At 43.7% G+C, this 269,091-nt stretch overlaps 6 protein-coding genes and 1 non-coding gene across 45 annotated transcripts in view; 2 read left to right on the top strand and 5 right to left on the bottom strand.

The window, feature by feature from the left end:
* Positions 1 to 23,557: 23,557 nt before the first annotated feature.
* SLC22A14 (solute carrier family 22 member 14) lies at positions 23,558 to 61,711 on the bottom strand. Of its 26 annotated transcripts, XM_054552296.2 has the most exons (12): positions 61,412 to 61,667; positions 58,148 to 58,247; positions 37,549 to 38,064; positions 36,735 to 36,838; positions 36,372 to 36,526; positions 34,953 to 35,121; positions 30,960 to 31,080; positions 30,594 to 30,691; positions 30,095 to 30,309; positions 28,321 to 28,429; positions 27,507 to 27,707; positions 23,558 to 25,844 (listed from the first exon to the last, which is right to left on the bottom strand). In XM_054552296.2, exons 3-12 carry the CDS (start codon positions 38,062 to 38,064, stop codon positions 25,673 to 25,675), a joined length of 1,860 nt encoding a protein of 619 aa, XP_054408271.1. In that variant the 5' UTR covers positions 58,148 to 58,247; positions 61,412 to 61,667; the 3' UTR covers positions 23,558 to 25,672. The 26 variants fall into 26 exon arrangements, with proteins under 26 accessions (XP_054408271.1, XP_054408263.1, XP_054408272.1 ...); XM_054552288.2 differs by lacking the exon at positions 58,148 to 58,247 and having other exon boundaries at positions 61,639 to 61,708; XM_054552297.2 differs by lacking the exon at positions 58,148 to 58,247 and having other exon boundaries at positions 61,449 to 61,675.
* Positions 40,225 to 40,329, top strand: LOC112132798 (U6 spliceosomal RNA). Its single transcript, XR_002914520.1, has one exon. It is a non-coding gene; the product is annotated as a U6 spliceosomal RNA (small nuclear RNA).
* Positions 61,712 to 63,429: 1,718 nt separating the features above from the next.
* On the bottom strand, positions 63,430 to 80,519 carry SLC22A13 (solute carrier family 22 member 13). Its single transcript, XM_002813925.4, has 10 exons — positions 77,176 to 80,519; positions 69,621 to 69,724; positions 69,213 to 69,367; positions 68,814 to 68,982; positions 68,481 to 68,601; positions 68,299 to 68,393; positions 67,875 to 68,089; positions 67,576 to 67,684; positions 66,844 to 67,059; positions 63,430 to 66,598 (listed from the first exon to the last, which is right to left on the bottom strand). Exons 1-10 carry the CDS (start codon positions 77,551 to 77,553, stop codon positions 66,505 to 66,507), a joined length of 1,656 nt encoding a protein of 551 aa, XP_002813971.2. The 5' UTR covers positions 77,554 to 80,519; the 3' UTR covers positions 63,430 to 66,504.
* A 13,569-nt stretch (positions 80,520 to 94,088) lies between these two features.
* OXSR1 (oxidative stress responsive kinase 1) lies at positions 94,089 to 186,672 on the bottom strand. Its single transcript, NM_001133533.1, is given in 18 exon segments — positions 94,089 to 96,753; positions 97,180 to 97,244; positions 98,096 to 98,164; positions 99,549 to 99,601; positions 101,845 to 101,909; positions 103,343 to 103,489; positions 106,754 to 106,789; positions 112,570 to 112,692; positions 119,093 to 119,158; positions 119,786 to 119,834; positions 124,792 to 124,925; positions 125,586 to 125,687; positions 127,813 to 127,922; positions 133,332 to 133,387; positions 150,663 to 150,804; positions 158,715 to 158,823; positions 169,204 to 169,316; positions 186,529 to 186,672. Coding segments are annotated over 18 exon segments (1,584 nt in total). The 5' UTR covers positions 186,599 to 186,672; the 3' UTR covers positions 94,089 to 96,678.
* Positions 186,673 to 212,135: 25,463 nt separating this feature from the next.
* On the bottom strand, positions 212,136 to 217,728 carry MYD88 (MYD88 innate immune signal transduction adaptor). 5 transcript variants are annotated; one of them, XM_009239203.4, is made up of 5 exons: positions 216,137 to 217,722; positions 215,159 to 215,293; positions 214,607 to 214,768; positions 214,309 to 214,400; positions 212,136 to 214,025 (listed from the first exon to the last, which is right to left on the bottom strand). In XM_009239203.4, exons 1-5 carry the CDS (start codon positions 216,501 to 216,503, stop codon positions 214,005 to 214,007), a joined length of 777 nt encoding a protein of 258 aa, XP_009237478.2. In that variant the 5' UTR covers positions 216,504 to 217,722; the 3' UTR covers positions 212,136 to 214,004. The 5 variants fall into 5 exon arrangements, with proteins under 5 accessions (XP_009237478.2, XP_002813976.2, XP_054408297.1 ...); XM_002813930.4 differs by having other exon boundaries at positions 214,588 to 214,768; positions 216,137 to 217,699; XM_054552322.2 differs by having other exon boundaries at positions 214,564 to 214,768; positions 216,137 to 216,613.
* A 218-nt stretch (positions 217,729 to 217,946) lies between these two features.
* ACAA1 (acetyl-CoA acyltransferase 1) lies at positions 217,947 to 232,340 on the top strand. The gene is made up of 12 exons (XM_002813933.3): positions 217,947 to 218,286; positions 218,466 to 218,559; positions 221,072 to 221,129; positions 223,074 to 223,153; positions 223,440 to 223,482; positions 225,689 to 225,787; positions 227,210 to 227,290; positions 228,377 to 228,567; positions 228,733 to 228,912; positions 229,193 to 229,248; positions 229,364 to 229,509; positions 231,933 to 232,340. Exons 1-12 carry the CDS (start codon positions 218,116 to 218,118, stop codon positions 232,006 to 232,008), a joined length of 1,275 nt encoding a protein of 424 aa, XP_002813979.1. The 5' UTR covers positions 217,947 to 218,115; the 3' UTR covers positions 232,009 to 232,340.
* The window catches only part of DLEC1 (DLEC1 cilia and flagella associated protein), a 76,192-nt gene continuing 39,414 nt past the window's right edge, over positions 232,314 to 269,091 (bottom strand). For 2 of the 10 annotated variants that reach the window (XM_054552317.2, XM_054552314.2), the window contains 29 exons: positions 268,440 to 268,576; positions 266,738 to 266,830; positions 262,237 to 262,327; positions 261,337 to 261,499; positions 260,024 to 260,216; positions 259,161 to 259,219; positions 258,370 to 258,538; positions 257,832 to 257,925; positions 257,470 to 257,600; positions 257,205 to 257,363; positions 254,659 to 254,798; positions 247,354 to 247,507; positions 246,557 to 246,667; positions 245,491 to 245,621; positions 244,770 to 244,961; positions 243,292 to 243,362; positions 242,678 to 242,829; positions 240,591 to 240,709; positions 239,998 to 240,068; positions 238,394 to 238,599; positions 238,163 to 238,279; positions 237,952 to 238,077; positions 237,750 to 237,844; positions 237,441 to 237,525; positions 237,028 to 237,246; positions 234,449 to 234,610; positions 233,070 to 233,425; positions 232,860 to 232,983; positions 232,314 to 232,766 (listed from right to left, as the gene is read on the bottom strand). In XM_054552317.2, coding sequence (XP_054408292.2) covers positions 232,761 to 232,766; positions 232,860 to 232,983; positions 233,070 to 233,425; positions 234,449 to 234,610; positions 237,028 to 237,246; positions 237,441 to 237,525; positions 237,750 to 237,844; positions 237,952 to 238,077; positions 238,163 to 238,279; positions 238,394 to 238,599; positions 239,998 to 240,068; positions 240,591 to 240,709; positions 242,678 to 242,829; positions 243,292 to 243,362; positions 244,770 to 244,961; positions 245,491 to 245,621; positions 246,557 to 246,667; positions 247,354 to 247,507; positions 254,659 to 254,798; positions 257,205 to 257,363; positions 257,470 to 257,600; positions 257,832 to 257,925; positions 258,370 to 258,538; positions 259,161 to 259,219; positions 260,024 to 260,216; positions 261,337 to 261,499; positions 262,237 to 262,327; positions 266,738 to 266,830; positions 268,440 to 268,576 — 3,926 coding nt within the window. In that variant the 3' untranslated portion in view covers positions 232,314 to 232,760. Of the gene's footprint in view, positions 232,767 to 232,859; positions 232,984 to 233,069; positions 233,426 to 234,448; positions 234,611 to 237,027; positions 237,247 to 237,440; positions 237,526 to 237,749; positions 237,845 to 237,951; positions 238,078 to 238,162; positions 238,280 to 238,393; positions 238,600 to 239,997; positions 240,069 to 240,590; positions 240,710 to 242,677; positions 242,830 to 243,291; positions 243,363 to 244,769; positions 244,962 to 245,490; positions 245,622 to 246,556; positions 246,668 to 247,353; positions 247,508 to 254,658; positions 254,799 to 257,204; positions 257,364 to 257,469; positions 257,601 to 257,831; positions 257,926 to 258,369; positions 258,539 to 259,160; positions 259,220 to 260,023; positions 260,217 to 261,336; positions 261,500 to 262,236; positions 262,328 to 266,737; positions 266,831 to 268,439; positions 268,577 to 269,091 lie in introns of those variants that run through there. The other 8 variants (XM_024244233.3, XM_054552315.2, XM_024244232.3 and 5 more) reach the window with 8 other exon arrangements.

Genomic DNA, 269,091 nt, shown 5'->3' on the forward strand with positions numbered 1-269,091 from the left:
AGCTATAAGCCTGCTTGTCTCTCAGAGGGACCCTGCCTGTCCTTCTGGAGGCCCTAGGCCTGCAGTCCTCTGTGGCTGTATCTTGGCACTGGAGCACCCATGGGGGTGACTCAGGGGTCACAGGGAAATGGGCCCTGGGGTTGGAAGCACTGAGTCCTGACAAGCCCTGTCCAGATCCAGCAAATCTGAGTGGTTCCCAGTGTGTCACATCCCACCTGTGTATTTAAACTCAGAGCTCCTGATGCCCCCAGGGGGAGACACTCATTCCTGGAGTCAGTTGGAATTGATGGTCTAATGTGTGCCAGGCGTGGTAAAGAGGAATGAGAACCAAAGTCAGACCCACTCCCTTTATTCATGGAGCTGAGGGCGCCTGTCCCACCAGCTACATCCTTCTCGTCCCTAAGACTGACTGCTTTCCAGAATTCCTCCCCAAACCCAGCATGTGAGAGGCTCCTCCTACGAACTTCCCAGCCCACCAGTGCCCTTCTCATGCACTTGCAGTGGTCTGTCTCCCTTGCTGAACTTGAGCTGCTTGGAGTCTACATGGGATCCTCTTCATTGCTGGAACAAGAAGGGGCCAACATACTTGTCCTCCAAGACATTCACAGCTTATTGGGGACACAGCCCCTCCAGCAGTCACCACCTGTGACAATAGACAAATACTGGATACTAGCTAGATCAGAAACAATTATGCAACCTGCTGAGCACATTTAATCCTCACAATGATGCTGGGAAGTAGGTATTATTATCTAGACTTTTAAAAAATTTTAAATAAAGCTATCTAATCTAATAAAGGTATCTAAGTATCTAATCTAATTAAGATTAGGTTACTGCATTTTAGTCTAATCTTAACTGCTTGATGACTTTTTTTTTTTTTTTTGACAGAGTTTCACTCCTGTCGCCCAGGCTGGAGTGCAGTGGCATGATCTCCGCTCACTGCAACCTCCACCTCCTTGGTTCAAGTGATTCTTCTGCCTCAGCCTCCCATGTAGCTGGGATTACAGGCGCACACCACCACGCCCAACTAATTTTTTTTTTTTTAAAGGAGTTTCACTCTTGTTGCCCAGGCTGGAGTGCAATGCCACGATCTCGGCTCATCGAAATCTCTGACTTCTGGGTTCAAGTGATTTTCCTGCCTCAGCCTCCCGAGTAGCTGAGATTACAGGCATCCGCCACCAAGCCCAGCTAATTTTGTATTTTTAGTAGAGACGAGGTTTCTCCATGTTTGTTAGGCTGGTCTTGAACTCCCGACCTCAGGTGATCCGCCTGCTTCATCCTCCCAAAGTGCTGGGATTATAAGCGTGAGCCACTGCGTACAGCTCTAATTTTGTATTTTTAGTAGAGATGGGGTTTCACCATGTTGGTCAGGCCGGTCTCGAACTCTGACCTCATGTGATCCACCTGCCTCAGCCTCCCAAAGTGTTGGGATTACAGGCATGAGTCACCGTGCCTGGCTGATGACTTTTTAAAAATGTATGTATATACCCATATAAACACTGAGATCAAAACAGAACATTTCCACCACTCCAGAAATTTCCTTCATGACCCTTCCTAATCATTAACTCCCAAGGCAATCACTATTCTGATGTCTACCAGTATAAACTCACTTTGAACTTTGTATAACTTACCATCTTCATTTTACAGAGTGAGAAACTGAGGTGTAGAGAAGTTAATTAACGTGGCCTAATGAAACTGCCATTGCGAAATTATAACTGAGACAGTGAAAGAGATCTGACTTAACCAATTCCATCTTGCTTCCAGCCTCCAAGCTGTCATTGCTCATTCCTAGGCATAGACAGAACTAACTTTAGGAGGAACTTACTTTATAGTTTAAAACAAAGATGATAACAGCCCTTTCCCAAAACAAATCTCCTTCTTGCCTGTGACTAGACTGCCTTTGTAGGACTAACAAATTAGCCACAAGATTAGAAATTAAGGTTTAGGAGTCATGCAGCTGAAGACTACAAGATTCTGACCATCACCAAATTTCTCCTGGGGATAACATCACTGTTGTAAAACCTAAGATCAGTGCTCGAGATATTTTAGAGACCCTGCACTTGATGGATCAGCTGGTGCCACCCAGCTCCATAAACTGGCTCATCTGATCTTGTGGCCCGCACCCAGGAACTGACTCAGCGCAAGAAGATAGCTTCAAATTCGTATGAGTTCATTTCCAACCCAACCAATCAGCACTCCCAACTCACTGGCCTCCACCCACCCACCAAATTATCCTTAAAAACTCTGATTCCCAAATGCTCTGGGAGACTGACTTGAGTAATAATGAAACTCTGGTCTCCTACACAGCTGACTCTGTGTGAATTACTCTTTCTCTATTGCAGTCCCTCTGTCTTGATAAATTGGCTCCGTCTAGGCAGTGGTCAAGGTGAACCTGTCGGGCGGTTATACGTCCTTTGCTCAGATCATTGGAACACTCCTTCTTTTGTACAGAATGAGGTGTTGCCCAATTCTAGAATCACAGATAAAATCCATTTAGGATCTTTAAACTAAATTTGTTGTAATTTTGTCTTTTGACAGCAGATGTCAGCTCCCAATAAGAGTGGGTTAGATTGCACAGAAAGGGCTCAGAGTGGACAGATGAACCCACATAGGGAGCTGTGAAGGCTATCAAAGACACAGAAAGAGATCATGAGAGGGGCGTAATGGTGGCATTCACTAGACTGAGCTTGTCCAACCTGCAGCCCATGGGCTGCATGTGGCCCAGGATGGCTTTGAATGCAGCCCAACACAAATCAGTAAACTTTCTTAAAACATTATAAGATTTTGGGCGGATTTTTATTTTAGCTCATCAGCTATCATTGGTATATTTTATGTGTGGCCCAATGTGGCCCAGGGAAGTGAAAAGACTGGACACTCCTGCACTAGAACCTTCCTGGGAGGTAGGGCTTTTGACAGGGTCAAGTGCTGCCTAGGAGCCTCTCCCTCAGGCTTAGCAGTAAAGAGGGCAGGTCATCGAAACAGCAAGAGCAAGACCATAGACCTTACTTTGTGCTTTTTAGCCTGAGCTGCTTTCACAAATTGCCACAGATTGATGGCTTAAATGACAGGTATTTATTTCCCACAGTTCTGGAGGCTGGGAATTCTAACATCAAGGGGCTAGCAAATTCAGTTCCTGGTGAGGGCTCTTTTCTTGGCTTGTAGACAGCAGCCTTCTTAATGTATGCTCACATACAGCCTTATCTCCGAGTATGCATGTGGGGAGAGGGAAAGCTCTCTCACCTTTTCCTCTTCTTAAAATTTAATAATCTCATCATGAGGTCCCCACCCTCCTGATCTAATCTAGATCTAATTACCTCCCAAAGACCCCATCTCCTAATACCATCGCATTGGGGGTTAGGACTTCAGTGAATTTTGGAGAGACACAAACATTCAGCCCCTAACAGTTTAAGTACTTTTAAAATTCAGCACCGTTTTGAAGATGTATTAATATTCGTGTATATATCTAATCCTGTGGTTCCCAAACTGCACCAACGTGCTCTGGGTAGCTTCAGGGAACCCATAGAGGTGCTTTGGGATACTTTCCATTTTAGTGGGAAACAGTGATGCAAAACATCTGTCAGGCATCATGTGAACCACTAACTTGAGGTAGTTCACAGTTCCAGCATTAGACTGCTACTTTCCTTTCCATGACATCTTATTTTTGCAAAGCTGTATTTTCAGCAGTTGTAGTGACAAGCAGATACTGCATGAAAATCAAGGGGAAACAAAATAAGGGCACATGTCCAATCTGACCCCAACATTTGAGAAGCCACACGGTGCCCAACAGGCACACACATCACATCCCCTCAGTAAATAATTCTGGTTATTTAAGAATGAAATATTATTTTTTCCTCCAATGTATGTGTATAAATTTCTTCAAACAGGTACTAGTGTGTTGGCACATAAATACCTATTAAGCTGTTTGGACCATCTACTTAATAACAGAACAGAATGGCTAGCCAGAGCTGTTGGCCATTTCTTTTGGCCTAGGAACACCGTGAAGACATTGGTGCGTGAAGTGAGAATGTTTGGGAACCCCTGGTCTAGTTGATCATATTTGTTAGTGAGCCAACACCACATTTTATTATCCAGGCCCCCAGTGAGCGACACCTGGGTGGAGTCCAGTTCAGTGCAAACAGCATTGCATGGAATGCCTTCCCCCATGGCCCTATGGACCTGTGTGAGAGAATGTTTCTGGGCTTTATGTCTGAGAGTAGGATTTATATGATGTGTGCATGACTGATTGGACCAGAGAATACTGGAGTGCTCCTGAGAATGGCTGTGCCAGTCAACGCTCCCACCTGGAATGCATGAGGCTACCCCATCCCTACCCCCTATATTTAGCACTTGGCATTTCCATCCTTCTAATTTTTTGCCGGTTTAATAGATGAGAAGTGATTTCCCTTACTGCTGTAATTTGTGTTTTTTCTCATTATTGATGAATTGGAGCATTTCTTCATATAGACTCATTGGCCACTCAGGATTTCTCATTCAGTGAATTCCATACTTATCCTTTGCTCATTTCTCAGTTGAATATTTTTGTCTCTTTCTTGTGGATTTGTAGGAATTCCTGGATGTTTCAAGATATAAACCCCCTGTTCATTTTAGATGTTGCAACTATCTTCTCTCAATATGTCATTTATCTGTTAACTTGATCCAACTAATCTTTTGTTGTCTGGAAATCTTTAATTTGAATATAATAAAATCCATCAATGTTTTGCCTTATTGTCCAAGTTATTTGATCTTAAGAAGCGCTTCCCCACCCTCAGTCCACAAATATATAATCCTATATTTTCTACAAGGACAGCCCACATTTTTTTCTATTAGCAAGATCTTTGAATTTTGCATTATTGAATTTTCTTTGAATCTAGGCATTTTTCAGCTGAATAAATTACCATCATAACAGAAATCAGTGAAAATGAATTCAAGGATAAGCACTAGGTGTAAGCTTTTCAGAGAAAGAAAAAACTTTTCATTTAGTAAATATAATAACGAAAATGCATTGCAAAATAAGAAAAAAGAGACAAATATCAATCCAATTCTTATACACTGGTCTCCAGTGAAACAACATCAGAACATTTCTTTGAGGTTTGTAGCCATGCGAAACATGAATTTTTCTCAAAGTAAAACTTTATATTGGCAAAGGTCCTTAAGAAAATGTGCTTTCTTCATAAAGACGCATTATTTTTAAATTCCAGTATGCTTTATTCTGTTAATTCTTTATTATGCCTTAGTCTATTAATTGCAGGCTAGTTGTTTTTAGCTCACACGTTCCTAAATCTGCATTCATTAATATTGATAACTATTGAAACCACTCAGGCTTGTATATATTTTTCAGAATGAGTAATTTTATCTTATTTGTTTTTACTTATTTTTTTGAGACAAAATCTCACTCTGTTGCCCAGACTGGAGTGCAGTGGCACAATCTTGGCTCACCGCAACCTCCGCCTCCCAGGCTCAAGTGATTCTCCTGCCTCAGCCTCCCGAGTAGCTGGGATTACAGGCGCACACCACTACCACCCGGCTAATTTTTGTATTTTTAGTAGAGATGGAGTTTCACCATGTTGGGCAGGCTGGTCTCAAACTCCTGACCTCAAATGATCCACCCACCTCAGCCTCCCAAAGTGCTGGGATTACAGGCGTGAGCCACCACGACGGGCCAGAATCAGTAATTTTAAAAGTAAAAAGTTGGCAGTAGATTAGTAACTTAAATTTTATCCCTTCTACTTCCAAGACAAAGATAAAATTACTGAATTAAAAATAATCAGAGGGCAGGCATGGTGGCTCGTACCTGTAATCCCAGCACTTTGGGAGGTAGATGTGGGAGGATTGTTTGAACCCAGGAGTTCAAGACCACTCTGGACAATATAGTGAGACCCCACCTCTAAAAAATGAAATAAAAATAAATAAATCATAAAAAAATCTGAAATTAGGGAATGAATTAGACAAATCAATTATAATTCAGATTCACTAATTGATTGTATATATCTGAAATTCTATAACATGTACACATATAGAAGATTTCATCTTGTGATATGTTGGAAATGATTATTTCTTCTGTCCTTTCTATACCAGAGTCAGTAAAATTCTTTGTAAGATCAGTGGGACGCTCTTACAAGTGAAAATGAATGTTTTGAACTACAACCCATAGCAGGGCAAATGTTTGAGAGTGGGGGTAGGTCTGCCTCCAGTTAAATAAGTAACTCATGCAGCTGAGGTTAAAATTTTTAAAAGCTGAGTTTGGGTTTGTATCTGGAGAAAAGTTTGATGGACTTTGATATTTAAGCAAACAGATTCCAAAGAGCTTTGAGGAGAAAAGTTTTTATTTTCACCAAAGTGTGAATATATCTGATGTTAATTTGTTTGTACTCACTTTAGGAGCAAATTTGGTTTAAGAAAATTAGATGTGATATCTTCCATTTTTTCCTGGTTTTACTGCATTCACTCCTTGGGATCTGCCCTTCTCCCACTCCACGAGTATTTGAAGCACATAATTCAGCCAAGTACTTCTTTTGTTTTGTTTTGTTTTTTAAAATAAATTGAAGTTGTACAAGTGAAGTTTTGTGACATGAATGTATTGAGTGGTGATTAAGTCTGGGCTCTTAGCGTAATCATCACCTGAAGAGTGTACATTATCATTAGGTAATTCCTCATCCCTCACCCCCCTCCCACTGTCCCTAAGCCAAGTACTTCTGTATACATGAAAGAATGGTTTGCAAAGATAGACTCCAAGTTATCAATAACAATGATTTGTGGGAGTGGGATTTAGAAACTATTGGTTAGGGGATGACTTTTGCATTTTAATGTATTCTATATTATTGAATTTTTGTGAACTAAAAGAATAAAGAAAAAGAAAATAAACAAAAAATAATAATTGAAGGAATCTCAAGCTACTTAGAGCCTTTAAATCATTCTCGTAAATAATTAATGGCTCAAAGAGGCAATAATAATACAACACACTACTTAGAAAGCAGGAAAATGAAAACATCCTTATCAGAACCTTTAGGGTATCCTCAAAGGTAAATGTATATTCTTGAATGCTTTCATTAAAGAGTGAAAGTAAATTAACCCCGTGTAGTGAGTAGAACTGTGTATCCCAAAAAGATGTGCTCAAGTCCTAACTCCCAGTATCTGGGAGTGTGACTTACTTGGAAATAGGGTCTTTGCAAGTGTAATCAAGTTAACATGATGTCGTACTGGATTGGGGGGCTCCAATCCAATGACCAGTGTCCTTATAAGAAGAGGAAAATTGGCTGGGCATGGTGGCTCACGCCTGTAACCCTAGCACTTTGGGAGGCCGAGGTGGGTGGATCACCTGAGGTCGGGAGTTCGAGACCAGCCTGACCAACATGGAGAAACCCCACCTCTACTGAAAATACAAAATTAGCTGGGCGTGGTGGCACATGTCTGTAATCCCAGCTACTCGGGAGGCTGAGGCAGGAGAATCGCTTGAACCCGGGAGGCGGAGGTTGCAGTGAGCCGAGATCCTGCCATTGCACTCCAGCCCGGGCAACAAGAGCGAAACTCTGCCTCAAAAAAAAAAAAGAAGAGGAAAATTTGGACACAGACACATGGGGGAAGGCCATATGAAGACGGAAGCAGAGACTAGAGTTTTGCATTTGCAAACTAAGGAACCCCAAGGATTGCTGGCAACCACCAGAAGCAGGAAGAGGCAAGGAAGGACTTTCCCCAGGATCCTCCAGAGAGCGCATGGCCCCGCTGATGCCTGATTTGGGACTTCTAACCTCCAGAACTATGAGAGAATCAACTTCCTTTTTAAACCACCTAGTTGGTGGTACTTTTCAAATGGAAGCCCTAGGAAATTAATACACTGCGTAATTCAGGAGGTTAGAAAAAACAAAACCAAGACTGGACATGATGGCTCATGCTTGTAATCCCAGCACTTTGGGAGGCCAAGGTGGGAGGATTGCTTGAACCCAGGAGTTTGAGACCAACCTGGGCAACACAGTGAGACCCTGTCTCTACCCAAAATCAAAAATTGAGTAGGTGTGGCAGTATGTGCCAGTAGTCCTAGCTACTTGGGAGGCTGAGGCAGGAGGATTGCTTGAGCCCAGGAGGTTGAAGCTGCAGTGAGCTATGATTGCACCACTGCACTCCAGCCTGAGACCCTGTATCAAAAAGCGAAGAAGAAGAAGAGGAGAAGAAGGAGGAGGAGGAGGAGAAAGAAGAAGAAGAAGAGGAGAAGAAAGAAGAAGAAGAGGAGGAGAAAGAGGAGGAGGAGGAGAAATAGGAGGAGGAAAAGAAGAAGGAGGAGGAGGAGGAATAAAAACAAAAGCAGGAAAGCAGAAAGAAGATGACAAGAAAGGCAAAACAATGAGAAAACAGTAAAAGCACCAAAATGAAACAGTAATAAATAACTACAAGAGCTGATCTTTGAAACCAGAGAAAAAGACAAGCCTCTAGAAGAAAACAAAAACAAAAACTAAAACAAAAAAATTCATAAAAATAAACCTGTAATGCACAATGTTGAACCCAAGCCCTGACCTAACGGCACTTAGGCCCTTTTACCATGTAGGTCTCTAGGGGAGGCAAAAACAGCTGCTGGGCTCCTGCAGGGTTGCAGAATCCAGTCTAAAGTGACACTGGCCTCAGGTGTCCAGGACACAGGTCACCAGGCCCTGCCAAGGCTCTGGGAAGTCTGGCAGCTCCACACTTCCCATCCATTCCACACAGCCCTGGATACAATGCAACATGAGGATGCTTCCTTCAGCTCTTCATCTGGAATATGTTCTGAAGCATCCAGATGTGGAACTTCATAATCCCATCCATGGAAATATAGCGCCTGGATGTCTGCAGCTCCTTTGCCTTTGTCTTGTCCCTACTTTAGCCCTTTGCTCCTGGATCTTAACATCACTGCCCTACCTCTGAAGCATAGCGTCCTCTGCCCCGTGCTGCACCTACCCTTCCACCTCCCTACCCTACTGCATGAGCTCTGAGACCTGATCAAGACCTGTTTAGTGTTTTCTCACCTCACTCCTTTTGGCGCTACTTCCTTTTCTAACCAGCCCGTCATTTTAACCACTCTCTTGACATCACACTCAACTCCTGGCGCTTTACAGGCAGTGGAAAAACCCTAACTTGGCATCAATTCAGCCAGGTTTCCCTTTTGGAGCCCACACTACTGGATAATGCTAAAGAAAATCGCACACACTCCTGGCCTCCAGCCCTTCCCAGGGCTTAGGGCTAGTGCACTCTGCTCAGCTGCTTCTCCCTTCCCCCACTGCGGCTCTGTCCATCCTTCACCACAGTCCTCAGGCTCCTGTCCAACATGCTTGCTGGTCATACTCAGCAGAATTGCCTCCTCCTTCTCAGAAAAATGTGGAAGGCATCAAATTCCCCATATCCTCACAACAAACCTATGGGCATCAATACTCACCCACATTTATGCATGCAACAAACATTATGCAGCAACCAATTATGTGCCAATTTCTGTACTAGGGCTGGGCTAGAGAGATGAATGGCAGAGTCATTGTCCCTTCCTCACATGGGGTGTCAGCAGCTGAGGACAACAGGATGCTATTGAGAGACTTGAGCTAGGGAGTGACCAGTCAGGTCATGTTTGTTTGTTTGTAACTGGGAACTTATTTATTAAAAAACATTTTTTGGCTTTTTTTCCCCGAGGCCACTTCATGGTTTATACTGTTCAGATTTGTTTTTGGAAGATCACTCTGAATGGGGGAAGATGGGGCAGAAACAAGGCAGTGACAGGAGCTGTGAAACTGTTGTGGGTGGGAGGTGATGGTGGTCTGAACCAGGGAGTTCAGTGACAGAAGAAGAGATCAGAACCAAGAGATATATTGGGAGGAAGACTTGACAGGTCTTGGAGACTGAATGTGGAAACATGAAGGAGAGGAAAATGCGAAACTGGTCATCCCCGTCTACCCTCCCAGTTGCAGGGGTCGAGGGGTCCTCCAGGTTCTGGGTTTCATGGGAGTCATCTCTGCCCACCTTTCTTCACTGAAGACCTTTTCTGTCTCTTTAACAGTTTTATTTAAGTTGAGCTCTTAACATCTCAGTGAAGTTTTATAACCCTTGCAAGATCTTCACTTTGTGCCTTGAAATATGGGGACCTCTTGTTACATTCCATGCTCTCCTGGAGGTTTCCTAATAAGAACACTGCTTGGTATTATCCCTGGGTGAAAGGCCAGCTCCTTAGTCTGGGCATCAGTTAGGCCTGGACATGAAAAAGGAGTGTTGCCGCCTTGGCTAACATGCTCCAACGAACTTCACAAGCAGTGTGTGAATTCAGACTGAAAACCTTCCTGGAGACTAGCTAAGTCTATCGTTTATTTTATTTATGCATAGAGTTTTACATATTTTCTGCAGAGACCATCATGTTGTCTGCAATTATAGTTATATTTTAACTCCCTGCCTGACCCTTATACTCTATTTCTCTTATTTCTTTTTCTTGTGTTAACTCTACCAGCTTCGATATCTACTATTTGCAGAACAGAAGTAGTGAGGGAACAGTACCTGATCTCAAAGGAAATGCTTTCAACATCTTAACATGAAGTATAATCTTTGCTGTTTTAAGTATAATCAACTTTATATAGATGCCCTTTATTAGGTTAAAGAAATTCTTTCCCATCTTGAGTTTTTGCCAAGACATGAAAAAATTAATGTATTTGAATTTTAAATGATAAATTTAAAGATATTAATATGATTAAATATATTAATCTATTTTACAAGATTAAACTAACCTTGTATTACAGGAAGAAACTCGATCTGGTCACGTGTTTTTCTTTCAAAATGTATTTTTTAAATAAATATTTTGCACATTACCAGTGCTTAGGAATAACTTTTATTTATTTATTTATTTATTTATTTATTTATTTATTATTTTTTTGAGACCAGGTCTCACTGTGTCACCCAGGTGGAGGGCAGTGACACTATCTGCAACCTCCGCCTCCCAGGTTCAGATGATTCTCCTGCCTCAGCCTCCCGAGTCTGGGATTACAGGCACCCACCACCACGCCCGGCTAATTTTTTGTATTTTTAGTAGAGATGGGGTTTTGCCATGTTGGCCAGGCTGGTCTCAAACTCCTGACCTTAGGTGATCCACCCACCTTGGCCTCCCAAAGTGCTGGGATTACAAGTGTGAGCCACCATGCCTGTCCACTATTTTGTTGTTGTTGTTGTTGTTGCTGTTGTTGTTGTTGTTTGAGAAAGAGTCTCGCTCTGTCGCCCAAGCTGGAATGTAGTGGCACGATCTCTGCTCACTGCAACCTCCACCTCCTGGGTTCAGGCTATTCTCCTGCCTCAGCCTCCCGAGTAGCTGGGATTACAGGCATGTGACACCACACCTGGCTAATTTTTGTATTTTTAGTAGAGATGGTGTTTCACCATGTTAGCCAGGCTGGTCTTGAACTCCTGACCTCAAGTGATCCACCCGCCTCAGCCTCCCAAAGTGCTGAGATTACAGGCATGAGCCACCATGCCCAGCCTTGTACTTTTATTAGAGAGAGAGTTTTGCTATGTTGGCCAGGCTGTCAAAATGTATTTTTATTTTTAAATATTTTTCTGGATTTGATTTATAATATGTCGCTTAGGATTTTTATAATTATGTTCTTGAATGAGATTAACATCTATTTTTCCTTTATTAAACTGTTCTAATCTGTGTGTGTGTGTTATTCAAGGCTTTGCAAGCCTCATAAATTAGAAGTACTTCCTCTTTTTTTTTTTTTTTTTTTTTTTGGAGACGGAGTCTTGCTCCAGAAAAATTTCTGTAAGGTTGGATTATATAGAACTTGCCCTTTTGCCCTTTTGCCCTTTTTTTTTTTTTTTTTGGTCTTGCTCTGTCACCCAAGCTGGAGTGTAGTGGCGCCATCATAGCTCACTGTAACTTCGAACTTGTGGGCTCAAGTGATCTTCCTGCCTCAGTCTCTCAGGTAGCTGGGACTTGTCCTCTTTCATTTTTTTTTTTATTTCCCCTCTTTGGGAATAGCTTTAATGTCTTTGTAAACATGATGCATACATATTTTTTAAAATTCCAACACTACCTTAAAATACAAGTAAGAACACATTTAAATATTTTCATGAAACTATCTGGTGGAAACCAGTCAACATTTTGATGAACATACTTCTGAACATCCCTCTATGTAAAAATAAATGTCTGAATTTTACATAAATGGTTTACATACATTACATGTGAGGTTCAGCTGAACTGCTTTCTTCCATTATGTCATGGGCACCTTTTCTTTTTTCTTTTTCTGTTTTTTTTTTTTCTTTTTTTACAGATAGGGTCTCACTCTGTTGCCTAGGCCAGAGTGCACTGGTGCAATCATAGCTCACTGCAGCCTTGAACTTCTAAGCTCAAGCGATCCTTCCACCTTAGCCCCCAAAGCTGGGATTACAGGCATGAGCCACTGTGCTCAGCCATGGACATCTTTTCATGTCAGTAAATATGGAGCTTTCTCATAAATCATACTGATTACGTCATCTAAACAATAGTGCCTCCTAGCAATGACAAAGTTACTTTCAATTTTTCTTTATTTTTACTGTAACAAAGCAATAATGAACACCCTTGTGCATGCATATTTTTATATTTGGGTAATTATTCAGGTAAATAGTCAAAGGAGGATTATGGGTCAAAGGGTATACAAATCTTAATTATTCAAACATATTTCCAAAGTCCCATCTAGAAATGTTGCACAATTTGCACTCCTACGCCATTGCAGAGAGAATACCTTACTCTCCACTTCTCCACCCTCTGACTCCTACTCTTTATTTAAAACTAACGTCCAGGCCAGGTGTGGTGGCTCATGACTATAATCCCAGCACTTCGGGAGGCCAAAACAGGAGAATCACTTGAGTCCAGGAGTTAGAGACCAGCCTGGGCACCACAGGGAAACCCTGTCTCTACCGAAAAAAAAAAAAAATGTTAAATTAACTAGGTCTGATGGTGTGCGCCTATAGTCCCAGCTATTGGGAGGCCAAGGAGGGAGGATCGCCTGAACCCGGGAGGTTGAGGCTACAGTGAGCTGTGATCATGCCAGTGCACTTTAGGGCAAGACCCTGTCTCACAAACAAAACAAAACAACAAAACTAATATCCTTATTGACATATGTCACATGCCACATAATTAACCTATTTATAGCATATACAATTCAATTATTTTTGGTGTATTCACAGAATTGTGCAACTATCATCACAACCAATTTTAGAACATATTCATCACCCCCAAAAGAATCTCCATACCCCATAGGGTCATTCTTATTATTACCAAACCCCAGTACCTGGGAACCATTAATCTACTTTCTATCTCTGTGGATTTGCCTATTCTGGGCATTTCAAATAAATGGAATCATACAATATGTGGTCTTTTGTGGTTGGTATATTTAACTTAACATAATGCTTTCAAGATTCATCCATATTACAGAATGTGTTAGTATGTCTTTCCTTTTTTTTGCCAAAAATATTCTATTGTATGGCTATAGCACATTTTATTTATCCATTCGTCAGTTGGTGAACATTTGAGTTGTTTTAATTTTTTGCTATTGTGAATAATGCTGCTATGAACATTCATGTACAAGTTTTTGTGTGGACATCGGTTTTTATTTCTCTTGGGTATATACCTAGGAGTGGAATTGCTGGACCATACAGTAATTATGTTTGACATTTTGAGGAACCACTTTCCCTTTTAATTGCTAATATTATTCATTTGTACCTTCTCACTTTTTAAAAAGAATTAATATTGGCAGGTGCATATAGTTAATCTTCTCAAGTAATTAACTTTCGGCCTTCTTTATCTCCTGTATTACATTTATGTTTTCTATTTCACTGATCTCTGCACTTATCTTTATCATTTCATTTTTTACATGTTTGATGAGCATATTTAGCTATTCTAACTTCTTAAACTAAAATATCTAGCTCATTAATTTTCAGCTTTTTTCTTTGTTAATATAATCATTAAGACTAAGTTTGCCTTCTTGGTATTGTTTTAGCTGTAATCCACAAATTTGGTACACAATCATTTTGTTATCATTCAGTTCTAAATATTTTCTAATTTCTATAGCGATTTCCTCTTAGACCCAGCATTGCTTAGAAATATTTCAAAATCTCCAAATCTTGTGGAGGTGTTACGTTTATCTCCTTGTTATTAAACTCTAACTTAGTGAGTCTCAAACTTGAGCCTTATCAGGATCACCTTGTTAAAACACAGATTTCCAGGCCCCACTCTAGAGTTTCTGATTCACTATGTCCAGGTGGGACCCTGCATTACAGTAGCCACTAGCCACATGTGGCCATTAAAATTAAACTTAATCTAAATAAATTTTAAAATTCAACTCCTCAGCCATAATTATCCACATTTTAAGTGTTCAATAGCCACATGTGGCTAGTGGCTACCGTATTAAACAACATTGATATAGAACAGTACCACAGAAGCTTCTATTAAACTATCACAGTCTAGTTGAAAGGGCCCTGGAGGCACAGTCAAATCTAAGGTCTTAATACAGGGTTTGACTGACTTGCCCTTAACTCTGTATTTCCAACAGGTGCCTTGGGCAAAACTGTTGAGCCAGATCTGCAGGCCTGTGTCTGGGAGCCAGGAGTCCAAGCTCCATCCTGTCCAGCCTCAATTACAATCTTAGCCTCCATTCTGGCAACCTCACACCTATGTGTGCTTCTGTAGCCCCCGTCTCCACAGAGCCAGGGACCACAGTGCAAGGCAAAGCTGACTTGGACGTGCACCTGCTTAAAACCAGTCAGAGGCTCCTTGCTGTCCTCAGCATGGGGACCTCTTAGCCCAACCAGAGCCCTGGGCATTTGAGATGGTAAAGTGTGGTTTGTTCATGTCCCTTCTCCTCTAGTTTGTGATCCCTGAGGGCAGGTGCAGCTCATCCCTGGCACTAGCAGGGTGCTGGGCAGATTAGGTGCTGAGCATCACCTGTGGAATGAAAGCACCAGGTTGAGGAGCTGCTGGGCTGTTGGCTGGGCCAGTCCGGGCCTGCAGGGGCTGGGCTTGGGAGGGAAGGAGGATGGAGCTCCAGGTAAGGAAGCGGCCACCTGCCCTCTGCAGCCGGAGTTGACACCATGTCCACATCTGCTCAGGTGAACGTATCCTTCTCACTCTCCCTGGAGCTGCTCTCCTATCAGAAGCTCCGGGCCGACCAGACACTGCCTGGGGTGGACATTCAGCAGAGCGCGAGTGGAGAGAGAGAGATGGTGTTTACTCAGAACCTGCTCCTGAAGCACACCAACCAGACCACTCAGGCCTGCCCAAGGCCCACCCACATGGAGAGGAGGGCCAAAGCGGGCTGGTTTCTGTTCTGCTGGGGCCAGAGAAGGAAAGACCTGGCAGGGCCCTCAGAAATGAGGAGCCCCTGCCACAGTCCTGGGGCTCAGTCTCCCCTAGAAGAGGCCCTGTGTGCAGAGAGATGAGGGCCATCCACCCTTACCTACCTCATGAGTCCAAAGCTGGGTGAGGGGCCAGAGTGTGGGAAATCAGGGAAGACTCCCTGCAGGAGGTGGCATGTGAAGCCTGTATACTCTTTAATCAAAGGAGAAGGGAAACACATTGATAGGCTGAGGGAACACCTGATGGGTGGAAACAGTGAGAGCACCTGAGACACTTGTAAGGAATGAGCACCATAGGCCAGAAGGTCACTAGGCTGTGGTGTAGAGGCTAAGGTGGGGCTGCAGATGAGGAGTGTGAAGGAGTGGCCCAGGGGAGTGTTGCCCACACAGCTGAAACAACCTTTATGAAGATTATGACAGTGAGAGAAATCTAACAAAGCTGACTCCATCTTGGTTGTAACCTCACAGGCTAACTGTCCTCGTTCATTCCTGGGCATAGGCCAAGCTAACTATGAGAGGAATATAGTTTTTCTTTTTTTTTTTTTTTTTTTTGAGACAGAGTCTCGCTCTGTCACCCAGGCTGGAATGCAGTGGCGGGACCTCGGCTCACTGCAAGCTCCGCCTCCCAGATTCACACCATTTTCCTGCCTCAGCCTCCCAAAATGCTGGGATTACAAGTGAGCCACTGTGCCTGGCCTTATAGTTTAACTTTAAAGCAAGGACAATAATAGCCCCTTCTCAAAACTAACCCCCTCCTTGTTTGGGGACCAAATCCACCTTTGTAAAACTAATGAAAGACCACAAGGTTAGAATTATGGTAGGGACCTGAATCCTGCTAAGCTCTAAGCATAGTAAAGTGATAGCCAGCCATTGTTCCCTAGTTTGCTTACTGCTTAGGAGTCATGTAGCTGGAGGCCACAAGATTTATAACTTCCCCAATTGCTCCTATAGATAACATCACTATTGTTAAAACCTAAGATTGGTCTTTGAGATATTTTTCTGACTTTTGCATTCAGGCAGACCAAATGACACCACCTAGACCCATGACTAATACCAAGGAGCTGACTCAACCAGTCCTATGACCCCCAACCCAGAAAATGACTCAGCATGTGAAGACAGTTTGGACACTCTTATGGTTTTATCCCCAACCAATCAGTAGGACCCATTCTCTATCCCCCTGCCTGCCTAATTATGCTTTAAAGCCCTAGCCTCTGAGCTCTTAGGGAGACAGATTTGAGAAATATCTCCCATCCTTCTGCTTGGCCATCTTGCAATAATTGAACTCTTTCTCTGCTGCAATCCTGCTGTCTTGATATATTGGCTTTTCTGTGCAGTGGTCAAGAATAACCCATTGGACTGTAACACAATGGATGGGTTTGGTCACTTGGCAGGTGACAGTCCAATGACCACAATCAAGGAGGGTTTAACAAGGGGACTTTATTACTTGCAACAATTAAGGAGGATGCCAGGGATAGCACCCAAGAGCAATGCCTCCCCAAATAATGGTGAAAACAGGGCTTTTATTAGGTAGGTTAGCTGAGTCATTGTATGTAAAGGCAGTGCAGATGCAGTCACCGATCATGCTTCTACATACATAGCATGTATAGAAAATGGCAAATAAGCTCCCCTCTGGGTGGGTGGGGTTTTTAGTATGATAATGAGGAGCATTCATCAAAATTCATCTCCAACTCAAGTATCTCTGGATCCAAGTGATTTTTGTTTTTCTCCAGGGGCTGAGCTTCTTTCTGGAACTTTTTGAAACAACAAGATCTCAAGATGCAACAGTTACATGTGGGTACTTTTCCAGAAGGACTCCAGAGAGGCCAGAAGCAAGAGGCTGAGCAATGGAGCTCGGCTCTCCAGCCTGGCACCTAGGCAGCTGCTAGGGCTGAGAAGCTGGGGCTGAGGTGATGAGGTTGTGCATGCCTGAGGTGCCTGAGGGTGATGTAGGAACTGCCAGGAGCTAGAAGAGGCAGAGCACAGATAAGGCATGAGGCTGAGGGATGGGGCCAGGTGGCTCAGGGCCTGAGAGGAGCTGAAGGCTGAGCCCTGTGGGCCTCATGGAGGAGAAAGGAGGAAGAGGAGGGCAGCTTAATTGGCCATGGAGCAGGGAGCAGAGCTTGGGGGGAGTGAGGGAGGCAGGGATGGCAGGGGGAGTAGATGGCACATCATCCTAGCCCTTTCCCTGTACAGACTCCCACCAGCAGCCCTGGCCTTTAAAGGTAGCACCAGCCCCCTGCCACCTGTTGGGCACTTCCCCTGTTCTCTTCAAGAGCATCAGCACTTGGGGTCAGCAGGGTTCCCTGTGTCCCAGAGGCCTTGGCTCAGAGCCCACCCAGAATGGACAAGGTTTCCTGGTCCCCCACAGGTGCTGCTCCTGTAGGCCATAGTGACCGTGCCTGAGCTGCAGCTCTCCACCAGCTGGGTGGGCTTTAGGACCTTCTTTGTGAGCCAGCAACGAGTCTGGGAGGTCTACCTGATGCACCTGAGCAGCTGCTGAAGTTACTGGGCCACAGAAACTGGAGAGAAGATGATGCCCCACGAAGGGCCTTGTCTTAGTCCATTTTCTGTTGCTTAGAATACCTGAAAGTGAGTAATTTATTTAAAAAATAATTTGTTTCTTACAGTTATGGAGAATGAGCAGTCCAAGGCTGAGGGGCTGCATTTGGTGAGGGCCTTCTTGCTGGTGGGGGCTGTTTGCCTGAGCAGACACAGGGCATCGCATGGTGATGGAGTAAAGTGTTCTAGCTCAGGTCTCTTTTCCTCTTCTTATAAAGCCAGCATTCCCACTCCCAAAATAACCTGTTAATCCATTAATCCATGAATGGATTAATTTATTCATGAGGGCAGAGCCTGCATGACCTAATCATCTCTTAAAGGCCCAGCTCTCAATACCACCACATTGGAGATTTAATTTCACCATGAGTTTTGGAAGAGACAAATGTTTAAACCATAGTGGAGCTAATGTATCATGTCCCTGTGAGGTGGCTCCCCAGGGCTGGCACCATTTGGAATTCCTGCAGAGCAGCCAGTCCGCCATTCCCATGTGATCTCAGAGTTGCCCTGCCCTGTGGTGCTGAGCAAGACCAGAGGTGCAGACCTGAGATGCAGGTAAGCCTGGGGGTGGGTGAATGGGTGAAGTCTTCCTGTGGTGGTACATGGGGCTACCTGTGCTCATGTTTGTCCTCCCTTCCTCTTGGAGCTGGCCAAAGACACGGTGACCTTCAAGGTCTCTCCAAACAGTGGGCTGCTGGAGGTGTGACCCACCAATGCACCCCCAACCTCCATTACCTTGTAGGTTTTCTTCACTGCCAGTTACAGCCCCTCCCAGAGTCCCCTGCACTGCCCACAGAGCCTGGACATCCTGCCCAGGGCCATTCCTAACCTGCTACCTATAGGAGCAGAAAGCTATACAAGTCCACCTTGGTGGTGCAAGATGTGCTTGGCAAGAAGGTCTGTACCCTGTGGTTCTGGGTCCAAGAGTCTTATGATGACTAGAGATACCTGTCCCCTCGCCAGCTCTGAGGCTCTGCCCTATCCCTCAGCCCCAGCCCGCAGCTATGGAATAAACATGGCCCAGGGCTGAGGAACAGGTCTGCTGTGCAGGGGGCTGTACCAGGTCACAGACTAGGGTGGTGGGGTGGAAACTGGAGAGGGGATAACCTGGCACCTCAGGTCTCCAACTACTCTAGAACAGCCCCCTGGGATGGAGGAGACTCTTTTCCAAAAGGGCAATATTTGATACAATTTAATATCAAAAGGAGAAGAAAAACTCCTGGAAATATAGAAACAGTAAAACACTTCCTTAATCTGATCATGGCTATGTACAACACAACAAACTTACAAAAAACATCATGCAATGTTGAAATGGTGAATGATTTCCCTTTAAAATCAGAGTCAAGACAAGAATGCCTATGCACATCACTTCTTTTTCATGTTGTACTGGAAGAACTAGCTAGTACAGCAAAGCAAGGAAGAGAAATATAAGACAAACGTTGGAAAGGAAGAGACACTATTTAACAAAGCTGTGGATATAAAAATCAACATACAAAATTACACTTCTCAATACCAGCAATTAATGGAAAATGAAATTAAGAAAACAAAAAAGACAGTATTTACAAAAGCTTAAAAATATAAAGTACCCATACATAAGTAAAAACATACAAGGGCTCTAATGAGAAAACTATAAACTAAAAGTTTACCATTGGACTTTGGAGAAGACAAATAAATGTAGAGACGATATAACATGTTCTTGGTTTGGAAGAGTCAATACTGCAAACTGTCCTATAGAGTCACCACAACTCTGATCAAAATTCCATCACATTATTTGTTGTTGTGGAACTTAACAAACTGATTCTAAGATTTAAATGGAAATGCAAAGAGCCAAGAAAAGCCAAGACCGTCTTAAACAAAAAAAAAACATGAGAGAACTTGCTTTACTAGACACCAAGAGGTTAACACACTAGAGTCCTTAAGAAAGTGTGGTATTGGTAGAAGAATGGCCAGGTGACTGAAACAGAACAGAGAATCAGAACCAAACCCACATGTACAGTCACTTGATTTATGATGGCACTGAGACAACTGGGGGAAAGACCATCTTTCCAACAAAGGATCCCGGAAATATCAGGCATCCATATAAAAAAAAATGAAGATGAAAGCCTTCTTCACATCATACATGCACACAAAAAAACCAGTCTCAGGCAGATTAGATATGTAAATATGAAAGGCAAAAAAAAAATTAGGTGAAAAGGCAAGCCAAAGGAGGGCAAGATGTTTGCAAAACAGATAAGATGATAATGGACTCATGGCAAGAATACATAAGGCACTCCAATAAACCTCTAAGGACAAGAACGGACAACTCAATACAAAAAAGGGGCTAGGCATGGTGGCTCATGCCTGTAATCCCAGCACTTTGGGAGGCCGAGGCAGGCGGATCACCTGAGGCCAGGAGTTTGAGATCAGCCTGGCCAATATGGTAAAACCCCGTTTCTACTAAAAATACAAAAATTAGCCAAGTGTGGTGGTGGCATAATTGTGATCCCAGCTACTTGGAAGGCTAAAGTGGGAGAATCACTTGAGCCCAGGAGGCGGAGGTTGCAGTGAGCCAAGATCGTGCCACTGTACTCTAACCTGGGTGACAGAGCAAGACTCCGTCTCAAAACAACAACAACAACAAGATCCATAAAACAAACATGGGTGAAAGACTTGACTAGGTACTTCACAGAACAGAAAATCCAAGTGGCCAATGCATTTATGAAAAAGTGCTCAACCTCCTTAGGAAGGGGGGAAATGCAAATTTAAACTCAAGATATATCACTACACAGCCATAGATTGGGTAAAACTTACATCTGAAAAAATCAAGTATTATCAAAGATGTGACACGCATGAAGTCTTCTACCCTGCTTTTTAAAAGTGTACACTGAAACACCACTTAGGATAATGGCTTGGCATATCTAGTAAAGTTGAGAGATGTATTCTCTCTGATTCAGCATTCTTGCTCCCAGGTAAAGACCCTAGAGAAACCAAGGTGTCTGTGCTCCAGGATACAGTTAAAAGAAGGTTCACACAGGCATTATTCATCATAGCACATTTTCACCATTTGAAAAGCACCAGAGGTTTATCACTTTGGATATGGATGAATAACCTGTGACCCATTCATACAACAGAATATAGCATAAAAACAAACAACTTGCCGGGCATGGTGGCTTGCACCTGCAACCTCAGCCGCTTGGGAGACTGAGGCGGCCAGATCACTTGAGACCAGGAGTTCAAGACCAGCTAGGGCAACATAGCAAGATCTAAAAAAAAAAAAAAAAAAATGGAGATGGAGTTTCACTCTGTCGCCCAGGCTGGGGTGTAGTGGCACCATCTCGGCTCACTGCAACCTCTGCCTCCAAGGTTCAAGCCATCCTCTCACCTCAGCCTCCCAGGTAGCTGGGATTACAGGCACGCATCACCATGCCAGGCTAATTTTTGTATTTTTAGTAGAGATGGGGTTTCTCCATGTTGGCCAAGTTGGTCTTGAACTCCTGACCTCAAGTGATCCACCCACCGCCTCCCAAAGTGCTGGGATTACAGGCATGAGCCACTGTGCCCAGCCTCCAATTTTTTTTTTTTCAATTAACCAGATATGGTGGCATGTGCCTGTAGCCCCAGCTACTCTGGAGGCTGAGGCAGGAGGATTGTTTGAGCCCAGGAGTTTGAGGCTGCAGTGAGCTATGATGGATGAATCTCAGAGTTGAGTGAAAGAAGCAAGAGTCCAAACTGTGACTGCTCTTATAAAGTTCAAAAACAAGTAGAAGTAACCTATATTGTTAGAAATGAGTAATTACCTTGAAGGAAGGGGAGGTGGTGACTGAGAGAGGAAGGAGGGAGCTTTGGGATGCTGATAATTTTCTGTTTCTTCATAAGGGCAATGAGTACCCAGTATGTGCTTTGTGATATTCAAAAAAACAGGGCTGGACATGGTGGCTCACACCTGTAATCCTAGCACTTTGGGAGGCTGAGGCAGGAGGATCACTTGAGCCCAGGAAACCGAGGATGCAGTGAGCTATGATTGCACCACCGCATTTCGGCTTGGGAACAAGATCGAGACCCTGTCTCTAAAAACAAATAAACAAAAACACGTTAAATGATTTATGCACTTCTACACGTTATTCTTCACTTAAAAAGTTTAAAAGATTACTGTAAGAATGTCAAGTGAAAGAAAATTTATGGCAAAAAGCATTAATAGAGACAGGGGAGTTATATTTAATAATTAAAGAAAATAATCGAGCAACTCACTCCTTGGGCAGTATCTTATTCTGATTTTACTTCTCTATTGCGTTCTTTAATTCAGCCACTAGAGTGTTCATTTCTAGGATTTATAGGTGTCATTTTCCAAGTTTGTGTCTTAGGAGTTATGTGACTTTATCTCTGAACATTTTAAACAAAGTCTTTTCAGAAAGAGCACTCTCACCACTAGTTCATTGATGGCAAACCCTCCAGTGTATTCCTTCTGTTTTTATGCCATTTTATTTCTTCATGTGCTCAGTAATTTTTACTTACAAGTTCATTTCATTGAGATTCATCTTCCTTAGAAGCCCTGTTAAGTCTTGAGTTACTGTGGCAACCTTGTTGTGGATTGCTTTAGTGTTTGCTTCTGCCAAGGCCTTACAGGATTCACAAGTGTTTAGGTTTGTTCCTGGGCTTGGGGCTTGCATTCATGGGGGGCTGAGTTTTCTACTCATGGCCTGGGGGATTCATCCTGTACCAAGCTGCTTCACGCTCACCCCGTGTATCCCCTCAACATGACCTCAAGGCCTTTGGTAAATTGTTAGCAGCATCCCATGTCAAGGATGGGGATGAAAGAGGCTGCTGCCACATTTAGGCCAACGCTTGAACAGTGGTAGAAATATACAAACAGCTAAAAGAAGCAGATGAGAATTCCACAAAGGCGAGTAGTCAGTGACCAGGAAATTAGAGCTCCAGAATTCACAGTTCACGGGCATCCATGGGTACCATCACAAGCTGCAAGATTACTGACCTCTCTCTCTCTCTCTCTCTGCACACAGGGAGGCCCCTGCCAACATGTCAACACTGTCTATTGTATCATAAAAATATCACATGTGTGAGAAAGAGTATTGACAACATACAATTTCATACAATTTTGGCATTTAATTTTAGGCATTACACCAAGATACCTGTGTGATAAGAATGATGTGTGAGACCAATAAAAGGAATGTTTTAGTCTAGTACTGTGTAATAGAACTATAATGTGAGACACAGATGCAAGTCATGTATAGTTTTAACATTTTTGGTAGTCACATTTCAAAACACTTTTAAGAATAGGTGCAATTCATATACACCGTGGAATATTATGCAGCCATAAAAAAGAATGAGTTCACATCCTTTGCAGGGAAATGGATAAAGCTGGAAACCATCATCCTCAGCAAACTGACACAGGAACAGAAAACCAAACACCGCATGTTCTCACTCATAAGTGGGAGTTGAACAATGAGAACACATAGACACAGAAAGGGGAACATCACACACCGGGGCCTGTCAGGGGATGGGAGGAAAGGGGAGGGAGAGCATTAGGACAAATACCTAATGCATGCAGGGCTTACAACCTAGATGATGGGTTGATGGGTGCAGCAAATCACCATGGCACATGTATACCTATGTAACAAACCTGCACGTTCAGCACATGTGTCCCAGAGCTTAAAGTAAAATTAAAATAAATTAATAAGAATAGGTGCAATTAATTTTAATGTTTTATTTGCTCAATATATCCAAAAGGTTGCCATTTTTACATGTGATCTATATTAAAAATATTGAGATATTTTATGTTTTATGTTGTACTAAGCCTTTGAAATCCAGTGTGTTTTTCACAGTTACAGCACTTCTCAAATCAGACTAGCAACATTTGTTGTTGTTGTTGTTCTTTGTTTTGAAACGGAGCCTCGCTCTGTTGCCCAGGCTGGAGTGCAATGGTGTGATCTCGGCTCACTGCAAGCTCCACCTCCCGGGTTCAAGTAATTCTGCTGCCTCAGCCTCCCAAGTAGCTGGAACTACAGGCGCCCACCACCATGCCCGGTTAATTCTTGTATTTTTAGTAGAGAGGGGGTTTCACCATGTTGGCCAGGGTGGTCTGGAACTCCCAACCTCAGGTGATCCGCCCCATCTTGGCCTCCCAGACTAGGCACATTTTAAGCCCTCGATACCCACATCTGGTTAGTGGCTGCTGTATGGGACAGCATGGGTCTAGTCTAGTAAAATACATAATGTCAAACTCTAAATATTATTAGCCATTGATTCAGTAAACAACTAGGTAGGTCCTATCTGGAACTGACTGACAAGCCTTGGCCACCTAAGAAAAATTGAAAGCGTTGTAGGAGTGCAGTTGGTCTTGCTGACAGCCACAGCCTGTACAACCAGCTCCTTCACACCCACACGGCCCCGTCAGTTTTCTGTCCTGACCCCTCTCTTCCTCCTGTTCCCTATGGCACTAGGTGATTCCTGGCAAAGTAACTTGAGGAGAGGCATTTAAATAAGGCCAATATGTTGGCATCACAGCTCACATGGGCCTCTGCCAGAAAGAGCAACAGAGACTTTTCGAGCATCCTGTGGTCCTATGAACAGATACTTTGTGAGATCACTTTCTGGGACCTTCAAACCCCACTTTGGAGACCCTCCTAGGAAACTCAGTTAAGAACAGTAGGCACAGAAAATGACACTGAAAGGGAAAGGCATGGACACCAGCTTCTTGGTGTCCCAAAGCTTGGGAGCACATGTGCAAAGCAGTGTGCTGGGCCAGAGTGCTGGGAATGCTGGAGGCCACTCCCTGCTTCACTGGACTCCAACCTGCCTGGGAGATCCATGGCCTTGCTGCCCTGGCTCCATGAGAACTGACTTGCTTACCTGTCTTCCTCCCTCAGAGGCTATGAGGAGTCAAACCAGAGCTATTCTCGGCAAGCCCATGATCTTCCAATAAACTAGGCAAGCGTGGAGGAGGTAAGACAGAGAGAGAGGAGGTAGTGCTGAAGGCCTGACCCAAGGACTTCACAGTCTGGTTGAGGAGTCCTGGGCCCTGCCTGGCAGAACCCCCATGCCAGCTGGGAAGGGCAGAATCACCTGCAGGGCAGTTAGGGTGTGAGCTGGGGGTATGGGGGCTTATCCTCAGAGTGGTGGAGGCCAGAGGTCAGCTAGGGTGGAGCCATCAGGAAAGCATCCCCAGGGATGTGGACCGATTTGGGTAATTCCCAAGGCCATGTTTATTTGCAGCATCAGCAGAAAGATGGTGAGAAAGCCCTATGCAATGGGACAAATGAGAGAAGTTCTCAATGTTCCTTTACATTCCATCCCTGCCCTGACTAGTGCATAAAATGGAGCTTTGAAATCTGTCCTCAGCCTGTGCTTCAGGTGGAAACTCGCCGTGCTAGTGGATGCGTGGGCTAGCGGGTATGGTTGGTGTGCAGGCACAGTCTCGCCCTCACTTCACCTCTGGCCCTCATAGACATTGTCCTGCCCACTCCCCTGCCCCCATCCAGAGAGCTCCTCACTGTCCCTGAACGATTAGACAAAGACACTAAGGAGTCTGTCTAACCCATCTTCCTCCAGGCCAGGGCCTCTGCATTCTCCACACATGGGCAACTTTGCCCAGCCATCTCAAGAGCAACATTGTACCTTGATTGGAATGAATCACAGCAGACCTCCTGCAGAAGGGGGGCCATTTTTTTTAATGTCAAGGGCTGGCCCAGGAGCAGGACTGACCCTGCCCCCCAGACTGAACTAGGCCTGGAATTTGTGGCCTGGAATCCATGACCCCACACTTGGCCACTCAATTCCAACCCAAGATGGTCTGGGGGCCTGGCCCTCAGGGAGCCTGGCTGTTTGCTTCCTCTTTATTGAATTGCTTCAAGGCAGGGTTGGAGACAGGGTATGGGTCCAATCTCAGGATCTGGGCATTGAGAATGACATTCTTGGCTGCTTCCTCGGACATATCATCAGATGATGTTTCCTCAGTCTTCATGTCCTTGACCTTATTCCTGAAAGAGCCATCAGAGGATAAGTCCAGGGCCACATCTTTCTGGAAGCTGAGAAAAGCAGCGGCTTGTGCCTTCAGCAGCGCCCAACCCTGCGTTCCCAAGAGGTGAGGCTTTTTCACTCCAGCAGGTCCCCAGCTGAGCTTTGCCAGGAGCCTCCAGAATCAGGCCTGCTCCATCTCCCAACCCTTGCGAGACCCTTCTCTTTTCTGTCTTTGAAGTTGGTCCACCATCTTCACTGCTAGCATTTACTGAGCACTTGCCACATGCCAGACCCTGTGCCAGCTGCTTTATGTAGGTTTAATCCTCTCAAAAAAACCCATGGGAGAGGATGGCTGGGCTACATGGCCTTACCTCTCTGTGCACCAATGTTCTCATCTGTAAAGTGGGGATAGTGACAGGATCTACCTTGCATTTGATTGTTTTGAGGATAGAGCGAGATAAGGCATGTATAGAACAGGGTCTAACACATAACAAATGCTCAATTCATCTTAGCTATTGTTATTACTCTGTTCTCATTCCACTTTGCAAACGAAGAGACTGAGTCTCAGAGGTATGAGGTAACTTCTCCGTGCACACACTAGGAGGTTGCAGCACATGGACCTGTGCCCATAACCATTATCCTCTCTCCCTGTGCAGCGCTGAACTTCCTCTCTCTACAGTGGGGCAAGTTTCTATCCATCCTTCAAAGCCCTACTCAGATGTCACTATGACATTTTCTCTGACTCCCCAAATTAACTTTCTTCCCTTGTTAGGTTCCTACAGATCCTGTATATCCCACTGTCAGAGTCCTCTAGCAGTAACTGTTTGCATTACCTGTCTCCCCAAAAGCTATGGTTTTCTCAAGGATGGGGAGTGCTGACCTCGGACCTTTGACAGTCAAGCCCTGGCACAGTGCCTAGCATGTGTGGTTCCAGTGACAGCAGGGAGGGAGGGCAGGAGGAAGATGCTAGGGAGGAGGGCAGAGAAAGGCCAGAGGCAGTGACTTCTGTGGCACAGAGCAGAGGACACTCTAGGGCCTTGGGCAACCTCTGCTCCTCACTGGTGCTTGGGTCCCCTCAGGTCCAGGGAGAGCATGTTCATTGGCCCAAATCCCATAAGTAATGGTTCTGCCAATCATGACAAGTCTTCTCCAGGGGACACTTGGGAGATCAGAGGCCAGAAGTGCTCACGGAGGTGTTGGGTGGAGCCCAGTTCCCAAATGGGGTCCTGGGCTGCTGGGGCCAAGAGGCCAGAGTCCTTCATCAAGACTGGGTTTTTTATGAGGAACTAAGAGTTCAGACAGGAAAAGAGATGTACTCAGAGTCGGTTTCAAGCCAGTCACCTGTCCCTGGGAGGAGAGGGAGCCTCTGGGAGGAGTGCCCCTGGAGGGTATGCCCAAAGGCAATGTGCCCATCCAGACAGGCAGGCAGGGGCAAGGAAAGGAGATGACATGGCCCAGGCAGGGTCAGGAGGGGCAGCAGGATGGGAACTGGCAGAGGCTGGGTGGGAGCAGGTAGACAGCAGCAGCCAGAGGAGCGGGGAGACTGCTGCGGACATGGCAGCCTTCGGGTCACAGGCTCTCCGGCAGAGGGGCGGGGATGGACAATGCCCCGCATGCTCTCTGTGCCAAGGCTTCAGAGCCAGGCCCCGTGCTGGCACAGCCCAGGAGGCTCCCACACCTACCTCATCTGTGAGGAGTGGCCCAGGCTCTCGGAGAGGGGCTGATCTCGCGTTTCCGGCAGCAGGAGGGAGAGGGAAAAGGCCACGATGGCTAAGACGCAGCAGAGAAAGATGGGCAGGAGGGAAGGGGTCTGGCTGATGATTGTCAGGGACAAGATGGCTCCAGCCGCCGAGGCCAGAGACACCAGCCCCACACCTGTCGCCCTGAAAGCGGAGGTGAGAGCTCCTCTGAGGGGTCTGCCAGGTTCAGAGGCTGGGCAGGGCCAGCAGCTACATGAAAACCCACACCCTCCAGTCTCCACCCTGTCCCGTCTTCATTGTGTGATTCCAAGTAGGCAATAATTTCTTCTGGGCCTCCTTCAAGGGGGATGAGGAGGGGGAGAGGCAGAAACCATGCAGCATTATGTGGATGTGCGGGCAGAGGACACAGGCAGTGATGCCAGCCAGGCAGGAAGATAGTGCTCCTATCGCCAACCTCAGGGAAGGATCTGAGCCTCCAAGTGGCCCAAACACTTTCCAGGCAGTGAGTGCAAGGCAGGGGCTGGAGTCAGGCTGCCTGGGGGCCAAATCCCAGTTCTGCTGCTTGCTCTGTCTGCCCTTAATCGAGTGCCTTTATCTGTCTGGTCTTGCATCTGAAATAGGGTTAGCGATGGAATTGGGGGGATTTTCTGGTGGTATTTAAACGAGATCACTTATGTAAACTGTTTAGCACAGTGCTTGTCACCAGGTGAATGCTTGTCTTACTTGCTGCATTAATCTTGTCATTGTCAGTCCCTGCGCATGTCCCCATGGCCCCCTTGCCCACCAGACCCCATACCTGAGCACGGTGGGGAGGAGCTCAGCGGTGTAGAGGAAGAACACAGTGACAGTGGCGGCCAGGCTGAACTTTCCGAGTGTGAGCACCAAGATCGTCATGGATTTCAGCTCTGTGGCCAGACAACGTGGCCACTTGAGTCTGAGGCCATCCTCCCCTTGGGCGGGTGAAGGAGGCCCGCCCATCAGCCCTCCCTTGACCCCTCCCAGAAGGCATCTGAACAGCCTTCGCCACCACCTGCCCAGCTGGCCAGCAGGCTCAGGCATTCCATCAGAGGAGGGGCAGGCTGTCAGAGGTCCAGCCAGGCTGGAAGGCATGACATTTGCAGTGCAGATTTGGTCAGCAGGGGTGGGGAGGTCCCCTGGGACCCCCATGGCCTCTCAGGCCACTGTCTCCCATGCTACGCCCAACACCCCCATCTCTGCCTCCAAGGCTGTGTCATCGTTCCACCTCCTCACCCAACTGCAGCTTCCTCACCCCACTGGGGATCCACTCAGGGCCAGGCCTGTGTCCTGTGGGTTGGGACCCCTGCTCAGGGCTGTACCACCGGGGCTCTGCAAGGTGGTCAGAGCAAGGGGCTGTTTGGTTCCTGGGGCCTTAATGGCTGGGATGGGTCCCAAACATTCCAGGATGTTCTCTGGCCAACTAGACAGGCACAATGAAGGGGAAACTGGGGAAAGCCCATTCCTCAGACCTGGTGAAGCTGGGGGCTTCAGCCCCTGCCTGCCTGCCTGCCTGTCAGCCTCTGCAGGACCCTGCCCCAGCCTTACTCCCATTCCAGTCCTGGCTTTTCTTGTCTCTGGGATGAAATCAGAGATCCAGTTTTATTTACTGGGGAGTCCATTCCTAGTTTCTCTCACACTTCGGAGTTTACATATTTCTGCTTGACTCAGTGTAGACCTGCTTTTTTAAAAACCACCAGGCAATTAACATTCAATAATGAATTTGTTTCCACATTTTGTGTTAGCCAATCTACACTGCCAGCATCTGGGAGTGGAAGGGTCCTAATCCAGACACGCACAATTCCAGCCCTGGAGAAAGGGAGGGAGCCCCTCCAGGCAGGCCCGGATCTAGCCTCCCCTGCCCTTGCTGCGACTGTGAAAGGGCTCTGCAGGCAGTCATTCTAAGTCCATGTGCTGCACAGATCGCTCCAGCTCTAGGACCTGTGGCATATCCATTGTTTAGGGCTCTTTGAGATTCTGAAGATAACACCAGCCCTTCCTGTTTCCTTTTCTAGTGCTAAGCCAGCAGGAATGGGGCACTGAGCCCCTCTGGAAGGGAGGGGCCTCCATACAAGAGCTGTTCCTGAGTGCTGAGCCCCACATTACACTCAATTTTTCAGTGGTCAGGTTATTCCTGGTGAAGCTACAGAGAACAACAGGCATTTCCAAGTCAAAGGGGCTACAGATGACAGGTGGGCCTGGGCAGCAGTTGAAGGAATATTTTTGCCATCATTTATTCACATGTAACCATTAGACCTACTTCTAAGGTGGATTGGAATCTGGTGGAAGAAGGCTGCCTGCTATCCTCTGGAAAGTACACCCTCCTTTTTCAGGCCTCTGAGAGAGTGTGGGTGCCCTGTCTGGGGGATCCCACCCAGGAAGGGCAGTGCTCCAGGGATTGGAGGTGCTGGGGCCTCTGTGGGGTGGGTGGGCTATAGGTGTAGGAGGCTGATTCCCAGGGTGTCTAGGTGGCCGGCCACGGCAGGCGGCACTGGGGAGAGGTTTTGGGAAGCAGGAAGGCTGTGGGCAGCCCACAGAGGAAGGATGAGCTGTACCTTCAGGGAGGAAAAGGAGAAGCAAGCACCAGATGATGGCTTGGAGGAGAGTCACAGCCAGGCTCCACTTCCTCCCAATCTGCTGGAGGAGAAAGATGCAGCACAGCCGGGCAGGCACCTCCATGATGCTGGGGACCACGTGTCTGAAGTGGACGCTCACGCCCAGCTCTCTCATTCTCAGGCTCAACGTAAAATAGGTGTAACTGACGGTAAACCTGGTTGAAGCCAGGAGGCAAGTGCGCGTGCGTGCGTGCATGCGCGCGCGCACACACACACACACACACACACAGACACACACACACACACACACACGGAGCCAGGAATAAAGACAGAGGCAGAGCATCAAGGGTCAGGGTAGGAGGAGAGAAATAAGCACAGAGACCTGTGATCTGTGTCCTTGGGCTGCGTCCCCTGCAGCCTGAACATTCCCATCCTCTCCCTAGAGTTTCCAGCCTGCGCACCTGTTCGCGGTCCCTGCCAGTGAGCCCTGGATACTCACCACACACAGCTCATCACCAAGGTCACCTTGCAGAGCTGCCTATTCTTACAGAAGTCCAGGACAGAGGCCCGAGTCACCTTCTTTCTGGGCAGCTGCAGCTACAGAACAAGCAGGACCAGTCAGAGGCAGGGCCAAGACCCCAGCTTGCTCCCCAGCCCCACGGCACCCACAAGGCCTGCCTGTCCCTGAAAGTGCCAGCTGGCTTCTGGCCTTCCCTGGCAGGGTTCAATTTTGCTGTCACCATTGTCCTTAAGCAGTGGACTGGGGGCACCCTCTGGACCAATGTCCCACCTGAAAGGATGAGGAGGGAAGAGACCCTTCCATAGCCCACTGCTCCGGCTCCACTCCTGGCCGGAAGCCCTTTACCTCGTCCAGCAGATTTGAAGGAATGGTCTTCTTGTTCACACTTGCGGCATAGCACAGCACCTGCTTGGCCTCCTTCACCTTCCCTTTCATCATCAGCCACCGCGGGGACTCCGGGAGAATCCTGCGTGGCCAGCCCCTCTCTTATCTCATTGTTCTATGATGCCCAGAGACCCCCTGCTGGCTCTCTTGTGGCCTCAGCTGCGGCCATCCTGTGCCAGCATGAGGTGATTCAGATGTCAGGGCCTTGAAGGCCACCACTGACCTCGAGCTGCCCTCTGCTCCTCCCTGGCGGTCAGCCTTTCCCCTGTCTAAGCCTCACATGGCCTCCGCTGCTGCTAGGTGACACCCTGACCACCGGCTGCCTCTCTCTCCAGCCTCCTTGATTTGCCCTCAGTAATCACTGAGAGCTCTCTCCTTTTCTACCTAGGGGGCCACCCCTATCTGCTCAGGCATGCTGAGGGCTCCAACCTCCATGCCCACAGCCTCCTGTAGAGCCCCCATGCCCTTAGTTGGGATTTCTCCTGTTCCCTGTCTGTCTCCCCAACAACCTGAGGAGTGTGAGGGGGCAGGACCCTGGGTCTGACCCCAGTGCCCAGCACTCTGCCTGGGTGAATGGAGGGGTGAGTAAAGGTCTCTACTCTGTCCTATCTCTCCCCCGCAACATCTCTATTGCCTTTGACTTCAGAATAACTCCTCTCTGTTCTTTCTCATCCTCTCAGGCTGTCAGAATCCACACAGATTAGCATAAAAAGCACTTATGTGTGAAAAATGATGCTGGGTGCCTTTGTGCATATAGTCTTGTTTAATCCTCACCCAAACCTGGACCTAATATGATTATCCCCATTTTACTCCCAGGCTCAAGGAATAAAGGCTTGCCCAAGGACACAGAGGCAGAGCTATGTACTTGGGGACTGGTACAGCCTCAGTCCCCTAAGGTGGTATAACTTTTTAATAAAACTCTGCCTGCTGATTTCTTACACCACCACTCCCTCCCTGACCAGGACTCTGGCTGGTTGCCATAAACATACACTCAAGACACTAGAGACAACTTCATTCCTTATACTTGCCCTGCTCCTCCTCTCTCCCACCAGGGTTCAGCAATCAGTCATCATTTTCCACTCTAAGGCTGTGGAACTCTCCTAAAGAAAGCCATTAAACTGAGACTTCTTCAAAAAGATGGGGGATTGGCCTCATGTCCACTGAAAAAAACAGGAATAAAAAAGGATACCAACTCTCAAGGACAAAGAGAATGGGAGGGAGGACACAATGGGAGAAATGTAACAAATGCACTGAAGAGGTCATGAACAGAATGTTGATATAAATATGGACAATAAAGACATTCTGATGAGGTCTCAGATGCAAATGAGGAACTATTAAAAACTGGAGAAATGGCAATCCTTGCTACAAAATGGCAAAGAACTTGGCTGAACTGTATTCATGCCCTAGTGTTTGTGAAAGAAGGAACTTGTAAGTGATGAAATAGGACATTTAGTGGAAGAAGTCCCTAAGCAAAGTGTTGAGGGTGTGGTATGGCTTCTCTTGACTACCTATAGTAAAATGTGAGAAGAGACAAACAAATTAGAATTTATAATTAAAAGGGAAGCAGAACTTAAAGATTTGTCAAATGCTCATGTTGGCCATGTGGTTTATTCATTTTCCATGAATAACACAGTGTGTTTGGGAGAGAACACCAAGGATGTGGCCAAGCTACTGTTTGATAAGGAGGCTAGTACAAATCAGCAGAAGCCAGGCACTATCCATGAAGACACTGAAAGAATAACCCCAAAGATACATTAGAGATCATTGGTACTGCCCCTCCCATCACAGGCCCAGAGTGCCAAAGCCTAGGGGACACAACTATGACAAAAGAGGGACCTTGAGCAACCATAGTACATTGGTGCTCACTGCTAACAGCCTACCAATAGAGGCTGGGAATCCAGTTCATGGAAGTGACAGGGTCTTGAATCTCTCCTCCTCACTCCCCATACAACTCTCATCTACTCGAGCTAGGCAAAGGGGAGTTCAAGAGAACTCCTTAGATAGACGAGGGGACTGCCTTTGAAAAAGGACATCTGCCATCCCACTCTGGCTGGAACTTGCTAATTCAGAAACATGGGGGCTTTTCCTGGTATTCTAGACAGTAAGAGAGGTTATAGGAGAGTTAATATGTGCCACCTGGAGTTTGAGGGCCTACATAAACCCAGAGAATGATGCCCATCTCTCATCTGGGTATAATGAAGGCAGGAGGTTGATTGGAGCAGCCCACCACAATAGGGTGGAGGCTGGGGAACAGTGGGGTTTTTTGGCCAAGTGGACCCTGCTGTCTTAAAGGTACCCCATCTGCTAGGATGAGGAGACCCCTACAGAAAGAGGCTATGGGGTGAACTGCCAGGGACAGAAGCTGAGGGAGGTCACAAACAGAGCACTGGGAGCATTAGGAAATTCCAATGCTCAGAAGACCCACGAATGGACCCGAGAGTGATGGCATTTGAATATCTACCCTACAGAGGACCCTGAGAGACTATAATAGCCCCTTCCATGTCAGTCTTTGGTCTATTTTATCTGATGTCCCTATTCCATGCCTAGAACCTGGAAAATCAGAACAAGGAGACAGGAGGAAGAACAATAGGTCAGAACAGACCTCATCCCCCTTGGCCACTATCCTGAGCAAGGGGCCAGGAAAAAGCTGTGGATCTGATGTAAGATTAAAATTTTTAATTGAACTGGACTGAATTTTTTTTTAAACAGGATCTCACTCTTTTGCCCAGGCTGGAGTGCAGTAATACAATCATAACTCACTGCAGCCATGATCTCCTGGGCTCAAGTGATCCTCCCACCTCAGCCTCCCAAGTAGCTGGGACTACAAGTGTGTGCCACCATGCCTGGCTAACTTTAAAATTTTGTGTAGAGGCAGGTTCTTGCTATGTTGCCCAGGCTGGTCCCAAACTCCTAGCCTTAAGCGCTCCTCCCACCTCAGCCTCCCAAAGTGTTGGGATTATAGGCATGAGCCACTGCGCCCAGCCCCCATGCTGTTAACCCCATCTCTTATCATTCTTACTACATATGATACAGTTAAAATGCAGGGGCTTTGGAGACAGCCCCTGAGTTCAAATCCCAGGTGCCCCACTTTCTAGCTGTGTGATGTTGGACAAGTTATTTCCACCCTCTGAAGCCTCAGTTCTCCCTCCTCCCCACCTCCCATGACATGGGAGTAGCATACTTCTTCTAGAGGGGTCAAGAATAAATGTAATAATGTCAAGATTTAATATGATCATTGCTTCATGCAGAACTGCCTAACCCTTCACACGTGAGTTCTTTCAGCTTCTTCTCACCTCCCTCTCTGCCTTCTCTTTTGTCCCTCTCTTTTCCCACCTGCCCAAGGTTAACCTTCTTTCTTTTGGCATCTCACTTTTGTTCTCAACCCTTATTCCTCCAAGTTTTGCCCCATCAGTTGTCCTCTCCCAGCTTTAATCTCTTAGGTTCCTGTCTGCGACTCCCCTACACTCAAAACATCTGATACTCTTCCCTGACTCTGTCTTAGTTGCCCATATAAATCATCCCTTTCTCCCTCTTTCTATGAAAGTCATCTCCTGGCTGAATTTCTTCTGCTCCTAGTCACTCCTCAACCCTCTGCCACTGCAGTGAAGCCACCTCAAGGTCACCAAGGCTGGCAGACCCTTTCCCAGCATCACCCCTTTTGCCTTCAACACTGACCCTTCCCTTGTCCTTAAACCCTTGGCCTTCAACACTCTTCCTCCTGGTTTTCTGACCACCTCTCTGACATCTCTTTGAGGGTCTTCTCTGGGTCGGGGAGGAGGTTAATGCCGAGGTTCAGAGGCTCTGCCCTTGGCACCTTCCTATCTCATCCCATCCACATGCACTTTCTCCCAGGGGAAATCCCACCCATTCCCAAAGCTTCAAGGACCCTCCATACTCGTCGACATCCAGCCCATCAGACCCAGCCCTGTACATGCCCTGTACTCGCTTGCTCACCAGATATAGGAGATGAGGGGGATCGCAAGTATCCCACCCACCAGAAACAGCAGCCGCCAGTGGGGAAGACTGTAGGCGATCCCCGTCAGCAACATGGCCCCAACAGCGAAAAAGCAGTGTTCCAGGATAATGGCGTGGGCCCGGTGCTCGCCCACTAACCACTCAGTGGCTGTGCAGAGGCCAAGAGGACAAACCATGGTCACATCAGGGTCCCCAGAGCTGCCGTTGCATCCAGCCTTGCTGGGTATCCCCACCTGCTCTGGACAGTTGAGATCAGGCCAAGCTTCTTCTGCTTGTCTCTGCACTGGGTCCAGAGACAACCCCTCAGAGCCTGGTAGAGTGCCTCTGTTCCCGCCAGGGCACACCCTTATCTTCTAATCATATACACAGCTTCCATCCTGCTCCACCTGGCTGCTCCCTCTGCACATCCCCTGTCTGATCATGTGCCTCTCATAGAAAAGACACAATACCAGATACGTGGCCTGACACATGGTCAGGCAAGGAATCATTGTCCTTGTCTTTGCTCTGAGTGTATTCATGCTTTGGCCACCTAGGCCTAAGGCTCCCAATGAGAAGAGGTTCTCCTGCCAGGAAACCCCGAGCAACTAGACAGCTGCAGATATAAGGCTGCACTGGGTGCTTCAGTGTCTCATAGGCCTGGGTTGAAGTCCCAGCTTCTTCACTTAGTTGCTGTGTGACCCTGTGCAAGTTGGTTAACTTCTCTAAGGCTAAAGAGTCCTCCTCAGCTGAAGGACTAATAGAATAGTGCCTGCTGAAGAGAGCTGAATCAGGAGGAAACAAGACAATGCATATAAAGGGCTTAGCAGCTGCCTGGCTTTTTCTTCTCCTTCTCCTTCTTCTCCTTCTCCTCCTCCTCCTCCACCACCACCTCCTCCTCTTCCTCCTTCTTTCTTCTTCTTTCCTCCTCCTCCTCCTCCTCTACCATCTCCTCCTCCTCCTTCTTTCTTCTTCTTTCCTCCTCCTCCTCCTCCTTCTTCTTCTTTTTTTTTTTTTTTTTTTTTTTGCCTGGCCTTTCTTAAGGGCTCAATCAATGTAACCCATGGGGCTTGGGGGTATGCAAAGAGTATGTGGTGGAAGGTGTGGGGTATGAGGGAGTTAGGAAGGAGGATGAAGGTGGAAGGGCAGTCAGGGCACTGATTCTCTGGCATCTCTAGGCAGCCAGGAACGGAGATCCCTTCCACTTCTGCCTGTCCAATTAGGCCCCTGACTGTGTGTCCTGTGGGCTCCCAGCAGGTGCCCACGACGCCACACCCCCGCCACGCCCTCTTGCAGCCACACCACGCCCCCTTGCCATCCGCCTATGCCGCCACGCCCCCTGCCACTACGTCCCCTTGTCACCCGCCTATGCCGCCATGCCCCTGTGCCACCCTGCCCTGCCCCATTGAGGCCCAGTCTCACCCAAAGAAATGCTGCTGATGGCGTAGCCCACCACTGACTGCGAGATGCCAAAGCGAAAGAACAAATACAGGTGAAAGCTGTTCACGAAGGCTGTCCCAAAGCCGAAGATGATCAGCCCCAGCAGTGACAGCAGGATGGCAGGGTAGCGGCCCATCCTACATGTGTCAAAGGGAGGCTGCACCAAGCGCCGGGATCTCCCTGGCTGGCCCCAGCCAGATACACCTGGGCCAGGCCCTGAGCCCTCCATGGGTCCCTGGAGAACCCCTACCCTCACCTCCCTCAGCCTGACACACTCCAACCCTGAATGCCCATGAGGAGGAGTTGGGATGGCTTGGGGACCAGCAGAAACTCCTGGGGACTCACTTGTCAGTTATGAGCCCGAAGATGAGAGAGCCTATCAGGAGCCCTGCCATGAACATGATCTGTGCAGTGTCCTTCTTCGTCTCCATGCCACATACCAAGTCAAACTGTGGGTCAGACACAGAGATTGGCCACAGGTGCCCACCTTTGAGTCCAGAGACTGAGCCTCATCCCAGCGTGGGACCTATAGGCCAAGGGAACCTGGGGTAGGGGCAGGTAACAGTGTGCAGCGTGCCTCAGCTGTTGCCTCTGCTCTGTTACCTCTGCAACCCCTCTGGCACCTGCTCCACCCTGAGAGCTGGGCCTGGAGAGTGACCAGAGGCATAGGCCAAGATGTGTGTGTGGTGTAGGGGGTAACAGACCAAAGGCAGGAATCAGTGCAGACTCTTTCCCAAAGGCAGGTGCTAGGCCCAACCTGCAGATTCATGCTAGGGTGGTCTGTGTTGTAAAGGGCCTAGATTGCAGCTCGGGTTGGGAAGCCCTGTAAGAGATGCCTGATCAAAGCTGCTTCTTTCCCCGAGCCCTATTTCTTGTGAGTTCTGAGGTCAGAACCACAACTACAGGAGCGATTTCTTGGACAGATGGAAAACCCTGCCATGCAGCACCCATCTCTACCCCAAATGTACTCTATAGATAGGCAGGGCCAGGGCTGGGCAACAGGAATCCTAATTTCCTGCCCAGACCCTGCCTCTGCAGGTTGACCTCAGGCCAATGGCTTCCCATCTCTGAGCTTCGGTTTCCCCACCCGTTCAATGAGGGTGGGAGGCACAACTCTGAGCCTGTAGGGTAGTTACAGACAACCCATGACAAGACATACCTCATTGGTCAGTGATCGCTTCTTAGCATCAGGATAGATCCACCCATCTTGGCATGTGTCTGTGTCATTGAGGCCAAACTGGATGATAGAATCCAGATTCCAAGGCACAGGAAGGTACATGAGGCATGTCAGGAAACTGCCATTGGGTGCTTGGGGTATGGTCAGATTCAGCTGCTCAGCTTCGGACAGGTGGGGGCCCACTGCCAGGATCCAGCTGGTATTGCAATAGGGCTTCTGGGCTGTGAACACGAAGTGGTCAGCAAACATGAAGAAGGCCGACATGATGCTGGGGATAAAGGTGAGGGCTACTAGCCTCTGCTGGAATGTGCCAAACTCCCCCACCGCATCCAGGAGGTTGGCAAACTTGTCATTCTGTTTGGTGTGGACAGCCCTCAATCTGCGTAACAGCATCTCCAGAGACCAGGAATGTGGATGTCCTGCTGCCTCATGCTGGTTCAAGTTCCTGGAAGCATCCTGGGATCTGAGCTCTTCCTTGAAGTTCTCCTCTCCTGCCATCTGTCCAAAGAAAGGGTGCAGCTCAGTCTCTGCTGACACCACTTCCTAAACATCAGAGACCACCATGGGAGCCACCGACCAGGAACTGGCCTCCGGCTTGAAGCAATATGGATTCCAACCTTGATGTTCTCAGTAGTTCCCTCCCTTGCTTTCTTAGTTAACATGATTTATTCCCCCCTGGCCCAACCATCCTGGAGTTTTAGTGTAATTAAGATTTTTAATGTTTAGAAAACGCTGTGCTTCTGTTGTCATGAAGGACTAAGTTCTGAGGAACTCTCCTACAACTTCCCCACAACTCAAACTTTTTGTTTACACACACACTGAGACACCAATGGTCTTGCAAAAGGTAGGAGAGGTCTCTAGGGACCTTTTCTTCAAAAACAAACAAAGATCTGCATCGGCAGTAGCCAGGAGGTGGGCCCAAGGTGGGAGGCTGGAAGCCTGGGCCACAGAGATGGGGCACCAAGGCTGGTGCAGTGGTGAGGCAGTGCAGCATGGAGCCAAACTGGAAAGGCAGGAGAGGGGGAAGGAGGAAGGTGAGCAGTACTGACTGTTAGCATATTACCTTGCAACAGCAGCGAGGAGGGGAAACTAAGCTTAAAACTCTGTTTTGAACCAAAACTCTCAGAAGGGGTAACAGTTCCTGGTGCGGGGCACCCCTTGGCTCAGAGCAGAGGCAGAAGCGAGCCTTCTCTAAAAGAAAATTTCTTCAAGTTGATTCTGCAAGACTGTCACGGAGGTACATCAAGCAAAGAGATTATAGCTTGAGAAGGCAAGCCACTCTACAAGTCAACAGAACCCAGAAACCACAGACTTTCAGACTGCAGATGTTGAAACTGTCAGATACAAAATTTAGAACAGCTATTGTATGAATTTTTTAAGGATTTAAAGGTTGTAATTATGAAAATGAGCTTACAACAACAATCAGGAAAAAGCAGACACTTTTGGAAGGAAGATTAGGAACTTTTAAAAATGAAAGCTTGTTGAATGGCAAGTTGTTGTTGTTGAGATAAAAACACTAAGAGGAAAGTTAAACAAATTTGACACAAAGAATCAGTGAACTGGAATAAACTGCTGAAATGTGAGAGAGAGGTAAAGAGACTTGGTAGATAGAAGATTTAACATGTATCAAATTGGAAGCCCACAAGGAGAAATGGAGACGAAATAAAAACAATACGTTTTCTAAAACTTTTAAAACAAATTCTTAGATCCAGGAAATGTAACTTAGGCAGGATAAATAAAAAAGAAAACCACAGCTAGACACACTGCAATGAAGCTGCAGGACACCAATGACAAAGAAAAGATCTTGAAAATCAGCGGGAGAGAAGACAGGCCAGTGACTAATGAAGAGCCTCAGCAGTCTCCTGTTAGAAGCAGGTGCAGGCAGGTAGATCGCTTGAGCCCAGGGGTTCAAGACCAGCCTAGGCAACATAGTGAAACCCTGTATTTACAAGAAAATTCAAAAAAATTTAGCCAGGCTTGGTGGCATGTGCCTGTAGTCTCAGCTACTCGGGAGGCTGAGGTGGGAGGATCACCTGAGCCCAGGGAGGTCGAGGCTGCAGTGAGCCATGATCACGCCACTGCACTCCAGCCTGGGTAACAGAGCGAGACACTGCCTCAAAAAAAGAAAAAAAGAAGATGAAAGTTAAGCAACAAGGAAACCAGGAGAGCAAAGAATGTTTTCAAAATGTGGATGGAAACTTATAGACCACATAGAATTGTATACCCAGCAAAATTGTCTGTCAAGAACTAGGGTAAAATAAAGGTAATTATAAAGATAACAAGAAATTGAGAGAACACACAGTAAGAGACCTGATTTGACTGAACTTTTTTTTTTTTTTTGAGACAGAGTCTCACTCTGTCATCCAGGCTGGAGTGCAGTAGTGTGATCTCGGCTCACTGCAAGCTCTGCCTCCCGGGTTCACGCCATTCTCCTGCCTCAGCCTCCCGAGTAGCTGGGACTACAGGCACCCGCCACCACACCCAGCTAATTTTTTTGTTTTGTTTTTTTTTTTAGTAGAGATGGGGTTTCACCGTGTTGGCCAAGATGGTCTTGATTTCCTAACCTCGTGATCCGCCCGCCTCGGCCTCCCAAAGTGCTGGGATTACAGGCATGAGCCACCACGCCTGGCCTGATTGAACTTTTAAAAGATAAGAAGGGTGCTGGCTTCGGTAGCACATATACTAAAATTGGAACGATATAGAGAAGATTAGCATGACCTCTGCACAAGGATGACACACATTTGTAAAGTGTTCCATATTTAAATAAATAAATAAAAGATAAGAAGGAAAATGATCTTTGGAGGACAGCCGGAGATGCAATAATGAGTGGTAAAAATGGGAAAAATGTAAGCAAATTCAAATATTGATTGTATTAAATAAATACAATCATTGAGATTGTATTGAATCTATAGTGGAGAAGAATTTATATCTTAACAACAATATTGAGTCTTCTAACCCACGAGGATAGAATGAAGATAGAGATAGAGATGATAGAGACAGAGATAGTTCCATATGTTTTTAAGTTAAAAAAAAAAACTTGTGAATACATCACAAGTTAAAGAAGAAATCATGGTGGGCATTTAAAAATATTTATAAATGAGTGATGGTAGGAACCATAACATATCAAAACGTATGGGTGGTATAAAAAGTGGTACTTGTGGTAAGTTTATAGCTTTAAGTGCTTTATAACAGAAAATCAGAAAGACTGAAAATTAATCAACTAAACAACCATCATAAGAAGTGGGAAAAAACACAAAAGAATAAATCTAAAGAAAGTAAAGGAAGAAGGTAGTAAAGTTAAGACAAAAATAAAGGAACTAGAAACAAAAGTATAAGAAAGGGAATCAACAAAGTTCAAAATTAGTTCCTTGAATAGATTAATAAGATAGACAAAACTTTAGTGAAATTATGTAAAAAATAAAATAAAAAAGAAGATACAAAGAAGTCTTTTATATATGCAAAAAGGAATATACAGATATAGCAAGACTGAAAATATTAACTGGATACTAACATCAACTTTATGCCAATGAATTTAAAAACTTAGGTGAATTAAATTTCTAAAACAAAATTACTCAAAACAGATTTAAGAATAAATAGAAAGTCTTAAAAGTTCTATAATGACTGAATTAAAGTAGAAGTAAAAAAATCTTCCCACAAAGGAAGTCCAATTTATATAATTTTTTTTCAGGGAATAGACAACGATATATACTCCCAAAGAATTTTAACTTTGATAGCACAACTAGAAAATAACAGTACAAAAAGGAAATCACAGATACATTTCATTCATAAAAATGGATGCAAAAAACTCTAAATACAATATTAGTAAATCAAATTTAATAGTACATTAAGAGAAAAATATATCACAGTAAAGACAGTTTTATTTTATCTTTGAGACAGTGTCTCACTTGGTCACCTAGGCTAGGGTGCAGTGGCACAGTCTCGGCTCACAGCAGCCTTGACCTCCCAGGCTCAAGCAATCTTCCCACCTCAGCCTCCTTGAGTAGCTGAGACTACAGGTGCACCCACCACACCCGGCTAATTTTTATATTTTTTATAGAGATGAGGTCTTGTTATGTTGCCCAGGTTGGTCTGAAACTCCTGAACTCAAGCAATCTGCTTGCCTTGGCAATCTGCCACCATGCACGGCCAGTTAAAAACAGTTTTAACCAGAAATGCAAAGATGGTTTTACTATTAGAAAATATAAATATATATACACATATATACATATATATATATATATATATATATACACTTTTTTTTGTTTGAGACAGAGTCTCACTCTTGTCACCCAGGCTGGAGTGCAATGATGCCATCTCAGCTCACTGCAACCTCCACCTCCTGGGTTTAAGCAATTCTCCTGCCTCAGCCTCCTGAGTAGCTGGGATTACAGGCATGCATCACCACGCCTGGCTAATTTTTGTATTTTTTAGTAGAGATGGGGTTTCACCGTGTTGGCCAGGCTAGTCTTGAACTCCTGACCTTGGGTGATCCGCCCACCCTGGCCTCCCAAAGTGCTGGGATTACAGGCACCTGAGCCACTGTGCCTGGCCTAGATAATATATAAATACTTATATTTATATAAGTAATAGATCAATACTTAATAGATCAATGGAGAAAACCATATGATCATGTTTATAGATGCAGAAAACGCATTTGATAAAATTCAACAATTTGTGGTTTTTAAAGAAAAATCCTAAGAAAAATAAGAAATTTAATAACAAAAAAACTATCCCCTCCACACAAAAAAAAATCCTAAAAAGGAAACATTAAAAGCATCCCTTTTAAAATCAGAGGGAAGACAAAGATGCCCACAATTACTTATTTGACATTATACTGGTGGCCCTAGCCAGTGCAATGAGATAAGAAAGAGAAACTAAAGACGTAAAGATTGAAAAGAAAATAAAACCCCAAAGAATCTACAGAGAATTAGAAACAATAGGAGAGCTTAGCAAGGTAACTGCGTATAATGTGAATATATAAAAGTCAACTGCATTTCTGTAAACCCAAAACAATTAGAAAATATAATTTGTAAAAGTATGCCATTCAATGAAAAAAATCTTCAAACTCACTCAAAATTTGCTGAAATGCTAGTTACAGCATTACTGTGACAACATTTCTCACCTATCACATTGGCACATTTTGTTGATGAGGCTGTGGGGAAACAAGCTCTTTCATACATTGCTGATGGGAATGCAAACTGGCACAACCTTTCTGAAGGACAATTTGGCAATACCTGATATGAAAGAACGAGTTAACCCAGACACCCTGATTTGTTTACGTCTTGCACATGTTCAGAAAGGACTGCTTGAGTGATTAGTCTTTGGCTGGCTTCTGGAATTGAACTTTTGGAGTGTTCCCTGTGCTACCATTAAGAGTGTTTGGGGCCAGGTGCAGTGGCTCATGCCTGTAATCCCAGCATTTGGGGAGGCTGAGGTGGGGGAAATGCCTGAGGCCAGGAGTTCAAGACCAGCCTAGGCAGTATAGCAAGACCCACCCCCCATCTCTAAAAAAACAAACAAAAAAATTAGCCAGGCATGGTGGAATATACTTGTAGTCCTAGCCCCCTGGGTGGTTGAGCCACTCCTGATAGCTTGAGCCCAGGAGTTTAAGGCTGCAGGGTGCAGACCTTATCTCTAAAAAAATGTTTAAAAAGAGTGTTTGGCATGCTTGGAACCTTGAACCACATTGTACCAGCTTGTCTAGATAGCTTATGCCTTATGCTGAACATCTTTCCTTCTTGGGGCTGACATTGGGCAATGCAGTTTCAGTAATTACAGTTAAATCATGAAGGCACTGTGTGGCTTCATGTTCAACCCCCAATAACAATGCTGGGCTCTTAGGCTCAGGGAGATTCCCTGGCAGAAAGACTTCACACATGTTGCTGCAGTTCATTGTTGGGGCAGTAAGGGCTTCCCATGTACTTTCATTGGGAGAAGATGGGAAGATAGTACCCAGTATCATCTAGACTCCACCCAATGTGCCTTTTCCCTTTATTGACCTTGCATTGTACCCTTTTGTTGCAATAAATTGTAGCAGTGTGTATAATAACATTTTTTTTTGAGATGAAGTCTTACTATGTCCCCCAGACTGGAGTGCAGTGGTGTGATCTTGGCTCACTTCAACTTCCGCCTCCCAGGTTCAAGTGATGCTCCTGCCTCAGGCTCCCGAGTAGCTGGGACAACAGGCACACACCACCACACCCGGCTAATTTTTGTATTTTTGGTAGATATAGAGTTTTATCATATTGGCCAGGGTGGTCTTGAACTCCTGATCTTAGGTGATCCGCCCACCTTGGCCTCCCTAAATGCTGTGATTACAGGCGTGAGCCACTGCACCCAGCCCTAGAATAACTTTTGAGGCCCATGAATGCTTCTGGTGAATTGCAGAGCCTGGGAGCAGTCTTACAGACCACTGATACACTTAAAAAACTATGTATACACTTATTTTTTGATTTAGCAATCCCACTTTGGGAATTTACACACTTCCAACAGTAAGAAAATACATGTGTACAAGGTTATTCACACTGCATCATTGATTGTATCACAAAATATTGGGAAAAAAACTAAATATCCATATACATAGGAGACTGGTTGAATAAACAGTGGTATAGCCACTCAGTGCAATACTAGAACTGGCGCAGTGCCTCACACCTGTAATCCCAGCACTTTGGGAGGCTGAGGCAGGAGGATTGCTTGAGCCCAGGAGTTCAACACCAGCCTAGCCAACAAAATAAGACCCATCTCTACAAAATATAAAATAATTAACCAGGTGTAGTGATGCATGCTGTTAGTTCCAGCTACTTGGGAGGCTAAAGCAGGAGGGTCACTTGAGCCCAGGAGATTGAAGCTGCCATGAGCTATGAATGCTCCACTGCCCTCCAGCCTGGGCGATAGGGTGAGACCATCTCAAAAATAAAAAAGTGACATTATGCAGCTGTAAAAAAGAATGAGGAAAATGTCTATTCATTGATATGGAATGATTTCCAGACCATATTGGTAAGTGAAGAAAGCAAAATGCTCGAGTATCTCTAGTAAGCTGCTCTTCATGTAATAAAAGGGGATATAAGAATATACATGTATCTGCTCATTTGTGAAAAAAATACAGGAGGATAAGTCACAAACTAATGAGACTAATTATCTCTGAGGGTGAGTGGGTGGGAATGGGTGAAAATAATGAGGGAATGGAATGGGGTAGACGGGATGGGAGGGGAGGGACTGTTCTCTGAGTATAGCTTTTTGTGTAATTCTGATTTTAGAATCTTAGTAAGGTTTCACATACACCCCATCCCCAAATAAGTAATTAACTAAAACCAACCAGTACAAAGAAGTAATCCAAACAGCAGCAAATAAACCTAATGTGATACAAATAAACATCATAACTGCATTGAAGAGGATGGGGAAGGAAAGGACTAATCTAAGTAACTGAAAAATAGCATATCGACTACATATTGTAAAGCTAAAGATGAAAAGAACTGTACACAAGTATTGTTACCCTAGTTAGTGAATTTGTTTCTCACAGAGATGGATTTGCAGTTCTGAAACTATGTGTATACTATATTTAAGCAAATAAGTAACTATATTGTAGATAATAAGAGCTAGGTTTTTGTCAGAGAAAGGAGTTACAATAAAGGACAGGGGAAGCTGGGCACAGTGGCTCACACCTGTAATCCCAGCACTTTGGAGGCCAAGGCAGGTGGATCACCTGAGGTCAGGAGTTCAAGACCAGCCTGGCCAACATGTTGAAACCTTGTCTCTACTAAAAAATACAAAAACTAGCTGGATATGGCGGCACCTGCCTGTAATCCCAGCTACTCCAGAAGCTGAGGCAGAGAATTGCTTGAACCCAGGAGGCAGAGGTTGCAGTGAGCTGAGATGGCGCCACTGCCTGGGTGACAGAGCAAGACTCCATCTAAAACACACACACACACACACACACACACACACACACACACAAGACGGGGAAGACTAGAATGAAGACAGTGGTGTTGGATTGGAACCAAAGGTACCAGAATGAACTCATGATAGATAGATAGATAGATAGATGTGTGTGCAAGTCTATTTTCTAGCTCTGTCCACTAGATGGCCTAGAAAAAATAACAGCTTAGTAGCAATGAGCACACCTAGTACTCAGATCTTGGTTCCTAAATAAAAGAACCAGGGTTTGTTGGAGAAATGGTTGATTCCAGGGTTGGAGCAGGGACAGTACAAGATGATTATAAAATATCTTGTGGTGCCAGAAAGCAAGAAAGCACCCTAAAATGATGGGAGCACATCAAAAGAACACAGGAGCCAAACTGAAGTTGTCCCCAGTGGACAAATCTGGGACAATTTTAGCAACAAAATAAATAATGATAGTAATATGTTATAACCCATAGAATAAATATGAGTCCATAATGATATAAATAAATAACTGAATAAATAAGTAGTATCAAAGGGACAGCTCTTCTTTACTGTAGAATCCCACAGTAATAAGTGTAGAAAAAATGATGAAAATTCAAAAATCACCATTTGGCAAGCACCAGTTATAATTGTTACAGGCAAGAATCATTGATGAATATTAAAATTAGAGGATGAAAATATGAGAAACAGATAATTACATAATATCAGAGTGTGTCTCACTATAAGGTACTTATCATTTACAAAGGGGAAAATAATAACTTCATAGTGAAGAAATTTGGCAGATACCATTTTAACCAAGTAATCAAAATTAAAATCACCAGTAATGGGACATGATGACATCATACACCCCTGCATATGATGTACTAAGGGAACAACAGCACTTCTGAGGTATTCTTGCCAGAAATACATGCCTTAATATAATCATAAGAAAACACCAAACAAGGCTGGGTGGGGAAGGGAGAGCATCAGGAAGAATAGCTAATGGATGCTGGGCTTAATACTTAGGTGATGGGTTGATCCATGCAGCAAACCACCATGGGACACATTTACCTGTGTAACAAATCTGCACATCCTGCACGTGTACCCCTGAACTTAAAATAAAAGTGGAAGAAAATTTAAAAAAAAAAATCCCACCACCAAACAGATTTAGGGGCATTCTACAAAATAACTGCCTAGTACTTTTCAAGTATTAAAGCATGAAAAAGGCTGACGAACTTTCCCAGACTGTAGGAGACTAAGAAGACATTGAGAGACAGGACTAGCTGGATTTTCTAGGCTGACTGAGAATCCCTAAGCCTAGCTGGGAAGGTGACCACATCCACCTTTAAACACAGGGCTTGCAACTTAGCTCACACCCAACCAAACAGGTAGTAAAGAGAGCTCACTAAAATGCTAATTAGGCAAAACCAGGAGGTAAAGAAATAGCCAATCATCTATTTCCTGAGAGCACAGAGGGAGGGAAAATCATCAGGATATAAACCCAGGCATTCGAGCTGGCAATGGCTACCCACTTCGGGTCCCTTCCCATTTTATGGGAGCTCTGTTTTCACTCTATTAAATCTTGCAACTGCACACTCTTCTGGTCCGTGTTTGTTACAGCTTGAGCTGAGCTTTTGCTCGCTGTCCACCACTGCTGTTTGTCGCCATCACAGACCCACCACTGATTTCCACCCCTCCGGATCTGGCAGGGTGTCTGCTGTGCTCCTGATCCAGCAAGGTGCCCATTGCCATTCCGGATTAGGCTAAAGGCTTGCCATTGTTCCTGCACGGCTAAGTGCCCGGGTTCATCCTAATCAAGCTGAACACTAGTCGCTGAGTTCCACGGCTCTCTTCCATGACTCATAGCTTCTAATAGAGCTGTGACACTCACCGCATGGCCCAAGATTCCATTCCTTGGAATCTGTGAGGCCAAGAACCCCAAGTCAGAGAACAAGAGGCTTGCTACCATATTGGAAGCGGCCTGCCACCATCTTGGAAGTGGCCTGCAACCATCTTGGGAGCTCTGGAAGCAATGACCCCCTGGTAACATTTTGGCAACCACAAAGGGATCTCCAAAGCGGTGAGTAATATTGGACTACTTTTGCTTGCTATTCTGTCCTATCATTCCTTAGAATTGGAGGAAAATACCAGGCACCTGTCAGCCGGTTAAAAATGATTAGCATGCCCGCTGGACTTAAGACTCAGGTGTGAGACTGTCTGGGGAAGCGCTTTCTAACAACCCCCAATCCTTCTGGGTTGGGAACGTTGGTCTGCCTGGAACCAGCTTCCACTTTCAATTTTCCTGGGGAAGCCGAGGGCTGACTAGAGGCAGAAAGCTGTCATCCCAAACTCCAAGCGTTAGCCAGTTGATATCATGGTACAGCCAGAAGTCTCTATTCAACAGTTGCCCATGCGTGTGCCCCTACCTTTCCTTCTGACTCATACCTCCTGGGTCCCGACCATGACTTTCTTGAAAGTGTAGCCCCAAAATTCTCCTTACCTCTGAATTTACTTCCTCTGATCCCTGCCTCCTAGGTACTAATGGTTCAGACTTTCATTTCCTCTAGCAAGTTGTATCTTCAAAGGGATCTAAGGAAGCTCTAGGCTGCATCCTTAGGCATCTAGGCTATAAACTCAGGGAGTCTTGTCCCTGGTGTCCCTCCTGATTTAGGTATATAGCTCTCGACATGGGCAGTTATGTGAGACCCATTCCCCACCATCCTTGCCAGGGCCCCAAGTTTGTAAATGGCTAAGAGAAGAGAGAGAGGAGACAGAGAGAGAGACAGACAGAGACAGAGAGCAGAGAGACAGAGAGGAGAGAGAGAGACAGGAGAAAGAGGCAGAGAGACAAAGAGGGAGTCAAAGAGAGAAAGAAAGAGAAAGATAGAAATAGTAAAACAAACAAACAAAAAAACCCAGTGTGCCCTACACCTTTAAAAGACAGGGTAAATTTAAAACCTATAATTGATAATTGAAGGTCTTCTCCATGACCCTATAACACTCCAATACTACCTTGTTGTCAGTGTAAACAAGGACGTAGCCTGAAAACACTGAGACCACTGACAACCCATAGCCTTCCTATCAAAAATCCTTAATCCAGTAACCCACGGATGGCCCAAATGCATTCAATCTGTAGCAGTAACTGCTTTGCTAACAGAAGAAAGTAGAAAAGTAACTTTTAGAGGAAACCTCATTGTGAGCACACAATTATTCTAAGTCAAAAAAGCAAAAAGGTAGCTTACTAACTCAAAAATCTTAAAGTATGGGGCTATTCTGTTAGAAAAAGGTAATTTAACACCAACCACTGATAATTCCCTTAACCCAGCAGATTTCCTAACAGGGGATTTAAATCTTAATTACCGCACAAAGATCTGACCAGACCTAGGAGGAACTCCCTTCAGGACAGGACAATAGATGGTTTCTCCCAGGTGATTGAGAAAAAAACCACAATGGGTATTCAGTAATTGATAAGGAGACTCTTGTGGAAGCAGAGTCAGGAGAATTGCCTAATAATTGGTCTGCTCAAACGTTGGATCTGTTTGCACTCAGCCAAGCCTTGAAGTACTTACAGAATCAAAAAACTTTATCTCAATCCTGACTCAAAAGGTTACCTACACCCTCTCTGAAATGAATTTGCATAAGAACTGTTTATGAGAATGCATCTCGATGGGGCAAACTGGGTTGTTATGAAATACTCAGGAGCCCAGCCCAGCTCTAGGACTCACCCCTGAGCACAAAGGCAATGTTGGGCATGCTGGTAAAGTACCACTAGAATCCAGCAGCCTGGACCCCTTTCTTTGTGGTCAAGAAAGGCAGGAAAACAGGTGCAGGACTGCTACATTGGTGAGCATAACTAATCCGATAAGCAGAGGTCCATGGGTGGTTACGCACCCTGGAAAGGAATAAGCATTAGGACCATAGAGGATGCTCTAGGACTAATGCTCATCAGAAAATGACTAGGGGTGCTGGCATCCCTATGTTCTTTTTTCAGATGGGAAACATTCCCCCCAAGGCAAAAACACTCCTAAGATGTATTCTGGAGAATTGGGACCAATTTGACCCTCAGATGCTAAGAAAGAAACGACTTATTTTCTTCTGCAGTACCGCCTGGCCACGATATCCTCTTCAAGAGAAACCTGCCTTCCTGAGGGAAGTATAAATTATAACACCATCTTACAGCTAGACCCCTTTTGTAGAAAAGAAGGCAAATGGAGTGAAGTGCCATATGTACAAACTTTCTTTTCATTAACAGACAACTCACAATTATGTAAAAAGTGTGATTTATGCCCTACAGGAAGCCCTCGGAGTCTACTTCCCTACCCCGGTGTCCCCCTGACTCCTTCCCCAACTAATAAGAACCCCCCTTCAACCCAAATGGTCCAAAAGGAGATAAACAAAGGGGTAAACAATGAACCAAAGAGTGCCAATATTCCCCTATTATGCCCCCTCCAAGCAGTAGGAGGAGGAGAATTCAGCCCAGCCAGAGTGCCTGTACCTTTTTCTCTCTCATACTTATAGCAAATTAAAATAGACCTACGTAAATTCTCAGATAACCCTGATGGCTATATTGATGTTTTACAAGGGTCAGGACAATCCTTTGATCTGACATGGAGAGATATAATGTTACTGCTAAATCTGACATTAACCCCAAATGAGAGAAGTGCCGCCATAACTGCAGCCCGTGAGTTTGGCGATCTCTGGTATCTCAGTCAGGTCAATGATAGGATGACAACAGAGGAAAGAACAATTCCCCACAGACCAGCAGGCAGTTCCCAGTGTAGACCCTCACTGGGACACAGAATCAGAACATGGAAATTGGTGCCGCAGACATTTGCTAACTTGCGTGCTAGAAGGACTAAGGAAAACTAGGAAGGAGGCTATGAATTACTCAATGATGTCCACTATAACACAGGGAAAGGAAGAAAATCCTACTGCCTTTCTGGAGAGACTAAGGGAGGCATTGAGGAAGTATACCTCCCTGTCACCTGGCTCTATTGAAGGCCAACTAATCTTAAAGGATAAGTTTATCACTCAGTCAGCTGCAGACATTAGAAAAAAACTTCAAAAGCCTGCCTTAGGCCCGGAGCAAAACTTAAAAACCCTATTGAACTTGGCAACCTCAGTTTTTTATAATAGAGATCAGGAGGAGCAGGTGGAATGGGACAAATGGGATTTAAAAAAAGGCCGCCGCTTTAGTCACGGCCCTCAGGCAAGTGAACTTTGGAGGCTCTGGAAAAGGGAAAGGCTGGGCAAATCGAATGCCTAATAAGGCTTGCTTCCCATGTGGTTTACAAGGACACTTTAAAAAAGATTGTCCGAATAGAAATAAGCCGCCCCCTTGTCCATGCCCCTTATGTCAAGGGAATCACTGGAAGGCCCACTGCCCCAGGGGACAAAGGTCCTCTGAGTCAGAAGCCATTAACCAGATGATCCAGCAGCAGGACTGAGGGTTCCCGGGGCAAACACCAGCCCATGCCATCACCCTCACAGAGCCCTGGATATGCTTGACCATTGAGGGCTAGGAGGTTAACTGTCTCCTGGACACTGGCACAGCCTTCTCAGTCTTACTCTCCTGTCCTGGACAACTGTCCTCTAGATCTGTCACTATCCGAGGGGTCCTAGGACAGCCAGTCACTAGATACTTCTCCCAGCCACTAAGTTGTGACTGGGGAACTTTACTCTTTTCACATGCTTGTCTAATTATGCCTGCAAGCCCCATTTCCTTGTTAGGGGGGGACATTCTAGCAAAAGCAGGAGCCATTATACACCTGAACATAGGAGAAGGAGCACTCATTTGTTGTCCCCTGCTTGAGGAAGGAATTAATCCTCAAGTCTGGGCAACAGAAGGACAATATGGACCAGCAAAGAATTCCTGTCCTGTTCAAATTAAAGAATTCTGCCTCCTTTCCCTACCAAAGGCAGTACCCCCTTAGACATGAGACCCAACAAGGACTCCAAAAAATTGTTAAGGACCTAAAAGCCCAAGGCCTAGTAAAACCATGCAATAGCCCCTGCAATACTCCAATTTTAGGAGTACAGAAACCCAACAGACAGTGGAGGTTAGTGCAGGATCTCAGGATTATCAATGAGGCTGTTGTCCCTCTATACCCAGCTATACCTAACCTTTATACTCTGCTTTCCCAAATACCAGAGGAAGCAGAATGGTTTACAGTCCTGGACCTTAAGGATGCCTTTTTCTGCATCCCTGTACATCCTGAATCTCAATTCTTGTTTGCCTTTGAAGATCCTTCGAACCCAACATCTCAACTCACCTGGACTGTTTTACCCCAAGAGTTCAGGGATAGCCCCCATCTATTTGGCCAGGCATTAGCCCAAGACTTGAGCCAGTTCTCATACCTGGACACTCTTGTCCTTTGGTACGTGGATGATTTACTTTTAGCCACCCGTTCAGAAACCTTGTGCCATCAAGCCACCCAAGTGCTCTTCAATTTCCTTGCCACCTGTGGCTACAAGTTTTCCAAACCAAAGGCTAGCTCTGCTCACAGCAGGTTAAATACTTAAGGCTAAAATTATCCAAAGGCACCAGGACCCTCAGTGAAAAATGTATCCAGCCTATACTGGCTTTTCCTCATCCCAAAACCCTAAAGCAACTAAGAGAGTTCCTTGGCATAACAGGCTTCTGCCGAATATGGATTCCCAGGTACGGCAAAATAGCCAGGCCATTATATACACTAATTAAGGAAACTCAAAAAGCCAATACCCATTTAGTAAGATGGACACCTGAAGCAGAAGCATCTTTCCAAGCCCTAAAGAAGGCCCTAACCCAAGCCCCAGTGTTAAGCTTGCCAACGGGGCAAGACTTTTCTTTATATGTCACAGAAAAAAAACAGGAATAGCTCTAGGAGTCCTTACACAGGTCCAAGGGATCAGCTTGCATCCCGTGGCACACCTCAGTAAGGAAATTGATGTAGTGGCAAAAGGTTGGCCTCATTGTTTATGGGTAGTGGCGGCAGTAGCAGTCCTAGTATCTGAAGCAGTTAAAATAATACAGGGAAGAGATATTACTGTGTGGACATCTCATGATATAAATGGCATACTCACTGCTAAAGGAGACTTGTGGCTGTCAGACAACCTTTTGCTTAAATATCAGGCTCTATTACTTGAAGGGCCAGTGCTGCGACTGCGCACTTGTGGAACTCTTAACCCAGCCACAGTTCTTCCAGACAATGAAGATAGAACATAACTGCCAACAGGTGATTGCTCAAACCTACGCTGCTCAAGGGGACCTTCTAGAGGTTCCCTTGGCTGATCCTGACCTCAACTTGTATACTGATGGAAGTTCCTTTGTAGAAAAAGGACTTTGAAAAGCGGGGTATGCAGTGATCAGTAATAATGAAATACTTGAAAGTAATCCCCTCACTCCAGGAACTAGCGCTCAGCTGGCAAAACTAATAGCCCTCACTTTGGCACTAAAATGAGGAGAAGGAAAAAGGGTAAATATATATACACACTCTAAGTATGCTTGCCTAGTCCTCTATGCCCATGCAGCAATATGGAGAGAGAGGAAATTCCTAACTTCTGAGGGAACACCTATCAAACATCAGGAAGCCACTAGGGGATTATTATTGGCTGTACAGAAACCTAAAGAGGTGGCAGTCTTACACTGCCAGGTTCATCAGAAAGGAAAGGAAAAGGAAATAGAAGGGAACCGCCAAGCAGATATTGAAGCCAAAAGAGCCACAAAGAAGGACCCTTCATTAAAAATGCTTATAGAAGGACCCCTAGTATGGGGTAATCCCCTCTGGGAAACCAAGCCCCAGTACTCAACAGGAGAAATAGAATAGGGAACCTCATGAGGACGTAGTTTCCTCCCCTCAGGATGGCTAGCCAACGAAGAAGGAAAAATACTTTTGCCTGCAGCTAACCAAAGAAAATTACTTAAAATCCTTCACCAAACCTTTCACTTAGGCATTGATAGCACCCATCAGATGGCCAAATTATTGTTTACTGGACCAGGCCTTTTTAAAACTGTCAAGCAGATAGTCAGGGCCTGTAAAGTGTGCCAAAGAAATAATCCCCTACACTGCAGGCCATACATTTCAATCCCTGTCTTTTTAACCTCCTTGTTAAGTTTGTCTCTTCCAGAATCAAAGCTGTAAAACTATAAATCGATCTTCAAATGGAGCTCCAGATGCAGTCCATGACTAAGATCTACCATGGACCCCTGGACTGGCCTGCTAGCCCACGCTCCAATGTTGATGACATCGAAGGCACCCCTCCCAAGGAAATCTCAACTGCACGACCCCTACTACGCCCCAATTCAGCAGCAAGCAGTTAGAGCGGTCATCGGCCAACCTCCCCAACAGCACTTGAGTTTTCCTGTTGAGAGGGGGAACTGAGAGACAGGACTAGCTGGATTTCCCAGGCCAACTAAGAATCCCTAAGCCTATCTGGGAAGGTGACCACATTCACCTTTAAACATGGGGCTTGCAACTTAGCTCACACCCAACTAATCAGGTAGTAAGGAGAGTTCACTAAAATGCTAATTAGGCAAAAACAGGAGGTAAAGAAATAGCCAATCATCTATTGCCTGAGAGCACAGCAGGAGGGACAATGATCAGGATATAAACTCAGGCATTCAAGCCAGCAACAGCTACCCCCTTTGGGTCCCCTCCCTTTGTATGGGAGCTCTGTTTTCACTGTATAAAATCTTGCAATTGCACACTCTTCTGGTCCGTGTTTGTTACAGCTCAAGCTAAGCTTTCGCTCGCCATCCACCACTGCTGTTTGTCGCTGTTGCAGACCCACCGCTGACTTCCACCCCTCCGGATCTGGCAGGGTGTCTGCTGTGCTCCTGATCCAGCGAGGCACCCATTGCCGCTCCGGATCAGGCTAAAGGCTTGCCATTGTTCCTGCATGGCTAAGTGCCTGGGTTCATTCTGATCGAGCTGAACACTAGTAGCTGGGTTTCATGGTTCTCTTCTGTGACCCACGGCTTCTAATAGAGCTATAACACTCACCGCATGGCCCAAGATTCCATTCCTTAGAATCCTTGAGGCCAAGAGCCCCAGGTCAGAGAACAAGAGGCTTGCTGCCATCTTGGAAGCGGCCCGCCACCATCTTGGGAGCTCTGGAAGCAAGGACCCCATGGGTAACAACATGACAATGAATCACAGTGTGGGATCCTGGATTGGATCTCAGACTGGGAAAAGAACGTTAGTGGGAGAACTGGCCAAGTTCAAGGTTCAAGTTAGGTCTATAGATTAGTTAATAGTATCGTGTCAGTGTTAATTTTCTGGGTTAGATAAGTAAGATGCCAACATTAGGGGAATCTGGGTGTAGAAGGAATGGGAAGTCTGTGTTCATTTTTTTGCAATTTTTTTTTTTTTTTTTTGTAGAGATAGAGTCACACTCTGTCACCCAGGTTGGATTGCAGTGGCACAATCATAGCTCACTGCAGCTGAACTCCTGGGCTTAGGTGCCTTTCTGTCTCAGCCTTCAGAGAAGCTATGTCTATAGGTGTGTGCCACCATGCAGGGCTAATTTTTTTATTTTTTGTAGAGATCAGGTCTTACTTTGTTGCCCAGGATGGTCTTGAACTTCTGGCCTCAAGTGATCCTCCCATCTTGGTCTCCCAAAGTTCTGGGATTACTGGCATGAGCCACTGTGCCCAGCCTTACAACTTTTGTTAAAACCCTAAAATCATTTCAAACTAAGATGATTTTTAAAAACAGGAAACTTTAAAAGATACCATTTATAATATTGAAATATAGATTAGGAATAATCTAACAAACTACATACAAGACACCCACTAGGATGACTATTATTAATTTTTTTAATCATTTCAAACTAACATGATTTTTAAAAATGGGAAACTTTAAAAGATGCCATTTATAATATTGAAATATAGATTAGAAACAATCTAACAAAATATGTACAAGACACCCATTACGATGACTGTTATTAATTTTTTAAAAGAAAAGGAAACAAATGGTGAAGATGTGGAGAAATTCGAACCCTTTTGTATTGGAATGTAAAATGGTGTCGCCACTATGGAAAACAGTATGATGGTCCCAAAAAAATTAAAAATAGGAGTACCATTTGATCCAACAATCTAATTCTGGGTACATACACAAAAGAATTGAAAGCAGGAGCTCGAACAGATTTGTACACCCATGTTCACAGCAGCATTGTTCACAATAGACAAAAGGTAGGAACAACACAAATGTCCATGGATGGATGAATGGATAAAGAAAGTGTGGTATATACATACAATGGAATATGGATCAGCCTTAAAAATGAATAAAATTATAATACATGTTACAGTATGAATGAACCTTGAAAACATTCTGCTAAGTGAAATACCAAATCACAAAAGGACATATATGATTACACTTATATGAGGTACCTAGTCAAATTCATAGACACAGAAAGTAGAATGGTGGTTACCAGGGACTGAAGGAGGAGGAAAAGGGGAGTTATTATGTAGTAGGTACAGAATTTCAGTTTGGGAAAATGAAATAGTTCCGGAGATGAATGGTAGTGAAGGTTGCACAATGATGTGAATTACTTAATGCCACTGAACTGTACACTTAACAATGGTTAAGATGTTAAATTTTGTGTTGTGTATATATTACCACATTTTAAAAAATCGTTTAAAAATATGTGCAAGACCTATGTGTAAAATAATGATAAAACGTACAGAAATATATGAAGAAAGAAAAGTAAATGTAGAGCTATCTCATGGTCATGAATAAAAGTTGTCAATTCTCCATATTGATCTGTAGATTCAATACAACTCTAGTCAAAATCCAAAAGGTATTTTTTATAAAATTATTTTTGGCAAGAAGATTCTAAAATGTATATTGAAGGACAAAGTGTATAAATACCTAAGAAAATTCTGAAGAATAATAAGAATGATGTGCCCTGCAAATTATCAAAATTTATTATAAAGTTATATGAATTAATGAGAATATGCCAACATAGAAATAGCTAATAGAAAGCCCAGAAATATATCCATGCAAACATAAAGTTTTGATATCTGAGAGGGGAGTGGCATGATAGGTCAGTAAATAGAAAAATAAATTAAAATTAGATTCTTCACATCATAAACAAAAATTCCAGCCCTATTAAGGCCTTAAATTTCAAGAACAACACTTTTAATAGAAAATATAAGGGAATCTACTTCTGACTTTCAGGTGAGGAAGGATTTCCTAATCAAGACACAAAAACTATGCTGTTTTGTGCTAACCATAAAATTTTAAATTTATAAATTTGACTACAGGTATATAAGAATGTATAAAATGTAGTATATTTATACAGTGAAATACAATATAGCAATATTAAACTTGCCAAATTAAGCAATATAGCAGTTTTAAGCAGACAAAACTTAAAAATGAAAATCTTAAAGTGGAAAAAAACTGGACACAGCTGGAAGGAGATATTTGCGCACACACATACACACACTCACACACACACACCTATATCTGAAAAAGGACTAGGATCAAGACTATGTAAAGAGTATGTACAGAACCACAAATCAGGCCAAGCACGGTGGGTCACACCTGTAATCCCAGCACTTTGGGAGGCCGAGGTGGGTGGATCATCTGAGGTCAGGAGTTCGAGACCAGCCTGGCCAATGTGGTGAAACCCTGCCTCCAGTAAAAAAAAAATACAAAAATTAGCCAGGCATGATGGTGCACACTTGTAATCCCAGCTACTCGGGAGGCTGTGGCAGGAGAATCACCTGAACCCAGGAGGCAGAGGCTGCAGTGAGCTGAGATCTGGCCACTGCACTCTCACCTGGGCAACAGAGCAAGACTCCATCTCAAAAAAAAACAAAAACAAAACAAAAAAAAACACAAATCAGGGCCAGGCACGGTGGCTCACGCCTGTAATCCCAGCACTTTGGGAGGTCGAGGTGGGTGGAATCACCTGAGGTCAGGAGTTCAACACCAGACTGGCCAACATGGTGAAACCCAGTCTCTACTAAAAATACAAAAATTAGCCAGGCATGGTGGCACACGTCTGTAATCCCAGTTACTTGGGAGGCCGAGGCAGGAGAATTGCTCGAAGGAGGCAGAGGTTGCAGTGAGCCGAGGTGGTGCCATTGCACTCCAGCCTGGGCGACAGAACGACTCTGTCTAAAAAAAAAAAAAAGAAAAGAAAAATGGGCCAAAGACCTGAACAGGCATTTTACGAAGAGGAAACTCATGTGGCCTACAAACATGTGAAGTTGCTCAGCCTCTTTAATAATGAGGGAAATGCAAATCAAGACCATGGTAGGATATTTATACTCATTTGATTGACAAAACTTCAGAAGTTTTTTGTTTTTTGAGACAGTTTCGCTCTTGTTGCCTGGGCTGGAGTGCAATGGCTCAATCTTGGCTCACTGCAACCTCCACCTCCCAGGTTCAAGCAATTCTCCTGCCTCAGCCTCCCAAGTAGCTGGGATTACAGGCACGCGCTACCACGCCCCGCTAATTTTGTATTTTTAGTAGGACGGGTTTTCTCCATGTTGGTCAGGCTGGTCTTAAACTCCCAGCCTCAGGTGATCTGCCCACCTTGGCCCCCCAAAATGCTGGGATTACAGGCGTGAGCCATCATGTCTGGCCAACTTGAGAAGTTTGATAACACCAAGTGGTGGAGAAAACTACCTTGCATACATTCCTGGCAGAATTATTCATAGACCCACTTTGGAAAACAATTTGGCATTGTCTTATAAAGTTGAATATCTGTATACCTTATGATCCAGCAATGCTACTCCCAGGTATATACTCTAGGGAGCCATTTGTACATATGATCCAGGAGTTAAGCACCAAAATGTTCATGACACTTTTCAGCTGTGAAAAAAGAGCCCAAATGCACATCAATGAAAGAATGCCTAAATTGTAGTAGATTTATATAGTGGAATACAATATAGCAGTGAAAATGAAGAAGCTTCAGCTCCATCCATCAACCTATATGAGTCTCAAAAACAGGATGTTTAGTGAAAAAAGTAAGCCTCAGAAAACTGATGCTGTTTTTATAAAGTTTGGAAACAAGCACGACTAAAGAAATAATTTCAGTATGTCACGCAATAAAACCATAGATTTTTTTTAACAGCAAGGATGAAATTCAGGAAACCATGTCTGAGGGGAGACAGAGGGATGATGTCAAGGAAGAGGTGGACTGAAATAATTAGAAATGTTCTGGCGCTTTGGGTGGGTGATGGATTCACACGTGTCTGTTTTTATTTTGAAAAAATATTGTGCCCAAGGACCCTCTCCTGAAACATCCACTCCTGCTCTTCCTGCAGGGCCCCCTCCCCTCTGCTGGAGACTGATAAAGGCAGCAGTCCCCCACTGTGATGGGAGGTATCCCCTGTTTAGTGAACTTCTGCCTGCTACTACTTGCTCTTAGTATTTTCCACAGCCAAAACTCATCTTCACATTGATCATGTTAATGGCTACGGAATCTTTGTTAAGGTGCTGTTTGCCTTCATGATAGCTACTAGGCACCAGGGCTGTTTCTCACGGCTTCCTCACTATCCCAGACAACTTTTCTGTACACATTAATGTGCAGAAGGCTCTCTTTCTTCCCTGGGCTAAGGTCCAAGAAGTAGGATTGTTTATATGGCTCTTATAACATAGGCTCATAATGTCCTCCAGAAAGAGCAACCCATTTCAGAGTCCACAACAGTTCACGAGGTGTCCATTTCCTTACAGTCCCACCAGCAGCATTGGGTCTTATAATTTGTATTACTTTTCGGTCATTTTGTAGTATGATGAGACCCCTTGTCTCTGTTCTTGTGATTTTTTTTTTTTTTAATTTTGTGGGAGGCTGATCACCCACACTGTCAGGCCAGGTGTCCTTGAAGGGGACATTCTTCCATGTATTCTCACATTTCCTACACTCTGGTCCTTTGTCTCACAGGAACTTGCTCCCTAAGCACTGCAGAAGACACTGAAGCATATTGTAATGATTAGCAGAGGCATCCTTTCTAAGTTCTTCCTCTCATTTCTGCCAAGATCCCTGCAGATTCCCAGCATTCTGGGAAAGTTTCTTCAGAGAATTCTTTAGAGGACGGGCCTTGTCTGGGACACCAGGGGCCCTTTGCCTGGCTGGGGATAGCACTGTGGTGGGCCTAGAGGGCAGGGATCTGTGGGGAGGCCGAGCTGCATTCGCCAAATCTATCCCTCTTAGGCCGGCCCTGGAGGAGTGACCAACCTGGCCATCAGCTCCCATGGGGTCCTCACCTGGGCATGTTACCAAGCTGCCCTGCTAGCTCTAGCCAAGGCTAGGGCCACTTTCAGAAGCCACCACGAGCCCCTCACTCTACTATTGGACAGGGTGGACAGGGATGGAGAAGAGCTCACTGTCTGCTTGAGGAGAAGTTCCCTTTCCCTCTTGGGTCCCTAGTTTTCTACCAGTCACACTAGGGGGCTGCCTCCTTCTCAGACTGCGACTGCTGTTCCATAATCCAGGGAAGAGGTCTCCAGCTCATCGTCCACGGGACAAATCCAGCCTGCAGACACATTTCCCTTGGCTAGCCCATTTGATGCTCACTGTATCTTGGAATGTGATTTAACTGCCTAAAGTTGATTTCACATAAATGCATCATTTTCTTTTTGAAGTTTGGCCAATGGGACAGCATTCCCATCTGGCAACAATTAGCAAACCTGAGCAGGGGCCCCTCCTTTAGACTGAGAGTCTGCTCTGTTTTTTGTTATTATTGTTGTTGCTGTTATTTGTTCGTTTGTTTTTGAGACAGAATCTTGGTCTGTCACCCAGGCTGGAATGTGGTGGTGTGATCTCGGCTTACTGCACCCTCTGCTTCCTGGGTTCAAGTGATTCTCCTGGCTCAGCCTCCCAAGTAGCTGGTACTACAGGTGCAAGCCACCACCCTGGCTAATTTTTGTATTTTTAGTAGAGATGGGGTTTCACCATGTTGGCCAGGCTGGTCTCGAACTCCTGACCTCAAGTGATCTTCCCGCCTCGGCCTCCCAAAGTGCTGGGATTACAGGCGTGAGCCACTGCACCCAGCTCCTGCTACTTCTGATGGGTGCATGCAGGAGGCCCAGCAGGGCCCGGCACCATTTCCCCTTTTCACTTGTCTTTGTCTCCTGCCTGGCCCCAAGTTCGGAATCCCTTATCTCAGCAGGATTTGGAGGTTCATAAGAGGCAGGGAACACAGAGGGAGAGCATGCTTAGATGTGTGTGTGCTGGGAGGTGGGGGAAGCTGCATAAGCGCCCCCCGGAGAGATCTATGCCTAATCCTCAGAACTCGTAAATATGTTTCCTTACATGGCAAGGGGGGCTAAAGTAGCAGATGAAGTTAAGGTTACTACTTAGCTGACTTTAAAATAGATTATCCTGGATTGTCCGGGTAGGTCCCATTAATCCCAGGATCCTTAAATGCATAAGACCCAAAGAAATGCGGCATGAGAAAGATTTGGGCAGCCATTGGCAGCTTTGAAGACGCAAGGGGTCCCAGAGCCAAGGAATGCAGAGGCTCTAGAAGCTGGAAAAGGCAAGGAAGGAAATGAGCTCTGCCCTAGAGCCTCCAGAAAGGAAGGCAATCCTTCTGAGACCTTGATCTTAGCCTGCTGAGGCCCATTTGTTCTTCTGACCTCCAAACCATAAGGTAATAAGTCTCTGCTGTTTCAAGCCACTAAGTGTGGGCATTTGTTATAGCAGCGATAGGAAACCAATACAGGATGTATGTGTGTAAGGCTGGAGAGGGTGGAGGTGGATAAAGGAGATTTTGCAGGGAGGGAGAGCCTCCGCTCTCCTCTCAGAGATGTGGCTTCTGGACCAGAGCCATCTGTACCAGCCTCCCTCTGCAGGGACCACTTCAGCATCCCCCAGCACCATCTGATACCCCAATACCCTGGAGCACTCACTCCCTCTACCCATCCCAAAGGTCTTCTGCCAGGTGGACAGGCCCCAGGCAATTGGCTCTCAATGTGCCAAAGAGGTAACTGAGGCCTGGGAGAAGCATAGCCAGGAGCAGCACTCCACCTACCGCAGGAGATGGCCAGACGCCACACCTGAGAACTCACGCTTTCTGGGAGGGCAGCCCACTCCTTCCACAGATTCCCCACAGCCAAACAGGCCCAGGCAGGCTCCTGTCCACACCTGTGCTGAGAACGCGGCTGCACAATTGCCAGGGGTCATCGTAATTTCCACCCTCCACACCCTCCCGGCCCTGCCTCCCTGGAGGCAGGACCACAAGCCAAAGCCAGGGCCCACCTGACCACAATCCAGGCCCAACCAGACCCTTGGAAGCAGAACCTTTGAGTTCCACTGGTGTCCAGGAAGTAGTGTCACAATGGGGTGGGGAGGTCCTTGGGGTGGGCTGGGAATGGTGAGGGTCAGCATTCTACTCCAGGGACACAACTGGCCGCAGCCTCCAGGGGCAAGGCAGGTCAGGAAAACTGCCACACAAACCCCCCTGCCCGTGTCTTTGTGCAGGCTGTTTCCTCCACACGAGGGCTCCACCTCCACTCTCGGAAATTCTCCTGTCCTTCCAGACATCACTCATTTATCAACTATCCTTCAAGCCTTCCTGAGCCCACAGCTGGAAATGGCTTGGCCCTACCCCACTCACCTCTGCTCTGTTTCTCCGTGACACTCCCCTGCCAACCAGCCTTGGTCAGAGCTGCCGGTGTCTGACCCATCTCCCCCATAAGCTAGAAGCCTCCTCTGCCAGATTGCAGTAACAGGGCTTCAAGCTTCATGGTTGGGGGAAGGGAGGCCAAAGTGGCAGGACAGGAAAACTAGCACAGGGCCTGGTACAAGGCAGACCATCCTTGTACCAGTACAGCATGTACTCAGGACCTCAGCAAAATTAGTACATTGCTATGGTTTAATATTTGTCCTCTCCAAAACTCATGTTGAAACTTCATCTCCAGTGTGGTAGTGTGATGGGGCCTTTAAGATGTAATTGGGTCATGAGCGTAATCTGTTAATCCATGAATCACCATTCATGGATTAGTAGATTAATGGGTTAATGAGTTATGAGAATGGGACTGGTGACTTTATAACAAGGGGAAGAAAGACAAGCTAGCTTGCTCGGTTCCCTCACCTGTGCCCCCTTGGGACGCTGCAGAGTTCCCAACAGCAAGAAGGCCCTTAACCAGATGTATCCCCTAAACCTTGGACTTCCCAGCCTCCAGAACTGTAAGAAATAAATTTCTTTTCTTTATAAATAACTCAGTTTCAAGCAGTCTGTTATAAGCCACAGAAAATGGACTAACACAGACACTTAAGACACACAAAAAAAAAATTAAAAGAATTTCATATATTTGAAAAAAAAATGAAGTATTGATCACAGGGAAACCTACTCACAGCTCTTTTGCAGTTTCCTATGGCTCAATCTTCACTTGTTTGGGGGCAGGGCACTGCAATCTTATTGGTATCTGGGGCATCAGATCCTTCCTCTTTCACCAGACCTCCCTAAGGGTGTCTGCAGGTCACCTCGGTGGTTGGTCCTAGGCCCCTCATCCCCCCTAGAGTTCCCCACTCTTGAGCAGCAGCACTCTGGGGGCCAAAGGGACCAAGCAGACAGCACAGTGAGCACCCAGCAGCCATCAGTGAGACGGAAGAGCAGGGTGGGAGCACCCCTTTGTTTTGGTATGTTTTGGTTACATAAGATCCCAGAACTCAGCTGGGCATGGTGGCTCACGCCTGTAATCCCAGCACTTTGGGAGGCTGAGGCAGACGGATCACCTGAGGTCAGGAGTTCAAGACCAGCCTGGCCAACATGGCAAAACCCTGTCTCTACTAAAAATACAAAAATTAGCCCGGCACAGTGGCGCACACCTGTAATCCCAGTTACTCGGGAAGCTGAGGCAGGAGAATCGCTTGAACCCGGGAGGCAGAAGTTGCGGTGAGCAGAGAATTGCACCACTGCACTCCAGCCTGGGTGACAGACTGAGACTCATTTTCAAAAAAAAAAAAGATCCCAGAACTCTCTGGGTAGAGAAGCGCCCCCAATAACAGCTGAGATGAATTTCCAATCAGCTCAGCAAGATGGAGGTTCATATGCTAAAGAAACATTGTGTTGCCTGCAGATATGAGTTTACAGAACAAATATTCATACCAGCTACAAATGTTGATTGCCTTTGTTAAAAATTTAGGAAGTCATTTTTGTTTCCCTTGGTTACAGGTTGAGAAAACTAGTAAATATGAGGGTCAAATTGTTACTAGGCAAAAAGGGGCTTGCTGTTCAATGTGCTAGAAGCCAATATTATGACACCAGGTTTTTGAGAAAAGAAAAGCTTTTAATCATAGGCCGGCCGACACGGAGACAGGAGTCCAGCTTAAATCTGTCTCCCTGGGCTGGTGCTAAGGCAGTGTTTTTATTAGAAAAGGTGTCAGGATCCTGAGATTAGCAGGTGATTAGTGGAAGGAAAGAGGAGGTCTGGAAAGTCCTCCAGCATGTGCGGTTCTCTTCATGACACCTCATAGATCACATGGGCAGGTACGGGGGCAGTGAGTATGAAACACACAGTGGAAATTCAGGCTGTGATGTCAGCAAGCAGGTTCTGCACAGACTCTAGTTGGCCACATTGGTTCCAACCTATTTTAGCCAGTTTTGTTGTCTTACAAGTGGAGGGACTTTCAGCATCTCAGCAAGTTGTTTCTTTTCTTACCTGCCATCCTGCAAACTCAAGAATTTCTGTTAGTCATTGGTGTCTTTAACTGTTTGGGGCACAGTTTCGCTTTCACACACCTGGACTAAATGTTTAGGACTGATAGTCACCATTGCCGTAACCTTTGAGGAGCAAAATCAAGGAGGTACACAACCAGGGTCCAGTGAAGCTGCATATCTTCTCCTTCAGTGTCCCAGAGGCCTCAGCAGCCAACCTCCCATCAGTGACTGCTAAAGGACACTTACCCATTCATCAGAGCAAACCACAGGACACTTTTAAATACACACAGAAAAAAAAATCTTTCTCCCCAACCAACCATAATCCCCCCAAAAAGGAAAGAAAAAGTCTCCAGGGGCCAGGCACAGTGGCTCATGCCTGTAATCCCAATACTTTGGGAGGCCGAAGTGGGCGGATCACGAGTTCAGGAGTTCGAGACCAGCCTGGCCAACCTGGCAAAACCCCATCTCTACCAAAAATACAAAAATTAGCCAGGCTTGGCCGTTCAGGTCTCTTCCTGGGAATGACAATCATTCTGTCTTAAAGGGAGCAAGTGTCCATATCGTAGAGGAGGAAACTGCCTTTAGCTGGGAAATGGCCCTTTCCCCACTTCTATCTGGTTTTCCCCACCCCTTGGCAGTTTCAGCCTGGGAGACACATTGTGTCCAGAAAGACTTGCTAGTATTCCCCAAGAGGATGCCATGAATGGGCACACAGTAGGAAGCTAAATAGAGCTTTTGTCCAGCACTTCAAAGCTGAGAATCATGAGTGAGGAATATCCATGTGTTTGGAAGACAGGTGCTGGACACTTCCATGCTGGGTTTACAGGAAACTGGTCCAGCATCTACGCCCAACCGCGAACCAGCCATGCAGGAGAAGGTGAGCAAGCTGGGGTGCCTGTGAGAAGAGAGACTGGAACCTTCTCCCTAGTGGGAGGTTAGCTGGGGCAAGGCGGGGGCAGTGGCCAGGCAAGCTCTTTTTCTACCATTTGGTGACACAATGATATATGGTGTTCTTGCAGGCTAAGGAGGTGCTGAGGAAGGCAGTCTGGCTTGAGGTCTCTTTATGGGCGCCCATCTAAGAAGGCCATCTATTTTTTTTTTTTTTTTTTGAGACGGAGTCTCTTTCTGTTGCCCAGGTTGGAGTGCAGTGGTGCGATCTTGGCTCACTGCAAACTCCGCCTCCCAGGTTCAAGTGATTCTCCTGCCTCAGCCTCCCAAGCAGCTGGGATTACAGGCATGCACCACCATATAGGGCTAATTTTTGTATTTTTAGTAGAGACAGGGTTTCGCCATGCCAGCCAGGCTGGTCTCAAATTCCTGACCTCAGGTAATCTGCCTGCCTCAGCCTCCCAAAGTGCTGGGATTACAGGCATGAACCACCATGCCCAGCCAAGAAGGCCATCTTGGCTGGGTCAGGGGCTGCCAGCTGTAGGAGAGGTTGTGGGAGCAATGCTGGGCGGGGCTGGAGAAGGGTCCCAAGAGGAGCTGGGAGTGCATTGGGAGCATATTGCTCATTCTAAAGAACAATACCAAGGCCTGAGAGGATCTCTGAGAAGCCCGAGAAGATGGCCTGTGGAAAAGGCAGGTTTCAGGAGCCTGACAAAACACACCAACTGGCATTAGCCAATGTGCACTGGAAAGAACTGCAACCAGCAGCAGCTCGGTGAAAAGACCTCTACCCTTTCCCTCACCCTGCATGGGCCCTGGAAGGTCCAGAAGCAGCTGAGCATGAGCAGGAGGAGGCGGGGTGAGGCAGGGAGCAGAGCAAACCTCCTCTCCATCCCCAAGCTGGTCCCTGAGCCACACATAGGTTAGGCATGAGCTGAGTGTAGGGCAGGGGTTGGGTGATCTTTGAAGTGAATGCAAGGTGGAAGTTTTGATTTAGGCTGAACTGAATCTTCTCTCTGTATGACCCAAGACCTATGGGGCCATACCTTAGCCAGAGGAATCTGGTCCATCCGCTAGAAGGAATCATAACCTTCCCTTTATCCACAGGATTTTCATCCACCTGCCTGGGTAGAGTCCACAACTTCACATTTGTTTCCTCTCCCCTCCTGTTCCCACAAATTGGAAAGGGCTTACCTTGTATTCTGTTCTGAACATCACTGTGTTTTGAGGGCAGGGGACTCCAGATTGAGGAGATTAAGAGAGCCATACCCCATGAAGATTGTTAGAGGACAAGTTAATCCCAAGACATACCCAAGATCCTAACCCAGACAGAGTATTGGGGCCAGGGCTCTGGAGATGAGAAAGGTGAAGGAGGCCAGGAGGTCCTGTCCCAGATGATGGTTCCCAGTCTGGGATTGGACTCGGCAGGAGGTGACAGCCGTGGCCCAGGTTGTGGTGTCCTGCCTCCATAAGCAAGGCTGGTCTTGCCCTGTGTCCCTGTGGGTCCTGGCCATATCCAAGGAGGTGTTTAGGCAGCTCCCTGCTACCGATGGTCCAGCTCTTAGAGACCTCAATCAGAAGTATGTGCTGCTCACAAAGGCCACTCCCGGGCTGGAAGTTCTTCCCTTGGCCTCTGTTTCCTTCTCTGAGGGCACTGATTTGGGGGACCTAGAGGGAGCAGAAGGCTGTCATTGGCTGCCCAGGAATTGGTCCCATGACAGTGTCCCTCACCACCTCCCTCCTCAAAGTAAGGGGAATCTGAACTAAAGCCAGCCAGATGTCTGTGGTTCTGGAGGACCCCATATTAGCCTCTAGGCAACAGTGGACGAGTGATGAGGTGGAGGCCTGGGCATATAGAGTGCATGGCCAATGTGAGACCCAAGTCGTGGTTTCAGTGCAAGCAAGCAGCTCACCGCGGGTGAGGCCCCAGATCCAGGTCCTGGAGGGTGTCTTTCAGGCCCTGGCCACGTGTCTCTGGCAGCAGGGTGCAGAGCAGGCCGGCCACGATGGGGAGGCTGCCGTAGATGAGCATGGGGAGGGCAGCGTGGTACTCTCCCAGCAGGATCACAAGTGGTGTGAGGATGCCCCCAATCTGTGAGAAGATGCCCACCAGCCCCATGCCTGTCTGCCTGGGGGAAGACCAGGGCAAACTAAGTAGACCTGGGCCCAACTCTCGGCCTCAGCTTCACCCTAGTATATTTCCTCAGGAGAGCCCAGACCTCAAAGGTCTGCAGGGTCTCCAACCCTACCCAGTCCATCCAGCATTCCTGCTCTCTGCTCTTGCCTCCAACCCTGCTCCCTGCCTGCTACACCCCTGCTCGCCTGTCAAGTCTCAGGTCGGAGGCTGCACATCCTCACCACCCTCCCACCCCAAGTGCTCCTTTTCTGCGGCCATTCATTCTTAGATGTGTCCCATGTTCCTGTCCTGACCGCCAGGGCATGGCCTACTTGCCTGTCTGTCCTCCACTGTTCTGGGGACAACTTGAAGGCTTGGGCTAGATTTCTAGTTGTCCTGGACCCCGCCCAGCACTGCTGCCCCAGAGCCAGCCCTGTCAGCTATTTGTGGAATGGGGTGAGGGCCGAGGAGGGACAGCCAAATCAGCGTCTCAGTAGCAGAGGAGCAGGAGTCATACTGCAGCTCTTACCGCAGGATGGTGGGGAAAAGCTCGGCAGAGTACACATAGGAGATGGTAAAGGCGGCAGCTGTGGCCATCTTCCCCACCACAGCCAGCATGGTGACCACCACAGGCAGATCTGGCAGAGGGTAGACAGCCCCATCACCTGGGCTCTGACGCTGGCCCCATCTACTGAAACTCCCCACCCCTTCTGTACCCAAACCCCAGGGAAGCCTTTACTCCTGGAAACAGAACAATGGCCACTGGTCTAGCCCCTGGCAGCCAGTGGGTGAGGGGGCATGGGGGTGAGGGATAGCCAGCCCTGGTACCTGCTGGGATGAAGATGATGATGATACACATAAGGCCACCCAAGACCAAGGTCCCCAACTGGCTCCACTTGCGGCCAAACCTCTGCATCATGAAGATGCTGGAACAGCGGGCAGGCACCTCGACGGCTCCAAAGATGAGCTGCGTCAGATAGACGTCCAGGCCGAAGTCCCCCACTTGGAGGCTCAGGCCGTAGTACCCCAGACTGTCCACAAACCTACAAGGTAATGAAGGGTTCCTGTCACTGGTGGGTGACAAGACACCACCCAGAGGGAGAGCCTGCCTTGGTCAGCAGTCACAGCAGGGGACACTGGCACAGCCAGGGAGAGACCATCCCAGCCAAACAGCCACCAGCCCACCCCTCTGCCAACACACACCAGGGAGGCTGCAGCCCTGTGGTTCTGTCCTCGGGCTCTGGGCACTCACCAGACACAGAAGATAATCAGGGTCACCTTCCGGAGCTGGGGGTGTCTGAACAGATCCAGGGCATTCCCTGAGGGGCTTGTCTTCTCTGGGACCAGCTGGGAGGAAGAAGCAGAGTGAGAAGCCAGGCAGGAAGATCCGTGTGGGTCTGATTCTGGGCCTGGGCCTGGGCCTACTGGAAGTACCTGGTTCATGAGCTCCGGGGAGAGTTTCCGCCTATTGACCGAGGCCGCCTTCTGGATCAGTTGTATCGCCTCGTCCATCCTCCCATGGGTCAGGAGCCAACGTGCAGATTCTGGCAGAGCCCTGTGGGTCAGCAACGGCTATGACCTTGGGGCCTGGAGTCCTAGGGAGCTTTCCGGCTTGTTCCAGTGCAAACTGAACCCCACACCCAGCTGTGACAGGCTCCCTCTCCCAGACTCACCTCTGACTGTCCTATGAACATGGGCGCTGCACTCCAACCCCACCACAACACAACTAACCTGTGGGGGCTTGCTCCTGGCATGTATTTTCCTCACCAGAAGTAGAAGAAGAGCAGTAAGCCAGGCGCAGTGCCGGTGATCTGAAGGAGCCTCCAGTTGCGGAAACCGTAGGCGAGTCCCGCAAGCACCATCTGCCCGAGGGAGAAGTTGCACTGGGCCAGGACCACAGCCTGTGTCCTCCATGAGGGCCCCACCCATTCTGTCACTGTGGCAATGGAGAGGTTGAGACAGGGCTAATCCCTGCCATTCACTCCCCATTACTCCTAGATGCCACCCTGTGGGGGTTGGGCCTCAGTGCCAAAACAGGAAGCACCAGTGCGACCACTTCAGATGTGGGGTACCTGAAAAGACCTCCACAGGCCGTTTGGGGCTGTGGCCCTCCCAGGCCCCTGGGCCTCACCCTATGGCTGAAGGCTCCAGGGCCCAGACACTCACATAGGGTGACATTGCTGAAGCTAAGTCCAGCGACGGCAGTAGCCACAGCAAAGCGCAGGACCATGTAGAGCTCAAAGCTGGGCACAAAGGCTGTGGCCAGGCCGATGAGGGTGAAGAGAAGCAGCTGCGCCAGGATTGTGGCCTTGCGGCCAATCCTGAGGAAACAGGGCAGGTCTGTGGGGAGGGTCCCTCCCGGAAGGCATCTGAGGAGAAGGCTGCAAGGGGGCCCAGCCCTGTCCTGGGGTCTCTGTCTGAGGGAGGAGACGCGGCCCTTCCCTGAGCCCCATTTGAGGGTAGGGGGAAGAGGGCCTCGCCTAAAGACCAGTGTGAGGGGCATAAGGGGGACTTGGGCCTGTGCCAGAGCTGACGAGCTTGGTAGGCAGGGAGTGGGCAGGGCAAGGTTCTTACCGGTCGCAGAGGGGCCCAAACATGAGGGTGCCAACAAGGAGCCCAGCCATGAACACTGACTGTGTGGTGTCCTTCAGGTGCTTCCGATCACAAACCAGGTTGAACTGAGGGAGACACAGGCAGATGTGAGTCCAGTGGCCGCATGGAGGGCAAGCCCTACACCACCTGGCCCACTACAAACCATTCAGGGCATGAGCTCATGGTTCCCAAACTGTGTACTGAGGCACTCCAGGGCACCATGGTGAACTCACTGAGCATGGCAAGGCATTTCAGGTTTTAAAGGGAAATACAAGTTGATATCTCTCTGGTATCACACAAATTACTAGCTCAGGATAGTTCACACTTTCAACGTGAGACCACACTACTTTCCTTCCAATGACATCATATCTATGTGAAATCTGACATCATATCTATAGGAAAGTGTTTTTGGCAGTTGCTGTGAAAGCAAATGCCACATGAAAATCAATGTGGAAGAGAAAGTGAGTGCGGCAGTGTTTAAGAACTGAGAAGTTGTACAATGCCCAGTAAGTGCATACATCCTATCAGTAAGTTATTGTATTTAAGAATAACATTAAAATATTTTTTCTGTCAACTTATGCATTTATTCCAAAAAATAACTACTAAGTTGTTAGGACATAAACACTTGTTTGAACTTAATGACTTAATACATAGAGCTGTTAGGCATTTCTTTTGGCTTGGAGATGCCATGTAAAATTATTGACACACTAAGGATGCAAATTTTGGGACCCTGTGACAGACCATTAATTGCTGCTTCTTAACAAATGGGGCTGCTTCTCCATAGCCAGGGCACCCCTGGGACACACTTGGGTCTCTCCATGTTTTTCTACCTGGCTGCAAAATCCCCCTGAAGTACCCACCATTCACAGGCAATCAGAATCCTAAGGAGCCCTCACACATGCCTTCAGGAAGGCGATTAGGACAGAGGAACACACACACACATGTACACACACATACACACAGGGAGGGAGGGAGAGAATGAGAGAATGTGCAGGTGTGAGACAGAGAAAGAGAGAGACACAGAGAATGCTAATCCACCCAAGACCTATAGAGAGAATCCCACAGCCTGAGAAACCAAGAGGAGAAGATATTTGGGTCCATACCACTCTGTACACACATCTGCTGTATGTGCACTTGACTCACTTGACTGACCCCTACCCCATGGAGTTTGTGGGCCCCTCAGGGAGTCCCGCCATGCCTCTTGAACACAGCCCAGTTCCACACACAAATGTTTGTTGGAGAACTGTCATGTGAGCTCTCCTCCAGCTTCCCAGCAGCAACCACTGAGCGCTCACCCTGTGCTGGATGCTTGCTAAACACTTTACATGCATGATCTCACAGAATTCTAATAATAATCCTTCACTTATCATCAACTTCCCAAGAAAGGAAAAGTTAAGCAGCTAACCCTTGGTCCTACAGCTGGATGGCAGCTGGTAGAGTTGAGACATCTCTCTTGCCCTAGACAGGGAATGAATCTGAGTGAAGGCTAAGAGGATGTCTGCTGAATGAATGAATAAATGAAGACATAAACTAATGCCTACAGCTAGCTAATTAACCAATCACCATCAGTTAAATAACTTTTAGCAAGAAATTAACCAGTCCAGGAGTTACCATTGTGCTCATACTTCTGCTCTCAAGGACAACTGTTAATTTTCAAGAACTTTCAACATGTATCAAGTGATGAACTGATTGCCCCTGGGAATGAAGTAGGGAAGGACAGGGGACTTGAAATTGTTGCTCCAGCCAGTTCTATCCTGTTTGGTTTTTGTTTAGCAGCCACAGATTGCTTTTGTAGTAAGATGGCATTTAAAATAACTACTAATAAATGCCTACTGTTGCCAGGCTCAGGAGTCAGAATTGAGTGGCTTTGTGTGACCTTGAGCCTGTTAGCCCATCTGTCTGTGTCTTGGTTTCCCACTACAAAATGTGAATAAAATATGCTATATAGTATCACCTGATATAATGAAAGGAACTAACACTTGTAACATGGTTAGCTCAGTGGCTATGTCACAGGAAGCTCTCAGCACCTGTTACCTAGGGTGAGGCTGTGCTGGCCTCTGCGCTCACAAAGCTCTCAGCTGGTGGCAGACAGCTCAGACACAAGGGGGTGAAGTGCTCTGTGGGCATGAGCACCAAGCCTTGGAGTCTTCTAAGGCTGGCACCCCTGGTCAACAGCCACCATTCACTACCTCTCTTCAGTTTATATACTTGCTATGACATTAAATCATCGTTCTAACCCCATAATGGCCTATCATTCCCTTTGTGCAGCAGCAGAGACTGAGGCTTGGAGAGGCACCGAGATATGCCCGAGCTCTCATGGTGTTGTCATGTTGCAGGTGGTAGAGATGACGAGGGCTCCAACTTGGGATTCCAGTCATCCTCCCCAGCCCTAACACCCACAGTGGATGGTTCTGTCTGAAGCCTGCCATGGTGGTCTGCAGAATCCCACCCTCATTTCTTGGTGCATACCCCATCCTGGATCCCTCCCCTATTCCAAAACCTTCAACAGCTCCCTTTGGTCTCTAGGAGAAAGCCCAAATTCCTTAGCACTATATCTAAGGCCCTTGAAGAGCTAGCTGTTGCCTATTTCCCAGTCTCTTTTGCCATGTCAGCATTCCTAAATATGCCAGGAATTTTCATGCCTCCAGACCCCAGAAATGGTTGTTCTTTCCGCTTCCCCTTCCCTCCTATTCCTACTTGTTTGGTCCCTGGACAGATCACATGATTGTTGCTATTCATTGATGGTCTTCCCACCTTCCCATTCCAAGGTCCACGTAGACAGGAGAGTCATTTTTTCTTTTTTTTTTTTTTTTGAGAAAGCGTCTCCCCAGGCTGGAGTGCAGTGGCATGAATACGGCTTACTACTAGCTCAAACCATCGTCCCATTTCAGCTTCTGGAGTAGCTGAGACTATAGGCATGTGACACCATGTCTGGCTGATTATTTTATATTTTGTAGAGATGAGGTCTCACTATATTGCCCAGGCTGGTCTTGAACTCTTGGGTTCAACTGATCCTCCTGCCTCAGCCTCCCAAAGTGTTGGGATTACAGGCACAAGCCACTGCACCCAGCCCATTTTTTTTCTTTTACCAAGGATGGACACCCAGGAAACGTAGGTTGAAAAGGAGAAACATATTCTGACCTTCAAGAGCACACAGCCTATATGGAAATATAGTTTTTTCTTTTCAAATTAGTATTGTTTGCATTTAAGTTTAAATATGAAGTCACCATTTATAATAAAGAAGCTTAGGTGTCAGCTCAGAGAGGGGCCTCTGGGTCAATGGGTAGAACCCTTCCCCATAGATAAAAACCGGAGATAGAAGATCTCACACCAAGCTGACTGCACTCTGGAACCGAGCTTGGGATTATCATGTGGTGCAGGGCACAAAGAGTTCATTTCCTTGGGAGTCACAGTCTTTGGAAGAGTGGGGGTGAGAAGAGCATGTTAGGGTAGAGTGAGAGGCCCAAGGTCCAACCGCAATGCCAGCACTGTCTAGGAGAGAGGTCCTGAGTGCTGCCATGTCCCAGGGAGAAGCTGAGGTCAACATCGAGTTTGAAATATTTAAAGTAAATACAAAGCTATTTCAGTAATGCAGACCATTAAGTGTGCTGTTGTGAGCAATGATGCCATTGGTAAAACATACTGATATCCTACACAACAAACAAATTTACATTTGAAAATGTACCAACTATTTCTAACAACTTTGTGGTCACGGTTATGGTTGGTGGAGAGCCACATGCTCTTGGACTTTTTGACACTTCTGGGCAAGAGGGTTATAAAAGATTACAATTGCTAAGTATCCACAAACAGATGTATTTCTAGTCAGTTTTTCAGTGGTATCTCTGTCCTCATTCAAAAATGTGAAAGAAAAGTAGGTGCTTGTGATAACTCACCACTGTCCAAAGATTCCTTTCTTGCTTGTCGAGACCCAAATTCATCTCAGAGAATGATCCCTCTACTCTTGTAAAAGTTGCCAAGAACAAAAAACAGAAGCCTGTCACTCCAGACTGGCCTCGGACTGGAAGGCTGTTGAGTATGCAGAGCATTCTGCACTCACAGAGAAGGGCCTAAAGAATGCAGTTAACCAAGCTTCCAGAGCCAAAGAAGAGCCTCAGGCGTGTGCTGCTGTGAACATCTCTCCAGAGCCCTTTCAGCTCAGCTTGTGTCGCCATCACACTAAAAGCAAGGTTTAAGTCAAACTAAGAATTAAAAATTCAGCCAGGTGTGGTGGCTCACACCTGTAATCCCAGCACTTTGGGAGGCTGAGGCGGGTGAATCACCTGAGGTCAGGAATTCGAGACCACTCTGGCCAACATGGTGAAACCCCATCTCTACTAAAAATACAAAAATTAGCCGGGCGTGGTGGTGCATGCCTGTAGTACCAGCTACTTGATAGGCCGAGGTCAGAGAATCACTTGAACCCAGGAGGCGGAGGTTGCAGTGAGCCCAGATCTCGCCACTGCACTCCAGCCTGGGTGACAGAGCAAGACCCTGTCTCAAAAAAAAAAAAAAAAAAATTGAAGTTCATTCTCTGCAATAATGACAAATGCCTAACCCTACCAACATATACTCTTGCAAGACAAGGCTCATAGGTATGGTTCCCCTTCCCCATCCCAATACTAGTTACTTTTGAGTCATTGTTTATTGTCAGAAAAGTGATCAGTACTCGTTTGTTTTGTTGCTTCAAAAAATTTTTTTGTTTGCTTAAAAGCAAGGCATGCTTGTGATGACTCTCTAGCCACTAATGCTAATTGTTAAGCTGCTCCTTGGTTCCCCTCGAGAGTAACATGGGACTTCTTAGTGCTGCCTTTTTTTTTTTTTTTTTTTTTTTTTTTTTTGTGGGTGTTTGTGTGTGAGTTTATTTTTTAGTCTTTTAAAAAATTTATTAACCAGTGGACAGTCCTTAAAGGGAGGAGGACAGATTGATTCCACATTCCACTTCCTAGATCTAGTTTAGAAAACACATTCCCCACCTGCCTCATTTCATAACACAGTCCTTTCTGAAAGCTGCCTTTTCTCTCCACCCTTGGGTGTTTGATGAAACTCACTAATGTGGGTGGAGTCTGTCTTGCCTTTCCTCATTTCTTGCACTATATACGTGACTGTAACTTTTGAGAAGATTTGCTATCTGCTGATTTATTTTTCGAAGTTAATTTCCAACTTATTTCACTGATAAATGAAGTATTGCACCTTCTGAAATACACTAAATGGAGTGAGTTCATAATCTGAAAAAAAGTCTTTCCTGTCATTCTCTCATATGCTTAGCATAAATGTGCAGCTTAAGAGTGTGTGACATGGTGTTCCTAGAATGCAGCTGAAGACCCAGCATGTAGAAGAAATGTGAGGGTGATGTTATGTATAAGACAGATGTCTATGGAATGATAACACCCTCTTTCAAGTTATGGAGGTCTGCTTCATCAAGGAGCTGAGGTTGGAGAAGGGGTGGGGAGAACACTTAATAACATGGGAACCAGTCAACGGACTCCCCCTGTTTCTGTTTTGTGTTTGAGGAACCTTCCAACAGCCAATGGAGGCTCTCTAGTTTAACAGATGTCATGAATGAAGACTCTTCCTAAGTGTTAACAGGGATGTTATCGGCTTATTTTGCAGTTCCCAATTGCTAAAAATGTTTAGGTAATTTTTTTCCACCTTCCGCAAATGCTAATTATTACCTTAGCGTTAACCAATGCTTTCTCACATGATAATTCTTTGTGTATGCATTCTTTTCAGATGTGTCAAACAAAAACCAAAGAACAGAGGTCCCAAATTCTTGAAAACATCCATCTAATTTCTATACCCCTGCCCCTCCACCCTGACCCCATTGCAGGCACACCCACTGCTCCCCAGACATCCTGCCTGCTTCCTGCTGCCAGGCCTTTCCTGTGCTATTCTTATTCTCTGCCTGCAAAGGCCTTACCCTCTTCTCTAGCAACATTTTTCTAGTATCTTGGTGCCAAGTTCACACATACCACCTCCTTCAGAAAGTTGCCTGCCCATTACCCCCCACCAGGAGGAAGCAAATTCTGGGCCTTAGAACCTGCCCAGACCTTTATTCCTCTGCAAGGGGCCCAGACCTTTCCTGACTAGTAGAGGAACAAAGTACCTTTCCCCTCTGACTTTCCCGCACAGTTAATCCTCAGGGACCTTTGGCTGAATACGGTTGCATGAACAGTCCAGCACGGCGTGTGAAGAAGGCCTAGAGTAGTCTGTGAGCAATCTGGAAGGTTTCCTGGGCTTTGAGAATGATGATATTTAGCCAGGTGGGCAGAGAGTTTAACACATATAGGCATATCACAACACGTTAGGGCTGGTGAAGGCTGGGACCGGCCATGGATGTGATGCTGGGGAGATGATGGAGAGGACAGTAAGGGTCAGAAGGGGCTAGGCTGGCCAGCCCCAGAGCCTGGGAGCATGCATAGGCTCCTTAGAGCTCCCTGTGGCGTGGGGTTGGGTGGGGTGGGGTGGGGGAGAGTTGGGAGAAGGACAGGCAGGACATATCCTCAGGCTGCCAGGCTTCTGGGAGCAGTTTTATGGTCACATATTAAAAAGTGAAAGTTAAGCTTTGGTTAACACATTGGTCTCTGACAACCTCTAAAAATAAATACTTTTTCAGCCATGGGGTGGGGGAGAAGTGAATGTTTAATCCCAGATTTTCCACCATAAAGAAGATGAGAATTATATAGATCACCTCAAGCACCCATGCCCCTCAGGTTTCTGGACTATCTGTGCTGCCTCCCACTCCTGTGGGAATCTAGATGGCAGTTATCTGGCATGAGAGCCCCAGCTCCATGATCAACTCACTGCATTGCCCTGGCTAAGCCATCTCCTCATTCTGTGCCTCAACCCCAACATCTGGGAAGCAACAGAGTGGGACTGGATGCTTTCAGAGGTCCCCTCTTGCTCGAAAGTGACTAGGATGGGAACTTTTCTGCCTGCGTCTCTCCTAAAAGAATGAAGTTAGCAAGAATGAACACTTAGTTATCCACAGGACAAGTCCTAGAGTCCTGGATGTTCTCCAGCGTCCCAAGGGCAGGCTGGCAGAGACCTAGAGAGAAAAGCTGAAAGCTTTGAAGCCCAGCAAGCAGGAAGGCAGTGAAATGGACAGGGAAAGGGATGGCATTAGAGGGTTAGGAAAATAGGAACATAGGCAGACATGCAGGGGCAGACTGAAAGACAAAGAGAACTGGACAGACAGATGAGCACACTGGGTAGAGAGAAAGGCACAAAGATGGGAAAAGAGGAGAGGACACCAACTGGGTAGATAGCCAGAGAGACAAGGAAAGAGAGGGATGACAAAAGGATGGGCAAAAAATGGACAGATGGGCAGACAGATTGGACAGAGAAGATAACAGACAGATGAGTCAATAGGCAGAAGACAAAGAGGAAAATGAGACTGACAAAATAAAAAACATATGTGCCCATGGTTGACCATATGGGCATGGGGCAGATACAGAGCCAGTGACTGAGGGTGAAGAGTCAGGCACAAGACCTGACAGACCCACAACTGGTGGAGAGACCAGCAAAAGGACAAGCCTACCTCATTCTTTAGGGATGGGAGCCTGTTCTCAGGATATTCCCAGCCCATATCACAAGGCTGTGTCTCATTGAAGCGGTGGCTGAGGATGTCCTGCAGGCTGGCATTGGCGGGGGGAGGCCGGAACATGAGGCAGGGCTCTGGGTGGCCTGCAGTGTCCAGGGGCACGCTCAGTGCCAGCTGTTCAGCAGCACTCAGGTTGAAAGTATGGTTCTTCACCCAGGCCACTGCACAGTGGTGGGGCTCATCTAGGACCATGAAGACATGGGCAAAAAAGTAGAAGGGAGACAGGAAGTTGAGAACACACAGCAGGATCAATAGCTGTATCTGGAAGTGACCAAAGTCACCTATTTCAGCCAGGACCTGGACAAATTGAGCCATGTATGCCAGTCACCACCTCCTCAGCCTGGGGACACTAGGGTAGCTCTGTAGCTTGGCTCTGGGAACTTGCTCGTCTGGGCAGTGGTGATAGCTGCATTAATGTTTAATCCAGCCTTGCCCTGCTCCCCCTGTCACTCCTCAGCCCCCTAGGTGTGACTTGGGAAGGGTAGAATATGATGAAAAAACAGTCCACATGGATGAAGTTGGAAACAATCATCCTCAGCAAATTAACACAGGAATAGAAAACCAAACACTGCATGTTCTCACTCATAAGTGGGAGTTGAACAATGAGAACACATGGACACAGGGAGGGGAACATCACATACCAGGGCCTGTCAGGGGGTGGGGGACAAGGGGAGGGAGAGCATTAGGACAAATATCTAATGCATGTGGGGCTTAAAACCTAGATGATAGGTTGATAGGTGCAGCAAACCACCATGGCACATGTATACCTATGTAACAAATCTGCACATTCAGCACATGTATCCCAGAACTTAAACTAAAATAAAAAAATAGAAAAATAAATAGTTCACTCCAGCTTATATCATCTGAGGATGTTTTACTGACTGTGTAAAAGATACAGGCATCACAAGAGGAACCAAGAGGACCTTGTCAGGCCCAGCACACAGGAGTGAGCTTAGCCAAATGTTAAGATGGCTTACAGCAGCCAGCCAGCCCGCACCACCTCTAATTGCAATATCCTAAACAATTCACACTCAACTCAAATGAGACAGGTAGATGGGTCAACCAATAGGCAGAGGTAAAACCGCTACAGTAAAACCCTGAGAGTAGTTGCAGCACTCAGAGGGACACAGAATTCCCTTCTAGGGACAGCCCACACTAGGCAGCACGGATAAGCAGGAGAGCAGCAAGCACCTAGCCTGCGGATAAACTTTGCCAGCAGCCCAATCTGGCCTCTTGATCCTGATGATTTTTCTCTCCTGTGGGTGTCTGGTATGTGGTGATATGCAATACCTGCCAGTCCTAGGAAGCAGCATGCAGGCCAGGAGCTCCACCAAAAGCACAAGTGCACTGTCTTTTCAACATCAAAGACAAACCAAGAATACAGAGCAATGACAGAGCTACATTTTGAGCTCTACTTTAATCAAGAAGGAAACCATCAACACACTCTAAAGACGAAAACAAATGCAAGTACCCCAGCCTCCCTGAGCAATGTCAGTGACAATGAACACAAGACAAAGTATGCCTCCATCACAGCCCACACACACACCAGGTGCATACACATATACGTGTCTGCTTGTGCATGCATAAGAAAGCATTTTAATGTTCTCAATTTTGAACTATTTTAAGGGATGAGCAGAGGAACATCGCTGAAGGGAATGCAAGGAAGCAAGGTTGTGCAGGGCAGCCCTGGCCACCTGACTGGCACAGCTGCTGGTAACCTGTTAATCAGTCAGCCTGCAGTACAGGTCAAGGCAGGGCAGACAGTGGAGGGCAGAAGCAAGGCCTGACATGCTGCTCAGGGAGCATGCTTCGCTCTTTGCCCCACCCCAAGCTCTCCCACCAGGATCACCACTGTCCCCAGCTCTTTTTTCCTTCACTTAGCTTCCTTGAGTGTTCTTATTCTCAGCATTGCCTCTACTGAATTGCCAAGAAAACAGCTGCCACCAGTCACCACTGCCTAGTCTGGTATTCCCCTTATGGGGAAGAACTGAGGTGGAGACATAAAGCCTTGTCCTCTGGCCTCATCATCTCCTCACTCCAGTCAGGAAAGGAATTTTTTCTTTGTTTGGCTCCAAGAAACCAAGAGAGCTAGAGCTGGGAGGTAGGAAACTTGAGCTCTGCCACTGATTCACCCTGAGAATCTGTCCCCGGCTCTGGCCCTCAATTACCCCGTCTGGGTAAACGATGGTCTCTAAAGATTCTTCCACTTCTTGGTGTACAATTCTAAAATAGAAAAAGACAGAATGATTAGCAGACTCCTGACAAGAGTGAGGGCTGATCAAAGACCTCCCTAGAGTCAGTCTCCAGCTGAACTATGATCCCCAAACCTTGGAACTGAGGCACCAAATGTCACTGGTCTCACATTATCTCTACATTCCCCAAATCCTGATGTTTTGGTTTACTTTTCTCCCCTTAACTTTGTCCTCCCTTCCTCCCCACCACATCCTGTAAAGACTGCCAAAGGCTCTCTGCAATGCTTCAAGGCCCATGACCAGGTATCCTCTTTGAAGGTGTCTTCCTCATCTTCCTCTTTGTACCTGCCTTCATTCAAGGCCACAACTAAGACCAAAGAGGGGTGTAACAAGAGTTTTCTAACCAGCTGAGCAGTTTTAAGTGGAATGAATACACTCTCCATATGGGAAGTATCAGGAAGATCACCGGCAACCATGCCCACGGAGCGTAGGGAGGTGTCCATGTGTAGGGTGGAGGGAGAGGGAAGTATTCCTCAAAGATCCCCTGCAGGGATGCACTAGATGGCATCTCAAATCTCTTTCAATTTTGCAATTTAATGATTCCATTAAATAAAAACTTGTGGTAAGACTTGTGTTTCTGGTCTGGCACATAAGGAGCTTGGAAGTTGCTACTCCTTTTTAACAAGTAAAATTGTTGAACAGACTGAAAAATGAGTAACTTCTTAGATCTGTCAGAGAAGTGAAGTCACAGGGTAAAAGACTGCCCCAAAAGTTAGAGACACACAGGTGAATACAGAGAATTACAATTTAGGCTAGGCGCAGTGGCTCACACCTGTAATCCCAGGACTTTGTGAGGCCGAGCGGGTAAGATCACTTGAGGTCAGGAGCTTGAGACCAGGCTGGCCAACATGGTGAAACCCTGTCTCTACTAAAAATACAAAAATTAGCTGGGCGTGGTGACACATACCTGTAATCCCAGCTACTCAGGAGGCTGAGGTTCAAGAATTGCTTGAATCTGGGAGGCAGAGGTTGCTGTGAGCCAAGATCACACCACTGCACTCCAGCCTGGGCAACAGACCGAGACTTTGTCTCAGAAAAAAAAAAAAAGAGAGAGAATTACAATTTACTGGATCAGAAATCCACAAGAAACCTCTGCAGGAACCAGTACCAGGATAAGAAAACCTGAACTTTAACTGACAAATTGCTGGAGACTCAATGTAGATTACTCTGAGAGTTAAGAACTCCAGAGAAAGGCCTCCATATTTCTGTGGCTTTTACTTCCAAGAGCTCTACTGGGTTCACACAGTGAATATCAAAGAAAAATTCTCCTATGCTTCCAGCAGGGAGAGGCAAGTAACCATCTGAAATAAGCCAGAGTGTTCTGTTTTTTTTTTTTTTTGAGATGGAGTCTCGCACCGTCTCCTGGACTGGAGTGCAATGGCACAATCTCGGCTCACTGCAACCTCCGCCCCCACTGGGTTCAAGCAATTTTCCTGCCTCAGCCTCCCGAGTAGCTGGGATTACAGGTGCCCGCCACCGTGCCAAGCTAATTTTTTGTATTTTTAGTAGAGACAGGGTTTCACTATGTTGGCCAGGCTGGTCTTGAACTCCTGACATTGTGATCCACCCACCCCAGCTTCCCAAAGTGCTAGGATTACAGGCATGAGCCACTGTACCCAGCCCAGAGTATTCTGTTCTTAACAAGGCTTGCCCTATATCAGACCCTATCCTACCTGGGGGAAGAGAAAGATCCAACTCAACCCTGCTCTAGCCATCCTGTCCCACTTAAGAGAGGGTGGGAGACTGAGAAGCACTTGTAACGTTCACAGTGCAGAGACGCAGGCTCACTAAAAGACCGAGACCTAATCACAGGACCATAGACTGCTTTCCCTCTCCCCACACTTTACCACATCATTAAAGACCTATTTACTGGAATTCCCTTTACCCAGTAAACATCATGTCTAGTTTTCAACAAAAGATTACAAGGCATACAAAAAGGCAAAAACACAGTTTGAAGAGACAGAGCAGAGATCAGAACCAGACTTAAATCTAGCAGTGTTTTTGGAGCAGTGTTTTGCCCTGTGACTTCACGTCTTTGACAGATCTAAGAAGAGTTATTCATGTTGGAATTACCAGACTGGGAATTTAAAGCAACTATGATTAAAATGCTCTTAGGAAAAACTCAATTTTTCCTCTGCTCTCACACCAACACAATAATTAAAAACAAAGACTTCTGTGACCCCCAAATATGTGGGAATTTCTCCTCACCAGCTGGCAACCAATCAATTCTGTAGCCAACACCAGCTGGGTTTCTTCCAATTCAATTCCAACACTACGTACTTGGAGACAGCATCAGACCCCATAAGCTGAAGGCTAGGTCTCCAAGACTGGCGTTCCCACTTTCAGACACCAGTTGCAAGTCTGGGCCTCTGGAACTTCTGACAGACCCGCCTTAAGTTGGGGTTCCCCTGACACCTCTTTGGGTTAATTTGCTAGAGCAGCTCACAGAACTCAAGGAATGCTTATGTTTACCAATTTATTATAAACAATATTTAAAAGGATAGAAATAAACAACTAGATGAAGAGATACATAAGGTGAGGTCTGAAAGAGTCCTAAGCACAGGAACTTCTGTCTCTGTGGAATTGGGGCGCACCACCCTCCCAGCATGTAGATTTTTTAAGACAGGGTCTTGCTGTATTGCCCAGGCTGGAGTGCAGTGCACAATCATAGTTCATTGCAGCTTCAGATTCCTGGGCTCCAATGATCCTCCCACCTCTGCTTCCTGAGGTCACTGGGATTACAAGTGTGTGCTAGTGCACCTAGCTTCCAGCACATGGATGAATTCTTATTCACCTTCCTTGTCACCCTCCATGTGTTCAGCTCCCTAGAAGACCCCAGTCCTGTCCTCTTGGGCTTTTTTGTGGAGACTTCATTCAATAAGCATGATATGAATAGAAGCATGGACAACCATGTCAAAACGTGATTGTACAAAACGGGTATGATCTAAACCCAGCACGGCCTGTCCAGATTCTTTTTGACCATTTTGTGTAGCATTCCTTCTTCCAGGATATAGGGCAGGTCCCCTTCTGGAATGAGGACCTTTTATGACCCACAATCAGATTACAGTCCTGCCTTGGGCAGAGGAAAGGAGGCTGGAGAAGGTAAGAAAGAGAGATTCTGTTTACTGTAACAAGGGTTTATGGGAGTTATGAGCCAGGAACCATGGACAAAACATACACACACACACACACACACACACACACACACACACACACATCCCACAGATGCTAGGGGCTCTAATGGAAAGTAGACAGCATACAAGAACAGATGGGCAATGTAAGCGAAAGATTAACATTCTAAGAAAGAACCAAATAGAAATGCTAGGGATCAAAAACACTGCAACAGAAATGAAGAATGCCTTTGACGGGCCTATTGGTAGACTGGACATGCCTGAGGAAAGAATCTCTGAGCCTGAGGGTATCACATAAAAACTGCCAAAACTGAAAAGCAAGAAGAGAAAAGACGGAAAGGTGAAAAACAGAGAATAACCAAGAACTACAGAAAAACTACAAAAGGTATAACATGTGCAATGGGAATTCTAGGAGAAGAAAGAAAAAGGAGCAAATGAAATATTTGAAATAATAATGATTGAGGAGGGGGAGGAGCCAAGATGGCCGAATAGGAACAGCTCCGGTCTACAGCTCCCAGCGCGAGCCACGCAGAAGACGGGTGATTTCTGCATTTCCATCTGAGGTACCGTGTTCATCTCACTAGGGAGTGCCAGACAGTGGGCGCAGGTCAGTGGATGAGCGCACCGTGCGCCAGCCGAAGCAGGGGCGAGGCATTGCTTCACTCGGGAAGCGCAAGGGGTCAGGGAGTTCCCTTTCCAGGGGTGACAGACGGCACCTGGAAAATCGGGCCACTCCCACCCGAATACTGTGCTTTTCCGACGGGCTTAGGAAACGGTGCCCCAGGAGAGTATAGCCCGCACCTGGCTCAGAGGGTCCTACGCCCACGGAGTCTCGCTGATTGCTAGCACAGCAGTCTGAGATCAAACAGCAAGTCGGCAGCGAGGCTGGGGGAGGGGCGCCCGCCATTGCCCAGGCTCCCTTAGGTAAACAAAGCAGCCTGGAAGCTTGAACTGGGTGGAGCCCACCACAGCTCAAGGAGGCCTGCCTGCCTCTGTAGGCTCCACCTCTGGGGGCAGGGCACAGACAAACAAAAAGACAGCAGTAACCTCTGCAGACTTAAATGTCCCTGTCTGACAGCTGTGAGGAGAGCAGTGGTTCTCCCAGCACGCAGCTGGAGATCTGAGAACGGGCAGACTGCCCCCTCAAGTGGGTCCCTGACCCCTGACCCCCGAGCAGCCTAACTGGGAGGCACCCCCCAGCAGGGGCAGACTGACACCTCACACGGCCGGCCAGGTACTCCAACAGACCTGCAGCTGAGGGTTCTGTCTGTTAGAAGGAAAACTAACAGAAAGGACATCCACACCAAAAACCCATCTGTACATCACCATCATCAAAGACCAAAAGTAGATAAAACCACAAAGATGGGGAAAAAACAAAGCAGAAAAACTGAAAACTCTAAAAACCAGAGTACCTCTCCTCCTCCAAAGGAACGCAGTTCCTCACCAGCAACGGAACAAAGCTGGACGGAGAATGACTTTGACGAGCTGAGAGAAGAAGGCTTCAGACGATCAAATTACGCCGAGCTACGGGAGGATATTCAAACCAAAGGCAAAGAAGTTGAAAACTTTGAAAAAAATTTAGAAGAATGTATAACTAGAATAACCAATACAGAGAAGTGCTTAAAGGAGCTGATGGAGCTGAAAACCAAGGCTCGAGAACTACGTGAAGAATGCAGAAGCCTCAGGAGCCGATGCGATCAAATGGAAGAAAGGGTATCAGCCCTGGAAGATGAAATGAATGAAATGAAGCGAGAAGGGAAGTTTAGAGAAAAAAGAATAAAAAGAAACGAGCAAAGCCTCCAAGAAATGTGGGACTATGTGAAAAGACCAAATCTCCGTCTGATTGGTGTACCTGAAAGTGACGGGCAGAATGGAAGCAAGTTGGAAAACACTCTGCAGGATATTATCCAGGAGAACTTCCCCAATCTAGCAAGGCAGGCCAACATTCAGATTCAGGAAATACAGAGAACGCCACAAAGATACTCCTCGAGAAGAGCAACTCCAAGACACATAATTGTCAGATTCACCAAAGTTGAAATGAAGGAAAAAATGTTAAGGGCAGCCAGAGAGAAAGGTCGGGTTACCATCAAAGGGAAGCCCATCAGACTAACAGCGGATCTCTTGGCAGAAACCCTACAAGCCAGAAGAGAGTGGGGGCCAATATTCAACATTCTTAAAGAAAAGAATTTTCAACCCAGAATTTCATATCCTGCCAAACTAAGCTTCATAAGTGAAGGAGAAATAAAATACTTTACAGACAAGCAAATGCTGAGAGATTTTGTCACCACCAGGCCTGCCCTAAAAGAGCTCCTGAAGGAAGCGCTAAACATGGAAAGGCACAACCGGTACCAGCCACTGCAAAATCATACCGAAATGTAAAGACCATCAAGACTAGGAAGAGACTGCATCAACTAACGAGCAAAATATCCAGCTAACATCATAATGACAGGATCAAATTCACACATAACAATATTAACTTTAAATGTAAATGGACTAAATGCTCCAATTAAAAGACACAGACTGGCAAATTGGATAAAGACTCAAGACCCATCAGTGTGCTGTATTCAGGAAACCCATCTCACGTGCAGAGACACACATAGGCTCAAAATAAAAGGATGGAGGAAGATCTACCAAGCAAATGGAAAACAAAAAAAGGCAGGGGTTGCAATCCTAGTCTCTGATAAAACAGACTTTAAACCAACAAAGATCAAAAGAGACAAAGAAGGCCATTACATAATGGTAAAGGGATTAATTCAACAAGAAGAGCTAACTATCCTAAATATATATGCACCCAATACAGGAGCACCCAGATTCATAAAGCAAGTCCTGAGTGACCTACAAAGAGACTTAGAGTCCCACACATTAATAATGGGAGACTTTAACACCCCACTGTCAACATTAGACAGATCAATGAGACAGAAAGTCAACAAGGATACCCAGGAATTGAACTCAGCTCTGCACCAAGCGGACCTAATAGACATCTACAGAACTCTCCACCCCAAATCAACAGAATATACATTTTTTTCAGCACCACACCACACCTATTCCAAAATTGACCATATACTTGGAAGTAAAGCTCTCCTCAATAAATGTAAAAGAACAGAAATTGTAACAAACTGTCTCTCAGATCACAGTGCAATCAAGCTAGAACTCAGGATTAAGAATCTCACTCAAAACCGCTCAACTACGTGGAAACTGAATAACCTGCTCCTGAATGACTACTGGGTACATAACGAAATGAAGGCAGAAATAAAGATGTTCTTTGAAACCAACGAGAACCAAGACACAACATACCAGAATCTCTGGGATGCATTCAAAGCAGTGTGTAGAGGGAAATTTATAGCACTAAATGCCCACAAGAGAAAGCAGGAAAGATCCAAAATTGACACCCTAACATCACAATTAAAAGAACTAGAAAAGCAAGAGCAAACACATTCAAAATCTAGCAGAAGGCAAGAAATAACTAAAATCAGAGCAGAACTGAAGGAAATAGAGACACAAAAAACCCTTCAAAAAATTAATGAATCCAGGAGCTGGTTTTTTGAAAGGATCAACAAAATTGATAGACCGCTAGCAAGATTAATAAAGAAAAAAAGAGAGAAGAATCAAATAGATGCAATAAAAAATGATAAAGGGGATATCACCACCGATCCCACAGAAATACAAACTACCATCAGAGAATATTACAAACACCTCTATGCAAATAAACTAGAAAATCTAGAAGAAATGGATAAATTCCTCAACACATACACCCTCCCAAGACTAAACCAGGAAGAAGTTGAATCTCTGAATAGACCAATAACAGGAGCTGAAATTGTGGCAATAATCAATAGCTTACCAACCAAAAAAAGTCCAGGACCAGATGGGTTCACAGCCGAATTCTACCAGAGGTACAAGGATGAGCTGGTACCATTCCTTCTGAAACTATTCCAATCAATAGAAAAAGAAGGAATCCTCCCTAACTCATTTTATGAGGCCAGCATCATCCTGATACCAAAGCCTGGCAGAGACACAACAAAAAAAGAGAATTTTAGACCAATATCCTTGATGAACATTGATGCAAAAATCCTCAATAAACTACTGGCAAACAGAATCCAGCAGCACATCAAAAAGCTTATCCACCATGATCAAGTGGGCTTCATCCCTGGGATGCAAGGCTGGTTCAATATATGCAAATCAATAAATGTAATCCAGCATATAAACAGAACCAAAGACAAAAACCACATGATTATCTCAATAGATGCAGAAAAGGCCTTTGACAAAATTCAACAACCCTTCATGCTAAAAACTCTCAATAAATTAGGAATTGATGGGACGTATCTCAAAATAATAAGAGCTATTTATGACAAACCCACAGCCAATATCATACTGAATGGGCAAAAACTGGAAGCATTCCCTTTGAAAACTGGCACAAGACAGGGATGCCCTCTCTCACCACTTCTATTCAACATAGTGTTGGAAGTTCTGGCCAGGGCAATTAGGCAGGAGAAGGAAATCAAGGGTATTCAATTAGGAAAAGAGGAAGTCAAATTGTCCCTGTTTGCAGATGACATGATAGTATATCTAGAAAACCCCATTGTCTCAGCCCAAAATCTCCTTAAGCTGATAAGCAACTTCAGCAAAGTCTCAGGATACAAAATCAATGTGCAAAAATCACAAGCATTCTTATACATCAATAACAGACAGACAGAGAGCCAAATCATGAGTGAACTCCCATTCACAACTGCTTCAAAGAGAATAAAATACCTAGGAATCCAACTTACAAGGGATGTGAAAGACCTCTTCAAGGAGAACTACAAACCACTGCTCAAGGAAATAAAAGAGGATACAAACAAATGGAAGAACATTCCATGCTCATGGGTAGGAAGAATCAATATCATGAAAATGGCCATCCTTCCCAAGGTAATTTACAGATTCAATGCCATCCCCATCAAGCTACCAATGACTTTCTTCACAGAATTGGAAAAAACTACTTTAAAGTTCATATGGAACCAAAAAAGAGCCCGCATCACCAAGTCAATCCTAAGCCAAAAGAACAAAGCTGGAGGCATCACACTACCTGACTTCAAACTATACTACAAGGCTACAGTAACCAAAACAGCATGGTACTGGTCCCAAAACAGAGATATAGATCAATGGAACAGAACAGAGCCATCAGAAATAATGCCACATATCTACAACTATCTGATCTTTGACAAACCTGAGAAAAACAAGAAATGGGGAAAGGATTCCCTATTTAATAAATGGTGCTGGGAAAACTGGCTAGCCATATGTAGAAAGCTGAAACTGGATCCCTTCCTTACACCTTATACAAAAATCAATTCAAGATGGATTAAAGACTTAAATGTTAGACCTGAAACCATAAAAACCCTAGAAGAAAACCTAGGCATTACCATTCAGGACATAGGCATGGGCAAGGACTTCATGTCTAAAACACCAAAAGCAATGGCAACAAAAGCCAAAATTGACAAATGGGATCTAATTAAACTCAAGAGCTTCTGCACAGCAAAAGAAACTACCATCAGAGTGAACAGGCAACCTACAAAATGGGAGAAAATTTTCGCAACCTACTCATCTGACAAAGGGCTAATATCCAGAATCTACAATGAACTCCAACAAATTTACAAGAAAAAAACAAACAACCCCATCAAAAAGTGGGCGAAGGACATGAACAGACACTTCTCAAAAGAAGACATTTATGCAGCCAAAAAACACATGAAAAAATGCTCACCATCACTGGCCATCAGAGAAATGCAAATCAAAACCACAATGAGATACCATCTCACACCAGTTAGAATGGCAATCATTAAAAAGTCAGGAAACAACAGGTGCTGGAGAGGATGTGGAGAAATAGGAACACTTTTACACTGTTGGTGGGAGTGTAAACTAGTTCAACCCTTGTGGAAGTCAGTGTGGCGATTCCTCAGGGATCTAGAACTAGAAATTCCATTCGACCCAGCCATCCCATTACTGGGTATATACCCAAAGGACTATAAATCATGCTGCTATAAAGACACATGCACACGTATGTTTATTGCCGCATTATTCACAATAGCAAAGACTTGGAACCAACCCAAATGTCCAACAATGATAGACTGGATTAAGAAAATGTGGCACATATACACCATGGAATACTATGCAGCCATAAAAAATGATGAGTTCATGTCCTTTGTAGGGACATGGATGAAATTGGAAATCATCATTCTCAGTAAACTATCGCAAGAACAAAAAACCAAACACCGCATATTCTCACTCATAGGTGGGAATTGAACAATGAGAACACATGGACACAGGAAGGGGAACATCACACTTCGGGGACTGTTGTGGGGTGGGGGGAGGGGGGAGGGATAGCATTGAGAGATATACCTAATGCTAGATGACGAGTTGGTGGGTGCAGCGCACTAGCATGGCACATGTATACATATGTAACTTACCTGCACATTGCGCACATGTACCATAAAACCTAAAGTATAATAATAATAATAATAATAATAATAAAAGAAAAAAAAATAGGAAATCAAAAAAAATAATAATAATAATGATTGAGGATTTCCCCAAATTAATGTTGGTCACTAAACCACAGACCCAGGAAGCTAAGAGAACACCAAGTAGAATAAATGCTAAAAAAACTACACCTAGGCATCTCATTTTCAAACTACAGAAAATAAAAGATAAAGAAAAATCCTGAAAAAGCCAGAAGGAAAAAACACATCTTACTATAGAGGAGTAAAGATAAGAATTACATCTTTGGGAGGCTGAGGCAGGCAGATCACGAGGTCAGGAGATCGAGACCGTTCTGACTAACATGGTGAAACCCTGTCTCTACTAAACATACAAAAAATTAGCTGGGCATGGTGGCACGTGCCTGTAGTCCCAGCTACTCGGGAGGCTGAGGCAGAATTGCTTGAACCTGGGAGGCAGAGGTTGCAGTGAGCCGAGATCGTGCCACTGCACTCCAGCCTGGCAACAGAGTGAGACTCCGCCTCAAAAAAAAAAAATAAGAATTACATCAGCTTCTCCTCAGAAACCACATAAGCAAGAAGAAAGTGGAGTGAAATACTTAAAGTGCTCAGAGAAAAAAGCCCCACCAACTTAGAACCCTGTATCCTGTGTAATTATCCCCCCAAAGCAGTAGAGAAATAGAGACTTTCTCAGGAAAACAAAAACTGGGGTAATTTGTTACAAGTAGACCTGCTTTGCAAGAAATGTTAAAAGAAGATCTTCAGAGAGTAGGAAAATTACATAGGTCAGAAACTCAGAAGTATATAAAGAAATGAAGAGTATCAGAGAAGAAATAAGTGAAGGTAAAAAAAAATGTTTATTTTACTTAAACATAATTGACCTAAAAGATAACATTTTCTTCAAAATAACAGCAGCAAATTAGATTATCTTTGCTTGTATATATATATATACATATATATATATACACACACACATATATACATAGATATACATATATATATATGTGCTTATGTGTAACTGAAATGAATGACAGCAATAACATAAAGGATGAGAGGGAGGAAACAGGATTATTTTGTATTGGTACTACCTGTGAAACAGTATAGTGTTATTTGAAGAGACTTAAATTAGTTAGAAATATATATTGCAAACTCTAGTCAACTACTAAACAAAGATAAAAAAGAAATATAATTGGTATGCTAAGAAAAGGGAGAAAATAAAATCATATAAAATTCTCAATTAAAACTACAAAAGGCAGAAAAAGAGTAGAAGACAAAAATAAGTTTGAGGAACAAGGCCAACAAATAGAAAACTATAACAAGTGTTAGTTCAACTGTATCAATAGTTGATCACTTTACACGCCATCGGTATTAAAAACAGCAAAAAGGCAGAGGTAGTCAGTGTGGATCAACAAACCCAAGACCCAAAACTACATGTTTTCAACAAGAAACAGACACATATAGATTAAAAGTAAAGAAATGGAGAAAAATATACCATGCAACACTAATCAAAAGATAGTAGGAGTAGCTCAGACCAAGTAAAGTTACCAGGGATAAAGAGGGACATTACTTAATGGAGTCAATTTTCCAAGAAGATGTAACAATCCTTCATGTGCATGTACCTAAAAACAGAGCATCAAAACATGTCAGGCAAAAACTGATAGAAGTGGAAGGAGAAACAGATGAGTCCACTATTACAGTGGACATTCACATGCAAAAAAACTGACTCTACAAACAATCTTACACCCTTCACAAAAATTAACTCAAAATGAATCACAGACCCAAACAGAAAATGCAAAACTATAAAATCCTTAGAAGATAACAGGAGAAAACCTTGATGACCTCGGGCATAGTAATGACTTTTTAGTTACAACACCAAAGATGTGCTCCATGAAAGAAATAATTGGTAAGCTGGACTTTATTACAATTAAATGCATCTTCTCTGTGAAAGACACTGTTAAGAGAACAAGAAGATAAGCCACAGACTGGGAGAAAATATTTGCAAAAGGCATATCTGATAAAAGACTGTTAACAAAACTATACAAAGAAGTGTTAAAACTCAATAAGAAAAATAACCTGATTTTAAAATAAGCAAAAGTCTATTAACTATAAATGGCCCTTTAACCTTCCAACCTCACATATAATTAAAGAAACCAACACCAGGATATCATTTCTCCCCAACAGTTCATCAAAAATTAACAAGTATAATATATTCTGTTGGCAAGTCATGCTTACATAAGGAAATAATTGAACTCACACATAGTGAGGGAAAAGGGAAAGCTCCTCCTCACAGTAGAATTCCGATTAATAAATGTAGAAGAAATGATGGAAACAGAAAATCTTCATTTAGTCAGAATCTGGGACAGTTAATTTAAAACAAAAAAGAAAAAAATTATTTAGCAAATATCACAGTTATAATTATGTTAGGTAAGAATCATCAAACAATGCTAACATTTTTGAGCAAAGTATGATGAGTAACAAGATTTATATAATCTCAAACTACCTCCTCACAAAACATTAATTATAAGAGGAAAAATGTAACTTTACAGTGGAGAAATCCAGCAGACACACCTTAACCAAGCGATCAGTTAACATAACCACTAATGAGATGTTTACATGGTGTGCTTCCTGATGATGAATTGCAAAGAGCCTGACATCAATTCAGTGGTTTTCTTTCTCTAAATGCATAGTCTGAATTTAATCATGAGACATCAGATAAATCCAAATTGAGTCATTCTGCAAAACAACTACCCGTCGTTTTTCAAAAGTGTGAAGGCCATGAGAACAAAGACACACAAGGAGCTATACCAGGTTGAAAAAGTCTAAGGAATTATAACAATTAAATACAATGTGAGATCCTGAATTGAATCGTGGGACCAGAAAAAGAGTAGTAGTGGGGCAATTGACAACTTTTGCGTAACGTCTGTAGACTATATTATGTTATGGACTATACAGACTATATGACGTCTGTAGACTATTATGACATCAATAATATATCAATGTTAATTTCCTGATTTTGATAATTGTAAGTAGTTATGTAAGATGTTAACATTTGGGGAAGTTGGGAGAGATGGGTATAGGGGAATTATTTGTATTGTTTTTGTAATTTTTTTTGTAAGTCTGAGATTATTTCAAAATAAAAAGTTAAAATTAGGGGGGAAGTGGGGAAGGCAAAGGACCTGAACACACACCTCACCAAAGAAGATATGCAGATAGCAAATAAGGCTATGAAAAGATGCAAATGTCATTAGGAAGTTGCAAATTAAAAAGAGGTATCACTACCATCTATTAGAATGGCCAAATCCAAAATACCAGTAACACCAAATGCTGTTAAAGATGTGGAGTAACAGGAACTCTCATCCACTGCTGGTGGGAATACAAAATGGTACAGCCACAAGTTTTGGCAGTTTCTTACAAAACATAGCCTTACCCATGATCCAGTAATCGTGCTCCTTGGAGTTTATCCAAATAAGCTGTTGCTGTTTTCAACTGTCTACACAAATATCTGCCCCCAGATGTTTACTGCAGCTTTATTCATAATTGCCAAAATCTGGAAACAATCAAGGTGTCCTTCAGTGGGTAAATGAATAAACTGAGGTACAGACAATGGAGTATTATTCTATGTTGAAAAGAAATGTGCTATCAAGCTATGAAAAATCATTGAGGAAACTGAAACGCATATTACTAAGTAAGAGGAAAATTTGAAAAGGCTACATACTGTTTGATTCTAACTATATGACACTTTGGAAAAGGCAAAAGACAGTAAAAAGATCAGTGGTTCTCACAGGCTAGTGGGGGAGGGAGGGATGAACAGGTAGCACAGAAGTTTAGAGCAGTGAAACTATTCTGTATGATACTGTAATGGTGGATATATGTCATTATATATTTGTCAAAACCCATAGAGCGTACACCACCAAGAGTGAACCCTAATGTAAACTATGGACTTTGGGTGATAATAGTGTGTCAATGTACATTCATCAATTGTATCAAATGTACCTCTCTAGTGGGGGATGTTGACAGTAGTGGAGGCTGTTTGTGGGTGGAGTCAGGAGGTGTGTGGGAACTCTTTGTAATTTCTACTCAATTTGATTGTGAAACTAAAACTGCTCTAAAAATTAAAGTCCATTAAAGAAAAAAAAAAACCTTGGGGTAGATGACCTGACCCAAAGGAGGAATCCCTGAATGGATGCACTGAGTATTGCTGCCAAACAAATAAAGCTAAGGAACCAAGCCTAGTGATATAACCTGATCTTGTCAGAAAGAATGGGCAAGTGGAAGCTCAATTTGCCCTTGACCCCTTTCTCTTCCCTCCAGATATACCATGGTCACTTATGAGTAACCAGCAGCTCCTTCCTATCCCCACAATAGTTTGATTCCACTTTTTTAACTTGCTTATCTTGAAAGCAAACTCAACTAGCTGTAGGCCAAACAGTACTGTCAACTCCAACGCTCCATAGCCCTGAACTCTGAAATACCAGGACCCACAAGCAGTGTTATCATGGATCAAAAGCCACTGCTGTTGGGAAGGACAGATGATGAGGGAAGATTCCTCCTGCAGTGGGAGGATAACAGGAATACAAAGGAGCCTAGAATCTTACATGTAACTTCACCATTGCAATATCAAAGCCAAGAAGAGGTAAGTTCAGCCCTGTTCTGAACTTTCTAAAGAGACTCCCAAGGGCTTGAATCTGGCATCCTTCCTTGCCCAACAGCACAAGCAAAACCAAAGATTTAAAAAAGATCAAAAGATAATAAAAGGAGTTCCATATCCCATCCTATGCAATTCCTTGGGCTGACCTCATCCCTCCCTTTTAGGGTTGCAGTTTCCCCAACTATATAATGGCTTTAATGGTTCTAGATAATTTGTAGATCAACAGACACACTTTACAGTTTATATGTACTTTGGCTTCTATTCGCATGAAAAATTAATGTTGGTAGTGATTCCCTGATCCACAACCCACAGCTCTCCGCCAACGGCCACTAAAATAAAGCATCCATACACCACTAAGGACAATTGACTCTTTATTGATTAAAAATGAAGAAAACATGCAGTAAAATACAAAGTCCAAAAAAAGGAGGAAAAAGTTGAATATTTTACATCTTCCATAACCTAGCATACATCATAAGGAGGAATCTCCACTTATTGGTACATCATTATTCGCTCCTCCAGATTATTAAATATTATCAGCTGGCTCTAGGATTTGGTTCAAAACTTAAGCAAAAACCCAAACAAATCCTTTAGTCATTTAGAAAGACCAAACATTTCACGAATAGCATTGGCACATATTACTTTGTGCTATAGTTAGTCCCTACTCCAGGGACAAGGGGATCCTGGGACCTAGTGAAAGAGGTGCACTCTGAATCAGCATTCCTAGAAAGGAGTACAGTCACTCACTAGGTTACGTGCTGTTCCACCTGGGCAGCTTCTGTTAATGTATTTTCTCAGTATCACTGCACAAGCCAGCAAAGGGAGTCTACCACACATCATGCAGAAGAAGAAGTAACACTGTCCTGGGACATGGTGTCTGTCTTCTAATTCCTAGCAGGGCAAACAATGAACTGAAAAGAAGGAGAAACCCCAGCCCAATTCTATTTGCCATGACTGCCCCACTGCAGTTCACAGGTAATGATGGGCTAGAGAAAGTGAACAGGGGATGGGCTGCTGCTCACTCCCAGATGGGCACCAGACCATCTCCACAAAGAATGCTAGAACAGAGTGATGCTACCACCCCTTGGATTCATAAATAAGTAGATTTTGATGGGTTTGAAAAAAAAAAAAAAAAGACTCTAAGGTAAGCCACTAGTCTTGTGCCAAAGAGGATGCTATCTCTTTTCTATACCTCATTCCCACCTCCCCGTCCTTGTTCCTCTCCATCCCCCCTCCACAAAAAAAGAAAAAGAAAAGCTAAGTATTTTTCTAGCAAGCTGGTCAATCTTCTTTTCTCCCTCCTGGCTCAGCAGGCTCCCTCCTTTTACCAAGACTGCTGGGACATTGAACTTCAGTGTCTGATCATCTCACCTACTCTCCTCCTAACTCCCATCTGAAATCCATCTCTTCTCTTCCTCCCCAACATCCATCTCTTTCCCAACATGCCTTTGCACCTAGAGCAGGTGAAGAAAGCCCATGACTAAAACTAAAGACTCAGAATGAAACAAAAGGTGTGACAAGTTATTTGTGGGGAAGGTTTTCAGATATGTTCCAAGAGAAAATAAGGTACAACAACCTTGTTCATCAGACCAACAATGCTGGAAAGGGCTCGAGTGATTCTGTAAAGGGCAACTCTCCACCTTTCCAGGGACCCACAGCCCATCTTTGTGTATCTTTTTAAGGCCAGATTGAGTATCCCACTCATATATAAAACTCGGTAGGGTTACTAGCAGTTAGACAAAGACTATGAAACGGTAGGAAAAAAAGAAAAATCAACCTCACTGATTATTCACATATTGCATTACGAGTGCTCTTTTTTAAACCTAAAGAATAATTTATATTATTTCTGTAGAAAATCAAATGAACACTGTCTACTCATAACACCTAAAGGTCACGGCACATGTGGTTTCACTTTCCATCTTGAATTAGCTTCAGCACAGAGACCCCCTCCAAAGGGTCAGTGCAGGAGAGCAGGCAGAAGGCAGGCCTCTCTGGCCCAGTGTGTGTCTCCTTTATTGCTGTAGAAATCTCAGCCTTGCATACCCATTTCCTCATGACTTGGAGGCCAGGCAAACTGATTTTCATGGGAGGATTGAGTTTTTCTTCAATTTAATATTTGAAAATAAATACTTCTCCAATGATATGAATTATGATTTTCCTGTTCAAAAACCACCTCTGGCAAAATTCACATTTACAAGCCATTACTCGATGTTGTCTGTAAAAACAATCCAAAGTTCCACTTTGAAGGATCCAATGGCTGAAGTTCGGCTACAGTCAGATGTTTTGCACCAGCTGAAGTTAAGGCTAGCAACCCTTTCTGGAGAGAGCAATGAAGAAGGGGGTGCCTGAGAGCAGCTTCAGCAAAACGCTTAGAAACACCATGAACAAAACAAGAACACAGTTTAGGCTGCCTCCATCTGAGGCTGTGCTTTTTCCTAACAAAGGTTGCTAGAATTCACATCAGGTACAAAGAAAAAACACTAAATTAAATTCTCTGGGCTCCAGCTGAACAATCAATTCTACTTCAGTGGTAAAGAGATATCCCAAGATGTCCATATCCTGGCAGGTGTGGGGGAACAGGCAGGATGAGGAAGCCTGATACAGCTGCTACTTTTCCACCTGGGCCATCATTGGAGTAAGGCAAGAATGAGCTGACAGATCTCCCTCCTGGGCCTTGAAGCACATGGGCCACTTCTCAGGTGGAGGAAGACAGGGGACATATGAAGTAAGTTTACTAACGGAACTCTGGGGATGCTGGCCACTAGTGATCCAACTTTTCTTTCCCTGTGGGAAAAGGAGGAATGATGGCAGGAAGAACATAAAGACTTCTAAAGCTCCTAGCCGGGAGGTTTGTTGCTGGGTTCTTTGGCAGTAGTGGGTTTAGGCCAATAGAAGCAACAGAGATACGCATGTGTGGAATCTCCTTAGGCCGCCTCTTCCAGGGTTGTGGTTTAGCTGATGCTGAGCTGGGCAAATCCTATCAGTTTACCATCATCAGGAATATCTGAGCCTTCAACACCAGATGCCTAAGAACCAAACAAAATGAGAAACTGTGATTATTTATAAACAAACTTGCAGGTAGCAAATAAAACAGACATGGGATAGTGGGAAGGTAGGCAGTGGGCAACAGGTCCCTAGGATACAAATAGGAGACTGACGAAGGTGTTTATTCCAGAAAAGAGGGGGGCTGGGTAAACAGCTAGAGTCAGACTGGCTAATAGTTTCTCTTATGAACAGCCAAGGGTCTCTGAGGTCAGAGGTTTCCTGGCATGGACAGAGGAAGAGAGGCCACTCAAAGGGAAACATCAGCCCAGGGCACTGGGGAGGCTAAATGAACACAATCCACCACATTTTAATATTCTCATCACTCAGGGGATATAGAAGCTGGTCTGGAGAAGCTGCCAGTGTATATAAAAGGCAAGATGTTTTCATAAGGAAGAAGGGATGAGTACCAGTTTGAAAGTGACAGATCGATTTGAATGAGGTTCTTCCACAATTTTCTGCAAATTAGCTGCCACTATAATCATACAAACAGAGAAGGTAATGAATGAGAAGTTACATAAATCCACTTTCAACCATATTTTAAAAGCTTAAATGGTAGTTAAGAATATGCTTTGTACAATCAAAATGGAAGCAGACAGATCAAATAATCACTCCCCTAATGAAAGTGTCTTTTAAACGCATTTCTAAGTAGTACACCTTGAACCACTGTCAAATTAACTTTCTTTAAAATGTTGTATTAACCTAGGAAAAACATGCAGGTAAAAGAGGTATGATTTCCTGATTTACGGATCAGAAAGCCCAAGGCCAAAAGTCAACAAACCAGCCTGTGGTCTGTTTTTGTTCTCCGGCAAGCTAAGAGAGGTTTAAAAGCGACAGACGCTGTACATGGCCTGCAAGGCCTAAACTATTTATTATCTGGTCTTTCACGGAAAACTGTGTTTAAGGACATGGTCTGTTCCTTCAGTAACATGGACCTGTGGCCTCATTGGGCCTTCTCTCTTCCTTCCTGCTTTTCTAGGACTAAATCTCTAATGACTTTTGCTCAACTTGGGCCACAAAAATTAGGTATCCAAAACAGATCAGATATGGCCAAGCTTACTTTAACTTGTGACTTTTGCCATAATTTCTATTAATCTAAAGACCTTGAGTGTGCTTTTACTTACCATCATTGGAGGTCACAAAGCAAACTCAGGTGAAATTTTGTGTGTGTGTAAGGAACTGTCCCGTTACCTGTAATTTCAGCAAAGTCAAGAACCATTTCAAGAACCATCAGACCTACTCAGTGGAATAAAAAACCTGCTTTTCTATGTACTAAGTATACAGACAGAGACACAGGACCACATGAGCAGAACGCAATGGAGTTACCTATTACTAAATCCCTTCCGTCGACCAGGCCAGCAGAAATGAGTTCCTGAGAGACACCCTCTGCTGTATCTGCAAGGACAAAGAAGACAGTGCTCTGTTTTTTGTGCATGCTTGCCACTGTTAACTCTCACAGCTCGTGTGGGTGTCAGTGTGCCATGCTAGGCCCAAGCTGGATGCTAAATCCATAGAACCAAGAAGGCAGGCAGGGTCTTCCTTCCATACAAAGACTTTTCCTACCACTGAGATTATCTCAAGTGGAATTCTCACAGATCTAGCTAGAGGGCAGAATCTGTATCAACCAGGTAGCAAATATCTGAGACATGATGTTGAATACTGAACATCTCTAGGGCTAAAAAACCAGAATGATTTATTCTCAAAAACTAAGGCAACAATTTTTGTCTCAAAAAGTTTTTGTCTCTTCTCTTTGGGAATCATACTCCAAGTCTTTTGCTAAAATCATTTACTTTTTTATGCTGGTGGGCTTTTCTTCTTATCTAGTTATTCCAGGTGGTACAATCTGAGCAATGGGTATAACCAGAAACTAAAAAGATGAGGACAGAATATCCCCAATTAACCTCATCTTCAACCGACTCAGTGGTATTGGTTGCCAAGGGCTTGAAAATGAGCCCCTCAGAGGGAAGAGGAGGACTGCTGCGGAGAGAGTGTCCACACATTCACACAGGCAACCAGCAATTTGAATTAATTCCTGAAAATGTGATGTTGCCTAGTGTTTAAAAAGTAAAACAGGTAACACCTCTGTACACCTGCATCTTTTCTCTTTAGTGGTTAGTTGCTCATGATAGTGAGACAGCAAGAAGAATAAGCATGATACACAGAAAAGATACTTGCTGGCTACTACCCAAATTAGAACCCTGAGTAATAAAGGCAAGAAACAAAACACACCTTGTTCAAGGTGAAGTTCAACAGCCAGAAACAGTACATGACAGACCTCAGCTTCTGTCTGAGGAGAGAGGAGACTGCAGACCTTGTTTCTTTACCATCATGGAGGACGACCATGTATAAAGAATGAACTTTGGATTCTGACAGATCTGGTTTGAATTCCAGCTATGCCTCTTTCCAGCTGTGTGACCTTGAACAAGTTACTTTGCCTCTAAGTCTTGATTTCATCATCGATAATATGGGGATAATAATTTTTCCTTAGTAGGCTGCTGTGAGAATTTAATAAGATAACGCTTAAGACAATGCCTGGCCTATAGTAAGCTGTAAAGAGCTATTATATATTTATTACTGTTTGTATTATTATACAAGGTTTTCTAAATGTGTTTAGTAGCCAATGAACTGCATTTTTATCTTACTCATATGCTCCCCAAAACCAGGAAAATTTTTATTATCCTTTAAAAGCAAAACCTCACAAAGGACAGAAACTTCATGACAAATTTCACTGAATCACAAATTAGAAGCTATTTTGTTTTCAATCCGTTTGATGCCTCACCTCTCCCAGGAGTAAATTCAAATCGAATATCATTTAGTTCTTTTTTGGAATTCCTAGGAAAGAAAGCAGAATGCATAAAATAAGAATTTCTAAATTTATGCAAAGAGATTCTGCCAACATATATTAAGAAAGCTGTGCCTCAAGAAAGACTGTTTTGTTCCCATATATCATATGATATATTCAGATATGTTCACACTGCAGAGCTCAGAGCAAAACCGATTCAGAAGGACCATCTAATTGTCCTACAACCCTTTGAATCTATGTCCCTTACTGATCAATATAAAAATTTCATGCCTTTGAGTAGATTCTTATATGCCCACTCCCATCCTTATTCCCACCAAGAACATATAAAACTAAGAGGAAAATTGTATGAGCACAGGGAGGTGTGATTAAGATGATACAGGATGCCTTTTTCATCCTTATCCCCACTCCTACATGCCCACAATTCATTGCCTACCTCTGGTGATCAGTCTTGGCAGACTCATAAAATGAAATACATGATACTCCCTCAAATTCCATAGGAATTCAAAGAATATATGAGAGACGGGGATAATAAGGAAAAATTTTAGAGGTAGTTTTTATATAGGACTTAACAGATATGCAGGATTTGGGTAGGCAGAGAGGATAGGGAAAGAAATTGGGTCCATACTGGTAGCAGAGTTACTACATGACTCCAGAAATTCAAACATGACTGGTGAGGTACAGTTACAGTGATGATCACACCATGTACTGAGATTAAGCAGGATCCCTGGAGGTTTTGTTTAAAGACAGAGAAATGAGAACATTATATCTAAGGGCAGATATGCCTGCTCACTTAGGACTCAAATCTATTTTATATAAATAATGGAGAGGGTTTACTTCTATTTGATGAATAATATACTTGAGGATGTTACTGAAATTGTACTTAAAATAGAACTACCCATCTCAAATATAACATGCCCCAAATGATTTTCCCTTGCATTGCGTTCTTTCTACACAGGTACATACAAACTTATACTTCTGCATGTATATACTACCTGAAATTTGCTTTTAGCTGTGTACGTACATAGTTCAAATCAACTTCCAACCTAGACTTGATTATTAAGGGAGCCATTTAATTTTCTCTTTTCTCAGTATCCACCTTTCCACAGTACCAAAGAGTGCTATACATAGTCTGTGCTTAATACATTTCACAATAATTTTCTTAAAGTGTTATTCTTTATGTAGAATTAAAACAGCATGAAGTTGTCAAGACATCCTAGTAACTCAGAATTTTTGAGATGAGACCAGGTATACTAAGTAGGCTTCTGTAAAGGAAAGGTAACCAAATATGCTTTTCACATTTATGGCATAAATGCATTGCTCCTAGTGGCAAGGAGCAATGAGATTCTCCTACCACATTCTCTTAAATAGCTCTTGCTGCCTCTATCTCCAATTAGGACCTTACAGAAAGATGACCAGGAATTTATATGTGCAAGGGGAATGAGTTAATGGTAATTCAGTGGAACTCTTTTTTAAAATGTTAGTAATAGTTTTAAAAGGCCTGAGTTGCCTCAAGTGATACTTTAATACTAATTTTTTTTCAAATGCATTTATGAGTAGAAAGAGACCTAACTAGAGCAATACAACAGCCACAGTGATTCTGACAAGAAAGCTCTGGAATTTGAATCCAGCTACTAGTGCTGGTGGTGGTGGGGGCGGGGGGGTGGGAGGGGCGCAGGGAGTTAAAATGAACAGACTGCTACCTATGGCACTTCCTGCTGAGCAATCTGTCAGGAACTCTCTATATGTTCCCACCAAGAACCACCAATTTAGGGTACTTGCTGCAAAACAGAAACAGACTGCAAAAACATTTAGAAGTTTCCTTTTAACCTTCTAAAAACAAGGCCTTTATTTGATCTATCACAATCAAAAAGTGCTCCCCTCTTGGGTTAGTTGATCTCAGAGTTTACCTTGTCACAATTATAAGACTGATCTTCAGATAAGCCAGTTAGTGCTGCTCCCCTAAAAACTGTTCCTCAATTACAGGCTACACTTCCTAACCCAAACTAGCTACACTGCAAATACACAAATTCATCACCAATTAGCATAGAAACAACTGAGAGAACATGTGCACCAGTTAGTCACAACACCTGCTAACATGCAGGTCCTCACACTGTTGCTATTATTTCTGGGGAAAATAATACACCACCAAGCAAACAGAGCTTGATCCTGGAGGATATACAATCCTATCCAGTTACTCTCAGGCACAGACTATTACAGCACATGCAGAGTATTCAGAAAACAAAACAAAACAAAACAAAAAATGTCTACTTACCTTAATCTTAGTACTAGACTGATTGGGATCTTGGTTTCTTGTGAACCTGATCCTGAAGACAAAGCCTAAAAATCATTGAAAGGTATACAGTCATTGCCTGAAACATTAAGTGGGAAGGTGACTAATGGTCACTGGCAGAGGAATCATCTACTTGGCAGCAATTTTCTTCATCTGCAGCTGAGGTCATACTAATCCCCAGGACATTCCCTGCTGGAGGAGGACATGCGCTCCAAGGCAGCAACAAAAGCCGAATGTCAACACAATGAGAAAGACAACTCTCAAGCCCAGATGAAATTTCACATATAGCCACATTTACATTTTATATTTCTGAGACCCCTGTTCCCCTCTACAAGACTGAAAAACACAAAGCTAGGTTTCTCATTTTTTAAAAATCTGCCAGTGCACCACATGGCAGTACAAAAGGTAGAGCCTGAACCAGCTGCCCTTCAGAAATCCATCCAACCCATACGCAGGTTCCAATCTTTTTATGGCTAAACTCATCCTCTCTGAAAATTGTACAGCTATCGCTTGCTTATGGGAGGACATGCATTTGATTTAAGTTGTTTATAAAATAAATCTAATTTTTCCATCAGTTTTCCTAAGACAACTGTATCTTTTCCCATATGCCGGGCAGAAATGGAAAGCTTGAGGGATGAAAAATTTAGATGAAGTAAGTGCCATGACTAATTGGAAATGCTGAAAGCAGTGATCTCCAAAGGCAGAACACGAGATGATCTACTGGAGTGCAAAAGAGAAAAAAAAATCAGACCTTTAATTTATATTTCTTTTCATCTAAAATGTTAGACAAGAAAATGGAACTTCTAATATTTAATAAATGGATGCTGAAGTCTTACTTTAACCATGTACCATAGGGCCACATGTTGTATGCAGTGTCTGAGGTTTATTGAAGGCAGAGTAGGAGTTACACAGCATGTAGCAGCCCACTGTGGGGCCTTCATTCAGTTGGCTCCTCTCAAAGAAGTATGATTTAATAAAGTTTGTGTGCGCCTGGATAAATGAGTTTATAGATTATAATACCCAGACTTAATAAACCAACCCTCACAAAATTGACAAATAACTTAAAAAGAGTAATAGAGAAAAACCACAGAAAACAAAGAGTATTAATAAAAAGTATAAGCCTGAGTGAACAACAACAAAAATAGTACAGCCATCGATTCTCCTAGTCTCTGTTGAAGTTCATCAGCTGCATTCTGAAGTTAAATGTAATTATCTAACACAAAGCTGACAAGAAATTAGCCCAAAATTTTTGATGTTTGAAATATTTCCATCATTAACTTATTCTGTTGCTTAAAAACCTGCATGTGATCCTTGTAAAATTCTTACCTGTACATGCTTAAAAATGTGAAGACAGAATTTCTAACTTGTTTCAAAATCTACCAAGACATTAACCTGATTACATTAGGTTGTATTCCACGTTAATATCTGCTCTTTTCATCTATCCAAAGGAATGACCATGAAAGCATATCCCCGGCTTTACCTGAGCTGTTTTTGCTGGCTCTGCAGTGGGTGGGAGAGAGACTTGAGTTGGCTGTGTAGGCATCTGACCAGCTGGCTGAGGTAGATGAGCAGAGATCTGTTCTGGAACTTGGAGCAAAGTACCCACAGGATCAGTTGTTGGAAAGAGCTGTAACAAAAACAAACATACAGTGTTGCTTAAGTTGTGTGGAAAGGGAGGCAGGTCTGCTGACAGCAAGTTCAGCCTTTCAGGGTGGTATTTTCAAAGTAGTTTTTGGGTAGTGTACAGGTTTTGTGTCTACTCCGAATATATCTATTCCAAATGGAAGTCAAATATTTCTAGGCTTTTAAACTTTTAACAACTCTGTGAGGTATAATTTATATTTCTCTACATTTACCCACTGTAACTGTACAATTTGGCGATTTTTGTACCATATACAGAATTGTGCAACCATCACCACGATCGTTTTAGAACACTTCCATCACCCCCAAAAAGTCTTCTTGTGCCTATAGTTAGTTCCTGCTTCCACACCCAGCCATAGGCAACAACTGATCTAATTTCTATAAATTTGCTTTTCTGGATATTTCATATAAATAGAATCATATAATATATAGTCTTTTGTGTCTGTCTTCTTTCACTTTGCATTATATTTATCTTTAACAAAATCTATTCCATTCCTTTGCCCAGCAAAACAGCACCTCCAAAATACAGATTTAAGTATGTAATACAAAATTATAGAAGCTATATTTTTCCATGCATGAGGACTTTGTATTTCTTACAATCAACCAATAATTCCTTAACGTATCTGAAATGCATTTTAAAAGTGAATGTGATACTTTAAAACTAAAAAAAGTTATTTTATATATGTTATTTTGTATGTCTGAAATAGTTCATAAATTTTAATTATGTAGTTTGGGGGAAATGACTGATACTGAGTATAAAAGCAAGTTAAACATAATCAAAATTATGCAGTTAGTGGGGGAGAAAAAACGATGCAATAGCCAAAATGTAAAGTTGAAAGAGAAAAAAATTCAAAGAGTAATAATAGAGGCTGAATAGGTGATATTATATAAGCAAAATCAAAGAGACAAGGAATAAAATTTTGTGTTCATTTAACTTCATATATAAGAAGTCATAAATTACTCATTGGTTCTAGATTTTTATAGAAAAGTAGGCCTTTAAGAGTACTTTTGAAAATGTTAATTATTAATACTATTTCAGAAGACTATTAGCTTCCAAATTGTATGTACTCACATTTATCTATAGTAAAGATGCAAAGGATATATTTTTAAAAGTAATGAGAGGATGCACAGAAACTGGAACCCTTGTTGATGAGCATGTAAAACGGTGCAGCCTCTATGGAAAACAGTATGATGGTCCCTCAAAAAATTACAAATAGAAGTACCATATATCCAGCAATTCCACTTCTAGGTAAACACCCCAAAGAATTGAAAGCAGAGTCTCAAAGAGATACTTGTACACCTATGTTGACAATGGCATAACTGACCACAGCTAAAAGGTAGAAGCAAACCAAGTGTCCACTGACAGATGAATAAAATGTGGTACGTGTACACACACACACACACACACACACACACACAGAGGAATATTACTGACCCTTAAAAAGTAAGGACATTCTGACATATGCTACAACATTGATGAACCTGAGAACATTATGCTAAGTGAAATAGGCCGGTCACAAAATGACAAATACTGTATAATTCCGCTTATATGAGGTACCTAGAGTAGGCAAATTCATACACAGAAAATAGAATGGTGGTTGCCAGCGACTGGGGAGAATGCAGTTACTGTTTAATAGCCAGAGTTTTAGTTTGGGAAGATAAAATAGTTCTGAAGATGGATGGTGGTGATGGTTGTACTACAGTGTGAATACACTTAATACCACTGGACCATATACTTGAAAATGATTAGGATGGTAAATTTTACATTATGTGAATTTTATCGCAAATTTAAAAACAAAGTAATGAGCATGAGAATATGAGTATGCAAGAGTTCATGTGGAGATGATATTTAGGCAAAGGAACAAGGAGAAGACTAAAAACAAAAACTAATCTGTAAAATAGCCTCTCATTCAATTTCTGAGAAATCAAGTATTAGTCAACATAGGTTAAATTAGAAGTAACGAATAATCCTGAAGTGTCAGTGCATTACAACAACAGTTGTTTCTTGGACATACTTCAAGTCTATCTCTCGCCAGCGGGGGCTAACAAGCTCGGTATCATCCTCACTCAGGAATGCAGGTCATGGTAGCAGGAGTAAGGAGACAAGGGGAATCATGAGTGGTTCTCACTTCTGCTAACATGTCACTGGCCAGAGTAACTGACATGGCATATGTAATTTCAAGGGGCAGGAAAACGCAATTCCCTTACCAAGAAGAGGAGCCACACATATAAGTGAACAACAGTTCTAATACAAGCTGACAGATATCGGCCTGTTAGTATGTGAAGGAACAGTATTTGTTTTTACTCTTAATACAGTTCTATGTAAACAAATGTATATAATCACATACACAAATGTACTTTATATACAAAATAAATTAAAAAACAAAGGTTACCTTTTAGCAAAGAGGCAAGAATAGAATTGGTTTAAGAGCAAGAGATGTGTTAAAACCAAATACTGAGCTCAGAATGAAGATGCTGCCAGAAGTAAGACTGTATGACAGAATAGACCATAGAAATGATTGTTTTCCTCCAGTAATGAGAATAGGGAAAACCAGCCCAATAAGAATCTGTTTAACAAGATTTCCTATCATACTGACGCAGTAACCACAGAAAATAGAACTTATTTCACAAGAGAAGAGGCTGAGGCTGAAAGAAAAAATTCAAAAAGGACAGGTGGCATATGACAAATTCACAAACAAATTAATGCAAAAACACTACTTTTCAGCAGGGCACACTGGCACATGCCTGTAATTCCAGCACTTTGGGAGGCCAAGGCAGGGAGACTGCCTGAGCCCAGGAGCTTGAGACCAGCCAGGGCAACATGGTGAGACCCTATCTCTACAAAAAATACAAAAATTAGGCATGGTGGTGTGTGCCTGTGGTTCCACCTACCCAGGAGGCTGAGGCGAAAGGATCACTTGAGCCCCAGGAGGTCGGGGCTGCAGTGAGCCGTGATTGGACCTCTGCACTCCAGCATGGGTGACCAGAGTAAGACCCTGTCTCAAAAAAATAAATAAATAAATAACTTTTCACTTCCAGCAGCCCAAGCCAAAAATAAAAATAAAAAATTCACAAAATCAAAGAAGCAAGGAAGAACATTCTGAGCCCTTAGGCCAACTTTTAAAATTTGATTGGTATAAAGTTGCATTCCCATTTAAGCACACATATGCACAAAAAAAAGTGCTTAGAATTGAAACCAAAACAAAAGCACATATACTTTAACAAGGATTCAATAATCACAATTACTTACCTCAGAATTTGATATTGATTCTTTCACTCGGGGAGACTAAAAGAAATACAAAAAGGATGATTGTTAACTCACAACTCGGGTTACTTGTAGTCAGTCCCAAACTGCAAGTGATGTTAAATGCAAGTCAACTCCATTTAATTCTGATCCATATATTAACTCACCAGCAAGTCTACTGAAAGTTTTCTGGAAAAAATAACTGTCATGATAGTATTGTATTTTTTGTCCAGGTAGCCTGTAACAAATACATCAATGTACTTATCAATTTTAAAATTCTGTATTTTAAAATTGTGAGCTTTATAAGCATACATAATGGGACTGTCACATTCTCCAAAGTAAAATTCTTTCTACTAATCGTGAACATATTATGTATATAAGATCCCAGACCAAACCTAAACTTTTAAGCTAATTATCCAACACATTCTCAAAGCAGAGTAATTCTGTTTACAGGCTTTAATGGAGAAAACTCTCGAGCCAAAATTGATCTGAAAGCTGCATGTCAAGAGTCTACTACCCTTAGTCTTGGTGTTGGATATTTGGGAATCTGGTATGTAAAGAAACACGGGTGGTCCAAAAATAAAGCATGGACCACTAGCAAAAATAAAGGTAGTGGAAATAAACTGATACTTGAGGTGAGGTCTCAAATATCTGGTGTAAACCACATTTATTAAGAAATGACCAATTATAATCTGCCATACGAAAATTTAAGCTATTTGGTAAATAATAAAAGTTAGCAGTAATTCTGGATACAGGCACTGTACTTTACGAAAAAACTTACCTCTAAACAAATAACAATTTATGGTAAATTCTGACAACGATGGACTTAGTCAGAATATGTCAAAGATCAATTGATGGTTTTTTTTTTTAACACTTTTATCACCATTTCATTAAGGAGTAATCAAAGTTCAGGTAATAGCTAATGTAGCATACCAAGTAAGTGGCCAACCCAAAACCTTTTAAAAAAAAAAAAAAAAAAAAAAACTTTGTAAATACTGAATTCATCCAGACTACAAGAAAAAACTTTTGTAAATAATTTCAAACTTACAGAAAAGGTGCTAGAATAACAATACAAGAACGTAAGTATACCCTTTACCCCAATTCATTTATTATTAACCTTTTTTCCCCTCATCTGCTTTATCATTTGGGTGCTCACTTTCTCTTTCTTTCTAAATATATTTTTCCTATACCACTTGAGAATAAGTTGCATATATCATGGCTGTTTACCACTTAATAATCAGAGTGTACATTTCCTAAGAATGAGATGTTTTCTTATATAACTTCACACTATAGTTCTCATTAAATTTAACATGATATAATACTTTTATCTAATTTATAGCATAAATGTCAACTGACACTAATGTCCTTTGTAGCTTTTTGTTTTTCCTCCAGTATCGAATGCAGTCTAGGATCATGTATTGCAGGTAGTTTTCACGTTTCTTAGATTTTTAAAATCCGCAACATCAACATTTTTGGAGAATACAGTCCCTCCACTCCCACCACATACTTTATTTTAATATATGTCCCTCACTTGGGGTTTATCTAATGTTTCCTTATTATTATATTTACATGAATTCCCACTTGGAATTCTACATACTGACGTGTCCTTCTTACTGTATTACATGTTCATCTGCCCCTCGTTGGTGATGTTAATTTTAATCACCTAGTCAAGGAATTTTCCTACTTCTCTGGTATAAAAAAACCTTGTTTTTTTTTCCCTTGTGGTGAATAGGTAATATGTGGGGACATACTTTAAGACCTTGAAAATACCCTGCTTATCAAAACTTTCCCCTATATTTAGCTTCATTGATGATTCCTGCCTAATCCTATCCTTACGACAATGATTGTAAAATGATGATTTTCCATCTCCAACACTTGTCCATATTTACTGGTCAGCACTTGGTAGCCTACTGTAATGAAGTACCATTCCTTTTCCCCCATTTGTTTATATATGTATTTGTTATTGGTATAGACTCATAGATAGCTATTTTCTAAATTGTTTATAATTAATTATTGCACTTTATTTTGGTGGTTAAATTGTCCCAGATTTTGCCAGTAGGAGTAACTTCGAGCTGGCGCTTGTGTCCTTATGAGTTGTTGTTTTTTTTTTTAAGTATCTTTTCCTTCTGGCAAAGGAAGATAATATTCAAGATTCCTCTTATATTTTCCCTGCCCAAGCCCTGGAATCAACCATTTCTCAAAGGAGCTCTGCTTCCCTTTAGTGGGGAATGGTATTAGAGACCATTATCTGGATACAGGGCATGTCATTATTGGGGTTTCTTTGCTTCCAGGCCATTCAGTGGACAAAGCTGAGAAATATATGCAAGTATAGACACATGTATATACATACACGCACACACACACACATTCACACACATACTTTACAAAGCTTGAATTCACACCAATGCCTCCAATTCAAACCCATTGCCACAGGATTCTTTCTCACCTTGCCCTGTTCCATACCTGCGTATATCTTCCTCTATAGTGCGAATCCTGGCTCCCAAGAACATTGAGACATTTACTCATTTCCTCAATACTACATCTACAAGAGTTTCTGAACTGCTTTGCATATACAACTATGAAAAATAATCCTAATAAAAGGAGCTCAAGGTTTGTCTTAAGTTTTCTCTTTCCCCCATCAACTCCACCTGAGAACACATAGTCAAATACTATATTCATAGGTTACTTGGATTCTTTCTTTTTATATTCCCCTTCAGTACAGTTACACATTCACTTAAAATATAATTGTAGACTTCCACTTCAGGCCATGATAAATAAACAGGGACCAGATTTATCTTTCTGCCTGAAACAACCCCACCTCTGCAAAAAAGACAAAATATATGAAGCAAAAATTTTCAAGACATTGGGCACTTGTCAAAGAAAAACAGTGATTCCTGGAAGACAGGGAAAAAAAAGTGGTGGGCCTTGTCCCTACTTACTGCCTTGAAAGCTTCCAAGCTATGGCACAGGGAGGTGGAACCTAGATGAAATCCAAGGAACTGCCTGAGTTGAGGAAACAGAGCTAAGAGACCGGGAGACCAAGGCAGATTAAGCTGATAAAACAGTACAAGGAAGGAGAAAGCTACAAAGAGAGTGAACCCTAGATAGCTGCAGACGGTCACTTTTGAATGTTTGACAGAATACTTATCAACGAATGCACGTAAAGAAATGCCGGAGAATACGGGGGGAAAACATCAAAAATGATGAGATGGAAGAGTGCATAGCACTCACACAGGGCCAGGAACAGTGCCTATTTCCACCAGCCCGACTGGAAAAACTAATAACTCACAGAGCATTGGGTAGTGTTCTCAAAAAGGTCTTGTCTCAGTAATGGGGAATAAATGGCTGTAGGCTGAACACTACTACAGACCCAACCAACAAATTATAAAAGCAAGATCTAAAAGCATTAAACTATTTCCAACTAACTTTAATGTATCCCAGAACAAAGCTCAAGAAGACTTACAGAAATACAAAATTGTCAGCAAGCAATAAGGTGAAAATTACAATGTTTGGCACCTAATCAGATTACTAGATATGCAGAGGCAGGAAAATACTCCTCAAGCCATAATGAAGAGAATAACTAACCAAACAAAACCAATTCAGAATTGACATGGATGTTAGAATTAGAAGAGAAGGATGTTAAAATAGTTATCATAGCTGTATTACATATCTCCAAAAAGTTAAGTAGAGACATAGAAGATGGGAAAAAAAATTAAACTTCTAGACTACTACAATGCCTGAGATGAACAGGAACTGGATGGGATTAGCAGAAGATTAGATATTGCAGAAGATAAATAAACTTGAAAGCTAGCATAAAAACTACACAAAATAGACAGAAAAAAAGAATTTTTAAAAAATTAAGAGAAACAGTAGGCTGTGAGACAACTTCGAGCTGCCTAATATATATGTTACTGGGGGACAGAAAAAATGTTTGAAAATATAATGGCTGAAAAATTTCCAAACTTGATAAAAACCTATAAACCACAGATCCAAGAAGCTCAATAAACCCCAAGCACAAGAAACATGAAGAAAAATATACCTAGGCATATCGCAATCAAATTTGCCAAAACCATTTGTAAAGAGGAAATCTTAAAAGCAGCCAGGGAAAAAAGACATGTTACTTATAAAGGAACAAGAATAAGAATGTCACAAAATTTCTCAGTGGAAAGATGCAAGCAAGAAGATGGTGAAGAAATATCTTTAAAATGCTGAAAGAAAAAAGCCTGTCAACCTGGAATTCTATACCCTACAAACACACATTCTCAAAACAAAGACATTTTCAGACATAAAATCATCACCAAAAGACTTATAACACAAAAAATATTAAGGAAAGTTTTTCAGGCATAAGGAAAATAATATAAAGATGGAAATCTGGATCTACATAACAGCATTATGAATATGGGCAGAATTTTGTCAAAGCCTTTTTCAGAATCTACGAAAATAAAAATATGATTTTTCTCCTTAGATCTATCAATATTATGAGATTTCCTAATACTGAACCATCATTGCACCCTACCCCGTTTGGTCATGGTATATTATTTTCTTAACATAGTTCAATTTAGTTTTAAAAGAGTCATGTTCTTAAAAAGAATTCATGGTCTCAAAAATGCTATAAAGATAACATGAAAAATACTGGACAGGAAACTACTTATTCTGTGGCCAAAGTATGTAAGTTTCTGTGTTGTTTAGATACCAATGTATTAGGTTATAAGAAAGCTACTGTAACTATTTCAGAACTACCAAATTTATCTATAGATAGCTAGAGAGTAATAATTAGATACTGAAAAGCTATAATGTTATCTCTCCAAATATTTGTTAGTCAGAGGAAAAATAGCATCATCATCCCTTTCACAGGAAGCTAGAACTACCAAATTCATGCAGCTTTAGCTTCCTCTGGTAGCTTTAATATAACAATACATGAGAGTATCAATTCAGACAGGAATCACATGAAAAAGTAAGGAAGAAAGGATGCCATAGTCTCACATTTATAAAGAAACATTAAACTCACAATTATATGTAAACAAATATTTGCATTTATCTTCTAAACAGTGTTTCCAAGCTTAGAGCTTAATCGATTTTTGCCAACTTCCATTGGCAAGGCCTTTACAAACTTAGCTCTACAGAAGGACTAGACTCAAAGACCTCATTAGATAAACAAGGTCAACAAATATTCAGTGTTTATCAAGAGTCATAAGTGCTTTCACCAAAGCAGATCCTAAAAGCAAGAAGCAATATACCAGTATACTCACTATTCATCCCACAAAACCAGTCCTAAGCAGTCAAAGGTATAATACCCTCAAACATTTATATTTCCTTATAAGACTTCCAGTCTTAGGAAGGAATGAGTCCTGACAACTTGAGGAAGTGCTTTTAGGCAAGAGTGATGAAATGAATCAAAAGGAAGACTCTTGTCTTCACTGTTTTTAGGAAACACACACACGTGTGCATGACAGATATCTAGGATGTACCAACTGAATAAGAGATACACCATTCCTCCTTAGTAGAAGGATAACAGACTTCAGGGAAAAGGCTTCCATTGCTGGGCCTTCAAGTTCACTAACTTTTCTTCTGCGATGTCTAATTGGCCATTAATCCTATCCAGTGTATTTTGCATCTCAGACATTTGCAGCTTTCGTCTCTAGATTTGGTAGATTTGGGTCATTTTTATATACTCTAAATATTATATTCAAACAGATGTCTAAGTCCAACTTTCCATGCAGAATTAACTGGGCTCCTATTATTAATAAGCTGTTCAAGAAAATCCTGTTACAATTGTATTCTTTATAAGTTCTAGCTAAAGTACACAGTTCAATAAAATTTACCCTGAGTTGTGAAATTGCTGCCTTCCCTTCCTCGCTTTCTTCATCAAATTCATCATCACTCCACTCCCAGCCTCCATCCTCTGTCTTATGAAGACGGCCACTGGAACCTGGTACTCTCCGAACCTGCTCATTAGAAAGAGAAGTGGGTTATGGTGGTATTTCATGCTTACTAAGTAGAAAACTCCGTATTTCTCTCTTCTTCTATCACTTCAATTCATTAAGTAGATAATAATTTTCCCCATAAATGTTCCCATATAAATTCATATCCTCCAACCATCACCTGCTCTCTGTTGACAATCTCTACTACCTGTCTTTAGTAACAACCGCTGTACTTCTATACTCTGAGCCCAAACATCAAAATCCTTCTTATGTAAAATCACAGGTAAAAATCTGATTTTAAATGTCCTGAGACATTTAAGGAAAGAAAAAAAAAAAAAAGAGGTTTTGGGTGCTCAAAATGAATAAACCCAAGATTTAAAATCTGTTATTTTTTCTTTTTGTTAAGTCAAACTTATACTTGCATATGATTTCAAGAGTACTAGAGCTGTGCATGTTTTGTTAAGAAAAACAGCAACCTCCTAACTTTCAGCTTCATCTCCACTGGCAACCACTTTCAACTCATTTTCGCTTATCTTTTTGGACATTCATCTCTTGAATATGTGGTCCTATCATTATTCACTGATTTTTTGGTTTTAGGAGTTATCTGTAGGACTTCCCACAATAGAAGATGAAAATTTAACTCTGTTATGAACTCTCTATTCTTTTCTCAAGATATACTATAATTTTGGTTAGATCAATATTCAATGTTTACATAACATGATTATATATATCATATTCAGAGCTGAGCCTTATCATATATTACCACTTCTATTTCCCCTGTAGTTAGTATTTATTCTCTCTCAGCTGTTTATATCTCCTTTTACCACATTCAAATGGGTATTCTGTCAGTATCATCTTCTTGAAGAAGACTCTCACCGGAACCTCCTGATCTGTTCCATCCTAGACTGGTTTCACAGCATGTCTCCTATTTCAGATCAAATTCTACCATCAGCCAGAGGATTGTGCGTCCTGGATCACGTGACTTCTGTTTTTAGTTTAAGCACCATCTCCACTATTAGCATGTATTAAAGTCATGCATTTCTGAACTTATCTTGATTCCATCTTCACACTTCATTCATTGTTTGGTCAAAAAAGAAAAGGCTGCATCAGTAATTATTTTCTTTCACACCTTTGAAGAAAACTGCCTCATTGTTTGGCTTCCAGAAGTGCTACTGAGGTCATCATGACTCCTGATCCTGTCTGTGACATTTCCCCCCTCCCTGGAAGAATACAGATTCTTCTTTTTGCCTCCAGTATTCTGACTTATCATGGTAATGTATGTTAGCATTAGTCTATTTTTATTAATTGTGCTGAGTACTCAAGACTCTTTCAATCTGGAAATTCATGACCATCCAGTTTTGGACATTTTTCTTGAATTATTTTGTCAATGATTTACTTTCTTCTGTTTTTCTCAGTTCTCCTTTTCTGGAATTCTCTTTACTCAAATGCTGTACCTTCTCAAATGGTCCTCTAATCTCAGCTTTTTGTTATCTATATCTGGGCCTTTTGAACTCTTTTCTGGGAAATTTCCTCAACCTTTGCATTGAATTTTTCATTTCTTCTATGTTTTCAACTTCCAAAAGCTTTTTGTTGGTACTGGTCCTGGTTCTCTAAAAGCTCCCTTATAATTCATATGCCATACAACTGAACCACTCAAAGTATACAGTTCAATGATTTTTAGTATATTCAAAGTTGTGTAACCATCACTACCATCAAATTTAGAACATTTTTATCACTCCCTACAAGACATGCCATACTCTTTAGCAGTAACTGGCCACTTCTCTCCAAAACCCCCAGTCCTATGTTACCACTAATCTACTTTCTGTCTCTTTACATTTGCCTATTTTCAACATTTCACATAAATTGAATCATACAACATGTGGTCTTTTGTGATGGGCTTTTTTAACTAGCATAATGTTTGAAAGGGTCATCCATGCTATGGCATGTATCAGTACTTCATTCCTTTTTATTGTCAAATAGTATTCTACTGTATGAATATACCACATTTTATAAATCTAATCATCAGCTGATGAGCATGTGGGTTGTTTACACTTTTTGGTTATTATGAATAATGCTGCCATGAGCAGCGTACACATTTTTGTGTGGACTTACGTTTTCAATTCTCTGGCGTGTGCCTAGGAGTAGAATTGCTGGGTCACATGGTGACTTTGTTTAGGCTTCTGAGGAACTGCCAGACTGCTTTCCAAAGTGGCTGCACCATTTCACATTCCCATCACCAGTGCAGAAGTGTTCCAATCTCTCCACATCTTTACCAACAGTTGTTACTGTCTTTTTGATTATAGCCATCCTAGTGGGTGTGAAGTGGTATCTCTTTGTTATTTTGATTTGCATTTCTCTGATGGCTAATAATACTGAGTATCTTTTCATGTGTTTATTGGCCATTTATCTATCTTCAAGAGGTCTCTATTCAGATCCTTTGCCCATTTTTAAAAATGTGTTTTTTATTATTGAGTTGCAAAAGTTCTTTATATATTCTAGATACAAGTCCCTTATCATATATATGATTTGCAAATATTTATTCCCATTCTGTAGGTTGTCTTTTCACTTTCTTGCCAGCATCTATTGAAGCACAAAAGTCTTAACTTTTGATAAAATCAATTTACCTACTTTTTCCTTTAATTGCTTGTATTTTTGGTGTCATATCTAAGGAAGCTTTGCCTAGCTCAAATTCCCAAAGATTTACAGCTATATTTTCTTCCAACAGTATTATAACTTTAGCTCCTATATTTAGGTCAACAATCCATTTTGAGTTAATTTTTTGTAGGATGAGAGTAAAAGACCCAACTTCATTCTTCTGCATGTGACTATTCAGTTGTACCAAGGCCATTTGAAGATGATGATTCTTTAGTCTTCACTGAATTGTCATGGCACAAATGCTTCTTTAATAGTATCATGTTTACTTTTTGTGAATGTAAACTCTTTTTTCTTTTGAGACAGGGTCTTGCTCTGTCACCCAGGCTGAAGTGCAGTGGCGCAAACACAGCTCCCTGCAGCCTCTACCTCCTGGGCTCAAGCGATCCTCCTGCCTCAGCCTCCCGAGCAGCTGGAATCACAGGCACATGCCACCATGCCCAGCTAATTTTTTTTTTTGGTAGAGTCTGGGTCTTGCCTTGTTACCCAGGATGGTCTAGAACTCCTGGGCTCAAGCAATCCTCCTGACTTCTCCTCCTAATGTGTTGGGATTTACAGGCGTGGGCTACCACTCCTGGTAAATATAAACTCTTATCTCTAAAGACAGTCATGATTTTATTTAAATTATCTTCCTATATAGTCTGTTTCCTGTAAGTTTCTTTTTTTTTCTGTTTATTTTGACCTCTATTTTTCATATTAAGAGGTTTCCCTGAAGTATCCTGTGATCCTAGATCTATGCTCATATTTAAGTGCAAGGAACTAAAGCACTGATTGGAAACACTGAGCTTTTAAGTGGGTGGAGTTTGCTTCACTGCAGAGTGATGTGGGTGAGCATTTCCCACCTCCAATGTCAGTACTTCTGTTTTTCCTCTTAGGCTAGTCAGATTGATCAAATAAGGATTTTTCAACGTCTTGTCTAGGGGGTAATAAGCCTTAATATTTATGTTCCAGGAGTTGTATGAAGTGATATGAATAGATTCTTAACATTCAATGTGTAAACAATTACTTAAATGCCCTTTTCAGTAAGTTATTCCCATCTTTAACTGTGCCTGGTGTCCTTCAGTTCAGAGACCATTTCTTTTACCCTTCTGCAGAATAAACCTCCAGACATCTCCTGGAGTGCAGCATGGAGTGGGGGAGGGACCACAGTCTAACTCTATCTTAACACTTTCAACCAACCTTCCTGTTTTTAGCCCTACTTTCACTCTCATTTCTGGAGGTACCTGGCACTATTAATTCCCTTACCTTTCAGGGTTCTGTTGTATATGGTAGCTTCCAAGCTTTTCTTAATACTGGCTTAGCAATTATAGTCTGCTGATTTGCCAAGTCCTTTACCACTAATTTATGGGCATAAAAGTTTTGAATATTTGGTTGCAGCTTTCACTTCTCTCATTTTTTGTCCACTAGAGGTTTATGCCTTTTCTTTTTATTTTTTCTTTTCTTTTTGAGACACAGTCTCGCTCTGTCACCCGGGCTGGAGTGCAGTGGCATGATCTTGGCTCACTACAACCTCTGCCCTGCAGGCTCAAACAATCCTCCCACCTCAGCCTCCTGAGTAGCTGGGACCACAGGCACACACCACCATGCCTGGCTAATTTTAATTTTTGTATTTTTAGTAGAGATAGGGTCTGCCATGTTGCCCAGGCTGGTCTTGAACTCCTGAGCTCAAGCAATCTATCTGCCTCAACCTCCCAAAGTGCTGGGATTACAGGCGTGAGCCACCGTGCTTGATCTCTTTTTATTCTCTTAACAGTTCTTTTAGTAGATAATTTTTGGCAGGAGGGTGGAAATATATGCAGGTATTAACCCAGGCTGAAGTACAGTGGTATGATCACAGTTGACTGTGCCTTCAACCTCCCAGGCTCAAGCGATCCTCCCACCTCAACATCCTGAATAGCCGGGACCAGAGGTGTACGCCACCATAGCTTATTAATTTTTAAATTCTTTTTATAGATATGGGGTCTCACTATGTTGCTCAGGCTGGCCTTGAACTCCTGGGTTCAAGCTATCCTCCCACCTTAGCCTCCCAGAGGTGCTGGGATTACAAGCATGAGTCACCATATCCCCGGTCTGAGGCTCGTTCTTTTTTTTTTTTTGAGACAGAGTCTTGCTCTGTCGCCCAGGCTGGAGTACAGTGGCACAATCTCAGCTCACTGCAACCTCCCTCTTCTGCATTCAAATGATTCTCATGCCTCAGCCTTCCGAGTAGCTGGAATTATAGACATGTACTACCACGCCGGGCTAAGTTTTGTATTTTTAGTAGAGACGAGGTTCCACCATGTTGGCCAGGCTGGTCTTGAACTCCTGGCCTCAAGTGATCCACCTGCCTTGGCTTCCCAAAGTGCTGGGATTACAGGCATGAGCCACTGAACCCAACTTACTCTTCTTAAATTAATCAGATTTCAGATATAAATCAACATGTATCTCAGATGGGATTTATTATAATAATAAGCACAGAAAATTTATACATATTATTAATAAGCATAGAAATATATACATATTATTTAAGAATATCCTGTGTGTCAGGAACTATTCTAGGCACACTGAAGATACAGCAATGAAAAAAAGTCCCTGTTCTCATTAAGCTGTTATTCTAACGGTAAAGAATGACTATAAAACGTCAGATGGTGATAAGTAGGGTAAAGGGATAGAGAGTCATGGGAGGGTACTGTTTTAGTAATCAGAGAATATTATTCTGAGGAAAGGCCAATTGAGTAGACTTGACATAAAGTGAAGGAATGAGCCAAGTGAGTTTTTAACCTAGTAGCTATCCATGAGAATAATCTTCCAAGTCTCATCCACTAGAGACATGACTTTAATTGGTTTGGGATGACACTGTCCATGTTTCTTTTTTTTTTTTTTTTTTTAAGTCCCCAGGTGATTCTGATATGGAACGATGGATTATAGCCACTGAAAAAGATACATCTCTAAAATAGAGACAAGTTAACTGTTTTACCAGTGCTTATTAAGAATATCATTTCCAAGTATTTAATATACATTTCTGGTTCTTCACTGTGTTAAATTCTTGGAACGTATCAAAATTCCCAAGCAGTGAGATCTATGGAAGAGAATAAGCCACTGCTAGACATAATGCTTCTAACTTCTTGGACAGGCTTACCACTATATTATATAACGTGTAAGACCTTTACCTTCTTCAAGTCTATCATCAGCAGAAGCCCAAACTGCCTCCTTTCCTTCACATTGGATAAGTCTGCTTCAGCAGAGAAGTAAGAGTGGGAAAAAGGGAGGATTTTCTTCTCCCTGCTCTCACAGAGGTTCATAAAAGTATCATGGACAGGAAGATTAATATATTCTGCCCAAACTGAGATATTAAAGCATTCTGTATGCTCACATCATGACCAAACTTCTTAGAAATTACATGTGCATAATAAAGTTCTTTCAGTCTTTCTGTAAAGGCAGTAGAAAATTTGGAGTTCCAAAGAGGGTACTGTGACTTATACCCAAAGCTATAAATGCTATGTAAAATCAGAACTCACTCTGGTAGCTGGAAACAGTTATCAAACAGAGTTTAGAATTAATTTACCAATTACTGTCTAGCATCCCTTTTCATCCTAAAAGATAGCAGAGTAATACCAAGGCATACAGTAGACCAAAGATATTTGCTGAATGAATGTATCAAAGAATGCTTTAGAAAGGATCGAAAGAAAACCAGTAATTCTCATATACTATTAACAATGTATTACTTAACATGTTTTCAAAATGCAAAAATAAAGTAAATTCTTCAGGAAAACTGAGTTAAATTCTGATTTACCTTTTTTGCTCTTTCAGAAATGGTTGGTGCTCTCTGCAATATTTTTTCTTGAAGAAATTCTTTATTCTGGAGAGGAAAAGTAAGTATTTTGTTTTTATAAGTTTTTAAGGTATCAAAAAAAAACCCCACAAAAATGTTCACCATAATCAAAATGTGATATAGTAACTGTTCTGTAATGAAGTGTGAGAAAAACTTTCATTCTTTCACTCTGAAGCTCCTTTAGTACGTTACTACCACAATTTCATAAATTGAGACAGAAAATTAAGAGTAGTACACTGTATGAACCATTGTCTATGAAGAGTTTGCTGTACTGTATGTTCTTTGAGATCATGGTCCTACATTTCCAACTACAGTAACATCCTACTATCTGATATATTTGGGAAATGAGATGTTTACAAATTCAGTAGTAAACCTTAAAACCAGAGTTTGGTATTTTTCACAAATTATATTTATAATGACAAAATTTAATAATCATTGTTCCTATGATCAGTTTAACCTAATATTTAAAAAGATTTACTAAATTCTGAAGCAATTATCTTAATTACAAAAACTGTATACATAGTGCTTTCTGCAATTATTTTATCTACCATCATTTTTCCAAACATAATCATCCAACTTCTAAGCAGTGAACATAATCTGAGTAATTGAGGAGCATCCTATGAATACACATAATCAAAAGCTGGAATTGCCTACCTTTGCTTTCTGGAAAAATTTGTGCCTTAATAGTTCTGCTGCTGTTGGTCTAAAACCAGGAAGGGAGGGAAGAAAAGTTTTTACAATTAATTCAAGTGTAATGTCAGATTCCATCATCAAAAATGAGAAAAAATTTTTTTCAACAGCAAAATAAAAACAGTATACTCTACTTTCCTTAAACTGCTAAAAAGCAAAAGTAAAACAAACTTGATACAGGACATTGAATAAAATAAAAAACTCAAAACAAATATTCTGATAACAATTATTGTATATTCTTTGAAAAAATCATTAGTGAAATGTTTTTTCTGGAAGCATGATTTCTTAATAGAGTCTAATATATTTGCTATTTAATAATATTAATTTAATATTTAATATTATTTCCCAATAAGTAAGCCAGAAAATATCTATCTAACATTTTTAGCAACGCATAAAAATATATTTAAACACACAGAGAGGAAACGGACCAAATCAAGACCTCCACTTCTTGCCACATGGTAGCCTGCCAGCCTTCAATTTAAGTAACCACAGATCCTTAAAAATAGATTTCACAATCTCCCTTTAAAAATGAAAATTCTAAAAGTAAAGTATATTCCCCAAATTTAACAAAACTCAGTGTTTAACTCATTTCTTCATGGTCTTATTTCCTTTTAAGTAAAGACATGACTGTCAATTTTACAAGCTTTTAAAAGAGTATCATTCAGAATAAAGAATTTAACATTTAAGAGACTGGACCTATTTTGCCACACACCTACCTGATCCTGAGCAAATCACAACCTCTCTAAGGTTCAGTATTACTTGGCCAAGCCCCTAAGAGCAGTAGTTCTTAAACACTGCTGTGCATTAAACTATCTGGGAAGAATGTAAAAATCCCAATGACCAGCGGGCACCATGGCTCACACCTGTAATCCCAGAACTTTGGGAGGCCAAGGTGGGTGGATCACGATATCAGGAGTTCAAGACCATCCTGGCCAATACGGTGACACCCCGTCTCTACTAAAAAAACACAAAAATTAGCAGGGCATGGTGGCGTGCGCCTGTAGTCCCAGCTACTCGGGAGGCTGAGGCAGGAGAATTGCTTGAACCCATGAAGCGGAGGTTGCAGTGAGCCAAGATTGTGCCACTGTACTCCAGCCTGGGCGACAGAGCAAGACTGTCTCAAAAACAAACAAACAAACAAAACCAATGACCAGGCTATACCTCATACCAATTAAAGCAGAAGCTTTAATTGGTCTTAGTAATTTTTAAAACTCCCCAGGTAATTCCAATATGCATTCCAGTTTAAGAACCAGCACCTCAGATGATTATTATAAAGATTAAAAAGCTGAATAAATGTGAAAGTGCTGTGCAAACTGAAATCCTACATTATCACTCTTATTTTTTCATTCACTCAAGATTTCAATATGCTCAACAATGTGATTGCTCAACATTGCTTCTTATTATTCATTCCTTTCTTCTGACTTCATTTCCTTCTTTCTAAAGTCTAACTTATGGGTTCTTTAAGTGACAGAATGTGACTGGAAAACTCAATTTCTGTGTGCAAAATAATTTCATGTTCATTCTTGAATGACAGTCTGACTAGCTGGAGAACTCTGGGTCAAAGTCACAGTCATGAGCCTCTTAATGCTTTGGCCAACAATATACTGTGTATTTGACAGTAGTCAGAGCAACAGGCTACACTAAATAGCCTAGGCATGCAGTAGGCTGTACCATCAAAGTTTGTGTAAGTACACTCCATGATGTTCACACAATGACAAAACTGCCTAATACACATATTACAGAATGAATCCTCATCATTTTAAGTGACACATGACTGCATTTTCTCTGAGCATTTCACTAAATGCTGGCCGTAACTGTTGTGTTATTGGGGAAGTAGCTGTCAAGTCTACCTGCTAATCCTCAGTAGGTAATCTGTTCCCCGAGGTTGCCTGTAGGAGTTTATCTTTGCTTCGTGTCCAGTAGTTTCACAACAACGTGTACAAGTGGAAGGGGGACACTGCTTGGAATTCTGGGGGGATGGCTCTTTACTCTGAGAATATAGGTCTTTCATCAACTCTGGAAAATTCTCAGCCATTATTTCTTTGAATATCACTTCTCCTACATTCTCTCTAGTCTTTCCTGGTAAGTTCATGTATATGTATATGTACATTTGTGCGTGCGTGTGTGTGTGGATGTGCATACACACAAACATACTGAACCTTCTCAGTCCACCCTCCAAATGTTAATATTTCTTTCATATTCCCTCTTTGATCTTTCTGTGCTACATTCTGAGCAATTTCCTCAGTATAGTGTAGTCTGATTAAAACAGGCTAACTCTAGTCCAATTGCATGGGTCAGAATTCTGATTCCACCATTTATTAGCTGTGTGACTTTGGAGAAGGTTACTTAACCTCTCTGTGATTCAGTTTCTTCATTTGTAAAATAAAGAAAATAACAGTGCTATCCTCAAAGGATTACTGTGAAAACTAAACAATATATGTTAAGTGTTTACCACAGTGCCTGGTACTTGAGTAAATAATCTCTTTTTTGTTTTACTGGTTGTTCTGTTTAACCAGTCCATTGTGCGTGTTATTTTAACTTAGCAATGTTCTAAACAAAGTTTAATTTTGGTTTACAAACTGGAATAGATTTTCTATAGCTTCCAGTTTTCTTAAAGTTTTATAATAATTTTAGACTTACAGAAGAGCTGCAAAACTAGTACAGAGTTCCTACATGCCATTCACCACCTTCTGCTATCATTAACCTTTTATATAACCACAGTATAATAATAAAGAAATCAACTAAAATATCAACACTGGTACAATACTATTAACTAAACTACAGACTTCATTCCATTTCTCCAGTTTTTCCACTAATGTCCTTTTTCTGTCCCAGGATCTAGTATAGGATACTCTGTTGCTTTCCGTCTTCACGTCTTCTTAATTTCCTCCAATCTGTGACAGTTTCTTAGTCTCTCTTCCTTGACAGTTTTGAAGATTGCTGGTCAGGTATTTTGCTGCATATTTCTCGATTTGGGTTTGTCTGATGTTTTCTCATTATAGACCGAAGTTACGGATTTGGAGGAAGAATACCTCACAGGTTATATGCCCTTCTCGTTGCACCATATCAAGAGGTACATCAGTCTTATCAATGTATTATTAATAGTGATGTTAACCTTGGTCATTGGGTAGAGGAGGTGCATTGTAAAGTTGCTATTTTTCCTTTTTCATACTCTACTCATCAGAAGTGAGTCAACAAGTCCAGCTCACACTCATGGAAAGTTTTAAACATTAATCACTGTGTTTTTCATTTCTGGCATTGCTATTTGGTTCTTCTGTCATAGTCACAGTCTTTTCTTGTGGGTCTGATTTCTTCTCTTATAATTTTAATTATTTTCAATATACTTAATTTTATATCTTTTCAGATTATCACTGCATTACCTAAATCTCTTGGAGCACTAATCCGTCTGCTTGTGTCTGCTAACTAGTTCATAATGCATTGTTTCACTGTGTGTTTCTTAATTTTGGATTGTGACCTTATTACAGTGGTGCATAATGTTCAGGAATCCAATGGGAGCTAGAGTTTGACAGTGTTCTTCCAGTGCAGCTCTGTGACTACTTCCGTCACAAATAAAAAGTGATTTGGTGAAGCTTTTTTAACGTTCTAATCCTGTGGGTTCCTGGATAACATAGGTAGTATAGACTCTAAACCTGTGGAATGTCCAGGTTGAAGGGCTTGATTATTCAGGAGAGGTTTTTGTTGTCTTTTGGTGATGACAATTTTTATTCTTGTCTATCCTTTTACTAAGGATACAGACATCTGAAGTTCTTAGCTTTAAGAAGAATCTCAGTTCAAACTCCCCACTGGGTGGACCCAAGATCTCAATTCCAGTCTTCACATGGGAGTTACAAATCCAAATCAGTAGGTTATCAGAATGAATAGTGACCCACTGAAAACAGCCACGGGATTAGTTCACAGTATTTCTTCTTTAACTTAGGGCTTCCTTATTATTTCTGGCATCTGAGAATCTTTAAGTTGAATAGATTTTATCTGGCATTTCTAGGTATTTGTAACAAGATAATTTTGTTCCTTTAACCAACTAATTTGGTAAAAGAAAAGTGTTTCCTGTCTTTTTTAACTGTTTACTCAGACACAGAAAAAAAAATTATAAAAACACAGGTATAAATTTTGCTACCTGTTTTTCTTACCCTTTCCAATATTTCCAACAATAAATTCTGAAACCCTATTACATATACTAGAGATGTGATCAAGAACATCAAAGTCTTTCCCTTTTAATGATCTTTAGAGAAACAAAAATTAAAGAACTCAGTGCTAAGAAGCTGAGTGGAATATATATGTGAAACAGACAAATAAGACTCAGAGGGAACAGAGCCCTAAGTTAGGAATCAGGACTTTGAGATTCAAGTCCTACTCCTATGACTAAGTATCAAGTGACCTCAAAAATAAAAGGTTGTACTCAATGATCCCCAACATTCTACGATTCTGCTTAATTCAAGAAGTTACACGTATTGGATGTTCTTATTTATTTGCTCACTTGTCATTCAATCTGTCTAATATTGATAAGGAAGCTATTTGAATTTTTGGTCCACTTACTAAAGTATCTTTCTAACATGGAAATAAGTATGATTATTAGACACTAAATATAAATTTCCTATGTGTCTTTCCTTTCTTAATACTGTAAACGGCATTAAGACATTCATTTATAAATTTTAAATGCAAATTAAAAACAAACTTCTCCACTAACTTGGCATTTATTAATACAGAATTCACAACGTACAACTTTATAAGAAATTAACAAGGAAAAAGCTGAACTATTTAGGGTACACTGTATACTACAAAGAAGGCAGAAATCAATTCATTTCCAATCTAGTATAATGGTCTCTGTATACTTTTTTAAAGTTTATATTTAGTTCTTTTGAAAATAATTTCCTGTACATACGAGTATGTGATTCTTAGACTTCTCACAATGTTTTATTAGAGAGAAAAGTAGACTTTTTCTCACATTTTACCTTTTTTCTGGATCTTTTTGAAGGCACAATGAAATCATTTTTCTAAATGATTTTCCATATTTTTTCAGCATTTCTTTATCTTGAACACCAGTTTCCAAAGAAGGAGGATCGTTCTGCAGTGTCAGCATTAAAACCTGCAAGAATTTTCAATATACTATAAACCTGTGATGACTCAGTAAAGTTTAACTATTGTGGTCAAGATTTTTCAATATAGGCACCCCCCCACCAACATACAAACATTTTATTTTCTGTAAGTTCATATCTGAATCAGTTGTTTAAAACCCAGAGTTATTACGTGTATTTCACATAAATAATATGTTGTAGATGGTTAGCTTCTCAACACACACACACACAATGGATATTATTCAGCCTTAAAAAGCAAGAAAATTCTGCAACATGCTACAACATTGACGAACCTTGGGGACATTACGCTAGCCACTCAAAGATAAACACTGTGTGATTCTACTTATATGAGGTATTGAGAGTAGTCAAAATCATAGAGACAAAAAGTGATTGCCAAGGGGCTAAGAATGGGAATCAAGAGTTACTATTTAATGGGTATAGAGTTCCAGTTTTAAAATGAAAAGAGTTTGGATGCAGATGGTGGTGACAACCGCACAACATGATGAATGCATTTAATACCATTGAACTATATACTCAAAATGGTTAAAGATGATGGTCAATTTTATGTTATGTGTATTTTACCACAATAAAAAAAAATTAAAAGACTGGCAAATGGCTCTGAAAAGGAATTGGGACTTGAGCTGGGGTAGTATTTGGAATACAAGCCTCACCTTCATTGGTGGATATTTATGATAAGGAGCTGCCCCTGTGGCCAATTCAATTGCTGTAATTCCAAAACTCCAAATATCAGCTTTGAAATCATAACCACGGACCTGCAAAACAGATTTGCATGATTATTTTTACCTGCATAAAAGGACTTTTAAAAGTTAGCTTCTGGCCAGGCGTGGAGGCTCACACCTGTAATCCCAGCACTTTGGGAGGCTGAGGCAGGCGAATCACCTGAGGTTGGGAGTTCAAGACCAGCCTGACTAACATGGAGAAACTCCATCACTACTAAAAAAAAAAAAAATACAAAATTAGCCGGGCACGGTGGCGTGTGCCTGTAATCTCAGCTATTCGGAAGGCTGAGGCAGGAGAATCGCTTGAACCCAGGAGGTAGAGGTTGCGGTGAACCGAGATCATGCCATTGCATTCCAGCCTGGGTAACAAGAGTGAAACTCCGCCTCAAAAAAAAAAAAAAAGTTCGCTTCTGAGGTGGAGTGTGGTGGCTCTTGCCTGTAATCCCAGCACTTTGAGAGGCTGAGGTGGGAGGATGAGGTGGGCTTGAGGCCAGGAGTTCAAGACCAGCCTGGGCGACATGGTGAGACCCCATCTCCACAAAAAAAAAATTGTTTTAATTAGCTAGGAGTGGTGACGTACGCCTGTAGTCCAGCTGCTCGGGAGGCTAGCTTGAGCCCAGGAGTTCAAGGTTGTAGTAAGCCATGATGGCACCACTGCACTCCAGACTGGGAGACAGAGCAAGACTCTGTCTCTAAAAATAAACAAACAAAAAAGCTACCTCTAATGTGTACCAAGAACAATGAAAGTGTTCATAAGCTTTAAACCAATAAAATAAAGTAGGCAAAATCTAAATATATTTGGTAATACAAAAAATAAAGACACAACCTGAATGTTCACCAATGGTGAAGAAATTGTTAAGTATGGTATATTTTAAAAATTACAGTCAATTAAAAGCAATATTTATTAATTCTATGTGAACATATAAAAAACACTTGTGATAAAACATGAAGAAAAAAACACAAAATTGCTCATACGTCCTGAAACTTTTACAAACAGTAAAATACTAGAAAGTATCAAAACAAAATGTTTTGTAGTGGGGTAGCTTTTTTGTTTTCCAAAGGATCTGTATTATGGTATTATCACCTTAATTTCTATAATGAAAAAGTTATGAAGGTTGTGAATACTTTTAAACTTTTTAGAGTGAATATGTGGCCAAATTTCTCTACTTATACACTGTCACCAGTACATTACATGGCTATACATTTTAATTTTCTATCCTAAGCAATATAGGAGAAATAGGATTGGGGAGTGTGTAGTGTGTAAGACCTAAAATTAAGGATCAATAGTATGTGCTGCCCTGCCATCTGGTAAAACTGAAGGGCCTCTAGAGACCTAAGCAGAAGTTCCCCTCCCCACTCTGCTCTTGCAGATAATGTCTCCTAGCCCAACAATCCTCCTTATCAAACGACCAGGTACAGTTCCTGCTTGCCCCTGAGAAGCAGATTTCGGCTCCCTGTCAGCCAATCTTATCTTCTCAAGGAAACCAAGGGGCATGGCAATCTGCTGGTACTACAAAGCCTGTCTCCAAAGCCCCTTCTTGTTCATTCTGTTACTCAGTGCAACTCTGCTGGTCCTGCACGGCATGCAGTTATCCTCCTTCCCTAGGCTGTGAGTATATATGACTAATAGACAGCTGTCAATCTCATTTATCCCGTGTCAGGTGTTGTATGTTCAGCCATTCCCATAACTTTACAGTGGGAATCCTTCCCTCACCAACAGGGTGAATACAGGTGATTAAAACAGAGTAAAAATGAATTCGGTTCGCAGCATACTGAGTTTGATATATCTATAAGGCATTTATGTGAAGCATCTATTAAGAACTAGAAATAACTATATGGAGGCTTAGGAAACAAAACTGGACATAATTTAGAAATCATTAAACCAATAAATCTATATGTAAAATTTGGTATAATTTGTACTAATAAAATTATTAAAACAAGCCTCAATTATATTATTCCTGAATTTCATATATCCTTTGCAAAGTTCCAAAGAATTTCTGTTGTTTTGTTTTCAAGGGTGGACTAAAATCCTAACCAAGGAACAGGGACATGTTTCCCAAAGCTAACCTGCTATGCCAAACAAAAGCAAACACTATTAAGTTTTTTGAGTTTCAAAACAAAGCCCTAATCCATTTAAAACAGAAAAAAGACACGGTACCTGTTCCATAACTTCAGGTGCCATCCAACAAGGGGTGCCAACAAAGGTCTTTCTCACTTTATTTCGGGTAATATCACCACCAGTTGCTAAAAAAGCACTAACCCCAAAGTCTGAAATAGAATACAACAGCAAGGTATTTAAAGTGCATCAACTATCATAAATGAATAGGAAAACAATATAATGTAGTGACCATCCTATATATAAATAAAAACCATGATAGTTTCTTATCTTTTTGCTGAACTTCTTAACTAAATTAAGACATAGCTTAAACTAGGAACAGTGGCTCACACCTATAATCCCAACACTCTGGGAGGCCAAGGCAGGAGGCTCACTTGAGCTCAGGAGTTCAAGAACAGCCTAAGCAACATAGGGAGACCTCATCTTTACAAAACAAAAAAACAAAAAAGACATAGCTTAGCAGGTGCCTCACTCCATTCCTCTCCACCCCCACATATCACCATCTTCTCAGATTTTCCCCCGTGCTCTAATCCACTCTACATACCACTATCAGATTCATTCATCCATTCATTTTTAAATTATCACTTTGACATGGCCCTTTCAGTTCAGAAACTCCTACAGAATGAAATCCAACCTTTTTAGCTTAGTATTCAAAGAGCTCTCAAGAACTCAGCCCCAAATAAATCAGAGTTCATAATTCTAAATACATATCCTAACTTCACCTCTTAGTAAATGCATGACATTGGTAAACTTAGTTCACCTCTCTAAGCCTCAGGATTTTCTCTACAAAGATTTTATCCCACAATACTGAAGCCAAAGTACCAGTCACTGATGAGGAGGACTGCCTGCCTCACCATGATCCCCCCTTTTCTGTAAATAGCCCTGGTTGTGTATCTGTACTCCCTCACCTTGACCCCTGGGCATACCTGATTTGAGCCAGGGTTAGACACCTTAATCCAAGGTAGGCCTATATTAGTCTCCTAGAAATGTGAAGCTTGAATGGAAAGACAAAGAAATTAAGGGTCACTGGAGCTGAGCCATGCTAACAGCATCCTGAAGGTCACCAGCACAACTGGGTTTCCTGCCCATTCTGAGGCTAGATTTTTTTATTCTGTGTATTTCCTAGTGTATTTCAAAAATTTCTGCTTTGTTAAGTCAGCCAGTGATAATTTCCAATACAACCAAAAGAACTTTAACTAATATAGTGAGGCTCTTACACACCTTATCCAACTTTTATACACCTTTTCTGACTCCCCTTTTGTTTTGTGTCCATTCCAGAATACTCTGCATTATGTAAAATGAGTCTGTATTTGTCCATAATTTATTCTATTTTCAAATTGAAAATAGAATTATAAAATAGAAATTATGAAAATAGAAATAAATTTGAAAATACAATAAATTACGGAAAACCCAATTGTGAGAAGGATAATTTTAGCATGGCAAACTTTAAAATTCCAGATTCAGAAGTCTATGAATTCTACCATTTTCAAACAATTATTTGAAATAATTGCTTGTCTATACAGTACAGTTTAAAAATAGCAAGTCTATATAGTACAGTTTTAAAAACAATAATCTTGTCTGAATGCACTTAGAATTATTAAAAAAAAAAAACAACACAATAATCTTGGCCAGGCACAGTGGCTCATTCCTGTAATCCCAACACTTTGGGAAGCTGAGGCAGAAGGATCACTTGAGGCCAAGAGATCAAGACCAGCCTGGGCAACACAGTGAGACCCCCATCTCTACAAAAAATAGAAAATTAGCTGGGCAAGGTGGCAAGCACCTGTAGTCCTAGCTACTTCGGAGGCTGAGGTAGGAGGACTGCTTGAGCCTACGAGTTTGAGGCTGCAGTGAGCTACATTTGCACCACTGCACTCTGGCCTGGGTGACAGAGCAAGACGTTTTATCTAAAATAATAATCATCATCATCATCATCATCATCATCTTAACAGTTTTCAATACTCCTAAACCGGCAAATATCTAAAAACTTTAAAATGTTCCATTTGTAACCACAATAACAAAGTAAACAATTTGAAGCGCATATGAAGGGGAAAAAAAGTACATTTAGTGCATTCAGCTCTGCCACTAGTCAGCTGAACTTGGGCAGGTATTTTCAATCTTTGTGCTACAATTTCTTCATCTGTAAAAAGGAGGCAATAACAGTACTTACTTAACAAGGTTGTTGTTAAGGATTAAATGACTTAATAATATACTTAGAACAGTCCCTGTAATATATTTTAATACTAAACACTCAATAAGTACTAGGTATTCTTATCACTAACCAGAGAGACAAAGCTGTGCCTTAAAATACTTAAACATGATAAAGACTCAAACAACTTATGTATATACAACATATTTTTTAGGTTCAATTATGAAGAGTTTTTTAACCTACTAAAAACCTTCAAGTAGCTTTAAAATATTCAGAATTTTAAACCCATAACTTAATAATGATCCAGAATTTTTGTTTCTTCAGCTGGTATACCTCTGCTTGTTTCCAAGTGAACCCTGAAGACTAGTTTAAATATTTAGCTAAGGAATGTAAGTGAGAATATCCCCTTTACCAAAATATTCTTGTTAAACAACCTGCACAGCTACAATGCTAAGGAAACATAATCAATCCAACCATAAAGTTAAAAACAGAAACCAAAGAGCAAAAATACCATTTGCCTTTCGTTTTAAATTGCCAACTAAAGAGAAAGAGTAACTTAGATGTGAAAAAAATAATTTAGTTCCCTCGTTAACAAAATTTCAATTAAAGTTCAAGATGGACTTTGGTGCCTACTATGTAACAGGATCAAAAGTAATCATCAAGGAAGACAAGGTCCCCCCCTTTGTGCAACTTCTAATATAGAAGGTAGAATCAGGCAATTATAATACATTATAATAAATGTTATCTATAATAAGGTATGAAAAAATTAGAAGCCCCTAAACTATAAAAACTCTTAAAACATAGGAGAAAAGCTTCATGACACTGGAGTTAGCAATGATTTCTGAGATATAATACCAAATTTCAGGCAACAAAAGAAAAAGTAGATAATCAAAATTTTAAAACTTTTGTACATCAAAGGTCACTATCAACAGAGTGAAAGGCAACCCACAGACTGGGGGAAAATATTTTGCAAATCATACATCTGATAAGGGATTGGCATCCAAAATATGTAAAGAACTCCTACAATTCAACAACAACAACAAAAATAAACACTCCAATTTAAAAATGGGCAAAGGAATTAAGGAGTCATTTCTCCAAAGAAGATATACAAATGGCCAATAAGCACATGAAAAGATGTTCAACATCACTAATCAATAGGGAAATACAAATCAAAACCACAATGAGATAGATAACACCTTATCCCTTAGAATGGCTACCACCTGAAAATACAAAAAACCCAGAAACTAACAAGCGTTGGTGAGGATGTGGAGAAATTGGATTCTTGTGCACTCTTGGTGGGAATGTGGAGAAACTGGATTCTTGTGCACTCTTGGTGGGAATGTAAAATGGTACGGCTGCTATGAAAAATAATACAGCAATTCCTCAAAAACTTAAACACAGAATAACTATACGATAAAGCAATTCTACTTATGAGGATATACCCAAAAGAAATGAAAGCAAGAAACTCAGACAGATATTTGGACGCTCATGTTCACAGCAGCATTATTCATAATGACCAAAAGGTGGAAGCAATTCAAATGCCCACTGATGAATGAATGGATAAACAAAATGCAGCAGATAAATACAATGGAATTATTATTCAGCTTTAAAAAGTAATGAAATTCTGACACTACAACATGAACCTGAAAGACATTATACAAAATGAAATAAAGTCAATCACAAAAGGACAAATATTGTATGACTTCACTGAGGTACTTAAAGTAGTTAAATTCATGGAGACAGAAAGGAGAATGGTGGTCACCCATGGCTGGGGTGAGAGGTGGAATGAGGAATTATTTTTTAGTGGGTACAGTTCAGGACTAGCCTGGCCAACATGGAGAAACACTGTCTCTACTACAAATACAAAAATTAGTCGGGTGGAGTGGTACATGCCTGTAATCCCAACTACTTGGGAGGCTGAGGCACGAGAATCTTTTGAACCTGGAAGGCAGAGGTTGCAGTGAGCCAAGAGTGCACCACTGCACTCCAGCCTGGGCAACAGAGCGAGACTGTCTCAAAAAAAAACAAACAAACAAAAACCCGGTATTCCAGTATATAATTAACCACAATTTATTTATCCATTCTACTAATAAAGGGCATTGGGATTATTTCAAACTTGTCATGATTATGAACACTGTGGCACAGATACGGACGAGTTTCTCTGGGCTATACCCCTAGGAGCAAAAGTCTTACAGTATGCATATCTTCAACTGTAATGAAATGGTTGTACCAATTTATATTCCCATCATCAGAAATGAGATTTTTTTCCTTGCTTTACACCCACACCAACAATCAGTACTGTCAAGATGTTTTTTCCAGGCCAATCAATTTAACGTGTTATCACAATGTGATTTTTACTTTGCATTTAACAAATTACTAGTGTAAGCTTGAACATCTTTTACTACATTTATATTTGGATGTCTTCATTTGGGAAGTGCCTATGCCAGTTTTCTGCCCACTTTTTTAGAGTTGTTTTTTTTCTTTCAGTGAGTTCTTTATATGCTCTACACTTGAGCCCTTTAACAATTATTCATGCTGCAAATATCTTCTCTACTCTGTGTTTTACCTTTTTACTCTGTTAATAGTAATAAACCATTTGTTCCTCTTTTGATGAGTAGAAGTTGCTAATTTTAAAGGAGTCAAATTTATCAATCTTTCCCTTTATATTAGAGCTTTATGTGACTTGGTTAAAATATTTCCTTACCTCACGGACATGAAGATGTTCGCCTAAATTATCTTCTTAAAGATGAAGAAATAATTTAAGATTTGGGTGATTATCTTCCTCCTGCCAAACACCTGACTGTTCTAGCAGTCTGGGACCAAGCTGAGGTTTTCTCAGATGATCTGCTTGCTAGACAATCCCTGGGTACAGTCGTTCTGGAGTCTCAGCCTGGAGGAGGGGGTGTTTCATCAGGATAGCCACTTTTGGTAGGCCCTGGACTGCAACTCTTATCCCTTCAGCTCTGAAACTGCCAAAAGTGCACTTCTACTTCTTGGGCACTTTTTCCTAATTGACAAATACTCCATTTCCCCCAGGACAGAAGAAGCTCTGTATAGCCTCTATATAACGTATTTATTCTTAAACACAATGAAGACCCTCAACTACTTTTCCTTTAAAGGAAAGTACAGAATGCTATGAGAACCCATAGCAGAAGACCCTAATGGAAGTAAGGAGTGGAGAGCTGGAAGAAAACAAGTAATGGTCAGAAAAAAAATGTCTAAGAGCAGAAATGAAGGATGAGTATGAGAAGATATCTTGAGAGTCGGTGGCATCCTATGATGTGTCAACAGAGGATGCTTGAATAGAGATGGTCCAGGGAACAGGAAAGAATGCTGATTAAGGAAACATAAAAGATAAGTAATGTGGTTCCACTGACCATTAAATCAAATAAAAAGAAATACTAATCATTACCTGCAATCTGTACTGAGCCATCTTCTCCAAGAAGAATGTTTCCAGCTTTCACATCTCTTTAAAAAAAGAAAAAAGTTATGTATCAAAAAACACCTATTCTTTGGAGTAACATAATTTAAGCAATGGTTTACTATATTCATGTAATACTAGCAATATTTAAATGTTCTATTTTATATTAAAGGATATTAAGACTAATAGTAAAATTGTAGTCACTGGTACTAGAAACCCAAACATTAAAAAGAAAGCTAGAAAAGTTCTTACTATAATATCTAGAAAACACAAGTGATCAAATATTCTTGATCGGGATAAAAGTGGCCAAAGAATGTGACCCTCACCTAATTCTACATTTTGAAATATATTTTTTTCTATACCCCAATGAATTATCAAATTTTTAAAATCATCAGTATGCAACTGAAAACAGGGAACATTCTTTGCCTGTAACAAAAAGACGGAAATTACTCAGGCATCTCTACAGTTTTAACTATTTATAACAAGTAATATAGAAAAACATTCTTGTTTTAAAAACCTAAACACAACTAAAAAAGCCAAAATCCCTTTGACCATCATTCTCAAGTCTAAGTACTCTCTCCAAAGTTTTCAACTATTATCAGTCTGTTTAATAGAATATATACCGATGACATACCCAGGCTTTTCTCCCAATGTAAACAATATTATACTATCCATTCAAATCTACAACTTAGTTTTTTTGTTTTGTTTTTTTAGCAAAAACAAGTTTTTGACAAAATTTAAAATCCTTAAATCCTAAGAGTAGCAAAACCATTTCTTGATAACCTAGAGGAACTCTCACAATTTACAGGGAAAGTACAAGGGGGTTCTACTGCAGCATTGTTTGTAATAAAAAACAAAAACTAGTAACAGCCAGCAACAGTAGAAAGGTTAAATTACTTCAATTACATCCATGAAATAATGTCAATCAACATGTTGTGACATGAAATGCTAACATACATTATTAAATGAACAAATCAAATAAGAGACCAGTGCATTTCATATGACACCATTAATGTTACACAAACACACCCCTTTCCCTTGCCAAATGCGATTTTTGTGGAGATTAATGGAATTGAAGTCTAGGGAACAGTGTTTGAATAACTTGTGGGAATACAGTCATTTTGTAATTAAAAGTAAATATAATCAAATAAGCAAAAGAAAGGCAGCCCTTGAAGCTACACAAGAAAGAAAAGCAAGGCCTGCTCATGGAAGAACGTCTTATTTGTCATGAAAAGGAGCCAGTGAAAAGCGCAGCACTTCATCCTATCCCTGTCCCCTTTTTCCTCCATGTTTAGATATAACCATTCCTTGGCAAACAATGAACAAGAGTTTCACAACTGTGTGCAGAAGCAGCATCACACTACAGTATATAATGCCTTTCCTGAGTATACACTGAAGCATAAGGAAATCATGTTACTGAGTATTTTGTACTGCTTATAATCCCAAGCAATTTATAGGTAGTTCTCCCAGAGGCTGACTTAGTAGAGTGCAGGCCAGCCTGCTTTACTCCATGAATCTAGTCTCAGATTCTAGTCACTACAAACAGGAGAGAATAGAGGACATTCTCTTTCCTTTGTGACAAAGATCATCCAACTGAGTCAACCACTAACTTCCAACTCCCTTTTCTGAGCTCACCTAAAACCCAATGAGGGAAGAAAAGTATAGTTTAGTCACTCCCTTCTCTGTGTTTTTGCAGAAGGCTGTACTATAATGTTAGCAAGGAGTATTACATGATCATATTTCTAGGTCTGTCTCCCTTCCTTATTTCACCATGAGCTAGATCTGGGCCTGTATCTTAATATACTACTATAGTCACCTGTACTTACTTAGCATTATTATTAGTACATAGGAAGCATTCTGCAAATAGAAGGAGATATTCTTCACATAGATTTAAATAACTATTTAAATTTTTTACTATTACATAACCATTAAGGAGATGACCTGCCTCAAATCCTCTTCCTGGGAAAAAAAAAAAAAGTAGTGTATACAATAAGAAAGAAAAAATGCCAACCAAACACTAAAAAATACTAGACTGTTCCCTCCCTGCTTCCCCAATCCCTACTCCCCACCTCCTAACTCTGTTCCAGACGTCGGGGTTATAAACTAATATGTTACAGTCAAAAATGGGAACAATCTAATTATCCATCAAAAGGAGACCAGTTAAGCTGTGGTTATCTAAACCATAAAATACTATGAATACTAATAAACATACATGTTGACATGGAACTATCTCCAAATACATTATTAAGTGAAAAATGAATGCTAAATATAGTATGTGGCCATTTGTATTTTCTTTAAAAGAAAAACATGACACACATTATGCTTATATTGAGACATACATTATGCTTATATTGAGACATATATTATGCTTATATTGACATAAAATATCTCTTAAAGGAGTCACAAGAAAATGGCAACAAGTGATTCCCCTTGGACCACGGTATTGTGGATTCATAAAAAGGAGAAGACTTAATAGTTTATGTTTTAGGACAGTTTCAGATTTACATAAAAGTTAAGAAGTTAGTGCATAGGAGTTCCTACACACCTCACACTTAGTTTCCCCTATTATTAACATCGTATATTAGTTTAGTACTTTTGCTACAATAAATGAACCAGTATTCACATATCATGATTAGATAAAGTCCACAGTTTATTCAGATTTCTTTACTTTTTACCTAATGTCCTTTTTCAGTCCCAGGATCCTGCCCAGGATACCATATTATATTATACTCAGCTGCCATGTCTCCTTAGGCTCCTTTTGGTTGTGACAGTTTTTCACATTTTCTTTGTTTTTGAGAATCTTGACAGTTTTCAGAAGTAATGGTCAAGCATTTGGTAGAATGCCCCTCTACTGGAATGTATACAATGTTTTTTTCATGGTTAGATTGGTGTCAGGGGATTTTGTAAGGAAAACCATAAAAGTAAGGTGCCATTTTCATCACATCATAGGAAAGACACATAGTATCAATATAATTTAACATCAGTGATGCTGAGAAGACTTATTTTGTACCATACACCATTTTGTGCTGTTTGAATTTTTAAAGCCATATATACATATTACTCACTCAAATCATGTTTTATAAGTTTTAGTCTTTCATAAGTGAAGAGACAATAATCCATTTTCAGCAGAGCCTGCACTTTGAGTGACTACTTTTCCTGATCAATGCCCCAGATAATCAATCCATGTTTCCCTTTTGAAACCAAAAGTACAATCTGTAGAATAGCTTCCAGGAGTAAAAGCAGAATAGCACAATTCACTGGACAATAAAAAAACACCACAGTCTGCCCTCAAACAGGACAACTAACCTTTCAAGGAAAAGATTTGTAACTAAATATCTGGAAATCAATATAGTCCCCAGTTAAAGAACTTTTTTACTCTGCCACAAAGAATATCAAGCAAATCAGCAGTTCCAAAAGCTAAATCCTCTACCCACTCTTAAGTAGCAAGAAGAGTTTTGTTTTTTACTGCTTAATGTCATTTCTCACATGTCACTGTTGCCCCAAAGTTACACATTCCTTCTAAAATTAAAAGGAATATTATAGACATGCTTGACTTTTCATTAATACAGAACACAAGTTTCTGCCCATAGCATTTTTATTACTCATCAATAGGCACTGTTTATAGAAAACTTGAAAAAGGTCAAGAAAAGCAATGAATCAAAACCAAAGCTGTAAATACACTACATTTAAGCATCTTAAACTGACAAAATATCCAACATTTCTGTTACAGCCAGCCTCTCTAATGGGAAAAATATTTGGGTAGATACAGAGAGAAAAGTCTGATTTAGAGACCCATTCATCCTACTCAAAACCTCTAAAGCCTAGAAGTCAAAAAGAAAACACAGTAGAGATAGAGGAAAATTACTTTACCTAATCCACTAGGCTGACATACAAATCCACCTGAAATCACAAATGGACTTTGAAGACATGAGAAGTAGCAAGACATCCTAAAAATATCTGCCTCTGCTTCCCAATAAAACAACTTTCTCCTAAGCCTAGGTCTCAGTGTATTACAGATCTGGTTACTGCTAAAGTCTAAGTAATAGTCTCAGCCTTGGCTGCACATTAGAATTACCTAGGGAACCTTTAAAAGTCCCAATGCCAAGGCCTCATTCCAAACCAATTAAATAAATTTCTGGCAGTGGACCCAGGTATCAATACTTCTTAAAGCTTTCCATATTCCAATATGCAGCCCAGGGTGAAAGTCTATGATTTAAAGTGTCAGAGAATTCCCATTCCAGCTAAATGGTGAATGCTGCGTTGGAAAACAAACTTTCATCACTACTATACAGGCCCTTGACCCAAAACACACCCTTCCCTTGCTACAAACACAGAGAGATGCTGGATAAATTAGGGGCAAAATATCACACAGCTAGATGCAAAGTAAGGAAAAAATTCTCAAGGTTCAGAAATGAAAGAGACACTTAAGAGGCAGAGCAGTAGGTAAGACCTGGGAGACAGAAGAGGGAAACTGGCCAATGGCTAGGGGGCTCAGGTTTTCAAATCCACAGGTAATAGAAAACATGGCACTGGGCCGATATAAGGTTAGGAGCTAAAACTGAAACTCCCTAAATAAAACCAAGACCCTTGAAAGACTAGGCAACAATGAAAGATATGCTTACCAAAGGTTAGACAGGACAGCTACATTAAAATAAGATCTTAATTATCTTTATAAAACATTTAAGACCCAATTGTCTTTACAACAAATGAGATCTAACTATCTTTAAAACAAAAACATTTCTAGGAGTAAAAAGGTCATTTTATAGGAGTAAAAAGGTCACTTTATAGGAGTAAAAAAGTCATTTTATAGGAACAAAAGGAATAATTCACCAGGAAAATAACAATCCTGAACCTGTATGTACCTATAACATCTATCACAGTGTTCAAAGGAGTCCTTAGGGTTATAGGGGTTCCTGGGACCGTGCCACAGATAGCTGGATAGGTTCCAATGCAACCTGATACTTAGATCCCCGCTCAAAGGATGCTGATTTGCAGGTTAGCTGATATGAAGGACCAGACAGAATGCCCAAGTGAGGTACATACTGTCTAATGCCCAACGAGTCCAAATAGTGTTAGGCCTCCTTTTTGGTGGTGTGGTGAGGGTAGCAGAGGGTCAAAGAGACAGCAGTTTTTCCTCAACTGTCAAAGGGACTAAACATTGTGAATCTGCCCAAATAGTCCCATGAAAGTTTATTTGGCAAGCAGGCCTTTGAATTTTGTTGCATCTATCAACTACCCCTGCTGGCAGAGATGTAATAATAGTGCAAATCAGGGCCACTATCTTAATAAACAGGACATCAAGAGATCATCTATACAGGAAAAGCTTTGGACATCAGAAGGTAAAAGAATTTTAGGATGTAATCTTATCCAGTTCAATATGTAATGAGCTTGTCACTTCTGTCTTCACAACAGGAAAAAAGTCTGAAAATCAACAACTCTTCTTAAATCCATCAGAGGCTGAGGTCACAGGGCAAACTCCTGTCTCCAAAAATGTAGACGGGAAGATAGAATTACAGTTTAACGGAGCAGATGCCCAGCAGCAGAAGACTATTGCTGGAGTCAGTACTGGGGTATAAAAACTTAAATTGTAGTTGACACGTCTGGAGGCTCAGTGTGGAACAGCTTGAGAGTTAAAAACCCCAAGGGGACCCAGTCTAAGGGAGACTCATACACTTGGATGAGTTGGATGAGCTTTACCTCCTACAGCCCCACGAGATTCTCGGGGTATAGACAGGAGAAAATTCCCCTAATTTCCCACAGGAGGAAGAAAAAAGTAACCAATTTGAAATATGCCCTAAGCATTCTATTCTCCTTAACAAAAACCTACCCTCAAGGGAAACTATTTTATCAGAGCTTAACCACCTTGGTTTTACCAGAACCTAACCCATCTACAGGACAGGAAATACCCAGTCTCAGTCCCATCAAGCCTTGCTGTCTCACCTTGTGGGGGGAACTGAGAAGCACTTGTGCAGTTGACAGCCCAGGAGCACAGGCTCACTAAAAAGACTGAGCTGGGTAGGGGAGACAAAAATATTGATAGAAGTCAGAGGAAAAAGAACACCATACCTGAACAAAAGTATGAATTAACATCCCACATCTCAGAAACCATGCAATCAAGCAGAGTGGAGTGAATTGTTTAAAGTGTCAAGAGGAAAAAAAAAAAAAAGCCAACCTAGAATTCTGTATCCAGCAAAATTATCCTTCAAAAGTAAAGAAGTACTTCTCTCAGACAAATAAAAACTGAGGGACTTTGCAGTGAACAGACCTGCCTTCCAAGAAATGTTAAAAGAACTTCTTGGCCAGGGCGCGGTGGCTCACGCCTGTAATCCCAGCACTTTGGGAGGCCGAGGCGGGTGGATCACGAGGTCAGGAGATTGAGACCATCCTGGCTAACGGGTGAAACCCCGTCTCTACCAAAAATACAAAAACTTAGCCGGGCGTAGTGGCAGGCGCCTGTAGTCCCAGCTACTCGGGAGGCTGACACATGAACCCGGAAGGCAGAGCCGAGATTGCGCCATTGCACTCCAGCCTGGGCAACAGAGCGAGACTCCGTCTCAAAAAAAAAAAAAAGTCTAATCGATATCCTAAGAGAGGAAAGGAAATGGAATCATATGAAATGCTCAATTGAAACCAAAGAAGGGCCAGACGTGGCAGCTCATGCCTGTAATCCCAGCACTCTGGAAGGCCGAGGCAGAAGGATTGCTTGAACCCAGGAGTTCGAGACCAGCCTAGGCAACATTAGAATTACCTGGGGGAATTTTTAAAAAGGTCCCAATGCCAAAGCGTAGGACCCTGTCTCTATACAGATAAAAAAAAAAAAAATAGCCAGGCATAGTAGTGAGCACCTGTGGGGCAGCTATTTGGGAGTCTGAGGCAGGAGAATTACTTGAGCCCAAGAGGTCAAGGCTGCAGTGAGCCCTGTTCATGCTGCTGCACTCCAGCCTGAGTGACAGAGTGAGCCCCTGTCAATCAATCAAACAATAACCAAATAAGGCAGAAAAAGAAAGACACAAAAAGATGTAATCTTAAAAATTAACTATTTAACCCTAATCCTTGAGCAAATAGGAAAGCAAAGACCCAGAAAAGTAACTAATAAAAGAAAAAAAAATCAGACTACTACAAATTGTAAAGCTAAGGTTTCAATGAGTAATCACAACATGGAGAAAAAAGCAAGGTACCATACCCCACCAAACATGCACATGCACATACACACACACACACACACACACACACACACACACACACACACACTCCTTAACTGGGTTACTCTTAGAATAACAGCATTTTTTAATTTTTATTTTTATTTTTTTGAGATGGAGTCTTGCTCTGTCGCCCAGGCTGGAGTGCAGTGATGCAATCTCAGCTCACTGCAACCTCCACCTCCCACGTTCAGGCGATTCTCCTGCCTTAGCCTCCCGAGTAGCTGGGACTACAGGTGCGTGCCACCACACCCGGCTGACTTTTTGTATTTTTAGTAGAGACAGGGTTTCACCGTGTTAGTCAGGATGGTCTCAATCTCCTGACCTCATGATCCACCCACCTCAACCTCCCAAAGTGCTGGGATTACAGGTGTGAGCCACTGCACCCGGCCTAGAATATCAGCATTTTTAAAAACTCCATATATGATAGGTAAAAATCAGTCATCTACAGAACCATTCCACTCTGGGAAAAAATGAGTAATTATTTCTAGTTGCCTAAATTTTCTAACCTGCTTCAGTCTTACAAAGAAAAAGAAACTTCTTTTTATGAGGATGAATGAGAACAACTCACTCTAAGGAATAATGTATAAACTCTAAGGAATCTTGGAAACACCGAGGGTCCCCAATTTATGATGGTTCAGTTTTGACTTAATGATATTTTCTACTTGCAATGGAGTTGTGTCCCAATAAACCCATCCTAAGTTGAGAAGCATCTGTACTCTTAAAACAATAAGAATTTCCATCTAAAACTGTACCTAATCAATTTTTCCTGTACCTGGTTAACATGTTAACAAATCGCTAAAAATGTGGTACGGCCAAAGAGGAAGCATTTGTGAATATTTTTCCGGCACTGTTAAGTAGAAAAAATGTTCTGAAAAACAGAAAATTCTAGTCCTCTGGATTATGATAATTGTATGTATGCATATCTTGATATTAGCAATTAACATAATTCAATTAATTACCTCAGTTCTGATTCCATGTTCATCAAATAATCTTGTGGGAAAAAAGTGCCACAGACTAATTGGCCTTCAATGTCTGGATGGATGGAAGGAGGGAAGGAAGGAAGGAAGGGAGGGAGGGAGGGGAGGGGAGGGGAGGGGAAGGGAAGGGAGGGGAGAGGGGGGAGGGAGGAAGGATGGGGGAGGTGGGGAGGGAAGGAGAAGAAAGCAAACAAAGCAAGCTAGAAATTTTTACTGGGGACATGACCATCCCGAAGAAAGGCAACATTTCACAGCCTTCCATGCAGGCTAGATATAACCATGTGACTAAAGTTCTAGCCACTGTGATGCGAAAAAAAGTGGTTTCTACAACTTCCTAGTTGTTCCCTTAACATAGGTGTTCTTGATCCCAGCACTACTGATATTTGGGCTGGGTAATTCTGTTGTAAGGGGCTTCCTGGACATGATAGGATAAATTTAGCAGCATCCCTGGCCTCCACCCATTACATGTCAGTAGTACATTCCACTACCCAACTCCAGCCCCTGTTGTGACAACCAAAAATGGCTCCAGGTATTGCTAAATGTCCTGAGAACCACTGCTAATAGGAAATGGCATAACCTCTATTTCCCCTTTCCTTCCTTCATTCCTTCCACTGAAATGTGGATGTGGTGGAAATCAACTTGGGCCATGAAGCAAGAACTTAGAGCTGGTACAGCAATAAAATCAGAGCCTGAGTCCCTGACTCCATGGAGTCATCATACTGGACTGATGTCATTTATGCCCAGACTATCATGTGAAAGAAAAACAAAATTATCTTCTATAGCCCTGTAAATCACAGGTTGGCAAACTACAGCCCACAAACTGAATCCAGTCCATTGCCTGTTTCTGTAAAAGATGCAACCATGCCTACTCAGCTACAGATTGTCTATAGCTGCTTTCATACCAGAAAAACAATGTAGTGGTGACAGAGAACATCTCACCCACAAAGTCTAAAATATTTGCTATCTGGCCCTTTACAGAAAAGGTTTGCCAGCCTCTGGTGTACAAAATAATGACAATGACCGTTCACTGATTCTTGTGTGCTAAATACTATTCTAAGTGCATTGCAAACATTACCTCATTTAATCTTCACAACTACTTTATGAGATAGATACTATCTCATCCCTATGTTATACATGAGAAAATAAGGCAAAAGAGAGATTAAATAACTTGCCAGAGGTCACCCAATTAGTGACAGAGCTGGGATCTGAATCTAGGCAGTCTGCTTCTAAAGCCTGCTAAGAAAGACCGTGCTAATCAATGAAGCTGAGTATCCATTGACTTAATATCAGTTACATTTTTTTGGTCGCTAACTCAATAGAATTTTAGTCTGCCACTGAGATTAATTTTAAATATATTGTGTTGTCCTCTTTTACTTAGCATATCAATATACCTATTTTTTCAAGTCAAAGTTTTTACTTCAGAACACTGATGAAAGTATCTTCTTTTTCCTAAACCTTTACATATCTAGAGTTTCTATAGCGAATAGCAAAATTAACCCAAAACATACACTGAAGTATACATTTAGGGTCACTGTCTCTTTTTTTTTTTTTTTTTTACAGAATGCAATGAGTGGATTCATATCCATTTCAGGCACAAAGAAATTCAGTTTCTGCTTTATTTTGTATGACTATAACATCTACTTTGCATAATGTATCAACTCTCATTTAACTAAGTGAGTAACATCCTTTTTAAAAGTGGCCTAAAATGCTGCCATTTCAAAAGCATTACCTTGACATAATGTCATTGTTAAAAATGTCCTGGGAATTCCCATTCAGAATTGCCCTCAAAGTTAGCTTATAAGCCACTGAAAAACTCTAGACCCATTGTATAAGCTTGAGCAAATCCCCTAATAAAGCCTCTTTTTTTCACCAGCAAAGTAAGATTAATAACAGCAATGTATTACCCATACATGTGACAATATATAAAGTTTCTTGTTTCAAAATTAATTTTAAGAATACAAAATATAATAACTTTTTTTCTTTACAGATTTTCTTTAGGAATTTCTTTAGATAGAACAAAAATGTATTTATTTCTTAACGATAATCTCCAGGCAACCAAATGCACATGAAGAGTGGGGTCTTCCAGCTACAGCTGAGCGAAGAAATAGATAAATCTTCCCCCTTAAAAAGCAATCTTAAAGCTGGACAAATATGACAAAACAACCATTTCAGTGCTCTGGAAATCAACCTGAGAAACATTTTATGCTTGAAAAACAGCTGCACTTCAGATAAGAACATTGAGACTCTATGGTGTTCTGCTCTGGGACTAGCCCCATCACTTCCTGGCCCCAGCTCAGTCAGCATGGAGGTTCTAAGGCAGACAGACCACAATGACTGGCATCTTCTCTGCCACAGTTAAAAGAGGCTCCTTTGAATGGACATGGTAGGCAACACCTACACCCAGTGACACTGTCAACTAAAGTGACATTCTGAAGGCGGACCAGCAGGAGAAGGTCATCAGTGGCTCTACTAGCCTGTTGTATCAGTCTAGATAGAGACTAACATATTCTTGGCCAAAGGTACACAGTGGAGACAAAGATGCCCCTGCTATTCACACACTCCTGGCCAACCCTGAGGATGTGCACATGAGCATAGGGCCTATCCAAAAATGAAACCCAGGCAAACTGGAAAACAGAAACTGAACTTAGAAAATGTTCATTTCTAAACCCACAGAAAGATCCAATGGAAGACAGCCAATCAGAACCCTCCACTGATCATCTTCCCCACAGAAACACCAAATTGAACAACTAACTACATGAAAAAGCACCTTCATAAGAACCAAAACTCAGGTGAGTGATCACAGTACCTGATTTCAACTTCACATCACTGTTAGAGACACTAATGGTGATAGGAAAGACAGTCTTGAATTGTCAATGCCACCCCTTCCCCATCCCCCGGCAGTAGCTGCAGGGCACAGAGAGAGAATCTGTGCTTGCATTGGAACTCAGTGCTGCTCTGCCACAGCAGAATGCAACACCAGGCAGAACGTAGCCAGCACCCATGGAGGAAGCACTTAGACCAGCTCTAGCCAGGGGAAATTGCCCACCTCAGCAGTCAGAACCTGAGTTCTGTCAAGCCGTGCCTCTGCAAGCTAAAGTTCTCTAGGGTCCTAAATAAATTTGCAAGGCAGTCAAGGCTACAAAGAATGCAATTCCTGGGCAAGTTCTGGCGCTGTACTGGACTTGGAGCCAGTGGACTTGCAGAGCACACAACCCAGTGAGACACCAATGGGGCAGCCAAGGGACTGCTTGTGCCACCCCTTCCCCCTACCCCAGGCAGCACAGCTTGCAGCTCTGGGAGAGATTCCTTCTTCTGCTTGAAGAGAGGAGAGGGAAGAGTAGAGGACTTTGTTTTGCAACTTGAATATCAGCTCAGCCACAGTGGGACAGGGTACCAGGCGGAGTCTAGCTCCTAGATGCATTTCTAGACACCCTGGGCCAGAAGGGAACTCATTGCCTTAAAGAAAAGGACCTAGTTCTGGTAGGATTCATTATCTGCTAACTAAGGAGCCTTTGGTCCCTGTATAATTGGCAGTGGCAGCCAACCTGTACTTGCTGTGGACCTTAGGTGAGACTCAGAGATGTGCTGGCTTCAGGTGTGACCCAGCACATTCCAAGCTATGGTGGCTACAGGGAGGGACTCCTTCTGTTTGATAAGAGGGAAAAGTAAAGGGGACTTTGTCTTGCAGCTTAGTTACCAGCTGGACCATGGCTAGGTAGAGCACCAAGCAGGCGCTTGGGGTCCCCAATTCCAGGCCTTGGCTCCTAGATGGCATTTCTGGACATGCCCTGGGCCAGAGGACAGCCAGCTGCCCTGAAGGGAGAGTCCTAGGACTGGCAGCATTCACCCCAAGCTGACTGAAGAGCCCTTGGGCCCCAACTGAACACTGGGGGTAGCCAGGCAGTACCTGCCATGAGCTTGGGGCAGTGGTGGCCATGGGGAGAGACTCCTCTACTTGTGGAAAGGGGAGGGAAGAGTGGGAAGGACTCTGTCTTGTGGTTTGGATGCCAGCTTAGCTGCAGCAGACTAGAGGACCAGGTAGCTTTCTAAGGTTTCCAACTCCAGGCCCTGGCTGATGGCATCTCTGCACCCACCCAGGGTGGGGTAAAATCACTGCCATGAAAGGAGGAACACAGGCCTGGCTGGCTTTGCCATCTGCTGATTGCAGAGCCCTAGGGCCTTGAACAACATAGACAATACCTGGGTAGTGGTTACCATGGGCCCTGGGGAAGACTCAGTGCTGTGATGTCTTCAAGTCTGATCCAGGACAGTCCCAGTGGTGGTAGCCACAGGGGTGCTTGTGTCACCCCACCCCCAGCTCCAGACAGCTCCGTCCAGAGACAGAGAGACTCCATCAGCTTGGGAGAAAGTAAGGAAAGAGAAAAAGTGTCTCTGCCTGGTAATCAGAGAATTCCCCAGGATCTTATCCAAGACCACCAAGGTGGTACCACTATGAGTCTATAAGAGTCCAAGACTAGTCTGGGCAACATAAGAAGACCCAATCTCTACAAAAAAATTTTTTAAAAATTAACCAGGTGTAGGGTCCAGCCCTACGGGGCTTAGCGGGTGTTCTCCCCATATGCGGAGAAGAGAGACTGTAATAAATACAGACACGAGACAAAGAGATAAAGAGAAAACAGCTGGGCCCGGGGGACCACTACCATCAAGAGGTGGAGACCGGTAGTGGCCCGGAATGGCTGGGCGCGCTGATATTTATTGCATACAAGACAAGGGGGGGCAGGGTAAGGAGGGTGAATCTTCTAAGTGACAAGGTGAAGCAAGTCACGTGATCATAGGACAGGGGGCCCTTCCCTTTTAGGTAGCCGAAGCAGAGAGAGAAGGTAGCATACGTCAGCGTTTTCTTCTAAGCACTTATAAGAAAGATCAAAGACTTCAAGACTTTCACTATTTCTTCTACCGCTATCTACTACAAACTTCAAAGAGGAACCAGGAGTACAGGAGGAACACGGAAGTGGACAAGGAGCATGACCACTGAAGCACAGCACCACAGGGAGGGGTTTAGGCCTCCGGATGACTGCGGGCAGGCCTGGATAATATCCAGCCTTCCACAAGAAGCTGGTGGAAGAGAGTGTGCCCTGACTCCTCCAAGGAAAGGAGACTCCCTTTCGCGGTCTGCTAAGTAATGGGTGACTTCCCAGACACTGACATTACCGCTTACCAAGGAGCCCTCAAGTGGCCCTTATGCGGGCGTGACAGAGCGCTCACCTCTTGCCTTCTAGGTCACTTCTCACAATGTCCCTTCAGCACCTGACCCTATACCCGCTGGTTATTCCTAGGTTATATTGGTAATGCAACAAAGAGTAATATTAAAAGCTAATGATTAATAATGTTTATAGTAATGATTGATAATTGTCCATGATCATCTCTATATCTAATTTGTATTATGACTATTCTTATTCTATTTTCTTTATTATACTGAAACAGTTTGTGCCTTCAGCCTCTTGCCTCGGCACCTAAGTAATCTTTCGCCCACAACCAGGCATGGTGGCACATGCCTGTAGTCCCAGCTACTGGAGAGGCTGGGGCAGGAGGATTGCTTGAGCTCAGGAGTTTGAGCTGCAAGTGAGCTACAATCATGCCACTACACTCCAGTCTGGGTGACAGAGAATCTGTCTCTAAAAAGAAAAAAAAAGTCAGTTCCCTTCAAACTCATGCCATCCAGCTTTAATATTATACTTTTTCTCTCTCTTTGTTGTTCATTAAGTCTTGCTTTCCAAGTCATCTTGCCTTATCCCAAGAAACTTTAACAATCACAGAGACAATCCCTGCCTCTGAGTTCACTGATGCCATCTCTAAAGACCCCCTCCTCCACTCTACCTGGGTCATCTACTTCCTCAGTTTTTTATCTTATTATCACCAAAACTGACTCAATTATTAAATTACTAATTCAGACACCCCACTCTCCTATCTTTCGAGATAACGATTCAACTATTCTACTATGACTACTCTGACTTCAAAGATCACTAATCCACTGACCTGCTTGATTTTCCATCAGCCTCATCCAGTTTTCAAGATTTTAATCATGCTCTAATAACTTGACTCCCTCTTGTCCCTTTGTTCTACAAGTTGCCTGTTTGGAGCCCAAGTCCCAAACTGCACATCTTTAGCAAAACTAAAAGACAAAAATGGAGAAAGAGTAATTTTTTTTTCTTTTTGACACAGAGTCTTGCTCTGTTGCCCAGGCTGGAGTGTAATGGCATGATCACAGCTCACTGCAGCCTCAACCTCTGGGGCTCAATTGATCCTCCCACCTCAGCCTCCTGAGTAGCTGAGACCACAGGCATGCACCACCATATCTGGATTTTTTTTTTTTGAGACAGTCTCGCTCTGTCGCCCAAGCTGGAGTGCAGTGGCGCGATCTCGGCTCACTACAAGCTCCGCCTCCCAGGTTCACACCATTCTCCTGCCTCAGCCTCCCAAGTAGCTAGGACTACAGGCACCCACCACCACACCCAGCTAATTTTTTGTATTTTTAGCAGAGGGGGGTTTCACCGTGTTAGCCAGGATGGTCTCAATCTCCTGACCTCATGATCCGCCCACCTCAGCCTCCCAAAGTGCTGGGATTACAGGCAAAAGCCACCATGCCCGGCCCATATCTGGATAATTTTAAAAAATTTTTTTGTAGAGACAAGGTCTCATTATGTTGCCCAGGCTGGTGGGCTCAAGCAGTCCGCCCGCCTCGGCCTCTCAAAGTGCTGGGATTATAGGCGTGAGCCACCATGCCAAGCCAAAAGAGTAATTTTTAATATACAAAAAGCTCAGGATAAAAAAAAGGCAGGAAGATACCAGTAGAAAAATAGGCAAAAGTTGAGCTGGGCTCAGCAGCACATGCCTGTAATCCCTGCTACTTGTGAGACTGAGGTGGGAGGAACGCTTGAGTTCAGGAGCTCAAGACCAGCCTGGGCAACACAGCACGACCCCATTTCAAAATAAAAGAAAAATAGGCAAAAATCACAAGCAGATGCGTCACAACAGGAAATACCAATGGCTTCATATAAATCTGGGTCCAACCGCACTAATATTCCAAGATGTCAAAATTGATACTATTCTTCATGTATCGAAACATGTAAATTAAAAATTTTAATAGGCAAGGCTAGCAAGGGACCAATGAATCTACCATTCTTATGTACTGCTAATAGATGCGTAAATCACTACATTTCTGAAAAGCAATTTGGCAATATCTTTTAAGATTCTTCAAAATGTGTTTTATGGAAAGCTAGATTTTTAAAAATTATAAAAATCACAAGTGTTCATCACAATGTTACAAGCAATATAAACATAAAATATTTGGAGAATGGTTCCATGTATCATATAACAACATGTCACACTACACACTCAGAATCTGAACTCAGGAACAAAACAGATTTAAATAAAATTGTCTCCATTCCAAATCCAGGGACTAGTTTTGGTCCCAAACCAAATGGGTAGGTTTACGCTTCCCTGTTCTTCCCCTTTAAATATATCTAAAATTCCCAGAAATAATCCAACAGACAATCATAAAAGAACTCTGAAAGGAGAAAAGAGGAAAGCCGAGTGGCTAGGGGCCTCGGAACTTGAAGGACAACATGGCATTATGTTTCCTGAGTTTTTCAACATCATAGGAAAGGTTTTAAAAAAAAGTTTCCTGAGCTTTCCTTTAATCTGCTATAACTCAGACTGGGCATTACAGAGCCCTGAAACCCAGAACTACTGATAGATATAGATCAAAAGGAGCCCCAAGCCTGCTCTCTCTCTCTGCCTAAAGGAGCAGAAAAGGGGCAGCCCAGCAGAAATCTAATAGGTGGTCCCATCCCTGACTCCATACTTGGAGTTGCAGGAGAGCCCACCATGCCTAACGAGCAGTTCCAATAAAGGGCAGACAGGGGGACTTCATCCCCTCCCCCATATGCAGTACAGCCGGTAGGCCCACATCACCCACACCAGCAGTACCAGTTGGCACAGCTGGCATCTCTTAGCCCTCCACCTAGCAGCAAAGGACTATGCAGGTCCAGTGTTTCCCAACTCCCCACCCAGAAGCAAAGAGTGGCCCAAGGGAAGAGCCTTCCATCCCCACAGGCAATATCAACAGGGACTGAATGGAAACCCCACTGGCACCAGGTGGGAGTCCACATAATGGGACTAAGAGAGTGCTCACAGACCCACGAGTCCTGAGTCCAGCATCTACCATGTATTCTCCACTTGGCAGCAACCAGCCCAAGGAAATCCACTCCACTCCCATAGGTGGCATGATCAAGGATTGAATGGGAGTCCCCACAGTGCCAGGAGAAAAAAAATCAGACTAGAAAAGCACTGCAAGGGCTCTAAAAATCAAATTATCACTGGAACCATAGCTCACAATAGTACGCCAGGACCTATACACAAAACCTAAACAGGGCACTTAACTACTTAGATAGATTATTTAGATAGGATCATGAAATATTAAAATGCTCTTATTTATTAAAAAAGAAAAAAAGGGCTGGGCACAGTGGCTTATGCCTGTAATCCCAGCACTTTAGAAGGCCATGGCAGGAAGATTGCTTTGAGGCCAGGAGTTCAAGAACAGCCTGGGCAACATAGCAAGACCCCATCTTTATGAAAATTAAAAATTAGCCTGAGAAGGCTGAGGTGGGAGGATCACTTGAGCCCAGGAGTTTGAGGTTGCAGTGAGTTATGATCATGCTACTCCAGCCTGGGTGACTAAGAGAGACCCTGTTTCAAAAAAAAAAAAAAAAGAAAAAAAGGCTGTAATTTAAAAAATGTTATTTTACAAAAAGCTTTTAATAATTTAGGGAAATACTGAAAATATAATGTAAAATTTAAAAAGCAACAGACAAAATTACATATACAGTATTGTTTTAGATATTTTTTAACCATATAAAAGAAAATGGAAAGCAATATTCCAAAATGTTATCAAGTGATTGCCTCTTGGTAAGAAATTATGAATTTTTCCTGTTTTTATATTTTCTGGTTTTACTAAAGTACTTATTTAATGTTTACTAGGTGTATAATTAAGACTCTAATCATAGTGTACTAAAACTAGTGATACAAAGAGCTATGATAACACTCAGAGATCATGATTCTGTAAAAGAGTGGGAATGGCCTTAATGAGATGATGTAACACAAGAGTATTGTCTTTTACATACCTGTGGATCTGTCCATTTTTATGCAGATATTCTAGCCCTTCTAGTACTTCTCGGAGTATCGTAGCAATGGTAGATTCATCTAGGACTCCACTTTTGTGTTCTCCTTTTGCCACAATGTGCTTAATAATATCCAGAACAGAACCTGAAAACAGAAGACATAATTTTCTAAAAATCTCTAAATCATTCAACATAATTCAGATCCATTTTAGAATCAAAACACATGTGAACCTTCTCATAAACTTAACTGTGCAGAAATGAAAAAAACAGCAAATATGAGGAAATACAGAAGTTTAAAATTAATAACTTATTTTCAATTCCAATCTAAAACAAAAAGTAGCTTGCTGATATTCAAATAGTATGCTATGCCAGCATCTCCTTTGGACGTCTAGTGAGAATCTGAAGAGGTAGTAGAGGATATTTAACTGCCGCTAAATAATCCCTAGGTAAACCAGGCTCGTCAGTACTATTATAAGATACCACAAACCAATGTAGGCTTTTAACATCAGATTAGAATATGCACTGCTGTATGACTAAAGATATAAAAATACAATTGAAATGCCAATCAAATCAGGAGCGAAATACTTGGAGGGTAAGGATCACATACATACACAAACTAACTTAGGACTAAAATTATTTTTCAGGTTAATAAATTATAGAAATAAAAGAGCTAAGGCAAAGATAAATACAAAAAGAATAAAAATAACAGTTCTTTTTAAGTAACAGTCCAGATGTATTATCAATCCTAAACTTCTCAGGATAAGAAATAATGCTCCTACTAAAGGTTGAAGGCAGAGGAGGAAAAGACACCTATATAGTAATTAAAAGCACAGTGCTGACTACCAAAACTGAAGATTATAATCAGTAAAAAGTTTGGTGGAAATTTGTAAGATTTCTGGCCATATAATGGCCCACAACAATCACAGAACCAAAACAAAACAATATTAGCAACTGTGCCAAGAAGTCTAGAACATTACATAGACTGCAAATAAAAGATTGAATACCCATTTCTTTGTACAAGACCTCAATGATCAAGACTAAAATCAAAACAACTGCTTACATAGTTCTCCTAAAAACTTGCCCTACTGGGTACTTTTACTTCACACACTTTAACAAGAAAAAATATACTTCCAAATACATAGAAAGAAGATGGAATTCTCAAAAACATGAAGGACTGAACGCAAGTTTATTTTAGCTCCTACTTAAAATCCACTAACTTGGTAAACCTGATTAAAAAGGCATAAACCCATAATTTAAAAAGAGAACAGGAAAGATAACAGAAGAGAGATGGCAACAATATTCTGGAAGATAGCAGAAAAAGAAAAAGTAACTAAGCACAGTGGAGAAATCTGAACTTCAGTGCTTGCAGAGGAGCTATGCCATTTAGGACAAAGTGATCCCTACCCAGAGCTCCCGAAAGGCTCAGAACTACACACAGCAAGTACCATACTTCCCCACACCAAGTGAGGAAGAAGTGAAGGAAAGGGTTGAAAACAGAAAAACTGGTTGAAAGTTCAGATAAGACAGAGTAAGATTCTCAGATTCCTCTTCCTCCATGGAGGCTTGCCCACTAATACTCTCCACCTCCAATAGGAGATAGGCAGTTTATTCTCTGAAGAGTGAACCAAAGAGACTCACTCTCCAGACAGCTTCCAGACAGGTTTTCCTAACACATTATTACACTGGTTCTTTCCCCTCTCCGTTGCTGGAATTCATAAGCTTGTGATCCAGAAGGGGAGAGACCTAAGGAAGAAGTTTGTTCTGCTTAATCAACCACACATTAATCCCCAAAGCAAAGTGATTACACCAAAGGGCCACATGTTTCGCTGTTCAGGAAATCCAGGCCACATAAGTACTGCTTAGTAAGAAAACAATTATATTAACACTGATCATAAACACTGTTCACAATGTAATACCTAAAATTATCATAAACACTGTTTATAACATAATACCTAAAATAGGGAATGCAAAGGAAAACAAATTCCTACTGGAAATGAAAAATTAACACAACTTATTCACTTAACAATTAAGCCCTATTACATTACATGTGAGATCTAAGACTGGGTGCCACCAAATATGACAAGATATACGTGACATGATTGCTAACTTTAAGGGAACTTCTAGTCTGGTAGATGAAACAAATGCAGCATCAAATATCTTGGGGCACATAAAAAGTGATTAAGTCTGCAAAGAGATTGAAGCAGGAACTCCTTTTCAAACTTTTAGATTTGTATTGATTTCACATCATCCAATGATCAATGGGAAGATTAAAGCAATGCACATCTCTAGTCTATGTCCGGAACGGACATTTTGAACAAAGTTTATATAAGAAACCCTTCTTCTTTGGCATAACAATTTATCTTCATTTTCAAACTCCTCCCAACAAGATAATTCTTATGGGTGGAGGAATCATCACTAAGACATTAATCGTCACTAAGACCTTCATCCTTAACTGAGAGATACTGGTCCTGTAAGCTCCCCCGCTTCTTACCCATTTGGTTTTCTAAGCCTCTTGTAGCCTCTAACTCGATGACGGTGTTTATAATCCTCCATCCTTAAATATCAAAATTATAAAGAATTCATGTCAGCTAAGAGAAAGGTGAAGAGAAAATATGCTAAGCAAAAGGAGGAAGTAGATTATCACTGAATAACTCAATTAATACCTAAAGTAGGAATAATAAGGGAAAGTTATAACCGCGTATGTAGTATTTTGTCCTCACGCACGATTTGTAAGAAATAGTATATAGGGATAATCTGTTCTCAAACTTTAATGTGTGAAGGAATTACTTGGCAAGCTAGTAAAAATGCATATTCCCAGGCCCTATAAGACAGTCATTCAAGAGAACTGAGGTAGGGCCCAAGAAGCTGGATTTTAAAAGGCATTTAACAACTTAGATAATTTTGATGAAAGCTGCCCATTAAAATCCAAACATTTTTCAGAATAAAAGTAAATAAATAATGGGAAACAGGGTATTTGGTACAAATTTTGTAACAAAGCAAAAAGTTTAAATGTAGATCATCTAGTCCCAAAAAATAATCCCCTGTCAGGCTTCATAGCCTGTGGCATGGAACATTTAAAAAGCAATGCAAAACTTTAATTGTACAATAAAATCATTACAGAATATCAAAATAATATTGACAAAGTAGTGAGGCAGCTGCTGGCTTCAGACACTTGTTAAGTCTGAAAATTATAACTCAATCAAATTAATGACCCCATCAACAAGTTAATTTCCTCACCTTACTAGTATGAAAAGATACTCTTTAAATATAAAATCAATTCATTCAACTTAGTTACTGGTATCTCTACTAGGAAGTTTTAATAAATCTTTAGCTACTACAGTTATTGCTTATGTCTTCCTAAGCCTCAGAAGGTTTCAAAGAGGCCAAAATTTGCTTGGTCTGAGTATTCCATTTTAGACCAAAAGATGTTACAGAAATTTTAAAACCCTGCATTGTTGCTTGAACATCCAAAGCTGGTCACTATTAGTATCAGACATTTTACCTGGATCCTCCTTTAGATCAAGAAAATCCCCATGCATTTCATCTCTTAGAAAAAGACAAAGTTGAGGGCATCCTTAAACAACCATCTAAGACAGTGAATTTACATTAGATTCTGCATTTCTACACTTACTCCCTTTAAGCACTACAGGTACCTTTTTTTTTTCCTCTCAGAAGTTTTCTTAATTACTTTGATCTCTAAAAAGCTTACATATGCAGTTTGGTGCTAATAAACTGGAAATAGCTATTTATACCAAAAGTGCTTCTAACTTCTAAAGCTTAACTTCCTGTAGTAATAAATTCCAACATTCAACATAAGAGTTTTAATTAGCAAAGATAGGAATATTACAGTTATAAGGAAGCATCATTAAATGATTATAATATTGACACAATTAAACTTATTTTAACCAGGATGTACACCTGGTTGGTGGGATAGGAGTGACACTCACTATTCATTTTATGATTTAATTAGCTTATTAAATTCTACATCAGTACAATGTTCCTAAATCAAAACTATGCTTTTGTTTTCAATATTCTGACTAAAAAGTTGATATGAAAGAAGGTACCCTATACATATTTCTGTTAACTCTGTTTACATTTTTTTAATTTTGGGAGTCTTTGCTTATCAGTAAACCTCTACCAATAGTCCTCTTCTCTCATTCTCTCTGCTCCAGCTGTGAATCTGTCAGTTCTCAAGACATACACGCTCCATCCTGTCTCCATTCCTGTTTCCACAGTATTCTCTCTAGCTGGATCACATCTCCCATCTTTCCCCAGTACTAACTCCAGCCTCCATTTCACCTGGCTAATTATTACTCTTTTTAATTTTTAATTTTTTTGTAGAGACAGAGTCTCACTCTGTTGCCCAGGCTAGACTGTAGTGGCAAGATCATGGCTTGCCGTAACCTCAAACTCCTGGCCTCAAACTATCCTCCAGCCTCCCAAGTAGCCAGGGCTACATGTCCAAGCTTAGCTAATTGTTTTATTTTTGGTAGAGACAGGGTGTTGCCATGTTGCCCAGGCTGGGCTGTTGAACTCCTGGCCTAAAGCAATCCTTCCGCCTCAGCCTCGCAAAGCACTGGGACAGCAGGCATGAGCCACCTCACCCAGCCAATTATTACTTATTCTTTAGATCTCAGTTGGACTTCACCTCCAGAGGCAAGTTTTAGTTAATCCCACTGCAACTGTTCTCCCTCAATAAGGTTAAGTTCTCCTGGAATTTGTTCCCATAGCCCACAAGAGCAAGGATCTGATAGCTTTATTCACCAGTGTACTGGAGATCAATAAGTATTTGATGAATGGCATTTTAATTAAGCTATAATTCTGACACATCTTCCTGTTTAAAAAAAAAAATTTAAGCTGTGCTTAGTTCTAACTTTTGTTTTCTAAATGTTGCCTAATGTATCATCTCAGTTTAAATGTTTATTCATTTTATAACAACAAAAGATTTCATTTTCCTAAAAAATGCAAAATTTTTAATATTTAAAAGGTTAGATGTAATGATCATGTTGACTCATAAAAATATAAGCACTTATAAAAAGAGTTATGACTAACTGGAACATATTTGAAAATTATCCTCCAGGAAATCTGCTGAGTGCTAGGCTAGAAAAATTGGGTAATATCCCAGAAAACTTAAGACCAAGAGGGACAAAGAGCTACATTTAAAAGACATCCCATCCATCTACATGTCCTGCCCCTTCTATGATCAAGACATATACTCACTGAGAGAGGAACAGGAATTCTTAAAAAAAAAAAAAAAAAAAAAAAAAAAAAAGTCGTTCTGCTTAGGAGTAGCAGAAAGCATAGGCTGGCATACAGGTATGGACGAGAGAATTAAGCAGACAATTTATTCCCATTCATCAAAGGACTTTTTTGCAAAACATTAAAAATTTTGTATTACATATTCTTGTAAATTATAAATAAAGAAAATTATGCTATAGGTGATCAATAACGAAAGATACAGTATTACCTAATACTCCCATATCTCTCCATACTGAAAGAACCATGCTTGACCACCATCTTGAAAGGTGGTTGGTGTTAGCAAGGCTTCCAACCATCATATGAACAGGGCCTTTAACAAAGCAATCCAGTTTCTCCAGTGTGTCACTAATGGGATTGAAACAAAAAGGTGATTCTGGCTACACTGAAAAGCATCAAATAGCAAGGGCTTATTACTATTAATGACTAAAATTTCTTGTGCACCTATTAAATGTCAGCACAGTGGTGGACGATTTACATGTATCATCTCATTTACTCCTCACCAATACCCTGAAATGCAGAAAGGTATCCCCATTTAACAGACAAGTAAAAAGTTTCGAAGAGCTGAAAGAGTTTTCCCAATGACATACAACTGCTAAGTAGAAAAACTGAAATTTAATTCTAAAGCCTTATGTTGTTTATAGTCTCTCTGGGGAAGTATGGTGTTCAGTGAGATACAGCAATAAAATTGCAAACTAAACAAATGTGGATTATCTTTTCTGTAACTCTACATTCTAAGATGGAAAATCATACTCCCGCACAAAATACACATGCAAGCAAAAACCAACCAGCATAGTGATAGGAAGGCCAATGTGGCTCCATCACTAACTGGTCCTACAGGTCTTGCCATGTGATTCAAATCCATGCCTTGGCAAAATGACTAATTTACCAAATGGCATGAGCTTTTGGGTAACCAAAACAAAATGTTCGATCTATACATGCCAAGGTTTCACAGTTTGCAATCAGCAATATTTATATTTTATTGTAAGAATAAAGTAGAAATGATTGTATATATACTGCAAGATAAAGCACTTAAGTAATTATGTTAATATTGGGTACCAAGATTTTCTGTGTAAAGGAAAAGAGATTCAAGCTTAAAAAGTCCATGATATTAAACTTGTATTGGAAACTTGTATTGATGTCAAATTATAATTTTATTTTTAATATACTATATTTCCAAGCTCTGGAAGCAATGAAGTAGTAATGAGCACTCCAGGCATCCAAGTTATGCTTTCTAAGTACCATTCCCAAGGAAAAAATACCAAAGCTCATTAGAGTATTGGCTGATTCAGGGTCTGGGAAGATGAATACAAATATAACCCTCGGGAATCTTGAATTAAAAAGTTAAGGATGTAATGAAAGACTGATGGGTTCACATCAAGAGGACATAAGAGTGACTTTAAAAGGGCTCCCCCTGACAAATTTTGGACAACCTGCATGTCAAAAAGAATAAAGTATAACTGATGGAAAGACACTGAATACATAAAAATCCTTGCGTCTATAATAATACTCAAAAAAGTTAAGGCCCTACCCAACTGGAAAAAGGAAAATTTTTAAACCCTCTCAGTTGCTACCACTGGAGATGATTACTAAACCAACATTTTACGCTAAAACTTGATCCTTAAAAAAGACTCAATTATTTATCTTGCCTTTTCAGTAGGAACTAGAGTACAGATTAATCAGTGTCCCAGTTGATAAGGAAAAGTTCTTCATAGAAGGATGTCAGTTTATAAATATAAAAGAAATGATGCTGTAAGAAAAATCACCGTTTTACAACCCCTGATGAAATAACTGACTCAAACAAGGATTCAAACAACGAATGTGAAAATCATTAAGATAAAAAACTTATGGAGAACTGGATACTCACAAAGTATCATCTCACAGATTACTTGCTAGCTACAAAGGGGGAAATGTTACCTTTTCCATGGAGAGGCCTGGCTGTCCTAATCTTAAGCAAACAAAACTAACATCACTATTAAAGATTCAACCAGATAGCAAATATTTCCTGATGCAATGCAATATGAAATACACAGCATCACCAAGAAGTATTCTCCTGCAAAATATTTAACCTGAATTTAATCAAGCCTTTAGATCTAATTTTCAATATACAAGAAATAGAGGACTACGGATCAAGTTAAATACCACCAAGAAAAAATACTTAGATAAATCGAGAATATGGCATATTTTACAAGATAACTGGACTAGACTCTTCAGTAAGTTTACATCATGGAAGGGAGGAAGCAAGAAGGAAGCATCCTAAATTAAGAGAGATTTAGACCAGGCACAATGGCTCACACCTGTAATCCCAGCACTTTGGGAGGCCAAGGTGGAAGGATCGCTTGAAGACAGGAGTTAAGAGATGAACCTGGGCAACATAGTGAGACCCCATCTCCAAAAAAAAAATTATATTAAATTAAATAATAAAAGTAGCTGAGCATGGTGCTACATGCCTGTAGTCTCAGCTACTTGGGAGGCTGAGATGGGAGGATCACTTGAACCCAGGAGTTTTGAGGCTGCAGTGAGCTATGATTGCACCACTGCACTCCACCCTGGGTGACAGAGCCAGACAGTCTCTTAAAAAAATTAAGAGAGATTTAAGCAGCATGACAATGAAATGAATCAAATGCAATGTGTGAAACCTGTCTTGGCTCATAGATTAGCATCTTCAGCAAATACTATATTTTCAGTATCTCCTCAAATGCAAATGTCCATGAAAACGAAATCAGGATAGAAAAGAAGGAAACTTTTATTAACTTTTCAAACCATGGTACTTATAGCATTTCCTTGTACTCTACTCACCTCCGCTTAGCAGCTTCATGACAAGCCACAGCTCATCTTTTACCACAAAAGATGTGTAGTAAGATACAATATTAGGATGATGGCATTGACTCATGGCTTGAATTTCTTTCTACAAAGAAGAGAAAACATAATAATTCATTATATGCAAGCCTAAAACAAATGTTGTGAGTTAGCAAATCCAGATTTTGAAATCTCAAGACTTTGTCACACCTTTCTGGGATCTCCATGGCTCTGATTTCTTCAAGAATGGCTAAACCAATAAAACCACTTTGTCTCCCTCAGTCCATTCTGACTCAACTTCCTCCACTCATTACACTAGTAATCTTTCAAACTAGAAGCACACTATTTAACACACCCTGGCACAACACTCCAGGAGGCCTCCTTTGGGACATATATTTTTGCTTCAAGGTGCCCTTGAAGAACCATCTTGGGAAATCTGGTTTTATAGCTATAAAGGATATTAACTAATAAACAGGGTTTTTTTTATAGTTTGTGTAGGGATTTTTTTTCTTTGCAAAATATTACTTCATTCCATTTTTGTGAAATAACAATTCTCACACTAAAGAGAAACAAACTGAAACAGGACAATGTCAAAAACTAAATCCAGAGTAGAAATCTGAGCCAAAAGTCTAAGCTTACTCTATCTCAGCTTATGATTTTAAATTAGATTTGGTATGACAAAATGCCTTATAAAGCCCTGTGTGATCAGGGCCCTGTTTACCCGCTTCTTTTAACTCTGGACATTTAACCCTATTGTGCCTCAGCCTCAAATACACTTCCCCTATCATCTCTGCCTAGCTAACTCCAATTCTTCCTTCTGATCTCAGTCTAGACAGAATTTCCTCCCAGCTTCCCAGGTTTAGTTAGATGCTCCTTCTCTTAGCTTCCAAGCACCCTGTATATCTCCTCTCATCATGGTACATAAAATACTGGATAGTACATTGTGTGCTTATCCGTCTGTCTCTCCCTTCTAGGCTGAGAGCTCCATGAAGGCAAGTACTCAAAAGTAGATTCTCAATCACTGTGGAACTTATCTGACTATACTATAATTGCCTTATTTCTTTTCACATCCCCCACAAAACTGTAAGCTCAGTGAGAACTAAAACTGTTCTTAGCACATATCATTGTGACTGGCACAGAGTACACCTTCAATAAATATTTGTTGAATGAATGAAATACTACAGCACTTTATATGGCTTTTCACCTATTAATGTACCTGCCCTATGCCCTTGGGATTTGTTCAATAAGATCAACTGTGTGAAAGTCGTCCATAATCCCTGATTGATAAGGAGTACTCAATAAATGCTAACTTTCAATTTCTCATCTTCTTTACTTGAATGCAACTTTCTTTATGGCAAGGATCTTGCCATACATATCTTGCAACCCCAAAGTCACCAGCACAGTCTTCTGTACTAAAAGCTAAGTAAATATGAAAGAAAAGGAAGAAAGAACTAAAGTAAGCACCTTGCTACTAACATAGTTATACAGAATTTCAAGGATAAGGTAAGTACATATAAGAGGAAACAGATAAGAGAGCATATAGGTACCAAATGAGTAGTAAAGATGTTAATGTTGCAAGATGATTCTGCTGAGAAAGGGCATAAAGGAAAAAAAGATAAATGTTACAAGAATCTACAGGAAAGAACAATTAAGGTAGGCAAGTGTGATCAAAAAAAGCCTTTACAGAAGAGGTGGAAACCAGGTTTAATTCTATAGGATGGGGAGAAATAACAGTACAAGGTGATAGGTACATATGATTTTCATAAATGATGACATACTTAAGACATCCAATGAGTAAATCTGTCTAGGATAAGGAGTTCATGTTTTCAACAGATATTTACAATACTAAGCCCCTACCATAATCCCTACTATGTGCCAGGTATAGTGCTAGGTACTCGATCACCATGGGGAGTCCTCATGAAACTTACAGTTTGGTAAAGAAGTTAGACAAATACTACTTTACAATACAGAATAATAAACAGCTTGACAGGGGAAGTACTAGACACTACATGATTTCATTGGAGAGGCACATTAAAAAATAGGAGTCATAACATGGAAGGCTTGGAAGTTTCCTGCATTAACACTGCAACAGGAAAGGTAAGTAGGTTTTTAAGATTGTTGATTGTTTAATTACCTGGGACTAGATCATAAAGGACTTTGAAAGTATATTTAAAAATGAGGCTTCATCCTAACAGCAATGGAAAGATATCAAAGGTTTAACTATATTATACATTTTCATAAATCACCCTTGGATACCACATAGAAAATCAATGAAGAAGACAAGACTAGAGACAAGGCTTCTGTTTAGGCTGTTGCCACCATGTGAGTGAGAGATGACGGAGAAATGATAAACAGCTAATTTATCAGTTCTGATTACTGTACTATAGTTATATTAATATTAGGGCAAGTTGGGTGGACAGCATAAGGAAACTCTGTACTACTTTTGCAATTCTTCTGTAAGTTTTAAGCTATTTCAAAATAAAAGGTTAAAAAAGTTAGTGGCAGTATGAATGAAAAGGGAAGAGTCAAGAGATGATAATAGAGAGGTACAAACAATAGGATTTGGTGACTAACTGATAGGGAAGGTGAAGGAGAGAAAAATCATATGAGAGAGTAACAATGCAAAGAGTTAGGGTCAAATTGTGGAAGGTCTTAAATATTAAGCTAAGGGTTTTGAGCTTTAATCTGAAAAGGGGAGTACTACAAAGGGTTTTCTAGCAAGAGAACTATCAGAAAAACACAAAATCCAAAGACGAAAAGGGGCTTAAATATTCTTTTTCTTGCCTTCTATTCCTTTAAAGGAGGAAGGGGGAATCTTCTTGTACCTTAACTACCAGTACAGTTATCCTTTCCTCCTTTCAAAAAGAAAAATAAATATATAAATGATTCACAAGAGTGGTATATGAATACTGACTTAAATTACCCAGCAGCTTCCTCAACCACCTATAAAGTGAATTCCTCGGCCAGGTACAGTAGCTCACACCTGTAATCCCAGCATTTTGGGAGGCCGAGGTAGGAGGATCCCTTAAGCCCAGGAGTTTGAGACCAGCCTGGGCAACAGAGTGAGACTCCGCCTCTATTTAAAAAATAAATTAATAAAATAAATAAATAAAGTGAATTCCACCCCTTCTAATGAAACTGCTTTCTTGAAAATCTTTTATTGTCTGCTAGAGCCAGATTTTTTGTTTGAACTATTTAGTTCTCCACCTCAAGCTTTCTGAAGCCTTTTTTTTCTAATGGTAACTTTTTATTCCTTCGTGAAACTCACCATCATTTCTACCATTACTTTCTGGTTTTCTAATTCCCTAAATGTAGTCAGTTTTCCTCCATTTCACACACCCAAATAATGTTAATTTATTCATTCATTCATATAGGATAAACAAAATAAAGTATCTGCCTTAACTGAGTGCTCATTCTACTACTAATGTATTTTCCATCCAGGAAATCTGTGTTTTCCTTTCCATTACCACCATCACTGCCTGAATTTAGAGTCTCGATATCTCTATAAAGCACAGTGTACCTCAAACTATGTGTTGTAATCTATGTGGGTCATGAAATAAATTTAGTGGATTGTATTTTAAAAAGATGAGTAAATAGGATAGAAAATGAGAGTATATTCTATATAATATGAAAATGTTTCAGTTATAATATTTATGAATATATATCTTTAAATACCAGGTAATGATAGAATGTATCTCTCTTAGTGAGGGTCTTATTTTCAAAGTTTTATAAAGTTGTTGGTCTAGACTACAGCAAAGCCTATCAACTAGTCTCTCTGCCACTGATCTCTTACTCCTTTGCAATTCACTTTGACAAATATTACAGAATTAATCTACTAGGATGGCTATGACAAAAAAAGATGAACAATAACAAGTATTGGTGAGGATATAGAGAAATTGAAAAGCTCATATATTGCTGGTGGGAATGTAAAATGGTACAGCTACTTTGGAAAATAGCTTGGCAGTTTTTCAAAAAGTTAAACACAGAGTTACCATATTACCCAGCAATTCCACTCTTAGGTATATACTCAAGATAATAAAACACAAATGTACACATAAAGACTTGCACACAGATGTTCATCACAATATTACTGATAAAAGCCAAGAAGTAGAAACAGCCCAAATGCCCAACAACTGATGAAAGGACAAACAATATGTGGTATATCTATATAATGGACTGTTATTCACTAATAAAAAAGGAAAAAAGAACTGATACATGCTACAATATGGATGAACTTTGGAAACACGCTAAATGAAAGCCAGACACAAAAGGCCACATATTGTATGAACCTATTTATATGAAATGTCCAGAATAGGCAAATCTATGCAGACACACAGTAGATTAGTGATTGCCTAGGGCTGAGGGGAGGAAAGAATAAAGAATGAGTGGTCATGGGTATGGAGTTTCTTTTTGGGGTGATAGTGGTGATGGCTGCACAACTTTGCGAATATACTAAAAACCATAGCATTATATATTTTTAAAGGGTAAATTTATGATACATGAATTTTATATCAATAAAGCTGTTATGTTTTAAAAAGTATTATAAAACTAAACTTCCTAAAACTCAGTTCTAATGAAGTCATTTCCCTTTAAAAAAAAAAAATCTTCAAAGACACTTGCCTCTATTTCTGTAGCTAATCAACATTTCCTATCAAATAAAATTCTATTTTTTTCACTTATTATTTCTTCTTTATGGTTTCTAGGCTGTCTACTATTCCTTCCTGATTTTAAACCCCTGCCAGGCAGACTTGCTATCTATGCCTGTTTAAAGTCTACACAGCCCTGGTGGCCCAGGCCACAAACATTTCCACAAAGTCCTCCATTTTCGCAATTAGAAGCTCTCTTCCTCCCCTTTCTTTCACATGACTTTTTTTTTTTTTTTTTTTGAGACAGGGCCTCACTCTGTGTCACCCAGGCTGGCGTGCAGTGGCATGAACGTGACTCACTGTAGCATCAACATCCTGGGCTCAATCAATCTTCCCACCTCAGCCTCCCAAGTAGCTGTGATAACAGGCGCATATCACCAGGCCAAGCTAATTTTCTATTCTTCATTTTAGAGACAGGGTCTCACCATGCTGCCCAGGCTAATCTCAAACTCCTAGCCTCAAGTGATCCTCCTGCCCCAGCCTCCCAAAGTGCTGGGATTACAGGCGTGAGCAACTGCCCCCAGCAGCAGGTTCTTAAATAATGGATTTTATTTTAAATTTTGCATTATATAAGTTTTGTGCCGTTTCTTGTTTGTTTTTTGAGACAGAGTCTTGCTCTGTCACCCAAGCCGGAGTGCAGTGGCATAATCTTGGCCCACTGCAACCTCTGCCTCCCAGGTTCAAGTGATTCTTGTGCCTCGGCCTCCTGAGTAACTGGACTTACAGGCGTGTACCACCACACTCAACTAATTTTTGATTGTTTTAATAGAGACAGGGTTTTGCCATGTTGGCCAAGCTGGTCTCAAACTCCTTGGCTCAAGTGATCCACCCGCCGTGGCCTCCCAAAGTGCTGGGATTACAGGCGTGAGCCACTGTGCCTGGCCTTGTGCAGAGTTTTTACTTAGTTTGTTATAACTGTGATTTGGATTTATCCATGTTGGTGTTGCCTATGGTTGTCTTTGTGTGGCTTTAGTGAGAGATTTCCAAATGGATTTAAGTGTAATGAAGACAAATTCTGTCAAATTATATAGTTATATGTGTAAGTCATATTCAATTATTTTTTCAGAGATGGAGTCTCACTCTGTTGCCCAGGCTGGAATGCAATGGTGCGATCTCAGCTCACTGCAACCTCTGCCTCCTGGGTTCAAGCAATTCTCCTGCCTCAGCCTCCCAAGTAGCCGGGATTACAGGCGCATGCCACCACGCCCAGCTAATTTTTGTATTTTTAGTAGAGATGGGATTTCACCAAGTTGTCCAGGCTGGTCTCAAACTCCAGAACTCCTGACTTCAAGTGATCTGCCCACCTCAGCCTCCCAAAGTCCTGGGATTACAGATGTAAGCCACCATGCCCGGACTTTTTTTTTTTTTTTTTTTCCTTTTTTGAGACAGGATCTGGCTCTGTCACTCAGCCTGGAACGTAGTGGCATGACATCTCAACTTACTTCAATTTCTACCTCTCAGACTCAAGCCACCCTCCCATCTCAACTTCCCAAGCAGCTGGGACTACAGGTATGCACCACCATACCCAGCTCTGTGTGTGTGTGTGTGTGTGTGTTTGTGTATTTTTTGTGGAGATGAGGTTTTACCATGAGGCCCAGGCTGGTCTCAGACTCCTGGACTCAGGTGATCCGCCTGCCTTGACCTCCCAAAGTGCCAGGTCTATAGGCATGAGCCACCACACCCAGCCTCATGTTAAATTTTTAATGTTTGCAGCACATTAGTATTAGAAATGTGCTGGCACACCTGAAAGGATTTTTAAATAACAGCTTTATTTTATTTTATTTTATTTTTGAGATGGGGTCTTTCTCTGTCACTCAGGCTGGAGTGCAGTGGTGTGATCATGGCCCACTGCAACCTTAACCTCCTGGGCTCAGGTGATCCTCCTACCTCAGCCTCCCGAGTAGCTGGGACTACACGTGTGCCATCACGCCTGGCTAAATTTTGTATTTTTGTAGAGATGGAGTCCCACTATGTTCCCCAGGCTAAACTCTTGGGCTCAAGCGATCCATCCACCTTGGCCTCCCAAAGTGCTGGGATTATAGACATGAGCTCCCACCCCTGGCCTGGCTAATTTTTTTATTTTTCACAGACAGGGTCTCGCTATGTTGCCCATGCTGGTCTCGAACTCCTGGACTCAAGCAGTCCTCCCGCCTTGGCCTCCCAAAGTGCTAGGACTACAGGCGTGAGCCGTTATTTCTGGCCTATAACAGCTTTATTGAGATATAATTCACACACCATAAAATTTATCCTTTTAAAGTGTATAATTCAGCATACTTACAGAGTTGTACAACCATCACCATTAATTCCAGAATGTTTTCATAACTCCAGAAGAAACAATGTACAGTTGTCCCTCAGTATATGTGGGGGACTGGTTCCAGGACTCCCAAGTATACCCTAATTCATGCATACTCAAATCCTGCAGTTAGTCCTGCAGAACCCTCATTGTGTGAAAAGTCAGCCCTCCATATATGTGAGTTTCTCATCCTGTGACTACTGTATTTTCCATCTGCATTTGATTGGCAATAATCTTTTTTTTTTTTTTGAGATGGAGTTTTGCTTTTGTTGCCCAGGCTGGAGGGCAATGGTGCGTTCTCGGCTCAACGCAACCTCTGCCTCCCGGGTTCAAATGATTCTCCTGCCTCAGCCTCCCAAGTAGCTGGGATTACAGGCATGCACTACCACTTCCAGCTAATTTTGTATTTTTAGTAGAGACGGGGTTTATCTATGTTGGTCAGGCTGGTCTCAAATCCCGACCTCAGGTGATTTACCTGCCTCAGCCTCCCAAAGTGCTGGGATTACAGGCGTGAGCTACCATGCCTGGCCCTCTTTCAAATTACTTTATACCTCCCCTGAGACATTTGTCACACTCTGCCTTGTACAACAGGCAAGAACCTTAACTCTAACTAGATTGTGAAACACCTGATAGAAGGAACATTTTAAGCCTCTTGATGTCCCCCATAGATGTCCAATGACTTTAGTCCTAGCATCTGTCAGAGAAGAGAAATATTTCAAAATACTACAATGTGTCTTTCTTAAAGCCTAGGAGTAAAATCTCTGGAAAAAAAAATGCAGTAAGATTTGATAGCCAATTTTCCCATCACACTTAGCAAAGGTCATCAGATAGAAAATACATGACAAGAGAAAGGAGCAATACACTGCCCCCTCACTAGTAACTGTCACACATGATACACACCTGTTAGCCCAGTTTACATCAGCGCTCTTTGGAGAACCCAAAGAGTGTTGCATTACAATAAAGATAGCTTTGAAAATAAATTTTAATATCACAACATCAAAAGTTTAGTACACTGATCTCATAGATTTTTTTTTTAAGGTAAACTGAAGGATTTCACATTTCTCAGCAATAGAGCCCCTGGCACTCAGATCTCAGTATCCTGTAGAACAGGTCCTGGTATCACAAATAAATCAGGTATTCTCTACATTCCTGATGTTTCTTCAGTAGGTAGTGAGATCTTACCTGCTTGCTTCCCCCACCCCCAAAAACCCAAGTATCTTAAACTTGCTTTACTAAAATGTACTCTTCCCCCCTTCACTTATTTGCCAAGTATTAATATATGCAAACTATATTTGCAACATAAAGCTTATTGAAACATGAGCAAAATGTACACATATCTAACCAATTTTTTTCTTTTTAATAAAATATAGCGAATTTGCATTTCTCTAAAAGGCCCTATTGTAAGAACAAAAACATTGCTTTCAAGAATGTCAAATGATATTTAAAAGGAAATGTCCAGTCAGGCACGGTGGCTCACGCCTGTAATGCCAGCACTTTGGGAGGCCGAGGCAGGCGGATCACCTGAGGTCAGGAGTTCGAGACCAGCCTGGCCAACATGGTGAAACCCCATCTCTACTAAAAATAGAATAATTAGCTGCGTGTGGTGTCGTGCGCCTGTAATCCCAGCTACTCGAGAGGCTGAGGTAGGAGAATTGCTTGAACCTGGGAGGCGGAGGTCAGAGTGAGCCGAGATCGCGCCACGGCATTCCAGCCTGGGAGACAGAGCGACACTCCATCTCAAAGAAAACCAAAAAAAAAAAAAAACAAAAAAGAAATGTTCTTTCTACTTTTGAACTAAGATTATAATCATTTTGTTAGTACTGTACTAAGCAGACAATAATAGACTTAAGCCAGAAAGGCCTGATTTTTAATCCAGACTCTGTCACTTATTATATGATTTACTTCCTTCATCTAGAAAACAGAGCTACTACTTAGCTCATGGAGATGTGTGTGAGGTTAAAGTACACTGAAGTATCTAGCACTGAAAGATGTTTGCTATTATCATCAAGTGAACTTAAGTTAAACTTTTTGAGCCTCAGCTTAATCATGAAGCAGTAAATAATAAGACGTTCATTCATTTTACTCTATCCTTATGGATTAACTAACTGGCAAATTATAGGTCTTCATATTGGACTTCTCAAATTCTAGTCTTAACATGTAAGTTAAAATTTTTGTTTTTCTTTAACAGAATTAGTTTGCAGTTTATCGACTTCTTTTATCATCACTGCAGTTCAAGTGTCCAAATGGTGCTCTAAAGTATTATGGTATGTATCAATCCAAGATCTTAAAACAAGATTTCGATCAGCATGTCCTTCGAAGTATGCATTCTCTCACCAAAGATGGCTCAAGATCATTTCAGCAACCCACTCCTTCAGCTCCTGCTCATACATTACCAATTCCTAAAGAAATACATTTGTCTTGTCCATCTCATATATAATTATATATTATGTAATATATAATTCCATTACCTCTTTTTCTTTAATTTCAATTATTCCCTAATACTCAGTACAGACACCACCAGAAATAAAATACAACTTGGGACAGTGAAAAAAACTTCCGGATGGGCAGGTCATTCCAGTTCTATACCTGACCTTTCTAGCACTAGCTGTATATGCTCTTACAGAAATTACTTAATAAAGTAACAATATTAGTTCATATTTGCACAGCAGTTTAGAGTCTTCAAGAGCCTCAAGAAAAACCTCAAAAGGTATCCAAAGCAAGTATTATTATTTTCATTAAGCCAAAGAAACTGAAAATTTTGAAACAATAATAAGCAATTTTAAAAACTAATTTCCCTTGCTGAGCACTTACTGTATACTTAAAACTATTCTGGGTATCACAATGCATAAAAGAAATACAATACAATCCCTGTATGGTTACATTTTAATGTCACAGAACATTCTTACAGCTATTGCTTGGGACTTCCCTTTCTTCTTCCTTTCCCTAGCCTTTGAAGAAGCTAATGTTGCTTGGGGGTCGTTCTATCTCTTGTCTTACATCCAGCATTAGAATAAAAGTTTAAAAGGCCAGAGCCTTTCAAAGGATATTCCACTTGATCCAGGAATCACAATTCCATGGTATTATTTTGAGGGAATAGAGAAGCAAGCATTGTTTATAACAACAAAAAAGAGGAAACAAAGTAATTAGCAAATATCAGAGCATAGTTAATAAACTGTGGTCTATTCAACAGAATACTATAAACACATTGTAAATGATACTGATCCACATTTACAGACACAGAAAAAGTTCTATGATAAATTATTAAATGAAAAGAGCAAGTATCTGATTACATTATCATAAAAATACAAATATATTCAAATGTTCACTCTGAAAGGTTATATATTAAATGTTAGTCTCAGAGTAAGAATATTATAACTAATTTTTTTCTACTTATCCAGACTTTATAAATTTTACAATGAATATTATTTATTAATGAAGAAATCATAAACTTTTTTAAAAAAAGAAACAAATCAAAAACTTCAAGTTATTTCCCACTGTAAGTGAATACATGAGTATATCTCTCCATTTCAGAAGTATAAGATGTGCATACCAGGAGTTCATCCATGCTAGTTTGACATTTCTCAAGGTTTATCCGTTTGATTGCCACTTTCTCCTTTTTAGGGGCACAATAAGCTGCTTGGACTACAGCAGTTGCTCCACTCCCTAAAAACAAATACATAAAAGAGTAAGTAAGTAGATGGATATATAAAAACATGACATTTCTAATTCCCATACAATTTAAACAAGAGTAATCCTTATCTTGTTCCTACAGCACATAACAGATACAGAAAAACACTCTGAAGAGTGTCAGTTAAAACAAAAGCCTCAACCATTTCATATGTACTGCCAATAAATACCAGTGCAAAAAAAATGTCAAAACTGCTAGTATTCCAGTTCTAGGATACAATGGCATAGGCTCACATTTCCTCACTCCTCCCCTCCAAATACAACTAAATAGCCTAAAAATAATTCAACAAACAATCATAAGAGGGCTCTGAAAGGTAAAAAGAGAGAGGTAGACTAGTTAGGGATCTCAAGACTTCAAGAAAACACCACAGTAAGTTCACTGGGTTTCCCCTTTATCTCCCAAATATCCCAGACTGGACACCAGAGAGGCCTGTAAACTGGAACGAACACCACGAATGGATGGATAAGGCAGATAAAGACAAATAAATAAATGAGAAAACTCTGCTCTCTCTGGCCAACAGTCTATGAAAGGGGCAGCTCAGCAGAGACCTAGCGGAGAGATACATTTTCCAGTCCCCATCCAGGACAGTGGTGAACCCAATCCACCCCAGCATCAGCAGGGTCTCCACACTATGCCTGAAACAGTAGCAGGCCAGATTCATCACAACGCCAGCCAGGTGTCTGCCCCACACATATGGCAATGTCAAGCCAAGCTGCCCTTAGCAGCAGCAAAGCCAGGGCCCCACATCCACAGGTCAGCCCAGGCAGCTGCAGAGACAGAACGGGAGTTCTAGAGGTGCCAGAAGAATAAAACAGAAAAAAATAGCATTCCAAGAGATCTGAAAACTGAATTACCATAGGATTACAGCTCACAAAAGTAGGACAAGAGCTATACACTAAACTTAAATAGAGTAGCTACCTATTAAAAGAGAAGAATTAAATAGGATCAAGAGTCTCCGCCAGGTGCAGTGGCATGCACCTGTAATCCCAGCTAATCAGGAGGCTGAGGCAAGAGGATCATCTAAGGCCAGGAGTTAGACACCAGCCTGGGAAACATAGCAAGACCCTGTCTCATTAAAGAAAAACAGAACAAAAAAAAGCCTCCTAACATAATAACCTAAATGTCCAAGGTACAATAAAAGAAAAATGACATGTCATACCAAGAACCAGGAAAAGCACACGTAAATGAGAAAAGAAAAAAGACGACCATACGATCATACTGATGCCAACACCAAGATAAATCAGATGTTGGAATTATCTGACAAGAATTTTAAAGCAGCCGTCATAAAAGTGCTTCTACAAATGACTACAAAATCTTTTGAAACAGGCTGGGCATGGTGGCTCACGCCTGTAATCCCAGCACTTTGGGAGGCAGGTGAATCACGAGGTCAGGAGATCGAGACCATCCCGGCCAACATGGTAAAACCCCGTCTCTACTAAAAATACAAAAATTAGCTGGGTGTGGTGGTGCGTGCCTGTAATCCCAGCACTTTGGGAGGCAGGTGAATCACGAGGTCAGGAGATCGAGACCATCCCGGCCAACATGGTAAAACCCCGTCTCTACTAAAAATACAAAAATTAGCTGGGTGTGGTGGTGCGTGCCTGTAATCCCAGCTACTCGGGAGGCTAAGGCACGAGAATGACTTGAATCTGGGAGGCAGAGGTTCCAGTAAGCTGAGATCATGCCATTGCACTCCAGCCTGGGCGACAGAGTGATACTCTGTCTCAAAAAAAAAAAAAAAACTTTTGAAACAAATAAAAAACAGAAAATCTCAGCAAAGAAGTAGAACTTACTTTTTAAAGTACCACATGGAAATTATACAACTGAAACATACAATTATCAAAATAAAACATTTGCTGGACAGACTCAATAGCAGAGTGGAAATGACAGAAGATAAATTTGGTGAACTTGAAGACAAGATTAACAGTTTGCTCTATCTAAACAACAGAGAGAAAACAGACTAGGGGGAAAAAAAAGAACAAAGCCTTAGGGAATGGTGGGATAATGATAAAAGATCTAAAATCCACGTGTTAGGTAGAATAACGGGCCTCCCAAAAATGTACATCTTAATCCCCAAAGCCTGTGAATGTTACCATATGTGGCAAAAAAAATGACTTTGCAGATGTTAAGGATCTTGAGATGGAAAGATTATCCTAAATTGTCTGGGTGGGCCCAACGTAATCATAAGGGACCTCGTAAGTCAAAGAGGGAAGCAGGAGGGTCAGTCAGAGGAGATGAGACAATGGAAGTAGTCAGAGTTATAGCCAGGCACAGTGGCTCATGCCTATAATCCCAGCACTTTGGGAGGCCAAGGTGAGCAGATCGCTTGAGTCCAGAAGTTCAAGACCAGCCTGGGCGACATGGCAAAACCCTGTCTCTACAAAAAATACAAAAATTAGCTGGGCGTGGTGTTGCGCACTTATAGTCCTAGCTACTTGGGAGGCTGAGATGGGAGATCACTTGAGCCTGGGAGGCAGAGGTTGCAGTGAGCCAAGAACACACTACTGCACTCCAGCCTGGAGAGACAGTGATACTCTGTCTCAAAAAAAAAAAAAAAAAAAGTTGGAGCTACACAGACATGAGCCAGGGAGCAAATACTGACATATGCCTAAAAACACTGTTTGCATTATGAAAACATACTGAGTGATGCCAGGCACAAAAGTCTATATATAGTATTATTCCAATTATATGAAATACCAAGATCATAAAAATCCATTGAAGCAGAAAGTAGATTAGTGGTTATCAGGGTCTGGAGGGAGGGAGAAATGGGGAGTACAGCTAATGAGTACAGTTGACCCATGAACAATGTGAACTTGAACTGCATGAGTCCACTTAGATAAAGATTTTTTCCAGCCAGGAACAGTGTTTCACGCCTGTAATCCCAGCACTTTAGGAGGCTGAGGCTGGCGGATCACTTGAAACCAGAGTTCGAGACCAGGCTGGCCAACATGGAGAAACCCTGCCTCTACTAAAAATACAAAAATCAGGCTGGGCACAGTGGCTCATGCCTGTAATCCCAACACTTTGGGAAGCCAAGGTGGGCAGATCACAGGGGGTCAGGAGATTAACACCATCTGGCCAACATAGTAAAACCCTATCTCTACTAAAAATACAAAAATTAGCCAGGCATGGTGGCATGCGCCTGTAGTCCCTGCTACTTGAGAGGGTGAAGCAGGAGAATCACTTGAACTTGGAAGGTGGAGGTTACAGTGAGCTGAGACTGTACCACTCTCCTCCAGCCTGGGCAACAGAGCAAGACTCTATTTTGAAAAAAAAAGATTATTTCCAATCAAATGCAGATGGAAAATACAGTATTCACAGGATGAGAAACTCACATATATGGAGGGCTGACTTTTCACACAATGAGGGTTCCATAGGACTAACTGCAGACTTGAGTATGCATGAATTTGGGTATACTTGGGAGTCCTGGAACCAGTCCCCCACATATACTGAGGGACAACTGTACATTGTTTCTTTTGGAGTTATGAAAACATTCTGGAATTAATGGTGATGGTTGTACAACTCTGTAAGTATGCTGAATTGTACACTTTAAAAGGATAAATTTTATGGTGTGTGAATTATATCTCAATAAAGCTGTTATAGGCCAGAAATAATGACTCACGCCTGTAATCCTAGCACTTTGGGAGGCCAAGGCAGGAGGACTGCTTGAGTCCAGGAGTTCGAGACCAGCATGGGCAACACAGCAAGACCCTGTCTATGAAAAATAAAAAAATTAGCCAGGCCAGGGGCGGGAGCTCATGTCTGTAATTCCAGCACTTTGGGAGGCCAAGGTGGATGGATCGCTTGAGCCCAAGAGTTCAAGATCAGCCTGGGCAACATAGTGGGACTCCGTCCCTACAAAAATACAAAATTTAGCCAGGCGTGGTGGTGCACAGGTGTAGTCCCAGCTACTCGGGAGGCTGAGGTAGGAGGATCGCTTGAGCCTGGCAGGTTGAGGCTGCAGTGAGCTGTGGTCATGTCATGGCACTCCAGCCTGGGTGACAAAGCAGGACCCTGTCTCAAAAAAAAAAAAAACAGGTGTGGTGGCGCACGTCTGTAGTCCCACCTAGTATGGAGCCTGAGGCGGGGAGGATCACTTGAGCCTGGGAGTTTGAGGCTGCAGTGGGCCATGATCACACCACTGCACTCCAGCCTGAATGACAGAGAGAGACCCCATCTCAAAAGTAAAAGAAAATAAAATAAAGCTGTTATTTAAAAATCCTTTCAAGTGTGCCAACACATTTCTAATACTAATGTGCTGCAAACATTAAAAATTTAACATGAGGCTGGGTGTGGTGGCTCATGCCTATAGACCTAGCATTTTGGGAGGTCATGGCAGGCAGATCACTTGAGCTCAGGAGTTTGAGACCAGCCTGGGCCACATGGCAAAACTTCATCTCTACAAAAAATACAAGAAAAAAAAAAAAAAAGCTGGATATGGTGATGCAAGCCTATAGTCCCAGCTACTTGAGAGGCTGAGGCAGGATAATCGCTTGAACCCAGGAGGCAGAGGTTGTAGTGAGCCAAGACCACCCCACCGCACTCTGCCTGGGTGACAGAGCAAGACTCTGTCTCCAAAATAAAAAATATATATATATGATTTACACATATAACTATATAATTCGACAGAATTTGTTTGTTACATTTAAATCCATTTGAAAATCTCTCAATAAACACAACCATAGGCAACACCAACAAGGATAAATACAACCATACATACAAAACCAACATGGATAAATCCAAATCACAGTTCTGAGAAACTAAGTAAAAACTCTGCACAGGGCTGGGCACAGTGGCTCAGAGCTGTAATCCCAGCACTTTGGGAGGCCGAGGCGGGCGGGTCACTTGAGCCAAGGAGTTCGAGACCAGCCTGGCCAACATGGCGAATCCCCGTCTCTATTAAAACAATACAAAAATTAGCTGGGTGTCGTCGCACACGTCTGTAATCCCCGTTACTCAGGAGGCCGAGACACAAGAATTGCTTGAAGCTGGGAGGCAGAGGTTGCAGTGAGCTGAGATTGCACCACTGCCCTCCAGCCTGGGCAACAGAACAAGGCTCTGTCTCAAAAACCAAACAAACAAGTAATGGCACAAAACTCACATAATGCAAAATTTAAAATAAAATCCAATATTTAAGAACACACTTCTGGGGGAGGTGGCTCACATGTGTAATCTCAGCACTTTGGGAAGCTGAGGCAGGAGGATCATTTGGGGCCAGGAGTTTGAGACCAGCCTGGGCAACATGGCAAGACCCCATCTCTAAAATGAAAAATAAAAAAATTAGCCAGGCATGGTGGTGCACACCTGCAGTCCCAGCTAACTGGAGAGGCTGAGGTGGGAAGATTGCTTGGGCCCAGGAGGTCAATGATGCAGAGCCATGTTCGCACCACTGCAGTCCAGCCTGGGTGACAGAGTGAGACCTTGCCTAAAAAAAAAAAAAGAAAGAAAAAGAACCAAAGAAAGGAAATCAAAAAGAAAAGAACATATTTAGCATTCAATAACATCATCCCCTAGTGTACATAAACAATTTTGACAACAGTTTAGGAACATTAACTTATTACTTGATAAAAATCATCCAACAGGCTACTATTGAAATAGTTTGCAGTTGATATGCTTCTTGGCTGAGCTCCCTTTGTTATGTGTATAAGACAGAGAGGCAGAATGGTAGTGCTTGCCATTAAGTTCCCTCCCTCTCACATCCCATCCTCTCTTAATTATTTCTGCATAGAAGCCCTGAAGAAAGTTTAACTGCTTTCTCTTGCCTTCAGTGAGAGGCCACTGGCTGACTCTTGGAAACACCAGGGAATAGGAGAAGGAAGCTAATCATGCTGGTCACAAATCTACAAGAAAGGCATTTCTCAAGTCACAGGAGACATAACATGGCCTCTGCAAGGTACCTTTGGTCCCAGATAACAGACATCTTCTAATATGTAGATGTGTTCACTGATTCTTTACAATATTTTTACAAATGTACTATCCAGTGGTGTTCTTTTTAACCAGTATTAGTTCTCAAACCAGCTATTCTACTCCTGGATAATCTAACACTGATTGATTTATCTTATATACATAAAACCCAAAATACATTAATAGCATGTCCTAGGTAAACCAAAACCATGCTGGGGTTAAAAATGTAGATAAAGAAATGTTTGATTTTAACTTTAGTTATTATTTTCTAGTCATCAGTAAACACAGAATCAATTTCACTAATAACAAAATACCAAACGTATGTATTATCAATCATAATTGTTTAGATACTGAAGTATCTTTCTTCCACTCAAAGATTCATTCACTTAATGAACAAATCTTCTCATGAGCAAGATATTATGCTCTGGTGTGACTTAACAAATGGTCAAATGACAAGATGCTAATGTTTCCCACACCCATTGATAAAAAGGGACTTTGCAGGCTCCAGTTCTTCTATGCTAACAGTCACTTTCATCCATCTTCATATTATCTTCCCAAAACAAATGTCAAAATAATCTTCAGCAATTGAAAAATATTTTAAGGTTCTAACATAAAAGATTATGGTAATGTAGTAAAAACTCACTACTTTCAACAGTAATTCAGAATAATCAATGATGTTCTCTCATTAGAAAAAAATTTACTTCATAGAAAATAGCAATTAATAATGTAAATAAGATATGGAAGAAGATCTAAAAGTTTTATCATAATTATTTTAACTATTCACCAATATTTTGCAATAATATAATATAGAAGGATTAGAGATACAAATAAAAAATATTTCATCTCTTCTTCAAAGCAGGGTTTCTTAATACAGTTGTTTAACAATTTACTGGGTTTACCATCATTTTTCTTGATGTAAACAGGATCAAATAGAAAATATCAGTATATACTACACATAACGAAAACAAAAGTTATTTGTAAAACTGTTACTTCAGTAAAATATTCACACATACGGGTAACAGGTATCTGTTAGGAATGGTTTAGTCTGCTATGATAGGATGTTTTAGAAAAAAAAAATTTTTTTTAAGAACAAAAGGAATGGTTTAGTCAAAGTGTGATAGCTACTTCCCTAATGCCCTCGACTAAGCATTGGCCTAATCTGAATACCAACACCATGGAAAATTTAAAACAATTTGCAATAAAACATCCTAATTCAGCCTTTCACTACTTCACATTGGCATGCCTCCTCAATGCCCCATCCTACATCCTCACTTCTTCCACTCTTCTTCTGTCCTCTCCTAGTTAGTTCTTTAACTGAAACCAACGTTAGCCTACGTCACACAGCAGAATAAATTAATGTGCAGAAAATATGGATGAACCTTCTCCTTAAATCTTTCAAACTGGGTAACTCTACTTCTTGAGACAGAGAAGGATCTGCCCAAGCATGAGCAGGACTAAGAAAAAGTTTCAGTTTCTCTCCACTTTACTAGACTTAGAAATTTAAGAGACAGAATGTAGGGCCGGGCATGGTGGCTCCTGCCTGTAGTCTCAGCGCTTTGGGAGGCCAAGGCAGGCAGATCACTTGAGCTGAGAAGTTTGAGACCAGCCTGGCCAACACCATAAAAGCCCATCTCTACAAAAAAATACAAAAATTAGCCGGGTGTGGTGGCACACGCCTGTAGTCCCAGCTACTTGGGAGGCTAAGGTGGGAGGATGGCTTGAACCTGGGAGGCAGAGGTTGCACTGAGCCATGATCATACTGCTGCACTCCAGCCTGGGCAACAGAGCGAGACCCCACCCCAAAAATAAATTTTTTAAAAAAAGAGAGAGATAATGTAAAAGTAGATATTCCTGTCAGGAAAAAATGAATTAAATGAATCAAATCAAATGAACACATTTTCTCCAAAATTGTGTCCAGCCATCACTATAATAGGCTTATAGTCTAAAGATTTTAAAGTATATTTTAGTAAGGTTTTGCATTCACTAAAGAAAAGCACTAGCCCAGGCTGTTTGTTTTGAAAGATGACTAAAGTATTGTCACCTGAACCACACAAAACATAAGAATTTACAATTTTGTTAACCCCTTTTCTAAATAAGGTCTCTCGTCAGAGTCATGTTGAAAATTAACTGGCAAAACATCTGTAAGAATAGTCCTCATCATAAAAATCACGCTATTTTCTCCATACAAAGATGAAAATAAAGACATACTGCCATATGCTTCAAGTAATTATTCAAGCAGCCTGATGGTTTTGCAATGAATCATCACTCGCTCTCCTGTTCACTCTGGTGATCTCCCATCTGAGCGGATGGCAACTCCATTCTTCCAGATGCTCTAGCCAAAAATCTTGGAATCATCTTATCTTCCCTTTCTCTCACATCTAATCCAACAGCAAATCCTCCTAACTTCAAAAAATATGCTATATCCAGAATCTGACCACTTCTCACCATCTCCACTACTACTTCTCTCCCCTGGATAACCTCCTTCCACCCTTGTGCCCTTATAAAACTATTCTTCATATTGCAGCCTGAGGTGTTTGTTTGTTTGTTTTTGAGACAGTGTCTCATTCTGCCACCCAGGCTGGAGTGCAGTGGCGCAATCTCGGCTCACTGCAACCTCTGTCGCTCGGGTTCAAGCGATTCTCATGCCTCAACCTCCCGAGTAGCTGGGATTACAGCCATGCACGACCAAACCCAGCTAATTTTTGTATTTTTAGTAGAGATGGGGTTTCACCGTGTTGGCCAGACTGGTCTCAAATTCCTGGCCTCATGTGATCCACCCGCCTCCGCCTCCCAAAGTGCTGGGATTACAGGTGAGGCACCTCGCCCAACCTGCAGCCTGAGTTTTAAAACGTAAGTCAGGTCATGTTAAATCTCTGTTCAAAACCCTGCAATGATTTTCAGTCTTACTCAAAGCAAAAGCCAAGTTCCTACAATGACTTACAACCTGACAATCAGGACCAAGCATCCATACCACCTTACCTTTCTAACCTCTTCACCTATCTGTCTCTTCACCTTCTGATTTACTCTGCTCTAGCTGCCCTCACACCTCCTTAGCATTCCTTAATCACATTAGCATGCTTCTGCTTCAGAACCTTTGTTCTTGTTGTCCTCTGCTTGGAACAAACTTCCTGCAGATAACCACATCATTCACTTCTTCACCTTCTTCGGGTCTTTCCTCAACCGTCACCTTCTCAGTGAGGTTTTCCCTGACCTAAAACTGAAACTCCACCTCCACCCCTAGCAGTCCCTAACCCCTTTCCCTGCTTTTTCTTCTTTAGAGTTTCTAGATTATAAACTCTGTGAAAGCAGACATTTTTTGTGTTTGCTTCACTGTTTTATCTCCAGCATCCAGAACAGTGCCTGGCACATAACAGGAGTTCAATAAATATTTTCTGAATGAATTAATCACATAGTGGGGTATATTTTCAAGCAAAAAAAATCTTGTTTGGGGCAGAACACACACAGAAATAGCCCAGTCTTCATGGGTGTTATTTCACTGTTACCATCATGTACATTAACATTCACTGAGCATCCATTCTGTGTGCCAAGTCTATGCTGAGCACTTTCTTTACTTACATTTCTTCTTTTCATCTAATCATTACAATAATCCCATGCGATAGGTATTCATGGTCGTCTTACAAGGCAATGTAAGTAAAGCAATGTAATTAAGGTAAAACTTAGGTCATACAGTTAGTTAGGCAGAGTAAGGCCTAGAAATAAGAACTACCTGAGTTTCAACATTATGCTCTTAATCAGTAGATAACTGCCTCTTCAGATTAAAGCTAACATTTATTAACTGATTACTATGCATCAGGTTAAATTATTTACTTGCAATACCCTATTTGACTACTTTCATTTAAAAAAAAAAATGAGGCCAATATTTTTAGTTGCTTAGCCAACATACAATTTCCCCTTTTTTAGTAAGAGAATCCTGACCTATTTTGTTTGAAGTAATAATGTGTCCAGCTAAAGCTTCATTTCCCAGCCTTCCTTGCAAATGACCAAATTATACAGTTCTGGCCAGTAAAATAGAAGTGGAAGTCACTGAGTAAGGCATTTAGGAAAGAAAGCCTTTTAAAAGAGAACCAACTCAGCTGTCATGTGTCTTTGTCCTTTTGCCATATTCTTCTGGACTAGAACACAAGCATGAGTCTAGAGGTGGAACAAACATCTTCCAACTATGAGAAGGAGAGTCACCTGCTAAGTGTGGTGGCATGAAAAAAACTAGGAGCCTGGGTGCCTGACAGCACCTAGGCTGCCACCTCCAGTCTTCTTGTTATATAATAAGAGGGAAAAAGGATTTTATTAAGCCACTATTATTTCCATTTTCCCCGCATGCAGAGAAATGTAAGCCCTATTTGATACAACACTATGAGGTTGTTGGCCCAATGCTGGCCTCATAGAAAATGTCACCTTAGCTGAGTCTCCCAATCAATGGAAAAATACACTATTAAGCACCACTGTATTGAAAGCATGAAGTCCTTCACATTTATGGAGGCGCTTTCTTTCTTTTTTTTTTTTCTTTCTTTCTTTTTTTTCCACATTTATGGAATCTGTATTTGAAAACCACAAGTTTAGACTCAAAATGTGTGGCTAGTAAACAATTAATGAAAATAAAAAGAAGGGAAAGTCAAGAATAGAAATATATTGCACTGCCTTCAAAGTGTCAAAGCTAGGTGAATCACACCTTAAACCTAGTATGAAGTTTTCAATTTTCTAGTCTGAGGTAAATAGTAAATATTTATTGAGACTTTTCAAGATGCACGGCAATAAAAACTAACTGGCACAGCCCTCTCTGCCATCATATTGTATTATTAGCAATATCATGGTGACAGTCCTTACAGTTATACTACGATGTCCAACATAAATCCCTAAATCCATCTAAACCTGAATGAGGCCTGGACTAAGAAAAAAAAGATGCAAAAATAAAATAAATGCAATAATGTTCCAATAAGCATTAAAAACAGATTCAAAATATTTTAAGTGTCACAAGATTTCACATCACATAGTATTGCATACTTCATGGCAATACCAAAAATTGGGAAATATGAGGACAAGGGGAAGGGTAAAAAAAAGTCAGAGATAATAACAACTATCATTTTATACAAGCTAAACACTTCCCACAAATAATTACACTCAATCTATATAACAGCCCCAATGACATAGGTACTATTCTCCCCAGTATACAAACAAAAAGCTGACACGGAAACTAATTATATCATTTGTCTAAGATCACAGAACTATTAAGAGGCAATGCCAGGATTTGAATCTGGGTTGGTCTAACCCCAAAACCCAAATTTTTACAGCTGCTTCAACACATGCCAAATACAGTATAACAAACACATGCTCAGAAATTCTAATCTAAGACTAAGGGCTCAAAAATACTGAAATTCTAATCTAAGACTAAGGGCTCAAAAATACTGAAAGATCAATGATTAATTGTGAGAATGATACTAACATCTTTTACACATAATCATACTTAAAGAACTTCAAATCTTGCCAAAGCATGCTTAAGGTGATACAATTCTTTAAAAAAAAAAAAAAAAAAAAGTCCTTTGAATTTTCAATCTATAGGCTTTTAATATGTTCCTAAGAGGAGAGTCTGTTCTCTGTAGGATTTTACCAGAAAGATGAAGAACAAAACAGAATGTGAGAAACAATCCCATAAATAGTATACTGCTAAGAAGCAAATGTGAAAAAAATTACAGTTCAAATAAACATGTTACAGTTCAAATTAATGTATGTGTTTTGATGGAGATGACACCATTACACTGATTTCTCTAGAATACAATCCTTTGAAAACAAAATTTAAATGATCCCAAACCCCTTTTTCTAGATTTTAATCATGTGTTTCCTGAAAAAGTTGAGTGTAATCTGAAATCATAAAGATTCATTTTGAAGACTATAGCTTATTATAAAATACTATGTAACAAGCATTTCGGTATGGAAGCAAAGTTAGAATAAGAATACAATGCTTTACTGAAACTTGCTACTTGTACTAGGCTGCAGCTCAAGGAAAAAAAATTTTTTTCTCCCTGTTGGGAAAATGGAGAGAGGCTGTAAGGAGTAGACTGGAAGGATGTGACAGGTGTGGAACATCCACCAAATTTTTTTCACCCTAAGGACAGATACTTCCCTTGGCCAGGCACAGTGCTTCATACCTGTAAATCCCAACACTTTAGGTGGCTAAGGTGGGAGGATCGCTTGAGCCCAGAAGTAGAGACCAGCCTGGACAACATATGAGACCCTGTCTCTACAAAAAAAATAAAACAATGAGGCGGGCATGGTGGCACGTGCCTGTAGTCCAGCTACTGGGGAGGCCGAGGCAAGAGGATCGCTCGAGCCTGGAGTTCGTACAGTGAGACAGTGAGCTGTGATTGCATTCCAGCCTGGGTGACAGAGTGAGACCATGTCTCAGAAAAAAGCGGGGGAGATAATTCCCTTAATCTGTGAGACAATGACCCCCATCTTCCAGTTTATATCCAAGAACCAATCAATGTAGATACAGGAACAAGGAGACACAGATGCCGGTATTGGCTCTGCCTCTAATTAGCTATATGGCTTTAGGCAGTCATTTTACCTTTCTGTCTCTGTGTCTTCAACTGTAAAACAAGGTGGTTCACCTTACTTCACACCCTACACAAAAATTAACTCAATATGTATCAGAGGCTTAAATGCAAGAGCTAAAACTAACACTTAAAAAAAAAAAAAAGAAAAAAAATCTTCACAATGTTGGGTTAGTAAAGATTTCTTAGATACAACACCAAAAGCAAAATCAATAAAAGAAAAAATGATAAACATCAAAATTCAAAAATTTTGTACTTTAAAAGACTCCATTAAGAAAATGAAAGAGGCCAGGCGCGGGGGCTCACACCTGTAACCCCAACACTTTGGGAGGCCGAGGCAGGTGGATCATCTGAGGTCAGGAGTTCGAGACCTGCCTGGCCAACATGGTGAAACCCAGTCTCTACTAAAAATACAAAAAATTAGCCTGGTGTGGTGGCACGCACGTGTAATCCCACCTACTCGGGAGGCTGAGACAGGGGAATTGCTTGAACCCAGGAAGCGGAGGTTGCAGTGAGCCAAGATCATGCCACTGCACTCCAGCCTGGGGGACAGAACAAGACTCCAACTCAAAAAAAATAATAATAATAAAACTAAAGAAGGCTAAGTGCAGTGGTTCACGCCTGTAATCCTAGCACTTTGGAAGGCTGAGGCAGGCAGATGGCTTGAGCGATCAGGAATTTGAGACCATCCTGGGAAATGTGGTGAAACCCAGTTTCTACAAAAAACACAAAAGTTAGCCAAACGTGGTGGCATGCACCTGTAGTCCCAGCTACCTGGGAGGCAGGGGTGGGAGGATCACTTGAGCCCAGGAGGTGGAGGTTGCAGTGAGCCCTGATCATGCCACTGCACTCCACCCTAGGTGACAGAGTAAGACTCTGTCTCAAAAAAAAAAAAAAAGAAAGAAAGAAAGAAAATGAGAAGAAAAAAAGAAAACTACAGACGGAAAAATATTTAAATTAAATCATATATCAGATGAACGACACATACCCAGAATGAATACACATACAAACACACACACACACACACACACACACACACACTTCTATAACTCAAACAAACAAACAAACGCACGAACAGCCAGGCGCAGTGGCTCACCCCTGTAATCCCAGCACTTTGGGAGGCCAAGGCAGGCGGATCACCTGAGGTCAGGAGTTTGAGACCAGCCTGCCCAACATGGTGAAACCCCATCATTACTAAAAACACAAAAATTAGCTGGGCATGGTGGCAGGCACCTATAACCCCAGCTACTCAGGAGGCTGAGGCAGGAGAGTTGCTTGAACCCAAGAGGCAGAGGTTGCAGTGAGCCGAGATCACACCACTGCACCCCAGCCTGGGCAACAGAGCAAGACTCCACCTCAAAAAAAAAAAAAACCCAGTGGGCAGTCCAAGTGGACAAAAGATTTGAATAGATATTTCACCAAAGAAGATCCATGAAAGCCTAATAAATAACACATGAAAGGATGTTCATCATCATTAGTCATTAGGGAAATGCAAATCAAAACCACAACAATGAGATACCACTTCATAGTCACTAGGATGGTTACACGAAAAAAGACAACAAATGTAGAGAAATGAGAACTCTTATAATTACTAGTAGGAACATAAAATGGTACAGTTACTTTGAAAAACAGTTTGGCAGTTTCTTAAACAGTTAAATTTGTGATATAACCCAGCAATTCCACTCCTCGGTATACATCCAAGGAAAATGAAACATATTCATGGAGTGACTTGATGTGAATACTCAAAGCAGCCTTGTTCCAAACAGCCAAAAAGCAGAAACAATCCAATGCCCATTAACTGGTGTCCAATAAAAAGGAACCATATACTACATGGCAGATGGATGAACCTCAAAAAGCATTATGGAAAGTAAAAGAAGCCAAACACAAAGGACCACATATTATATGATTACATTTACATGAAATGTCCAGAAAGGACAAACCTATAGAGACAGAAAGTATATTTGTGATTGCCTGGGGCTGGGGGTGGGAACAGGGAGTGATTGCAAATGGACATGAGGCATCTTTCTGGAATGATGGAAATGTTCTAAAATTGGATTGTGGTGACGACTGAACAATTATGTAAATTTACTAGAAAATTATTGAATTGTACATTTTAATCAGGTAAATCTTATGGTATGTAAATTATATCTCAAAATTGTTTTTTTAAAATGAAAAAATATTTATGCTAAGTGAAAGAAACCAAACATGAAAGACCACATGTTATATGATCCCATTTATACAAATGTCCAAAAAAGGCAAGTCTATAGAGACAAAAAGTAGATTTGTGATTGTCTAAGGCTGGGGGTGGAAAAAGGGATTAACTGTAAGAAAGCACAAGGGATTTCATGTGGATGATGGAAATATTCTAAAACTGGATTATGGTGATAGTTGTACGACACAGGGAATTTACAAAAAACCACTAAATGTTACACTTAAAATGGGTGATTTTATATTAAATTATACCTCAGTAAAGTTGTTTAAATCTATGAAAGATGGTCAAATCACATTGAAGTTCCTAACCTTTTAAAAACCATGGACCACTTTGTGAATGTGAGGAACACTAACCCTACCCAAAAGACTGAGAGACTCCCTTTTGCCCACTCACAGACATCCTATGGGTCTCAGGACACCAAATTAACAAATCACGAAATCTCTAGCGCCTTTGCAACTCTGAAATTCTCTGCCATCTTAATAGCAAAGGCTTTGAGAATGACTACAACCATCCTCTTCACCCTAGAAAGATGGACACACTACCAGAAAAAAAAAAAAAACTCTTCTTTTAAAATGATGATAGGGAACCTCCTCTTTACTTCTCTGACATCATTTTGGAAACTTCCATTTAATCCTTTCCTTCAATTTGAAACTCTGACTGGGGGAACCAGAAGCAATCAGTCCAGACCGGGAACTAGCTGTCTTCAGAACCAACGAATACATGTCAAAGACCCAATGTGTAGCAAGGACACAGGCCCATGAAGTGGCTTAAGCAAAGATGTGATGTCTTTATTTAGTCCGGGTTGTTTTGTTTTGTTTTTGTTTTTCCTACACAAACCAATATTGCTTTAAGCCCAGATTGTCTTAAAACAAGAGGCAAGTAAAGTAAAAACAAAAATTATTTCACGAAGTTCTTTTTAAACCCACAGTGAAATAAACACTGACACCCCCAAGGCAGCTAGGAAGTCTTCAGTTGGTCTTTGTTATAAAACTAATTTTAGGGCAGGATGCTGGCAAAGTAGATAATTTGCCTTCCTCCAATACGCAGGTGTCTGTTCATGTCAGTTGGATTGAGCCTGTATAGCTAAACCCACCCCCTTTTGATTTCCAAGGTCACTGGGTTATTGTTGTCCAACAAATACTCCCCTCATCCCCAGTCCCCAGCCTCCTCCCAATCCCTAGGCTTCTGTGAGAATTACAATCTATGTTTGTGCAAGTTTTGGTCTCTGCCAACTGGTATTCCTGGACCCCCTTCAAATCTTTTCACACACCAGCCCAATTTATCGGATCACGTCAAGGCACTATTTGAGGGCCTCCAGTGATACTTAAAATTCCAAAATCTGTACCAAAGCTGAGAAGATCCCTAAGATCTGGCTCCTCCCTTCCCTCTCTATCCTTGCCAGCCTTCCTTCAGGTCCTAAAACATATCAAGCTCTTCCCTTACTCAAGGCCACTGCATCTCTTTATCCGTCTGTAAGGAAAAATCTTCCCGAGGCTCTTAATCCTCACTTCTCATCCTTCAGGGCTCAACTGAAATGTCATCGCCTCAGAAAAAGAATTTTCCTTGAAATCACCCTAAGTAAATCTCCAGGTTATTCTCTATCAGATCATCTTGTTTATCTCCTTCATGGCACTTGCCAAAGCCTCTTCTTTTTAATTTTTTTTTTTTTTTTTTTTTTTGAGACGGAGTCTGGCTCTGTCGCCCAGGCTGGAGTGCAGTGGCGCGATCTCGGCTCACTGCAAGCTCCGCCTCCCGGGTTCAAGGATTCTTCTGCCTCAGCCTTCCGAGTAGCTGGGATTACAGGCGCGCACCACTACACCCAACTAATTTTTGTATTTTTAGTAGAGACGGGGTTTCACCATATTGGCCAGGCTGGTCTCGAACTCCTGACCTCGTGATCCGCCCACCTCGGCCTCCCAAAGTGCTGGGATTACAGGCGTGAGCCACCACGCCCAGCCCTTTTTACTTCTTTTTGTCTACTTATTTAATGTCTACCTCCCTGACTGGAAAGTTTGGAAGGAGTCATAAGTTGGGTCTCGGTTGCTCAGCGCGGTTCCTGCAGCTTCACCTGGAGGATCCCCAGCTCGCCCCAGCACGGATGGAGGAAAAAATTAAAGCTCCCTATCCATCCCACAATCCCAGAAATCGATGGCTGTGCCCACTTCAAGATCCCATTTCTCACACAGCCTCGGAAAGGCCTCTCCCACACCTGCACTTTCTCTACAAGACACATGGGTCGCTCCTGTCCACACATCTGAGAATCCTGTACACAAATCTCTCCTGAGCCCCCTCAAGCCTCACCCCACCCCACGCCACCTCATAGGAGCGCGCCTCAAAACCCCCTTCCCGTCTCACACGCGCTCCTCGACACAAGCGTCCTACAAGCCCCCAGCCCCGCAAGCGCCCCACGAATTCCTATGAGGGCTGCGCTCCCCGAGCTCCCGCGGCTCCCCACGTTCCCGCGTCCCCCGCCGCGCCTCCCCCCTCCGCGGCGCCTGCTCTCACCGATCACCTCCTGCAGCTCGTAATCGTCCCTGTTGATGGACCAGGGCAGGGCGCTCGAGTCCTCGGACATGACGGCGGCAGCGGCTCACGGTCCTCCCTCAAACTCGCTGACCTCGCTCGTCTCCTCGCCGCGCGTCTCCCCACCCCCAACAGCCGCCGCCGCCGCCGCGTCCCCACCAATCGTCTCCAACAGCCACGGGTCGGACGGCGCCGGGGCGCGGGGTCACCGCGCGGCAGAGCGGCGGGGGCTCAGAGCTCCAGCGGACCTCGCCTCCTGCTCCTCCGCGTCCGGCACTGCTCGGCCCAGCCCACGTCCTGTCCTCGGCCTCCGCAGCAGCCGCGACAGAAGCTTTGCCTGGGCCCAGCCCCTCTGTCCCGCCCTCCACCCCAGCCCCACGCACGGGCCAAACTTTCCCTTCTCCCTCCACCTGCCGACACGCAGCGCGCTGACGCCACCGCGCTGGTCACGCCCCACCTCGGGCCCGCCTCCGGCCGCCATCTCCAGTGTGGCTGGATATAAAGTGAGCGAGCTAGAAACCCGAGGAGGTGGGAGTTGGCGGTGAAAGGGAAGAAGTGCTTAGATAGAGGTTCATCGAAGGCATCGAAAAGCCGTAGGACCGCCTCAAGTAGCACAGAGGCAGTAGCCACACTAAGCATGGCGACCAAAGGGCAGCAAAGTAGAAGGGGCAGAGCCACTTCTAGCGCCTGGGGCACGCTGCTGTCTCCGTCGTCGCATTCATTGGTTTGTTTGAGAAGGAATCAGAAAAACAATGGGTGTGGGTAGACGTCAGTCATAAATTGGTCCCGCCTCCAGGCTCTTAGAGCGCTTCTCCGTGTTAGGGCTGCAGCCCTTCAAGACTCCGTTACCGCGCTCGTCTTACCACTTCCTCTGGAGTGACGTCACGGCGTAACCGTCACACCCTCGAGACGTGCAAAAGGCTCCACGGGGTGTGGAGAAACCCTGAGGGAGCGGCTGGGTGGGGTAGCCTTCGGGTGTGGACCACTGCCAACTAGGATAAAAGGCCTTGGGCCACCGTTCGGAGTGAAACTGGAAGTTTGCCTGGTGACATATTTTTCAAGGCGGACGTTCTAACGCTTGTCGCGGCGATGTCTCTCGCGGTTCCACCCTGCACTGGGCGGGTTCTGTCCATTCGCAGCTTTAGATCTGAGGCTCAAAAAGGCACCTGCCTTGAGGGCCTCGGGAGGTTGTCTTTTTTTCCCCCCAGACAGGGCTTGGGTTATTAAACAAGTGAGATCGACCCACGGATTTGGGGGTTGTCTCACCGGTCTTGGCTTTTGTCGCCCCCACTGAACAGTTTTCTCAGTTTGACTACGGAGGGCCGTTGGAGAAATTAGCGAGCTGAAGACTGAACACGCTTGGTAAATTGGATTTTAAAAAGTAAAGAGCATCCAACAGGGATAGGGCTAGGTGCGAAACTGTTATAGGTTGGACACCTTTCAGTCCAATGGCAGTCATTAAGGAAGAGACCTTAGGCCGGGTGCAGTGGCTCACGCCTGTAATCCCAGCACTTTGGGAGGCGGAGGCGGGCGGACCACCTGAGGTCAGGAGTCCGAGACCATCCTGACCAACATGGTGAAACCCCGTCTCTATTAAAATACAGAAAAGTCGCTGGTCGTGGTGGCGGGCGCCTGTAATCCCAGCTACTAGGGAGGCTGAAGCAGGAGGCGAAGGTTGCAGTGACCCGAGAGCGTGCCACTGCACTCCAGTCTGGGCGACAGACCGAGACCCCGTCTCAGAAAAAGAAGAGACCTTCGCCTAGGCCCAGCTGAGACGGAGCAGGGACCCCTTTTAAGGCCTGCAGGCCCCCAACCATGGAAATAAAAGAAAATCTTGAGTTAACTTCAAGAGAAATTCCCGGCGCTAAGCTAGCCTTGAAAAGTTAATGAACCCTTTGATAAGCAAGAAGGCAATAATAACTTTAAACAATAACCAAAGAAACTAAAATAACTGGATGTTTGGTTCCCTATAAAAACTAAAGATAACGTCAATACATGTCCCTGAGTTGTTTTTTAGAAACCCAGACCAATGGATCTGCTGGCACATAGACCTCAGAGAAGGGGGAGCTAAGGACTGAACTCTGACTGCTTGTTTGTTTTTTCTCTTAAGTTTCTTCTTCCTGAAGAAGGTCATGCCCACAAGCTGTAGCTAACATTCTTTTCTACTGATCCGAAATTTTTAGACAAAGCTTCACCCCTTGAATCAGTCGCAAATCAGAAAATCTTTGAATCCACCTATGACCTGTGGGCTCCTGCTTGGAGATGTCCCGCCTTTTTAGGTCAAACCAATGTATAACCTCTGTGTGTTGATTTATGACTTTACCTGTAACTTCTTATTTTCTGAAATTACCCCTATCTTTAAGAATCCTTGGCCGGGCGCGGTGGCTCACGCCTGTAATCCCAGCACTTTGGGAGGCCGAGGCAGGCGGATCACGAGCTCAGGAGATAGAGACTGTCCTGGCTAACACGGTGAAACCCCGTCTCTACTAAAAATACAAAAAAATTTAGCCGGGCGAGGTTGCGGGCGCCTGTAGGCCCAGCTACTCGGGAGGCTGAGGCAGGAGAATGGCGTGAACCCGGGAGGCGGAGCTTGCAGTGAGCCGAGATCGCACCACTGCACTCTAGCCTGGGCGACAGAGCCAGACTCCGTCTCAAAAAAAAAAAAAAAAAAATTAAAAGAATCCTTTCCTGCGGCCGGGCCGGTGGCTTATGCCTGTAATCCTAGCACTTTGGGAGGCCCAGGCGGGTGGATTGCCTGAGCTCAGGAGTTCTAGACCAGTCTGGGCAACGCGGTGAAACCCCGTCTCTACTAAAAAAATACAAAAAATTAGTCGGGCGTGGCGGCGCGCACCTGTAGTCCCAGCTATTCCAGAGGCTGAGGCAGGAGAATGGCTTGAACCCAGGAAGTGGAAGTTGCCGTGACCCTTGATTGCGCCACTGCACTCCAGACTGGGCGACAGAGCCAGACTCCATCTCCAAAAAAAAAAAAAAAAAAAAATTCTTTCCTGCAAGCCATGGGAAGTTCAGGTTTTGTTTTGTTTTGTTTCGTTTTGTTTCGTTTTGTTTTTTTGGGAGATGGAGTCTTGCTCTGTCGCCCAAGGCTGGAGTGCAGTGGCATGATCTCGGCTCACTGCAACCTCCTCATCCCAGGTTCAAGCGATTCTCCTGCCTCAGCCTCCCCAGTAGCTGGGACTACAGGCGCACGCCACCATGCCCAGCTAATTTTTGTATTTTTAGTAGAGACGGGGTTTCACCATATTGGCCAGGCTGGTCTCGAACTCCTGACCTTGTGATTCACCCACCTCGGCTTCCCAAAGTGCTGAGATTACAGGCGTGAGCCACCGCGCCTAGCCTTTTTTTTTTTTTTTTTTTTTTTTTTTTTTTGAGACGGAGTCTCGCTCTGTCACCCAGGCCGGAGTGCAGTGGGGTGATCTCGGCTCCCTGCAACCTCTGCCTCCCGGGTTCAAGCCATTTTCCTGCTTCAGCCTCCTGAGTAGCTGGGATTACAGGCGGCTGCCACCACGCCTGGTTAATTTTTGTATTTTTAGTAGAGGGGGGTTTCACCGTGTTGGTCAGGCTGGGGAAGTTTAGGTCCCCAGTATATATTTCATAAGTTTATGAAATATGTATTATATATAATATATATTTATATATATTAAGCTTGAACTACACCAATTCTCCCCTCTTTGCTAGGCGCCTTTCTACTGCAGCAAAACCTCTGTGTGGCAATCTGATGTTACTGCACTGGGCAAGTAGACCTTATTTTGGTTCTAAAACACCGCCAAGCACTGGAAGCTCTGTGCTGAGCTCTGCTGTGGGAGGTCCAACTGACCATGAAACCAGTCAACTAGAAGCTACTAGCGGGTTTCCACCTAGTTGGTAGGATTGGAGAACGTTTCATGAAGAAGGTAGCATTTGTACCAGACCTTGCAAAGTTAACATGATTTCAACAGGTGCACATGTAGAGGATAGAATAGTCCAGGCTCAGCAAAGGTGCTGCAGTTCCAGAAAGCATAGCACAGGCCTTGCTGTAAGTGGTTTCAGCCATTACTACTGACACTTTCTTTACCGTATGTTCTGCCTTTTTCTTTTTGCAGGGAGGAGAGAGATGGGGATCCAACGTATCAGAAAGGAGCTAAATCTGATGGTAAGAATTAGCCTCAAGGTTTGTACCAATAGAAAGGTCTACAAACCAGAAATTCTGACTTGGGGTTGTTGCGTTGTATGACCCATGGACACACTTCAGTTTTGTTTGTTTGTTTGTTTGTTTGTTTGCTTTTTCTCCCTGGCACGGTGGCTCAAACCTGTAATCCCAGTATTTTGGGAGGCCCAGGCAGGTGGATCACCTGAGGTCAAGAGTTCGAGACCAGCCGGGCCAACATGGTAAAATCCCATCTCTACTAAAAATACAAAAATTAGCCAGGCGTGGTGGCTGGCGCCTGTAATCCCAGCTACTCAGGAGGTTGAGGCAGGAGAATCGCTTGAACCCAGGAGGCAGAGGTTGTAGTGAGCCAAGATCATGCCGCTGCACTCCAACCTTAGCAACAGAGAGTGAGACTCAGTCTCAAAAAAGAAAAAAATAAATTATATATGTATTATATATATGAAATATATACAATATATATGAAATATAGATTATATATAAAATATATAAGAAATACATAATATATATGAAATATATAATATATGAAATACATCATATATATGAAATACATAATATATATGAAATACATCATATATATGAAATCTATATGAAATATATATAATATATGAAATCTATATGAAATATATATAATATATGAAATCTGTATGAAGTATATATAATATATGAAATATATATGAAATATATATGAAATATATAATACATGAAAAATATATGAAATATATATGAAATATATAATGTATGAAATATATATGAAATATATATGAAATATGAAATATATGTGAAATATATATGAAATATGAAATATATGTGAAATATGAAATATATATGAAATATATATGAAATATGAAATATATATAATATATATGAAATATATAATATATGAAATATATATAATATATGAAATATATATAATATATGACATATATAATATATATGACATATATAATATATGAAATATATAATATATGACATATATATTATATGAAATATATAATATACATGACATGTATATTACATATGAAATATATAATATACATGACATGTATATTATATATGAAATATAATATATGACATGTATATTATATATGAAATATAATATATGACATGTATATTATATATGAAATATAATATATGACATGTATATTATATATGAAATATAATATATGACATGTATATTATATATGAAATATATAATATATGACGTGTATATTATATATGAAATATATAATATATGACGTGTATATTATATATGAAATATATAATATATGACGTGTATATTATATATGAAATATATAATATATGACGTGTATATTATATATGAAATATATAATATATGACGTGTATATTATATATGAAATATATAATATATATGACGTGTATATTATATATGAAATATATAATATATATGACGTGTATATTATATATGAAATATATAATATATATGACGTGTATATTATATATGAAATATATAATATATATGACGTGTATATTATATATGAAATATATAATATATGACGTGTATATTTTATATGAAATATATAATATATGACGTGTATATTTTATATGAAATATATAATATATATGACGTGTATATTATATGAAATATATAATATATGACGTGTATATTATATGTGAAATATATAATATATATGACGTATAGATTATATGTGAAATATATAATATATATGACGTATAGATTATATGTGAAATATATAATATATATGACGTATAGATTATATGTGAAATATATAATATATATGACGTATAGATTATATGTGAAATATATAATATATATGACGTATAGATTATATGTGAAATATATAATATATGACGTATAGATTATATGTGAAATATATAATATATGACGTATAGATTATATGTGAAATATATAATATATGACGTATAGATTATATGTGAAATATATAATGTATGACGTATAGATTATATGTGAAATATATAATGTATGACGTATAGATTATATGTGAAATATATAATGTATGACGTATAGATTATATGTGAAATATATAATGTATGACGTATAGATTATATGTGAAAAATATGTATGACGTATAGATTATGTGAAAAATATATTATGTATGACGTATATAGAATATGTGAAAAATATATTATGTATGACGTATATAGAATATGTGAAAAATATATTATGTATGACGTATATAGAATATGTGAAAAATATATTATGTATGACGTATATAGAATATGTGAAAAATATATTATGTATGACGTATATAGAATATGTGAAAAATATATTATGTATGACGTATATAGAATATGTGAAAAATATATTATGTATGACGTATATAGAATATGTGAAATATATATTATGTATGACGTATATAGATATGTGAAATATATATTATGTATGACGTATATAGAATATGTGAAATATATATTATGTATGACGTATATAGAATATGTGAAATATATATTATGTATGAAATATATAATATATTATGTATGAAATATATAATATATTATATATGAAATATATAATATATTATATATGAAATATATAATATAAATGAAATATATAACATATATGAAATATATAATATATTATATATGAAATATATATTATATATGAAATATATTATATATGAAATATATATTATATATGAAATATATTACATATGAAATATATATTATATATGAAATATATATTATATATGAAATATATAATATATTATATATGAAATATATAATATATTATATATGAAATATATAATATATTATATATGAAATATATATTATATATGAAATATATAATATATTATATATGAAATATATATTATATATGAAATATATATTATATTATATATGAAATATATATTATATATGAAATATATATTATATATGAAATATATATTATATTATATATGAAATACATATTATATATGAAATACATATTATATATGAAATACATAATATATTATATATGAAATACATAATATATTATATATGAAATACATAATATAATATATATGAAATACATAATATAATATATATGAAATACATAATATATTATATATGAAATATATAATATATATGAAATATAGAATATATTATATATGAAATATATAATATATATGAAGTATATAATATATTATATATGAAATATATAATATATTATATATGAAGTATATAATATATATGAAGTATATAATATATTATATATGAAGTATATAATATATTATATATGAAGTATATAATATATTATATATGAAATATATAATATATTATATATGAAATATACATTATATATGAAATATACATTATATATGAAATATATAATATATATTATATATGAAATATACATTATATATGAAATATATAATATATATTATATATGAAATATACATTATATATGAAATATATAATATATATTATATATGAAATGTACATTATATATGAAATATATAATATATATTATATATGAAATATACATTATATATGAAATATATAATATATAGTATATATGAAATATATATTATATATGAAATATATTATATATGAAAATATTTCATATATTTTCATATATATTATATATATATAATTTTCATATATTTTCATATATATTATATGAAATATGTAATATATATTTTCATATATATTATATGAAAATGTATAATATATATTTCATATATAATATATATATGATATTATTCATATATAATATCATATATATTATTCATATATATTATTCATATATATTATGAATATATTGAATATATTCATAATATATATGAATAATATATATATTATTCATATATAATATACAATATTTCATATATAATATATAAATTTTCATATATATTATATATGAAATGTATATTATATATGAAATATACAATATATTATATATGAAATATACAATATATTATATATGAAATATACAATATATTATATATGAAATATATATGAAATATATAATATATATGAAATATATAATATATAATATATGAAATATAATATATATTATATATGAAATATATATTATATATGAAATATATAATATATGAAATATATAATATATGAAATATATAATATATGAAATATATTATAGATTATATACATGATATATATAATATACATGAAATATATAATATGTAAATTATATAATACATATGAAATATATAATATATGTGAAATATATAATACATATGGAATATATATTATATGTGAAATACATATTATATGTGAAATATATATTATATATATGAAATATATATTATATAAATATAATAGGATATACTTCAGGGAGAGATTCTGGCAACCTTCCTCCTTTCTTCCCCTTCCCCAGTGAAAAGGAGCTACTAATCTAATAGTGAAAATTCAAGATGTTAATTGGCCCATGTTCTTGGCAGGCAGGGTCACCAATGGATTCTGTTCTGCCTCCTTCACACACGTAGCTTGATGGATTAGTTGAGCCAGATCCAGCTCTGCAGATCTGCTCATTTCATTTATCCTGTCTCCTTGATTTTCTCCATGTAGCCTGATAGAGGTTAGGATCCTGTGATTTTAATGAGCAAGGAATTGGTGGCTCTTTGAGGCCAGAAATCTGAACCTCAACCTTATTCTCAGCCTATGGAGTACCTTCCATGTGAAAGAGGGTATTGTCATAAACACTGAGTATACAGTGGTGACCAAAGCAGACTCAGTTTCTGTTTTCAAGGAACAGTCTGGTAGAAAACAGTAAGCAACTAAGCAAATCATGTAGGAAAAGGCAAATATACTGTGACAGAGAATAGTTAGGAAGCGAGCCATGTGGTGAGTACAGTTGACCCTTGAACAACACAGGTTTGGACTATGGGGTCTACTCATAATAATACATGAATTTTCTCTGTTTCTGCCACCCCTGAGACAGCAAGACCAAGCAGCCACTCCTTTTCCTCCTTGTCCTCAGCCTACTCAACGTGAAGACAATGAGAAGCCCTTTGTGATGATCCACGTCCACCTAATGAATAGTAAATATATTTTCTCTTCCTTAGATTTTTTAAATTTTCTTTTCTGCAGCTTTATTGTAAGAATACAGTATATAATGCATATAACTGCAAAATATGTGTTAATCTACTTTATGTTATAAGACTTCCAATCAACAGTAGGCTATTAGTAATTAAGTTTTGGGGGAACCAAGGTTATATATGAATTTTTGACTGTGTAGGTGGTCAGTAACCCTAATGTCCTCATTTTTCAAGGGTCAATTGTATTTTAAACAGGGTACAGTGGGGATTTGGGGCACTTTTGAAGCTTTTAATAAATGCTTTTATACCTATTATATTATGATGCTGCTTCTTGTATATAGCTCTGTCAGTAGTCTTCAGGGGATGGGGGAAGAGGGAAGGTAGGATGATTCTGGAACTGTGGCCCTTTTATCAGAATTTCACCAAATCCTACCTAGGTTTCTTGGAAGTATGGCATATTTTCCTGAGGAGAGGGACCTTGTTTTTCCTTACATTTTCAAAGGAACTCTTGTCTTAGTTTGGATTCCCCCAACATCAGACTCTGAGACCAGGATTTGGGTACAAATAGTTTGTTTAGAAGGTGACTCCAAGAGGCGACTCCTCTTTTGAAGGAGTAGAGAAGTAAGACAGGAAAGGAAGGATAGTCATTAAGGGTGCATTAATAAAGGGTCACTGTGTGGGCAACCAGGCTTAATCCTGCTGTGAGCCATCTGGGAAACTGTGGAACACTCTTCAGAATTGTCTCGCTAAGAGGCAAGGAAGCTGAGCTATTATCCCACCAACTGCCGTCCTCTTTAGGGTGTTAACACTCCTGCACCTCTACCCAGCTCAGTGCTTGGAAAAGCATGCTCCTAAGGTCGGAGAATGCACTCATGCAAACACAGGCCGTCCTCCTCTTGTGTCAGAACTCTCTAAAAGCAAACTCCAGAGTAGGCCCAAAGGATATGAGCTAAGTATAGACAGCATCTGCTACTGTGCATAAACCCAAAAGTTGAGACTCACTGTCTGAACTTAGAAACGGGGAACAAAAGTATATTCATGCTTCTCCCTCTTACTTTATTACCCTTAAGCAACTTACTTGCATTGGGCTTTGCTTTTAGTGCCTGCAGAATAGAGGAAAAAAGACTGATTTCAAGGCTAGTGATGTCTTGAAGTGGAGAATTATAGCTGTAACAATTCAAGTTTTATAGGCTCCTTTGATTAAATTCTAAAAATTAATGTGTACTCTATGTGAGAAACCTGAATATAAAGAAAAGCACAACTTTATACCTCTGACCTGAGCTGATTTTCTCAGCAGTTTCACGTCAGTACCAGGACCAATTATAGACTGCTAGAATTTATTCCCTCCCATCTATCTCTTATCACATATCACACTTAATGTGATGAGAGGATGACAACAACCAAACCCCCTTAGGTGTGCTTTTCACTTTGTGCCTGGAATAGTACCCTGCAGAGGTATGCATTCAGGCGTGGTGTTGATTAAACAGATGAAGTGTGAGAGTAGAGGAGACATGCGCAAGCTAGGAGTCTGGAGCCTGGTGAAAAACTGACAGCTTGGCAGTCCCAGGAAATGAATGTCTAAAGTGATGGACACTCAAGGCCTGCAAAAATGCATATGTATAAATGTTATTGTAGGAAAAAAAAAATCTGTTCTTGCAGAAAGTATGGTCTCAGCATCAAGCTGGATTCTGAGCCAGAAAGGAGCTTCAGGTTCTCCCAGGCTGGCACCATGCCAACTAGATGAGCTCAAGCTGAACTGAGCAAAAGATGGGAAATACCTGAGTGGGGTGGAGCAGATTCCTAAGTGCCTGCAACATTTCAAACACTCTTAAACGTTTAATATGTCTGAAAACCCAATTAATTAGAATGTTTATTGTTTATTGTGGCATTATTATAATAGAGAAAATTTAGAAACAGCCTATGTGTTCTTTGATAGAGGACTGGTAATTGCTTGTGTCTATTATGTGGAACATCTCAGGACACATGAGACATTTTCTGTATTAGTGTAATTGATGCTAGCTGAAGCAACAACCTAAAAATCTGGATGACTTAACCCAAAAGCTTTTTTCTCACATACATAAAGTCCAGTGCAGAGGTCTCTGGTCCCTGTCCATCAAGAGGAGAATGAGAGATTTTGGCTGTCTCCATCTTGTGGCACCGCCATCTTCTGGGGCCTTCTTGGAGTCTTTGCTGGACCCTCTGCCTTCAGCCAGCCAGTCAGTTGAGAGACAGAATACCACAAAGTGGGCCAAGATTCAGCTGTATCTGTTACCTCTTCCCATGTTGTATTGGTCAGACCAAGTCATCTGACTCCAACCTAACTCTGGGAAGTTAGGCTTCTGTGTGCTCAGGAAGAAGAAACAGATGGGATTGGTGAGCATCTAGCCAATTTCCACCACAAATGCTCATTTTGGCTGCCTCCAGGCCAAAGGTAATAACTTGTTGAGGAAAAGGAGTGGGAGGGATATATCCTTTTTTACATTTTGGATATCATAAATCCATATTACTTGTTAAAAAAATTACTTAATTGAGAAAGTGTGGACTGGTAAAATTATGGTTCATCCATACCATGAAACATTACACAACAGTTGGAAGAATGAAGTAGGCTGGGTGCAGTTGCTCACGCCTGTATTCCTAGCACTTTGGGAGGCCAAGGCAAGCAGATTGCTTGAGCCTAGGAATTCAAGACCAGCCTGGGCAACATGGCAAAACCACGTCTCTACAGAAAATACAAATGTTAGCTGGGCATAGTGGTGTGCACCTGTGGTCCCAGCTACTTGGGAGGCTGAGATGGGAGAATCACGAGCCTGGGAGTTTCGGCTGCAGTGAGCCATGATTACACCACTGCAGTAGAGCCTGGACAACAGAGTGAGACCTGTCTCAAAAAAAAAAAAAAAAAAATGAAAGAATGAAGTAGAACTGTACATACTGAAATAGGATGATCTATATTAAGGTAAACAAGCAACTTGTAAAATAAATTCAATTTCTACCTGTATGTAAATATATAGAATAAGTTCTAGAAGGTACATGGAGGTGCAATACACATTTGCTTTCTGTGTATTGTTTGAGCTCTTTGTAAGGAGAAATGCCAAATAATACAATGTGACTTAAATTGCTGAAAGCAATTCTCCAAGATTGATTCCACAAAAATATTTTGGGAGCCCATAAACATAAACTTCAGCTGCATTAATCAGGAAAATGCAAACTAAAACTAAAATGTGATAAAACTTGACCCTTCACCAATAGGTAAAAACTAAAAAGCCAGAGAATACTAAATGTTGGCCAAGATGAGGAAAACAGAAACTCTCATCCTCTCCTAGTTGGAATGAAAATTGATGCAACGTCCCTGGAAAACAGTTTGGTATTACCTAGCAAAGTAGAACCTGTGCCTCCCCTACAACCCAGCAATTCTACTCCTGGTATACAATCAAAATAAACTTTTGTACTTGTATTCCAAATAATATATACTAGAATACCTACATCAGCAGGTTTTGTAATGGCTAAGTAAAGGAAATCACCCAAATAAAGTGTAAAAGTATTCATATAATGGACATTATACAGCATCAGAATTTACCTACAGCTATATAAAATAGATGAATCCCAAAACAGGCCGGGCACAGTGGCTCACACCTGTAATCCCACCACTTTGGGAGGCTGAGATGGGCAGATCACCTGAGGTCAGGAGTTCAAGATCAGCCTGGCCAACATGATGAAATCCCGACTGTACTAAAAATACAAAAATAAGCCAGACGAGGTGGCAGGCGCCTGTAATCCCAGCTACTAGGGAGGCTGAGGCAGGAAAATCGCTTGAATCCAGGAGACAGAGGTTGCAGTGAGCCGAGATCACTCCACAGCACTCCAGCCTGGGCGACAGAGTGAGACTGCCTGAAAAACAAAACAACCACCCCCCAACACACACACACACACACACAAAAAATACTGATAGAAACAAAGTAACAGAAAAATTCATAGAGTATGATTGGATTCACAAAAAGATCAAAGAAAGTACAATTGAATAAACTTCTGTATTAGATGCTTAAGAAAAGCAAGGAGACAACAAAAAAAAAATCAAGTTAGTGATTAGCTCTAGGGGGAAGGAGAAGGCTGCAGCCCAGATAGGGCACATGGAGGACTTAAAAGATACGGGTCATGTTCTATTTCTAAACCTGGATGATGGGTACACACATGCTCAACTATTCATAAATGTTCATGTGCTCTTTCTAAGTATGTTTCAAGATTTAAATTCGATTTCATATTTCAGGTAATACCAGTGTTTATGGCACCCCCACCCCAGCCCTTCCTCTCTTTCACTCTGAGGAGACACCAACACGCTCCATTCCCACCTGGTCTCATTGTGCCTCCTTCAGCCCCTGTGCTCAGCTTATTACTCCTTCCAGGAATGCCACTTTTCTTTGGCTCCACCTGTCCAGGTCTTACCTGCTGTGCCCAGTTCAACTGATGACCCACCCTCCCTGCTCCACCCACATCCCTTGGAATGCTTTTTCTGAGATTGTTCCAGCCCTGAGGGCAGTTGTATATGCTTACCACCTCCCTCAGACCATTTCTGGGTACTTAGCCTGTGGTGCCACGTACCCATAGTCTTGTCTTTTTGTGAATATTCTGTATTTCAAATTAGGTTGTAGGTCCCCTGTGAGGAGTGGAAATACCCTATGACTAGAAAGGAAGTAAGGCATTTTTCTGGGATTTTCATTTTTTGCCCACCTTAAGTCCTGTCAGCATAATGACAGTCTGAAAACTTATGAAGAGCTGATTTTCTCCCCTTTTTAGGAAAATCTGCAAAAAAAATATGCTAGTCAACTCTCAGCCTTGGACAGGAGTATCTCTGAGGGGCAGCTATAATTTATAAAACATTCAAAACTACAGGTATCCAACACTATCTAAACCCAGTAACTGAATATTCATATTTATTTTCAGATAACTTGGTATCCCCCACTCTCTGAACTCAGAATCTGAATAGATTCAGACAGCATGTAATATAATGCCTAGTTTCATAACATGAATTCAGATAAAAAGCCCTGAGCAGCCATTAGATTTAAGTGCTAGGCAACACGCTAAGGGATATAAACACCTCATTTAATCAGTAAAATAGCCTTGTGAAGTTTTATGCCAGTTTAACAGATGAGAAAACTCAGAAATGTTAAGAAACTTGCTCCAGAAATTCCTGGAAATGCTTAGCACAGTGCCTGGCTTATTTTAAGTGTTGAATAAGGGATAGCCGGTAATTATAGGTTGATGGAAATAGAATGAAGCATTACAGAGACAAAGATTGGGCAACAATGCTGAATGGTTTGACTCAGGTCTGCTTACTCAGGAAAAACAGGAAAAACAGACATCTGTGTGATGTCATTCACACCATACCACTGCTGCATCATTGCTTGCCCATGGCACTGCCTAATTTCTTATTGCAAAATCTGATTAAGGAAATAGAAGCTTTCTATTTGATTCCCAGTGGATTGTGAAGCTTTCTTTGCATTGTACCCAACCTGAACAAATGAATTAGGGTTCAGGGTCTACCAAAATTAGAGAGGGCTCTGCCTGTGTAAGCTTTGAATTGGAATTTTTAAGACATCAGGAAATGGGAACTAAAGTGCCCCTTAGTCTCTATCAAATGCAATTCACAAATATTTATGAACGATTACCTGTGTGCACAGCTGTGAGCAATCTACCTAAAGAGGAGATCATTTTCCAGTGTCCAAAGGGGCCTAGGCCCCCAGAACTGGCGCTGTTTTCCTGGTGAATGGCAGTGGACCCCATCCAGCAGGCAGTGAAGACATTATCCTCCTATTATGGGTAACCTGGTCTCTCTTAGGTAAATGCTGATTCAATTAGCTCTGCAGTGTCTAGTTAAGCATGAGTGTAATATTGACGTAGAATTACATATAACTGTCCTACAGAATGCCCTGCCCAAAAACTTAACCCCTTCAAATCCTAGATAGAAAAAGAGCTTCCTGTGCCCCATGAAGGCATGGGGAGGTGTTGTGGAGGCCTGTACAGAGAGTTGGAATGAAAGCCTACAGAGGTGAGACTTTGTGACTGAAAGAAAATGGTTGGAACTATAGACTTCAGTGCTGGATGCCGGCATCACATTCCTAAGGCCAGATGAGGCCCGCTGCATCTCAGCAGGTGACACATAGCAAGTCAGGAATCAAATCAGGTCAGGCACTCCATGGCAGAGCCAGAGGACAGTACAAGGACCTGCTCACAGAGATCCAAGGCAACCCTTTCTTTCTACCGCAAGGTCACATGAGTCTTCTCTTTCCCAAACTCCCAGACACCATCTTGGCAAGATGAAGGGAGAAGGGAAGGAGGCCTAAAAAACAGCATTTGCCTAAGAGTGATCAAGTTACCCACACGACACCAAAAAAATCTGATAATATTATTCATTGGCAAGCTAAATTTCCCCTTCCCACACAGCAGGGCAAGGGTTCATGCAAAAGATTCAATTACACAAAACAAAGAAGCTACATTGTCTTCGCACCTCTGAGTTATAAATGTGCATACCTACTGTAATGATTTTTATGCTTTTAAGTTATAGAGCAGACATATGAATTGTCTAGTTACAGCTAGCCCTTCAGTGAAGCTGGATATACCCACACAGTTATCGGTAGAGCAGGAAAGGGAGCCTTTGTGACAGGAGCAATAGTGATTCAGGGCAGACTGAAGATGGGCCCAGTGTTCAACAGCAAAGTGGGCAGGACCCACAGCAGAATAGGAAGCAGACTATCAGTGGACATGGAGGGACTGGGGTTGCAGGAGCACTGCGAGGGGCTTGCAACAAACCCATTTTGTCTCGGTTGCTCGTGACAGAAAACCCAAAGTTCATTAGGATGCCAGCATTCCTGCTGTAACAATGGCCAGATAGAAATCCATTTCACTTTGGCTGGGTGCCATGACTCATGCCTGTAATCCCAGCACTTTGTGAGGCGGAGGTGGATGGACTGCTTGAGCTTAGGAGTTCGAGACCAGCCTAGCCAACATGGTGAAACCCTGTCTCTACTAAAAATACAAACATTAGCCGGGTGTGGTGGTGTGCGCCTGTAATCCCAGCTACTCGAGAGGCTGAGGCAGGAGAATCGCATGAACCCGGGAGGCGGAGCTTGCAGTGAGCTGAGATTGCACCACTGCACACCAGCCTGGATGACAGAGTGGGACCCTGCCTAAAAAAAAAAAAAAAAAAAGGAAAGAAATCACTCTGACATAAAAGTCTGAGTGTAAGCAGTCCTGAGTGATAGCTCAACTCTGTAGTGTCAAGGACCCGGGCTCTACCCATTTCATCTCTGCCATCCTCAACATGCAGCTTCCAGCTCCCACCATCACACCCACATTTCTGCAGCATGAGATGGGTAGGTTTTGAAAATATCAGGCACACACCTTTCTGTTGAGGTCACAAACTAAAAGTTGAACATATCACTTCCTCTTACATCCCATTGCTCATAACTTAATCACATGACCATACAAAGGGCGTTGGTTAGTTTTTGCCACAAAGATGCTGTGTGACAAACAACCACAAAATATCAGTGGTAGATAACATTAAGCATTTACTTCTTGTTCAAGTGTCTGCAGATCAGATTGTATTTGGCTGATCTATGTTGGACTCAGCTGGGCTTGGCTCCAGGTTACTCCTGATACCAATTACTATGCCAGTCAGGTCCTAACAGGAAACAAATGGCTTACTCAAAATGGACAATTCGAGGACAGTTTAATAAAGGAAGTATTCTCTTTCTACTCTCTGATCTCCCACTGATGCCTCCCATTGGCCAAGCCCAAAAGGAAACCTGTGGACAAGGGGAGCCGGTCAATACCTTGGGTCACAAAGCCTGGTGCAAAGAGCCATGCAAAGTCACGGGCAGGGAATAGGGAAACCAAATGGAATAGTGCATACTCTAGGGCCAACCACCTCCAGGAGCCATTATCATTCCTAGGCCTGACAGAGCAAGAGGACTAAGGCCTACTAGAAGCAGAGAAAGTAGGAGAGAGAGAAGACTGCCTGAAAGTAGCTGCAGCCTTTTGTAGAGAGGTGTAATCAGCCCTCAGCAATCCCACAAGAAGAGACCCAAGGGAATAAATATCCTCACTTCATTCTCTTTCTGCTCTCTGATCTCCCACTGGTGCCTCCCACTGGCCAAGCCCAACAGGAAACCAGTGGGCAAGGGGAGCCTGTTGATGTAATCCTTGAAGGTCACCAGGGCACAGAGCCTGGTGGAGAAGAAGGGAAGATGTGGAGGAGAAGACAGATAATATCTAGCACACAACTCAAACTATTTTAAACAAACAGAGAATTTGCTGGCTCACGTATCTGAAAATTCCGGCAGTAAGGCTTGAAGCAGGGGCTCACATGATGTCATCAGTATCTGGCTTTCTCTACAGGCTTCATATATAAACCTTCATACACAAATATAAATTCTGGAGCCACTTTGGAGCACGATGGCTCTCCTCCCATCACTCTCCAGAATTTAAAACCTTTTACATTCAATCGCAGTCGAGCTACCAAAGGAGTCATTGTGTCTCACTGAGTCTGTTCAAGTCGCATGACATACCTGAACCAATCATAGTGCTCAAAAAAAAAGAGAGATGCTCTTTGGTTTTGGTCTGTGTCTGGAGGGAAATCATGGTGTGGAATCTAAATGAGGAGATGGAATGTTGATGGTAGGTAGCCAAAAACACTATATTATCCTAGGTCTCTCTTCCCAAATGCATGGGGCAACGTTTCTCAACCTTTCTATATCTATTAATCACTTGGGGCTCCTATCAAAGTACAGAATATATGAGTCAGGTTTGGAGTAGGGCCTGAGAGTCTTTATTTCTAATAAATGGTGTCAATATTACTGGTCCAGGGACCACACTTTGAGTAGCAGCGTTCTTTAGAAGCACAATCCAATATATAGTAGCCACTAGCCACATGTAGTGATTGAGCACTTGAAATGTGGCTAGTCCAAATTGAGATGTGCTGTAACTGTAAAATACACACACAGTACCTTTTCAAGATTCAATGTGAAAACAATGTAAAATCTCATCAATAGTTTTTATATTGATTACATGTTGAAATAATATTTTAGAGATGACATTTTTATGTAAATGATATTTTACATATATTCTATATATTTTAGATCCTTAGGTTAAATAAAATATGTTATTAAAATTAATTTTGACTGTTTCTTACAACTTTTTTTAATGTGGCTGCTAGAAATTTTTCAATTACATATGTGGCTCAGATTATCTTTCTGTTGGATAGCCCTGCTTTAGAAAGAGGTAACACCTGAAGCAGCTGAAGTTGTTGTTTTTAAAACACATTCATTTTCACTTATGGATAAGCAACCAGAGGAATCTCCTTGAACAAGAGCCACATGAGACCTGTCTCATATGTCCCTGGCCTTGGCCCACCCTCATCACCTCAGGGATAGGTCATTGCAAGTTGAATTAATGCATGAGTGTTTAGGACAAGGGACACTGGAATGGGCCATTTGATCTGAGGAAGGAGGAAATTCTGGAGACTCCAGATTCTCCTTCCTATCCAGCAGTCACTTCATTTCTCATTTTTGTTTGAGCAGCTGCCTGAAGCAGAAACTACTACTGTGCTTATCAGCTTCCCTAATCTATCTTGCATACGACCACTAAACTAATTTTCTCCACACTCTGGTTTTAACAATTCCTTCCTAACCAGACACAATCCATGCTCCCTGCTGCAGCCTGAGTTCCAGGGCCCCCAGTCATTCCTACTGAACCTGGAAGGTCTTATCCTACCAGTCTACTCCCTGCTCCTAAATATGCCTCTCACTTTCCCCTTCTGCTTAAATTATTTCCTTACTGCTTGAATCTCCTTCCCTTCTTGGTGTCTACCTGCCAATTCTACCACCTTCCAAAGCCCCTAAAGGTCATCTTTTCAAGACCTTTGTCCCACAGAGGCCTGTCTGCAGGACTTGTGGGACATACTGTCTTTGGCACCAGCCAGCGCATCCGTTATGGAGGACTCTGTTGTCTAACTCTTGAGTTCTTCAGATCTTCTGTGTTTGTGCTTCAGTTATTCCGCTGGGTTTTAAGTTTCTTGAGAACAGAGCCATGCCTAGCTTAGCTTTATATTCTCCTTTTGACCTGGACCAATATAATAAGTAGGTCCTCAAAAGCCAAGTTGGTCAATTTTTTCAACATAAAATGAAATTGTGGTTGAAAATACATATTCTTTTACATATGCATAAATATAGTTATCAGTGATCACTTTTATAATGAAAAAATTCTTCCTTTAAAAAACAAGATGGAAAATTAAGCTTTGGTCGTTGCATAAGCACCCAGGGGCTTTTGTTTCTACTTTATTTATATATTTAATTAAAATATTTAAATAACATTAATTTTATATTATTAATATAAAATATTATTATTAAATATTAGCAAACTTCAGTATCAATATTAATAAATTTACTTCTGGCTGGGCACAGTGGTTTATGCCCGTAATTCCAGCAGCACTTTGGGAGGCTGAGGTGGGTGGATCACCTGAGCCCAGAAGTTTGAGACCAGCCTGGGTGACATGGTGAAACCCTGTCTCTACCAAAAAAAAAAAAAGTAGCCTGGTGTGGTGGTGTGCACCTGTAATCCCAGCTACTCACATTGCTGAACTGGGAGGATGGCTTGAGCCCAGGAGGCAGAGGTTGCAGTTGCAATGAGCCATGATCATGCCACTGCGCTCCAGCCCAGGCAACAGAGCGCGACCCCATCTCAAAACAAATTTTACTTATATGTTTACTTATTTATTAATAAATTAAATAAAATGTAATATTAATACAATATTAAACTATATTAATTATATTAAATTAAAAATTGCTTGAATTTTTTATTTTGAAATAATTGTAGATTTACAGGAAGTTACAAAAATAGTACAGGGAAGTTCCTATATCCTCAGCACAATTTCCTGCAACGAATACATCTTACATAACTATAGTACAATATCAAAACCAGGAACTTGACCTTGGTATAACGTGTGTGTAGAGTCCTATGCCATTTTATCACATGTATAGATTTGTGTAACCACCACCAAAATCAAGATACAGAGCTACCGTACTGCAACATCTTTTTTTTTTTTTCTTGAGGTGGAGTCTCGCTCTGTCGCCCAGGCTGGAGTGCAGTGACACAATATCAACTCACTGCAACCTCCGCCTCCTGGGTTCAAGTGATTCTTCTGCCTCAGCCTCCCGAGTAGCTGGGATTACAAGTGTGTACCACCATGCCCAGCTAATTTTTTGTATTTTTAGTAGAGACGGGGTTTCACCGTGTTGGGCAGGATGGTCTCGATTTCCTGACATTGTGATCCTCCCACCTCGGCCTCCCAAAGTGCTGGGATTACAGGTGTGAGCCACCTCACCCGGCCTGTACTGCAACATCTTAAAGCTCTGCCTCTTTGTAGTCACACCCACTCCCCTCCCTCACCATCCCAAAACGTTGGCAGCCACTGATCTATTCTCCAGCTCTATAATTTGGGCACTTCCAAATGAAATCAGAATTTCATTTTGATTTATTTATAGTGTTTGAGAGTATCTGTTTGAACAGATTTTTTAGCAGGTGCTCTAGGTGTAACATTATACATATGTTAACTTATCAGTTCTTGTGTTGACATTTTATCAGTTTCAGTGAGGTATAGAGGCCTTTCCTTGCTTTAAGTGCCTTGACTCTACCTCATTTATAGCTGTCCCAAATATTTCCTGTACATAAGTTGAAAACTACATCAGACAATGCATGGAGTGTTTAGGAGAGGAGGTAACCTGATGGATTACATATTTTGAGGAAAGAGGAAATTGTGGGGATCCCAGAGTTTCTTCTCCCAGCCAGTAGTCATTTCATTTCTCTTTTTTGTTTGTGAAATTGCCTGAAGCAGAAATTACCACTGTGCTTATCAACTTCCTTAATCTATCTTGCGCATGACCACTAAACTAATCTTTTGCTTAAACCATCAGATATAATTTTGACAATTTAAGAAAATGAAAGCATACTCAATTTACTCATATTTTTGCTGTTTCTCTTGTTTTTCTTTCTTAGTATTCCAAGATTTTTTTCTTGTATTTCTTACTGTTTCAAAAACTTCCTTCAGCTATTCTTTTAGGGTAGGCCTGCTGTTGACAAATTCTCATAGTTTTTCTTCAACTGAGAATGTCTTGATTTCCTTCTCATTCCTGAAGAATGTTTTAACTGGATGTAGAATTTTGAGTTGACAGGTTTTTTTTTCAGTCTTTGAAAAATGTTGGGCCAATGTCTTCTGACCTCTGTGGCTTCCAATGAAAGAAATCTACTGCCATTCAAAAATTTGTTCATTATTGGTAAGGCATCATTTCTCTCTGGCCGCTTGCAATATTTGTTTCTTTGTCTTTAATTCTCAGAGGTTAGACTATGATGTACCTTGGTGTGGATTTCTTGGGGTTTATAATGGTTGGGGTTTGCTCACCTTATTAACTCTGTAGGTTTATGGGTTTTTTGTTTTTTTTTTTGCCATATTGGGCAAATTTTCGGCCATATTTATTTGTATACCTTTTTAGCTCCAACTTACTTTTCCTCTCCTTTTGGGACTCTGATGACATGCAAGTTAGACTTTTTTTATTGTCCCACAAATTCCTGAGACTTAATTTTTTTCCAGTCTACTTTCTCTCTTTCGTTCAGATTGGGTGGTTCCTATTGATTTGTCTTCAAGTTCACTGATTCTTTGCTATCAACATCTTACAACAGAACCCATCCAGTAAGTTTTTTCTTTTTTTTTTTTCAGTGCTAACGTTTCAATTTAATTGTTTATATCTTCTATTTCTTTTCTGAGACTTAAAAAAAATTGTTTCAAGCATGTTTACAATTACTTATTGAAGCATTTTTATACTGGCTGCTTTAAAGTTCTTGTCAGAAAATTTTGACATCTGTGTCATTTTGGTGTTAGCATCTGTTGATTGTCTTTTCTTGCTCAAGTTGAGATTTTCCTAGTTCTTGGTATGATGACTGATTCTCAACCTTGGACATTTTGGATGCTATGTAATGAGGCTGGATCTCATTTGGATCTTCTGTTTTAGTTAGCCTTCTTTGACATCAAAACAATGCTGTCTGGTGGAGGTAGAAGTGCAGGTTACTCTATTGACATCCCAGGGTAGAGGTGAGGGAGAACAAGGGAGAGAGTGCCTAGTTACTGCTGGGTCAGGATGAGAGTTCAGGCTGCCTACTAAGTCTCCCCTGATACCACCTTGGCTGGGAGGGAGAAGGATGCCTTGTTACTACTCCCAATCTGGCCTCCACTGACATGATAGAGGACATTACTGCTGGGCAGTGGTGAAAGTCTTGACTCTCTACTAGACCCCCTCTGACACCCAAGAAGGTGGGAGTGGAAGTTTAGATTCCCCATTTGGCCTTTGCTGGCAGGGTGTAGGTAATACTACAATTTTTTCTATGGTATAGCTGGAGTGGTTATTGTCTACAAACTTTCTTTCTTGAAAGACTGTCCCTTTCTGGTCGTTTGGCTAGTAAGAGCAGGTTTTCCTTTTTTTTTTTTTTTTTTCCTTTACCTGTACTCATTAGTTTATAGGTTTCTGCCTTCTCCATACTCAGTCTGAGATCCATTAGGCATAGGCAAAAAGAAAACCCTAGGCCAGTGCCATGTCATTCCATAGGTCCTGAGGTCCCTAACCATTCTATCTTCTCTCCACCTTTCAGAGTCTCCTTATATTTGTGTTTTATATAATGTCCAGGGTGTTTTGCCTGTATTTAGCAGAGTGAATAAGGAGAAGTGTTTTTACTCTATATTGTCTCAGAACCAGACATCCCCAAGGGCATTTAAAACATTTATTCTGTATCATCTGGCAGATAGCAGCCAGTGGGGACAATGTTCCCCTAAATTGATGGTGAGGTCCCTCATCTTCCGCCCTTACCAGCCCAGTGTTCTGCTGTGTGAATTTTTTTTTTTTTTTTTTTTGAGACAGAGTCTTGCTCTATTAGTGCAATGGCATGATCTCAGCTCGCTGAAACCTCAGCCTCCCGGGTTCAAGCGATTCTCCTGCCTCAGCCACTCAAGTAGCTGGGATTACAGGAATGTGCCACCATGCCTGGCTAATTTTTGTATTTTTTGTAGAGACAGGGTTTCACCATGTGTGCCAGGCTGGTCTTGAACTCCTAACCTCAAATGATCCACCCGCCTCAGCCTCCCAAAGTGCTGGGATTACAGGCATGAGCCACTGTGCCCAGCCTGTCTTATTTCACTTAGCATAATATCATCAAAGTTATTTGATGTTGCAGCATATGTCAGAATGTCTTTCATTTTTAAGGCTAAGTAATATTCTTTTGTACATATATATCACATTTCATTTACCCATTCATCTGTTGATAGATGTTGGCTTGGTTATACCTTTTGTCTATTGTGAATAATGCTGCTACAAACATGGGTATACAAACATGTCTTCAAGACCCTGCTTTCAATTCTTTGGGGTATATACTCCCAAGTGGAATGGCTGGATCATATGGTAATTCTGTTTGTAATTTTTTGAGGAATTACTATACTGTTTACTATAGCAGCTATACCATTTTATATTCTCATCAAAAGTGAACAAAGGTTCCAATTTCTCCACATCTTCACCAATGCTTGTTTTATATATATATATATATATTATAGTAGCCATCCTAATGGGTATGAAGTGGTGTCTGTCTCATGGTGGTTCTGATTTGCTTTCCCTAATTAGTGATATTGAGCATATTTTTATGTGCTTATTGGCCATTTGTATTTTTTTTCTTTTTGTTTGTTTCTTTTTTTTCTTAGACAGGGTCTCGCTCTGTTGCCCAAGCTAGAGTGCAGTGGCACAATCTTGGCTTGCGGCAACCTTTGTCTCCTGGGCGATCTTCCCACCTCAGCTTCCCGAGTGGCTGGGACTACAGGTGCATGCCACTACGCCTGGCTAATTTTTGTATTTTTTGTAGAGACAGGGTTTTGCCATGTAGTCCAGGCTGGTCTCCAACTCCTGGGCTCAAGAAATCCACCCGCCTCAGCCTCCCAAAGTGCTGAGATTACAAATGTGAGCCACTACACCTGTCCCTCATTTGTATATCTTCTTTGGAGAAACTTCTGCCCAAGTCTTTTGCCCATGTTTGAGTTAGGTTGCTTGTTTCTTTTGTTGTTGAGTTCTAAGAGTTTTTTTTATATATTCCAGATATTAACCCCTTATCAGATATATGACCCAATATTGTCTTTTTACAATTGGTCTGTTTGAACCAGCATCCAACAAAGTCATACTATATCAGTACATTTGATCGTTATGACCCAAGTCTTATCTAATCTAGAGGAAATCCCTCTCCCCAATTCTCTCCCTGGTCATTGACTTGTGGCGGAATCCATGTCCATCGTCATGCAGAATCGTAGTTTTGAATTTCAGCTATGCTGCTGGCCTCCAAAGTTTCCTGCTTTGCCTTTGATAATTTCAGCAGTAAATTTTCCTTATTGAAAAAGAGAAGTTTCTCTTTTAAATGCTCATAGAGGACTAAAACTGAAAACGAGAAGAGGAAGCTTTATCTACATTTGGGAACACAGCTAATGGGAAGGAAGGCACTGGAGACAGGCAGGTGTGAGGAGTGTGAGGGTCAGATAGGAGTGGGGAGACCACATTTGGGTCAACAGCCTGGCCTAAGAGAAGAGAGGCTTTTCCCAAGAGGGGACCAGCCCAGGACTATCTTCCCAGCCATGGGCAGCACATGGCAAATCCTGGGGGCACCGCCAGGGCCACACTGTGGCTCTGCTCCCCAGGGGATGCTGGAGAGAAAAGTTCGGCCTCAGGGGTTCTCTGAGTACACAGGGCCTTCCCAGGAGTCCCTGAGGGCACAGGGGCAAGGCTGGGGAGGCTACAGCATCCAGGTGGCTCAGGAGCCAGGACGTGGCAGCAGATAGACCACTGAGACAAAAGCTACTGTCACTGACAATGTCTGAGCACTCTAAAATGTCACTCGAGTTCTCTCTGGAATTATGATATGTGAGTTTTTTTCTTTATCTTTTCCAAATTTTCTTAAACAGTGAAAAAGCAATATTTTCTTTAAAAATAGATCAATACCTTTAGGATTAACATAGACGTGCCCAAAGAAGATTATTAGGAGTAACAATGCAGTGCTCAGTGGCTGGAGTTGGGGGGGTCCTCCAGACTCTCTTTGGAGCATAGATCAGCCCCTATTCAAAGACTGGGCCAGGACCCAGGAGCATCGCACAACTCAGAAAAGATTGAACATGGCCAGAGGAGGGTGGTCTCCTGAGTGTCTGTAGCTGAGGTCAGTATTCCTGGTTCTGCCTGCAGCCCTGCTGAGGACTGAACCTATGAGGAGGGGGCCCAGCTTTCAGGAAGCCCGTGCCAAATCCAGGCTGGGATCCCACCCAGTGGACCAGCTTCTCTTACCCACATTACTGCTTCCAAACCTCTTCCACTCAACACACACAAAAGTTTCCAAGGTAGAATATTCTTTATTATTATAAACTCAGGATGCAAGATATATTCCAAGATACAGGAAGAATGGCAAATATCAGCTTTTCTCAGATATCTTTGAAATTATTTTAATGCATACAAAACACGTAGAAGATGCTTCTCGAGATTGCTTTAAAATGCCCAATATTAAAGGGGGACAGGTGCATGGCAGCTAAACGCCTCAACAAGATCATGCAGAGAGGGGCCTCCATTCCCTCCCAAGATCCTAAGAAAAGGCACCTTGCTCCAGCATGGCTGAAAGTAGAGCAAAGAGATGCATTTTCTATTGGATTTAGGGTCCTAGGGTCTGCCCTGGGGCACAGACACCTAAGACCATGGCACCTTCTCCCCAAAGGAGAGCTTGAGGGTAAAATTGCTCTGGTAAGGAGAGAGGGAGAGAACAGCTGTGTCTGTAGTTCATTGTTGTGTGAATTTAAGCAGCTCTCCTCCTCTCTCTGTGCTTCATTAGAGGTATAAATACTGGTACATTGGGTCCTTTCCAGAGTTTGGTTTCAATGAGTAGGGACACAAGAGAAAAGGAATAGAAGAGTGCCCAATTTTTGTTCAGGGACATGGTTAGGCTCCCTCAGTGATGGGACTTTCCCACCTAGCTGTTCCTGGGAGCTATACCTAGAAAAACGTGTGTATGCAGGTGCCTGTGTGTGTGTGAGAGTACACATCTGTACATATATGTGTGTGTCTGTGTGTGAGTTTGTATATGCCCATGTGCCCACAAGCTTTGGGGCAGGAGGCTTTTATATGGTCGCTGTTTGTAAACAAATAACTTTGTAAGGCAATCAAGGTACAAAGTTGGTGGGAAAGCTCTCTGCGGGTGTCCCAGGGAGGAAGGCTCGCTGCTCACATCATTACAGTGACTCATCCCCAGAACTCATACTTGATGAATATGCCAGAGGCCAGGATCCCTTCTCATGCCAGGTAGAGCTGAGAGCATGACCACAGGCATCCTGACAGGCGGAAATGAAAAGCAGCCCAAGCTGCTCAGGCGAGTCTCTTGGGGACTTGTCACTGCTGAAGGTTGGGCAGAAGCTGGGAGGTGTGAAAGATGCAGATGAGAGGTGGACCCATTAGGAAATAAGGCTCAAGGTGGGATCTCCTTGGGCTGGGCCAAACTGCTTCCCCACCTGCCCTGTGGGGAAGGAGGAAGTGGAATGGGAGGTGTGCAGAGAGGCACTGAAGCATCAGTAGGCATCACTGTGGAAGAAGCTGCCCCAGCAGTGTCGTGGTCACAGCAGTGGCCAGCATGTAGTCCAGCAACAGCCAGCTCTCCCGCAGCCAAGACTGGTCTCCCCAGGAGACCCAGAGCTATGCTTCACCATTTCCTACAGGAATTCAAACACAGCTACTCTCTGTTCTCCCCATCCTACTCCTCAAGTGAGGAAACTGAGGCTGAAGATGTATGAATGGCTCAGAGCAGAGCTGGCTCTGCTGGTCCTTCTCCTAGTCCCAGCTGGTCCTGTTCTATACTGTCCTGGCTGATAATCCAGCAAGTGGACATGCCACTCACAGCCACTAGTTCCATGCAGGACATGAAATGTGATGTCCAGCTGCTGCAGACGTGTCTGTGAAGTTGGCATCTCCAGGAATTGAGAGGTAAGTAGAGCACAGATTCCTCCTACAACCAAAGGAGGAGGCAGGGCAGAAGTACATGGACAGGCAGACAGATACACACACACCCAGGGCCTCAGAACAGTCTTCAGGGCAGGGACAAGGCCTTGGCGAGGCGAGTCCAGAACCAAGATTTGGTGCAGGGGTTGGTGTAGTCGCAGACAGTGATGAACCTCAGGATGCTGGGGAACTCTTTCTTCATTGCCTTGTACTTGATGGGGATCAGTCGCTTCTGATGGGCACCTGCAAGCCAAGGGGTGCCATGCTGGCATCAGGCCCTCGCCCCATGGTGGGACAAGCCCAGTCTTCAACCCCAGGGTTAACAACAGCCATCCCCCATCTAAGCACCCCTGGCACACATTCATTCACACGAAAAGGCACACACATGCACACATGCTCAGGTGTGCAGAGATCTTCAGCAGTTCTTTGGTACTGCATCCACAGCCCTTGGGGAGGAAAGGCTGACAATCCAGAAGCCCCACCTACACATTCCCTCATTCTCTTGCCAGAGCAGGGTTGAGCTTACCTGGAGAGAGGCTGAGTGCAAATTTGGTCTGGAAGTCACATTCCTTGCTCTGCAGGTAATCATCAGAGACAACCACCACCATCCGGCGGCACCTAGGGGAGAGTGGGCAGGCTGCAGGTCCTGTGGCAACTTAGTTCAGCATATTCCCTGGGAATAGCTTCAGGAAGGGCCACTGTGCCCAGGCTGGGCAGTGCACAGCTAGGAGGAGATGCTCAGTATCTGGACCCCAGGGCAGGGCTTCATGCATCCACGCACCCACCCCGTGGCCTTCTAGCCAACCTCTTTTCGATGAGCTCACTAGCAATGGACCAGACACAGGTGCCAGGCAGGACATCGCGGTCAGACACACACAACTTCAGTCGATAGTTTGTCTGTTCCAGTTGCCGGATCATCTCCTGCACAAACTGGATGTCGCTGGGGCAATAGCAGATGAAGGCATCAAAACGCTCAGGCATATGCCCTGGGTGCAGAGCACAAGGGTGGTGGTCAGAGCTCCATGGGAAGGCTTGGGAGGGGTCCAGCCAAGAGTCCCCTGCCTAGGCAACCATGGGGCCTGCACCCTTCCCAAGATGATACTCCTCAGAGAAAGTGCCCTTTCCAGGAGAGGAAAGATGAGTACCTCAGGGGCTAAGCTCTAGATTAACCATGAGACAGACATTGTTTCATGAGCATCTCACAGCAATCCAGAGGTAGGACTATTATCTCCATTTCTTAAGTGAGGAAACTGAGGCTCAGAAAGATTAAGTGACTTGCCCAAGGTCTCACAGCCCATCTGCTTCCAACACCCATGCTCTTTAACGCCACAATGTCCTATTCCACCTGTCCCATGGGAACAATATTGGACCCTTACCCAGCGGGTCGTCAAGTGTGGTGATGCCCGCCAGCTCTGCTGTCCGTGGGACACTGCTGTCTACAGCGGCCACCTGTAAAGGCTTCTCAGCCTCCTCCTGCTGCTGCTTCAAGATATACTTTTGGCAATCCTCCTCTGTGGGGAAGAGACAGGGTAAAGCAGACTCCCTGGGAGTGCCTACCTCTTTACCCACAGTCAGGATCCAGCCGCCGTCCCACCTCCTCTGGCTGGGTTGTTCTAGAGGGCTTCCCCAGTTCACTGGTGCCACGAGAAGCTCAACAGCTCTGAGAAGTTGAGCTCCCACGGGCTCTAACTGACCCAAAGGGATGTCAGTGGTGTTCTGGCTTTCTGGAAGGCCGTCAAAGTCAGATTTGTATCTCTGTCCCTTCCTAGGGATCCTAAGAATGGTACCAAAGTAGGTCTGCTTCTTCTGGGATCCAGGGCAGATGTGAGCAAGGGGCTGGGCATGCCAGAAAGGCTCAGGAGACCCACTGGTTATGGTGCAGTGAGGGCAGTGATTCCAACTCAGCAAGGTGTGCCTGTCTGTGGTGGCTGTACCCAACGCCTATGCATGTATGTTATGTAAGTGCCAGTGAGTAGAAAGAAGGGCTGCATTTCCCCAGGACTTGAGGTTTCTAAGACAGTCCACCGTCAGTCGCCCCACCTGTCCTGTTGCTCTACTTGAAACAGCCCAGATGCCCCCACGGAAGCCTGATTCTGACTCCTGGCCCTACCTGAAAGCCTGTGCCTAAGCTGCTTCCTTCCCATCTCCGCCTATCCGGACCTTTCTCCAGTCCTTCTTAGTAACCGGGACCGGTTATTAAGAAGGAAGGGGACCCGCATGGTTCTCCCTCTGCAGGCTTCTTCGGGCCCCCGAGGCAGGAAATGGGGTCTCTCCATGGTAGACAGGATGCTGAGGCCGCGGAAAGTCAGCCTCCTCACCCCCCAGGTACGAGGCCAGGAAGGGGACGTCCTCACCAATGCTGGGTCCCAGCTCCAGCAGCACGTCGTCGCGGCCTAGCTTGGTAAGCAGCTCAAGCAATCGGCCTACCGAGGCGCCAGGGCGTCCCTGCCAGGCGTCCAGCAGCCTGCCAGTGGGGTCGGCGTGTGTCTCCAGTTGCCGGATCTCCAAGTACTCAAAGTCCATCTCCTCCGCCAGCGCGGTCCAGTCGGCCGCCACCTGTGTCCGCACGTTCAAGAACAGAGACAGGCGGCGCCGCACTCGCATGTTGAGAGCAGCCAGGGGAAGGGAGGATGTGGAGGAGACCGGGGCCGCAGACCCCGCGCCGGGACCTCCTGCAGCCATGGCGGGCTGTCCTGGAGCCTCAGCGCGGTCGGGTCGCATTGTCTGCCAGCGCTTCCTCTTTCTCCTACGGCACCCGCCCCGCCCCGCCGGCTTTCGCTTTCCGAGAAGCGCCGCCCTGCCCTATAATCTGGAGCCCGGCGAAAAAGTGCGGAGGCGGGGGCGCCCACCTCTACCCTTGAGGTCTCGAGGCGGGTGATGTGCGGGCGTGAGAAGTAGGAATCTGCCTTTTGAGATCTGGAGAGGTCCACGGCACCGCCCTCGAGGGTCTGGTGATGGTGGTAGTAGGTTGGCGGCGGAGTGAGGACGACCCTCCTTCGGGGGTTGTAGGAAACGGGCCTTGCTTTTTGGGATCTGGTGGAGCCACAATTCTTCCACGGGGGAATCTGAGGGGTTCATACGGTCCTGCCCTCGAGGATGGCGAGGAGGGGACAAGTGGGAAGGCACCAGCTCTGCCCTCCACTGTCTCTGGGGAACACGCAATCCTGCCGGTAGGGGTACGGGAAGACCCCTGCTGTGCTCCCCGAGGTGGGAGTGGGAAACGGACAGCTGCCTTCTGGAGCCTGAGGCATGCCCTCGAAATGATTGGGGACGTCATGACACTAGGTTGGGGACCACAAGGCACCCTGTCCTTTGGTGTCTGTGGGAAGCCCAGCATTACTCTCCAGGGTCTCAGGTAAAGACATGGCCCTGCTATTGGGAGTCAAGGGGGCACGTGGCCTTGCTCTTTAGGTTTAGGGACACAGTCCTGACCTGGGGAGCCCTGGTTCATTCATTTACTCATTCAACAAGTACTTATTGATCACCTACTAAGTGTCAAGCGTGTCGCAGGCTCCCCGGATACATGGTACCTCTCTGCCTTGGTGGAGACCCCAGCCTAGCACGGGAAATGGGCACTAATAAAATCATTCCAATTGGGTGTAAAACTGGTAAAAGTGTGAAATGTTCATTCTCCAGTTAGAGCTTGTCACACCCCGCATCTCTGTAAAATCTGTTCTCCCGGCCAGCCCGGAAGCCCAAATTCCCTGTCTTCTCGAAAGAATGGGAAAGCCCAACCAGGTCGGAGCAGGACTCGGGCGTCTCGGAAGTATTTAGGTCCCCCAGCTCGGGTACTGGGACCGGAGGGATAGCAGAGCCGACTAGGAAGTGGGTAGGGGAATTAGAGCCTCGGCTTCCATCTCCAGCCCCCAAGAAGTAAGCGGTCCTGGCCGCCCACCCTTCCGTTTGGCTGCGGGCAGGAGACAGGGATTCGGGTGTCAGGTCTCGGGTTTGGCTACAAAAGGTGGAAAGACTTCCGGTCTGCATTTCTGGGCGGGGATTCGTAAAGATACACCTTCTGGTTGGCTGCGGTAGGCTAAGGTAGGTGGGGCATTGGGTGGAAAGCTCGGCTGGGCGGTGCCTGTGGGCCCTCCTATAGAGGGCTCGGTAGGCGGTGGCGGGGAGGGGCGGGTTCCCAGGCCGACTCACCTTGTGGTTGGCTGCGGCTGGAGGTGGGCGGGACTTTTGGAGGGTCGCTCGCGTGTGTTCGCAGGACTGTGGGCGGAGTTGAGGCCTTGGAGGCTGAGATGTGGTTCTGCGCGTGCGCGGACGGCTGTCTGTTAACTCCGCGGTCAGTTCCCGGACTGGCGGCTGGTCTGTAGGGTTGACCTACGCAATGCAGAGGCTGCAGGTAGTGCTGGGCCACCTGAGGGGTCCGGCCGATTCCGGCTGGATGCCGCAGGCCGCGCCTTGCCTGAGCGGTGCCCCGCAGGCCTCGGCCGCGGACGTGGTGGTGGTGCACGGGCGGCGCACGGCCATCTGCCGGGCGGGCCGCGGCGGCTTCAAGGTGAGGCTCGAGGGTCTGGGCGCAGAGTGTGGGAAGACGCCGGCGCGGGCTGGGGTCCGGTTCGTATGTTTGGTTACCATGGACGCCGGAGGCAGCTCCGCACCCAGCTGTGGTCGCTTTGTCTCCCTGGGGTGGGCATGGGGGAGTGGGGGTCACTGCGGTTGCTCTTTCTGCTGCAGGACACCACCCCCGACGAGCTTCTCTCGGCAGTCATGACCGCGGTTCTCAAGGACGTGAATCTGAGGCCGGAACAGCTGGGGGACATCTGTGTCGGTGAGCGAACCACTCAGGCCCTGCGCTGGATCCTCCCCGTTCTTCCGTTCGTCCAGAGCTCTCCTCACCTCCCCACCCCGAGTTTTCACTGGGGGAACCTCCATAGCCTTGACCTTTGAAGGGGTCCTGCCCCTCCACACCTGTGGGTATTTCTCGTCAGATGGGCGGAGAGACTGAGAAAAGAAATAAGACACAGGGACAAAGTATAGAGTGGGCCCAGGGGACCGGCACCGGTATCCGAGTTCCGTCAGTATTTATTGATTACTATTTTCACTGTCTCGACAAGGGGAGTGCGGCAGTGTGGGGGAAAGGAAGAGAGATCAGACTGTTACTGTGTCTGTGTAGAAAAGGAAGACATAAGAAACTCCATTTTGATCTGTACTCAGAAAAATTCTTCTGCCTTGAGATGCTGTTAATCTGTAGCCTTAACCCCAACCCTGTGCTCACAGAAACATGTGCTGTATTGAATCAAGGTTTAAGGGATTTAGGGCTGTGCAGGATGTGCCTTGTTAACCATTTGTTTGCAGGCAGTATGCTTGGTAAAAGTCATTGCCATTCTTCATTCTCGATTAATCAGGTACACACTGCACTGCGGAAGGCCTCAGGGACTTCTGCCCAGGAAAGCCTGGGTATTGTCCAGGTTTCCCCCCACTGAGATTGTCTGAGATATGGCCTCGTGGGAAGGGAAAGACCTTACAGTCCCCCAGCCCGACACCCGTAAAGGGTCTGTGCTGAGGAGTATTAGTAAAAGAGGAAGGCCTCTTTGCAGTTGAGATAAGAGGAAAGCATCTGTCTCCTGCTTCTCCCTGGGAATGGAATCTCTCAGTGTAAAACCCAACCATACATTCTATTTACTGAGATAGGAGAAAACCGCCTTGTGGCTGGAGGTGAGACATGCTGGCGGCAATACTGCTCTTTACTGCACTGAGATGTTTGTGTAAAGTCAAACATAAATCTGGCCTATGTGCACATCCAGGCACAGCACCTTTCCTTAAACTTATTTATGACACTGAGTCCTTTGCTCACATGTTTTCCTGCTGACCCCCTCCCCACCATTACATTATAGTCCTGCCACATCCCTCTTGCCAAGATAGTAGAGATAGTGATCAATAAACACTGAGGGAACTCAGAGACCAGTGCCGGTGCAGGTCCTCAATTGCTGAGCACCAGTCCCCTGGGCCCACTTTTCTTCCTCTGTACTTTGTCTCTGTGTCTTATTTCTTTTCTCAGTTTCTCGTCTCCACCTTGCGAGAAATACCCACAGGTGTGGAGGGGCAGGCCCTCTTCAGGCAAAACGGGGTGAACAGGGTGATGGTGGGGAGAAGGTCAGCAGGAAAACGTGAGTAAAGGAATCTGCATCATAAATAAGTTCAAGGGAAGGTACTGTGCTGGGATGTGCATGTAGGCTAGATTTTTGTTTCTCTTTACCCAAACATCTCAGTGTAGCAAAGAGTAACAGAGCAGTATTGCTGCCAGCATATTTTGCCTCCAGCCACAGGGCGGTTTTCTCCTATCTCAGTAAATAGAACCAATAGTCAGCTTTACACCGAGACATTCCATTCCCAGGGATGTGCGGGAAATGGAGGCCTTCCTCTTTTACTAATCCTCCTCAGCACAGACCCTTTACAGGTGTCGGGCTGGGGGACAGTAAGGTCTTTCCCTTCCCACGAGGCCATATCTCAGGCTGTCTCAGTGGGGGGAAACCTTGGACAATACCCAGGCTTTCTTGGGCAGAGGTCCCTGCGGCTTTCCGCAGTGCATCGTGTCCCTGGTTAATAGAGAATGGAGAATGACGATGACTTTTACCAAGCATACTGTCTGCAAACATATTGTTAACGAGGGACATCCTGCACAGCCCTAAATCCCTTAAACCTTGATTCAATACAGCACATGTTTTTGTGAGCACAGGGTTGGGGCTAAAGTTACAGTTTAACAGCATCTCAAAGCAGAAACAATTTTTCTTTGTACAGATCAACATGGAGTTTCTTATGTCTTCCTTTTCTACATACACACGGTAACAATCTGATCTTTCTTTTCCCCACAACCTTCGGTCCAGCCCTCTATTCCACCCCTCACCTTGAAATATAGCAACATGACATGGCAAGAGTCTTATCCAGCGGATGCCACCCCAGGTCGACAATCACTGTTCCACCTCTCTGGGGTGACAGCAGGGTTCAGAGGAGGATACCTGGGGAGATGTGCATTTTCAGAAACTCCCATTTCACTTTTAAGGGCAGACAACCTGCCCATCTGTGCTGATTTGGAAAAGCTGGGTGCATGGGCAAGTGAGCATGGGACCCTCAGGGACAGGAGCTGGTGGATGACCAGGACAAGCTGTTGTATGGCTGGCTCTCCCTGCCCCAAACCCTGATGTTCCAGAGCTGCAAGTGAGCCTGCCAAGAGCTAGTGTCCCGAAGAAAGATCTGGAATGCCTCATCTCTGGTTTTCACAGCTATACCTTAGTGCCCAGAACACCACCACCTGGCACTGAATGAAAGTTTGTTGTCCACAGGAAATGTGCTGCAGCCTGGGGCCGGGGCAATCATGGCCCGAATCGCCCAGTTTCTGAGGTAAACTTTTCTAGTTCTAGCCATGGGTTGGCCATTTTGAAGCTTTACTGGGCCCAGGCCCCAGGAAACTCAGTGTGCAGGTTGGGGAGGATAAGGTTGGACACCAGAATGAGGCAACCAGAGTCCTTGGCTCCCTGCTCTTGTGGACTCAACCTCTCCCCTACTTTGAAGTGCTGAGCCAGGATACACAAAACCTTTGGGACTGGAGCAGAAGTTCTCTGTAGCTTGATTTTTAGCCAAAGCCAGGTTGTCATTTGCCTTTTGTAAGTGTGGACTCTGTCCTCATTTGTCAGGTGAGTAACCAAGTAAGAATGCTGCAAAGTGGCTTCCAGCCTTTTTACTAGTTGAGCTGAGAATTCCAGTCATATCCCACTAGCAGAGACTTTGGGATAGGGCAGAACCATGGGGAAGGAGGACCCTCAGGAGGAGACCTGGTCAACTTTCCTTTAAGCGCCTGCAGGGGAAAGAGTGCTTAAGTTATTTTCATGTGTAGATTTAAGAACTGCTTGGCTTTGTACTTCTAGATGCATGGAGAATAATAAATAGGAACATTAGCTAGTGAAGGAACAGGAAAACAAAAACCCTCTAGGAACTGGGAGAGGTTTAGACTGCCCAGCCTGTAGTTCAAGGCCCCCTACAATCTGGCTCCAGACTTACCTTCCAGCCTCATCTGCTAGCTGCTTACTCACCTTGACTTTTCTTCGTTTAGCCGGCTGTGGGCCTACTGACTTCCCTGATATGGTCATTCTGTCTCCTTGAAGTGCTAGCCCTACCTCCTCTTTCTGCCCTAGACAGAAAGACAAACCCTGCCCAAACACAGTCTCACCATTTTGGCATGACTTATCTAGGCTCTCAGGCTGAAAATGAGAGCCCCTTCCTCTCCAGCAGTAGCCATGTACTTCCTTGTGATGTGGTTTGCCCTCTTGCCCTATTATTTCAGTCTCTGCTAGTTGATTCATTTTCTGTGTGTTGGCTGGGCATCCTCTAGGGCACAGTCTTATAAGCATCTCAGCATCCCTCAGGTGATGCCTTGTGGTAAGTAGGTATTTAGTGAACATTTGGTGGATTGAGTGGAGGAATGGTAACTACCTACTAGGGAGTTAAGGGACCCTGGAGGGGTCAAACAGGCTGCACAGGAGGCTATCCACCTGAAAGAGTCTCTGTAGAGCCTGGCCTGGGCACTAGTTCAGAGATTCCCAACTCTGGCTGCACACCAGAATCACCAGGATGCTTCCACTCCCTCAGATTCTGAGTTTGTGGGTCTGAGGAGGTCTGGAAATTTCCCTAGGGCTTTGTACTGTTGGCCAAGGCAGGTTACATCAGGAGGGGAAGCCCTACTAGCTTCCAGGGCTAAGACCAGTATGAGAGTCTTGGGGAACCTACCAGAGCAATGGATGTTAGAACATATGATGCCCATCAGAGTGCTTCGTCTAGGTGGGATCAGGCTTTCAAGAGTCCATGGGAACATGCAGGTTAGCTATATGATTACTGGTAAGGCTGAGCGGTCCCTGGCCTCAGACTTTAGGCATTTCTTTTGCTCTGGTGCTCTGTCCCAGCGGCAGTTCCTTTTCTCTGTTCTTTGGGGGAAACAGAGATACACAGTTTTCATTTCTGAATCTTCAAAGGGAGAGAGACAAGGATCCCTGTGGCCCAAACAGGCTTCCCTTGCCTTTGGGCTGTGCTTGGTCTTTGAAGATTCTCATAGGAATAGAAGGGAATGTGCTTGTGGGGCCCTGGGGAGCAAGTGCCTGCAGAGATGGGGTCTGCTCAGTAGCTGCTCACCCCCATTCCATGGATCTGGCCTGGCATAGGGGCAGAGCTGCTGGGTTTGTTCCCCTGCCCTTTACATCCCCTGAGGGGGACAGTTAGAAGCATAGGACTGCTTTCCATGAGAGCCTGGCATGGAATTGGGGGCTGATTCTACTCTCTCACCTTCTGTTTCAGTGACATCCCGGAGACTGTGCCTTTGTCCACTGTCAATAGACAGTGTTCGTCGGGGCTACAGGCAGTGGCCAGCATAGCAGGTAAGTTATGACTGGGTGGGTGCCTTGGTCCTGGACCTGTGGGTTTGGGTCAGCAAAGTCGTTGTATGCCGGGCAAGCAATAACGATTTCTGAGAGGACTCTAACCACAGAAAGAGTGCAGGAGCGCCCCCTACCACTGCCCAAAGCCTTTTCTGAACACTCCTGGGTCTTCCATTTCTGAGGCTGGGGCTGAGTCCCATCTAGAGACCAGGTGGGGAAGAGGCTCCACTGCTTCCAGAACAGGTGGACTCTGGCAAAGGATGTTTATGAAATGCTTTTGTTGCAGGTGGCATCAGAAATGGGTCTTATGACATTGGCATGGCCTGTGGGTAAGAATTTTTTTCTGCCGGAGCTTATTAACCAACTTGTGACAATAAAACTAATTTTCATCTGAGTTCTCAGAGGCCATGATTTCAGGATTCCCCCCATCCCCTTTAGGCAGCTGGCTGGGAGTGGGTTCTCACAAATGCAGGTTAAGAGTGGCTACCAACTCTGGCTGCTCAGGAATCACTCACACCTCTCAGCACTAGCAGGGGAGGGGAATTGGCCTCTAAGAGCTTACTTTCTTGGAAATGTTTCAGGCTGGAAAAGGTGGGAAAGCATTTTGAGAAAATCCAGCATTTGGGTTTCCTTTGGGGGCCCTTGTTGATTCATGATGCTGCTGAGAGAGAAGTTGCAGTTTGGGTTCCCTAAAGCCAGGGACAGCTGCCTACTGTATAACTAGTTTGTTCATTTTACTAGGCTATCTGTCCCTTTGTCTCCCCACCTTGGTACCAGAGTGGAAACTTCCAGCTGCCTATGGGCTATGAGGGACATAATTAGATCTGTGATGGTTTGGTCACTGTCACCTCCACCTAGACGGTGGCTCCATCATTGGCTGCAGCAAATGGAGCTACAGAAGTTGTATTTGGCAGTGCCTCCAGGGAAGGTCAGGGCACAGGTGCCCAGGCTTGGGTGGGCATCTGGTGCTAGGAGGGCAGGGGAGTAAGGTCTTTGGCAGGCTGGGGGAGGTGAGCAGCCCCAGGGTTCTGACATGCCCCCCGCTGCCTTTCACATCCTCTTTAGAGTATCTCTTGAGAGGACGCATTGCTGGCCCCTGTCCAGGGCTGTGGCAGCTGGCACTGAGTTGTACTGACCTATGTCTACAGTTGTAAATAAAGCCAAAGACCACTCTGCAAGAACTTTGGCTGGGCAAAGGCCACTGCCGTTTGATTTCTCTCATGCTCTTTTATCTTACTGGGTGAGAGGTGGTGTGGATAACTTGAGAAGGGCTGGAGCTTTTATGAGTTTCTTAGAGAGTATCTGATTCCCAAGCAGGTTAAGGACGATGGTACTAGGATATTAAGATCTGGGCCAGGCCTGACACCCACATCATAGGCTGACTGTTCTCCATAGGCTTTGATCAGCAAGTATTTAGCACAGGGCACTCTAGTTGGAAGTGGGCTCTGAGGCCAGACTACCTAAACGTGGATCCAGGCTGGGTCACCACAGACAAGTTATACGGTCTCTCTAGACCTCAGTCTCCTGATCTATAAAATGGGGATACCTAGCTCAGCTCTGTTGAAGTTGAGAAGAATAAATGGAGTAATAGCAACAGTTTACACTATGGAGTATTTGTCTGTCATGTGACTGACACTGAAGCACTCTAATGTCTCAAAAAAATTCAGAATAGTGCTGGGCACATGAAAAGCACTCAGTCAAGGTTATCTGTTATCATCCCTTGAGGCGTTAGGGTCCCCCATGGCCTCAAAGCCCTTTTTTGACCACACTACACTGCCGTCTCCTTCCTCTCAGCTCGTAGCACTTCCTTGTCTATGCAGGTCTGATCGCCCTTTGAGCTCAGCTTTGTGGTTACTTTTATTTTTATTTTATTTATTTATTTTTTTGAGACGGAGTCTCACTCTGTCGCCCAGGCTGGAGTGCAGTGCTGCGATCTCGGCTCACTGCGAGTTCCACCTCCCGGGTTCACGCCATTCTCCTGCGTCAGCCTCCTGCCCTGGCGCCTGCCACCATGCCCAGCTAATATTTTGTATTTTTAGTAGAGGCGGGGTTTCACCATGTTAGCCTCGTGATCTGCCTGTCTTGGCCTCCCAAAGTGCTGGGATTACAGGCGTGAGCCACCACAGCCGGCCTGTGGTTACTTTCAAATTGTCTCTTCTCCCTTCTGAATTTGTGGGCCCTGAGGGCAGGCCCTGGCTTGTGGATGTGTTTCCTCCTCTGTGGCTGACAGCAGAAGGCTTTTCTCTGGAATTGCCAGTTGACTGATTTAGCAGTGTATAGGGAAGCATAGCCCTGCCCCCAGGAGTGTTTATTGTACAGTGCTGTGTCCTGGGGTGGGGATCAAAATAGAGACAGGGCTCAGTACTCGTGACTGGGCCTTGCTGGGCCAAGTGCCCTGCCTGTGGCTCCCAGAGGCCCACTGGTCTTCCTAGGGCTCCCTGGCTATTTCCTAGCACTTGCCAAGTGTTCAGCTATCTCTGTAGGAGTCCTGCTAGGGCCCAGTTCACCTTACCTTCTCCTCTTCCTCCTCCCCAGGGTGGAGTCCATGTCCCTGGCTGACAGAGGGAACCCTGGAAATATTACTTCGCGCTTGATGGAGAAGGAGAAGGCCAGAGATTGCCTGATTCCTATGGGGTGAGTGCTCCCATAGCTCTGTGTGCTTGTGCCCTCTCTGCCTGGAGCAGGGGGTCAAGGAACGTTATCATCTCTGTGGCTGGCAGTGCCAAGCCTTGGCCTCCTTCCTTTGGGCATGGTCTGCTCCGCAGGGACTTTGGGGATGAGACTTGGTGTTGCCCTTGATTTCCATTTCCTGAAGCCCCCAGGTCCTCTCTGTGCCCCTGAGTTTCCAAACATCGCCCACCTTGTCACTCCCACACTGAGGTGCTCAGTCATAGGAAGGACAATGGTAGCTCCATTCCAAAGCCTTGGGGGCCTAGAAAGTTGAGAAGGCAGTGGGAAGCTTGTGATGACTGAACATGCTGGTGAGGGGAATTGGGCCCTGTCAGGTGCAACAAGAAAAGTATGTGGCATTTGGTCGGGCACGGTGGCTCACGCCTGTAATCCCAGCACTTTGGGAGGCCAAGGTGGGCGGATCATGAGGTCAGGAGATCGAGACCATCCTGGCTAACACAGTGAAACCCTGTGTCTACTGAAAATACAAAAAATTAGTCGGGCACGGTGGTGGGCGCCTGTAGTTCCAGCTACTTGGGAGGCTGAGGCAGGAAAATGGCATGAACCCGGGAGGCAGAGGTTGCAGTGAGCTGAGATCGTGCCACTGCACTCCAGCCTGGGTGACAGAGCGAGACTCTGTCTCAAAAAAAGAAAAAAAGAAAAGTATGTGGCGTTTGTATGGAACACTTTAGCTTCTCTGAGCCTCTGGGCCATCCCCAGGGTCTGTGGGCCAGGAGTCCTGGATCCACTAGACATATGAGGAGACTGAGGCTTGGAGAGGGGCAGTGCCATGGCTTCTTTCACATACTGTATCTCCAAGGGAAGCCTATAAAGCCAGAAACCCAGGCTGGAAGGCCTAGCTGTGGCTCTAGGTTCTCAGGATAAGCATAGACCCCAGCCAAGGTGACCAGGAAGCTTAGGTTTGGCCTTTCCAGAGGAGATTTGGGAGTCTTTATCTCCCTACATTGCAGCAGTCTTCCTTGAGGCATAGGAGAAGCTGGCCAGGAGTAGCCAGCTAGTGCCCCGACCCAGGCCCTCCCCGGTCCTTTTCTCCCGTGCACTGAGGCAGCTCACCCAGGGAACAAACTCTTTTCTGCAACTGCCCCCATGCAGGCTGCCCTCTTTTGGAGAAAGTCTCTTTGGTATATGAGCTTCTCAGGATCTGGCCAGCATTGCTGACTTCCCTGTCTGTGCCTTTATATCCACCTTCAGGGCAGGCTGTACCATATCCTGAGTCATCACTACTGTCTGTGACATGGACTGGCCCTTACATCCTCTCCTGCCTACAGCCTTGGGAACCCAAAGCTCCAAGCACAGCTCTACAGCCTGGTCCCTTCCTCTAGGCTGTCAGACCAATGCCCACACTATCTGCTGTTTGTGTTCTAGGATAACCTCTGAGAATGTGGCTGAGCGGTTTGGCATTTCACGGGAGAAGCAGGATACCTTTGCCCTGGCTTCCCAGCAGAAGTGAGTGCTGCTTGGGGAGGAATGTTTAAAGGGCTGGAGAGTGAGGTTTTGAGTCTGTCTAAGTGGTCTGAAGTGGCACCGTTTTGTGGTTACCGCTGGGCAGTGAGTGCTTTCCAGGCCTTGTGCCACCCAGGTTGGGGGTGGGAAGTAGGAAGTGTCAGGGCCACTGTGAGTTGGTAGTACTTCCAGGTTCTATTACTGTCTGTTCACCCTGACTTTGCCCTAGCTAGGCCTCAGTTTCCCCATCTGTTATTTTCTGGCTGTGGTTTGGGGACTGGACATTGTAGCCTGGAGTGTGGGGCCAGCAATGTTAGGGACCCTGGCATCCTAGCTTCTGGACCATGCTGGGTCTGTGGCAGCATCCTGAGGCAGGAACTGAGGATGATATCAGAGAAACCCCAGGGGCTCAGGCAGGCTAAGATTGGCAAGTCCCAGCTGTCCAGAGAGAGGACAGCAAAAGCAGGGAGTGGTATCTGGGCCAGGTGGGCTTCCCTGAGGCAGTGATTCTTAGCCACTTTGGGTCACATAACCATTTGAAAATGTGTTAGAAGCCTTAGATTCCTTCCACTGGAATGTCCCTGGGCACTTATATGCTGCACATATTTGCAAGGGTCACCCTTAAATACCTTGTGCTTTAAAACTGCTTAAATACAAAAATACATGAGTAGTTTAGTATATGTCACTTTAAATAGGTGGAAACTGGGGAATAGATGACATCGAACTGTTGAGTTTGAGCAGAAAAGTTGGCAGAACCCAGCACAAATATTTCTGGGGTTCCATCCTCAGTTTAGCAGAGAGAATCAAGCAGGCTTAATCCCTCTTGGGCAAAGGGCTCTAAGTGGAGGCACCACCTCCAAACACCCTTCCCCACTTTGAGGTTGGGATTGGCCACGATCTGGAGGTCTGGGGCTGATGGTGAAGAAGGCCCTTTAAGGCCTTAGCCATGCCCTCAGAGCTCCCCCAAAGTAGAGCTTGTCCCTGAGTTTAGCAGCCTGAGCTTGTGTCTACCCAAATGGATAGGGGTTGGGGGCAGGGAGGAAGGGAACCCCAAGGGAGCCTGAAGCTGGCTGTCCATGGTGCTGGCAGGGCAGCAAGAGCCCAGAGCAAGGGCTGTTTCCAAGCTGAGATTGTGCCTGTGACCACCACGGTCCATGATGACAAGGGCACCAAGAGGAGCATCACTGTGACCCAGGATGAGGGTATCCGCCCCAGCACCACCATAGAGGGCCTGGCCAAACTGAAGCCTGCCTTCAAGAAGGATGGTTCTACCACAGCTGGTGAGACTGGTCCGGGGTGGGGGTGTGAGAAAGGCCATGGCCATGCGGGGTGCTGTACTCTGGGAACCTGGAATAGACCAGGCCCCTCTGCAAAGTAGAAGTGGGAGGGCTGGGATCTCCTCAGCCCCACCCCGATGCCTTCTTACCCCAACAGTTTGCCCCTAGGAAACTCTAGCCAGGTGAGTGATGGTGCAGCTGCCATCCTGCTGGCCCGGAGATCCAAGGCAGAAGAGTTGGGCCTTCCCATCCTTGGGGTCCTGAGGTCTTATGCAGTGGTTGGGGTCCCACCTGACATCATGGGCATTGGACCTGCCTACGCCATCCCCGTAGCTTTGCAAAAAGCAGGTAAGGTGGCTCCTTCACATCGTATCTGGGTCCCACCTGGATCCTGCAGCTGCCTTGCATGCTGTTGCCAGGGGCATGAGGGTGGTCCTGTGGGTGCTGCAGAGTGGAGGTGGGACAGGCTAGTGTCCCATACTTCAAGCCTTTCCTGACCCCACAGCTGGGATTGGCTCACCCTTCTGGAAGAGACACACACCAGGCAGCCTGTAGGCCCATGGATGGGGTGGGCCCCAGGGGAGGCAGAGGGCCAGTGTGTCAGCTCAGGTCTTTACCTTGTCTGCAGGGCTGACAGTGAGTGACGTGGACATCTTCGAGATCAATGAGGCCTTTGCAAGCCAGGTGAGCCCTTGTTTCTCAATGTTGCCTTGGCCCTGGACAGCCGAGGTGGAGTGAGCGGGCAGATGGTGCAGGGGAGGGGTAAGAGGGCTATAGCTGATGATCTGCCTCCTTCCAGGCTGCCTACTGTGTGGAGAAGCTACGACTCCCCCCTGAGAAGGTGAACCCTCTGGGGGGTGCAGTGGCCTTAGGGCACCCACTGGGCTGCACTGGGGCACGACAGGTCATCACGCTGCTCAATGAGCTGAAGCGCCGTGGGAAGAGGTAAGGCTTTGCTCCTGGCGGTGGGGTCATGGGGGGATACCCAAGTTAGGGCATCTGAAGGGCAGGGGATAGAGGTAGGTGGGCTTTGGATCTTAGTCTCGACAGACACAGTCCTGAGCACCATAATCCCAGATGTTGAAATCCCAAAAGATCAAAGTCCCTAAGGTCTTGGCTGGTCCAGAGGTAGTGAGTTATCTTGATTGTTCAGTTACAGATCAAACTCCATGTTCTACTCTTTACCCCCTTCTTACTTCTACACTTGACTAGTCAAGGAGAAAAATTCTTACTGTCTAAAATCCCAAAAATCACAATCTCAAAAGATTAAAATCCCGAATGTTGAAATCCTAATGTTGAATTCACGTTATGAATTCTAGGGAAGGGATTAGTGCATTTTCTGCTGTATGCAGGATAGTGCATCATATTAGTTATACCATGTAACTAATATGATGCAACCATTACTTTGTTACTGTCTTTATTTGAATTAAGTATGGTTTAAGGAGATGTGAATGGGTGCTAAGTTGACAAGGAATGGACTTAATTTTGGGAATACCTAGAAACCTGACAAAGCATTGTTTTGGGTGTGTCTGTGAGGGTGTTTGCAGAGGTTAGAGTGTGCATCTGAGTGGACCAGGTGGGGAAGATCCACCCTCAGTGTTGGCAGGCACCATCTAATTGCCTGGGGCCCTGGAGAGAACAAATACAGAAGGTAAACTGTCTCTCTCAGAGCTGGGACACACTTTTTTTCTGCCTTGGACATCAGAAATTTGATTCCATGAAAGTGCATTATCACATTGACTTTGTAAGCCTTGTGCATGTACATAAAAATGTTGAAACTTCCTCAGTAAAAGAGGTGTGCTGTTTGTGCACCTGCATTTGTGAAAGACAAAATTTCTCAAGATCTTGGTTTGTTGGGTGACTACTTGTGCAGTGGTGACCCATCACAGGTTGGTTGGTTTGTTGAGACAGGGTCTTAATCTGGCGCCCAGGCTGGAGTGGAGTGGCTCCATCTCGGCTCACTGCAACCTCTGCTTCCCTAACTCAAGCAATCCTCCCACCTCAGCCTCCTGAGTAGCTGAGACTATACGTGGGTGCCACCACACCCAGCTAATTTTTTGTATTTTTTGTAGAGACAGGGTTTTGCTACGTTGCCCAGGCTGGTCTCGAACTCCTGGGCTCAAGTGATCCTCCCACCTTAGCTTCCAAAGTGCTGGGATTACAGGTGTGAGCCACAGTGCCTGGCTCCATCACAGTTTTTGATCAATCTCATCAAAAGACGTAGGTTGTCCATCATGGCATTCATATGACTGCAGTTATAAAGCTGGGTGCACATGATTACCAGCAGTTTATACAGTTTGCTTTTAACCTATTTATGAATACAGTTTGTCTGTTTATAATTGTTATACTCCTGTGACTATTGTTAGCATACCTGAGTGTTTATGCTTGCAAAAATTTGTAATTATTTCCTATTTTATTGTGTAAAGTAGCCTGTGAAGTGTTCTGTTGTTTTTGTTTCTCAAATAAATCCCCTTTTAAAAATGTACATTTTTTTTTTTTTGACATGGAGTCTCACTCCGTTGTCCAGGCTGGAGTGCAGTGGTGTGATCTCGGCTCACTGCAACCTCTGCCTTTTGGGTTCAAGCAATTTTCCTGCCTCAGCCTCCTGAGTATCTGGGATTATAGGTGTCTGCCACCACACCCAGCTAATTTTTGTATTTTTAGTGGAGACAGGGTTTCACCATGTTGGCGAGGCTGGTCTTGAACTCCTGACCTCGTGATCCTCCCGCCTCGGCCTCCCAAAGTGTTGGGATTACAGGTTTGAGCCACCGCGCCTGGCCTAAAAATGTAAATATCTTTTAAATCAATCTTTTAAAAAAGTTTTTTTCTAAGATGGGTCTTGCTATATTGCCCAGGCTGGTCTTGAACTCCTAGGCACAAGTGATCCTCTTGCCTCAGCCTGCTGAATAGCTGGGACTACAAATAGATGCCACCATGCCAGGCTTCCAAATTATTTTTTCCAGAATTATATTTTCAGGATTTTGATCTTTTAGGATTGTGATTTTCAGGATTTTAGACTTTAGGGACTTTGTTCTTCCAGGATTTCAACATTTGGGATGATTGTGTTTGGGATTGTGTCTTTTGGGATTATGATCGATCCCTGGGGAGGGGAACATGCACACAGAAACACCCTGAACTGAGGATGTAGGGTCATGATCCCTGTTTTCCTTAAGGGCCAGCCTTGAAAGGTATACTAGCCTGCAGTGGGCATCTGTCACCGTGTGTGTGCCCAAGTGGGTACCGCTTGCCCACAGATCTGGTCTGATGGTTTTGCATCCTACTTGTCCATGAAGTCCTTCTGGCTCAGCCTGGTCTGGAGGTAACTTGGTGGGTGCCTTTGCCCAGCCAATTAAGTTTTGTTTTCACAGGGCATATGGAGTGGTGTCCATGTGCATCGGGACTGGAATGGGAGCCGCTGCCGTCTTTGAATACCCTGGGAACTGAGTGAGGTCCCAGCCTGGAGGTGCTACGCAGACAGTCCTGCTGCTCTAGCAGCAAGGCAGTAACATCACAAAAGCAAAACTACATGGGAAAACTCAGCACTGGTGGTGGTGGCAGTGGACAGATCAAGGCACTTCAACTCATTTGGAAAATGTGAACACTGGTGACATGGTATAGGAGTGGGTGGGGTGTTGAGCCACCCATCGGACCCTCTTTAGCTGTGCAAGACAAAAGCAGCCTGGGTCACCCAGGCCACAAGGCCATGGTTAATTCTTAAGGCAAGGTGAATCCATGGATGAGAAGTGCAATGGGCATAGTAAAAGTGCATGAATTTATCTTAGTGGCCGTGGTTTTTTCCCAAGACTAATTTCGCCATACTGGTCTTCGCTACACAATGAGTAGTGATCTCAATGCGGTGGTCTCTACTGTGGTGTGGCCTGTCCTTTATGTTAGCTCTGAGGACATATCATGAGGGCCTAGGCTGAGGCCATTGTGGAAGGGGGTTCTTCCATTCCAGGAGCTGCCCAGAGGTCCCCAGGTCCCCAAGTCTGTGTCTTTGTGCTGAAGATCTGCTCCTAATCCCTGGGCAATGTTTTTTCTCCAGCTGGGGCCTGGGGCTGAGGGCTGGGGCGGAGCCTCAGGGCTGGTGAGGCAACATGTATCTCTCATCATAGGAGCCTTGGCCCCGGAGCCGCAGGGTGCAGGACTTCTCACCAAGCACACCTTCCACCACCATCGTGGACTCGTACAGCTCACTACTCCTGTGGGGAGCATGTGGGGGCTGAGGTTAGGAGGCGCCTGGGCAGGGGCTCCAGGCTCTGTGGGCAGTTTGGGGAAGTTGGAAGGGGCTGCACCTGGCAGTGAAGAAAACCTGCAAGGCGATGGAGGTTGGGGGTGCATTGGCGGATCGTGCTTCTAGCAGCCCACTGTTTGGGGAGACCCCGAAGGCCACAGCGGTCTTGGCTGGCTCCTGCTGGCCTGCACCAAAGGGAGGGGAAGACACATGAGTGCAGGCAGCCCCATGTACTCCCACAGGAAGACTTCACCCACCCCCAGGCCTGTACCTCTGGTCTTCCTCAGCACTGCAGGGCAGGGCAACCCTGAGATCATGTGGGATTGGGGGACTGGCTGCTCTGCAGAAATTCCAAGTGGTGCCTGCCCTGGGAGCCAGCATGCAGGGACAGGGCACAGGGGCCCCTTCCTGGGGGTCTTCTCTTGGCACAGCCCTGTAGGGGAAGAGTGGGTAGGTGGGAGGGTAGGACATACCCATCAGCATAGTCCAGTAGCTTCGGCAGCCGCTCAGGTTCATCAGGTAGACCTCTCGGACTCGCTGCTGGCTCACAAAGCAGGTCCCAAAGTCCACCCAGCTGGTGGAGAGCTGCAGCTCAGGCACGGCCACCACAGCCCGCAGGGGCACCACCTGTGGGAGACCAGGCAACCTTGTCCATTCTGGGTGGGCTCTGAGCCAGGGCCTCTGGGACACAGAGAAACCTGCTGACCCCAAGTGCTGATGCTCCTGAAGAAAATGGGAAGCTCCCAGCAGTTGGCAGGGGGCCGGCGCCACCTTCAAAGGCCACAGGCTGCTACTGGGAGTCTGTACAGGGAAAGGGCCAGGGTGATGCCATCCATTCCCCCGCTATCCCTGCCTCCCTAACTAACTCATAAAGCTTCAGTCCCTGCACCCTGGCTGGTTGGACTGCCCTCCTTCACCGCTCCTCCTGTGGTGGCCCCCGAGGCCCAGCCCTCAGCTCCTCTCAGCCGTGGACCATTTGTCTGTGTCCCTTGGCCGCAGGCCCCACCTGTGCCCTCCTCTATCTCCTGGCAGCCCCTGCATCACACTCAGGCACTGCCATGCGCCATCCCACAGCCTCAGCCCCAGCAGCTGCCCAGGTGCCAGGCTGGAGCGCCTCGGCTCCACTGCTCAGCCTCCTGCCCCCGGCCTCTCTGGAGTCCTCCCCAGGCCACTCCTTCACACTCCTTACCAGCAGCCCCTGCTTAGCCTCCACACTACAGCCTGGTGACCTTCTGGTCCATGGTGTTCTCCCTGGTGCTTGAAGCCTGGCAAGCCCCAGGGCTGTCCTTCGCAGCTGCCTCAGGTGCTCTGTCCCACCCATCAGGCCTTTCTTTTGGCCTGGCTGTCAACTTGTTTCCCTTCCTTGATTAAATGGTGTTCAGGCTTCATGTACTTCCTCCCGCAGGGAGCCTTCCGTGATTTCCCACACTCTGGCCCCTTACCTGGCTTTGGGCTCATGAGGCAGATGAGGTTGGATGGCCCTCATCTCTCTGCACACAGGGCCTCTTCTAGGGGAGACTGAGCCCCAGGACAGAGGCAGGGGCTCCTTATTTCTGAGGGCCCTGCTAGGTCTTTCCTCCTCTGGCCCCAGCAGAACAAAGCCCAGCCCACTTCCACCCTCCTCCACATGTAGGTGGGCCTGGGGCGTGCCTGAGTGGTCTGGTTGGTGTACTCCAGGAGCAGGTTCCGAGTAAACACCATCTCTTTCTCTCCACTCGCACTCTGCTGAATGTCCACCCCAGGCAGTGTCTGGTCGGCCCGGAGCTTCTGATAGGAGAGCAGCTCCAGGGAGAGTGAGAAGGACACGTTCACCTGAGCAGACGTGGACATGGTGTCAACTCCGGCTGCAGAGGGCAGGTGGCCACTTCCCCACCTGGAGCTCCATCCTCCTTTCCTCCCAGGCCCAGCCTTGCCCAGCCAACAGCCCAGCAGCTCCCCAACCTGGTGCTTTCATTCCACAAGCGCTGCCCAGCACCTACTCTGCCCAGCACCCTGCTAGTGTCAGGGACAAGTCATGTCTGCCCTCAGAGGTCAGAGGCTAGAAGGGAAGGGACATGAGCAAGTTGCCCTTTACCACTTCAAATGCCCAGGGCTGTAGTTGGGCTCAGAGGCAGAGGAAGGACTTGGTCTGTGTGCTGAGGACAGTGAGGAGCCTCCGACAGGTCACTGACCTGGTGGGGAGGTGGGCTGCAGACCACACATGAGTGTGATGATGCCAGACCAGGGGCTGAGGCTGTAACTGAGGCTGGACAGGATGAAGCTTGGACTCCTGGCTCCCAGCACAGGTCCTTGGTACAAGCTTCTCAGAATCAACTGAGGCACTTGTTAAAAATACAAATTCTTGGGCCTCACCCAGACCTTCACATCTCTGGAGGTGGGGTCTGGGAGCTGCTGCCTTAACAAGCTTTGTCAAGGGACCTAATTTGCTGGGAGCAGTGGCTTACATCTGTAATCCCAGCACTTTGGGAGGCTGAGTTGGGAGGATCGCTTGAGCCCAGGAGTTCAAGACCAGCCTGGGCAATATAATGAGACCTTATCTCTGCAAATAATAGCTGGGCATGGTGGCATGTGCCTATGGTCCCAGCTACTTGGGAGGCCGAGGTGGGAGGATTGCTTGAACCCCCAGGCAGTCGAGACTTCAGTGAACCATGATAATGCCACTGCACTCCAGCCTGGGTGACACAGCAAGACCCAATCTAAAAAAAAAGGCCACTGATCTATTGCCAGGCTTAGAAACTGCTGTCCTAAACCAAGATATGGGTGTAGGGATGAAGAAAAGAGAATAGTGTTGGGAGAACTTTAGGAGGGGGCATCCGCAGGGCTTAGTGGCTTGGTCAGAGATGGGTCTAGGACAAGGGGTGCCAGAGCTCTGGGCATGAGCAAGGGGGCTGGGGGTGGTATTTGCTGAAATAAAATGCCACCACAAAAAGGAGGCACAGATGTGGGGCAGGACAAGGTGGGGAGGGGATGGGGAGTTCACTTTGGACAGGTTGAGTTTGGCTCTAGAGCCTGGGAGATAATTCTGGCCAGGAGCCAGAAACCTGAGCATTGTTAGCACATGGAGGGTGAGATGCAGCACCATTAATTATGTGATGTCCTTTTTCTGGAACCTTTGGGCTTCCCCAGAGCTGCCAAGGACTTTTAAATGCCTGGTGGCTAACCGCCATGTCTCCTTGGAAGCTCTGGTGGAATGGAACCTCTGGCTGTGCTCTGGGCCTTCCCCTCCATTTAGCTCGTTGAAGGGAGCAAATGCAAAGTGGGTCAAGGGTGCCATTCTGTCTTTTACAGATCCGTGTGTGTCCCTGACCTCCGTGATGAGGTCCTCGGGGAGTTCCATCACCTAGCACAGCATCTAGTACACAGCAGGCCCTTGCTACACAGTGGAGTATACATTGGATAGAAAGAATATGGCTGTTCACTGAGGCTCTGGAAATGGATGAGACAACCCAGAAATGTGCAGAGTGAGGCTAGGACCCGGCAGAGCTCAAGGGAGCACAGTATAAAGGGAAGCCCTCCAAGGAGAAGAAGAAAGAGGGCCTCTGAAGCAGGAGGGGAAATAGAAGACAGGGCGAGGCTGTCTACCCTCAGCCTGCCTCTGCACACCCTGGAAGCCCACTGTGCAGATGTGGGTGTGCGCACACTCAGCCTCATTCCAGTTGCCTCAGAAACCAGAGGAAGTTGATGGTTTCCACTGAGGTCCCGACATTCCCAAGACCTTCCCCTACCTAACCAACTCTGAAAATCCAGGATCCAATTGTCACTAAGAATAAGTCAGAAGAGGAAAATTTACGTTAGAACCTGGAGTGTCTTCCAATTACGGCAACCCCATGGGCTCACCTGAGCTGGGACACAAACCCTGAGCTTGCACAGGAGGACAGAGTCTGTGTGGGAAGGGGAGGTGCTCACAGGAATGCATCAGCCTCCGCCAGCATCTCAGCAGTGGGGACTAAGAGGGAAAGGGAAGTCTGGGGACATTTATGGAACACGTGCACGCATGTATGTGAACACAACATCTGGTGTGGCCATGCCCATGTCAGCCACTTGTGCAGAGGTGCTGAATGTGGTGTTTCTGGTGGGAGTGCACCCCCGAGTGTTCATGCAGGGTATGGCAGGGTCAGGCATGCAGTTTGCATCTGGGTACAAGCACGTGAGGGTGGCATGCAGGGGTGCTGTCTGTACGCATGTGAGGGTGGGCCATCGAGGCAAGGGCTGCAGACTCCCCCACTGACCAGCATGTTCTCCTGTGCTTGGAGCACCAGCTGCTTGTCCGCTGAGGCTGTCTCCTCCTCACACTCCTGCTTCTGGCCAGGGCCAGGAGCTCTGTGGTCCCGGCTCGCCCCGTCTTGAGAAACGGAGAAGGGCCTGGAGACCATGAGCCGGAAGTAGTGTGGGATCTCTGTAGTGTTGGTCAGCTTCAGGTGGTGGGTGGTCACCAGCTCACTCAGCACCTGGGCAGCCACAGAGGTGGGAGGCAGGGAATGCATCTTGTCTCTCTCCTCAACCCCATGGCTCTAGGGGAGGGCTGGGAGTGCTGGGGGAGGGGATTTGGACTCAGACTATAAGGCCTGAGTCCCAGAAGGGCACACAGAGACATCTGAGGTCCAGGTAAGCTGGCAGGGCCAGAGGGTGGCAGCACACTCACCCCAGAGCAGGGCTGCTCGGGAATGAGGTCACTGGCCTGGCACTGGAATTCCATACTGCCGCCGTAGTCCAGCTCCACACTTAGCCTGCCCAGCAATAGGCATTGTTGGGGCAAGCCAGGCACCTAGGGCCTTCTGGCTGCCCCCACTCTGCTCATCCAGCCTCGGGCCAGCCTTTCCCTGGGCTCTTCTGCTGACTTCTCCACCCATGCCCGTCGTTTTGCTTTGAGAACCCTGCCTGGCTCCACCAGTGCCTGGTGAGGGTGCACCCCATGGGGATGAAAGGAGATGGGGCACCCCAGCTGACTCACTGTGCAGGCCTCACGTAGCTATGCAGGTCCAGTTTCAGGGGTCCCACTGCAAAGTCCTGCAGGCGATGCCTCTTCCCTGGAATCTCCCTTTCCACCTACGGAGCCCAAGTCTGATCACAGCTTATCCCTGGGCTGAGCAGGCAGCATGCTACCCAGGAGGGAGCAGAGGCTGCCGCCCCCACCCCAGGCCGGAAGAGCTCACCTTGCTGTCCAAGCTCATGAAACCCAGGGCGTAGCCAGTACACTCCACCTTGTGCAGGATCTCAGGGCCGAGCACCATGGGGGTGAAGGAGATGTAGATGGTGCTGCTGCCCCCAGCAGGGACCACCTGGCATAGACACAGCAGCCTTAGCACTGTCCCATGCCCACTGGCCGGCCAATGCAGACAGCTCCCAGCCCATACCCCAACTCACCACCTGCTTGGGGCTGATACAGTACAGGTGGCTGGAGGGCACCCCCTCATGTGCCTGCAGGATGACTGAGATGAGCTTCTGTGCCACCCTATTGCTGGCACTGGAGCTGCCCTCAACCTGTCACCAAGGAGTCACTGAGGTTCACGCAGTCACTGAGGTTCAACTAGCCTACTGGCCACACCTCAGTGGCCCTCAGTGGCCAGCCTGCCCCGCCCCTCCAACCCTGCTCACTGATGAGTCAGTTTCATGGCTGAATTCTGATGAACTGGAGGGGCTTGGGGACCAGAGGAGGCAGGCACCCTCAGGGGTATCAGGGCACACAAGCTCATTCCCGGCTTGGTCCCGCAGCGGGAAAGGTGGCCCGTAAAACACCAGCAGCTCCACCAGCCGGTCTTCCTTGTCTTCTGGAACATAGGTCTCCCAATCCAGGCGGATGTCTGGGGCAGATGTGGGGGGCAGGGTGAGGAATAAGGGAGGAGCAGACAACCCCCCGGGGCCCCCTCCTCCTCATACCCCCAGACAGAGATGACCCATTCTCCCATACCCAGGTGGAGGGGGTGCCTCTCTGCCTCTCTAATGCCACTTCCAGGCAATTCTCATTTAAAATTTAAAAAAAGGCTTTACAGGCTTATGCCGTCTGGCTCTATCACCTGAAGTCCTCATGGTCACAAGATCAGATCTCCATGTCCAGGTGCCTGAATGCAGGTGCTCTGCTCTCTCCCCACAGCTGCTTCTCCTTCTGGCCTGTTTGTGGGCAGGCTGGGCTCTCTAACCCCCACATGCCCTTCCTTCTCCCCATCTATCCATCAGCCTATGTCAGCTTTCACGTCCTTCCCCAGGCAGATTAGTCTTAGGGGGCCGCCATGTCCATCTCTGTCTTGCCAGCATCCTTGTATCTCCCTTTGCACCCACCTGGCAACACCTAACCCTGAAAGAACTGAACTGTGCCGTCCCTCTGAGTACCACTGGGGGAAGTCCCCTAGCTGAACAGATTGCCACTCCCATCAATCTGTCCCCAACCTAAGCTGGGGCTCCCCATTGCTCTCCAGCCTGCACCATGACAATGTCAAGCCGTCCCTGCCCTCCTCCGACACCTCCATCTGCCTTCCCACACCCAGCCGGTGGCCCCACCTCATCTCCCAGAAGCCCTCAAACTGAGAAGTCCCCAAAGTCCTGTCCCAAACCTAGACTTCTGCCTGCATTGAACTCATCTTCCCCTCCCCTCCTGCCTTCAGTCCTGCTTGCAGCTCTCCTCAGGGGCCGGCGTGGCCAGGGCCCCCTCTTCAGTGTCACCAGCTTCCTCTCCTAACCCTTCCTCAGGCCCAGAGCACTCTTTGCCCCCACATGCTCCCCTGGCCCACGTCGGCTTACCCTTCCTCTTAGACTCAGCCTACACTCTGCCCCCACCTCCACAGGGGAGCCTGGCCCCTCAACACGTTCCCCCAGCACTCCAGCCTTTCCTTCAGTTGTAGGCCACACACTCCACACACTGCAGCCCACAGTCACATCTGTCCCACCCATCAAGAGGGAAGCCCCTCGGCAGAAACCCTGCTGTCCTGTCCCCGCTGTATCCCCAGCAGCTCTCAGGCAGCTCAGGTCCTGCCGGCTGGAGGAATGAGAAGGGGATCCCCTCTTGTTGTCTGTTCCTCCACACAGCAACCCTGATGAGAGCAGGGCATCCGTGGGCCCATCCACACTTCCATAACCACAGGCCCCCTGGACACCTGGGTCCTGTTCATGGGCCACTGGCTTCCCTCCCACCTTCCCTCCCAGCCTGGCTCACCACAAGGCACAGCCTGTGGCAAAAGCCGTGATTTCTCTCATGCGTGTCTTACCACAGGGGCTGGAGTTATTCAGGCGAAGGGTTCGGGTAACTGTGTCTCCTCCGGAGACCTGGGTGCCGAACCTGGAGGCAGACAGACTGGATTCAGTACAGCCACAGCCAGCATACACCTTGCAGGTAGGGAGCAGGGCTGGGACTGGGGGCTCAGGCAGGGGGAAATACCACAGTGGTCTGGCCTCACTCGAGAATTAATGAGACCCGGGGCTGGGGCCTTCCCCAGGCGGCACCAGGTGAGCTGGGCTCTGGGGCTGCCCTGTGCCCTGGCAATCCACCCACCTGCCCTGAGCAGACTATGCTGATTCCAGTTCAACTGTGCCAGGGGCCCCAGGGCTGGTGCTGACCTCGGACCACACTGACTACTCACCACTTCTGCCCCACAAAATCCCTCAGAGATGTCCAGGTGGTGGCCACGTCCCCTGAGGCCACCTTCCCCCAGGAAAACCCTGGCCTGGAACCTTCTTGTAGGTGGCACCAATGGCCCTAGGCCAGCTGGAGAATAACAAGCCAACGTGGGCAGCCCAGCCCGGAGGCCGGAGGGTTTCAGGGGCTACCAGGGAGCAGAGGCTCAGGCTGAGCATGGAGCACCTGATGGCTGGTTCCTTCTGGCCCTGGTCAGTAGTGTAGGAGGTGGTCCTCAGGGAGCTGATAGGGCAGCCCACCACTGCCATGTGCACTGGGATGACTTCCGGCGGCAGGTCTCCCACCTGCAAACACACCCCAGCCCTTTGTCACTCCTGTCACTGGTTGCCACCACATCCCCTCTGGGCAGGGCCTCCACTTGTCCAGCTAGCCCAGGGACCCCACAGTTTGGTCCCAGCCTCACTGTGTACCACTCTGTCTTCTCTCCCACTTCCCGCCATCTCCACTCTCCCTCCCAGCCAGGCAGCCTGCACAAAGCTCCCAGCCTGAGGACTTTTTTTTTTTTTTTTAGTAGACACAGGGTCTTACTATGTTGCTTAGGCTGGTCTCAAACTACTGGCCTCAAGCAATCTTCCTGCCTCAGCCTTCTAAAGTGTTGGATCTACAAGTGTGAGCCACTGCACCTGGCAAGCCTGAGGCTCTTTGGCCTCTGGTAGTCCGTCCCTTTGATCAAATTTCTGTCTCTTAAATGCAAAGAACTTTATTACTTTTCTCTGCTAATCAAAAGTAATAAATCTTATTTTTAGAAAATATAAGAGTGTGATAATCACCTCCAATCCTACCTCTGCGGCATGACTTACTGTTAGCATTTCAGCGTACAAGTGTCTACACTTCTTCCGTGAAGACCCAGATATAAATGGGGAGCATGCTGCACATGCCTTTAATAATCTCTTCTTTTAACAATATAGGATTATTGTTATTATTATTATTATTGAGACAGAGTCTTGCTCCATCGCTCAGGCTGGAGTGCAGTGGCATGATCTCAGCTGACTGCAACCTCTAACTCCTGGGCACAAGCGATCCTCCCACCTCAGCCTCCTGAATAGCTGGGACCAGAGACATATGCCAGCACGCCCAGCTAATTTTTGTATTTTTTGTAGAGAAGGGGTTTTGCCATGTTGCCCAGGCTGCTCTCAAACTCCCGAGCTCAAGACATCCACCCACCTCAGCCTCCCAAAGTGCTGGGATTACAGGCATGAACCACGGCACCCAGCCAACAATATAGTATTAATTTTTACTAATAAAGAGTTTACAGCATCATATAACAAGCTGTGCAGAATTCCCTTAGGGATGTGGCCCAATGTCTGTATCCACTCCTCTACTGACAGACATGGAGAAGGGGGCTCAAAGCACCCTTTCCCCTGTATCTTCACCAACAACTTTAAACCTTGCTAATGTGTCAAAACCAGTATTTTGTGGCTCTTTTGCATTTCTTTAATTATCAGTGGTGGTGACAGATTTTAATATGTTTATTGGCCGTCTGTATTTGTCTTTCTCGGAGTTGTTTATTCAAACCTTGCCCACTTGGGATACTTTTCCCCAGCTTCCTGTTATTTAAGATCCCTTTTTATATTAACATGATCAATTCTTTGTCATACATAACACACACAATTTAAAGCAAATATCTACTACAATTAATCTGTTCAGTTTACTAAATAGTTCATGAAAATCTTCTGTTTAACAACTTAACGGTAGGATAACGTATGCATGTTTCATCCCTCCAGACTAAACTAGGGGTGCCTTGCTGGTTACCTTATTCATCCCTGTATCCTCCACACTACAGTGGCCCACACAGGAACCCACACACAGTAGATGCTCCATTTACGCTGAGTGCTGGAGCAATTAAATGGACCCCTGGGTGAGCCCCACCGAGGGCGGGGTAAAGACGTGGCTCTGGGAGGCTGCTACTGTCCCTCCACTCCACACTCCCTACTCCAGGTCTTGGGTCCTGACCCAGGTAGCAGCCTACTGTCTCCTCTTCCCTCCTCGATATGGCCCCAGCCCTGCACCTCCTGGGAAAAGGTGTGGAAAGTTCTACTGCTTATGAGGACCCCTCCTGCCTGAAATGCCTCAGCCAGAACCCCAGAGGCTGCCTCAGACACGAATGCCCATCCCAAGCTCGGTGGGCATTGCGTTTCAACCTGGTGAGGTTTGAGGGTCTGAGGGCCAGGTGTTGGAGGGGAGAGAGGCTGAAGGTGAGGGCTGGGCAGACTCTCCACCCCCCAGGCCACTGCCCTCCTGTGTGCCCTTACCGTGCAGATGAGGTTGTCCCAGTACTCGCCCCACATGTTGGCACAGCCTGTGATGTCAACGCACAGCTGCTGGTAGGGCCCCAGCATGCCCTGGGAAATGTGAGGGAAGAAAGCAGCTCCTTTCCCGTGGGATAGCATGCTCTCCATAAAATCTGGGAAAGAACCACGACTGTGGGGGATTCACGGGCCTGGGGTTGGGAGTGAGGTCCAAACCCTCGGGTGTGAGCAAAGCACTGTCCCCGACAAGCCACCCTCCAGCCTCTCCTTGGTCAGTCTATATGTGCCCTCCTCCTGGGAGCCCAGAATCCAGGGGCAAGCTACTCAGGGTCCTGCGTGGTCAGCCTCTCTACTCCCTGAGAGGCCGGGTCCCCATGGGAGCCCTCCCTCATGAGCCACTCCCATCCCAAATGGAGCCCAGGCCCTGTGCATGAGCCTGTGCTCTAGAAGGGAAGTGGCCTCAACAGGAAGAGGCATTGTCAGGTGGAGCGCCTTGGCCATCTGAGAGCAATCTCTGGTCCTGGTCCCACTCCCTGGCAGCTGCCGGCCCACATCCACAGAAGGCCATGGCTCTGGCCGTGGCCTGGGCCCCGAAGCCCCACCCTGGTGGCGCTTACCCAGCTGCTCTCGCTTGGCCAGGTGCTCTTGCATCCGCACTGTCTTTAGCAGGGCAGGAGCCATGTCGGGACTTTACAAGTGGAGACACAGAAATAGTATCAAGTCAGACAAGCCTGTCCCAAGACCTGAGCCAGGTTCTAGAGCAACCAGCATTCTACCAGGTGCCCAGCAGAGGAAGGTGGCCCTGCCTGCTCTTCCTAGGGGAGAGCTGGTCAGTTCTTTCCTTTACCTCCTTCTCTGGTCTTTGCTCCCACTGTACCCCTACCATTCAAACATCCCCAGCTGTGGGCCACCTGCCGGCTGCAGGGATTACCTCCCCAGAAACCCAGGCGGGCTCTGAAGCAGGACTCCCTGCCCACAGGCTCTGTGCCATGGTTACTCCTGGACACAAACCCAGCCCAGACTCCCCATCTCTAGCCCAGAATTCTGCAACAGGCCCATTTCCAGTTTTTCCTGCTGACATCTGTCCAGCATTGGGTACACACTAGCTTTCCACAATAGAAAGTTAATGCCTTACAAACTGTTCATGGCTCCCCTTCCACCCATAGCCGTGGTTTCTAAGTTGGGCCCTCTTGCTTCACTAGATTAGGTGGTGAGGTGTCCACACAGTGGAGATTCCAGAAAAAAAAAGTCCTAAATTATAATGTTTGATTTCAAGTTAGAGATTTGCAAAATTCCTGAATGTTTAACAATCAGTTCTCCTGAACCAGTGCTAGCTGGTTCTGGCACACCTATGTGTATGTGTAGGTGTGTGTGTGTATATGAGCATGTATGTATGTGCATGTGTATGTGTGTATGTTTATGTGTATATGTGTGTGCATGTGTATATATGTGTATACATATGTGTATGTGTGTATATTTGTGTCTGTATGCATGTGTATGTATATGTGTATATGCATGTGTGTATGCATGTGTATATGTATGTGTATATGCATGTGTGTGTATATGTACGTGTGTATGTGTGTGTGTGTGTGTGTGTGTATCTGTGTATGTATAAGCAGCACTCTAGATCTTGCCTCTGTCCTTACACATAGTAGCTTTGCTGATCACTGTCTGATCTATGGGGCACCCCATCTCAGTCTCCACATGTCAGCCCAGGCACGCTATCAGTGGTCCCTGAAGACTCCCTGCTCCTGAATTATTCCTCCCACCCCTTGGCCTGCACAGTTCCTTCTGTCTACAGTAACCTCTCCCTCACTACAGGCTCATCTGCCTGGTCCATCAGAAGCCTCCACTCCAGCAGGCCAGGCTGAGGAGAAGGGGCCACAATCCCAGCCTCTCCCACAGGCCCACTCAGGGCCCGAGAGGTGGACAGCAGGAGCCATTTCCTCTCTGCCTGTCCCCATGTCTACCTGTAAAAACACACACTCCCATCTCTCACACCGACCAGCCACTGGGCCACTGGCCACCTAAGGCTCAACAGGGTACACCCCATCCAGCTTCATCTGCCCTGAGAAGTGAAAGAAGCAAGACTTACAGGCTGGTCTTTTTGCTCAGGCTGTTTTGGGGGCTCCCGAAGTACTCAAACTTGAGGGAGAAAGGGGTCTGTATTGGGGAGCGATTGGTGAGAATGAGCTGGCGATTCACACGGGTCCTCAGTGGCACCATTGAGCCGAAGTCCAGGCGGAGCTCCTTTGGGTGGCCTGGCCACTGCTCTGTGCTGAAAACACTGTCCTGTGCCCATTGGTACTATGTAACACGCCACCCTTGGCCCTGCCCAGAAAGCCATCTTGGGTGGGCGTGGAGAAGCTGCCCAGACACCAGGCTTCATCCTTGGACTCCTGTTCCATTGAGCTGCCAACCACAGACCCACCTTTCCTGCCCACCCATGATGCTGAGAGAGGCTTCAAACTCTGCACAAACTGTCCCTGGCCAGGGGCAGGCTGGCATGGCTCCCAGTTGCTGGGCCACATGTGGGCAAGCCCAGGGTACCTACAGCCCTGTCCCCTGCCATCTCCTGCCTGCCTGGACACCATATGCCTCCAAGTGTGTGTGGGGAGACCACACGGAGGGCAAGGACGGGATAAAGGGAGCTGTCCCCACAGGAGTGGTGAGTGGCCGCAATAACACTGTGGTGTTTTCTTGGCTGCAGGAATTGGATGGGCGCAGACTGACACCACGGTGCTGGGCTGGTCCCGGGCGTGGCTGCCTCATTCCTCAGGCCACTGCCACCCCCAGACCCCCAACCCTGGGCTCACCTGCAATCAGAGCTCTCCTTAGAGATGGCAATGGCCACTTGCAGTCCCTGGGGCTTCCCAGAAATGCCTAGAACCAGTGGCTTCTTCATGCCTGACACGTGACAAGGGAGGGCCAGATGGGTCAGCTCTTCCTATAAGAAAGCCCATCCAGGGGTCAGACCAGGGCTGGGGACTCTGAAGACGAGCCCAGATGGTCTTCCGCAGCACAGGGGATTGCTGTGGAGGGTTCAACACGAAGGCCTTGACCTCTGGCCAGGATCATCTCCAGTCCCTCGAGTGAGCCCAGCCAGTCGGCCCACCCTCGGCCCCAGGAGGCCTGGCCCTTTCCTCAGGGCTTATGGCTGTCTGAGTCTGCCCCAAATATCTGGGCATGCCCATGTGAAGGGAGACCCCTCAGAGAAGGCCTCTGGAGAAGCTGCACACTTCCTCTGATGAAGCTGCTACCCTAGAAATCAAACCCTCCCTGAGCAAGATCTGTTCCACACCTGGGCCTGCCTGTCTGTCGTCCCAGAGCTCAGGCCGACCATCCCCATATTTGCCAGTGGGAACTGAGACCTGAGTCTGCAAGTCTCTGCAAGGAGGTTTTCCCACAAGAACCACAAAGGGATAGCTAGCAACGGCCCTAGGACTGAGCATATTCCGCCCTGATGGCCTTCCTCTGGGCCACTCCAGGGGGAAACCTAGGTACCAGTTAGCCTCCCCAAGTAGTACCTGGCACAGTGCCTGCTGTGAGCAACAGCTCTGCTCTGGATGTCTGGGCAAATCGGAAAGCTGGGCCCACCTGCGGCCACAGAGAATGGCCTGGGGAGGACAAAAGCTCATGCCAAAGGCCAGGCATGCCAGTGGGTCTCAGGGCACATCCAGGCCTGCTCCAGGCTCTCTGACTATGTGTCCCTAGGGAGCAGACCCAGCAGGAATGGGGACCCCAGACCCAAATGCAAGAAATCTCTTCCCCACCCACAAGAACCAGCAGTGTGGTCTAAGGTAGGGCCTCCCTGGTGGCACAGATACATATGGTTGGCAAGGTGCCTTCCCAGTCACTCAGGCCCTACATTGCCTTACTCACCTGAGTATGAGCAGTCAACTCCAACTTGAGCTGGCACTCCTCGCTCGGGCCCAGCAGGCCATGTCTCGGGGAGACTGTCACCATGCAGAAATCTGCCTGGTGCCCCAGGAGCTGGCAGACACATGAGTGAGCCTGTTGTCACTTACTGGGCTCCCAGAATGGACCAGTATCCAGAGAGTGCTCAGCACTGCTGCATGCAATGCTGGAGACTGGCAGACTGGGGCCCACAGCAAAACCGACAGGGCTGGGTGCTCACTTCTGGGGATAAACCACGGGTCCCTTCTCCTCTCCTCCTCAACCCTAGATGGACTTTACCACTTGTTGGGAGGTTGTCTGGACTAAAGAAACTGCCCTTGAAGGCCCCGAGGGATGGGGAGCAGAGGGCAGATGCTTCTGGTGCACATGGATGTGGCCTTATGTCCCACGACACTCAGAGCTCCCCAGTCAGCCACAGGCAGGAGCAGCACCACAACTGGGCTCCAACAGCTACCTGGGCCAGTCATGGGCTATGCTGGGTAGGAGGCTCTAGCTGTGTTCACCAGAAACTCCTTCTTGGGCAGGGAACTGGAATTCCCTAGAGGCAGGGCAAGAAAAAGCTGGACCAGATATGCTGCTCCTTTGAGGAGCTTTTATGCACACTATGAGCAAGGGACAGGCTGTGGGAAGGAGGCTGAGTATTTCTGTTCTGCGAGGATTTTGGGGGACAATGCCCCCCTCTACGTGAGGGGCATCTGTTGCTGAGGGGCATCTGTTGCTGAGGGCTGCAGACTGCTGCCTGGTGCTGTGGGCTCACTCACCTTGCCCCAGTGGAACTGGGTGGGCAGGAGCGTGCCATTGATAAGTGTGATGGTTGTCTTCGTGGGCACACCCAGGTAGAGATTTCTAACCTCCACCTGGCTGCTCTGTAGGTACACATGGGGCTTCTGTACCTCAGCATACACAGGAAGGTAGCTGGAACACAAGGAAACAAAAGGCATACTGATCAGAAAAGAAGAAGTAAAGCTGTCCCGATTTCTAGATGACATGCAGTCTATGTAGAAAATCCCAAGGTATCTATATTTTTAGAAACTCTAGAACTAATGAGTGGGTTCGGCAAAGTTTCAGGATATAAGATCAATATACAAAAATGAATCACATTTTTATACACTAACAACGAACATGTGGAAACCGAAATTTAAAATATAGTACCATTCATAATTGCTCAAAAAGTAGAAATCTTGGGTGTAAGAGAAATTGTTGCAAGAACACTTCGGGCTTATTTCAAAGTGGCTTATTTCGCTTTTCCTCTGGGCATATTTCAGAATGGCTACTTCCCCTCCCCATCCCACCCTGGCTCAACAAGAGAGAATTTTTTTTCCAGTTTTCACCATGAGAACCTACTGAGCCCCCAGGATTTTTAAACTCTTAAGCTAGCCTATACTCAGCCACCAGGAATTTGTTGAAACTACCATTTAAGTGTTCTTCTGCTTCAGGTAAACTGATCTGTATTCTCAGTATTTGCCTATATCTCCAGCTTTTGGGGTGGCCACTTGTCCTGCAACCTCAACTCTCTGATAGATCTAAGAAAAATCATTGTTTCAGTTTGTTCAGTCTTTTCTTGTTGTGAGAGCAGGAGCTTGATGGGCAAGCTCTTTACATGTCTGAACGGCTGAAGGTATTTTGTAGGTATGATTAATGTTCATAATCAGTTAAGTTTAAGTAAAGGAGATTATCCTAGATAATCTAGATGGGCCTGATTCAATTAGTTGAAAGGTCTTTTTTTTTTTTTTTTTTGAGATAGAGTCTCACTCTGTCACCCAGGCTGGGGTGTAGTGGTACTATCTTGGCTCACTGCAACCTCTGCCTCCCGGGTTCAAGCAATTCTACCGCCTCAGCCTCCCGAGTAGCTGGGACTACAGGCATGTGCCACCATGCCAGGCAAGTTTTTGTATTTTTAGTGGAGACGAGGTTTCACTGTGTTGGCCAGGTTGGTCTCAAACTCCTGACCTCAAGTGATCCTTCCACCTTGGCCTCCCAAAGTGCTGGGATTACAAAGGTGAGCTACCGTGCCTGGCCACTAAAAGGTCTTAAAAGCAGAAATGGGGTTACCCAGACAAAGAAATTCCATGTGTTTACAACAACTTCATCTTATCCCCAAAAATGCCAGCATGCCCTTCCTGAAAACCTGCCCTGCAGATTTTACGCTTGCCTAGCTAGTCCCTATAGTTGTGTAAGCTGATTCTTTGTAATAAATGTCTTAATAGGTTATTAAGAAATAAATATTAAGCCTTGACTGATACAACCATATCAAGGTAAATTCATATGTAAATACAAAAGACAGAATAAATGTATTTTTGCTTACTTTTCTATCTGATTTAAAGGGCAACTATATAAACCAATAACTGTAAAACTGTCTTGATAAGCCTATAATGTATAAATATGTAATTTGTATGACAATAATAGTACAAAGGAAGGGGAGAGAATAGAGCTGAGCTATATTACAGTAACATTTCAGACTACTGAAATTAAGTTGGTGTTAATCTAAACCAGACTGTTTTGAAATTAAGATATACTATAAAGCCCTGGACAACCAGTAAGAAAATAACTTTTTAAAAAGTAAAAGAAACATGGAAATTAAAATGGCATACTAGAAAATACCTGTCTAACAAAGAAGAAGGCAATAATGGAGGAATGCAGGAACAAAAACACAAAATACATACAGAAAACAAATAGCAAAATGGGAGATGTAAGTTCTACTTTATCAGTATTTACATTAAATATAAAGGGATTAAACAATCCAATCAAAAGGCAGAGATTAGCAAAATAGATTTTAAAAAAATGATCCAAGTATATGCTGTTTACAAGAGACACTTTAGATTCAAAGACACAAATAGTTTCAAAGAAAAAGGATGGAAAAATATGTATCACGCAAACAGTACCCAAAAGAGAGCTCCAGGAGATACATGAATGTTAGATAAAATAGGCTTTAAGACAAAAATGGTTATTAGAGACAAGGAAGGATATTTTATAATTATAAAAAGATCAATTAGAAAGATATAACAATTATAAACATGTGTGTATCTAACAACAGCACCACAAAATACATGAAGCAAAAACTGACAGAATTGAAGGAGAGATCAACAATTCAACAATAATGGTTGGAGACTTCAACAGCCCATTTTTAATAATGGAAAAACAACTAACCAGAAGATAAACATTGAAATAGAAGATTTAAATAACATTATAAACCAAACAGAACAGGCAACACTCTACACAATAACAACAGAATACATTATTTTTCTCGAGTGCACAAGGAATATTCTCCAGAATAGCCCATAAAACAAGCCTCAATAAGTTTTAAAGGACTATAATTATATAAAGTGGGTTCTCCAACAACAATAGAATCAAATTAGAAATCAACAACAGAAAGAAATTTGTGAAACAAAATATGTGCAAATTAAATAACACATTAATAAACAAGTCAAAAAAGAAACCATAAGAAAAATTAGAAAATACTTTTATATCAATGAAAATGAAAACATGATATTTGAAAAGTTATAGGATGCAACTAAGGCAGTGGTTAGAGGAAAATTTATATTTGTAAATACAATTTTCTGTAAACAAACAAACAAAAAAGAAAGATTGCAAATCAAAAACCTCAGCTTTCACCTTAAGAAACTAGAAAGAGAAGAGAAAACTAAACCCAAAGCAAGTGGAAGGACAGAAATAATAAAGACTAGAAAGCAGAGATAAATGAAATAGAAAATAGAAAAACATTACAGAAAATCAACAAAAGCAAAAGCTGGTTCTTTTAAAATATCAACAACATTGATAAACCTTTAGCTAGACTAGACCAAGAAAAATTTGCTCGACTCAAATTAGAGAAATCAGGAATGAAAGTGGGGACATCACTACTGATCATACAGAAATAAAAATAATTATCAGAGAACACCACTAACAACTGTGTACCAACAAATTACATAACAGATAAAATGGACAAATTCCTAAATTCCTAGAGTGATGCAAACTACCAAAACTGAGTAAAAAAAAAAAAATCTTTTTTTTGTGGGGGTGGGGGTGTGGCATACAGAGTCTTGCTCTGTTGCCCAGGCTGGAGTGCAGTGGCACAATCTCGGCTCACTGCAGCCTCTGCCTCCCAGGTTCAAGCTATTCTCATGCCTCAGCCTCCCGAGTAGCTGGGATTACAGGCGTGCACCAAGACACCTGGCTAATTTTTGTATTTTTAGTAGAAATGGGGTTTCACCATGTTGGCTAGCCTGGTCTCGAAATCCTGACCTTAGGTGATCTGCCCACCTCAGCCTCCCAAAGTGCTGGGATTACAGGCATGAGCCACTGTGCCTGGCCAAGAAAAAAAAGTCTAAATTGACCTATATAAGAAATTCAGTTACAAACATACCTCATGTTATTATGCTCTGCTTTACTGTACTTCACAGATACTGTGATTTTTACAAATTGAAGGTTTGTGACAACACTGCATTGAGCAAGCCTATCAATGTCATTTTTCCAATTGCATGTCCTCATTTCATGTCTCCGTGTCATGTCTTGCAAACTTTTTTGTTATAGCTGTTATGGTAACCTGTGATTAGTGATCTTTGATGTTACTACTGTAATTGTTTTGGGGTGCCATAAATAGCAACCATATAAGACAATGGGCTCAACTGGTAAATGCTGTGTGCGTTTTGACTGCTCTACTTACTGGTCATTCCCGTCTCTCTCCCTCTCCTCAGGCCTCTGTATTTCTTGAGACACAACAATATTGAAATTAGACCAATAACCCTACAATAGCCTCTAAGTCTTCAAGTGAAAAGAAGAGTCGTACGTATCTCACTTTAAATCAAAATGATTAAGCTACAAATGATTAAGCTTAGTGAGGAAGGCACATTCAAAGCTGACAGAGGCAGAAAGCTAGCTTTGTGCCAAACAGACAAATGGTGAATGCAAAGAAATGTAATATCTAGCAAATGCCCTATTTGTGAAAATTTTGAAGTAAAAGATAATAAAGCAAATAAAATGTTATGTAAACAAGGAAAAGAAAATAGGAGAAAGAAAGAATGTGATCAGGTTAACTGATAAAACAGAGGAGAACAAAACTGCTGCTTGAAATCCCTGCACAGGTTACGTGCAATGCAATACTTAACAATGGAATGAGGGCATCAAAGGGCGGGGGAGCTCAGCAAAGCACTGCGGAAGATCGACTGGCTTAGCCAGGTCAGGGCTCCAGCCCCAGAGCTCAGAGCAACACATGGAAGAGTGGGCTGCCCCAGGCACAGAAGTCAAATATCACATGATCTCACTCAAGTGGGTGGTAAAAATGTGTACATATGGACATAGAGATTGGAATGATAGACAACGGAGACTCGGAAGGATGAGGGCGTAGGAGGGAAATGGGTGATGAAAAATTAGTTCATGAGTACAATGTACGCTATTTGGGTAATGGATACCCTAAAGCCCTGACTTGACCACTATATAATCTACGCACGTAACAAAATTGCACATGTACCCCATAAATTTGTACAAATAATAAAAATTAAAATTGAAAATTAAGAAAAAGACTGGGCTGCCACAGTATTTGCCCCCACTGAAGACTGTGGGTGTCATGCTGGAGAGAGGCCAGGGCAGAGCCTGCAGTAACACTGGACCTCTCAACTGTCACGAGGAAGAAACAACCAGAAAGATGCTATTCCTTCATTCTTATTTATGAATGAAGGCACAGATTGATTTGTGTAGCTGGCCAGTGTGAGTTTTCTCCACCGTTTGTTTAGGGCTGTTTTCCCCAAAGGTCCCTTTCTCTGACGGATTCAGGCTAGCTGTGTGCTCTGAGGGTGGTGACTCACATGTACTTCACCCCTTAGAATAGGGGTGCTCTCCACATCTACCCCCTTTTACTCAGAAGAATCTTACACCACCAGCTCCTTATGCAAATCAGCTTCCTCCTCCATTCAAAAACAGGACTGGACAGGTAAAGATTACTAGAAGCAGAAGAAAACTCAAAAAGTAAAGGAGAAGAACTCCAGCATCTGGGAAAACAGAAATTCCTTTTCTTGGGGGAATCTGAGAGGCTGCTGCATTGATAAGACTATAACAGATTACTATAGAAAAGGAAAGACGCAAGAACAACAAAGCTTGAAATTTCAAAACATGATTGCCTCTTCTAGAGATAGATCCTCCCTGTCACCCAGCCGGGGAAGGGGCGGGTACATGACCCACACAAGAGCAATCAGGGCCTATCTCTGGAAAGAGCCAGATTCGCTTTCAGAGGTTGTTAAGGTGGGAGTGTGTGAGCCTGGAGCTTTAAGTGGCCTCTCCCCAAGGGTGAGTGCGAAGGGCCCTTGTCAGTAGCGGAGAGAAAGGCCCACAAAAAAAAAAAGCAGCAGATGGGTTGGGGTTGGGATGGAGGTAGAGAAGGGGTAAATAGGGTAGAGAAAGAGAGAAAGCAGAAGACCAGACAAAGGGAAAAGAGTTGGGCCCTTGGATTCAGCAAAGTGGGAATGCCCAGTTACATGAACCAATGCTTCCTCTTTTTTGCCTAAGTTGATAATAATGTCTGTGTTTCTATCACCTGCTACTGTAAACATTCTGTTAATACAAGGTCCTTTCAGGAGAAAGAACAGAGACAGAAAAGGAAAGGAAATAAGTAAAGACTTAATAGAAAGCCCTTCCCCTGAGCTGCAGGCAGACTTAGCCTTCACATCTAATGCCCGCAAAGTGCCCTGAAGGACCGGTGCAAAGACTCATACCTAGACCTGTATTTGTTATCACAGGAGAGGACATTCGAACAACTGTCAGATGGTCAAGTATACAAAGTCCAACAACATTTGTCATGGTGAGAGTGTGGGGTAATGGCTAGTCTCACACACTGTAGACAGAAGTATAAAATGACACAGTCTTTTTGGAGGATAATTCAAGACTATCCATAGAGATTTAAATGAGCATTTAAATGTTTTTACAATGAAACACCAAATATACGCAAAAATGAGTATAAAACATATATACAGTTTAAAGATATATATAGTTTAACGAATAATAAAACAACATCTATGTACTACCTCCACACAACTTTAGAAACAAAATATTATCACCAGCCAGCTTAAGAAAATGAATATATATATATATATTCATTCACTGCAACCTCTGCCTCCAGGATTCAAGTGATTCTTCTGCCTCAGCCTCCTAAGTAGCTGGGACTACAGGCGAGCACCACCACACCCGGCTAATTTTTGTATTTTTAGTAGAGACGGGGTTTCACCATATTGGCCAGGCTGATCTCGAACTCCTGACCTCGTGATTTGCCTGCCTCAGCCTCCCAAAGTGCTGGGATTACAGGTGTGAGCCACCGTGCCCAGCAGGAAAATGAATATTTTATTTGAAAATAATTTGGGAAGGAGTGAGGAGAAGGAGATAGGGGATATGGATGAAACAGTTCTTGCAGTGAGTTGACAATTACTGAAGGGAGGAAAGAGTATGTGGGGGTTTATTATACTATTCTTTCTGTTTTTATATATGTGAGAAGTTTTCCATTAGAAAGAAAGAGAGAGAAGGAGGGAAGTGGGGGAGCGGAGGGAGAATGAAGAAGAAAAAAAAGGAATACTACTAATACCTTTGAAACCTCTAGCATGTTCCTCCAAGAATACAATGGTATGTGCTCATTTAAATATGTCACACTTTTTAAATGTCCATTCTCCTGTTGACAGACAGTGGTTTTTTCTAGTTTTTCCTGTAGGAACAATCCAGCCTGAGCATTCCAACATGAGCACACATCTCCCACTGTGCATGTATAAGGATTTCCCTGGGAGTATACTCAGAAGGGCAAACACTAGCTGATGCTAAAGTAGTTTTGAAAGTAGTTATGCTAATTTACATCTCTTTAATACACACACCCTAGAAAGATATATACATAATATTATCAGTGGATCATCTCTAGGGAATGGATTATGGGTCATTTTGAGTTTCTTTTCTGTAATCTACAAATTTTATAGAATACTAATTTTCTGGATTCAATAGTTTTAAATTCAGAACATCTCTAGATAAATATATAATATAGACAAATACATCACGAATATGCATAGAGTTTGTTGTAGTAGCTCTTCCCACGGCCCCCTTACCTCCAGGCCCCATTTTCCACCTCCAGCTCCAGGACGGTCTCCAGATGCTGGCAGCACAGGGCCTCCAAGGTGATGTCCACCCTGCACTCCCCCAGAGAGTGAAGCTGGCCACTCGAAGGCTCAATGTCGAAGGGAGACACCTACCCCGGAGAACACTCAGGAGGATGAGCACTGAGGACACTTGGAATTGCAGAGGAACTGGGGGCTGGCCATGCCCAACCAAGGTCACTCCTAAGCTGCCCCAGCTCTTCCAAGAGCCATCTGGGATCCAGAAACAGGCAAGCAGGTGGGGGACCACAGCCACAAGAGTCTCAGGATTAAGAGCATAGAAACTGAGTCTCCAAGTAAAGGAATACATAAGTCAGAGGGCCCCATGCCCTGGCCCAGATCTGAGAGACAGAAGGTGGAAGGAGGTGCTCCAGGGAAAATGGGGAGAGTTGGGGAGCCAGAGGAGAGCTGGTGAGCCAAACTAGGGGGGTGGCCCTCTGAACAGCTTCAACTGAGGAAAGCTACCAGGTCACTAGATTAGGGGAGGGGAGAGTCTGTTGTGGCCACAGATTTCTCCTTTGCACCCACGTGGTCTTTCCCCCACCCCCTCCTTCTGTCCCCTACTGCAGGCTCAGCCTCATTTACCTGCACCCCCCTCCGCCACGCCCCTGGTCTGCCCCTCCTCCCATGCCAGGCACACACACAAAGGGAGAGGGGAAGGGAAAGAGCAGGAAGAAAAGTGTCCCCATCTGGGGAGGGCTCTTTACATTCCATTCTTCCTGCCTTGACTGAGAAAGGACACTTGATCCTGTAAGGAAGGAGCCACTTTGCTTTATTTTGTCTTTGTTGCTTATGTGCATCTCCCTTGGAGCTCTGGAGCTCTGGGGGTGGCTGTAGTCTAGGATTGGGTTTCAGCAGCTCTGTGTCCCCTAATCTGAGACCATCTAACAAACCCCAAATCCCAACATTATTTTTGAGAGCTCAAAAGAATAGAGTGCAGAGAACTGTAGAGAGGGGATTATCTTACGATACTATAACATTGGCAGTTATTTCCATTATAAAACGTAGTTATTCTTCACAGTGGGAGAACACCACAGACTGGAAACTAGAGAAGAGGGATCAGATGTGATGCCGCTACCCATCAGCCGTATGACCCCGGGGAAGCCCTGCCCCTTCCCGTCTCTCCTCTATCAAATGAGGAGGCTGGCTGAGGTCTGTAAGCTTCTAACTGTGCTCTGGAAAATCCCAGGAAATCCCTGGAAGTGCAGGGGACTGGAATGTGAGGAGAAGCAGGATGGGGCAGAGGTGCCTAACAAGGGGGTCTCTGGGTGGCTGGAGCAGTCACAGTTTATTCTGTGTACTGGGCTTTTGCGTCAAGTTTCATTTGAAGAAAGGGTTCTCGGCTAAACATAACATGGACACTAACGATACTGATGCCACCCTGCCCCCAGCCCCATCCCAGCCCAAGCCCCAGCCTTAGTCTTTTGTGGTTTCAGGATCCATGGTGGGAGATCGATGAGCCCTGGGAAGGAAAGCATTGAACTCCAAGCCTGTGTAACAGGTACTTGGCAATGGCATTGGCAATTTGATGCACACTGTCATAACTTCTAGGTTTCAGAGTGCCCAGCTACAGGCCATCAGGTAAAGGAGCGAGGCCTCCGTGGAATGGAAAGGAAAGTCCACTTTCCTGGAGAAAGAGAATGCACACTAGCAAAATAAGGTATATGTGTGGCTTGGATTGTCTTCCCTGGGCTCCTTAATACAGAAGGAAAAGTGTGTGGTGTTCTGACTTGCAGGGCAAGTGGGCAAGCAGGATGGGGACCTCGGTGGGAAGCAGCCAGAAGGAGAGTGTGGTCACCAAACAGACATGGCCAGGGTCTCACATGTGCAGTCCACCAGGGAGCTGCAGCCATGCCGTGGTGAAGGGGCGGTGATGTACGACTCATTGCGGGCACTTTGCGAGTAGCTGGTGATTTTTGTGACTTTGTCTTGTTCCAGATCGCCCATTGCATTTAAATATGATTATGATAATACTTAGCTGCTTTTTTTCCTACTTTTATAGTGAAAAGAAAAGTGCTATTTGAGTGGAAATAAATCTTGAATTTTCTTTTTGGAGCCTTGGGTTTGGGCTGCCAGCCTGTGACCAGATGCCATCTGGTAGCAGATCCCTGGGAGGATCCGAACCTTCCAGAGAGTGGGGAGGAGGTGGGAATGTGGCTGGAGCAGCAGCAGCCTTGGAGGCTTCCTGCCCAACCTAGCTGCCCATCTCTTCCTGCCTCAGGCGGCTCTGAGGGAGAAACCCACGCCCTATTTCTGAATCCCATGGTAGCAAAAGGCACAGGAAATGCTGATGGGGGATTACATTTGGCTGTAGAGAGGAACTGAGCTGCCTCAGCGATGGGGAGAACCGGAGGCACCGCCAGGCCGAAGTCACCAGGCAGGCTTTTCCTCCACCAGCCTGGAAGCTCTGCTCTAAACACACCAGGGCAAGTTTCACCAGGGCAAGCTAAACGGGCTCATTGTGGGGGCACCAGAGGAACCAGCAGTGCCCGACTTACATCCTCAGGCCTTTCTTGGAGGCAGACTGGGCTCTCCTTCATGCGCCATGTGGCTGGGAGCTGGCTGACATTCCGTATCTGGATGGAGTTTGTGGCTTTCTGCCCCAGGCGGAGCAGACCAAACTGAAGGGCTGAGACGTTGATGATGAGGGCAGGACCCTGAGACACCCAGAGGGCCTGTCACTCGGCCACCTGGGGATGGCTCTGTGTCCCAGCCCTGCCACCTCTCTGGGCCCACCCCACTGCCCAGCTCCACCTGCAGCACCTTAAAGACTGCCTCAATGTGTAACACCACTGGCGAGGGCGAGTCTTCAATTTCACACAGCAGGTCCTGGCTTGTGGGGCCAGGGACACCCCCAGTAAAGTTCAACTCAAAATCCCCAACCTCACTGGGCTCTGAGAAGAGAGGGAAAGGGAGAGGTGGAGAGGAGAAGCAGAGGCAGTTTCCTCCTATGATTGGGCCCAGACATCTGGCTTGCACAGACTTCTCATCTCCCTCACATCCCAGGCCTCAGCCAGAGCAGTCACAGGACACCAAGAGCCCTGCACAAGCCCCTTTAACTCTGAAGATTTCTTCCTGAGCCAGCCCCAGGCAGGTCACAACCCCTCCTGCAGTCCCCGAGGTACCTATGACCCCCGTGCCGGGCTCCACTTCAATGATGTGGCAGTCGCTGATCTTCCCCCACAGGTATCTGATGGGTGACTTGCTGTTGTTCCACATCTGAAAGACACCCGAGACCAGGCTGCCCATTTACTGCCCCTTCATGTCAATTCTGTACCTGCTGAAGGACTGTAGGATTGTGGGCTTGTAAAGAGTCCATATGACACTTCCCGGCTAATTCCTGGCCACCCAAAGCCATGGGCCTCCCAACCCAAAAGCACCCTCCCTCCACATTGCAGTGCATGTGGCTGACATACTCTGCCAAGGACGGGAATAGGTTCCATAGCCCTAACTTTCAGAGGATTCTGGGGGGCTGATAAAAGAAGACAGCCATGCCCGGCCTGTGCATCTGTGCAAGTCAAGTTGGTTTCAAAGCCCTGGGAACAGCCTCAGCCTCCATGCAGTGGCTGCTACCATCTGCCCCTCCTGCTACATCCTCCCTACACTCGCACCCATGTCAACACTGCCTCAGCCAGCCTCGGCAGGGGAGGGACAACGACCTACCTTAAAAGCCTTCTTCACATTTATCCCAATGTAGTTCTCCCCTGGGATGATGAGGGCATATGGCTCTAAGAGAACCTGGAAAGGTTCTACTGAGCCTTTCACCTCAATTTCCAGGACGATTACATCATCCACAGAGTAGGAGGAGTGCCCCAGGCTCTCTGCTTCTGAACTAAACACAAACCCACCGTTAGCTAGGAGCCGGCACACCTGGAAGCACGTCCTAGCGTGTCCCTACCTCTGTCCCACGTTTGGCCTTGTGAAAAGAAAACACTGCCTAACCCACAGCTCCTGAGCCCCCTAAATCAGAGGCATTAGCCAGTGCCTGAAAGGTGATGAGCACCGATGGCTGTGACAGTGGTTTAGCCTAAGGACTGGGACAGGGGCACTGCCCTGCTGCCTCCAGGGACCACTCTGCAGCCCTCCAGCCTGGGATCTCTGCACCGGGCTGCCTGGAGCCCCAGCCTGAAGGTTTACACCGTGGGGGCAAAGCCTTCCCTCCGCACTCACCACCACCGAGGGCCCCCCAGTTTGGCTCTCCAAGAGCAGCAATGGGCCTGGGGTGCAGCTCCAAAGTTGCTGGGGTGGCCTCATAGTGAGTTTAGCAAGCTTAGTGTGCTCAGCCCACTGCAGGGCTGGGTTGCCAGGGCAAGGCAAAAAAATGCTCCCACTCCCCAAAGCCTGCGGGGGCCAGGCTGCCCACTTCCCCTCACTTGATACCTTCCCCAGGAGAACCCCCAAGGTGGGGGAAGGCCCAGCTGCCCACTTCTCATCCAGGGCCCAGTTTCTCTCACCTTACAGGCTCTGGGACTTCCTCTAGCACCATCTGGAGCACACTGTGAAAATCCCTCAGCTGCAAGGCAAACACAGTGACCTGAAAACACCACTGCGTTCCAGCAGGTTGTCCTGGAGAAGGCTGGGGCATGGCGGGAATTCTTCCTCCCCTTAGCCTAGCCACCAGAAGGACCTTCTGAAAACCCAGGGATGCTTCCCTGCTGCCTCCTCCCCTTCTTAGGAAAAGTGAAGTTGCTTCCAGAACATAAGCCAGGACTCAGGGGCCTGTCTCAGCTGGGCCTGGGGGCAAGAAGCAAAGGAAAGGCCTTCCTGATGCTGACAAAGCCCCTCAACATGTCTGAAGCACCACACCCTCCCAGGACAGACAACGAGGCAGCTGGATGCTGGGACCAGAGGCAGGATCACTCATCTCAGCCCCAAACCCACTAACAATGGCCCCGGAGCATCCTTTTCATGCCCAGCTCGAATTCCCTTCTAGCCTAACCGTGGCCCACAGGTTAGCGCTGTGCTAACCTGGCCCTCAGGTCCCTGCACCTCACTCTCTCTAGGGGCTGCTGTGGTAGGGGTGGGGATGGTAATGTTTTTTTGCCATAGTAGACATGTGGGAGACACCCAGAGCTGAGGAAGCCGGCCAAGGGTCTTGCTGCAGACGGGTTGAGTCTGGGATCAAGACCAGACAAAATGAGCTGCTTCGCCCCGCACACCAGGTGTGTACTCCAACCCAACTCAGCCAAGTGCTGGCCTGGGCAGGATGGCACCTCGGTGGGCCCAGCTGTGGCTTCAGTGTGATTAAAGAACACAGGTGGGGGGTCTAAATACATGATCCAACCATGTGTGGCTACTGAGATGACACCATCTGAACCTCATGAGGAGAAAAGCTCAGGATGAACTCGTGGTCTGTGTGGGGGCTGAGAACCCCCTTTCTGGGCATGATGGAGAAGGCGGTCTCCTTGTCAGGGTGGCACTTGATGCTGTCCATGCTGAAGGTTTCTCCAGGCATGAGGGGCTGCAGGTTGGGCTTCATGATCTGCCAGTAGAAGGCCAGCTCCACGTGCCTGTGGGGGCAACGCATCCAAGGCCATGTCCCAGTTCTGCTGGGACCAGGTCCCTCCACCCCATGCCTCCCTGCCCTGCTCCAAGAGGGAGCAGGAAAGGACCTAGGAACAGGAAGACACCAGGTCAGCCTTCACACCCTTCCAATGGAGGAGCCTAGGCGGGGGGACCTGGGTGAGGGACAGCAGGTGGGAGAGGGAGTCTAAGACAGAGACTATGTAAGAGAGCTCCTCGCTTCCCAGCCATGGCAGCTGGAGGTTGGACCTACCATGAATCAGTGGACATGGTAAGTCAGGAACTCATGCTCCAATCATTAAAGTGGAGGAGGCTATGCATCACCCCCCAATATTGGGAAGATCTTCTGCAGTGTCTCTCACCACATGAGTTTCCAAGGTTTGCCACATCAACCCCATCCCTGCCCTCTGCCTTTCCTGTTATGGGCTCCCAGGACAGCTGTGTCCAGAAAGATATGTGCCTACTGGCTGCCAACAGGAACAGTGGCAACTCCATAGCATAGGAGAAGCAGGACTTGCAGCTATCCTGGGGGAGGGGTAACAGAGTCCTGTGTAATGTCTGGGGTCCCCAGGGCAGCCCTGGTTGGGAGGCTCCCTGAGATTTGTCCTGGTGTCATGGTGGTGCTCAGAGGCAGGTCAGGAAATAAATGGCAAGGAGAATGAAACCCACAGACTATAGTCTGTCTGACCCTGGGACTTGGATGGCTTCCCCTACACAGGCATGGTATGTCCTCTCTGGAAAGCTGGGGCTGGCTAGGGATGGTCCAGGATGACTTGGGGCAGCACTATCTAACATAACTTCCTGAAGGGACGGAGATCTTACAGATCTGCACTGTCCAATATGACAGCCACTAGCTACATGTGGCTGATGCCACTGAGGAAGTGAACTCTTAATTTAATTTTAATTGATTTAAATTTAAGTAGCCAAGAGTGGCTACTGGTTTCCATGATAGACTGGGTCAATCTGGATCCCTCAATTGAATCTGGATATCCATTCTGTGCCCAGTCTTCCCCAGGCCCTTGGAAGGACCTCCTGTCTCACTGGGACTCAGGGCCAGGTAAGCAAGGAGAAGGGTTGGGTATTGGGGCACACACAGGGGTTACCCACGTAGCATTTCTAATAATCAGCTGCTTCCTAGCCGTGGACCGAAGGTTTTCAGGCTCAAATCGTATGAAGTGCTGGGCTGTTAAGTCTGTGAGCTCTCCAGGGTCTGGTTGGCTTTTTTCACCAGAAATATAGATCAGATCCAAAGCAATCAGCTGCCCAATTCCTGCCAAAGTAGGGTAAGTGAAGTCAGTGAAGGCTCACTAGGGCTGAAATCAGGCCAAGGCTGCTGCAGGACCCATGCCGCCATCCACATGCAGCTGGCCTTGACCATGATTCCTGCAAGCTCACACTGGAGGGAAAAGGGGGATATCCGCACACAGGTTAATGTTCTCACATCTTTGAAGACCAAAAGGAGGTGATTTTGAGAACCTAGCATATAGCAGGCACTCAATTAAGGAGGAAGGGAGAGAAGAAGGGAGAAAAGAAGGGAGGGAAGGAGGAAAAGAGGGAAGGAAGGAGGGAGGGAGGGAGGGAGGGAGGAAGGGAGGGAGGGGCGGCCAGGGGCATCTTGTCACGATTCCTAGGATGCCTCTTCTAACTCTACAGAAATCTAGAGGTGGCTCTGGCTGTTTATGTGTGAGCCACTGGCAATTCCCCAAAGGAGATCAAAGTGAGTTTCAAAATGAAACAATGAAAGATTTCACCCCAGGTTTCCATCAGTCTCTTGCTAGAAGGCTCCTTGGACTGTCTTGGAGGCCACACTGGCTTGGGTCTCCAAAGTCAGACCAGAGCAATGGGCCTGAAACTAGACTCTGGCACCTGGAGGCTGCAGCATTCTTAATGTGCGCTCCTGACACACAGAGGGAACAGGTAGGCTGCTGCTAATGCTAGTGCGGTCAGTGGCCCCTGGAGCTGGGGCAGCCTCTCCAGCCCTGCCCCTGGGAGTACACTCAAGCCCACCTATGGTCACCAGCTCCTTTATCTGGCAGTTGTCGCACATGATGATGAAGGTCTGCTCTGCCTTTCCTGGGCTCTTTGGGGAAAACAAGACCTGGGGGAGAGAAGGGTTGTTCCGTTACCTCCCATTAAAGGGCTTCCACCCTCCCCGCCTCCCACCCTCCTCCTCTCAGACACACACCCCTTTCTTTGCTCTTCACTCTCTGTTCCCCTCCCTGCCACCTCCCACCTTACTCCTAAGGCCAAGTGTTTTACCCTAGCTCCACCCCAGAGAAAAGCAGGGAGCAAGCTGAAAGGATATGAAGATAAAGTTCACAGAGACCAAAATACAAATGGCCCTTAAATGAATGACAACACACACCCTCATTCATAATAAGAGAAATGTCAATGAAAACCATCCAGAAGAACGGCTTTTTACCACTCATACTGGCAAAGAGCAGAAGGTGAGCTGTCATAAATGCAATGATTTGTTTTTTATTTTTTTCCCCAATTCCCCCAACCCCCAGCCCCAGTAATCACCATTCTACTCTCTGCTTTTATGAGTTCAATTATTTAAGGTCCAACATATAGGTGCAATCATGTAGTATTTGTCTTTCTGTGCTTGGCTTAACATAATGTCCTCCAGACTTATCCATGTTGTCGCAAACGACAGGATTTCCTTCTTTTGCAAGGCTGTTATTCCATTGTGTACATATACCTCATTTTCTTTATCCTCTATCAATAGACACTTAGGGTGATTCCATAGCTTGCCTATTGTGAATGATACAATGAACATAAAGAGTGCGGATATCTTTTAAATGGTATCTTTTGAGCCCAGGAGTTAGAGGCTGCAGTGAGCAATGATCACATCACTGTACTCCAGCCAGATTTCATTTGTATATATACCTAGTAGTAGGACTGCTGAATCATATGGTAGTTCCATTTTTAATTTTTTGAAGGAACTCCATATTATTTTCCGTAACGGCTGTACTAATTTACATTCCCATCAACAGTGGGCAAGGATTCCCTTTTCTCCACATCCTCGCCAACACTTACCTTTCATCTTTCTGATAATAGCCATTCTAACGGGTGTCAGGTGGGAGCTCACTGTGGTTTTAATTTGCATTTCCCTGATGATTAATGATGTTGAGAATGTTTTCATATACTCATTGACCATTTATATGTCTTCTTTTGAGGAATGTCTATTTGGTCTTTGGCCCATTAAAAAAAGCAGGTTGTTTTCTTGCTATTGCATTAAGTTCCTTATATATTTTGGGAGTTAACCCCTCCTCAGATGTGATAGTATTTTCTCCCATTTCACAGATTGTCTCTTCACTCTGTTGCTTGTTTCCTTTGCTGTGTAGAAGCTTTTTCGTTTGAGGTAATCCGATTTGTCTATTCATGTTTGTTTTTTTGTTTGTTCATTTGTTTGTTTTGTTTTTTGAGACAGGGTCTTGCTCTGTCACCCAGGCTGGAGTGCAGTGGTGTGATCATTTCTCACTGCAACCTCTAACACCTGAGCTCAAGTGATCCTCCCACTTCAGCTCCCAAGTAGCTGAGACCACAGGTGCATGCCACCACACCCGGCTAGTTTTTAAAATTTTTTATGGAGATGGGGTCTCCTTATGTTGCCCAGACTGGTCTCAAACTCCTGGGCTCAAGAAATCCTCCCACCTCAGCCTCCCAAAGTGCTGAGCCACCGCACCTGGCCCCTATTTTCACTTTTGTTGCCAGTGCTTTTGAGATCATATACAAAAAATCATTGCCCAGACCAATGTCATACAGATTTCCCCCATTTTCTTCTAGTAGTTTTACATTTTCAAGTCTTATATTTAAATCTTTAATCCATTTTATTAATAAGTTAATTTTTGTATATGGTGAGAGACACAGGTCTAGTTTCATTCTGTTAAATGCAATGATACTTTGTCTTGATTTTGTTCAAAATAATCTAGAAGAGCAGGGTGGGGATTGTCTGAGGGAAATGGAGGGGTATAGATGTAATAAGATTGGCCAAGAGTTGATAATTGTTGAAGATGAGTAATGAATACATGGATGATCATTATTCTCTCTGTTTTTGTATATGTTTTTATATACAATGTCCATGAGCAGTTTCTAAGTTTTATAATATACTGTATTGGCAAAGGTGTAAAGAAACAGACACCCTTACATGTTGCTGTTGAAAGTATAAATCGGTACAATCCGCATGGTAAGGATTTTGGCAACATGCATTACAATTATGAGGACACAAAGCCCTGGATCAGCAAATCTACTTCAAGGACTGTATCCTGTGGGTAGACTCATCCTTGGACAGAGTGATGTATGTATAATTTATACATAATTTGTAGCCAGAGATCAGAAAAAAATCTTCAGGTCAATCAGCAGGAGACTGCTGAACTAAATTATGGTCCATTCACACAGTAGGATACTATGCAGTTATTAAAACATATGAGAATGATCTCTAAGATATAGAGTTAAGTAGAAAACACAAGGCAAAGAACAGAGTATAGAGTGGGCAACTTTGTGTGTGAAGAAAAAAATGGGGGTAAAAACATGTGCAGTTGCTTATTTGGGCATAGACTATCTCTGGAAGGGCATTCAGAAAACTGGCCAGGTGTGGCCTCTGGATGGCTGAGGAACTGGGGTGAAAGGGAGCATTTCACTGTTTACCTGTTTGCATCTTTTGAATGTTTTATTTTTATTTATTTATTTTTAGAGACAGGGTTTCACTCTGTTGCCCAGGCTAGAGTACAGTGGCTCAATCACAGTTCACTGTAAACTCAAACTCCTGGCCTCAAGTGATCCTCCTATCTTGACCTCCCAAAGTGTTGAGATTATAGGTGTGAGCCACTACACCTGGCTCTTTTGAATTTATTTTTTACTTTAAAAATTGTCTATACAGACAGTATATCACTATGTTGCCCAGGCTGGTCTTTAACTCCTAGACTCAGCAGTTCTCTTGCTTTAGCCTCCCAAAGTGCTAGAAAGCACAGACCTGAGCCACTGCACCCAGTCTCTCTTTTGAATTTTTAATCATGCAAATGTATTTCTTATTTGGAACTATGAATACATTTTGGAACAGACAAAACCCCAAACAATCAATAAACAAAATACGCAAGAAATGCCAAAGGGAAAGCCTCCCCCGGCTCCCTCATTGCTCCCCTAAGAGTCCTGCTGCTACCCTCTTCCTTTACTTGGAGATCCCAGGAGGACGGGATGAGGGGGATGTCCAGGGCAGAGCAGCTCCAATTCCTTAAAGCTTCGATGAGCCTGTGACAAGGCCTGGACTACACCAAGAGAACAGGGAACCTGGCCAGTGTATGGGCCTTGTAGACCCAACCTGTCCCTCAGCAGTAGATGAGGCCTGACAAAGCCCCTGAACTGGCTCAGTCTCAATCCCAAGAACTAGTTTCTCATCAGGGATCAGATCAGCAGGGACATGAATAAGAGAGCCACATCCTAGGGCTGTAGAACCTACTGGGCGCTTGAAACTAGAAAGCTGCCGATAAGAGGAAGCCCTTCCTGACAGCATGGCAGAGTCGCTGTGGCAGTTGAACTCCAACTTGGCTGCACACCAGCATTCCCTGGGGGACTTTAGAAGTCCGGCACCCAGGCCACAGCCCAGTCTAGTGAACTCAGAACCTCAGGGGTAGGGCCTTGGTGTTGTTTCCAGGTCTCTCAGGTGATTGCAATGTGCAGCTGAGTTTAAGAACTAATAAGGGCTGCTGGATCTCACTACCTGGTGATATGGCACAGGCCAAATCCACCCCCCAGAAGCCAGACGGTTTTTGCTCCTGAATGTCAGGGGCCTCCCTCAGCAGGCTAGTGTGAAAGGCCAAGCATGTCTGTGGCAGCCCACATCCAGTCACATGAAGTGGAGTCAGACTCCTAGACCAGGAGTCGGGGAGGGTGGCAGTGTGCTGCAACAGGGACAGGAAGTATCATCATTTCTCACGGGCACCTCTGGGGACCAGCAAGCAGGTGTGATCAGCTGAAGGGGGCAGCAAAAGGGGCCAGTTAGGAAAGGAGACGCCCACAGCCAGGGGCAGACCGCCGAGAGCTTCTGCAGAGGTTCAGGATGAGGCGTAACGGAGGTGGGCTTTACTGACTATACAAACTGAGGATGAAGCAGGAAAGTGAGAACAAAGCCACAATAACCGCAATAATCAGGTACCAGATGATAGAGGGGCCTGGGGGAGGGAAGACCCAAGAGAGACTGAAGAACCAAGGGAAGATCTTGGAGGCAGCTTGGACATTGGTGCAGGTGGCTCCCAGACTAAAGGTGTGGACTAGCGAGGCTCAGGTTTGTGATGGGATGCTAGGGCTATCTGCATTTGCTTTGTGAAAATGCTCGTAAGACAGTCAAATGACATCTGACATCACCCTACAGAATGCAAGAATATGCGTCTACCCAGAAGTCACTAAGGCTGGGATATGGGATGGGACTGAACACTTGAGTCATGAAAACAGAGACAAATGCAAGCATGCAAGCAGTTGAGGAAATATATGCCAATGTCTGATTACCTACCTCCACTAATATAGCATGTCCCGGGGCCAGCTCAAACACCGAAGGCAGGATTCCAAAAGGAGGTTGTTCAACAAAGCCGACGGTTGCAATGGCCTTAAAGAAAAGCAGATTACCCAACAGTGTGGAAGAAATTGTAAAAGCCAATATTCAGATTGCAAACTTCTCTCCTTCAAACATCCATTTTGCAATGTGAAGGAACTTAAGGATCATCCAGTCACATGGTAATGAAGAAACTGAGGCTTATTCATTCAGCAGGCATTTACTCAGCCATCACCAGGTACCAGGTGAGGTTCTGAAGGTTAAGGAGAGTAAGTCTTAGAACATCTGTGAAGAGCTGACTACTGGCAGGAGGTACAAGGAACACCATCACCAAGTGATTGGGACACAAAGTGACAGGCGTGTGAAAAGGTCTCACTCAGGAGGTGAGCTGAGTGGGCCCTCCCCTGGGCTCCCAAAGCACATTGTCCTTCCCCTACAGTAACACCCAGTGTCACAGGTGCTAGCATATGTGTCTGCCTCCAACACTGACCCACCCCGGGCTACAAGCTCCTGAGTCACGAGAGTCGCAGCCCCAGTGCCTACACAAGAAGTCACTTAGCGTGCCAGGGACACAAACCCATGCCTACAAGACCCTGGTCAGTAACAGAAATGAGTGAAATGTCTTTCTTGGAACATCTTGAAATGTCGTCGTCTAGTTGTATCCCTTGTTTTCTGGGTACAAATAAATATCTTTGCTGTGAGAAAAATAATGGTGTGAGCATGCTAATGGATGGTGTCAGTGCTGATGGATGGTGTGAGCATGCTGATGGATGGTGTCAGTGCTGGGATGCTCTTGGGACTGGTGGAGCTGGGCACTCAGGACAAGGTAAACAGGGCCTGCGCCCAGCCCTGGCCAACAGGCTCACAGTGAATCCTGGCCCCGGCCTGCATATCTTCCAGTTTTTCAAAGGACTGGAAATGTAGAACTTTATGTAAAATCTCCTTTTTTTTTTTTTTTTTTGAGACGGTGTCTCACTCTGTCGCTGTCGCCCAGGCTGGAGTGTAGTGGTGCGATCTCGGCTCACTGCAACCTCTACCTCCCGGGTTCAAGTGATTCTACTTCCTCAGCCTCCTGAGTAGCTGGGACTACAGGCACGTGCCACCACACCCGGCTAATTTTTTATTTTTAGTAGAGACGGTGTTTCATCATATTGGCCAGGCTGGTCTCAAACCCCTGACCTCAGATAATCTGCCCGCCTCGGCCTCCCAAAGTGCTGGGATTACATGTGTGAGCCACCGCGCCCAGCCAAATCTCCTTATTTTTAAATGTTGGCTCAAAAAATGTTAAGTGCTGTGCCAAATAAATACCAGCAGAATTTGGCCAAAGAGCAGCCAATTTGTAACCTCTGAACTATTCAGTCATTTGCTACAAAAAGAAGGACTGAATGAGTGAATGCAGTCACATTTGAGCCAGGGCTTGAAGGATAAGAGAGGTGATATCGCTTGCCCAGCATGGTACAGGTATTAGTGACATAACCAGAATTACAACACTGGTCCCCTTATACATCCATTCTCATTCGGGTTGTGGCAGTTGCATAGAGAGTTTACAACACTGTGCGTTCTATGTGTTTCCAATCATAGGTATACTCCAGCAAGTTCCCCTGGGGGTTATTTCCTTTGATGGATTTGTAATTTTTCCAGTTAGCAACCTGTGATCACTCACCTTGAAACTTAGTGGTGGCCAGCTTGTTTTGGGCATAATGCAGAACCTGCCAACACTGAAACCCACATTTTTGCAGATGAATCTGGTCATCTTGACTCCCCCAATGAGGCAGTAACCACAGTCCAACACCGGTGACACTGTAGCCACAGGAGAACATGTGCAAGAGAAACAACAGGTCACTCTTAATAGGCCCTACTGTCATGCTTCTCCTGAGGTATAGCCAGAGATCAGGACAGCTGGTCCCAGCCCAGCACCCTATGCAGACAGGATGAGTGGGGACATGTCCTGACCCTGCACCCACTTGGGCTCTGCCCAGGCTGCTGCTGGCCACATGGCAATAGTGCCATGGGACTCTATTCACTCCTGGCTAGAGCAGCAGAAGTCAGTGCCCATTGTGGATTCATCCTCAGCCAAGGACCCAGCATGGTCCTTGGGGGCTATGGCAAAAGTAAGGGGGATCACGGTCCCAAATTCCAGCCTATGCCCAGCTGTAGAAGCTTGTCGCTGAGGGAGCCCAGCTGAAGCCAGCTTTGCTAAGGACTCCTACCCCCACAGCCACAAGGACAATGACCTGTTAGGACTCCTCGGGGTGCACAGGCACTTCTTCCTTGCCCACTGTGGCACAGGTCCCCTCAGGGATGTTCATAAGCCA

Source organism: Pongo abelii, chromosome 2 (assembly GCF_028885655.2).
Source record: "Pongo abelii isolate AG06213 chromosome 2, NHGRI_mPonAbe1-v2.0_pri, whole genome shotgun sequence".
NCBI classification, from domain to species: Eukaryota; Metazoa; Chordata; class Mammalia; order Primates; family Hominidae; genus Pongo; species Pongo abelii.

What these genes read in the sequence shown, in the direction of transcription:
- SLC22A13 (XM_002813925.4), bottom strand. Translation starts at nt 77,553, where the DNA reads ATGGCTCAATTTGTCCAGGTCCTGGCTGAAATAGGTGACTTTGGTCAC. An exon ending in TTTGGGCCCCTCTGCGACCG is followed by an intron (nt 69,368 to 69,620) that starts GTAAGAACCTTG and finishes CTGTTTCCTCAG; the next exon opens with GATTGGCCGCAAGGCCACAA. An exon ending in CTTCAGCAATGTCACCCTAT is followed by an intron (nt 68,983 to 69,212) that starts GTGAGTGTCTGG and finishes CCATTGCCACAG; the next exon opens with TGACAGAATGGGTGGGGCCC.
- ACAA1 (XM_002813933.3), top strand. Translation starts at nt 218,116, where the DNA reads ATGCAGAGGCTGCAGGTAGTGCTGGGCCACCTGAGGGGTCCGGCCGAT. An exon ending in CGAATCGCCCAGTTTCTGAG is followed by an intron (nt 221,130 to 223,073) that starts GTAAACTTTTCT and finishes CTTCTGTTTCAG; the next exon opens with TGACATCCCGGAGACTGTGC. An exon ending in ATGAGGCCTTTGCAAGCCAG is followed by an intron (nt 229,249 to 229,363) that starts GTGAGCCCTTGT and finishes GCCTCCTTCCAG; the next exon opens with GCTGCCTACTGTGTGGAGAA.
- SLC22A14 (XM_054552292.2), bottom strand. Translation starts at nt 61,563, where the DNA reads ATGACCCCTGGCAATTGTGCAGCCGCGTTCTCAGCACAG. An exon ending in AGCGATCACTGACCAATGAG is followed by an intron (nt 36,839 to 37,548) that starts GTATGTCTTGTC and finishes TCTGACCCACAG; the next exon opens with TTTGACTTGGTATGTGGCAT. An exon ending in CTTCAAATCTGCTGGACGAG is followed by an intron (nt 30,692 to 30,959) that starts GTAAAGGGCTTC and finishes CTTGTTCTGTAG; the next exon opens with CTGCAGCTGCCCAGAAAGAA.
- MYD88 (XM_054552322.2), bottom strand. Translation starts at nt 216,503, where the DNA reads ATGCGACCCGACCGCGCTGAGGCTCCAGGACAGCCCGCCATGGCTGCA. An exon ending in GGAGCTGGGACCCAGCATTG is followed by an intron (nt 215,294 to 216,136) that starts GTGAGGACGTCC and finishes TCTTCCCCACAG; the next exon opens with AGGAGGATTGCCAAAAGTAT. An exon ending in CACACTTGACGACCCGCTGG is followed by an intron (nt 214,769 to 215,158) that starts GTAAGGGTCCAA and finishes CTCTGCACCCAG; the next exon opens with GGCATATGCCTGAGCGTTTT.